The sequence below is a fragment of the Schistocerca gregaria genome, chromosome 7 (assembly GCF_023897955.1).
Source record: "Schistocerca gregaria isolate iqSchGreg1 chromosome 7, iqSchGreg1.2, whole genome shotgun sequence".
Lineage (NCBI taxonomy): Eukaryota > Metazoa > Arthropoda > Insecta > Orthoptera > Acrididae > Schistocerca > Schistocerca gregaria.
Window position 1 is genome coordinate 399670590 of NC_064926.1, and position 288358 is coordinate 399958947.

General features: G+C 40.6%; 3 protein-coding genes across 3 annotated transcripts; 1 reads left to right on the forward strand and 2 right to left on the reverse strand.

Moving 5' to 3' along the window:
- Window positions 1-13583: 13583 nt before the first annotated feature.
- On the reverse strand, window positions 13584-69418 carry LOC126282240 (rab proteins geranylgeranyltransferase component A 2). The gene is made up of 10 exons (XM_049981827.1): window positions 69289-69418; window positions 57877-57943; window positions 44155-44355; window positions 41370-41583; window positions 35150-35387; window positions 24183-24612; window positions 23537-23661; window positions 21150-21295; window positions 20340-20534; window positions 13584-14325 (listed from the first exon to the last, which is right to left on the reverse strand). The coding sequence occupies exons 1-10, from the start codon at window positions 69335-69337 to the stop codon at window positions 14137-14139; spliced, it is 1854 nt and encodes a 617-aa protein (XP_049837784.1). The 5' UTR covers window positions 69338-69418; the 3' UTR covers window positions 13584-14136.
- Window positions 69419-69860: 442 nt separating this feature from the next.
- LOC126282241 (histone PARylation factor 1) lies at window positions 69861-184342 on the forward strand. The gene is made up of 8 exons (XM_049981828.1): window positions 69861-70007; window positions 87685-87786; window positions 88307-88550; window positions 96553-96689; window positions 132268-132416; window positions 146024-146262; window positions 149331-149584; window positions 184199-184342. The coding sequence occupies exons 1-8, from the start codon at window positions 69861-69863 to the stop codon at window positions 184250-184252; spliced, it is 1326 nt and encodes a 441-aa protein (XP_049837785.1). The 3' UTR covers window positions 184253-184342.
- An 18186-nt stretch (window positions 184343-202528) lies between these two features.
- On the reverse strand, window positions 202529-283916 carry LOC126282410 (uncharacterized). Its single transcript, XM_049982067.1, has 3 exons — window positions 283461-283916; window positions 256983-257276; window positions 202529-219288 (listed from the first exon to the last, which is right to left on the reverse strand). Exons 1-3 carry the CDS (start codon window positions 283914-283916, stop codon window positions 218968-218970), a joined length of 1071 nt encoding a protein of 356 aa, XP_049838024.1. The 3' UTR covers window positions 202529-218967.
- Between the last annotated feature and the right edge of the window lie 4442 nt (window positions 283917-288358).

Here is a 288358-nt window from a genome sequence, read left to right on the forward strand (position 1 = left end):
AGTTTATTGGTAGAACACTGAGGAAGAGCAATCAGTCTACAAAGGAGATTGCTTACAAATCACTTGTGCTGCCAGTTCTAGAATACTGCTCAAGTGTGAGGGACTTGTGCTGTATAGGACTAACAGGGGATGTTGAACGTATACAGAGAAGGGCACCAAAAATGGTCACAGGTTTGTTTCATCCATGGGAGAGTGTCACAGAGATTCTGAAGGAACTGAACTGAAAGACTCTTAGAGGTAGATGTAAACTACTACAAGAAAGTCTATTAACAATGTTTGAAGAACCACTTTAAATGAGGACCCTAGGAATATGTTTGATGTACAGTCACTCATGATGCACATGATTTCAGAGATCGTACATCCATACAGCTCATGGGCGCACTTATAGAGGTCACCTAGGTTGACCCCTGCCGCACTCTGATGAGCCATCAAAGAAACAATATTATTTAAGCAATCACAGATGAATGCTTGGCCTATCATGTATCCTGTAATACTGTTGTCCAGTCAACATGTCCAGTGTCACACATGATCTGTATCTTACATGTTGCTATATAAAGTACTACATTCTGTAAAATGTGCTATAGTAAACATGACAAGTGAGCTTTAAGTTTTCTCTGCATGTCAGTGTCAGTGCTAAGTCATCTGACAAACATTTTTATGGAAGAAATACTGCAACCCTCACAGCTCCACAGCAAGCTTTTGTGGAACAACACCAGCCTCTTGCCACCGCTCTCAAGCAAGTGGCATCTGCATGTTCACAGCAGACTACTCTTCCTTCAATGCAGCCACCACCCTTTCCAGCATATGATCAGCTGAGGATTAGGACTCCCAGGAGATAGGGTTATGCCATAATTTCCTGGTTTTTCGTGTGGATGATGCAAACTTGTGTAGGGCTTTCTTTCTTTCCTGGCTTCTGCTGTGCATTTATCAGTTGTTGTGCCAACTAGTGCCTTTACAAGAACGAGGCAGCTTATCATTTGATGAAATGCGCAAGCTTCTCTCACCCTATTACTGTGACAGATTGCATGTCATTGTGACGTGTAGAATTTTACCATTGGCAGAAATGCCCAAACCAGTCTTACAAAGTGTGGGCTGCAGAATTACATGGGTCAACATGTTGTTTTAAATTTGTCACTAATACCTATCATGAATCCTACACTGGTCACATGATGCATATGTTATTATTTGCCTTACCCCGGATAGGGAAGTTTGTGAAAAAAGGCTTCAATGTGAGAATCCAGCACTTATGGATGTGCTGAATGTAACATAATCCTTTGAAGTGTCATGGGCTACAGGTGGTCAGATTGCTGCATGGGAGGAGGTATCAGAAATTGTTCAGTCAACCCCTCTTATGCACTCTGAAAGTGTTCAGGATGATGAGGAAGCTGTTGCAGCCACGTCACAACAGTGGCAGCACACATCCCTTCCATCTTGCCTATACTGCTTCGTCGAACATGAGAGTGATGCGTGCCCTAAGCTTTGGACTGTTTGCAACAAGTGTCAAAAGAAAGGCCACTTTGCATCTGTGTGTAATTCCTCCTTAAACATGGCAAACTCAGCAGTACAGATGGACATAAACTTTATCTCTACAATGACTGTCTCCAGGAACAAATTGTTTATTGACTGTGTGTGTTCAATAAACTGCTAAAAATGCAAGTGTACACAAGAGCAACAGTGACTTTAGTGAACACACAAACATACATGGATTTGTGCTCCCCTCACACCGATTTCGTAGAAATTGGTTAGCTACAGTAAATAGCAAATTCCAATGCTAGGTCAGGTCTCCGTTCCTGTCTCTTACAAATCTGTTGTTTGTCCCCTCACCTTATTTGATGTGGATCATTCCCATTCCACAGACCTGTTGGGTTAGATGTGTTTTAAAGATTTTGATTTTTCCATTGTCACTGAGGTAAATTTAGTGTCAGATCAAGTTCCATTATCAGCAACTGGGGTCCCTCTGCTGAGTTTTCATCTCTGTTTTCCCCATGGCTCAGTTGTGCTACCAGTTTTCAGGCCCATATTACCATGAAAGAGTCGGCCTGCCCTCTTTTTTTTTTCAGCACTGCAGGTGCCTGTCATGTTGAATGACTCTGTCAAGGTCGAAGTAGACTGTTTGTCATCACTTGATGTTATCTGGCCTATTTCTTTCAGTGAATGGGCTGCACCACTGATCATAGTTAAGAAGCCAACAGGTAAGCTTCACCTCTCTGATGAGTTACGTGTTATGATTAATGAACAGCCTGTGATAGATACATATCCTTTGCCTCACCCTAATGATTTGCTCCCAGAATTATCAGGCCGCCACAACTTTTCGAAGAATTGATTTGTTGGAAGCGTACCTCCAGCTCCTCTCAGATGAGTCCACTAGGGCCCTGTCATTGTCAATACATCTTATTGCCTATACCAATATCAATGCTTGCCTTTCAGCCAATTTTTCAGTGTGTTTTAAAGCAGCTGACAGCCTCTGAGCCCAATTGCATCAATTACCTTGATGAAATCATTATTTTGGGTTGCTACAGCAAAGACCATCTTAAAAATCTCTTATCGTTGTTTTCTGTTTTGCAGTCTGTGCGTCTTAAGTGCAATCTTGCCAGATCTCAATTTTTTCCGCCATCATTTGAGTACCTAGATTTTGAGCTTTCTCACACAGGGGTCAAGCTGTTGTGCCAGCATATTCACCCAATTGCAGCTTTGCCATGGCTGACCTCCATTAAGGAACTGCGAGAGTTTCTAGGTAAAGTTGCGTACTAACACAAGTTTTTACTGAACACATCGACTGTTGCTCAGCCCCTGCAGGCGCTTTTGTGTAAAAGTGTGTCTTTTTTTCTGGTCCCCAACTTGTGACTGAGCTTTCGCTTTGCTTAAATCTAAGCTTCAATTTTCCCTGTGTCTGGCTGCTTTTCAACCGGGTCAGCATCTTGTGTTGGCTAAAGTTGCCTCTGAACATGATCTTGGCAAAAAAATATACAGAGAGGTTTGAATGATCCATTGCTTACGCTTCCAAGACTTTAACTCCTCTCAGCAGCGGTATTCTCAGATTGAAAAGGAGGCTTTAGTAATTGTGTTCACACTCATGAAATTTCATGTTCACAAGCCATTGGTTGCTCTTTTCAACCCTTAAGCTTCTGTACCAGAGAAGGCAGCACATTGTTTGCAATCAGGATGCATTGCTTTGTTTCTATTTAGGTATTGAGAATCAGAATATAGTCAATGATTTTTCCATGACCAGGGCCACAATAGCATCTGTCGTTGCTGCGGATCCTGTACTTAGTTGCATCCTCTCTTTTGTGCAACACAACCAGCTGGATAAATCCCCAGGCCATACCTCATATTTCTTGCATGATTACTTTGTCCTCTAGCATCACCTTTCTTTGTTTGATTGGGTTCTTTTGTTAGTTACAGAGGGTGCTGCTCCCCAGGTTGTGATTCCCACTTCCTTATATCATAATGTACTACAGCTTCTGTTTGTTGGTCATTGGGGGGCATCTCACACCAAAGCTACGGCCTACTGGCATGTGTATTGGCTGGCTAGATGGGGACATTACACAGCTTCCACTCACTATGTTCAGCCCTGTGGCACCTTAATCCCCTGTGCTGACACCACATTGCCCGCGGGAGTATCTATTTGTTGATTTTGCTGGGCCCTTCTTCCTAAACCAGTATCAGCTCACTGCAGTGGATGCCTATTCCAAGTTCCCATACGTGGTGCATTATCTGTCCACGTCCGCAGTGGCCTCTATTTTGGCCATGTGTAAGATTTTTCCAACTGAGGGACTTCTGTATACCATGGTTACTGATAAAGGCCCCCAGTTTGTTTCTCAAGAATTTGCGTCTCTCTGTGACGCTAGTGGTGATGGCCACCTCACAGCTCCCCCATTTCACCCTCAATCTAATGGTGAGGAAGTATGTATCTGGTAGGTCTCGTGAAGCTGCTTTAGATGATTTTTGAATTCATACCATTTCACTCTGTTGGGTGACAAGAGCCCAGTGGAGCTGGTGTGTGGACACCTACCATGGATCCTCCTTCACCTGCTACATCCAACACCACATATGCCAGCTTCATGACAGTTCCGGCCAGGTCCACCTGTCTTGGCCTGTGGTGTTGGCTGCTGGTTGAGCTGGGTTCCTGTGGTGAACAAGCATGTGTCGTCCACATTCCTGACACGCGGACATCCCGTCATTTTGACCAGCTGAGGCTGCACATGGTGGGGCCTGTTCCACAAGGCCCACCGCCTCCCCTGCCCTTAACTGTGTTGCAGACAGTCTGGTTCGCACTGAAGTGGGGGTTGCTGTCTAGCAGATTGCTTTCTGGTGTTCCTGCCTCCACCCCCCCCCCCCCCCCCCCCCCTCCTCAACTGCCATCGCCAGCGCAGCTCCCACAGTACCTGATGTCCCAGCCTTCATTGCTGGTCCTGTGTGGATGTTGTCTCCGATGCCCCCGCTGACGCCTCCAGCACTGACTGCTGACCATAGCGAGGACATTGCTATTGAGACTTGCCGTACTGCCTCTCATGAGTGTGGGTGATGGAGCACCCACCCGCCCCATCACTTCCGCCCCCACTCACTGGTGTCTGCCTGCCACCTGCTGCAGCAGCCGCCATCATTGGGCAATGAAATAGATGTCATTGCTGTCATTGGTGTTTTCCGTGACTCATAATCTCAGTGCCTTGTAAGATGAGTGTGTTTCATGGTACCAATGCTTTTTCGATACCGGTGATTTTTTTTCTGTGCCTAGCGTTTTTTGCGTATGTATTTATGTGGTTTTCCCACTCTGTAGAAGGGAGGAGTGATCTACCTCCACTCATGACGTGCGTGACTTCAGAAATACAGTTCACATGTGCACTTATAAAGGCCATCTGTGTTGACACCCCCGCTCTGGTGAGCCGCCAAAGAAACAGTATTATTTAAGCAATTTCCGCTGAGGGCTGGGCCTATTCTGTACCCTGTATTACTGTTGTCCTATCAACATGTTCAGTGCTACGCACAAGCTGTCTCTTACATGCTGCTCTATAAAGTACTACGTTCATGAATTGTGTTTGTTCTTGCTATAGTAATGCTACAATGTCCTACGTATTGCTAACATGTGGATCTTCAGGATAAGATTAAAATAATTACTGCACACACAGGGGCATTCAAACATTCTTCCCATGCCCCATATGTGAATGGAATGGGAAGAAATCTTAATAACTGGGACAATGGGATGTACGCTTTCCCATGAGCTTCACGGTGGTTTGAAGAGTATTGATATAGATATGGAATTACAATTATTGCTAATAAACTTACACTGACAATTATGGGAATTCCTTCTAAATTACTATATATATGTGTATTTGGAGGAAGAGGGCTACTTTGGAGAGAGAGGAAAGAAAAAAATATAAAATAAATAGGTACTGCTCTGTTTGTTAGTTAGTTAGTTAGTTAGTTATATTACTTGTTCCATGGATCATGAACACGATTCTTTTGTAATGATGTGGAACGTGTCAAAGTACACAAGATTCATTTATCCCAAATAATCATTGTTAGTCTTATATACGGTACAATTGTTAATGCTTACTGTATTTCTTTGGCCTATGTCTAAAAATTCATCTATGGAGTAGAAGCAGTTGTCATTCAGGAATTCCCTTAACTTACTTTTGAATGCCGATTGGTTGTCTGTCAGACTTTTGATATTGTTTGGCAATTGACCAAAAATCTTTGTGGCAGTATAATTCACCCCCTTTTGTGCCAATGTCAAATTCAATGAACGGTAGTGAAGGTCACTCTGTCTCCTAGTATTGTAGCTGTGGACTGTGCTATTAATTATGAAGTGATCTGGGTTACTAACAACAAATTTCAATAGGCTGTATATATATTGTGAAGCTACTGGCAATATCCCTAATTCTTTAAATAATTGTCTACAAGATGATCTTGGATGAGCCCCAGGCATTATTCTGATTACACATTTTTGTGCAATAAATACCTTCTTTCTTAGTGATGAATTGCCCCAAAAGATGATTCCTTAAGAAATCAACGAATGAAAATATGCATGGTAAGCTAACTTACTGATGTGCTTGTCTCCAAAATTTACAGTGACACTAATAGCATAGGTAGCTGAGCTCAATCGTTTCAGTAGATTGTCAATGTGTGTCTTCCAGTTTAAATTCTGATCAATACAGACACCCAGAAATTTTGAACAATCTGCTTTAGGTGTTCTGTCACACTACTCAGTTGCCGTATTTTACTAATACCTCAAACAAAGCACTTACTTCACACTCAATGTACTTACTAGTGGCTATCAGTATACTGGCAAAGTCAAGAATTTGTATATTACACCTGTTAAAGATAATTGAAATTTACACCCTTGAGTCCAAACGTTCTTTATAAATTGTATGAGTGGTTAATGAGATATTCTTTTGCTTCATTTTTTAATACCTAAGAATTTTTCAGTTTCCTGCCTGATGTCGACCGGCATTCTGTTGTAGGCTTATGCAGCAGAGTATAAAACTGTTTTGAATCCTATATAGAGGTGCATACTCTACATGGAAATTATTTTTACTGTTAGTATTTTGGTTGTGAATTGTGTGGTTACGCCAAAATTCACCTTTACTATTGACCTCAAATACCATTAGGAAATCTCTGTATTTGCACGAAAGTGTAAGAATCCTTAGGTTCCTGAAGGGGCTCTTGCTAGACATTTTTCTATCAACTTGACTAAATATTCATACTGAATGTTTCTGCAAGTACGTTTTCGAAGTTGCCTGCTGTGCCCAGAAGATTACACCATAGAATTAGTGTTAGCAGCTCTGTCTACAGGTCAACACAATGAGGTTTCTAAGTGCAAAATGAGCAGAATGGAAAATGTTGGTTAACTTATCCATGTGCTAGTGCCACCTGCCATGTGTTTGTCATCAATCTGGATGCCTAGGAACATTACCCATGATCCCTCATCCTGGATTTCCCAATTAATCCCTACTTTGAGTTCAGAACTGCATAATACATCTTTTTAAGATCAAAGGTTAAGTTGTCATCTAGGAACCAGTTGTTAGCTTTACCACAATCCCCCAGCAGTGTCTGCTATAGATGTGTTTGGGCCCTTTATCATTATACTTGTCACCAGCAAAGATTATACTTTTTGAAGAATCCCCCAGTGTCCCACGTAAATCATTTATGAAGAGAAAGAACAGGAGTGGGCCAAGCATGAAACCTTACAGGAAACCATATTTAATGTTTCTTCACTCTGAATGTTGTCTTATTTCTGTTGTATCATTTGTTGGTGTGACCCTCTGTTGCCTATTATTAAGATAAGGCTCTGTCTATGCCTTTAATGCCATATCGATTTAGTTTTCTTAGTAAACTTTTATGATACACACAATGAAAGATCTTGGCAAGATCACAGCAAATGTCAACCGAGTAATTTTTCTTATTTATTTTTATGACAACTGTATTTATATCATTGTACTACTTTCTCATTAGAGAAGCTTTTATGGAAAACAAACTAAGCTGCTGTTAAAGAGGTTCAGTGTTGTATATCAATTTATCTACTTTTAACTTATCTCCAGCGTATTGTGGTGACTTCTTCCATTTGCCTCCACTTGTAGCAGCAAACAACGATCTGCGCTGACAGAAAACCAGTGATCAGCGAACCACGTGGTGGCCAAAGTACCACTGCACCTCCACAGCACCCTTGATGGTCACTTCTGCCAGAGGCAGAGCTTAGACTGCCATGCTTTTTGGATACCAAGCAAGTCAAACTGTTGCTCAAACATTCTCTTCATCTGCTCTGATAAGGCAACATCTTCTGGCCATGCTCTCAGCAGCTCAACTCATGCAATGCCATGTGGCTCACTTTGTCATCTGCTACACTTTGCTGGAGTATGTGCGGACATCAGGATTTTGCCCCTCGTCCAGTGTCAGTGTGTTTTGCAGCCCGACTGACGAGAGAAGTGCTATCGCATCTTCCGCATAACCTTCCTGAGATGTGTTCTCTCCCTCCCCATCACCCACGGTGTCAGCACCTGGAATAGTGTGGTGTACTTATTGTGGTGATGTGCTTGTGCACCAGGAGTACCAGGCAGCTTTATTGCCGTTTCATCCCTGGCCATTTTGGCACCCGTTTACCGCCAAGTTTTCTCTCTGACCTTACTGGCTCCCTTGATCACTAGGAAAGTCCAAGTCCGTCACATTCCCGAACTTCCTCCCTTCTTTTCATGTGGATTCGTAAGACCTGCATACAGGAGCCACTCCAGAGAAATCTTGTGATGATGTCCCCCTTCTCAGCACTTGTCTCCTCAAGCAACCAGACAATGCCAAATAAAGTACTGTAAACTACTCATAGTCCACCCTGTTCAAAGACTCTGTCATGAACAAGGACTCCCCTTGATTTAAAAGGTAATAACGCATTAAATTTTATTGTAGTTGTTATCTTATAGGAAGAACATGTCCAAATGAGCTCACATACATCTTTCAGCACACCTCATTATTTATTGTTGTCTTTATTAATTGGCATGTCTTGATAAATATGTATTCCCCTTTAGAGCATAGAAGGAAACCTTTAAATCATTCCTTCAGCATTATTGCCTTTCTCAGTATCTCTTTTGCGTCTGCCTTCGATGGACCATTTTACATTCTGGCATTTTCAGCTAAGAAGAATTCGTTGAATTTAGTTGGCAATGATTTGATGTCAATATTATCTGTCTCACTGCTATTGTCATCAGGAAGTTACATATTATTATGACCTGATGAAACTACAATCGTCCAGTACAACCGTAAGTTCTTGATTGTTCTGTTAGAAGGTGAAGTGGAACTACAACACATGAAATATTAGTCCACCTTGTTACAAGAATGATAACAATATTTACTTGTCTTTATACAATCTATTGCCACAGGAATGAGCCAAATATTTATAACAGTTCTTTGAATAATAAAGCATCATTTGATGCACACATTTACTACTCTCTTCTCTTGAAGTACAAAGTTCAAACTGACAGTTCTATCATATGTACTAACTAAAAAATGTTGACTACTTGATCAGAGGTCATGAACTATTAGCTGAATGATTCTATGTTCATCTTTAAGTCAGCCTATGTGCAGTAACTCTGCAACCTTGGAGAGAGGGTATGACTGCCAATGCCTCCCATTCATCACTGCAGTATGCAGCGAGACATCGCTGTGTTTTGTGGTATCGATGAGAGGTGCAGACTGTTATGGCACCGCAATCTTTGGATGGTGCCACACCAATCATTTACCTTATCAAATTTATTTTTTGTGCCTGGTAGTGCCCCAAATTTTCATTGCCTTGTTCTTAGAATGTTGAATTTTTTGTGCATCTTGCTTTTTTGATGACCAACAAGCAGTCCTCTACAGTAAATAACAGCACAAATTACTTTGCTTCTAAATTACAGTTATTCTTTCTCTTCGCTTCGACTGCAGTTGTCCCTAGCCCATTCTACGTGAAAACTGGATTTATAGTGCTGTAATAATATCTTTAGCAAAGAATTAAATTTCTCTTCTACTATGTGTAATTGGTAAATGTCTTGTCAAATATTATAAGTAAGTCAACATTTACAATTGTGTGAAATTTTGCTTCCCTTGTCAGTAAATCCTGACTGATGAGGATGCTTTTTTTTACAGCCATTTTGCCATCGAGGTTAGAAAAACCCTTGTTGTGGGGCTCATATTTAGTGTTAGACAGTTGGATTCAAAAGAAAATTATTAATTGCTGTTGCACTACATCCTATTCTTGTTGGAAATGTTACTGTGAGTAACAAACCAAAGCTGAACATCAGTAACCATTAAGTGACCTTGATCAGAACTATCCAAACTGAAATCAGAATTGAGGTCTGTCATCTGATACTAAAATTCACATACTCAGAATACAACCACAACCTTGTACGCCATTATGCACACAGCAAAGTGATACTTTCTTAGGTCCATCTAGGTGAATCTGTTCAATTTCTGTAACTTCAGAACTACTGTCTCTCTCTCTCTCTCTCTCTCTCTCTCTCTCTCTCTCTCTCTCTCTCTCTCTCACACACACACACACACACACACACACACACACACACACACACACACACACACACACACACACACAGCCAGTCAGTGATGTTTTGATGGAAAATATGGCTACAAAGTCTTTCGGTTTTCTTGAATAAAAATTTCTCAGTGTACATGCCACGTCAATTCAGGATAAAACTCCAAGCTTTCGACCACTACCTCCATGGTCGTCGTCAGGGCTAAAACTGACTGTCATAAACTAGCGAGGCTCCCACTTTTGTATGGAAAGGATGGCTTCTGATTGGCTGGAATACGTCATAGCAACAGCGATATGGCGTGTAGTAAAGTGGTGCCCTCTACTTCCATAAATGTAGTTTCTATCCCAAGTCGCTTGCAGTGCCATCCCTTGAATCAGGTGGTAAAGTGCGGGAAGTTTTCCTCTGCAATTATTCTTTATCCAGTGCACTCTTCCAGGTGTTGCTAAGTTCATAGTGCATAGCCCAATTTTTACGCAGTTCAATCTAGCCAAAGTCATGAATGACGATGATGATAAATGATGAGGACAACACAAACACCCAGTCCCCAGGCAGAGAAAATCCCCAACATGGCCAGGAATTCCGTGATCCAGAGGCAGCAACGCTAGCCACTAGACTACAAACTGCGGATGAACTGAGCCCTGATGACCAGCAAAGACATGTCTGGAGGGAGATGCCCTGGACTGTGGTGGGGTACCAACCTGTCTTGTCACCTGACATATGGCTTAAGAAACAGGAGTGATGGTCTGGGTGCCATTTTATTTCATAGTAGGACCCCTTTGGTTCTCATCTGCAGCACCTTTACGGCACAGTGGTATGGCGATTAAATTCTATGACCTATTTTGTTGCTCTTCAAGGGCTTACATTTCAGTAAGATAATGCCTGTCTGCACAGAACAAGAGTTTCTACTGCTTGTCTTCATACTTGCCAAATCCTAGCTTTGCCAGGAAGGTCACCAGATCTTTCCCCAATTAAGAACGTTCTCAGCATTATGGACAGGGCTCTCCAACCAGCTCAGGATTCTGATGATCTAATGTGTCATTTGGTCAGAATTTGGTATGATATATCTCAGGACGACATCCACCTAGTTTTTCAAGCAATGCAAAGCAAATTAACAGCTTGCATAAGAGCCAGAAGTGGAACAACACATTACTGATTTGTTCGACTTGTGAATCTCTTTATCTTGGACAGATCTTCCAGTTTTTCTACATTATAATCATTTGTTTTGTCTGTATATGTACACCACATTTTCTGATTTCTGTCCCATTTGGATAATTTCTTCATTGTGCATCCTTTTTTTCTTAGGTGTAAGTTGCTAATGTAAGTTCTACGTGTGTATGTGTTTATTTGCAGGCAATTTCATGCAGTGAAGTACAAGAAGAAATGGAAGTCTACTATGGGGCATTAAACGATTAAACGACAACCTGGAGAAAAAGGCACAACTCAAGAATAATGGAAGCTGTTTAGGGGAGGACTGATGGGATGAAATCCACCTGGAAATTGGAATACACGAAGCGTGAATTAGTTTTCATTGTTTAAGGTCCTTAGTTACATTTTTAAACTTGTTTCAGGCTAAATTGCCACACTCTTAAGAGAATAAAGGATGCATATGGTTGTGGTGAGTACAATGGAGCAAGCTGGATTAAGAGGTGTCAGACCTGTGGAACAGTATGAAAAGGAGTTTATGGCCAATACTGGTTGTAAGCTGCATGTAAATAATAAGAGACTGGAATTATTTATTGCAATAGCTTGTAAGGAAAGCTACACGTATTATGTTTAATGACAATTCATGAATGCAGTTATCATAAGCAATACGAGATAGGTTAAAAGAAGGTAAACAATGGACACATTTAACAATTGACCGTATTACTAAATTAGCTTTATCACTTAAATAAAACTGTGGAGAAAAGATAAAAAGATGAGTCAACTTAATGTCCCTAACTATCAGGAGAGGGAGTGGTAGGGTAACTTGCTGAGATGTGCCCATAAGGAAACATTTCTGAAAATGTGTGCAGTATCCCACACCCGGTTAGTGACAAACTTACACAGGACTAGGCATACCGTCTTAAGGGCAGTGTGCCGAGTTCGTGTACTTTCAAGTACATCTGCAGACAAATTTAGAAGACAGAGGGGGTGATACCATATATTTGCACCAAACAGTTACCTTGGCTAAAGAACAAAATGGGGGACATAGTAGTAGGCAAGTCAATAGTATAAGCAGTGTCTGCTGAAGTAAAGCTCATTTACCTGTAACAGCTTGGTATCTTGTAAATAACAAACTCGGAGGCCAATGATTCCGCATGTCACCATCCCTACCACAATAATTATTTGGGAACACCATTATTTTCATTTCACTCTTCAAACGCAACATGTTTCATATTTTTAACATTTCAGTGAATGACAGGAATATTTTACATTACAGATGGTAATGGAGTCTCCATGACTGTTTACAACAACATGTCTTCTGAATTTGGGAGATACTTTAATTTAGGGATAAGAAATGAGAACATGCCCTGAGAAGCTCAAGAATTTATATTCTTTTTCTCATAAGGCATGACATCACAAGTCTTAAAGATAACCATGCTTCTCACATCAGAATTATATGATACACTGAAAACTACAAACTGTAACATAAGTGCCAACTTGTGAAATGTTTTTGCCTTTGAGTCTTAATACACTTGTATTAATAACATGATTTGGCCAGAATGGATCCTTCTGGTGACCACCCTCTTTCCAGAAGCATTCATTCAGGTGAAGAATGTGCCACATATGATGCAACCACCTAAATAATGAGGCATCTCCGCAGTAACACCTGTGAACACCCACTTCTCCTGAGTGATTCTGCAAGTTGTGGACTAGGAAGTTCCACAGAACACTCTGTTCAAACCGCAGTAGCTTCACATTCGTGCCAGGGGTACTCCCAGTGAAATGCCTGAAGTGATCTTCAGATGAATAACGGAGATTCTGGTCCAAACTGTTGCTTGCACACATAATTAGAATAATATCACATCTTTACTGAGTTTTGTAAGCAAACAGCCCAACTCACCAGTTGGGTCACTGAGTTCAATACTTGGCTTAAAATTACTGGTTCTGCACCAGTTCTGATAGCCCCCTCCCGCAAATTAAGGCCTTTATTGGCATTTTTAATGCTTTCTTTTGCAGCCTTTCCTTGTACCTCATATGATGTACTGTCAGCTTCTGAATTCATTGGGTTGTGTGACAGCCACAGATTTGGAAACCTTCAATAGCGTTGGAGACTGAATAAAAACATCCAGTGTTGACATATCTTTTCATTGTTTTGATGGATCTGATTGTAACCACAGCCTTCTCAGCTGACCCTAACGTTGCTGCTGCAAATTACAAGCTCCTGTGGGAAAGAAGCCAAGTCTGAATTACTGTGCTGCAGTGTTGTCAGAATGATGGAAAATGACTGCTCTAATTTAGTCAGCACATTTAACAGCAGTGAAATAATTAGTTAAGTATACTGTCCAAAAATTAAAAATCATTTTCTACATTTAGTATGGTGCTTTATTCTTCAGTAGAAAGGGAGTGGTGAAGAAGGAAAAGACAAAATTCAGATAAGCCACAGGCAATGCCTTCAGGACATTTATTTAATTTCCTGCATACAAAATAGTGAGATCCTTAAAAATATGAAGAAAGATTTTACAATTCTCATACTAGGCAACTTTCACTGTCATACATAAGTACCACCACACCATAATTACTGCTTTTCCAAGCCTCACTTTCCCAATGAGAATAGAAGAAAAGTAGTGCATCATCATAATTGATAAGTACAAGGGAATGATTTAGCATTCATTGCAGCTCTTTGGGTTATGTACTACAGTTCATTCTTTGCTTTCGAAATTGATGTCTAATGAATTATCATAATTCACTTTGAAGAAAAAGTGTCACATTTAGAAATTACAACAATTTCATTGAAGGTGACACTGAAATAATATAATAGTGTGACTAGCAACTTAACTGATACTCCAAGGAAACACCCAAAGCTTTAATATTCTGGAAGCAGTATCAAGCTAAGGGAATAACTGTGTGCCAATGCCATTTGCTCCCTAAAGATCAGTCACAGTGGGGGTATTATACAGATATTGACTGAAGGTGTAGCTTCTTAAGAACCCTCAACAGCTGGAGGAGCAGCATCACCCCCCACTTCTCCTTCAGCTTCACCATCAACAGCATCACCACTTTCAAATGCAGGTCCAGGTGCATCATCACCTTCCAGAACGATTTCCTCTGGATCAGGAGCACGTGGCAGAAATTCGCAATCTGGGTACATCTTCATGAAGATGGACTTTGCCTGAAACACAATGTATAAATGTTACACATAATAAAATAAAGGTAACAAGAATGATTTATTCTGTGTTAATGAATACTTTATAAAAAGTAGTTTTGGAAGTCTCTTATTTTGACTGTGACCTTTTAACAGATTTGTCACATTTCACATGCTACCTTTGTATTTCATAGCTCAGTAATTAACAGGTATGGATGCTGTGGTGTACAATAAGATCAAATCTCCACTGAGTCACACCCAACTTAAATCTCTAAGTAGTTCTATGATAAAACTTGACAGTTAATATGTCTGATCTCTAACATTACTTCATGTTAAGTGAAAAATGCCAAATACCAAGCATCAATTTTTCTTAACAGGACTGCATCAATTAAATTCACAGAATCTATGCATTGTTTGGGTAGGGAGGAGGTAATCAAGTGAACTATGCAGAAACAGATACGAGTGTGTGTACCATCTGTGAAGTTTGTAATGAATGAAAGTAATCAAATCCAGCCAATTAATTTGAAAAGTATTTAAGTACATATTTCTCACACCAAGGATGTCTGAACAGCTTCCAAAACATCGTTAATAAGTGCTATGTGGTGATGTAGATGCTGGATCATTCACTACATCAGATAAGAAACATTTCCAGAAATAATCTGAAAATGTAAACTGAGTATTTTGATAATTGTGCCATTTAATGGATAATCCAGTTTACTTAAAATGAAGAGCAAGTGCACAACAGTGAAAACATTACAAATATTTTCTTAAAACTGGAAGTAAGCATCATGTGAGTCACAAATGTTCGGATGTAAAGAAAAAAATAGTAAATACGTAAAAATTATTTTTAAAAGTAAAACATTCTCAAAAATCACTTTTAATACTGAAGACAGATTCAGAATTACATGACAGTTGGAAATCTGTTATACGTTTTGAAAGTTCCATGCATTCACTACATACTGTGTGTTGTGGTTTGAGTGACAACAAAAAGCTTACTGCCCGATTTCACTTTCAATAAGCAACATTTGAAACAGATACCATCATTGCCAGATAAGGACAGTCAGTTCTTCAATCATGTTCTTATAAAATAGATTGAAACAAATTAAACTTTTATGGGCTTCAGTTAAAGAATATTCTTGTGGTATTATAAAACAATTATTGTACTTGCATATGATGAGTTTTCAAGAGACTTAACATATGCTATGTGAGACATAACATGGTGTCTGCATACATTGACTGTATAAAACCCTGACTGTTCTGTTCATTCCAAGAGATTCAGAATGTAGTAAGTAGCGTAACTCCGATTTTTGATGTGTTTCTTGACAACCACAAAGCCTCCTGCACAGTTCCAAGTCATTGTTTTAATATAAAATGTAGGGGTGTCCTTATCTTCACTTTGTCAGTTCATGCTGAAGATGGCTGAATAGTATACAGTCAAAATATCATATCAAGAAACTGAGGTTCTGTGACTGATCAGTCAGTATGCCACGTAATTATGAAGTTGCACAGATCCAATATTGTTTATTAGTCTAGGAAGGGGGTGAAACTGAGATTAGTACACTAAGTACTATGGACAATATTAATGAAAGACTGTCATATTTACAATGGATGGTACAATCAAATCTACAAAAGAACTCCAGTCTCATACAACAGGCAAGCTTCACATTGGAAGATGGAAACACACAAAAACTGAACTAAGCGCAAGGCACAAAGATTAAAACATGCTGCTGCACGTTTTACTGATAGATAGCCCAACTTTTTCTTAATCACTCTTAATATAATCAAACAAAGAACAAATGGGAGGAGGATTAGTGTTTAATGTCCCATTGACAGCAAGTTCATTAAAGACAGAGCACAAGCTCTGATTAGGAAAGGTTGTGCCCTTTCCAAAATAACCACCCTGGCATTTGCCTGAAGCAATTTAGGGAAATCGCGGAAAACCTAAATCCAGATGCCTGGATGCGGATTTGAACAGTCATCCTCCTGAATGTGAGTCAAGTATGCTAACCACTGTGCCACCTTGCTAAGTAGGAACAATTCCTGCTGGAAAGAAAATTGAAAAGTGAGTAAGAGTAACACAGAGTCTGTGAAACATTTTTTAAAAGCTGGTTGTATGTAACTTCATATTATAAAAATAAAGAAATATCAACAAAATTACAGTGTAGTCTTTTTTTGGTTTTATACAAGGTTAAGTCAATTATTATCCACAATTTAGTCATATTTTTGTTTATTTTGGTAGTACTGTCATTTTACGTTGGTGATGCAGGGATTAGTGATCACAAGGTCATTGTAGCTAGGCTCAATACCATTTCTTCCAAATCCATCAGAAACAAACGCAAAATAATTTTATTTAAAAAAAGTGGATAAAGTGCCACTAGAAGCCTTCCTAAAAGACAATTTCCATTCCTTCCGAACTGACTATGCGAATGTAGACGAGATGTGGCTCAAATTCAAAGATATAGTAGCAACGGCAATTGAGATATTCATACCTCATAAATTGGTAAGAAATGGAACAGATCCCCTGTGGTACACAAAAAAGGTCCGAACGCTGTTGCAGAGGCAACGGAAAAACCATGCGAAGTTCGGAAGAACGCGAAATCCCGAAGATGGGCTAAAATTTACAGACGCGCGAAATTTGGCACGTACTTCGATGCGAGATGCCTTTAATAGGTTCCACAACGAAACATTGTCTCGAAATTTGGTAGAAAATCCAAAGAAATTCTGGTCGTATGTAAAGTACACAAGCGGCAAGACGCAGTCAATACCTTCGCTGCGCAGTGCCGGTGGTACTGTTATCGACGACTGTGCTGCTAAAGAGGAGTTATTGAACGCAGTTTTCCGAAATTCCTTCACCAGGGAAGACGATTGGAATATTCCAGAATTTGAAACATGAACATCTGTTAGCATGAGTTTCTTAGAAGTAGATACCTTAGGGGTTGTGAAGCAACTCAAATCGCTTGATACGGGCAAGTCTTCAGGTCCAGATTGTATACCGATTAGGTTCCTTTCAGATTACGCTGATACTATAGCTCCCTACTTAGCACTCATATACAACCGCTCGCTCACCGATAGATCTGTACCTACAGATTGGAAAATTGCGCAGGTCGCACCAGTGTTCAAGAAGGGTAGTAGGAGTAATCCATTTAACTACAGACCTATATCATTGACGTCGGTTTGTAGTAGGGTTTTGGAGCATATACTGTATTCAAACATTATAGATCACTTCGAAGGGAACGATCTATTGACACGTAATCAGCATGGCTTCAGAAAACATCGCTCTTGTGCAACACAGCTAGCTCTTTATTCGCATGAAGTAATGGCCGCTATCGACAGGGGATCTCAAGTTGATTCCGTATTTCTAGATTTCCGGAAAGCTTTTGACACCGTTCCTCACAAGCGACTTCTAATCAAGCTGCGGGCATATGGGGTACCGTCTCAGTTGTGCGACTGGATTCGTGATTTCCCGTCAGGAAGGTCGCAGTTCGTAGTAATAGATGGCAAATCATCGAGTAAAACTGAAGTGATATCAGGTGTTCCCCAGGGAAGCGTCCTGGGACCTCTATTGTTCCTGATCTATATAAATGACCTGGGTGACAATCTGAGCAGTTCTCTTAGACTGTTCGCAGATGATGCTGTAATTTACCGTCTAGTAAGGTCATCCGGAGACCAGTATCAGCTGCAAAGTGATTTAGAAAAGATTGCTGTATGGTGTGTCAGGTGGCAGTTGACGCTAAATAACGAAAAGTGTGAGATGATCCACATGAGTTCCAAAAGAAATCCGTTGGAATTCGATTACTCGATAAATAGTACAATTCTCGAGGCTGTCAATTCAACTAAGTACCTGGGTGTTAAAATTACGAACAACTTCAGTTGGAAGGACCACATAGATAATATTGTCGGGAAGGCGAGCCAAAGGTTGCGTTTCATTGGCAGGACACTTAGAAGATGCAACAAGTCCACTAAAGAGACAGCTTACACTACACTCGTTCGTCCTCTGTTAGAATATTGCTGCGCGGTGTGGGATCCTTACCAGGTGGGATTGACGGAGGACATTGAAAGGGTGCAAAAAAGGGCAGCTCGTTTTGTATTATCGCGTTATAGGGGAGAGAGTGTGGCAGATATGATACACGAGTTGGGATGGAAGTCATTACAGCATAGACGTTTTTCGTCGAGACCTTTTTACGAAATTTCAGTCACCAACTTTCTCTTCCGAATGCAAAAATATTTTGTTGAGCCCAACCTACATAGGTAGGAATGATCATAAAAATAAAATAAGAGAAATCAGAGCTCGAACAGAAAGGTTTAGGTGTTCGTTTTTCCCGCTCGCTGTTCGGGAGTGGAATTGTAGAGAGATAGTATGATTGTGGTTCGATGAACCCTCTGCCAAGCACTTAAATGTGAATTGCACAGTAGTCATGTAGATGTAGATGTCATGTAGATGATATGTGTTGTTATATATCCGCAATTTTCAAGCTTATAGGTTAGTTTCATTGTCAGTGCCATGAAGTTAATCATGGCTGCTCCGCTATCTATTTGCACCAAAGAACAGCAATGTTCAATGATTCGTTTTTTGTGGTCGGAAGGCTAATCAGGGGCTGAAATTCATCAAAGACTTTTGGTACGGTACAGGAACAGTGTTTTGCCACAACAGAGTGTCTACGAATAAATTGAAAAATTCCGAAATGGTCACACAAGTGTTATGAACGGTGAAGGAGCCAGACGACTGTTTACCGCAACAAATGAAGGAACCATTGAGCGTTCACGTGAAATGATTCTCTTAGACTATTAACTATTGATGAAGTGGAACATGTCTGCAAATTAGTCACAGTTCTGCCTACAAAATCATCTGCAACAGACTTGGGTTTTATATAGTTTGTTCAAGATGAGTACTAAAACAACTCACATAGTTGCATAAACAAACCCACTTGGACATCTGCAAAAAACATTTGGATCACTATGGTAATGAAGGGGTCCACTTTCTTATACAGGATCATTACTGGTGACGAAACATGGATCCATCATTATGAGCCAGGTAGTAAATGGCTGTGTATAGAATAGAAACATCCGAATTAGCCATGCAAGAAAATGCTCGAGACCCAACCGTCCGCAGGTAAACTAATGCTTACGGTTTTTTGGGACGCCCAAGGTCCAGTACTGGAACATTATGGGGAACGGAGCACAACAGTAAACAGTGTACGTTACAGTGAGATGCTTACTGCCAGGCTAAAGCCTGCAATTCGAAGCAAATGCCGAGGGTTGCTGTCAAAAAGTGTTGTGTTGTTGCATGACAATGCCTATCCGCATACTGCTGCCCAAGCTGCTGAAATGCTCCAGAAACTCAAATTTGAAGTACTGAATCATCCTCCATGTAGTCCCGATCTGGCCCCTCCTGACTATCACTTGTTTGGTCCTATCAAACAGGCAATAAGGGGTCATTGATTTGCCTTGGACGAAGCAGTGAAAGTAGCGGTGCATTCCTGGCTCGCAGCTCAACTGAGAACCTTCTTTTATGAGGGCATCAGGAAGCTTGTACAACAATGGACCAAGTACGTTGAAACGCAAGGAGACTATGTCTAACACGATATTCTTGTAAGTTTCCTATTTGATTACAATAAAATTTTATAACTACTTTGCAGATAATAACTGACTTACCCTCATAGCAGCAGGTTTTGTTTAATTAGTGAGGAATACCACATAGGTATACCTATGAAAATAATATTTCAATGTGAATTAAAATAAAATACAATCAGGACTTCTTGAAACTAGTGTGTCCTCTTTCCAAGAAAGCGGGGTTGAGGGGAAGGCCAAGAGTTAGATGGAATTTGCATGCAATAGAAATGAGAATTTATCTCATCTTACTAAATATTTTACTATGGACCAGTTCAATACTACACCCGCCACCTTTTAAATGACTTATTTTTTTGGCTGCTTTCATTTTCACAACTTTCAATTTGTTATCACATTAATGAAGTGGACAAGTTATAAATATGAATCATTTAAACCAAGGCACGTGAGATAATAACTTCATTTTGTTAACTTACCTCTGCAACTGCATGTTCAAAATCAAGGTCCAGGTCAGGCCCAGAGCAGAGAAAAACATTTGATGGAACTCCTGTTGTTAGATCACAGCTGGAAGTCTCTGGACAATTGAAGTACAGAGACCATAAAACCTGAGGCTTCAATGCCGTTGGGCGGGTAGCACTCTCCACATTTGTTTCCCCGTCTCCTTCACCACCCTTAGAAATTTAAACATTTCTGAAATAAGCACTCTCAAAATATTGTTCCAACACAGCTTATAAATATGTAATTCACTACTATTCTCAATAAAACTGACTATTATTTTCTGTCACTTTCACTGATTACAATTAACCCAGGGCCAGTTTCTTTGGGTACCAGAACTACAAGCACTGAAAATGAAAAAAATCCCTATATGGTTTTGCTGCTAATACATATTCTGATCACAAACATTACAAAGAAGGCTGTGTGATGACTTGTGAAACAGTTCCATTTCTGAGTCTTCACACATTTCAATAAACAGCTGCTGGGAATGTTAAATTACAAAATGGAATATAGCAGCAATACAACCAAATATTATTTTACACATATAAAAATAATGGTTCTCAGTAGAAAATAATGTGAGTGAAGTTTGATTTTTTAGACTGTATTTTTGATTCATTAATGACAATTTATCTTTATTACAAACTGGTAACATTTTATTATTATTAGAATAATTGTTAGAGGACTGTACGATACTTTACCCAAAGGTCACTTGATAAGCCAGTTAGTGCTTCAGCCTTACTTTATGTTAATGTACTGTGATTTGTATTATATTAAAGAACACAGTACTATACCGGATGTGAAGTTTGTGTAGACTGTGTATCTGTATCAATACGGCTAACTGTCCCATCATCAAATTCAGTATGCAGTAAACTCTTCACAACTTCTTGCATATCTTCTTGAGCAGTCTTCTGTTGTCGGCATGTCATGTGCACAACATCTACAAATGAAGAAATGTAAGTGGAGTATACTTTTCACTGGCATAAATTGGTTTTATTAATATGGGCTAAAATAAAGCATTCGTATTTAAATAAATAAATGTAATCAATAAGGAAAATTTTTAATAGTTTTTCACTAATGCACTCCACGAATGAACTCAAGAGTTACACATTAATTTATCAGCATTATTTAGTCTGAACTGCTTTCAGAATAGAGCCCACTGTATGACACACAAATGCAACAGAAGAAAATGTTGCATATCCTGGCCAAGGATAGATAAAATTTTGAATGCTACCTGAACACCTTGTCAGATTATATGACTATTTGAAATTTTTGTTATCGATTATAAACTATAGAATCCTTCAAAAATGAGGTTTTAGTATCTTAGGAATACAAAATATATCAAATTATGTGAGAAAGTTCAGGAACAGCCAAACCCGTACTTAGCCACTACTGGCTGAGGCACTTACCAATTAGAGAATCCTGAGAGGCAGGGGTGCTTTATCAAAACGAATTATAAGACAACAGAACCTCGCTTTCAGAACCATTAGTTCCATTCTCAAGGAAGGATGAAGGAAAGATCTTTGTCTCTCCTTGTTCTGACTACTGTTAGGTCCGTCTCAATGAACTTCTGAGTGACTTGCTCTCCTTTCAAACCTTCCCAAAGCTATCCTCCTTGACAATGGAACTAATTGCTCTGAAAGCTGGGTAATAGTTTTTTTTTGGACAGGATTTTCAACTTTGTCCCCTGAAGATGAATACTGGGTAGACATTGTCTCCTTGTAATTTTAGTTTTAACAAAAATACTGCAGATATAAGCATTGCACTCCTCCTCTCCTCCATGAACAACAGCCTGCAACAGGACACACATTTGTCCCCTATGGTGATACTGCTACAAATAACAACAGATATTTTAAATCTACATGTTCATTAGTTGCATCAGTCTCCCCCTACCAACTACCACAGCAAGACCTACTGAACAAATACAAATAAATTTAACTTTCAGTACTATTATAGTGCCACAATCAGTAATATATTCCTTATCATTTATGATTAATTGAAAACCAATTAAATAAGATTACAATTAAAGCAGCTAACTCAATCTGATGCATGTTTATTCTTACAGATACAACTTTAACACTGGAGACTTTAATGCAACGTTACTGAAACCAAACCTTCCCAGTTTCCTGTAATAAAATGTTCAACATCAAGAGACATTTACATTTTATTTGTAAGACTAAGTAGACATTTTCCTCCATTCATTGTCAACAAACATGGTAACAGTGTTATTTTTCCTTTCTTTCTAGTAATATAACGGAAACAATGAAATCGTTATTATGTTAATTAGAACATGTACTAATTTACAACACAAAGCTAGCAAAATTGACATGCACACATAATTAATAAATCAACTTTACCATAGCATGAAATGACAGAATCTTGTCTGGTAGGAAACCAAAACTTTTTCATTTCTGTGGCCTTCAAAACTATCACCTATTGTTGCAGCTCTACAAATATAAAGCAGTCTGGACTGGCACCTCAACCATTCAAAGATATGTCTACTGTATGCAGTTTCATGAAAAGCTCAAAATTATCTTATTAAGCTGAAACTCAGCATTCTAGGATGTACTTCAAGATATTTTAAATTGTTTTGACAATGTGAAGGCCTTCATCAGTGTATGCTCACTTGTGAAACATGCTCTCATGAACTAAATAAAGATACTTCCAATGCTTTGTGACGAAAAAGGATAAATGCCGTACTGCCTAAGTAATTCAGTTCACATACGAAAAAGGATAAATTTGACCACCATAATGTTTCTTGTTCAGAATATGGTTTAATTTTTTTATTTGTGTTGGAAAACAATCTCTCACAAATTGGTTTAAATGTCCCAAAATCACTAACCAATGGTTTTTTTTATTTGAGGTTACAGAATCTAGCCTAAGTACATTGTGCTATTACCAATGCTATATCACTAAGATCTTCAGCTAACAATAAAAAGTTGTGTCAAATTAAAGGAAAGCTCCCAGTTTTTAATTATAGTTTAAAAAGCTTGAGATTCAATATTTCCCCTCATTTGAGTGAATTACAAGTTCCTAATATAGTAGATACTTATGGAAGTATCAACTGATCTGCACTACAAATTGACTTTTGTATGCACTTACACCTGTTAAATGACATTTCTTCACTGTCTCAACTTACGACAACAAATTGTTATTCTCACTTTAAAAGTCATATACTTACACAATCCTTGTGGGCAAGCATTTGTTGCTGGTCCAACTTCAATAACAGTCACTGGTTCTTTAGAACCTTCAACTGGTGGAAATCTTAGCAGTGTAAGAGCTTCTTTATCAGCTGGCAGAATGGACCTGTTCAAAAAAATTAAATCTGTGCTGTATTACCGACTTTCCATGTAAATATCACATTAATATTTCCCAAGGGGGGGTATCTGAGCAGACGTGTATTACCACTATCAAGTTTCCACATTATGTGCGAGTTGCTACAGTTTTATTCTTTAATTTAGGAGAACTACTTATTTATTTACATGATGTAGTCACTGCATGGAGGGAAAAAGTATGAAAAGATGAATTGAATCAAACAATGGAAAACGCTTTGATAAAAGTCTTAATGGCCGAAAGCTTTATTTGTGACAAGTCTTTTTGTTGTGCCTATCTGCGATTCAGCATCTCTGCTACATGAAAAGTATAAACTGTTTACGACAGGTTGCTAATTTCACTAAAAAAATTATACCATACACTCTCACAAAACAACAAATGAGCCCTGCAAGTTTTCAGCTCTACAATGTTAAGAATTTGCACACACTTTCAAAAAGCTGAATTTGTGATAACTATTATGAGCTGCACAGAAAAGAATTGTAACAAGCTCCTACCTGTCAGTTATAAAGATCCCACGTGACAATCCTCCAGGCTTGGCTGCTGCTAAGTACTCAGCAGGTGCGTGCCCAACACCCATCACAAGATTAACTGCATCAAGGCGGCGACCCCCAGAAGCCACGCCCTTGCATTTTCCATCTTCAATTAGCAAGTGTTGTACAGCTCTCTTCAGGTGGTACAATCCACCAAACACCGCACAAAGTCGACAGAAACACTGGGGTAGCTCTCCACTACCATACATGGGCCACAGGAAAGGTGTATTTCCATATCTTCCAAGGCTGCTGAGGAAACGCTGTGTGCGTGCCACACCTTCGTCACAGGAAGTGTCTTCCGTGCACATAGCAATAGCATGTATTACATAATGCATGAGGTTTGGAGTCAGCTTCTTTGAGTTCAGATAGTCAACAAATGGCTTATCTTCAAATCCTGCAACAAAAGTGAATAAAAAGCTACATTCAAAACTTTTGGAGAAAAAAATAAAATGGACTAACATAATTTTTAACACAGTAATTTGTCTCGTCTATACTTTATGTCAAACATGAAATGAAAATTTTACATTTACCTAACAATTTCTGTTTGTTCCATCATAGGTCCTTAATTTTTCCTGAAAAGAACGCCTGATCCTGAAAGCTTGAGCAAAGTGTTAATAATGCTGTGTCACAAAAGTGCATTTATATATATTTTTTAAGTTATTGCTTTCTAAAGGTACTACAGTCAGAAGGAAAAACTGAGGGTAGCAAATGAAAGGTCTAAAACATTATTTTGAAAGCATCCATCTACTACCAAGGTGAGAAATGTCAAAACAATATGCTCTGCCAATAAGTATCATATCGAAAACTGTTTGAAAATTGGGATACGTAACACCTTTAAACAACAACTGATGGGCATACTCTCCTTTGTTGCTAACATTCTGGGACATAACTAATCCTGTGGTCAGTTAATTTTTGTAATTTGATTATAACATGTGACTTTATTGTTCCAAAAATAACCTTGCAACAATGCACTTCATTATTTTTTTTCCTTCACTTGGCTTGCACAAATACTTTATTAGTATCTAGGCTGCTAGAGGTATCTCACATGAGGCCATTCAAAATATCACTGTCCAGTGGAATTTGATCTCATTGATAGTGCTGTGATGTTTATGCTCAATCTACTGTCATCATTTGGCATTGATTTTGGCTACTATATCTGGTTCTCTGTATATGATATATAGTTCTTTGTTACGTAACATTTCCTAATCTGTTTTACTTTGTCTCTTATGGGCAACAGTGTTTTTCTTTAGATTTTGTGTGAAAATTCCATTAATTTGCCCTATTAGCCTCCGACCCCCCCCCCTCCTCCCTTCAGTTTTCTTTGCTTGCGACTTCTATATTTTGCATTTAAAGTGCAGAATTTATTAAATTTATCCACTTGCTAGCGATAGCGATACCAATTTCTTTTATCCAAAATGCTTTGCAAGTATCAAATGTGAATGGTGGAAGAGGTATCCACCGCAGGTATCTAGAACCGCAATAATGAATGTTTAATACATGGATTTAATTTTGTTAACATTATATTTGTCAACATTTTATAAGCTGCATTCAGTAATGTGATTCATCTTAAGTTCCAACAATCTGCCAGGCCCTTCCTTTTGCATACAGAGCAAAAAACAATTCTTTCCCGCCATGTGGAACCTGCTCTTCTTTCCACAAAGTACTGATAATATTGTGAAGGCTGTTTATTAAAGGAAGCTTTCATGTATCTATTTCTACGATTTCACTTTGAGTAGATTTGCTTGAATTTCCTTATGTTTTATGAATTTTCTAATGAGTATAGCTCTCCAACCAATGGCTCACGGTAAGATTCGGTATACCTTCATGAACGTTGTCTACCAACTGATTAAATAATACTTCGTTGAAATATTATTTTCATCTTTTAGAAATTATGCTTTGCACAGGCAATGAATAATAGGTTCATTCAGTTTCTATCTACTGCAATTAGTATGAATTAAAAAAGAAAAGGAAAAATTAACAACAATGTAATATAGTGACTTTATCTAGCTGATGAAACTAGAGCCATAAATGTTTAAAAACCTTTGAGTAAGAGGGTCAAAATGAGTGTTTGATATCTACACACATTCTGAATGCATCTAGAAAACCTCAACAGCCATCACATGCTATGAAAATACACACACAATCATGAAAGTGAAAGTGCTGTGATCCAGTGGTCTGAAGATCACAAACCCCACCTTGCATTTGATACACAAAGCTGAAGCGTATTCTTATCAAACACCTAGAAGACTGATCACAACTCTTGACACATATTTTACCTCAACTGACAAGATTGGCTGACCTCATCCAGTGTCTAGAAAGCACTTACAGGATTTCTCTTACAACCTTCAGAGTCCACTCCTGGTATTAAGTACATATTCCACTCCTGAGAACAGTTAATTAACTCAACTTGACAAGGGCATAGAAAAAAACCTGAACTTAGTGCCCACTGGGCAGCGAGTGATCCACCATGTAGTTTCTTGAACATAGAAACAATGCTTCACAAGGTGCCAAAACAGTGTTTCTTAAGACCAGCTGTGATGCCAATGTCAATACATTTTGAGGTACTTTCATCCAACGCTGATACATTTCCTTAACTGTGCACTAATGAAAGATGCAACATTTCATGTGCACAAGACTGAGAAACCGTACGAGTACTATGGAACTGCCATCTTTGCCAGACCAGATATTAAACTTTTACTAGAAAAACTGGCAATACCAATGTAAATAACACTGAGCTCATGACAAAAAATTTACAGAGTCACTCATTCTTCATATAAACCACTCAGCACCCCATTCCCGTTTACTAATCCTAAACATTTTAACCTAACTGATCCCAACATAATGATTGGTGGGTAGGTGCCTGTAACAGCCACAATGAAAAATGAGGATATGCTGAAAACTGATCAGAATGGTGAAACCAATGAAAGCTAGACAACATAAAGTAATTACACATTGATTATGAGGCTAAACTACTTCATCCTTTTACTGAAGCAAGATGAAAAATGCGACCATAATTTAGACTCAAGTTTCATCTCTCTAACACAAGCCAAAAAAATGTCAAAATAGGTGTGATCCCATTCCCAAAACACAACATAGGTCAATTATCTCTCAAGTTGTGCCTCAATAGGACCAACGGTCACATTCAAAATACATTAAAATTTCAAAGCAAACTGGGTTCAGTTTTCGGAAGAGCTTGATCCAAGTATAACAAACATCAAATCATTTCTATACCTATGAGAATTTTTAGGAAAGGCTGTTCAACCTACACTACCAGCAAACTACTGCAAAGAAATTATTGTGATAATCCTTTTGCTAAAAAGTGTAAAAGTAAACGTTGACAGTATTTATATACATAAAAAGAAGGCAGTAAGCTTTGAGGCCATTTAAGTATCAGCAAAATATAAGAACATTATAGATATTATAACAGACAGAACAGCTCAATAACTACCGAGCAGAAAAAGTGAAAAAGAAAAGACCACCAAAAATAAAGATGGTTATTTAAGGCAGGGAAAACCACTTATTAGACAAAAGTAACAATAAATGAACCAGAGAAAGTAGGGAACAAGTTTAAATACGATAACGTTGCTAAAACAGATGACATTTTGAACAATCAGATAAAATGTTTCAAATTTAAGACTACTTTAGTTACCAACTGCATCAGGCTAAATCAACTTCCTAAGAAGCAAAGCACACTACTAAAACCAGAAAAAGACGATGAGTATCAGATTTCACTTATATGTTATCTTCACAAAATCTCTGAACACACAATCCTGGATTATGTCAAACCACTGGTTGAATTGGAAGTTATATCTGAACCAGACAGTTTCAGGAGGGGTGAAACTTGTACCTAACAAGTAGTTAACCATACTTAAGACATAGAGGATGAGTATTACCAGAAGAAAGTAGCAGACGGTGTGGAGCTAACAGTCTCATACAACACAGTACAACTTGGAATCCAGTTGGTAAATGTTTCACAATAATACATGATATTTTCTTTACCAAAATATCAGTCTTATTGTGCAATAGGAAACTGTACATTGACATTCACAATACAGCAAACACAGCAGATGGGGAGACCACACACACACACACACACACACACACACACACACACACACACACACACACACACACACACACACACACACAGACAGATTGACAGCATTCCGCCCATGAAATAAAACAGCTAAAAGGAAATTTAGCATTGTCTTTTAGTAAACAAACACTGACTCACCAACCTATCTACATGTCACTGTTGATGGATCCATCATCTTTAAGAACAAATGTGAGTAACTGAACTTAGTTTGTAAACGTATCAGTTCTTCACGTGGAGGAAGCTTCACTGTTAAGCAGACTTCAGCTCTTGCTTTGTGCTACTCTGCAGCTAAATCTGTATATTCCACATTAGCACACTCAGACCACGCGACGAATGCTGACACTGCATTTAACAATACTTGCACAATTTTCTCTAGCTATCGCAAGCCCACCCCATACGAAAAAGTGTCTGGCAAAAGGACTTGCTCCGCCAAACATACTTATGTGGAATTTACAAAGTGTTTGAAAGATACTAAGCATCCTTTGTGTAGAAACAATTATTGTGTAACAGATGTGTGGAAAGAGCACGACCTGTAAGCACAAGCTACAAGCAGTTTGCTGGACCTACAATATCCACAGCAAGGAAAGTAAGGCTCACAAATATACGTACCTTGCTGACATGAACACAGCGAGAGCTTATATAAGATATTTTGTAGCAGTGATGAATATGAGATAGTTGATGGGCTTCTGCATAGCATCAATGCAGTGAGACATAAAAAGTGCACTGATACAATCAAAACATTAATCTTTCAATGTTACAAATTGGAAAGCTATGTGGCGTTAAGGAGACATGGAGCTGGCAAACCTCCCAGTTATGTAAGTAAATCTGTTAAGCCCAAGTTGGTCACAGCCTTGGCCTCTAGAGTACTTCAAGTTATTAAAGTCAAGAAGAAATTAATAGTCCTTTAATTAAATTGTAAATCCAAGATAAACTATTCAAGACCATCCAATAATGAAATAGCACCAGCCCTAAAAGGAATGAAAGCTGGGAAAGCATCAGGTTTTGACAGCTTACACTCAAAGAGTTCTTTTCACACATGTGACAAAATACCTATCAACAATCTGTATTTGCATTCTCCAATCTTTTTGTATTTGCACATTTTTGGTGAAGATCAACAGTAGATATATCTCTCTTGTTGCTGTCAAAATACTCACATAAAATATTTCAATGCCTAAACCAGTTTTGACTTGCCAGTAATTTTCAATAGTTGAGGAATCATTACTGGCTCAAGGCTGTGTCAAATTATGTTGATGGTGTCTTCCTGAAGACTCTATGGACAAGGGAAAATGAAAACTCTAAACTGGTTCACCCACTGAAATATTCTGTGAGAGTATTTGACTGCAACATACATTACTGTCCAATCTGGCAAAATACCAGCTGAAATGACCCTTGCTAAAATCACAGTTACTGGCATATCACTTTACTGCATGTGGTATGGGTACACAAGCTCTATGGAAGATAACTGTACAAAAAGAATTACTATATCCATTGCGCTAGCAGATACCAATTTAATTGCAGCTACACTGATTAGGTCAGAACATTAAATACTTCTGTGGAAACTTGACTGGACACTATTTATGACACAGTATGAAGACTATATACAGTGTATGAATTATTAAAGGTAATCTCAATATTTGAAAATTACAAATGTAATAAATGCAGTGCTTGGCAACAGATGCTTGTAGGTTTGCATGGGTATCAAGAAGAGTTCACAAATGACACACCAGAACAGTAATCTTACCTATCTGATGTCGATGTTCTGCCATCAGGAGGAAAAAGGGATTGAGGAAAATTGGAAAAGGAGAGCAGGTTTCTCAGTCTCAAGACAGAGAGAGTGCTCTCCCTCTCCCTGTCATGAGGTGGAGAGGACAAAGTTGAAGGAAGAGGTTGTGGGCGTGCGCGAGCGTGTGTGTGTGTGCGTGCGTGCGTGCACATGTGCGTGCGTGCATGCACATGTGCGTGTGTGCGTGTGTGTGTGTGTGTGTGTGTGTGTGTGTGTGTGTGTGTGTGCACGCGGAATATAGTGTATTGGTAAACACTGTGATAGATGATAAAGGGGCACGAGAGAGAGAGAAGAAAGATGCATCAAACAAGGAAGACAAGTGGTAGGAGGAAGGAATACTGCACTTGAGACCTAGTGAGGAAGAGAGATTTTAAAATTGAAAATAAACATAAATGAGTAATTACATTCTACAAGATGGGAAAAGGGGGTGGGGGCTTTTAGTGGAGTTTAACTCCCAGAGGGCGACAGAGTTAGAGAATGCGTTGGAGAGTTCAGGAATATGATGCCTGTTCAAAAAATTCCACAATTTTGTCCACAAATTTTTTCTACACTTACACTTTGTGTGCATGGTCTCCTTCAAAATACTCTCTTCCACAATTGATACACTACTCCCAACAACATTTCCACTTCCAGAAGCAGGTTTGGCAGACCTCTTGCTGGCTTGCATGAAGCCCCGCTTCCAAATTTCCTTTTCTCTCATCTATCATTGCAAATCTTTATGCTTTCAACAGGGTTTTTAACTTTAGAAATAACAGAAAGTCTGCAGGGGCCAAGTTTGGAGAGTACAGAGGATGAGACAGCACAGTAACTTCATTTTTTGTGCAGTAGTCACATATCAACAAGGGTGAATGTGTGGGAGCGTTATTGTGATGCAGGAGCTTTGAATTGTCTCGCCACATTTCAGGCCATTTCCTTCTCACATTTTCTCACAGGCATCACAACACATCCTGTTAATACCACTGATAAACAGTTTATCCCTGTGGCAGTAATTCATGATGAACTAATCCTTCAAAGTCAAAGAACATAGCTTTGACATTTGACCTGATCTGAGGAGCTTTTTTCGGTCTTTGAGAACCTTTCCTGACCCATTGCCAAGATTGAATCTTTGTCTCAACATCAAAAATATACACCCATGTCCCAAACATCATAAATGCCGTCCCCCATCTCATCACCTGCGATGACTGTCTTAAGGAAAATATCTTTCTCATTTGCGTGATCCAAAAGCTCTTCACATATTGTGAGGCGAAGGTCTTTCTGGTCTTGACTCGTGAGATTACTTGGCAGCTACACGATTCATTCCAAGATGCTGTGTCAGGATTTCATGGTATGATCCAACTGATATGTTACATTCTTCTGCAGTCTCTCGGACAGCCATTTTTCGACTGGCATGTACTATTTCACTGATGGTCCTGATATGAGCATCATTGGGTAGATATCAAAGGTCATCCTGAACAAGGATCAGCTTTGACTTCCATCTGGCCATTTTTTAAACCATATGAACTATTCGTACTCTGAGTATGGCTTAAGCACTCATCACCGTAGGCTTCCTACATCATTTGGTGTGTGTCTGTAAAGTTTTCTCAAGTTTTAAGCAGAATTTAATGCAGATGTGTTGCTCCTCTAACTCTGCCATCTCAAAATTTGCAAACTGTGTGACAACATTTTACTCAATACAACACTGAACAATAAGTAACAGACACACAACAATGAAATTTCTGGCATTTACAAATTAAACACAGGCATGTTCAGGGATGCCAACTGCATTTTGCTCCAACACAACATTGGTGTCAAATTATGACAGTTCACGGAATTCTTTGAACAGATGTAGTATGGGGAGGATGACAAATGACCTGTGCAGTACAGCAGCATGCTGTGGAGTATGCTCATAAACAGAGTACTGGATGTCACCAATGCATACGCGAGCTCAGCCAGTTTAGTAGTGTTTATTCCTCTACAAAAATCATGCAGTTTATAAAAAAAAGGTGATTGGTTTGGTGTGGCCCTCTGCCTTTGGTGTTTACTAATGTTGGAGCTGCAATAAATGTGGGTGGGTGCAAGGAGTAGGTTTCATACTCGGAACACCTGCAGCAATATGTGGGTCCAGCTTGGTATGGCATACATGAAGAAACTTTAGACTTTCTTGCTGAATTGAGGTCACTATCAACACTAAAGGTGGTGTATGTAGTAACAATAGCTAATGGGGGTGACTAATTTTTTGTCTACTGTGCTTACTTTACACTTCCATTTCTTTCTCTTTTTTTTAAAAAAAGTTATACTTATTTCTCACACCAAACTGAAACCGTCACAGTGTTTACCAATGTACTTTTTTTTATCCATCACCTCTCTCATCATCACAAGTGAGAGACTGACCCTGGGTTTCTGTGTTCAACCCCCCCCCCCCCCCCCTAACTGATCCCTTCCCTTTTGGAGGAAGTAACAATTACTTTCAAAAGCTAGCACTTTTTTCCTACATGCTTCTAGAAACAATAGAAGGATTTTTGCCTCCTGAAGTAAAGTTTATGTCAGTCATCCTCTCAGTGTAATTTTAAAAGATTTTGCGCTTTAACTTTTGATACAACATGTACATATCATAAATATTTGTTGAGTGTTCAGCCAGGTGGCGTCATCCATGTGGCACAGCATTTCAGCAAGCTGACTTTTTACTGTCTTCTGGCATCTCTGGAACACCTGAAGATGGCAATAAGTCAGCTAACCAAAACACCGTCTTTTCAGACGGCACCACCCAACTGAATGCATGAGAAATGTTCAAAATTTTCATACACCAGGAAAACCTAAACTTGCACATATATTTATTTACTATATAATCCTGATAAATAACCAATGACAACATAATAGCTGAAAAGTGACTCAAATGTCTGTCCTGTGAGCCCATGAAAGCTGTAACATACTTCCAGATTCAAAACACCATGCTGATTAACACTGTAAGGCATTACGGTGCATTAAATAACCATGAACAATCTGCTGTGAGAGACTGCACACATTTAATTATTTTTACTAACTTTTATATGTACACTAGCAGAAAAAATTGCAATATCAAAAAATAATTAATTTTGGGTAATGAAATTTCAGGAATACATTTGTCTAGGTAACCTATTTAAATGATTCACATTGCAAGACCATAGGTTAATGTAAGAATAAGATAAGCCATTGCAAATGTGAAATGCTGGTACATTCTGGTTTCATGATCAGAATGTTATATGTATGCAGGCTAACGTGCATGCATTGTGTTGTATAGGTGCCAGATGTCAGTTTGTGGGATGGATTTCCATGCCTGTTGCACTTGGTCGGTCAATATAGGGACTGTTAATGCTGGTTGTGGATGATTCTGGAGTTGTAATCTGGAGACAGATGTGCTCATCTGGAGACGGATGTGATCAAGTAGGCCAAAGCAACATGTCAACACACTGTAGACCATGCTGAGTTACAACAGGAGATGGTTATCCTATTGGGGAAAAAAAACCTGGAGTGCTGTTCACAAATGGTGACACAACAGATGGAATAACCATACTGACATATAAATTTGCACTCACAGTGCATGGTATAACCACGACAGTGCTCCTGTTGTCACTCAAAATAGTACCCAAGATTGTAACTCCAGGTATTGGTCCAGTGTGTCTAGCTTGCAGACAGGTTGATGGGGCACTCAACTGGCCTCCTCCCAGCCAGCACATGGCTATCACTGACACTGGGGCAGATCTATCTTCCATCAGGAAACACAACAGATCTCCACCCTATGCATACTACAGGGTGTCTGGCTTGGTGCTGTGCTTTAAGTAACCGATTTGTAACAGTTTATTGTCTTATGGTGGTGCCAACTGTTGCTCAAATTGCAGCTGCAGATGCAGTGCAATGTGCCAGAGCCACGAACTGAACATGACAGTTCTCTCTTTGGTGCCATGTGGCTGTCTGGAGCCTGGTCTTTTTGCAGTCGCACATTATTGCGACCACTGCTGCCAGCAATCATGTACAATGGGTACATTCCTGCCAAGTATTCCTGCAAACACACAGAAGGAACATTCAGTTTCTCATAGCTCTATTACACAATCTTGTTGAAACTCAGTGAGGAATTAATAATGGCGTCTTTATTGCGTTAAAAGCATTCTTTGAAACTCAGTGAGGGGTTGATAATGGTGTCTTTATTACATTAAAGACATTCTTTACTAACATCAACTTGCTACATCATTCTCAAAGGTAACTAACGCTCATGAGCATTACAGCGTGTATTAAGAACAAACCTGATTTCCATTCTCATAGTGGCGCTACTAATGAGAAACTTTGCGACTGGTGTGAAATTTGAATGTATGTCATCTTACACCTGTAGAAACATGCCTACCAACTTTTGTTTATGTCACAGTTTACACTCTGCTGTATAGTATACAATACTTCAAAAGTGATAAGAACTATTAAAAACAGTCAAACAGACCCTACATAGGCACAAGTTGCATAAAACTAGAATATTTCTACACAACATTTGAAGCTTGTCACAAATGATGATGTTTCAACAGTATGTTCAACCAATAGCAGAAACACAACAACAACAACAACAACAACAACATTTTGTCGCTGTAAAGATTACAGTCTTATTAGGGTATACCAGCACTGCAGCACTGGAAGGGCTGATCTCTTGTTTCTTAATAGTTAAAGCATACTAGAAATCAGTCTGATTCAAGTCCTCCAAGTCCAATTGTAAACTGATAGTACTGATATAAAGAACTTATTTTGAATTATTATACAATGTGGCAGATATATAGGTATTAGTATTCCAAAGAAGTATATTCCCTGAATTGATGTCTCTTTATTATATATTTTTTACATAATCACTATTTCTCTATAGGTACTCAATACAATATGAAGTCAACCGGGAGATAGACTGTCATGAAGTGAAAGCAGCTGTTACAAGACGCCACAGTAATTAGTCTAAATATAGAAGTTACAGGTAGGTGACATTTATTAGAATGCTGAAATTGTAAGAACTTTGATGGAAGTAGGTTAAGCTACAATATATACCGATAAATAATTATAAACATGTACCTTCAAATTCTTTACTTGCATCTTCTTGCTCAACACAAGCTGTGAGCAACTTCATAAGCAAACGCTTTTCGACAACTGACACATTCTTTGTGGAAAACACATCAGCTCGTGAACATGGAACTGGCTCCAAACGACCATCCAACCATGTGAGAACTCTTGTTACACTGCGGAATTCTGCATAACGGGCTATGTTTGATGAGATAAGCAGTTCCACCAATGAGCCACGAGCAAAGAGCAGCTGCAGCAAAATTAATAATGATATTAAGTAAAGGGAACAACAAAATTGAGGTTTCGAGAGGGTTGACAGCATGTGTAATATTCAACTTTTGGATAGACTGTATCTTGACGTTACAAAGAAAATAATTTCTTTAAGAAAATTCTTGCACCTATCTTTATTTCATAGCTACATTTCTCTAATCTGCTGATAGAATGGCTTCAACATGGGGTTACAAATGTGCATTAGTGTGACTGTGTTTAGTAGCTACATTCAAAACAGCCAACTAAATACACTAAAATAACACCTGGTTGTCTGGAATAAAACTTAACAATTGTAGCTTATGTGTTTTATTTACTTTTCATTGATTTGGCTTTTCTTTCTTCCCTTCATTTAAGAACAGATACATTTTTCCTTTTAATTGTTTGTCCCATTGACGGTCTGTCATTTACTTCATCCATAACAAATTTTGATGGACGACAGCTTCCTGCATGTTACCTAGGTTGTGTCAGACGGTGGCACAATGGTAAAATGTCAGATTGGGGATCTAAAGGGCTAGAATTCTATTTCAGGTCAGTCCAAGTAGAATTTTATCTGATTCTAATCAATTCTTTCCCCTCTGGCAATGTTTGTTGAAGTGAGAGATGTCTAGTTGCACTGTTGTTCAGAATTCATGTTAAATCTCTACTTCTCACATATCCCTTTCCCCTAAAATCCCAGAAAAGCCTCACAATGTTGCACCTAACAGACCTATCCTGTCCCAAACACATCCCTGCATGCTCCCACATGCAACATTGGCATCTCCCCTACCACTAACCAGTTCTCTCTCCCTACCCAGTCCCACACCTTTTCTGTACTTCCACTACCAACTCCAGGTACACTGCTGTTCACCTCATACACAGTCTGACCTGGAGAATATGGCAAGTACCGTAAACAAATTTCCCAGAAACTTTGCTCAAAATAAGCGAACACATATCTCGGGTTATCTGTAGGTATTGACACATTTCTGAGAAAACAACAGTCAAAGTTTTCAAGGTACTTTATGTGCATTTCAGCACGGAAGTCATTTAGATGCAGTGGTGGCAAAGTTGCTAGAGCTCTGACTTCACACTTTCACACCTCGTGTTCGAAACTGTAACAGTTTTTATTTGCCTTTTTTGTTTATCTACCCATGCCTGTAGAAGATTAATACACAAATGTGTAAAACAATAACTGAATGAGGAAAAATTGAAACTGTTTTTGGCGAAATTCCTATTGTGTGTCTTGTCCATAATATTTATTGGTGGTGTTGCGTACTTGTTCCAAAGGAGTGGGTTGCGGTCATTCAGCAAGTATACACATTTACTAGTGCAGCCTGCAATGAGGGGCTTCTTTTCAACTGATTCTGACCTGCCCAGCTGGTTTTGTACTCTTGACGAAATCAGTATGGGAAACTCATCACTCCCAAATTAGTTCTCAAAGTGAACAAATAGCAATGGACCACACACACACACACACACACACACACACACACACACACACACACACACTTATATTATGTAATAAACGTATGACACACACACACTGTGAAACCCAGTTGAAGTTTTATAATTAATATAATGCCCTCATATCCATTTACTTGATAAGAAGCATTTGTGTAGTTGGGACATGACTAGATCAATGAAATAGAAAGATAGAAAAGAAATCAAGAATTGGGTTTCGAACATGGGATGCAAAACTGGGAAGCTGCAACACTATACACTGTGCAAACACTTCAGTTGAACTTACCATACAACGAATGGCATCTAAATTGCATCAAAAACTTTCATTGTCATTTTCTCAGAAACGGTCATGAATCTACGTTTTCAGTATTTTGACCCCTCTTCCACCAAGCTAAATTTCGGGGTAATCGGGTTATAGCACTCTCCATGTTCTCCTTGTAAGTTGGAGTTTAGTGTGTCGAGATGACAGTGGCAATTTGTGCATGTGTTATGTTTCTCTGAATGTGTCAGAGTTTCCTACATCTGCTCAAGCACTGAAATTGGGAAGCTGGATATTTCCAGCATTATTTTTATTTCGCCTATCAGCAACTCAGCACCTCCTCTATGCGGTGAGTAGAAATCTATCCTCCTCATATTGTTAGACAGTGCAAAGTCCAGGATAGCTATGTGATCTACAAACGAAGCTGTACCCACTGTGCTCCTTTCCATGTGGCGTGAGGACTAACAAGTTATTTGGCTGTATGAGTGGCCACCATCAAACTGTGACAAAGAGGCAGCAGATTAACATGACACGACCCCCCCCCCCCCCAAACACAATATGCTTCACTTTAATGACAGCTTCACAGCCTCTGCCATCTAAATTCTTTCTGTCAACACCAATTTTTCTGAATTGTGCAGGTGGGAGCTCTTCCTGTAACACATATTTCATTCCTGTAATCCCCCCCCCCTTCCCCAATCTCAACTTTCTCTAGTCTCTATCCTCCCCCTATCTATCCTCTTACCTGCTCCCACTCCAGCACTACAAACATTTTCTGTTCCACCAATGCACCTACTAGACTTTCCCCCTTTCTCTACAACTCTTCTCTCCCTTTCTCCCTCCTCCTCCTTACAGTCTCCCACTCTGCACCTAGCAGCGCTTATCTTATCCCAACCACATCCCTACACACACACACACACACACACACACACACACACACACACACACACACACACACACACACACACAAGTGGCACATCTTCCCCCATCCCTACCTTGCTCCCACGCTACTCCGTGCCTAGTAGGCATTTATGACTGAGTTGTACTGGTGTGCGTGTGTGATATATATTATTGGAAGGGCAACTTTTTGTCTGAAAGTTTAAAACTTCAGCAGTCTTTTTGTTGTGAGAACACCACCTCTACTTGGCGATTATCAATCCATCCTTTCCATTTTATTGTTATTCCATCCTGGATTAACCAGTCTATTTTAAAATCATATTCTTTCTTTTGGCTTCCAAACTGGTATGAACTATAATCAAAATCTCAGCTCTTCTGCATTGATGTCTTATAACACTATACCAGATTCCTCTAGTGAGCTGCATTCCTGTTCCCCCTCATCTCGTGTTAAGTTGAGACCTATACCTCCAAACTATTTTTCTGTTTATTGCTCTTCTGAATACTTACATTTTGCCCGAAAAATCTCAATGAACAGTTCTCAATTTTCTGTGGTTTCAGTGTGATTTTTGTTGTTATTTTAGAGCATACCCCAAATCATTTATTTCCCTTTTACTTTTATATCTGAATACCTAATTTTATTGCTTTCCTATTTAATTGTAATTGATTTCAAAGCTACAGGTCCCCATCTTTAGACACCTGAAGCTGTCAGTATAAAATCGACAAGTAATCAGCAACAGGATGATTAGAATATGAAGTACTAATAATCATATTGTATACATGAAGCTGACAATACTATGGAAAGGATACATTTCTACTCACCATATAGAGATGCTGAGTTGCACACAGGCACAACAAAAAGACTGCTAAACATGCAAGTTTCTGGCCAAAAGGCCTTAACTGTGCAAGATGGAAGAATCTATCTGGGTGGGGGTATGGAGGAATCTGGGGTACAGAGTAGAAAGACAGCAGGGTAGGGCTCGAGTACTACTGCTTATGGGAGCATGCACAGATGTGATAGGGACAAGGTAGGGCAGCTAAGTGCAGTTGGGAGATTAGACTGTCATTTACAAAGGCCTTAACTGTTGTTACACTCTCCCAAATCCATTTATCCTGGACTTGTTAAAAAGTCTTCCCTTCTTCTCACAGTCACTGCAGTGGAAACACTTTTCCACTATCAACTCGACCAATCAGAGTCAACCCAAAACCTATGTTGAACCCTGCATGACCAGTTCACTCCTCCAGGCAACTGTTATCCACCCCCACTGCCCCCAAACCATCCTGTTAACATTCCAGAATTTCTTAACCCCAAACATTACCTCACAATCATCCCCCAAATCCCTCAACATGGAAGCTAATCTTATACCTGCAAAAAGAACTTCAATCCACCACCTAAAAGTGATCCCGATCTTACAATCCTACCTGCTGACAAAGGCTGCACACTGTGTGGTTTTGAACCACAGGGATTACCAGGTGGCAGGACTGTCAGCTGTCAGATTTGTCCACTTACGAACTCTGCCACAGTGACCCAATTTCAGTAACCAACAGGATCTTCAGTCTCTCTTCAAATACTTAGGTCCAGCTCAGAACATCACCCTTTGATCTCTCTCTCTCTCTCTCTCTCTCTCTCTCTCTCTCTCTCTCTCCCCCCCTCCCCCTCCCTTTTACCAATCTCCACCACTCCTCACATTCCTACCTTCACACGCTTCCTCATGTCCATAAACCCATTCGGCCAGGATGCCCCATTGTGAACAGTTACTGGGCCCCTACAGAGAGAATATCTGCTATTGCAGACCATCGCCTTCAGTCTATTACCCATAATCTACCCTCCTATTGAAAAGAAACCACCCATTTCCTCCTTCATCAATTCTCCACTGTTCCTGTTCTTTTACCAAATGGCACCCTGCTCGTCACTATTGATGCCACCCCTCATCACGCTAAAATCCCTAATGCCTATGGCCTTGCCACTATTTAACACCACCTTTCCTGATGCCCTACTGATTCCCAACCTACCATCTCCTTCCTGGTCACCATGACCTACTATATCCTCACCCAAAATTACTTCACCTTTGCAAGCATACTCCCCCCTCCCCCCCAGTCACAATTTACCTAACTGACCTACACCCTGTCCCCACTGTGTCCCTGTATGATCTCACAAGCAAGCAGCAATTTGCCATACCCCATCCCCACCCTGCTATCGCCCCCTTCTCCACCTCAACCTCCTCCTTACCTCCACCACCCAGATAGCTTCTTCCATCATATACAGTTACTGGCAATCCAGTCTCAGTGGCTTGTGTGTGAGAGGGGGGAGGCCTTTTGGCCAAAATAGAACATGTTACGCTGCCTTTTTGTTGTGCCTGTCTGTGTCTCAACATCTCCTGTAAATGGTGAGCAGCAATGTATCGTTCCCATAATAATGTCATTATACCACTCTGGATTTTTCACTGTTTGATTTTCCACACACAAATTTGCTGTGTAATGATCTAATATGCCTGAAACTAAATATTTAATCTGTTCAATTCACAAAAATTGGATACTTAATAGAACTTTATTATTGTCAAAATGTAAACATTTTTGAGATCCATATTAGTGGCCATTGTGAAGATCTAAAAAAGAAGGTTTTTTTGGTGGGGGGGGGGGGGGGGGGGGGGGAGAGGAGGGAGATAGAGTCATATAGTGATATCATAATGCCAAATTTCTCTGGTAGTCAGTCATAACCAAATCAGGATGTACACTTCACACCAAAAAAGTTAAAAGTTGAACATGGAATTTAGTATTATTACTGGACTGAAGGGATATAATATGAGTGTCAGTTTCATTGTTAGCCCCTATTTTTTGTTGAAAATCATCCCTTAGTTAGGAAGTTACGGATAACAAAATTCAACTAACAACTTTATTTCAGAGATTTTTGCAAGGCTGTCAAAGAAACATACCTCAATGGGACTCACTTAAGTTCACTTAGTTATGAAAACTAGTACAGCAACTAATATTAGACATTCATAACAGTTAATTAATGGACAACTGTATTAAAAAGTCAAATACAACAACAATACCCTCCAACATATTTTCCCCAGAAACTCAAAGCAACTGCAGATAATCAGTTTTGGTCAAATTTATGCAAGACCCAGTTTCAGTCTCTACACAGTTAAACAGAAAATCTTGCTGATCTTCAGATATTTTGGGATACAGAAAATTACAGAACTAAAATTTCACTCCATATATTATCTATCCCAGCCTCTCATTTAGGTTATCATCAACTCTAGAAACTACTTGCAATTGCACATTTTTTAATGGTTCAACTATGTTGTACATGAAGCCTTTGATGCAGTATTTGCACAGAACAGCTGATTCAGCTACTCTCTTGCAACATCTTACCTTAGGAGCTAGATCCAGATTGAATTTGCGGTACTCCTTACGAACTCTGTTCTGGCTCCACTGCTTTGAAGGTGGTGGTATTTGTTTCTCTTCATTCTTTTTTGAGTCACCTTGTTCAGATTCTTTTTCATCAGCATCACCCTTTGCATCATCAGTTCCATCAGTTTGAGTATGCTGTGAGGATGACTGTCCTTCCACAGAATCTGCAGCTTCCCTGTAAGCACGAAATGGTATCTATTAAGCTACAAGCTTTACCAAGACTCATTCATTAAAAAAGGACAAAATTGGATAATGAAATTTTGGTACTACTTAGGAGCAGACAAATTGAAGATCAATTTGAAGCATATGGGAGAGAATGAATTACAATAGGAACACCTGGGAGATAAGTACAACATAGTAAGTAGTATTTAGATGATGTAGACATGTGAATAAGCTACAATGAAATCATTATAAAAAGAAGGAAAAAAAAAAGAGTAAAGTGATGTGATACAGTCCCACAAAATGCACACATGCCCTTGGATTTTATGGCAATTCACATTTACTAGCAACATACAATAAATAACTACTATTATGGAGGATATATGCATCCCTTTGTTAACATAGCACACAGCAGGCCACCTGTATCTTCATCATAACAATGCATCATACTATCCTCCTAAATTCTGACAATAATGAAGTGGATGAATACCCCACATACCTGAAGATGCTTACGTGGTTTCCCCATTTCACCTGACCTCAATCCTGTTGAGCCAATCTGGGCTACCACTGAGCACAATTAGCATGGCATGGACACAATCTCCTTGTGTTCTAGCTGGTAGCCAAGTAGTTATACCAGGATGGTTCTCCAATACTTTTCGTGTCTCATGGAGTTGTCAACACAATGAGTATCTATAGGTATCAGAGCTTAAGGAGTTGTCAAAGGCTGCTGGGTAAGCTGTCAAGTGTCTGATTAAACTGCTCACACATACATAAGAAACTTTCCCACAGGTAGACATTATCTTAAGTTCTAGTAAAAGTATTCTACATTAAAAAGTAGAGTCTTACGACTGGGATTTGAAAGGAAAAACTTTGCAATTGTAGTTGCAATTGTAGTTCATTGAGACACACACTCTGCTGAAGTTGGATAAGTGGACAGATTTTATCCAATAAATTAGATCAGTGATACTTGGGCATCTGGTTCATATCATCAAACCGATATCACAGTAAAAACTAAACACAAACTGCATGTGCAATTTTTAGTTTGTGACTAGAATCAGTTATTTAATCAATAACCAGAGACAGGATGTAGCAAACACAGAATTTACTGCTTCAGATGTTCTGAGGAGCAACTATGCAACAGGTTAGATCCAATGAAAACTGGCAAATAGCTGTATTTTTTGAGAAGTTATTTTATTTTATTTTGACAACCAGTTTTGGCATTTCAATATGCTATCTTCAAGCCCCATATCCACTTCATGTACAGACATTCAGATGAATCGATACTGGCAGACTGGAGCTATCAGTATCTGGATACCATAACTTAGTTATTCAAGTGCTTCCTACAAAGACTTGTTAAGTCTTCGAAGGAACCACTCGACTAATGAATTCATGTTTGCCGGATACTGATGGCTCTAGTATGCCAATACTGATACATCTGAATGACTATACACAAACTGCAAATGGGGTGGTTGGGTGGTTTGGCGGAGGGAGCAAACCGCGAGGTTTTCAGCCCCATTGTAGTATGGAAAGATGGGGAAAGAGGTCAGCCATGCCCTTTCAGAGCAACAATCCCAGCATTTGCCTTAAGTGATTTAGGGAAATCACAGAAAACCTAAATCAGGATGGCCGGACATGGGTTTGAATCATCATACTGCAAAATGCAAGTCCAGTGTGCTACACAATGTGCCATCTCTCTGTCATATGGGGTGTGAAAATGGCATACTGAAATGCCAAAACTTGTTGACAAAATAAAATAAAAACTTCTCAAGACGTATGGCTGTTAGGCAACTTTACTTGGGGTATATTTGACCAGCTGCTGTCCTGCATCCACAATCGATCAACATTGAGTTAGATCTGTGGTGTTTCCTATTGTCAAAAAGTGGAAAGAAAAATTAGTTAATGAATCTAAAGGAATTACGAGCACCAAACTGGATGAATGGATACAGAAGAACCATTTGCTTTGGAAATATTCAAAGCCAAATGTGCTACACAGTGTGGTTCACCATACTGAGTGGCTGCTGTACCCCATGGCTCATCTGATTTCTCACACCCAAGACTAGTTTCCCCTCAAGGTTTCAATATGGAAACTTGCCCTTCAACATATTTTTTATCACCCTCTTTGACTTAGACCTGCATAAATGACCCTCCCCTCCTTCCCCCCCCCCCCCCCCCCCAATGGTACAATTTCATTATTTATTAATTACTTCTTTTATTTTCATTTTACCCTCTCCCACTTCTCTTGCAGTTCCTCTCATATTCTCCTAACCTTCCTATTTTTTTTTTTTTAACGGCATCAAAACTCAGACTGTAATGCAATAGTCAATGAATTACATAAAATAGCGATTAAAGCATAAATGTAAAATAAATGTAGTGTATCAGTTCTGATGGCAATTACCACTTTAATAAAGCTTCAATCTCTTCAATATTTATACATAAAAACAATTTCAGAGACAATCCACTTCACAGAATACAGTTATAGTATGCGCAAATGCTTTGCAACATTAATCAAGTCATCAACTATTATCGCAATGCCAACATCAGAATCCAGAAGAAGCATTATTGGAAGGAAATATCATGCAGTACTTACTCTATGATACACCATTTCTCCTCAATATTGGTTATTACTGAGAATTGATTTCCAGCCTTTACAGCAGCCTCGCCATTCCTCAGTATTCCATCTGGTAATTCAACATCATCAGTAGCCTTAGCTGGTTGTCTACATTCTTCCATCCACTTCTGGAAGCCTTCAAAGTTGAATGATGCCCATAATCCTCCATAATATTCATTGCTACAAAATGAAGAATAGAAAAGAAAGACATTAAGTTACAATTATATGGCAATCAAATCACAGTTAGGGATTTTTAAAATATGGGATATGAAAAGGAAAATGTTTTCCATTTATTATTTCAAGAACAGTCTCCAAAATTAATGCCAAATGTACTGACCAAAGTTAGTCAATTCAGAAGGGCTTTCTATTTATGCAGAGAAAAGTTTGAGAGTATTTTCTTTTTAAGTTCTGGGCAAAGATTTTCAACCCATTCTACACACATACAACTGAAATGGTAGGAAAGTTCTGGTAGAATGCAAATAATTTGGGTAAGAAGACCACTCAGCAAATGGCAGCTTTGTTTAGCTATTGACAGGCACACACAAAAGAGAGGGAAAACTTGCTAGCTAGCTTTCAGAATAAATCCCTTGTTGAGCACGAGTATAGACATACACGCACACACACGTTCATGCGTGCGCACGCACGCGTCTGTGCCCCTACATTGTGCTGGCTGGGCAGTCAATGCCAGGATTACATTTTTGCAGGTGGAATGTGGTGGGATGGGGTTTGATGTCAGGTGGGTTGGGCAGAGGGAAAGGGAGGTGGTAGGTAGGAATAGGGATTGCGGTGGGTAGCAGCTCAGAGGAAGGTAGCAGGTAGGAAGGGTGGGAGGTGCACGAGCTAGGCATATGTTGCATGGGTAATGGAGCCAGTGGAGTTCAGAGTACAATGAAGGTGGTGTGGATGGGGATGCAGTGAGAGGGCAGAGGAAGGGGAAATTGTTGGGTGGAGGATGTGGGTACAGTGGCTTAACAGAGACAGAGGCCAGGATATTTATGAGAGTGAAGGATGTGTTGCAAGGATAAGCTCACCTGTGTAGTTCAGAAAAGGCGAGGATGGAGGAAAGGATGCAGATGGTCTAGGTTGTGAAACAGCTATTGAAATCAAGCATGTTGTGCTTGGCTGTGTGTTGTGCCACTGGGTGGTCAATTCTGTTATTGTCCAGAGTTTGGTATTGGGCATTCATTCTGGAGGACAGTTGGTTGGGTTATTATATCAATATAAAAAAACTGAGCAGCGATTGCAGCACAGTTGGAATGAGGTGGTTGCTTTCACGGGTGAAACACACTGATGTGTTCGATAGGCCTGTGGGGCAGGGCAGGTGTAGGAAGTGCTGGTTGGGTCGATTGCTCACGTTGTGTGTGTGTGTGTGTGTGTGTGTGTGTGTGTGTGTGTGTGTGTGTGTGTGTGTGTGTGTGTGTCCACTAGCTCTGCAAAGGATTTTTTCTGAAAGCTAGTAAGTGTGTGTGTGTGTCCCCACTAGCTCTGCAAAGGATTTTTTCTGAAAGCTAGTAAGTTTTCTTTCTCTCTAGTGTGTGACTCCCAATGACTCTGCAAATTTAACGAGTTGTCCCCTTGATACTTAAAATCAATACACAACTGACCTCTTTTTATTAAAAATAGGAGGTTGAGTTAGTAGTTTTTACTGTTAATATATGAAAAATTCTATCACATTTATAATTACAATGGCAAAAACAGAGCACAATTTTTGTTTATAATCTTACTGCCTATTTTTTCTGAAGATATCTTCAAAGAAAGCCTATGTTAATTAATGACAATAATATCCTCATTAGTCACATGTTTATTGGTTGTACAATTTCTGAAGCATTTCAAAGCTTGATCGCACTGTCCTACTTCTCTATGAGTTCTGAATGTTCAACTGTCCTGGTGAAAAAATCTAATGGAAGCTGCAGTACTAAGATATGTACTCTTTTCTATATTAACATATGCTGAAATCAATGACTTGTTTTTCAAGAGCTGTTGGTACATACTTTCATTGAAATTGAGTCTGAAGGTTCCCCAAAATCTACGAGTCTTAGGCAAAGTGGTAATTCATATTTTTCCTCCATTCTGCACCTTCATTCTCTACAGCCTGGTAGGCAGCGATGCATTTAAATGATCACTTTTTAATATTTTTCCTTGAATAGCTTGAAAATGGCTTCCAGATAAAATGTTTCCTAGTATAAAATCAAACTACATTAAACTTTCTATGAAAAACGGTCTTCTTAATTTCTTCTGTAGGACTAATGGCTTCGACATATCAGGGAATGGAAAAAAAGTCACAAATTATTAAAAACAGTGTTTTAATAGTATGAAATAATTGTTTATTGTTAACCGAAGTGAGTCAAAAACAAATATTAAATGACTGTACCACATCTATGTGCATTACAGCTGTATTAAGGGATTAAATGTGTTCTGGTGGTGTAACATGGAAGGAGTTGGTGGTGGATGTTAATTGCATGAGGGAAGGTATGTTGGCAGATTGTGATGATGTAGTTCATTCGTTCATAGGTCTTCAAGCTGAAGAGTGAGCAGTAAGTCCCCACTCTCTTTACCTCACTACATTACAAGTGCAATCTGCTGGGGCAGGCGACTTTCTTCACCACCAGCACTACCTGCTTTTCAGTTTAACAGACTATACCCCTCTAGCATTCCCAGCCCAGTTCTCTTATGTGAAGGTACAAATAACTTCATGGAGATAGTGCTTGTACAGTGGAATTATTTTCAGTTTATTGAGCAAGTTTTTATTTGCAGTTGTTAAGTGAGACCTTATGAAAAGAAAACTTAACAGGTGGTGCTGTCAACTGTCTACCACACTGAAGAGCCTACTGCAAGTGTAACATGCTGGCACTATGTCATCAACAATGTCATTCTAATTTTCTCCACTATCAATGGTTGCATTTCGGCCGAAGATTCTGGTGTGTGTGTGTGTGTGTGTGTGTGTGTGTGTGTGTGTGTGTGTGTGTGTGTGTGTGTGTGTGTTTTTTTTAACTGACGACAGCTGTGGCCAAAAGCTTTACGCGAGTGTCTTAACTGTGCCTGTCAGCAACTTGACGTGTCTTCTTTATGCAGAGCAGTACCACGTCTTTTCCTACATTGTTGATATTCCCATCTGAAGTTTCCATTGTCTGATTTATTACACACCCTGTAATTGTTTCTTGGGGGGGGGGGGGGGGTGGGTTAGTGTTTGACATCCTGTCGACAACGAGATCATTAGAGACGGAGCACAAGCTCAGTTTAGGGAAGAAAATCGGCCGTGCCCTTTCAAAGGAATCATCCCGGCATTTGCCTGAAACGATTTAGGGAAAGCACGGAAAACCTAAATCAGGATGGCCGGAAACTGGTTTGAACCGTTGTCCTCCTGAATGCGAGTCCAGTGTGCTAACCACTGCGCCACCTCGCTCGGTAATTGTTTCTTGTGACATAGTGGGGTGGGGTAGATAGAGTAGTGACTTGCCTCACTCTTCAGATAGCAAATCTATTGACAAGGCAAAATGACAGTGCGTGATCACAATCAGCAACCATTCTTCTCTCTTAAGTCACCCCCCCCTTTCTCATCCCCCTCCAGACCCCAATTTACCTCTTAGATGTGGTACACACATGCAGTATTTGTTTACAACCATCTTCATTTAACAAAAACTATTAATTTTATACCATCTAAACAGCTTTTGATTATTGTTATTTTTTTCATTATTTGAAACTCTAAAACTGTTAGAACAGGAGAAAAAAATGAATAGGACTGTTTTTTATAGAAAATTTAATTTAGTTTAATTTTATAATGGTAAAAATTTTCATTATAAGTTGCGGTTATAGAGTTAACTACGAAAAACATAAAAATGATATCTTTAACTGCACCCTCGCCGGGATTTTTAAGTACGATGCTCGTTATACTCCTTTAAAACACTGTAAAAAAATTGTGACTACATAATTTTTTACCCCTTTTTGCCCCTTTCTTGGTCTTTGTTGACTGAGCTATTTTGCCAGTATCTTTTTGTCTTCATTCCATCTTAGTTGACAACAACTGTTTATCCCTAAAAACTATAATTTTTTTTACACAATATATATGTCTGCCTGTGTGTGTGTGTGTGTGTGTGTGTGTGTGTGTGTGTGTGTGTGTGTGGGGGCGCCCGCGGGCGCAAGTATATACCTGTCTTTTTTCCCCGCTCCCGGGATTGGAATGACTCCTTACCCTCTCCCTTAAAACCCATATCCTTTCGTCTTTCCCTCTCCTTCCCTCTTTCCTGATGAAGCAACTTTGGGTTGCGAAAGCTTGAATTTTGTGTGTGTGTGTGTGTGTGTGTGTGTGTGTTATTGTGTCTATCTACCAGCACTTTCCCGTATGGTAAGTCACAGCATATTTTTTAATATATTTTTCCCATGTGGAATGTTTCTTTCTATATCATTTATGCTTAATGTGACAGAGTTGTTTTTCTTCTTTATACTGAAGTGAGTAATGCTTGTTTTCTGGTTACCCAGTGCTAATTTATTTCATCCCACCCAGTCATAAACCTCCTTGAGGCCTTCATTTGCATCTTCCAATAGTAGTTCTGGTGTTTTATCAGCTACTATGATGCTGCTGTCATCAGCAAAGAGAATTCTTTCTCCATGTCATATTACACTGTTTTCATGTATCACTGGAAGCATTTGTTTGCTACTCCTGTCTCATCTAATGCACCTAACTTGTGAACAAGTATTTTAAGGTCAAAAGCGTCAAATGACTCGGACAAGTCTAAAACCAAACTATGCTTCATTAAAACACTATATTTATTCATGAAACTCAATCTATCTTTCATTACCGATTCGATTACTTTGAGACTACTCGATAGGTAGGGAAGAAAGCTTTTAGTCTTGTATATTCATTGCATTAGCTTGCATGCTGCCTACACATGCTTTCAAAACAGAGGCTATAACTTCATCTATGTTTGCTGACTTCTTATTTTTAACTGTTGTACTGTATACCTGACTACGCCCACTGTTGTGGGAAAGAGCATCACTGCACTTCCAATGTAATTCATTGTGAGTGCTACATGCGTTTTAGGAGGATTTTACTGTAACTTAACAATACCAGAGAAATTAAGAATTCTGCTGTAAACAATGGTTGGGGACAAGGTGGCTGGCTATTTTGAGAAATTGCACAGCAAAGTTTCAATAAAATATTATAAATAAGATGTAGCAAGTGCTCGAAATGTGATTTTTTTTACTCAGATAAGTTGCTATTTTCAAATATATTTAGAGAAACAACAGATTTCTAAAATGGTAAATTTTACCCAAAATTTTATTCTTAAAAATTTGGCAGTGGAAACATAACATTGTTTACTCACAAACTTGTTGTTGTTGTTGTGGTCTTCAGTCCTGAGACTGGTTTGATGCAGCTCTCCATGCTACTCTATCCTGTGCAAGCTTCTTCATCTCCCAGTACCTACTGCAACCTGCATCCTTCTGAATCTGCTTAGTGTACTCATCTCTCGGTCTCCCTCTACGATTTTTACCCTCCACACTGCCCTCCAATGCTAAATTTGTGATCCCTTGATGCCTCAAAACATGTCCTACCAATCGATCCCTTCTTCTAGTCAAGTTGTGCCACAAACTTCTCTTCTCCCCAATCCTATTCAATACCTCCTCATTAGTTACGTGATCTATCCACCTTATCTTCAGTATTCTTCTGTAGCACCACATTTCGAAAGCTTCTATTCTCTTCTTGTCCAAACTAGTTATCGTCCATGTTTCACTTCCATACATGGCTACACTCCAAACAAATATTTTCAGAAATGACTTCCTGACACTTAAACCTATATTCGATGTTAACAAATTTCTCTTCTTCAGAAACGCTTTCCTTGCCATTGCCAGTCTACATTTTATATCCTCTCTACTTCGACCATCATCAGTTATTTTACTTCCTAAATAGCAAAACTCCTTTACTACTTTAAGTGTCTCATTTCCTAATCTAATTCCCTCAGCATCACCCGATTTAATTGGACTACATTCCATTATCCTCGTTTTGCTTTTGTTGATGTTCATCTTATATCCTCCTTTCAAGACACTGTCCATTCCGTTCAACTGCTCTTCCAAGTCCTTTGCCGTCTCTGACATAATTACAATGTCATCGGCGAACCCAAAGTTTCTATTTTTTCTCCATGGATTTTAATGCCTACTCCGAACTTTTCTTTTGTTTCCTTTACTGTTTGCTCAGTACTCAGATTAAATAGCATCGGGGAGAGGCTACAACCCTGTCTCACTCCTTTCCCAACCACTGCTTCCCTTTCATGCCCCTCGACTCTTATGACTGCCATCTTGTTTCTGGGCACTTAATGTGGGTCAGAACTGACTTACAACTGTTTACCTGCTATTCAAATTAACCAAGCTTTACCCTAAGATCTCTCAAAATATGGATTTAAAAGATCGAAATTGCTTCACTTTCTGACACGAAGATTTGAATTAACAATTTTTGTAATATTAATGTATAACAATTTTCAAAATGAATCTATGATTCACACACAGATTCACACTAATGGACCCCAAAAAGCATTTTCCTGACTTGAACTTCACCTGCATTACTACTACTGGCATTTACCACTGTTTACATGCACACTCTCTGACAAAAGTGCTATTAGCAAAAATCTGAAATTTGTATTACAACTGCTATCTCTCATTTTATCATGGAACTATTAATTAAAATGAATAAAGCATGTCAGGTACTGTGTTAAATACAATGACTGACTATCATTGAATGTTGCTTCCCACTGTTAACAGTTGGGGCATTCAGTCATTTACAAAATTTGCCAATGCCCAAAGATTTTCTATTACCCTACCTATATCTTTGTTTTGTATGCTTTATAATTGTGTCTGCCTTTTCCTGTTTCATTTTTAATGAAATTCCACAGCACTTTGTTTTTATTGTCTGCATTATATATTTTCATTGAATGACTTTTTTTTTTTTGCAGCAAGCACTACCCTTCTTTATATCTTACTGTACTGTGCTTTACATGTGATAGGAAGAACTGTGAACTAGTGTAGCACTTTTGTAAAGAATAGGAATTCAAGAGACTTTGATACCTCCAGTTATCCATGTATTTTCATTAGCTACTGCTGTTGAAGTAGCTTCTTTTGAAATGTTTCCCCAAAAATTAATTCCAATAATGTGCAGAATTTAGAGAGCTTAACATGTACATTGTTTGCTGTATACACTTCACTGGCCTGATAAAATAAAGAATGAGGTGGCTCTCTGCAGAATTGGTGAAGAAAAGAACATGTGGAAGATGCCGGCAAGGAGGATGGAAAGGATGATAAGACATGTATTGTGACATCAGGGAATAACCACCATGTTACTAAAGGGAGCTGCAGAGGTTAAGAACTGTAGGGGAAGACACATATTTGAATACCTCTAACGAATAATTGAGAATGTCCCACGTTTGATTTGCCAGTACCCAGATACAGTATGCATTTTGTGTTCCAAGAATGTCCTCCTGTAGCCCTGCACTTTTGTTGGTTTTATCAAGCCTGTTTCTAGCTTTATTATTTGACAGTAAAGATCAGAGAAGACATGATACCCTAGAACCAGTGTTTATGATTTGTGGTATGCCAAAACTGTTCAAAATGTCTGAAAAGTTAATTTCAACCTCAACATCTTTGTTCATGTTTATGTGTCCAGATATTATTAGTTTAGTTTACATGGCTGAGGCTCTTTCCAGAACTTCAGCTAATTTGCTGAAGAAAACGTCCATATAACCAATAGGTTATGATTAATTTCTTATCAATGTATAGCTCTGTTAGTTCATCAGCTTCAAATTGAAAATGTTTACCTACAAAAAGCTGTGTCCTCTGTAATGCATACTACTGTGCTGTTCAAAGCCTGTCTTCCAACTTCAAGCTGTTGTACACCTAGATATTTTGGTGAAGAATAGGTAATTCTGAGCAAATACTACAGTCCAATGTGGTACATTACATCTTCCATGTACACGCTGGAGATATTTCTACACTGGCTGAGACACTGAAGGGAAGGGAAGGGAGCCTGTCGTCACGATTTAACCTAACTCTGAGGCCAACCTCCCTTTCCCCTGCTGAAGTGCAAACTACACATAGTGCAGTCTCATCTCTGATAGTCTCCACCGGCATCACTGCAATGTGCAACCAGTCAACAATCATAAGCACCATCTCCAGCTCTGCCTGCACTGACTCACCATACAGCAATGTCAAGTACCAGCTGAACAGCTCATCCAGGCTCACATCTGCACTGCCAGTTAGAGAAACTATCTTTCTCTGGTCACCACTGCCAACTTTTGACTACTATATTCAGATTTGCAAACCCTGGTCATGGCAGTTCGGGACCCAATGACCATAAGCTGGTTGTATAAATGCACCACAAAATTTGCTGACAGTGAAAACAAAGTCACAAGTGAGTGAAATTATGCACAGATACTGGGATACTACCACTTGGGACATCAAAACATTTACATATGAAAACTAATCTAATGATGACATTTATTTAGTGTACTTTTGTTGAATTACTCTGTCCTCTAAAACAACCACTGTCAAACATTAACTCTTTCAGACCTGAAGTTTTTTCTGGAGGAAGGAAAATTTTTCTTTACAGAGTAATGCTCTTAGGTGACCTTTTAATGATTTTAGATTAAAGATTTATAAAAAAAAATATATATGCCCATTTTCTAAACAGACTTTACAGACTTGGTTTAATTTTATGAACTAAAATAACCCTTTACAAAATATTCTCTATCGTAATAAATAGTAAAATTCTCATTCAATAATTAACATGCAAAATAACAAAACAATATTAAAACATACAGCGGAATACAGTGAACCACCCACATCTGTGCATTCTGGTGACCATGATCTGCTGCTACACTGACTTGCTGATATTTTCATAGTGTTGCCCAATAGTTGACAGGACATGAGCATGATGAAAAAATTGAACATTCACAAACGTGTAGTTCAGGTTTCCATTGGGAAAAATACTTCTGTTGCAGCTAACATACAGTAAAAGTTAATGTACATGATTGTAGCCGAATGGTCTGAAAGGGTTGAGAGAGAGCATTGGTGAGAACCAACAAATAAGCAACCATCGGTCCCTGCACTGCTCCAAAAAACTGTACATGAAAATGCTACTTTTTAGTGGGTCATATCTAAGGTTCTAATGATCACAAATATGAGAGACAAGTGTTCTGGATAGCTCTCGGTCTAATGACCATTTGTATACCTATCAGAAGAATGAGCATACGGTAGTTATACTACAATAAATGGACACAATTGAAAAATTACACACTTCTACCAGCCCAAGCAAATTGAGCAAATCAGTGGATTCTTTTGGATTAGGTGTGGTGGTCAGGATGGGTCATAGGTGGCTTATAAAAGCACTATTTGTTCATAGGCAGTTCCTACAAAAACCACGAAAAATCAGATTTTTGGATACAGAAAGTATCAATTGTGGGGATAGCCACTTCTATAATTTCAATCCATAGTAAATCATCAAAACTTTTACAGTATATGCTTGTGATAGTATTCTCAGGGAAGTGCACAATTTTTTCCCACATCATTAACCGTTACTGACATCTAGAGGTTAAAAGTTACAGTACCTTCAGGTGAGTGTTTCACACTTGAGACTGTTAGTTCATATTGCCACCTTTATACCAAAAACTGGTTTACAGTCACATGCGTGAAGACAGCCACTATACGAGTGATATCTGTTGAGTGATGCGTCCTGCTGTTCCATCTATGGTGTGCAGGCTCATGCGTAATGCAATAATATATGTCCACTATCTGTTAGGATACGCACTTGTGACATTAAAATTCAGATGCCAAAATTTGTAAAATTAAATATCGCTGGACAGGTCATATAAACATTTTCTCTCTGAAGAAATTAATGAAATTACTGGGTCCCATACCTTATCCAGTTGAATGTCACCACCATGATTAATAAGAGCTTGTGCTAAATGTATTTCCACCTATTCCTAATAACTAAATCCCATAAGATCTTGTCAAGCCCAAGTTCAATGCATCTTTCACACACTGTAAACATCGTCTGTCCTATGTAGGCTTTGACACACTGGCAAGGTATTCTGTAGATTCCAGCCTTCCGCAATCCCAGATTATACTTTCCATACCGAGAAGAGGCCAAGTCTTTGAAGGTGGGTTGAAGATTACTTTGACATGATGTTTTTTTAAGATTCTCTCTTATTTTGAAGAAATATTGCTGATCTACAGGAGGAGCACACTGGACTTCAACCGCTCTTTCTCTTGATCCTGTGGATGGGCACTCTTCTTCTCCCTTAAAGCTGTGCTGAACTGATGCAGGGAATATCCATTATCTTTTAACACTGATTGTAGGTGTATATCCTTCGCAAGGAGTAACAGTGTTCGAGGATGCCCATAGTTTGTGATTGATGGTGGCAACCAGATGCATGCAAATACACATCTGTATCTGTGGACTTATGGTAAATGGAATGTCCCAATGATCCATCCACTTTCTGTCTGACCAAGATGTCCAGGAAAGGCAGACAGCCGCCCTCCTCCATTTCCATCATCATAAAGTTGATATTATTGTGGAGAGAGTTTAGATGCTGCAAAAAGTGTGACAGTTCTTCTTCGGGGCAATACAACAAAAGTACCATCCACACATTGCCAGAAGACTTTTGATTTAAGTTATCCCGAATCAAGAGCCATCTCCTCAAAGTCTTCAATAAAAAATTTCACTACCAGAGTGGAGAGAAGACTCGTGGCAACACCATCAATTTGCTCAAAATATTCACTGTTGAACAGAAAATAGTTTGAGGATAGGGCATGGTAAAACAGCACTGCTATATAAACTTTGGACTTACTGCTGATGAGTGACAATGAATCCACAAGGGGGACTCTATGAGCTGCACCTCTGAAGCTTAACATTTCCTCGATTGAAAGGGTCGCATTAGGAAAGCTACGAGAAGATTCTCACAAGGTGATTCTTCCAGTGGACAAGGAAAACACCACTGTGCTATTACAAAATGGCTTGCTGAGTGAACCATTGTATCAGAAGATTGATAGAGACCCCACAGAGAGAATAGAACAATGGCAGTGTTGCCAAATTTCTCTTCCCTTCCACAAGAAGTTGCAAAAACATTAATCTCACAGCTCTGTTCCACCATGGTTATACTGTCTTCCAAAAATTCACAAAGAAGGTCTTCCATTATGTCCTATTGTGAGCAATATTGGCACTCCATGACTTACCTAGCATCTTGATTCTTTACTAAGATCTTTTGTAGGGAAGAGTTCACATGATATTCACAACTCCAGTGACTCTACTAGCACACTTAAATTCAATTCATCGAGTCAAAATGACTTTTTAGTAATCTTCAATGTTATCTCAGTCTTCACTACCGGTTCCTCTCATGGATTCAGTGTCACTCAGCAGCACTAAGTTCAAAGCCGAAACAACACCACTATTTCATCATCCCTTTTCTTCAAGCTACTTTTTATTCAATGGTGTTGCCATAGGTGGTTCTCTCTCCCCCCCTCTGGTAGCAAAATTTTTATGGAATAATTTGAGGCAAGGGCATTTTCTATAACAGCACTTAAACCACAAGTCTTCTGGCAAAATGAAGATGATACTTCTGTAGTGTGGCTCCATGGTGAATAACAACAGTCATGCTTTTTGCAGCATCTGAATTCTATATGACAATATTAAATTTACAATGAAAGTGGGGAAGGGCGGCCTTCTGCCTTTTCTAGACATCTTGGCCACATGGAAAGTGGATGGATCATTGGGGAATTCTGTTTACAATAAACAACACATACAGTTCTGCATTTTCAGGAATCTAGTTACCAGCACCCATCACAAGCTACGGACATCCTTTGAATGTTGGTGCACCAGACGCATGTTGTGTCTTGTAAAGGAGCTGGTACACCTGCAATCAATGTTCATAGATGATGGATATTCCCCACTTCAGATCAACAGAGCTTTAAGGAAAAAGAAAGACAAGATCACAAGGACAAGGATCAGTTCAAATCCAGGACGTTCCTCCTGTACATCAGCAGTATTTCATTGATTTAGGGAGAATCTTAAGAAACAGCACATTGAAATAATCTTATGCCCACCTACGAAGACTTTTACTCTTCTTCCTTCGTCAAAGAACCACCTGGGATTGTGGAAGGCTGGAATCTGCAGAATACATTGTCAGTGTGGCAAAACCTACATTGGTCAGACAATGTGCACAGTGCAACAAAGATGCATTGAACATGACTGCCATGTTTACCTTTCACAGCTCAGTAAGTCTGTTATAGCCACGCATTATATATCTGCAGGACATTCCATGGAAATCTTGGCCTCGACGAGATCCTTCTGGGATTCAATTATTAGGAATCTGTGGACTGTGTTTATATTTTATTAATTTCCACATCTGAATTTTAAGTCCACGAGTGTGTATTCTGACAGAGTGCACACAAGTATCACATTACGCTTGTGCCTGCGTGCCATAGATGGAGCAATATTCAAAGAGGGCGCATAATAGTAGAGCGGTCGCTCATAAAGCAGCTGCCATAGTGCATGTCCTCGCCAATTTTTAGTATAAATGTAGTGTGAAACACTCACCTGAAGATGGCTGAATGGCTGTCAGCCAAAATATTGTGGCAAGAAGTCTATGTTATCCTGCTGCAATTCCAAAAATTCTTGGAATACCTTCTATGGCAGGAAAATTTCAAGAATTGTATAGAACTTTTTTTATATGAGCTGTGGCAGGGAAAAGAAGGGAACCAGCAGAAATATATTCCTGTCAAAGCACAAAAAAAGTCTGCAAGAAAAGTGGGGAACCAGCTGCCTCCATTCTCATTCCACCTTCCTCAACAAAAATGTTGGCACACAAACATTCACACTTTTTTGCTGAGAGAGTAGTAAAGAGACGGTGATAGTGGAAAAGAGAGGTGATACTGATGGTCATTGTGAGGTAGCAGCAGTAAAATAGAAAAAGAAATGGCTGGAGATAGAATAAGTGGAAGCAAATAAAGAGGAGACAGTGGAAATGAAAATACAAATGTTTGGAGAGCATGCATACACTTGGGAAATCTGGACTCTCCTAGAATGACGAGCTTTAACATACAGGTATAGGGGAGAGCACATTTTTGACTGGAATTTTGAACATGTGAGTAAAGAGGACAAAATAAGTTAAGATCACTCACAATTTTTGAGCTGACGAAATATGATGGAGACAGTGGCAGTGGGAAAGAAACACACAATGAAACCCTGTAAATGAGAATGGAGTCAGTGGCTGTGGGATATATTTTAAATCAACAGAGAAAAAGGAGGCAGTGGGAGAGTGACATATATGGACAGTGGCAGTGAAAAGGAGATGCTGAGTATGAAGACTGAACTATAAAGACAAACTGGGTAAAAGGATTTACAATGTCTGTGTTAAAAAAGAGTGTTAATATGTTCACATGCCAATTTTTTTTTTTTTTTTTAGGTTTGAGACAGCTGGTTCCCCACTTTTCTGTCAGTTTTTTTAAAGAACAACATATTCAGCTTTTGTGATCCCAAAGTAGAATTTTTCTGCTGGCAATATATTACCTAACTTGGACAAAAAATTAAATATGTATAAACTGTAAGACTGACTGCAAACAGTAAACCCTTTAATATAATACACTTAATTTTATTATCTTTATACTGATATTACACAGATAATTTTTCTGTAGCTATAAAAACAGAAATAATTCTTCCCTTACCTGTCTAGATGAAGAACTTTCTTACCAACTCTGCTGGCTGCTGCAGCAACAATTGATTCTGTCATTCCTGTGAACAGAAATTTAAATTAATACTTTGTTAACTGAATGGTTAAAAAATGACGTATAACCAATAACATATACTGAGTATACTATTATTACAGCAAAATGATTTTTTTGGATTACTGCGTAACACAATCAGCCATTTCATCCACTGCTGAATAAAGACCTCCTCCAAGAGCTGTCCATATTTGATAGCCTTAAGGCACATGTACCCAAGTGGATTCTGCAAATTTTCTAGAGCCATCTACCCTCCTTTAACCAGGATGCCTTCTCAGTTTTTTTTATGTATCCGCATCAAGCAAAGTACTTCCATGGTTCACTGATCATTCATGCACCTAGATGTATCTTCTGCCCATCACCATTTAATTTTAATTATAGTCATAATCAATCTTACTCATCTGCTTGCTGATCTATTTGTTTGTGTTCTAGCAATTCCCAACATGCATCTCTCCACTGCTTGCTGAACTACCTTTCTTCATTAAAGTCCATGTCTCGATACCATTAATTCAAAATTGGTAATTCAAATTAAGGTAAATTTTTCTTTAAAAACATATCTTAAGATTAATTTAAGAAATCTCTCCAGGTAATTTTGGCTAATCTGTTAATTTCTTTTCCAGTCCATCCAACTGTCGTCATAAACAGTCCTAACTACAAAACAAACTGTTTCTATGACATCTTTGTTAATTTGTACTATTTTCTTTTTGACCTGTTGGTTATAAATTGTTTTTCTTATTGTAATTTATTTTCACATTTATTTTCAGAGTTGCTCTAAAAAGTTCTTCCATTTGTTGTTTATCTGCTCTAAAGGCAGACAGTAAAAAATCATCTGCAAAATGGAGGCTGTTAAAACTGATCCACTGAAATATATTTGTCTGTTTTCCCCATTTAAGAATCCGGAAACTGTTTAAAGGACTTCCAAAATTAGTATTTGTAATCTAGAAGCACCTTGTTCAACTTGCCCTTTCACCTCCAAAATGTTCACTATCCTGGTTAAGTCTAATGGAGCTGCAGCACAGATGGTCTCCTGTGCTATATCCACTTCTAGAGCCAGTTTTTTTTTCCTTTGATTAAAATCTAATATTTCTTCAATGTTGCTGGTGACAACTTTAGTGAATATATTGTAGGCCCTTCCTTCTCATCTATTCTGGTAAGTCTTCCCTGACCTGGGGTGCTGGGAGACTTTTCTGAACTCTTCCCCTTTTCCTAAACCTCACCAATCATTTTCCTTCATCCCTCTTCCTTCCCCTTCAACCCCTCTCCAAGAAGAAAGAGCCACTGGCTCTTAAAGCTTGTGTAAACAATACTTTTTACATGTGTGTTTTCCTGTTGCTGCTTGGTAAGCAGATTTTTTATCTATAAATTACATTACATTTTCAAAAATTGATTATTTTTTTGTTACATGATTACCCTGCAATTCACAATCCAGTGTCTGGAAGAGGGTTCATCGAACCACCTTCATGCTACTTCTCTACAATTCCACTTTCACTCTCACTCTCAAACAGTGTGTGGGGAAAAATGAACACTTCAATCTTCCCATGCAAACTCTGATTTCTCTTATTTTATTATAATGACCGTTTCTCCCTATGTAGGTGGACACCAACAAAATATTTTCACACACTGAGGAGAATGTTGGTGACTGAAATTTTGTGAGAAGATCGTGCCGCAATGAATGCCTTTATTTTAATGATAGCCATTCCCATTTGCTTATCATATCCATGACACACACTCCCCTATTTCACGACAATTTAGCTTTTAATTACCATGCCTCCTTAAATGACTACTTATAATGTACACCCTACATAAGTTTTTTTCCCTTTCATGTTTTATTGTTTTCAATTATTTCACTTAGCAAATTATTATTGCCACTTCTCAAATCTTCTCAAGGACATTTCCATTTTTTGTCGATTCAACATAATATAATATGTTCTTATCATAATTTTCTTGAAATTTTCATCTTCTCTTTAAAACTTTTTTCTATTTGGAATTTTCTTTTCTTTTTCTTTCTTTACACCAACAATATATTTTGCTGCATGCATAAGGTGTAGCTCTGAGTAACCGTTTTCTAAGATGCTGACCTGGTTAAATTTCATTTGGTCTGTCTTCCTACTCTCAAATTTTTCATGGTTTCTATTTGACTCCCTTTCTGATACACCTGTATGTTTACAGCTATGTACCTACTTTTTACTCACAAACTTCTGAATCAAACACATTCAATGCAAGAGTGATTTACTATTATCAAACTGTGTTACACTGCTTTACTATTTGATGACTTTTTAGTTCCATTCAGGCACTGTGAAGTCCAGTTTCTATTTGATATGTTCTGAAGGAATATGATAAGGACAAATATACTGTTATTTCAAATTTTACAGATGTATTACTCAACTAATTCTTCTCTTCCTCTTCCTCCTCCTCCTCCTCCTCATACTTCACTCTTTTGCTGCACTTCTGATAAATTGATGTTGTGCATTTCCTCTTCCAGCCCCAATTATCTATCTTTTTGGATACTAATATTTCACACGTTGTACTTCTAAAATGATGTCGCCTCCAAATTAGACACCATTCTGTAAATTATTTTCAGTTACACAGTAATACTTTTTCGCAACCAGTTTTCCGAGACTTTGGACAATGTTCTGTTTCATCCAAAAAATGGTTCAATATTACAAATACAAGATTAAAAGAAAACTACTTAGCCCTATTTAGCCAGTTATATTATTTAAAGTTACATCTGTTGTCACAAAGCCACAAAGCCAATAGGGCAGACAAGTATAGTGTAAGCAGTCTCTTTAGCAGATCTATTGCACCTTCTAAGTGTTCTGTCAATGAATCACAGCGTTTGGTTTGCTCTACCCCTAACATTACCTATGTGAGCATTCCAACTTACATTATTTGCAATTGTAATCCCTAAGTATTTAGTTGAATTTACAGCCTTCAGATTTGTGTAACTTTACTGCTACACAAAATTTAGCGGACTTCTTTAAGTACTCATGTGGATAACTTTATACTTTTCTTTATCCACGGTCAATTGCCATTTTTCGCACCACACAGGTATCTTATCTAAATCATTTTGCAATTTGTTTTGGTCATCTGATGACTTTAAAAGATGGTAAATGACAGCATCATCTGCAAATAATCTAAGAGGGTTTCTAAGATTGTCTCCATTGCCATTAATATAGATCAGAAGCAATAGAGGGCCAGTAACACTTCCTTGGGGAATGCCGGATATTACTTCTGTTTTACTCGATGACTTTCCATCTATTACTACGAACTAGGACCTTTCTGACAGGAAATCATGAATCCAGTCGCACAACTGAGACGATATTCCATAGGTACACAGTTGGGTTGTGGTTGCTTGTGAGGAACGGTATTGAAAGCCGTGGGAAAATCTAAAAATATGGAGTCAATTTGACATCCCCTGTCAATAGCACTCATTACATCACGAGTATAAAGAGCTAGTCGTGTTCCACAATAATTATATTTTCTGAATTTGTGCCGACTGCGTCAGTAAATCGTTTCCTTTGAGGTACTTCATAATGAATATATTATATGTTCTAAAGCCCTATTGCAAATTGGCGTTAGTGATATGGCTCAGTAATTCAGCGGATTACTGCTATTTCCCTTTTTGAGTATTGGCGTGACTTGAGCAACTTTCCAGACTTTAGATACGGAACTTTCTGTAAGCGAGTGGTTGTATATAATTGCTAAATATGGAAGTACTGCATCTGCATACTGTGAAAGGAACCTGACTGGTATACCATCTGGAATGGAAGCCTTGCCTTAATTAAGTGATTTAAGTTGCTTTGCTACACCGAGGATATCTACGTCTATGTTTCACATCTTCGCAGTCATTTTTGATTGGAATTCGGGAATATTTACTTCATCTTCTTTGGTGAAGGAGTTTCGGAAAACCATATTTAATAACACTGCTTTGGTGACATTGGCATCAGTGACTTCACTGTTGTTATCCTGCAGTGGAGGTATTGACTGCGTCTTGCCACTGGTGTACAAGTTCCAGCTTCAGGGAGTTAGTTGGAGCCAAATCCACGGAATTTTATTTTGGTTGGAACCAAGGAGAGAAATAATATGCAGATTTTGCACAACCTACAAAAATCAATAACAGCACTCTTAGATTTTGGAACCACATGGTCTTTCTTAAGCGAGCATGGAGGAATGGTTTTTGGAGGATTTGGAGGATGTTGGACATGGGGTGCAGGTCATTCTGCACCCAGGCCTAAAGAAACCGAAGCTTATATGAGGATGAAGGAACACAAAGATATAAAAGAAAAGGCAACAAAGAGAGTAGGTCAAAAAACATTTAACAGACACTGTGTTAACTACATTTCAGAGTTCATAAAACATATTTGACACAGTTAGGAAGAAAGACAACTATAGAAGAGTTAAGTATTATTAGATCCCATCTATCTATCTGAACTTATACTTCAAATAGTTATGCAGTCCAATATTACATAACCTTTTACACTTTTTGCATTCCTGCAGATTTTCTTTCACCTCTCTTATTTCACTCAACTGTAGTGTAACTGTGACTGGAAACTTTAAAAAGACAGAACAGTCTGCTTACATTATATATCAGTGCTTAAAGAGTTGGTTGCTGACACAAGTAAATAGATAGTCTACATACTACCCTCAACAAATATTGTCCAGTTAATAATTTTTCTAAATGCGAGTTACCTTAAAATATTTCTCAGGCACATTTCTACTGCCCTCAACAAATCTTGTCCAGTTAATAGTTTTTCTAGATACCAATTACCTTAAAACATTTCTCAGTATGGCACATTTCTACAACTCACGTCGTAAAAATTGACATCCACATACAGAACTAAACTTACTGAACATAGAGACACAAGAACACTCAGACATGTGGTTTCCACAGAGATGTTCGCAGTAGAGGCAAATAAAGGATTTGTATATAATGTTTCAGTTACTTGAATCATTCAAGTTTAATAATAACCTCCTTACTAAATCATTGATACATGAAGTCAAAGAAGTTTAAGACAACTGGATCCATGTTCAATAAAGTGTACAAATAATCATGTTTGGAAAAGACTGAGGCACACATGGAAAATATTTGGTAGTGCATGATGTAGATCCATAGCGAAGTTGTCCTCACAGCTGGTGGGAGTATTACAAACAACTGGCTGGCATATCCTGAAAGACATTACCTTGAAGACACCAATGATCGTGGCTCTGCCCAAGTTACAGCCTGAAGAGGATGTTAAGTGTACACGGTTCTGCACATGTTATTAACCATGTCAATTTGCAAGCTACCACTGCAAGATGCAGAGACTAGAGTGTGGTGGTTATTGTCAACCACAATAAAATCACTAGAATGCTTTTCTTCATATACAATATGAACTCAGTGCATTAGCTTGCTGATATCTGAGACCTCTTCACATAAAAATTAAAGACAGATGAACAATGCTGCACTTAAAAATCTGACCTAAGAGTCTGAAATCACCTATTGCATCCATGGTCTCAATTCCTCCAGTTGTGATTATCATTTGTGGGCAACTTGAAGGACACACCATAACAATTAAAGCAACACTAATGCACCAGAAGGACCCGCGATTTCAACATTTTAAACAATGCCTCTGCAAATTAAGAAATGTATGTAGTTGACAGTTATGTTAATAGTAAGTTCAATTTATTTGCATTACCACGTCTATTTACATAACATTTGGTCTACTACTTTGAAAGTTTACACTGTTGTTGTTGACCTCATTCCTAAGCTTGGTTTGATGTATTTCTCCATGCTCACCTACAATGTGCCAGTGTCTACATCTCTGCATCTCTTTTAGTCAAGTTGTGCTGCAACACACTCCAATTAGACTCAGTATCTCTTCAATAGCTATCAGTCTTCCCATCTGATCTACACATTCTTCTGGAGCACCATATTTCAAAAGTTTGTACTCTCTTCTTTTCTCCAACTGTTGTTGAGATATGACTTCCTAACACTTCAATTTATAACCAACTAGCAACCTGCCACAGCTTCACAAGGGAAGCACAACAAGTACCTAAGGCCACACGACTTGTCTGATGTAGCAATAAATTTGTTTATGGGCCAGTGCATAGAGTTATACATAAAAAATTGGAAAACAATGTTAGATAACCGAATATCATCACTTTCATATAACTTCAATGATTTAAGCAGTGGATGCCAGGAAACTTGTCAGGAGACATGAATATTATCTGTTCTACATTTAATTGGAGTTTGGAGTGACAACCAATGTAAAGAGTAGAGTGATTACGAGTATGAGATTGGATATGACTTAATTCATAGCATATCGTGTATGGGAGGCTAGCTGAGTGGATCATGTCCAAAGGCCACAAATATAAAGAAAAGAAACAGAGAACATCCACACCTGAGCTAGATATGTAGCCTGTGACACCCCACCTCTTGCAAATCCCAGTAAGCACAGATTCATTGATCAGATTCATAGCTGCAATTAATCATGTGCACATCTAGGCTTGATCAAGGAAAACAGAAAACTGAAAGTTCAGTCGCTGCTGCGCTGCTGAAGAGACTTGAAAAACGAATCAAAGCTGCATCCCCTGCTGAAGCAATATTTTGGAAAATGTTTATTTCTAGCATAAAAAATTAAAAACCACATATTTTGTATTCATGGTATTTTCCCTACGCAATTGTTCTCAAATGATTGTTTATGATTCTTTGAAGTCAACTCACTGCCCATTGTTTGAATAATGTGGAGTGAATTTATGAGTGCGAACTGTGACTGTAAATCTGAGGAGAAAAGAAACCGGCGACTGTAATTGTCCTCTTTTTTTCCAAAATCTTTTATATCTATCAACAAGGGATTCTTCAATCTTGTTCAATCCTCAATTTACAAGTCCAAACAAATCATATCTGAATATGTCAAGGCGTGTCCACAATGACTGTATTGAACGTGTTCTGTCTGTTGTTGGTACATCAAACGAAGTGGAGTGTTAGTACACAGACACAGTTTGGGTCTAACTGCACCACACAGTGCACAGCTGTGCTTCCCAGAATTCTGCCATTCATTGCTGGATGGCAATGACATCTTTTCACAGTGGCAGGAGGTGAATTAATCATAGTTCAGCCAATTTGTATAAAATGTTTATAAATTATGTACACAAACCTTCCATGTAAATCATTCCACAATTAGTTAAAACTGTATCAAAGTTCATAGAGTAATTCCCAATATTAGTCCGAACATACCGACAAAACTGGGACACGCTACTTCCATTTATATATGTAAAATTACGAAGAAATGCATTAGAAGATGTTAAGAAATTTCATTTTTCCACAAACTTTTTTTCTTGTTATTGCTGACCTGTGTCCTATGTCCTCCTTACTTCAGCCATCATCAGTTATTTTGCTGCCCAATTAACAAAACCCATTTTCTACCACTAAGTATTTTATTTCATAATCTAATCCCCTCAGCATTGTCTGATTAGACTATATTTCGTTATCCTTGTTTCACTTTTTCTTGACATTCATCTTACAAGTTCTTTTCAAGATGCTATCAATTCCATTCAGCTACCTTCCAAAGTTATTTGCCATATCTGAAAGAATTACAATCCCATCATAAAATACCAAAGTACTCCTCTCTCAACTTTAATTCCCTTTCCAAATTTCTCTTTTGTTTCCTTTAACGCTTCTTGATTTTACAGACTGAGTAGCATTGGGGATACGCTACAACCCTGTCTCAGTGCATTTTCAACAACTGTTTCCACTTGCACGTCTTTTGATACTTAAGACAATAGCCCAGTTTCTGTAGAAGTTGTTATCAACATTTTCCTTTCCGTATCTTATTCCTACTACCTTTAGAATTTCAAAGAGTTTAGAGCAATCAATCATGGCAAAAACTCACTCTAAATCTAAAAAAGCAGTAAACGTGGGTTTGCATTTCTTCAGACTATCTTTCAATCCTAAATTTTTTTGTTTACAATGTTGTCATTAAATTAACAATCCATTCCAGCAATTATTGGTGGAAAGCACAATACATAGCCAATTTCTTTCATCAAAGAGTCCTAATATCTCAGTGAGATTTTGCCTCATTAAAACTGCTACAGTAACTATTTCGTAACCCAGTCCCAAGATTTTTATGTCACTTACCCCGTCTTTCACCTGTAGCAATGTATGTTAATGTGAAAAATGTCAATTTGCACCATGTTTTGGATCCCATGTTAAACTGTAGATCCTCTTATAACTGACTTATGTCAGTTCAAAGGTCACAGGAAGGCAACTGATTACCACCTCCAATAGGCCCGTGCTTAATGAAGCTCTGTGGTGCTCAAACAACCTTTGGGTTACTGAGAGTTTTGCTTAAACTCAGTTTACTAGGGTTACTGAGAGTTTTGCTTAAACTCAGTTTACTAATTTTTTCAATGTGTGACACTATACAAAATCTCCTCCTCCACATTTGCTTATTCTCTGGTAACATAATTTTAATTTTCACTCTGTTCTTTCTGCTTTAATAATAGGAGACAATTTATACTAAATAGGCCTAGTGCCTGCTTGATCAAATAAAAAATAGGGTTTTCTTCTCTTTCCACTAGGATCTTCACTAACTTATCCATAACCATGTGACATCACATGTGATGTATTCTGACCTGCCAACAGCATAAACTGGAACAGATTGACACGAGATTTTGCTGTTTTCTGAAGAACTATACTTAAGCTTCATCAATGTGTGTGTCACATTAGGCTGATCATTAAACAAGTCTGCTACAATCCCATTTGCGCATTCAGTTGTAGCTGGCCCTGAGAATATAAAATAAAGGCCCTAAGCAGGCATTTTCCATTCCATGAAGTACAGTCTCTAATTATTAGACTAATGGAAGAAATAAAACTGGGAAGCCTACTTAGCTGCTCCAGACTTCAAGTAACTAACCTTCAAGTTATTAAGTGATTAACACACACTAGTGGTTGGCACAAACAAATTGACCATCATCTTTTAAATTGGGAAGATAATAAACAGAAGCATTGAAGTAGATCCCATCAAGAAAGAGAACCTCCAGATATGTGGTGGAATAAGTCTCAGAATACATTAACAAAAGACAATCAGATCACAGAAACTTCCTCTGTTGCATTAAATAGCCACTGTACATTCTCTGTTGATAGCTTAAGGGTCCATTCTCCTTAGCCAACCTACAAAATAAGGTATTTTTATGATATTTTTTGGAAAAACCTAATGAAGCAATCCATGTAAATATTTTTGCACATTGATTCTTGGACATTTTCTGTCCTTTTTTAAAGAAATTATGTCACCTTTAAGACCCATCCAAGATTTAAAGTTGGTGTCCAAAATGAGATGTGTGCATATCAGAAACTCTACAGCCTGGCAGATATTTTTATTAGTATGTCAGCAATCCATTTGATCAGCTTGAAACAGTTTCCCACACTGACAGAATGGATTGCTGGCACTCTAATAAAGATATCTTTTTGAAATTTGGCTGAATTATTCCTTGGGCATGTCCACAAGGAGTAACGTGTTACTTCTTTTATTTTAGTATATTCATTAGTTATTGCAAAAATGTGATCAACAAAAGTACAGCATTTGTTGTTCAAACTAAATCTTTGCTTCAAACGTCCACCATTTTATTATTTTTTTCAAATTTCAAAATACTTTGCTCTTACTCCAGCACAATTATCTTACAGCTTAATAATTTTTTTTTTTTTTTGACATTATTTTCAGAGTGCAGGGCTTCTGTCAGAGCCACATCTTTTGCACAGAGCATCTTTAACTCCTTGACTGGGGAAGGGGCTTACTGATGACAATTTCTTTAAAGAAATCTGAACATGATATCCAAGAATCAATAAATAATTTGCACAAACTTTTACATTCATTGCTTCATTATGGAAAAAAAAAAGTTTATTTTATGGGCTGACTGACGAGAATGGACCCTTAATATTTATTCCATCACACTGTATTTATAAGAGAAAATAGTTACCCACATTTGTAATAACAGGGGCCTGTTTACGATATAGTAATACTAGTACTGCAGCTTTATAAAGAACACTGCCACCTGCCTTTTAGATGAACAGGAATTTTTAAACCTTGAATCTAAATACTCAGATTATTCGTAGAAGGAATGCCCCCCAATTGCAGTTACTTCTTGACAGCCATGTGCTTGCTGTGTTGCCACTTTTGTAGGTACACGTGGAGCTTTCTCAAGCTTGACTTGGAGGATATTGGCAACACTACTCCCATTGCCCCCTCCCCTCTCCCCTCACCCAGTTGCCACTGCAACATGTCAACCAGAAAATTAATTTATTCAGGCAATTTAAATTTCTAGATACAATCCAAACATTTGAAAATAAAATGGTTGGAAAACAGAGGCTCACGACACTAAAAGTACACCCACTCAAACAGAAGCAGCTCTTAGTTTATTCTGCTAGAGTGCAATGATTACCTTATTCATGAATACAACAGTACTCATGAACTGTTAAGTACAGTAACTTAAGAGAAAAGATAAAAAGTGCCACAACATTTTTAAATATACAATTGCTCCATGAGAGACTGGCAATTCAGGATTCTCTCTCATGGAATAAATGGCTGGAATGTAGCACAGTAAAAATGATTGAAAATAACTGGTCTATTAATTACTATGAAAATGAAATAACACAGAAATCTTGACAATTCTTATTCATAGTCATATCATTATGATTGGTGAGATGAACATTAAACAATTACAGCATCTTTATTGTAACCAACTTTTTTCCTGACTGACTACAGTCACGTTAAATTGTTACTTTCAGTTAGCACATTTCAATTTTACATCTAGGTCAAATAATAGATTGCTCATAGTTAGTTTTCTGTTTGTTAAAGTTTTAATTTGTAGACTATTCCATTTAACAATAAAAAATTGCTCTAACTCGCGGCCAGGGAAACGCCAGATTCTAGCAAATTAAACCTAATTAGGCTGAAGATTGACATTTCATAACGAGGAATTAAAGTTAATAATGTTAACGATACATCCAGTGCAATAGGAGCAGGTACGACGTTGCAAATTTTTATTTGAGAGGCACCTCACACCACCTAAAACGTGTCAAGTGACAGATACACAAAAAGCTAGTGGCACTAGCCTTTTTTTATGGAACACTGAATATGGCGAATTTTATTGTTTAAAAAGAACATTTTAATGGGAAATATCTTTTGGGGCGAGAAACTTATTTATAAAACCATGGGAAAATAAAAAAAATGACAAATAATAATAAGATAGTGTTCCCAGGCAATCGCCCTTTCCATAGCAGCTGTGCCACATCGCGCACTACTTCACCCCCATTCTACCATCATTAGAGCATGCCCCTCAACAAAATTATTTGTTTGTTAGACAAAAATCAACACTTGCCTGTTCCAACCACAATGACATCATACTCTGTCGGAAGATCATCCTCCATTTTTTTAAGACGGTATTTTTTCTTATATTAACAGAAGTCTGACACTACTGGCTCAGCTTTTGACATTCGACCATTATTGACAGCCGACGCAATGCACTTTTCCAGCCAAGGAGTAAAAGAGCTACCTCTTCCAGACAGTTCCAAGATGAACTTCTATCGCTGTTTAAAATCTGTCGCAAAACCATATAAAATAATTTCTCAGTCAAATGGCGGGATAAATTTGAAAATAACTTAACTAGTAATTAGAGATTTTATTTTATTTAAATTTCTTTATTTTTAAAGCAAAGACATAGTGATTCGAAAGCAATCTTAACAGATTTCCAAAAGATAAATTGAATCATCTAGAGACTAAAGGAGTGGGAAGTAGCACAAGAGACATGTATTCGCTAGTTGTGACGATAATTCACATATTTTTATCAGTTGACTTCGCGGATCCTTCTGCCTTATCAGCATTGAACGGTAGAAGTGTTGTGACACTGAACTGCATTGGCGTAGGCGTATGTTTACATATTGAAAGTTGAAAATGGCGGGTAATTGCGAAGATGTGAATGACGGATTCGAGTCATATAAACAAGATACTAGAATACCTTGTAAATATGGCGTTAAATGCTTCCAGAAAAATCCCACTCATCACAAGAAGTATAAGCATCCTCCAAAACGACGTCCGGATGTAAGTGATACCCCGTCTGTTTCGTAAATGTTCCACCAGATAACACCAATCGAAAATTTTGTTGTTAAACTTGTATCTTGAATGTACATACAGAATAGGACCACACTTTAGTGCCGTGACTGTTGTTTTTGTCGTACATTTCGTCAGTAGATATATTCTAAGAGATGCCAGGTATTAATAAGTACTAAATACAGTGTTTGTTTATTCGCCGCCTGCGGATAATTTTCATTGCATGGATGTCAGAAGTGTAGTAGCTTTTATACATAACCCCCTCCTCCCACCCGCTCACACACACAATATTATCTTGGTTTTTTATATCTTTATATTATTACTACATTATGCAGTGGCTATATATCACAAAAATTAAGTACTGAAGATAAACGTTTGAGTAAAATTTACGTGCCATGTTAAGTATTCTTCAACTGTTTAGCAACTTTAACTTAAGAATCATATTTTCAGCCTATTCTGCAGGTATGGAATCCATTTTTTTGTCTTTGATTTGGTGTGAAATTTGTTGTAAGATTTTATTCCATTACACTGGTGACTATTAGACACTTCCATTCATGGCCTCCTGCATCCAGATAGTTTTCTGGGGGAGTTGTTAGGGAGTGTAGAAAGAAAACTGTGCCTGCTTGAGCCCAACACACAGGCAACCCCGGGGAGAGAGGGATTCTGAGTTCCTCATACACTGTTGGCAACTTCTCATGTGCTTACTAGTTTCACAAAACACAATTTTAGGCACAGGTAATGTATTTTTATATCGCTAATTGTTACAGCTGGACATATAACACTTGTTGAAAGTTCATGACATATTAAAACTGTGTGCCAGATGAACTAGAACTTTAGCTTTCATAAGCAGAACACTTGCGTGTGAAAGACAGGGCTCCCAGATTTGAGTCCAAGTCTGGCATACAGTTCTAATCTAACAAGAAGTATTGCATAAGTGTACACAGTTACAGAGTGAAAATTCATTCTGAAAACACTCGTTGCTAGAAGTTGACCAGCTTCTGCCAACTTTAGTCAATCCAGAATTTGGGAGCTCTTGTTCATCTCATTGAGAACAAATAGTAGCTATAGCCATATTCTGTGAACCATTGTTGAGTGAATGGCAGAGGATACTGCTGTTTGTACCGTGTATTAGGGTTTCTTCCAATTTTATTTTAATATGGAGGATGAGGAGGAGGATTGCTTAAATTAGTCTAATTGTGTCTTTGTGGTCCCTGCTGGAGTGATGTGTAGAGGTTATAGTACATTCCTAGCTTCCTCATGTATTATTGGTTTTTGAAACATTATAAGTTGACTTTCATGGTATAGTTGGTGTGTCTCTTAGGCATCTGCCAGTTTAGGTTTTTCAGCATTTCAATGATGCCCTTCCATCAGTAAAATAGTGACCATCCTTGCTAACCTCCTTTCTATACGTTTGATATCCCCTATTAGCCCTGTTTGGAGTGAGCCCCAAACACTTGCGCAGTATTCTAGAATGAGTTGCACGAGTTTTTCGTAGTCAGTCTCCTTTGTGTAAAACATTCTCAGTCTTCTTTGTGTGTCAAGCCTGACTAAAATTACAGTTTTCAACAATCACCTGTTATTTTTGTCAGTAGCAACTGATCACCAGGAGAATGTTTTATACAAGGACGTGCTTGTGAGAAACTTCAGTCTTAGAGTGATAGCATTTTTTCATTATAAGATACATGAAGTGAAGTCTGACATCTATTTTATCAATGAGTAAGCGTATGTAATCACTCGATTGATTTCTTGGTAAAAGATACCTCCAGCTCCCTTGCATTTTTCAGTTTGGCACAGACTTAAAGATTAGGCTTCGCTATCAGTCAGTTTATTATCACAACCAAATTTTTTTTTGTTTTCACATTTGTTGCCTTTTCCAACTAGTCCGCAGCTCGTGGTCATGCGGTAGCGTTCTCGCTTCCCGTGCCCGGGTTTGATTCCTGGCGGGGTCAGGGATTTTCTCTGCCTCGTGATGACTGGGTGTTGTGTGCTGTCCTTAGGTTAGTTAGGTTTAAGTAGTTCCAAGTTCTAGGGGACTGATGACCATATAGTACAGTGAAACTGTGAGAAAAAAAGCCTGTACCTTGCAAAAGATGGGGTAGCAGATTTTATTTTTTTTACTCGTTCATATTGTTGGAAAGGTTAGAAAACCAAGTTTTGCCAACAAAATTTCTCTTGGAAAAACTTTCTGCAGTCAAAAAACTTCAAAAATTTCGGACTTTTTTCAGTTTTTTCAAAATATCTCAGTTTCATTTGCTCCTATCGCTTTGACGTTTATTTTCTTTTTTAAAGAGCACAAAATTCTCTACAAATTTGATTTTTAGCACTTTTTTTCTACTCCTAATATCTAAGAATCAAATTTGTAGAGAATTTTGTACTCTTTAAAAAAGAAACTAGACGTTAAAGCGATAGGAGCAAAAGAAACTGAGATATTTTGAAAAAACGGAAAGAAGGCCGAAATTTTCCAAGTTTTTTGACTGCAGAAAGTGTTCCCAAGCGAAATTTTGTTGGCAAAACTCCGTTTTCTAATATTTCCAACCATATGAACGAGTTGAAAAAATAAACTCTTCTACCCCACTTTTTGCAAGGTATTTCTGCAATTTGACTGGACTAATAGATGTTAAGTTCCATAGTGCTCAGAGCCTTTTCCAACTCGTAAGCAAATTTTCACCTTCCAATCCAATCCAGACCTCGAACTGTCTATTGCCACAACTAAGCTTTCACGGGGTCCAATACCAGAGAAACCAGACTGCTATTATAAAATAACTGTAAGGAAGCTGTGGTTGAAAAGAGAGTGAAACGGTGTTGTAGCATATCCCTGATGCTTCTCAATCTATACACTGAGCAAGATGTGAAGAAAAACAAGGAGCTATTTGCAAAGGGAATTAAAATTCACTAAGAAGATACTGAAACTTTGAGGTTTGCTGATGACTTAATTCTGTCACAGAGAGCAAAGGAATTAGAACAACACTTAAGCAGATTGGATAATTTCTTAAAAGGAAATTGAAAGGTGAATATCAGCAAAAGTGAAATGGAATGTGGTGTAATTAAATCAGGTTATACTGAGAGAATTATATTAGGAAACAATGCTAAAAGAAGCAGATGAGCTTTGTTATTTGTGCAGAAAAATAACTGGTGGCGAGGGTATAAAATGCAGAATGACAATAGCAAGAGAAGCATTTCTCAAAATGAGAAATTTCTTAATAATGAATATGATTTTAAGCCCCAAGAAATCTTTTCTGGAGGTATTTGGAGTGTAGCTTTGTATGGAAGTGAATCATGGATGATGAAGTTACAGACTAGAAGAGAATAGAAAATTTGAAATGTGGTGCTGACAGAAGAATGCCGGAAACTAGAAGGGTAGCTCTGACAACTTTTGTGAGGTACTAAATGAACCTCTTGGGGGGGGGGGGAGAAGTGTAGGTCATAAATTCATTCAAAAGTGTGAGTGATTGATAGGACGCAACTGGAGACAAGATATTGTAGCTTTAGTAACAGAGGAAGCTGAGCAGGGCTAAAAATTACAGGGGAGACGAAAGCATGACTACTGTAAGCAGGTTCAAACGGCTGTAAATTGCAATAAGTACGCAGAGAAGAAGGACCTTGGGGTGGAGATCTTATCATACCAGTCTTCAAACTGAAGCTCACAACAATGCATTATTTTAAGTAATTGCATATGCATAAAGTCTGAAGTGTTTATTAATATTATATGCCAAGTTATTAATATAGAACTCGAATACAAAGGTCCCAGCTCACTTCCCTGTGTGAAGGCAGTCATCTCCCATTGACTCTCCATGTGAGATAATACTGTGCCCCCTCACTTCCAACAAATCCTCAGTCCAGCCACAGATTTCATTTGATACTCCATGTGTCCTTACTTTCTTTAATAAGCCTTCGGGTAATAACCAAGTCAAAAACCACATATATATATGGAATTCCGACAATATTGGTGGATACTAATGGGTGGCAGGATTGTTTCAAAACACAGATGCAACTAACTATGGCGATGCTGACAGATGAAAGGAAACAATTTTTCTGCACAGCCATGGCATGTAGCCACAGCATGGCAATAGCTAATGTTTATATTTAGAGTTCAGATTTTATCTAAGATATTGTGTCTAGTGAACAATGTGATAATGAACTAGATAAGGCAGCAAATTGTGGAACTGGCAATGTTAAATGAGTCAGAAGAGTGCATATGGAACTTTAAAACTAACAAAAAGAGATAGAACAGACTCCAGAGAATAGACTTAGTTTTGAATGCCACTTGCAACAGCATAGAGAAAAAGATTGTCATTTGTACAATACCAAAGGGAAAGAAAAATTTAGAGGATGGAAAGAGATCAAGCAGTGATGCAAACACAATATACAGGTTGTCTGCGAAGGTTTAGCTGCCTCTGGTAATGTTTGTAATCGTACTTGCTGATGGTTTGTATCTGCTCATTTTGCACATGGTACAGAATTTTTTACATACTGGTATACATTTTCTTTCCTCTTTTTCCACCAGTATTACTTCACAATCCTTTAATTCATTGCCCTTCGACCCCTGTGCCCAGATAGCATATGGTCGTGCTGTTCCTTCAACACCTCCCTTCTCAGCTTAGCAGATACTACCATGCATTGACCCAACTTAGTTGACCTACATAACAGGCAGATGTGCACAATGAAGTGTGCCTGTGTTGTGTACAGCTTGTATTTGGCATCAGCAGTTTGTGGTGTCTACCACTCTGCAACACTGTAAGTCAGTGGTTGCACTACTGTACCCTTCCTGCTTTCACTGTCCACATTCCTGTGTTTCTTGCCCGACTTACAAATGGCCTCATGGTCAAACTCTCTGTCTCAATGCCTACCTAGTGAGTCTGCTTGAAGGGTCTTTCAACCTCAACACAGAAGCGTCCGATTCCACCCGTCTGCTTTGACCCATGACGTCACAGATATGGCGGAAACGACCATACACTAAGACTCCAATATGGTGTCTATGACGTCATTATGCAAACATGACCACAAATACGAAAATACATTGAAAAGCCACCACACAAATGTTCTACAAAAAAACTAATGAAACTAACGGGACAAACATGGGAAATTGAGGGTTTTTGGGTGAGGGGACAAAGTAAATATAAATAAATTTAGACACACACCACCATATCAAACCACACAAATCGACGAAAAAAAAACCGACAACACAAAACTCCCCAAATTCCACTAAACATAATATCCTCTGGAATCGGACAATTCCCTTGACCTATATAGCTCAACAGCAGCTCCCAAACCCACAAATTGGAATTGAACACATCCCTTGATCTATATAGCTCAACATCAGCTCCCGATCCCACAAATTGGAATTGAACACTTCCATTGACCTATATGGGTCAACAGAAGCTACTGGTACCAAATCATAAAACCCAAAACTACAACCACGTACACAATCATCACTACCTCAAAAAATACAACAAACCAACAATATTGGAATCAACACTTCCCCTGACCTATTATCCTTAGGACATCTCCACATACAGTCGTCCCTGGTCCGAGATGCCGGAACTTTAGTAAGCCTCATTTCTTCACGACATAGTGAACACTTCATGACTTCATCCAAAAATCCGAATAGTTGAAGAAATTTTATTAGAGACAACGCACTGCCCTCCATCATCGCCGACAACCAAAAACTGTTGACCTTGTTGATCATACCCATACCTAACAAAGGCATAAAAAAAGCAATTTACCAAAATTCACTCACAACGAACAGAAAACAATAACGTCGAAATAACAAAACTAAAATCGTTAACTCACTGAAAAATATTCCGCTGAAAACACAGTCCCGATACCACACACGTACAATGCTATCATGCAAATGAACCCCATAACCACCGATTGCAACAATACGCCACCTATAAACGTGCCACACATGCAAACTAAACCAGAAGCATCACCTAACTCACCACCAGAGAGCACCACCGATCACATCAAAACGACACCTACAAACACGCCACTCACAAACTAAATTCCGCGCCATCGTGACGTCGCACACCACAACAGCCTTAAGTCACAGGTCAAAGCCGATGGGTGGGATCGGACGCTTGTCGACCCTTGGTAATGACACCAGGAAACTGAGAATGCCATAATTGGCCAGTTCTCTGGAACCACATTCAACTGACAATATGCACTCCTTAAATCTCTTGTAGCAAAGTACTGGTGCTGCCCCAAGTTGTAGATGGTCTCCGTGATATTGAGTATCAGTTACACATCTGTTACCGCATTACGATTTAGATGTTGGTAGTCACAATGGAACCTATACTTTTTGAACTGTTAGGTGATCTTTTGGGCATAACCAAGACAGCTGTCCCCCAAGGACTAGTGTTCTCTTCTATTATTCCATTGGCTAGCTACTGTTTAATGAAGTCCTCAATAACTAGCTGTAAGTGCCAAGGTATTCTGTATGGTTTACGATGTTTTGCTGCTTTGTGCCCAATTGGCATTCTGTGTTGCATTATACCTGTCGCAGGCAGTGGGCCCTGAGGATTAAATAGGTTCTTGAATTCCAGTAACAGCTTTTCCATTTCCAACCACATTCCTTATTCCTATGCAGTGTCGCTTTTTGTGCCGATGATGACCATGAACTTCATTGCACCTCATATACAGCACGGTAGCCAGTCCGTTGTGGTGGGACCTGCCGTGTACCCTGTTGGTTCTAGTCCCCTGACAACAAAGGCATCGCTCTGCTGATGTCTGCGCCGTTAACTCCCCACGAATGACAAGGAGTAGATGCCTGTCATCCTGGGGCATCGGGACTCCCAGCAATGGCCATCCTGCCAGGTGGCCTTTGCTGCGGCTGGGTGGCGTCTGTGAGGAGAACTCTTGGTTGGAGTGGGTGGCATCAGGATGGATGAAGCACAATGAAGCATACCACGTCATCACTTGCTGGTGATCAAACACCAGCAGTCTCTAAGCGTTCCAAGTCTCAGTACAATGCAAGAAAATATGACCCTAAATCATTTCCCTCTCTAGCCACACCATGAGAGGAACGCCAGGCTAAGGATGGCACCGAGCCTTATTCATCCTGGTATCTCGTATGTACAAGAACTGATGGGGACTCCTTTGTTTTGATGAATCCACAGTTTTTTTTGTAGAGTATTTAGAGGACAGGTTTGGGGAGGTGGAGGGCTTGTCCAAAATTCAATCTGGATCAGTCTTGATCAAAACAGCATCCTCTGCCCAGTCAAGCACTCTACTTGCTTGTAAAAAGTTGGGGAATGTTTCTGTTACCATCACGCCACATAAGAGCTTAAATATGGTCCAGGGTATTATCTTCCACAGGGACCTTCTTTTGCCAACCAACGATGAGCTGCGCACTAGTTTAGAGCGGCAAGGTGTTCATTTTGTGTGGCGCGTCCGTCAGGGTCTGAGGAATCAGGTGACACTTTACCCGAGAAGGTCAAGGTGACGGTCAAGCCATATATCCCTCCCCAAATGTGGTGCTTTAAGTGCTGCAAGTTCAGCCATACGTCATCCCGCTGTACTTCCAGCTCACCTATCGAGATGGTGGACGTCCATCACACCCCAATAATCCATGTGCCCCACCTCCCATCATTCACCTTGCTTGCCAGACTGCAGGATTTTAGAGAAAGAGAGGAAAACCATGGAATACAAGACCCTGGACTGACTGATCTACACTGAAGCTAAGAGAAAATATGAGCACCTTCATCCTCTGGCTATGACCTCCTCATATGCTGCTTCTAAGAGAACAGTTGTAGCCCCCATCAGTGCCATGAATTCCAGTCGGCTTTCAGAGCCAGAAGACTACACCTGCCCCCATGATGGTGGGTGGGCACTCCCCCCCCCCCCCCCCCTGTTGCTCGCGCACCACCTACCTCGGGAGTACTGCCCCCCCCCCCCCCTCCCCCAGCCATTAGAGACACCAGTCCCCACTTCTCAGCCGGAGAAGAGTAAGTCTTCTTTGGCTCTTCTCACCACAAAATGGTCCCTTGGGTCACTCCCTTCTCAGGTTTCTGCTAATGGGAAAGATTATGCCTGTCAGTGGCTGAAATTCCCAAAAGCAGCTGGTTGTAGGGCTTCACGATCGTTCTCAGTCCTGGGGACTGAGTCAGTGAAGCCCTCCCAGTCAGAGAAACCCAAGGAGCAGTGACAAAGGTACAAGAGGAAGAACCCTAAGACCAAGGAAAATGTGGTGGTACCCACACCACCACTACCTACAAGCTCTGTGTCTGGGGATAAGGTGGAGATTCTGGCGTCCGCTGAGGACCTAGATCTCGCCAGACACTCAGACGCAATGGACATAGACTGTTCAGACAATAAGTCAGTGGTTTCAGGTGACCCTGAGGTGTAAACTGCCTCATTGAATGTTCCATGCCTTCCGAATATCATGACGACGACATCCTTCAGTGGAATTGCTTCTGTTTTTCCTACCGCCTGGCTAAGCTATGGCAACTGTTAAGCTTTGCACCTACTTTCTGCGTTGCCCTCCAGGAAACCTGGTTCCTGGCAGTGGGAACCCCTGCCCTCCATGGCTATAAGTGATATTACAGGAACAATAGTGACTATAATCGAGTATCAGGTGGTGTTTGTGTTTATGTCCTAAACTCAATCTGTAGTGAAACTGTGTCCCTTCAAACTCCTCTTGAAACTGTGGCTGTCAGAATAAGGACGACACAGGAAATAACTGTCTGCAACTTATAACTTCCTGCAGATGGTGCAGCACCCCTGAATGTATAAGCTGCACTGATTGATCAACTCCCTAAACCTTTCCTAGTTTTTGGAGATTTCAACACCCATAACCCCTTGTGGGGTGGTATTATGCGTACTGGCTGAGGCAGAGATGTCGAAACTTTACTGTCTCAATTCGACCTCTGCCTCTTAAATACTGGGGTCGCCAGATATTTCAGTGTGGCTCATGGTAGTTACTTGGCCATTGATTTATCCATTTTCAGCCCAGGACTTCTCCCATGTATCCACTGGAGAGCACATGACAACCTGTGCGGTAGTGACCACTTCACCATCTTCCTATCACTTCCCTGGTGTCAGTCCCATGGATGCCTGCCCAGGTGGGCTTTAAACAAGGCAGACTGGGAAACTTTCACCTCTGTGGTCACCGTTGACTCTCCTCCACACGGTAACATCGATGTGACGGTTGAGCAGATGACTACAGCAATCATAAAAGCGTCAGAAAACGCGATCCTTCACTCTTTAGTGTGCTCCCGGAGAAAGGTGATCCCGTGGTGGTCACCAGATGTCGCTGAGGCAATTGAGGAGCATTGGCGAGATGTACAGCACCATAAGTTGCACCCTTCCCTGGAGCACCTCATAGCCTTTAAGCGTCTCCATGCCCACATTTGCCATTTTATCAAAATACAGAAACAGGAGTGTTGGGAGGGGTATGTCTATACCATTGTGTGCCATACATCACCTTTCCAAGTCTGGACGATCAGACGTCTTTTTGGTTACCAGACCCCAGCAGGTGTCCCTGGCATTAACATCAATGGCATGTTATCTACTGATGCATACGCGATTGCTGAGCACTTTGTTGAGCACTATGCTCAAGCATCTGTGCCGGAGAAATACCCCCCAGCCTTTTGCACCCTCAAACAGGTGATGGAAAGGAAAGTCCTCTCATCTGCTACAAGCCACAGTGAACCCTATAATGCCCCATTTACAGATTTGGAGCTCCTCAGTGCCTTTACACATTGCCCAGACACAGATCCTGGGCCAGATTGGATCCACAGTCAGATGATTAAACGTCTCTCATCCGACTACAAGCGACATTGCCTCGTCATCTTCAACCGGATCTGGTGTGATGGCATCTTTCCATCGCAGTGGCGGCCCCATTATTCCAGTTCTCAAACCCGGTAAAATCCCGCTTCATGTGTAGAGCTGTCAGCCCATCAGCCTCACCAACGTTCTTTGCAAGCTGCTGGAATGTATGGTGTGTCAGCAGTTGGGTTGGGTCCTGGAGTGACATGGCCCGCTCCATGTCAGGGCGGCTTCTGCCAGAGGCATTCTGTCACTAATAATCTTGTGTTCATCAAGTCTGCCATCTAAACAGCCTTTCCAGATGCCAACACCTGATTGCCGTCTTTTTTGATTTATGAAAAGCATAAGACATGACCTGGCAACATAATATCCTTGCCATATTATACGAGTGGGGTCTCAAAGGCCTGCTCCCAATTTTTATCCACAATTTCCTGTCGCTTTGTACTTTTCGTGTCCAAGTTGGTGCCTCCCATAGTTCGCCCCATAGCCAAGAGAATGGGGTCCCGCAGGGCTCCGTTTGAGTGTATCTCTATTTTTAGTGGCCTTTAATGGTTTAGCAGCAGCTGTAGGGTCATCTGTCTCACCTTCTCTGTATGCAAACGACTTCTGCATTTCATACTTCTCCACCAGTACTGGTGTTGCTGAGCGGCACCTACAGGGGGCCATCCACAAGGCACAGTCATGGGCTGTAGTCCACGGTTTCCAGTTTTTGGCTGCAAAGTCATGTGTTATGCACTTCTGTCGGCATTGTATCGTTCATCCGGAACCAGAACTTTACCTTAATGATGATCTACTCACCGTAGTGGAGACATATCAATTCTTAGGACTGGTTTTCGAAGCCCGATTGACTTGGCTTCCTCACCTCCATCAGCTTAAGTGGAAGAGCTGGCAGCACCTCAATGCCTTTTACTGCCTGAGCAACACCAACTAGGGTGCAGATTGTTCTGTGCTGCAGCTCTACAGAGCCCTTGTTCAATCCTGCCTTGACTGTGGGAGTCTGGTTTATGGTTTGGCAGCACCCTTAGCGTTACGTTTACTTGACCCAATGCACAACTTTGATGTTCACCTAGCGACAGGAGCTTTTAGGACGAGTCCAGCGACCAGTGTCCTGGTGGAGGCTGGAGTCCTGCCATTGCAGGTTAGGCATGCACAGTTGCTCTCCTGTTATGTTGCACACATTTGTAGTTCTCCTGCGCATCCAAATTACTGTCTCCTTTTCCCTCCCACAACGGTTCATTTCCCTCATCGGCAGCCCAGGTCAGGGCTTTTAATTGCAGTTCGTGTGTGATCCTTTCTCTTCGAACTGGTGCCCTTGCCTTTACCACCTATACTTGAGGTTCATTCACAAACACCTCCATGGTGTACACCTAGGCTGCTGCTTTGCCTGGACCTTTCACATGGCCCTAAGGACTCATTTAACCCTGCAACTCTCCGCTGTCACTTCCTCTCAATTCTCAATATGTACCAGGGCCATGAAGTGGTTTACACTGATGGCTCGATGGCTGATAGTCCCGTTGGCCGTGCCTGTGTTCATGGAGGACATATATAACAGCACTCCTCACCAGATGGGTACAGTGTTTTCACTGTAGAGCTGTCTGCCATATCTCATGCTCTTGAGCACATCTGCTAATGCCCAGGTGAGTCATTTCTCCTGTGAACTGACTCCTTGAGCAGCCTACAAGCTATCAACCAGTGCTAACCTTGTCATCCTTTGGTAGCAAGTGTCCAGGAGTCTATCTATGCTCTGGAATGGTCCAGTTGTTCAGTGGTGTTTGTCTGGACCCAAGGTCACGTCGGAATCCCAGGCAACGAACTTGCCGACAGGGTGGTCAAACAGGCTACGCGGGTACCGCTTATGGAGATTGGCTTCTCTGAAACTGACCTGTGTTCAGTATTAAGCGGCAAGGTTTTGCGGCTTTGGGAGACGGAATGGCATAACCTCATTACGCACAACAAGCCGCGTGCCATTAAGGATACTATGAATGTGTGGAAGACCCCTCTGTGTGCCTCTCGCCAGGACTCTGTGGTTCTCTGTCGGCTCCACATTGGCCATGCATGGGCGACACATGGTTACCTCCTCCGTCACGAGGACCCACCTCGGTGTTGCTGTGGCTCATGAACGACGGTTGTTCATCTCTTGCTGGACTGACCACTTTTAGCCGATCTTTAGTGGACTTTTAACTTTCCCAGCACCCTACCTTCAGTGTTGGGCGACAATGCCTCAACAGCAGCTTTAGTTTTACATTTTATTCGTGAGGGTGAGTTTTATCATTTGCTCTAAGTTTTAACACATGTCCTTTGTCCCTGTGTGTCCTCCACCCTAGTGCTTTCAGGGTGGAGGTTTTAATGTGTAGCAGAGTGACTGGCTTTTCCTTTTTATCCTCATGGTCAGCCAGCCATGGTAAAACATGCTTTCGCTTTTTAACTCCTTCTACCTGTTTCTTGCGTCTTTGTGATTTTCTTGACCCCTTTTGTCCATTTAAGTGTTTGTTGTCCCTTCAGTTGTTGTTGTGGTTTTTCCTTTCGTTCTGTTTTGTGCTGTAATTTTCATTGTCGTATTTTCACCCTTGTGGCATTGTTTCTATTGGAACAAGGGGCCGATGACCTCGTAGTTTGGTCCCTTCCCCCCTCTTAAAACAACCAATCAAACCCCTGTAGATATGTCTGGTGGCAGCCCCCTCAGAAAGGTGTCTAATTCCCTGTGCTTGGCTTCTTGCAGTTTAATCCTATTTACTTCATCACTGTCCCCCAGCTCATAAGTTTGTGCATTAACTTTCCATATTATATGAGAAAAACTTTCAACCATTTCATTTTCGCTATTCTACTTAACTGGCCACAGATAAACCTTGTGCTATTCCATTTTTTGTAGCATTACTGGTGGCCTTGTTTTAAATCCTCAAACTTGTGTCCATTTTTTAAACCATTTGTACATCTCACAAAATATTTTCTCTCTTCTATCAGTCTCAGGTATGTCATTTGCAATAGCTGACTATCCACCCAACCTACAATATTTGCTGCTGCCTCAGAGTCATCCAAAAAGGACACTACATTCTCAGTTGATTTGCAAGAAAAGGGAGTAATAGTGGTTGCTTCATGTATTAGGGGCTAGCAGGCTTTGGCAATATCTCATTTTCCTTCTTAGCTGCCAGTTGCCTTTGCAACTCCATATTATCTGCTCGCAATTGAAGTAACTGATTAATTAACAAATGAATTGCTTCGTGCCCAAAAATACCTCATGTCCTGGACCTTGCCATTGTGGAACCTTTAACCACAATACACAACCAGATATAAAAATCAGTAATACAAAACAATAGTTTACACACTCATAACCATAGCATACTGACCCACGCCGTATGCCTAATCATTAACCATTTTGTTTCAGTACACTGCCTAGAAGTATGGCCATAGCTGTGGTGTGTAGAACACCCCACCGATAATGACTTAGCGCATGGCATGCAGTGCCCTAGTAAGTTGCTCTGTGAACACCTTACTGATTGAGAACAGTACTCCACATTGGCTGTGACTTGATGCTATGTGTTACTACAAACATTGCTGTTAGTGGTGGTAGTCAAAACTTCTGACACCAACTGCAGTGCGCCTTTGTGGTTGGTCACTACACTAGCGGGTTTGGGACGTGGTAGTAGGTTGTTGTCAGGATGGCAGTCAGAGCATACCGGCATTTTCCAAACATTGGTTGCCTTATGATAAGTGCAGAGCAGGACTGCTGACACATGTGCCACCTTGGCATGGCACTGGGATTCAGTACAGGGCATTCCTGCAGACACAGAATTCTGCAGCGTGCTGTGTTTCTTGTGGTTCTCTGGCAGTGGAGCCCGCTCCTGCAAGCAGTGTTATGCAGCAACAGTTTGGCTGCACAAGTACAGGTGGTGGGTGGCTGCACCATGTTGGACATAAACTTCTGCATTCCAAGGCAGGAGACCAGCTACAGCCAATGCGAGCCTGAGGTAGCCAATCAGCTGGAAGGTGCCAAGTAACCAGTAGGTGGCTCATTGGTCGTGGAGTCTTACAGGACAGTGTTGCCCTGTCACCTGGCATGAACCTCCTGTCATTGTAGGCACTGCCAAACTGCTAATACTTTGACTAGAAATGGCAGGTATTTGTACTGGTTATGTGCATAAGTATCATGCTGATGTACTGCTTGTAAACACATACACTGAAACAAGGCAGCAGCCAGTTGGGTGTGGCACGTAGCCCATTGTTGCTGCGGTCGTACAGCCTTTCTGCTGTGGCGGCGGCACTGCAAGCCTTGGGCCTCCGATGGTAGTGTAGAAACCAGCTGGTGATATTGCTGCGTCTCGTGCAACAGTGCTTTGGTTCCACTCTGCACCAGGCTTAGCATCCATGGCCTATTTTCAACAACTGTGAAAATACTGTTATAAAACACAGTCTTTGCTTTGCCTTCCCTACACATTTTCTATGTGGTTGTTTCTATTTAAGTTGTTCATAATTGTTACCTCTAGGTATTTAATAGAATTAACAGCCTTTAGATATGTGTGATTTATGATGTAACCAAAATGTAGTGGTTTCCTTTTAGTTCTCTTGGGGATGATGTCACACTTTTCATTATTTAGAAGCAATTGCCACTTTTTGCACCACACAGATATCTTATCTAAATCATTTTGTAATTGTATTATATTAAAAACAAAGATTCCAAGACTTACCAAGCGGGAAAGCGCCGGTAGACAGGCACAATAAAATAACACACAAAATTACGAGCTTTCGCAACCGGCGGTTGCTTTGTCAGGAAAGAGGGTAGGACAAGGAAACATGAAAGGATGTGGGTTTTAAAGGAGTGGGTAAGGAGTCATTCCAATCCCTGGAGCGGAAAGACTTACCTTAGGGGGAAAAAAAGGATAGGTATATACTCGCGCGCACACGCGCACACACACACACACACACACACATATATATATATATATATATATATATATATATATATATATATATATATATATATATATATATATAAGCAGACATATTTAAAGGCCTTTAAATAAGTCTGCTTGTGTCTGTATGTATGTGTGTGTGCGTGTGTGTGTGTGTGTGTGTGTGTGTGTGTGTGCGTGCGTGCGTGCGAGTATATACCTATCCTTTTCCCCCCCTAAGGTAGGTCTTTCCGCTCCCGGGATTGGAATGACTCCTTACCTTCTACCTTAAAACCCACATCCTTTCATCTTTCCTTCTCCTTCCCTCTTTCCTGACGAAGCAACCGCCGGTTGTGAAAGCTCATAATTTTGTGTGTGTGTTTGTGTGTTATTTTATTATGCCTGTCTGCCGGCGCTTTCCCGCTTGGTAAGTCTTGGAATCTTTGTTTTTAATATAATATATTTTTCCCATGTGGAAGTTTCTTTCTATTTTATTTACATCATTTTGTAATTGGTTTGATTTTTTGACGTCTTCACTAGATGGTCAGGGACAGCATCATTTGCAAACAATGTCCCACAAAACTCATCTGGATTCATTGTATTCATTTTCAGGTCTGTGCAAATGAGGTTTTCTACCTGGGAATAGAAACTGCATCCTGAACCTTGATTAATTTATCATTGAGAGCTTGCATGTCACCATTGGGAGAACAGTAAATAGGGCTGCTCAGATTGTCTCCAGGATAGTTTATACGCATTAAGAAAAACAGAGTGCCTATAATGCTTCATTAGGGAATGCCAGATACCATTTCTGTTTCACTCGACAATTTTCCATCAGTTACAATGAACTGTGATCTTTCATATGGGAAAAACATAATTGCAATCACACAACTGAGATGATACTCTTTAAGCATGCAGTTTGATTAGAAGCTACTTGTGAGAAATAGTGTCAAAATCAATCTGGAAATCTAAAAATGTTGAATCAGTTTGAGCTCTCCTGTTGATAGCAGTGATTACTTCATGTGACAGAAGAGCTGGTTGTGTTTCACTAGAACAATATTTTCTGAATCTGTGCTATTTGTCAATAGATAATTTTCTTAAAGGTAATTTGTAATGTTCAGACACAGTATAGGTTCCAAAATCACATTGCAAATTGATGTTAGTGATGAAGGTCTGTGATTCAGGAACCACTTAAAGTGGAGTGATCTTACAAAACTTAATTGTAGAAAATGCCAATATCGGGCTGAGATTCATGGGAAGAATGTATTCATCCTTTAATGAAGTGTCTCTCAAAACACTTGTTAGACCAATTCTCGAGTATTGTTCTCATCGATCTGGGATCCTTGCAGGTCAGGTTAATAGAAGAGATAGAGAAGAGCCAACAAAGTGTGACATGTTCCATAAGCATGAGAGCGTTACATAGATGTTAGTCTCCAGTGGCAGATGCTACAAGAGAGGCATTGCATATGACAGGGAGGGTTACTACTGAAAAATTGAGAGCTTACATTCAGAGGAGCCAGGCATCATATTATTTAACATCACAGATATCGTGAAATAACTGTGACAAGAAAATCAGGGAAATTACTGCTCATATGGAAGTGTGTCGACAGTCATTCTCCCTAAGCACAATTCGCAAATGGAATGGGGAAGAGTTTTTTGATAGTGATACCAGAAATACCCTCTGCCACATGCTAAAAGGTGGCTTGCGATTTATAGGTATAGATTTAGTTTGTATGTGCAGTAAAAGTTGTGTTTATGTCACAGAGGATTTGCTTATCACTTTTGAGTACCTAGCTATTTGTCTCTTGTGATTCTATGGAATTTGATACTTTCTTGAATATTTCTATAAATCTAAATTTTGATATATACAACACTCATGAAAACTTCTAATTCACATTGATTTCTAAGTATCCTTTTTCTTTTTCAATGTTTTACTATTTAGTAATTTCAAACCTTTTTTGCATTGACAAAGACTCTTCTGTTTTTTAGGATTTTGTTTTGTTACAAGTTTTGGCAGTAGTAGTCCGAAAGAGTTAGGTTGTTTGCAACAGTAGCACAACTTCCTTTAGTATGTCATTAATGACTGGTGCTGTGTCTTTTGTTATCCTTGTGGCAGTGTGTGTCATTGGTGATATTCTAAAACTGTGTATGTTGTTGAGTAAATAATGTCCCACAAAAACCCATCTGGATTCACTGTGTTCATATTCAGGTCTGTACAAATGAGGTTTTTCTACCTGGGAATAGAAACTGCATCCTCAACCTTGATTAATTTATAGTTGAGAGCATGCATGTCACCACTGGGAGAACAGTAATAACTGGCTTAGTTAGTCTTGGTACAAATCTGACACTTACAGATGTAGCAGATAATTTAGTGTTTCTCTTCGTTAGTGAAATTGTTACTTCTAACTTTATACAAAATTCATTTCTTGACAGACATTTCTGACCCACTACTTCTACGGAGTTTCTAGTATAATGGCATGATAGATTGCCCAAGTTTAAAGCTATACACATTATTTCAGTTCATCAACACCAATGTTTTGTAATGCAAACTAGTGAGCTATCTGTAGTTGATCCCTCTTCTAGTTGTTGCACTTTGTTTGGTATAGATGGAATAGTATGGTGGAGAGGAAAAGTAATTTCTGATAAAATCTTCTCAGATTGGCAGCATCTTTATATGAAGATAGTGAGTATGAAATTTGTTGAAACATTGCTCCAAGGCAATAGTACCACTTGGCTAATAACCCGAGAAGAGTTATTCAGTGAAATTTAATTGAAAACCTGCATTCTCATGGAATTGTCTTCTGGCAGTATGTGAAGAGGGAATCTCGTGGCTGACAGGAGCTGTAGCAGTATTAAAAAAATTAATAGCCTAAATCAATGTAAGCAATGTGAACCAGTTTGTTAAACAGCCTCACCCCCAACCATCTAAGTAAAATGTCTTTGATCCTTTATTTTGCATTTGTCAGTGCAGTTGTGTTATAGTAAGGGATCTGCTTGCAGTAATACTGAATTTATTTCAGGATCATCATGGTTTGCAACAAAACAAGAGACATAAAGCAGATAAGAACAACATTGTAAAGCAGAGTCAAGATGAAGTGGCGGCCCATTCTTCCAGCGACCAGGTATGTACACACACACACACGTCTACATTATGTAGCGGGACACACAATGCACACAATTAGGCCCTCAGGTGCAAGTGTGGACGTGCGTGCGCACGCGTCCATATGTTTGTGGGTGCACGTGTGTATATATTTGTGTGTGCACATGTGTGCACTAGGTCATCAAAAGATTTTGTGTGGAAGCTAGCAAAGTTTTAATTCTTTTTCATGTGTGTGTTGACAACTCAATGCTTCTGCTTTTTGGGTAGTGGTCTCCTTTACTCCTTACATCGATTCTGGATATGAAACAAAGCCAGTTCAATGATGTCAACATTTTTCATGTTCATTATCAGTTCTAGAAGTGTAAAATATGAACAGTTTTAAATTTACGCTCTTTTAAAAAATATTAAATATTTGCATGTACCGTGTATTGATGGTGGCTTTGAATATTGTTGGAAAGTTACGTTCTTCTTCTGTGTGCTTTCAGTTTATGTTAGTCATTCATGTGCTTCACTCCACGTAGTAAATTAATGTGATTTTTCAGCCTAGTGATGGTGAAAATGAAAAAAAAGAGCAACAATCCACGAGCAGTGTTGAAGTTGAAACTGCACATACTCCTCAAGCGCATATTATTCGCAAAGATGACTCCAGTGAAATGGATGACAAAGGAAGTTCCTCCCCTTGTGATGTAAAAGAATTTATTAAGCAAAAGTTCTTGGTTGAAATGCCTGAAGATTTTTATGAGTTCTGGTTATTTTGTGAACATTTGTCTAGCAACAAGCCTCAAGGTGAGACACAGAACTTGTAAGCTTTGACTGTTTAGTAATGTCCATGTTTTGTGCTGTAGTCTTTATGTGACAGTGTTTGTAATCTTATGAACTTGGTTATTTTTAGGCTTGGTTATTTGGAAAACATTGCCAGCAGGGAATACATTTAGCTCATATTTACTGTTTACACAACTGGGCCAAATTGACAGCACGTATATAATAATAATAATAATAATAATAAAATGTTGAAGGAAAACTTAATTACAATGTGTGTTCTGGTACAGAGGCTTCCAGTATTATGAATTTTTAAAATTATTTTAATACTTTTATAGTACCATGTCCTCGTATTCAATTAGCCTAATTTCATCTGGGCCCCTTTAAAGTTTCTGCAGTTGTTTTTTCCATCTTATCACCTCCTTTTCTGGTTCCATTATCCAGCCATCTTGTTCATCTGAAATCATTGTACTTGTTATTCTGTGTTTCCTAAAGTGACTGTTTATTAGTTTGTGTACAGCAATTATGTTTACCGTGTTTCAATTTTATATCAATCTAATGACATATTTCGTAGTAGTTGTAGTTGTAGTTGTTGTTGTTATGGACTTCAGTCCGAAGACTGGTTTGTGCAGCTCTCCATGCTACTTTTTCGTATGCAAGCCTCATCATCTCTGAATAACTACTGCAGCCTACATCCTTCTGCAACTGCTTACTGTATTCAACTTTTATTTTTCCTTTACAATTTCCCCCCCCACCAGTCTTCCCTCCAGTACTAAACTGGTGATCTTTTGATGTCTTAGAATGTGTCCTACTAACCGATCTCTTCTTCTAGTCAGGTTGTGTCTACACAGTACCTCTTCATTAGTTATGCTATCTATCCATCAAATCTTCAGTTTTCTTCTGTAACACCATGTTTTAAAAGCTTCTATTCTCTTCTTGTCCTAACTGTTTGTTGTCCATGTTTCACTTCGATACCTGACTACACTCCATAAAATAAATTTCAGAAATAACTTCCTAACACTTAAGTCTATATTTGATGTTAACAAATCTCCCTTCATAAACACTTTTCTGGCCATTACCAGTCTACATTTTATATACACTCTACTTCAGCCATCATCAGTTATTTTGATGATCAAATAACAGAACTCTTCTAATACTTTAAGTGTCTTGTTTCCTACACTATGACTCTCAGCATCACTTGATTTAATTCGACTACATTCCATTACCCTAGTTTTGCTTTTCTTGTGTTAATCTTACATCTTCCTTCCAAGACACTGTCCATTCTGTTCAGTTGCTCTTCCGTGTCCTTTGCTGATGCTGACAGAATTACAATGTCAGCAGCAAACCTGAAAAGTTTTTATTTCTTCTTCCCAAATTTTTCTTTGGTTTCGTTTATTGCTTGCTCTGAATTACTGAAGTGCCTAAACAAGTCTGCACTTGCAGGGAGAATGGTGTCAGCTGCAGGAGATATATAAAAAAAACTTGCGTACTTTGGTTACTTTCATTATGTGCAATGGGATCACATTCTAGGGTAACTCATCAAACTGAATGAAAGTTTTTAGCATGCAAAAATATGTAATAAAACTCATTTGTGGTGTAAATTTAAGAAAATCAAGTAAAAATGTGTTCAAGGAACTTGGTATTCTAACTGCTGCTTGTCAGTATATGACAGTTGTTCCAAGCAATATGGCTCTATTTCCAATAGCTCAATACATAGTATCAGTCATAGGATTAAGAAAAATCTACCTAAAGACCTAAAACCACTTACTTTGGTCCAAACAAGGGTCCAATATTCAGGAAAACACAATTTTCAATAAATTGCCAGCAACCATTAAAAACTGGTTTCAGATAAAGCACAGTTTAAACAGAGTTTAAAAGACAGCTCCTTCTACACCATAGAAGAATATCTTAACAGAGATTGTTAGACCAGCTTAAGTAACAATGTTTGTTAGCTTTCAGTTTTGACAGCATTGGGTCAATACAGTAAAAAAATAGATATTTTGTGTTTGATAAATGTATTAAAAGTGCATAAACTATGTTTCATTCTGACTATGTATTAATTCTGGAAATATTAGCAGTTCCAGTTTACTGTAATTTATTCGCACATTTTGACAACCTCCTGACAAATTATCAGGGTAGTGAGTATTATATTCAAATGTTTTATGATTTTTGTGTTGTATTTTCTGACTTGTTCCACACCCATGAGAATCATCTAATTTTTGGGTCTGTGGATCAAAAACTGACACTAACCCAGTCCAATCTAATCTAATCCAAATGTACAGACTGAGTAAGATTGGGGATAGCCTACAACCCTGTCTTACTCCTTTCTCAATGACTGCTTCACTTTCATGTCCCTCGACTATATAAATGATGTCAGGTCACCATACAATTTGTAAATAGTCTTTTGCTTCTTATGTTTTGCACCTGCTACCTTCAGAATTTTGCCTTTCCTCAGCATATCTTCTAAGATAAGTTATAGACCCAGTATTGCCTCATGTGTTCCGATGGCCTTGCCACAACGGCAACACCAGTTCCTGTAAGATCAACCAGATTTAAGTATTTTCAGGCTTTGCTAGTACTTGGATGGGTGACTGTCCTGTCTGCCAAGCGCTGTTGGCAAGCGGGGTGCACTCAGTCCTTGTGAGGCCAATTAAGGAGCTAGTTGATGGGGAAGTAGCGGCTCCGGTTATGGTAACTGACATGGCCGGGAGAGCAGTGTTCTGACACACGGCCCTCCATACCTGCATCCAGTGATGCCTGTGGGCTGACTATGACACAATGGCCGGTAGGTACTGTTGGCCTTCATGGGCTTTTCAGCTGAAGGTTTTTTTTTTTTTGCAACCATGACCTATTAAACTGATAGTTCGGCAATGTTCACACCTGTCAGTGCCCACTTCCTTTGTAATTTGAATTATATTCTTCTTGTGAAGTCTGAGGATATTTTGCCTGTCTCATAATCTTGCATGCCAAATGGAAGAGTTTTTTAATGGCTGTCTGTCGCAAGGCTTATCAGTAGTCCTGAAGGAATGTCATCTACTACTGGGGCCCGATCTCGCCTGAGGTCTTTCATTGCTGTACCAAATTACTTTTGCAGTATCGTATCTCCCATCAAATCTTCATCCATGTTCTCTTCCAGTTCTATAATATTGTCTTGAAGTTCATCTCCCCTGTGTAGCCCATGTGTACACTTCTTCCACCTTTCAGCTTCCCCTTCTTTGCTTAAGAATGATTTTCTATCTGAGCTCTTGATAGTCACACAGTTACTTCTCTTTTCTCCAAAGGCCTCTTTAACTTTCCTGTAGGTGATATGTATCTTTCCCCAAGTGATATATGCTTTTTAAATCACCATATTTGTCCTCTAGCCATTCCATCTTAGCCATTTTGCACTTCCTGTCAGTCTCCTTTTTAAAGTGTTCTTATTCTCTTTTGCCTGCTTCATTTGATTCATTTTTATATTTACCTCTTTCATCAGTTAAATTCAATATCTTCTGTTATCCAAGGATTTCTACTAATCCTTGTCTTTATACCTAGTTGATCTTCTGCCACCAATGCTATTTCATATCTCAAAGCTACCCATTTGTCTTCTACTGTATTCCTTGCCCCCCTTCTAATAATCTGTTGCCTAATGCTCCCTCTGAAACTCTCAACAACATGTGATTATTTCAAGTTACCCAGGTCTCATCTCCGTAATTTCCTACCCTTTTCCAATTTCTTCAGTTTTAATCTACAGTTTGTAACAAATAAATTGTGGTCAGAGTCCACATCTGCCCCTGGAAATGCCTTACAATTTAAAACTCTGGTTCCTAAAATTCTGTCTTACCATTATATAAACCAGTCTGAAACCTTCCAGTGTTTGTAGGTCTCTCATATATTTACAGCCTTCTTTCATAATTCTTAAATCAAGTGATAGCAGTGATTAAATTATGCTCCATGCAAAATTTTACTGGGTGGCTTCCTCTTTCATTCCTTTCCCCTTAGCCCTTATTCTCCTACTACTGTTCCTTATCTCTTTTTCCTGCTACTGAATTCCAGTCTCATATCACAATTAAATGTTCATATCCCTTTACTATCTGAATAATTCCCTATAGCTTGGCATATATCCTTTCAATCTCTTCATCTGCAGAGCTACATGACATAAACGTGTACTACTGTGGAGGATGTGGGCTTTGTGTCTATCTTGGCTACAATAATGTGTTCACTGTGCTGTTAATACTAGCTTACCTGCATTCCTGTTTTCTTTTTCATTACTAATCTACTCCTGCATTATCGCTATTTGGTTTTTTATTTATATCAATCGATTCACCTGACCAGGAGCCATGTTTTCCTGCCACCAAACTTCACTAATTCACACTGTATCTAACTTCAACCTATCCATTTCCCTTTTAAAACTTTTTAACTACCAGACTGATTAAGTGAGATAACATTCCCTGCTCCAGTCCATAGGAGGCTAGTTTTATGTCTCTTGTTGATGATGTCCTCTTGTGTTAAGTCCCGTATGGATATCTGAAGGGGGGAACTATTTTACCTCTGGTATATTTTATCCAAGAGGGTGCCATGATCATTTAACCATATAATAGAGCTGCTGGCCACTCGCAATACCAGCACAGCAAGGCCGTTTTGGTGATGTTGCAAGACCAGATTTCTCAGTCATCCAGACTGTTGCTCCTGCAGGTACTGAAAAGACTGCTATCCCTCTTCAGGAACCACACATTTGTCTGGTCTCTCAACAGTGCTTTTTCGATGCCAGTGCTTTTTTTCTGTACCATGAATTTTTTCGAGCATAGTGTTTTTCATGCATGTGGGTATGTATGTGTACATGTATGTATGTATGTACATATGTAGGTAGGTAGGTATGTATAAGGGCGCCCAAAAAGAAACAAACCAGAGGCATAATTATAGAAACCAGTAACCGTATGTTGGAAGTATTGACCCTGGCTGTTGAGACATTTGTCGCACTGCAACACAAGTGGTGAATGGCTGTCTCATAAAATTTCCGGGACTGCGATGTTAACCAGTTCCACACGTACAGCTGGACATCGTCGTTCGAGGTGAATCGTTTGCCCCTCAGAGCCTTTTTAAGGGGACCAAAAGGGGCTTCATCACAGGGAAGAGGTCCGGACTGTATGGAGGGTGGCCGAGAACCTCCCATTTGAATTTCTGCAGGAGTGCCTTGACTGTGTTGGTGGTATGAAGCTTTATATTGTGGAGCAGAATGATCCATGGGTGAGATTGCCTGGTCGTTTTGATTTGATCGCATGGCGTAGGGTGGTCAAGGTTTGCGAGTAATGCTGGGCATTCACTGTTGTCCCATGCTGTAGAAAGTGAATCAGAAGTGGCCAACTTGGTCAAAGAAGAATGTCAGTATAACCTTTGCTGTCCTCGTGTGGATGCCCTTAGCTTCTTTTGGTGATGGTGACCCTAGATGCTTCCACTGGAGACTTGTCATTTTGATTCTGGTTCAAAGTGATGACACCATGACTCACCTCCAGCCACCACTTATACAAGGAACGCATTCCCTTCCCAAGCAGAGTGCTGCAGATGAGCAAGACAGTGGACCATTCGACATGCTTCCTGGTGTGGTCGAAGACTGTGGGGGCACCCATTGGGCACACACTTTGCACATGTGCATTCGTTTCTTCATGATGGTGTGAACACTTCCAGTGCTCAATCCCACCATGTCGGCTATGGCGTTCAGTCACTTGGTGCTCCTGGGTAATAAGTACATCCACCAGCTGGACAGTGTCATCAGTAATGCAGTGTGGTGTTCCAGACCATGAATCATCAGCTAACGACACCCGCTCTTACCTGAAATGCTTGTGCCCCGCCTTGAACCTTGCAAGGGACATGCAGTGTTTGTCATACACTTGTGACATTCATCGATGATGTTCCTTTCCTCCTACTCCTTCCGCTATCAGAAAACAAACATCACTTATTTGCTCTTCTGTTGACACTTCCATGTCACTGTTTGCAATGTGACTAGCAGTGTTGGACAATCGGTGAATGCTTCTCCTAGCTCTGTATAGTCACGTGACATGCATGTGTGCCCTCTAGTGACGGGCTGTGAACTTCCACACTTTTTTCAGAACCACACCTCGTTACACACGCCGCAATATTACCCTCTTGTCACTGGTTTGCGCATAAAAACCTCATCGTCTTCATCAGGAACATCTTGATGTTGTCCTGCTGCCAGATTTTGTATCATTACTTGTGATCACCCTGCATTTCTCTCTTCTCAATCAATGTCAAGACCATAACTAACATTAGAGGTGCTATCTCAGTGAAACATTTGGCAGCAAATGCTGACTTCTACAACTTCATTGATGGTAGAATCCCAGTAATTTGTGTGAGATTAGGTTTTTGTTTCATCAGTTACAAGGCACATTCAGAAAGTAAGTTTCCCTATTTTTTAAAACAAAGACAACATCATTTAAGTACTGGGAATATTTCACATTTCTTGAAAGCACAACAGTCACATGCAGTGTTTCCTTGTGTGTGTATGAAATAACTAGCTTATACCCTCGACTTTGTCTGTGTGGGATTGCAGCCAATCAAGCAGCTTTCCCCACCCTAAATCACCACCTGTGAACCTCTTGGCAAGTACAGACACACATTCCACCTGTTTAGTGGAGCGAAATAGCAGTGCATTTTTGTTCTGACCGCTGTTTACTGGTGACATCACTGGATCCAACCCCAGGCTGGAGTAGGTGGTGGTGGTGGTGGTGGTGGTGGTGGTGGTGGTGGTGGTCTGATCACAGGCAGCACCTATCCCATCAGTGGGAGGGCTATTGTGAAAGCAGTCATGTGACCTATGAGGTAAGCTGCAACTACTGTGCTTTTTACCCAAGTTGATATGACAAACAACAAGCTTTCTCTCTGAATGAACCTTACCTACCCTATCAATGGCAGCACTACTGTGAAAGCAGTCATGTGATCTATGATCTAAGCTGCAACTGCTGTGCTTCTTGGTATGTTGGCATGACAATCACCAAGCTCTCTGTCCCTATGAGGGGCCACTGACAAGTTATGGCAAAGAGAGAGCTGAACCACCCAGTTGCTGAACATGCTGCCCAACACAATATGCTTCACAACCTGTGCCATCTGGATTGTTCCCATCAAAACCACCTTTTTCTGAATTGTACAGGTGGGAACTCTCCCTGAAATATATCCTATGTTTCCATAACCCCTCTGACCTCACCCTTCACTAGTCCATGTCCTTCACCCACCTATCTGCTTCCCTGCTTCCACTCCAGCACTACACAACCTTCTATCCCACTAACACACCCATTACTCTTATTCCCATCTTCTGTTTCTATTCTTTTTGGGGGAGGGGCCTAATCCAGTCCTCTAAGTTTTCTCTAAGTAAAGAAACTGATCAAACAATGGAAACTTCAGGTTGGAATATCAACAATACAAGGGAAAGATAAATATCTACTCACAGTAAAGATGACACATTGAGTTGCAGACAGGCACAATGTAAAGATGCATATGCATTATGTTTTGCCTGAAGCCTTCTTCTTAAAAGAAAATATACACACATTCGTTAACACAAGCAAGCATGTCTCATGAATGAATATGTTTGTTTCCTTTCAAAAGTTAATGTGAAAGTGTATTTTCATTATATCTGTTTGCAACTCAGTGTGTCATCTTTGTGTTGAGTAGTAATCTGTCTTTTCTTGCATTGTTGATACTTTTGCTGTGCCTGCCTGCAACTCATCATCTCCTCCGTAAGGTGAGTAGCAACCCAATCTTTTCATAATGTTGTCGTCACTCCACCCCAGATTTTCCATTGCTTAATAATGATAATATTAACTAACTAACTAATAATAATAATAATAATAATAATAATAATAATAATAGAGATTGGCTATACAAAATAATTAGACAGTGTTGGCATGATTCTAGATGTCTTAACTTGGTATTGCTTCATTCTGCTTAGAGGTTAAAAGCTTAATAAAGTAAAGAGCTGCTTTACGACTCAAAATCACCAGCTCCCATTTGCACGTGTCTCATATACCTTTTTTCCCAACAGAGGCATTATGTCCAGTTGGACTGACTTTGGTAGGACCATTTGATGTTTTGTGTGGAAATTTGGGTCCAGGAAGCAAGTACAAGAAATCAGAATATCTTCGCCATTGGAGATATTACTATGACCCACCAGAATTCCAGGTAAATAACTGTTGGGAACAGTAAGTGTTCATAATCATAGTGAGGAACACAAATCACACATGCTCCAACATGTAATGAATGTTTATCAAGTTTCTATTATTTTTAAGTAATTTGTTCATAAATTTTGACATGAAACATCCACAGCCCTTTTTTGTAGGTATTCTGTGAAAGTGTTCATATTTATGCCACCCCTGTATCTCAAAAGGGAATGCTTCCATCCAGCTTGTTGAACAGTCATACAATTGTTTTCAATGTGAGATAGACCTAACAAAATCAACTGTACAGAATTTCCATAATTTCTTAAAGACACTCTTTTTACGATATAATGGAGTATCTCTCCCGGGACAACTGGGAGCTCTGGGAAAAACTCGGGAGTTTTTCATCTGGAAAAACTTGGGAATTTTTAGAATTCCGTAAATTTTTCATTGTATTAGTTTTCATTTAAATTTGTGTAAGTTTGACTTTTAAGAAAGAACTGATACCCTAACAAAGAATTTTACCTTAGCCCACTACTGCTGAATAATACTGCAGCAATGAAATGTAAATGAGAGAATAACACCAAAATAAAACTTCAGTTGCAAGGAAAGTGGGCCATTTACAACAACAAAACACAGTGCACACACAAGTCTCTTGAGATGAAAATGAGGCAAAGGCTTTATGACAAAGACTATGCAGTATTTCGTAACAACAAATGTACTTTTGATGAGCATTACGTCACAGTTGTTTACATTTCTAACAGATCATGGGAAAATATTGCAAATGGTGGCCTGAGAAGCGTTCATTTCAAAGTAAAATTCCATGCAAGATGAATTACAGTATATTTGAGAATGTGCAATGAATTTCTTAAATTGTGGAGCGTGTGACTCTCATTGAAGGATCAGCTATTTAAAAATTTTCGGGCCCTGTAGACTAGCCACTTACGCCATTATTTAAAATTTTACTGGCACATTTGTGTTTGTGTCATAAATGATAATACTCACTAAAAAAGACCAAAATTCAAGGTGATGGAAAAAAGTGTAATTATCTTTACAAAAAAGGCTAAGTGTTCTGGTGTGCAGAGATATGTGTTGCAATAAGAGCAATACCGGTTTGGTTCTTTTCTCCTTGTTTTGGCGATGAATTGTCTCATCTTCTCCCAATGTTTGCTACTGCTTCTTTCTAAGTAATTCTATAAATAGACAACAGAAGCCAGCACCAATCAAGTGACAGGTAGCAGCACATTTGTACCTTGCTCTCGTACAAAATTAGTCCAGTTTTAGAGTGATAGGTGGTTCACATAAAGCGAAAACAAGTGTCAAGTGCAACAACTCTATTCACCACTCTGAAATTTGCTTTCAATTAGGACAAGTATGGTCCATTAAATTTTGGGCATGCAGCCGCGCAAATAAAATTTCCTCCACTGATATTTCGGTCGCATATCGCCCGGCCATCCTCAGAGTGAGTCACAAGACTGACGACAAGATGCCAAGTGTGGCCTTATATGCTCCACTGCTGCAGTACTGTGCATGCGAGTCGCAGATGCTGGTTGGCGGCAGAGAAATAGGCTTACACATGCGCCGCCTGTGGCGAAGGTGTACAGACATTAGATTCGCTTATCAATATATGATAGGCGGCAGTGACACCATGACGACTTCTCCACAGTTTAATTATCGCAAAAGCTGGATTCCATGCTTTGTCCAAATTAAAACCATTATATCTATTTATTAAATTATTAGCTAATCTAATCTCTATAGCTTCTTTGAAGACAGATTCGCAAAAGGAAGAAGTGGGTGTTAAAATCTTCATATCACTGTAATTCATGGCCTGCCCTGTATCAATACAATGTTCGGCCACAGCTGACTTGTCTGGCTGTAATAAGCATGTGTATCTTCGATGCGTCACACACCTCTCATAAACGGTGTGTGTTGTTTGATCTACATACGACTTCTCACAATTTCCGCAAGGAATCTGATACACACCCGCTTTATGAAGCTGTAAATCATCCTTTACAGAGCTGAGCAAAGCTGCAATCTTTGTGGGGGGCCGGAGGATCACTTAACACAGCGTTTCCCTAGAATACAGCCTATCTTCGAGGAAAGAGCACCCACATAGGGCAAAAATGCACTAGATCTGAAGGAATCACTGTCTTCTTCCCCATCACATATTTGCATTCTAGATTTGTATTGAATGCTCTACGATTTTGTTGCGGAGAAAATTCATTCGATTAAAAAATGCTTTTGGGTATGTGAGCTCTTCTTGCAAATTATATTTATTGGATTTGCAGTGCGCTCTATGCACTAAGGTCTTTAAGGACACCTATGGTCTGTGAAGGGTGATGGCAGCTACTGGCATGAAGATATAGATTTGTGTGTGTTGGTTTCTGATATACGGCATGTTCTGAAGTGCTATCCACTTCACGGCGAACGACGACGTCCAAAAAGGGGAGGCAGCTGTCTTTCTCTATTTCCATAGTAAATTTGATGCTAACATAGATGGCATTCAGATGCTCAAGAAATCGATGTAACTCATCCATTCCATGTGGCCATACCACAAATGTGTCGTCCATGTACCTCCAGAAGACTGTTGGTTTAAAACTTGCTGAGTCCAGTGCCTTGTCCTCGAAGTCTTCCATGCATAAATTAGCTACCAGAGGGGAGAGAGGGTTTCCCATGGCAACACCATCAATCTGCTCATAAAATTCACCATTGAACTGAAAATAAGATGAACATGTGCTTTTATAATCTTATTTTCAGTTTAATGGTGAATTTTGTGCTTTTATCATCGTATTTTCAGTTAAATGGTGAATTTTGTCAACCTAAACTTAGGAGCGATTTGTCCATCAACATTGACAAGAGTTAGATAATTCCTCTTCTGCATTTGTTCCAGACTGTAGTGATTTTAAGAGCTATGAGGGACTTGTCCTTCCTAAACTCATTTGTACAGTGACCCAGTCTTAAAGTGGTTCACACTCAAAAGATTGAATTCTTTGTCCAAATTAACTGACAGCTAGATCTTCGTCGGCTGGACAATTCATGTCATCATTGTCTCCATTATCTCTGTCAAATAAGAATGGAAGAATGGTGCTAGTGGTCAATCAGTTGGAAATCCTGTAGAAAAGGTGTCAAGTCTCCAGCAAGAGTCTTAGAAAAGGCAGTTTTTGGACTGAGTAGCTTGTCCTTGAGGTGATGTGTCATTATCTTGTAGCTAGCACATTTTGGTTTGTTTTTGTCTTCCAGTTTTGGAACAAATATTTGAAGAAATGGAAGCATTACTAAAGCTTGCTCAGCAACTTCCACGTTCTCCAGAAATTGAATTGCGCATAACTTCAAGGGAAACAGATCCGATTCTGTTGTATAAATATACAGAGCTCTTCTGGCAGGGACATCCTTAAAAAGGTTGTAAAAGGCATGTAAAATGTGAATTAATCATCCATTGTGTCTCCTGTATTGCAGACTTGAAGGTGCATGAACAACATGAAGGCCACAAGTCCCAGTTTTCAATAGAACTGTCTCTGTCCCTTCGTTTTCTTTCAAAAAAGTTCCCTTAAGAACGTGAGTTCGAAGCTAGGACTGCCCATCAATACTTGTAAAAAAAGTTTTTTCATTGCTTCACTGGGTATTTTTTTCTTGAAGGACTCGAGTAGTTTAGATGCTGTCGAACTGCTGGGAAAAGCCAATGTGTAGTAAAGAGTGCATACTAGATTTTTTTTACTGCACTAAAATGTTCATCTGTATTCTTTTGCACACCCTGTTGAAGTATTCATCAAAATAAACAACAACCCATGATACATTTATGAGGTCAGCTTTAACTTCAGACTCAAAAAAAGGGAGCTAGTCCGTATTGCATGGTATAACCAATTTTGTCCTTTTGTAAACACATGCTCTTGGCCACTTCACTATTGGGGAACATAATGGGAAAAAGTAATATTTTTCTTGCTGAACTAGGCGGTGACTTGTGTGAAACGATGCACTACAAATACCACAATATTTCTGCCTTTGTTACTTCATCCTTTATTGTCATCTGATCAAATCCTCTCAGTTTATCCCTGGGTTTTGATGTTGCAGTGAGGTTCTTCTGCAGAGGCAAACAATTCGAGCAGTCAGTGTCGCTGTTGTTGGTCCAGCGGAATCTGTAGATGTGTTAGTGGAAGTGGAACCTGCCTGCTGGGTTGAAGTCTTCACTGCCAGTTGTGTGTTGACATACAAACTTGCTGTGCTTCTGATGGCAGCTGCTTTTGCAATGTGCTTCTTGGATTTTGTCATGTGACCTGTAAGAGCCGATCTTCCTGTAATACTGATGTTATAGGGGTCCCTGGACATATTCACATTTAGCACTATAATGCTGGAGCTGAAAGCCAGCTGCCATGAAAACAATTTGACAGGGCGCTGTCTCAGTGATTGTTGGTGGGCAACCTTTATTGGAGAGAGAGGACCGATAGATGTAAACAAGGTTGATCCTTGTTGTTACGCATGACAAAATATGACACAAATGAGTGGTACCCACATTGTCAGTTAATAAAACTCTGCTCCACATATGAGCAGAACTGAACTCGTCAGGTGAGCCAAGCACACTGATTGACTACTGACAAATTGGGTGATTTGAAAAGCAAGCGAGACAGGTTTGACAATCCCGTCTCTGCCAAGCAACATTCATCATAAGTTACGAAATTACTAATAGCTTTCTTTGACCTTTTTAGAAACTATCAGTGACAAGAATATCAACCAGTCTTACTCCAGTAATCTGTTGTGTGTTTTTAGCTAATTTTGTGTGTACAGTAGGGTGCATCAGTTGTAAATATGAAAGATGCTACGGCCGCTGTGCTCTCTGACCAAAGTTATGAATGCTGGTTGGCATATCCCTTTGCTTTCATTTCGCTCTAGCTCAAAATCTTGGTCGCTGCTCTTCACACACTCCTCCCTTCTTCTCTCCAAGATTCTCTCATTTTAATTCTCACTCCTGTTCACTTTTTCCCCTCCTCCCCCCTCCGTTGCCCCTTCCCCCTCCCCTCTCTGTATCTCTCGGCTCTATCCTCCCAGCCATGATTTCTAAGTTATGAAGTCTGCGGTTACCAACAAATTTACTTCCCAATTATTTTACAATAGAGGTGCTATACTGTGTACTGTATGTAAAATTTCCAACTTGCTTGGAATGATTTACCTGCTTAAGTTTAAAATAAGGTGTTACTTCATCCGGTATGTTGATCATGTCACTTTTTAAGTATCTATTCACACCTAAAAATATAATAAATGCTCTTCAGGTGTTATTGTGTTCACATTATGTTTGCTAGCTGTTCTTTGATGTCCCCCTCTACATATTTTTCTACTTAATCAAGTCGACAGTAAAGGAAACACTGTGGATAATATTTCACATTTTACTTGCCTTGTAAAACCTATTTAAGGATTTCTGTGCCAGAATGGCTCTGTGTATTTTGACCATGAAATCAGAACGGCTGCCCTTGATCCGATGGCTGGAGACTTTAGTGGCAGAGTGCACCAATCTTGATTAACAGTTAACTGTGGTTAAGTTGATATATAATCCTGTTCAGTGCAGTATTCTGGTGCACCAACATCGATCTAAGTTAAACGAGGGAATCGACCGCGGTTTTATTTAACCGGGGCTCTTTCCCGATTTTCTTGACATAACCACGGTTTTAGAAGCATACGCTATTAAAATGGTGGCGCATTTTGATGTTATGGATGGGATTGAGGAAGATTTGTTATACCTTGACCATTTAAATCATGTTGGAGTGATTGTGGAAAGGGGAAACCCTTTTGAAGATTATGGTGACAGGAAGTTTGAAGAGAGATTTCGTCTGTCAAAAGAAACAGTGTGGTGATTATTAAATCAAATTAATGATAGGTTAGAATTTCCTACTGATCGGAATAATCCTGTTTCTCCGATAAACAGACTTTTGATTACTTTAAGGCCAAATGCAACAGATGCATTCAACATTCTTATTGGGGACAACAGTAATACACATCATACAACAGCACAACGAATCATCAGTGATGTGTCAGACATCATAGCGTCACTGTCTCCTCGCTTTATAAAATTTCCCACAAGAGAAGAAATGCGCTCTGTGATCTATGGTTTTAGTCAATTGGACCGATTTCCTGGCATTCTTGGTACCTTGGATTGTACCCATATAAGAATTCAGTCTCCTGGAGGACATAATGCTGAACTTTTCTGCAATAGGAAATCATATTTTTCCTTTAACTGTCAAACCATTAGTGATCACAATTTTTTAATAAGAGATATTGTCGCTCGATGGCCAGGCTCTCTGCACGACAGTACCATATTTCTCAACTGTGCTCGCAGAGCTCAATTTGAAAACGGAGAAATACCACAAGGTCACTTATTGGGAGATAGTGCTTATTCATGTAAATCATACTTGTCAACTCCACTTTTAAATCCGCAAAATGAAACAGAGCATCAATGTAACAGGTCTCGTATTAAAACTATAAACAATGTTGAGAGAAAATACGGTACGTGGAAGAGAAGATTCCCCAAATTATCTGTAGGAATAAGATGTAATCCACAAGAAGCAATGTCAATCACTGTGGGTTCGGCTGTCTTGCATAATATTGCAAGGAGTACAAGCAGTGAAGAACCACCAGAAGATTCTGAAATTTCTCGACTTTTAAATTAGTTACGTGATGAGAGAGGCCCCAACATTGAAGACAACGAACCAGTGCTACATGGACAGCAGATGTATCGTGATGATACATTACCTGGAAGAGCAGTTTGCCGTGCTATAATTAATGAATATTTCCGATAATCTAAAATAAATTCAGACATTGTTCGTAATGAAAAATTATGATTATAGTTATGGGATTTCGCCGTATTTTCAATTTTTCAGATTATTTCAGCATGTAATCTATTTTGTTTCTGCTGTCTAGTGAACATAAAAGTACTCACTGAACTGGGTGTGTGATGCGAAATTTGAGGTTTTGTTGTGCCAGGGACAGGATGCGCTGCCTACTGACAATTACCCAGCTGCTGCTTTTCTGAGATATTTTTTTAGTGTGGAACTGTTAATAATTCATTATTAAAGATATATTTCTTGCATCACATTGGTTGTGAAAGCAATGCAGTACTCTGTTATTTATATACATGTTCAGTTTCTGGTTATGTACTTAAATTTGAGAACAAATGACTCCATTACATTTAGAGAGTGTGAGAGTGAAAGCGAGTGGAATAAAATATAGTGGATATTTCTGTATTATGTTCAGTATAGATCCTAAACATCTCCTAAATTTTCTACTGTAACAACAAACATGTGAATGTCCAACAGTTTTGCAATATTAAAAGAGCACATTCTTTATTATTAGAACCTTTCAGTTTAGAGATTATTTTACTGCACTTCTGCTCAGTATTAATGCAGTCTTATCACCTAGATTAGCTTAAAATTGTGAATATGCAGTACACACATGGGCGCAAAATAATCATTTGTGTAATAACATAAAATGACAGATTGGGATTGTTTGTTAAATTGTTTCCATATTAATCACTACTCTTTATTTACAATATGATTTTCTTAAACATAAGTGTGTGTGGCTGTAAGGTTGTGCAAAGAATTGAATTACGTTGTTAATTATAGTCAGTCATGCGTGTAGCAGCACTTTACACAATATTATGTACAACTGTTTTTGTAATAAAAAAAAAAAAAAAAAAAAACATGAAATTGAAGACAAATTTGTGTTTAGAAATTGCCACCAAAAGAAGTTCTCATTGCTACAAAAGGCAATGGAATTTTGTCAGCAATGTCTAATACTTTGGGGATCAGTGCAAGAGCAATAACTAGTTAAGGAGTGTGCTACTTCGGAAGATATGAAAGCAGAACCGTAATGCTGTGGGTTGATGGTACGAAGTGTCATACTTTAAGTTATTACTGAGGAAAACTCACTCTGTCACTGATATTGATGCAGTTTTTTCACATATCCAATGCTCACCTGTACAGAAGGGAATTCCTTATCATTGCATAGTGCCACAAAAAAAATGCCTCACTACAAATACAGTTGTGGCAGAAGTTATGGGTTGCCATCATAAACATTAGCAGGTGCAGAGTATTGCTAAGAAAGCCACACATGCTATGAGTACTGTAGCAGAAAACAGTGACCCATCATAGCAATGCATTTCTGAAAATATCTTGCTACAAATTTTGTTGTGATAAAAGTTATGGGTTGTCATTGTAAACATTAACAGGTGCAGAGTATTGCTAGAAAAGCCACACAATGCTAATCTCACTACTGTCCATATTAGCAATGTATTATTCAATAATGCCTCTCTACAAATACTGTTATGATAAATGTTACAGGTTTCCACCTCACACATTACTAAGTGGTGTGGCTAGGAAAGCCACATATGCTATGCTTACTTACCACAGCAGTGTATTTCTCAACAAGCCCCACTTCAAATTGTATTGTCATAAAAGATGTAGGTTCCCATTATAAACATTACCAGGTGCAGAGTATTGAACAGAAAATGGCACACACAAATGGCACTTTCCCTCATAATTTAATATGTTAGGATATTCTGGTACAAACAATGCAAAGCATGATAACATTGGGCCTCATATATATAACTGTTACAGCACATATGTTCATTCCAAAGTTAGAGAACAAGAATACTTTATTACTATTATTTTGTTTCATTAACAGTCTACCTCATTGTTATGTCATTTAAGTAGAAATTGGCACCTGACGTTATGGCTGCAGGCCTGCAACTGACGTGTAGCTTACTTGTGTAAACTGCAGTGTTGCTTATCCGTTTTTATGTATGAAGTAATTCTAATTTTAAGTGATTGGATGAAACTTAGTCCAGACCAAATAAGCTGTAAGCAGATATTAGACAGACCCTAACTAGGATAGAAGCAGTGTCACTAACAAGACAAACACAGAGAAAGAATTTGAACTGTGAGACAACTTTAATACATTAGACAGAATACAACACAGCACAAAAAATTTAAAAAATTGACTGTCACAGGAAAAAAATGTCACGTGTCACTGGCATTTTTCTTCTTCCAGTACTTTAGTTTTTCTTTCAGGGCCAGACTCTTTAAATTTTTTATCCTCAGCTCCTTTTGGTGCTCTGCCTTCATCATGAGTAATTGTGCCTCCGATCACTGTTCCCAAACCTGATGGCCTTGGTTTTGCAGGCACCCTGCGACGATGCCATGTATTTTTTGGCGTGCAAATGTTTTCATTGGGTTGATCAGGAAACTGTGAAACAGATTGCAGCTGCGTGACATCCACCAGAACTTTATTTGGTGTCTGTATTATGACAGGTGTGTGGGAAGTGCTAGGTTGTGTGCACTCTGCAAACTCGACAACTGAAGCAGGTGGCGTGTTCTCACTGCACTGCACTGCACTGCACTCCATGTTGACAACATCCACAATCATGCTAAACTATGCATCGGAATCATATGCATTTGTTAACGGTTTCATTGAGGAACCAACAATTTCTAATAGTTTAGCCCGATCATGGATCTTGGTTTTTTGGGTAGGCTTCCCCCCACCTGTTTCATACACTTCCACCTTTTCTTCTGCAAGGTCTTTTCGAAGTCTTCTTTTCATATTTTCATAACAGGTTTTCAGCCTGTCACAGGATCTTTTTGTCATACCTGAAATTAAATAAATGTAGTTTGTAGTACCATAAATTAATTCTTGTATTATTTACATTCATAAGTCCATTTTGCATTCTGAGGCTCTTAACTTATAACTGCAATAAAAATCTAAGATCTGTATACGGCTTTTGTTTACATATCAGTTCATTAAAAAGAAAGTGGTGTAGGCATATATGAAGAATACGGCACAGGGCTAAGTGAGAAACATATGTTCACAAATTTCAACATAAAAGCTTGCGTTAGTCACATAATATTTAGTTAACAGTAGCACGGCATTGGATTTTAAATTTAAAACTAACAAAATAATTCCAACCATAAATGTACATAGTCCTATCACGTATTTCAGTGGTACGCCAATAACAGTTTCAAATTTAAAACTAAAAGCCAGTGTGTGCCATATCCTACGCGTACGATGAACCTAGAAAAGTTACCAGGAGTAGAATTAAATTGCGCCTCCACATGGGACCACATTGCCCTTTTTTTTTTTTTTTTTTTAATAAAAAAAGCTGCAACCGTCGGTTTTCTTTCAAGAACGGATGCATTTGCACCCACCAGTTCAAGAAGTACATCTATCTCGTACTTCGAGAAATTCGGTGTTCTTCTTTTATTTTCCTTTATTCTCCAAAAAAGAAACCAACAGATCAGAAATAGGTACCGAGGTACGTACACACACTTCTGCTTGTCGACGGAAAAAACAGCAAAGATAGAACGTGGCACCAGTGATTATCTGTGCAATTTCATATTTACTAACATCTTTGCGTCACCAGGGCACGTTCCATTGCAATGTAGAAAGTTTACCGCGGGCAACTGCACAGTTGGCTGACGACAGTTTGCTGACCAGCGATTAACATTGGTGCACTGCAGAAACATTTTAAACACGATTTACTTTTAACTATGATCGCGGGACCTTGGTTATCATGCTTTTTGACCGGGGTTGGTGCACTCGGCCATAGGTGTTGCGGAGTGCTCTCTAGTAACTGCTTCTGTATCTGGGAGTATTTGTTGCAAAGATAGGATACAAAAACAAACCAAAGTGTGCTATATACATGGTAGCCAAGATCATCTCAAGAACATACTACATGTCCGAAAGTCACATATACTGCCGCAACGCTTTTTGTTAACTTTACATATATCAAGTTATATTTATTTGTATTGGGTGTATAAATGGTTATTGTTTTATTTGTATTTAAAACACGCTAACAGCAGCTGTATGATTATGGCATTTCACAGTATTGGGATTCTGAGCAGGCATATAATGATGTTAGTTGGTGAAAGTGATGACTCTTCCTTCATGTGACCGATTGCTGGCTCACTTGCCTCGCCTCACCTCACCTCACCTCACCTCACCTCACCTCACCTCACCTCACCTCATCTCCTCAGCTCACAGTGGTCTCTTCCCCTTTCATCCAGTCACTGGATCGTGTTGCTGTGAGCAGCTGATGCTGTGGTGACTGCTCTTATTCAGTCCCATCCTTCATTGCCACTTCAATCTGTCACTCAGAATGCTGAATGCTCGCAAAGATCCCCAGACCTTGCAGTGAGTGCTCACAGCCTTATGTTAGTGGTTTTTCAAGTATTGTACATTATAGCTGGAGTTTTGTGTAAAAACAATGTAAAAGTTGTTGCATCACTCTTCAAGAAAATATGACACCAACGACAGTTAAGTATAAACTTTACTTCCTAAAGGTTCTCCTAAATTGCTGCACCCATGATCACAAAATAAATATTAAATAAATTGAGCTATTAAAAAACAGATTAGAAAAAGGTTACAGGTTTTATACTTACAGGCACTTAAGAAAATGAAATCCAGGAAAAAACAATGTGTTTTGGAAAGATCTTTGATGCGCATCGCTATTTGGACTGAAACCTTCTGGCAGATTAAAACTGTGTGCCGGACCGAGACTCGAACTCAGGAACTTTGCCTTTTGTGGCCAAGTGCTCTTGTCCGCGAAAGGCAAAGGTCCCGAGTTCGAGTCTCGGTCCGGCACACAGTTTTAATCTGCCAGGAAGTTTCATATCAGCGCATACTCCGCTGCAGAGTGAAAATCTCATTCTGGAACTATTTGGACTGCTTGTTTGTGTAATACAAAAGTAGAGATACGAATTACACCAGATACTGAAGTTTGGTTTCCAAAGCACTAGTAGATTCCTGCCTAACCATACCTTCAGAGAAAAACAGCAAAAAATTGTTGATGTCCAATATTATATGTGAAAGTTCAGCTTTTCAAGTAGCAATACTGTATTTATATTAATTTAAACCATTAAATTTTCCTCTTTGTGTGGTCGCCCTACGTAACAGTGATTTTGCTATTGTCTGACTGTGTAACTTGTCTAATGCTCTGAATATCTGCCGTCATTGGCTGGTGATATCTCTTGATGTGAGCTGTGATTGGCTGACAAAAGTGCATTACGCAATGTAATCTCTGTCAGAGCTCCAGAAGCTACCGTGCTGTAATTGGCAGCATTTGTATACATACTTTTTCAGTATGAATATAAGCAGTGGACATAGTGTTGCATTTCAAAGATCTTTCCAAAACACGTTGTTTATTGCTGGATTTCGTTTCCTAAAGTGCTGGGAAGTCCTATGCCAGTGTAGGACCTTTACCTTTCAAAGGACTGATAGGTTTTGCAGCTTCAAGGGAAAGTATACTGCCACTTAACACGGAAAAATATTTATTTTACCCCGTTTATAGTGTAATTTCACCCAGGAGAAAGTGCTTCTTTTATGGGAAAATCTGGAAAAAAGATCTGTGAGTGTGATGATGTAAATAAAATAGAAAGAAACTTCCACATGGGAAAAATATATTAAAAACAAAGATTACAAGACTTACCAAGCGGGAAAGCGCCGGCAGACAGGCACATGAACAAAACACACAAACACACACACAGAATTGCGAGCTTTCGCAACTGGCAGTTGCTTCGTCAGGAAAGAGGGAAGGAGAGGGAAAAATGAAAGGATGTGGGTTTTAAGGGAGAGGGTAAGGAGTCATTCCAATCCCGGGAGCGGAAAGACTTCCCTTAGGGGAAAAAAATGACAGGTGTACACTCGCGCGCACACACACACACACACACACACACACACACACACACACACACACACATATCCATCCGCACATACACAGACACAAGCAGACATATTTAAAGGCAAAGAGTAAGGGCAGAGATGTCAGTCGAGGTGGAAGTACAGAGGCAAAGAAGTTGTTGAAAGACAGGTGAGGTATGAGCGGCGGCAACTTGAAATTAGCGGAGGTTGAGGCCTGGCGGATATCGAGAAGAGAGGATATACTGAAGGGCGAGTTCTCATCTCCGGAGTTCGGATAGGTTGGTGTTGGTGGGAAGTATCCAGATAACTCGGACTGTGTAACACTGTGCCAAGATGTGCTGGCCGTGCATCAAGGCATGTTTAACCACAGGGTGATCCTCATTACCAACAAACACTGTCTGCCTGTGTCCCACTCCTAATGATCCAACTCCCCAAGACACTATCCAAATTGAACCCTGCCTGCAACAGTTCCGTCCTCCATCACAGCGGGACCCACCTCCTCTTCCTCAAAATCACCCTCTCCAAACCTTCCAGGAATTTCTCACTTCCAGCCTTGCCTCTCAATCTTTCTTGAAAAACCTTAATCCTACTCCCAACATCACCACAGCCGAATCCCAGGCTATCCGTGATCTGAAAGCTGACCGATCCATCATCATTCTTCCGGCTGACAAGGGTTCCACGACCGTGGTACTTGATCGTCGGGAGTATGTGGCTGAGGGACTGCGTCAGCTTTCAGACAACTCTACATACAAAGTTTGCCGAGGTAATCCCATTCCTGATGTCCAGGCGGAGCTTCAAGGAATCCTCAGAACCTTAGGCCCCCTACAAAACCTTTCACCTGACTCCATCAAACTCCTCACCCCACCGACACCTCGCACTCCTACCTTCTACCTACTTCCTAAAATTCACAAACCCAAACATCCTGGCCGCCCCATTGTAGCTGGTTACCAAGCCCCCACAGAACGTATCTCTGCCTACGTAGATCAACACCTTCAACCCATTACATGCAGTCTCCCATCCTTCATCAAAGACACCAACCACTTTCTCGAACGCCTGGAATCCGTACCCAGTCTGTTACCCCCGGAAACCATCCTTGTAACCATTGATGCCACTTCCCTATACACGAATATCCCGCACGTCCAGGGCCTCGCTGCAATGGAGCACTTCCTTTCACGCCGATCACCTGCCACCCTACCTAAAACCTCTTTCCTCGTCACCTTAGCCAGCTTCATCCTGACCCACAACTTCTTCACTTTTGAAGGCCAGACATACCAACAATTAAAGGGAACAGCCATGGGTACCAGGATGGCCCCCTCGTATGCCAACCTATTTATGGGTCGCTTAGAGGAAGCCTTCTTGGTTACCCAAGCCTGCCAACCCAAAGTTTGGTACAGATTTATTGATGACATCTTCATGATCTGGACTCACAGTGAAGAACAACTCCAGAATTTCCTCTCCAACCTCAACTCCTTTGGTTCCATCAGATTCACCTGGTCCTACTCCAAATCCCATGCCACTTTCCTAGACGTTGACCTCCATCTGTCCAATGGCCAGCTGCACACATCCGTCCACATCAAACCCACCAACAAGCAACAGTACCTCCATTATGACAGCTGCCACCCATTCCATATCAAACGGTCCCTTCCCTACAGCCTAGGCCTTCGTGGCAAACAAATCTGCTCCAGTCCTGAATCCCTCGGCCATTACACCAACAACCTGAAAACAGCTTTCGCATCCCCCAACTACCCTCCCGACCTGGTACAGAAGCAGATAACCAGAGCCACTTCCTCATCCCCTCAAACCCAGAACCTCTCACAGAAGAACCCCAAAAGTGCCCCACTTGTGACAGAATACTTCCCGGGACTGGATCAGACCTTGAATGTGGCTCTCCAGCAGGGATACGACTTCCTAAAATCCTGCCCCGAAATGAGATCCATCCTTCATGAAATCCTCCCCACTCCACCAAGGGTGTCTTTCCGCCGTCCACCTAACCTTCGTAACCTCTTGGTTCATCCCTATGAAATCCCCAAACCACCTCCCCTACCCTCTGGCTCCTACCCTTGCAACCGCCCCCGGTGTAAAACCTGTCCTATGCACCCTCCCACCACCACCTACTCCAGTCCTGTAACTCGGAAGGTGTACACGATCAAAGGGAGAGCCACATGTGAAAGCACCCACGTGATTTACCAACTGACCTGCCTGCACTGTGACGCTTTCTATGTGGGAATGACCAGCAACAAACTGTCCATTCGCATGAATGGACACAGGCAGACAGTGTTTGTTGGTAATGAGGATCACCCTGTGGCTAAACATGCCTTGATGCACAGCCAGCACATCTTGGCACAGTGTTACACCGTCCGAGTTATCTGGATACTTCCCACCAACACCAACCTATCCGAACTCCGGAGATGGGAACTCGCCCTTCAGTATATCCTCTCTTCTCGATATCCGCCAGGCCTCAACCTCCGCTAATTTCAAGTTGCCGCCGCTCATACCTCACCTGTCTTTCAACAACTTCTTTGCCTCTGTACTTCCGCCTCGACTGACATCTCTGCCCTTACTCTTTGCCTTTAAATATGTCTGCTTGTGTCTGTGTATGTGCGGATGGATATGTGTGTGTGTGTGTGTGTGTGTGTGTGTGTGTGTGTGTGTGTGTGTGTGTGCGAGTGTACACCTGTCCTTTTTTTCCCCTAAGGGAAGTCTTTCTGCTCCCGGGATTGGAATGACTCCTTACCCTCTCCCTTAAAACCCACATCCTTTCATTTTTCCCTCTCCTTCCCTCTTTCCTGAAGAAGCAACCATCGGTTGCGAAAGCTAGTAATTTTGTGTGTGTGTGTGTGTGTGTGTGTTGTTCATTGTGCCTGTCTGCCGGCACTTTCCCGCTTGGTAAGTCTTGGAATCTTTGTTTTTAATATATTTTTCCCATGTGGAAGTTATATATAATAGAAAGAAACTTCCACATGGGAAAAATATATTAAAAACAAAGATTCCAAGACTTACCAAGCGGGAAAGCGCCGGCAGACAGGCACAATGAACAAAACACACAAACACACACACAGAATTACTAGTTTTCGCAACCGATGGTTGCTTCTTCAGGAAAGAGGGAAGGAGAGGGAAAGACGATAGGATGTGGGTTTTAAGGGAGAGGGTAAGGAGTCATTCCAATCCCGGGAGCGGAAAGACTTCCTTTAGGGGGGAAAAAAGGATAGGTCTACACTCGCGCGCACACACACACATATCCATCCGCACATACACAGACACAAGCAAGGGAAGTCTTTCCGCTCCCGAGATTGGAATGACTCCTTACCCTCTCCCTTAAAACCCACATCCTTTCGTCTTTCCCTCTCCTTCCCTCTTTCCTGAAGAAGCAACCATCGGTTGCGAAAGCTAGTAATTCTCTGTGTGTGTTTGTGTGTTTTGTTCATTGTGTCTGTCTGCCGGCGCTTTCCTGCTTGGTATATATATGAAACAAAATTGGGATGGTCCAAACGAAATGCTGTGTTGCTCTTCTCTTTATTTCTTTTGACCTCCATTCAGTTTTCACCTTCAAATGCTCTAAATAAAAAAACTCATCCAATGGTTCTTTGTAAATTTAGCAATACATATCTTAAAAATGATTGGGAAAATGTGGGGAAAGGAGTATTTACATAAATTTTTAAAAAAAGGTCAACGAGGTAGCCAATTCGAAATGGTAGAGTTATCATGTACCGTCTCGGCTATAGTCCGTTGATGACACAGAGCTCACCCAGATGATGCATGAGCTGTTACATCCAGTATAACACAAAGAGTGGATAACGACCCTGTAGGGGCCATGAAACTCAGCAACGAACGAAAGTCAGGTGGGTGTTGTGATAGCTGGGTGGCACCTGAAGAGAGAACCCTTGACCAGAATACCTGAACACCTCACAAATTATACCCATAAAGTGTGACACAGCCCATAAAAGTTTATGGAAAAAGACATGAACAGTAACGTATCTAGAATTTTGAATTGGAGTTATAATGTACATGCACTCTCTCATTAAGAGAAACCTGAAAGTTGTCTTAAATATGTAAACAAACATGTGGATTACACTGATTTTTTAACTTAATTGAATTTATGACTTTTGTACACTAGTGTGCTAAAGATGAACATGAAAGTTCAGTTTATCACACACAGTATCAAAAATTTTGGAGCACAAACATACAAGAGCATGTTTTCCACATGGGGCATCTTACAATGCAGTTGTGATTTTCTGTGACTGGTCAAAAGCATTTGATGGAGCAGTTCACAGTATTCTTCTAGAGAAACTCAAATATTATGGCTGTCAATAAAATTTTTCTTGGCTACTGACCACATTGTCAGTATATAAAACTGCCCGACATCTTGGCTACTGTTGCAAGCCTTCGGTTACGTAAAATATTATGGCGTGGATCTTGCTGGTAACTAGTTTCTTGTTTACATATATTAAAAAAAGAAAAAGAAAAAGCTGCGGAGTGTCACATTAAGAAATTTAGGTAGGGTACACAATGAAACGTCATCTTCAGAACAGGGAATAATTTTCACATGTGTACCACAGGGCACGATATTGGGTCTGTTCTTATTCTTGTAATATATACAACGAGGTGACAAAAGTCATGGGATACCTCCTAATATTGTATTGATGTGGCAATGATTCAAAACAAGTTGTTTGAAGTTCTGTAGTAATATTGAGCCATGCTACCTGTGTAGCCGTCCATAATTACAAAGTGTTGCCGGTGCACGGTTTTGTGCACAAACTGATCTCTTGATTATGTCCCATAAGTGTTTGCTGGGATTCATGTCGAGCCATCTGGGTGGCCATATCTTTCTCTAGAGTTCTCCAAATTGTTCTTCAAACCAAAAGCGAGCAATTATTGCCTGGTGATGTGGCACATGTTATCCATAAAAATTCCATTGTTGTTTGGGAACATGCAGTCCATAAATGGCTGCAAATGCTTCAAAAAGCTCATGGCACTGAACTGCATTAACTGGATTTTATTAGCACTACCAGTTTCGGCCATAAGCCATCGTCTAGTACCTAACAACACAACATTCCAATTTGTAGAACCGCATTAAGGCAACACAAATTGGTGCCTAGCAATCACATAATAATATACTTACGAAAATCACTTAACTCATTTCATTTTTCATGAATATTGAAACACAAAGCAATGAATATTTTAATCCACATGGCGCACACACAATAAAAAAACCCACCATAGCGTTTACAAGTGTACCAATCATTCTAATCATATGAGATGATGGCCACAACAAATACAAAGTGACTTAGCATCACAGTTCAATGATCTCCTTATGCTGAAGATATACCTATGAAGATATATTGACATGTACGTTATTCAATTACAAAATGTGACAAATAACATAAAGAAAGCTAAATCTAATCATCACTATTGTCATGTAGCATAGCAGTTTTTTTTAATACCATCATGCCATCCTAATACACAGAAAAAGCATACATCAAGGTGTCAATTGACCTAACCACCATCTAAAGACTGAGAATGTAACATTGTATAAATTACAGTACTTCAATTTTGTGCAAATTATAGCACAGACTGAAACAAAAGTGAGACCTAACATAAAAATGATCCATTAACAACAATCAAACAATGGAAAATCCCGGATGGAATGTGACTATATTATGAGGAGAAAAGTTGCCACTCACTATATAGTGGAGATGTTGAGTCACAGATAGGCACAACAAAAAGATTTTCACACTTAAAGCTTTCAGCCAAAGGCCTTAGTCAACAATAGACGCACATAGTGCCCCCCCCCCCCCTCCCCCCCCCCCCCCCCCCCCCACACACACACACGAGACTGCAGTCCCAGCAACAGAAACCAGTTGCCTTAGACTACAGTCATGTGTGTGAGTTGTGTTTGCGTGTGTGCATATGTGAGTGTATTGTTGACAAAGGCCATTGGCCGAAAGCTTTAAGTATGAAAATCTTTTTGTTGTGCCTATCAGCAACTCAACATCTCCACTATAGGGTGAGTGGCAACTTTCCTTCTAATAATACCATTAACAATCATTTTTTTAAAGTTAGTGACAGGATAAGGTGAGATCTTGCAATTGTGTGGCTCATCAAAGTTACTACATATCCTGTCCCTAAGCCTTTCCAGCTCTATATAGCTTGCTGATGTTCTAGGTGACATTTACAAGATTCATTATCCTGTTAACACACAGTAAAAGTACAAAGAGTGGAGAAGTGGGGTGCTAGAATTGCTGAACCCGTGGCAATTATATCAACAAACCATGCTTATCTCCCAGTATGTTGGAACAGTAAAAATCTATCTTGGTGACTAACCATTTGAGTCAGGTTGGTAAGTTCTATATTGAACAGTTCGCACACAGTTACAGAAACTTCAAGAATAAAACTCTACCTATATTAAAACTTTTAGTGTCAGTCCAGTTTTATGCATACTCTGGATTGTCGTACCAGTGTACTATTTCAACTCACTGTAAGAATAAAAATCTGTCAGGTGGATTATCTCACCAGTAATATAGTATTAAAGTAGGATGCAGTAAAAAAATCTTAATATACATCTAATATCACAACATTAGATAAAGACAAGGTGGGAGGAAATCCTACAAAATTGAAAGTGCAAAAATGTTGCCACAAATTCAAGTTCCATACAGCTATCAATTTATAAATGACTATAACGGTCATCCTAGAGGGAAATTGACCTCACAGTTGTTCACCATTTGTTATCATACTGAGAATATTGTCTTGTCCCTTCCAACAAATTCATTCCAGTGTATTCACTGGTCCTATGTGTCAGTGAAAATATAAATGCCCTCATTGAGTTGTATGTCTTGTATCCTATTTCAGACAGAGAAATTATGAGGGAAAATACTTTTCTTGTTACATTAGCTAATAACCAGAACATTCATGTAAAAACACCATCTTAATAGATACCTAAACATTTGTGTTCATGCTCTGGATATAAGTGAGAGTAGAATACTTGATGCTCTATAACAGTAGAACTGCCAGGTTAACATATCTGGCAATTGGTACAGTAGTTTAAGAACCTCAGCCTCCATGACCACTGTACTTACAAAAATCTCCAAATGATAAAAAGAATAAAACTCAGTAAGCTAGCAGCATTCCTTTATTTTTTTTATTACTACACATGCACTGTGATGCATTGGATAAGCTAACGTGTGAGAGAATCTAACAGAATTGAAAGTGGAAAAATATTTTCACAAAATCTAGAACCATACCCGCCCATTACGTAATTATTGTCTGTAAGAGTCTTATCAGAAGGAAAATGACATCAAAGAAACTCTTCTTCTTCAAATCAATTTGCTCGTTGAGTATTTTTTTGTGGGTTTGTTATCGCATTGGGGGGGGGGAATTGTCTCATACAACAAATTCATTCCAATGCTGTTATTGGCCTTATGTAACAAAATCATGTGATCATTTATATTGCGTAATACACGTATGTGCGTTTTTAAATACGCTTCTAAAACTGAAGTGTTACTTGGGTAAGAATGTTCTGTAAACCTGATTTTAAGTTTTATCACCATCTGCCCAATATAAAATGTGTCACATTGTTCACAGTTAATCTTGTGTACTCAAGATTGGTCATATACAGATTCTTTATCAATATTGTGCTGCATTTTTATACCAGCCTTATCTGTAGGCCTTCATAAGCATAGGATACTTGTTTGTTGTGACTTGGATCACATCCTTCGTGATGGTTATAGTACATGGGCATGTACCTAATATGAAGAAACATCCTCCATTGCCAGACATTGTCCTCAACAATGTTCCATGTATTCCATGAGCTTTCAGAATGTGTGAATGGATTGAGACACTTTTGCTGTTTATATGGCTCAAGGTGCTGTCAATGCATAAACACAGATTGATATTGCTTGCATCGCTTCTTTCCTCTATCTGGCACAGTGTTCCTTCTTCAGCATTTTACAATGCTGATCACATTGCTGTCCATTCCTGGAACCCACTTGGACTGTAGCCATCCAGAAAGACCAGGTGCCAACTTACGGACAAAGGTGCAGAAGGCACACTTCATTTGGCGTGGTGCTGGGATGTCCATCCGAGGTGTTAGGACATGTGGAGACTATGCTTGGTGGACAGACTGTTGCACTCACATTGTTTAATTTCTTCATCACTGAAGACTTGCCTCGACACCAGTACTTCTAACACATCTTTACTTGGGTGGTAAACATGTTTGGCATTTTCTTCATTCTTGCTGCACACGAGCACTATTCAATTGATATTTTTGTGGCATTCTACATCACATCATGTTTGTCTCTATGTTATCACACACTGTAAAATAACCAAGCTCTAATGCAGCGCGATTCAAACTGTATACGAATTTCATTTCCCCTCTTCAGCTTTTATTTTTTTACATTGTAAGACATCAAAATTATGAGCAGTGAGCAGTGTCAGATAACTGAAAAACAATTGTATTTTAGCAATACTCGGGAGATAACTGTGGTTTGTTCATCTAATTACCACAGGTTCAGCAATTCCAGTACTCTACTTCTTTACTCTTTGTACTTGTACTGTACGTTTACAGAATAATGAATCTTGTATATGTCATCTACATCATCAGCAAGTTATACATTATACATTATTGTGTTTTGTTTCAATATTCATGACAAATGAAATGTTTCAAGTGATTTTCATAAGTATATTATTATGTAATTTCTAAGCACCAATTTGTGTTGTCCTAATGTTTTTCTACAAATTAGAATGCTGTGATGTTAGGTACCAGATTTTGCCTTATGGATGAAACTGTTAGTAGTAATAAAATCCATTTAATGCAGTGCAGCTCATGGAATACATGGAACGTCGTTGAGGAGAATGTCTGGCAATGGAGGGTATATCTTTTCATATAGGTACATGCTCATGTACTATAGCCATCATGAAGGATATGATCCAAGTCATGGGTTTTTTGAAACATATATCCACTTCTGAGAATTGCCTGGAATAGAAAAAAACCTTATTGCTGCAAATGGTCTCCAATTAGCTGAAATAACAATTTCCAGCCCATGACCAGTTCCATTGCACCAGAGGACCCAGTTCATTGCTTGTCTGTTAACACTGACAACTTTACACAAATGCCGCTGCTCGCAGTCGTTAAGTGAAAGCAATCGGCCACTGCATTGTCTGTGATGAGAGGTATTGCCTAAAATTTAGTATTCTTGGCGTACTCTAGACACTACGGATATTAGAATATTGAATTCCCTAATGATTTACAAAATAGAATGTCCCATGTGTATAGCTCCAACTATCGTTCAACATTCAGAGTCTGTTAATTCCCATCATGAAGTCATAATCATGCCAGACACCTTTTCAAATGAATCACCTGAGTACAAATAACAGCTCTGCCAACACATTGCCCTTTTATAACTTGTATACACAATACTGGCACCATCAATATATGAGAATATCGCTGACCCATGTCTTTTACTACCTAAGTTTAAATGATCTGGTTTCATTTAAACAAGAAACAGAAATAGCCCTTTTCTGATGCCACAAGTATTTTAATCGAGCCTAATGGAGAAACACTCAACACTTACTAATGTCCGTAAAATTTTATTGAAAATTATTAATGGGCTCGTTTGTAAAATAACTTTTTTTGCTATCAGTCACAACTTTGTTTCCATTTATCTTGTGCACCGAGCATTTCAGAAAGTGATTCCTATTTTCAAGTATGTTTTTTGTGTTTCATGTCAAAATTTTGGCAGAACACCTGAAAAATCATTTCCCAAAAAACGAAAAAGAGATATATAAAGAAGAACATGACTAGTAACAGAAAACTTATTTTATAAACAAACCCACTGTTTTTACATTCAGTCTTTCTCAAAACATTTCTAACAAATGAAATCAAACTGAAAATTAATAACTGTGTCCTTGCTAGTGTAATCTAACAGAACTTCGATAAAACTCAATACATGCAATTGTGTACTGCCTGAGGCAAGTCTGCTCCTTTAGAAATACTGTGAGGGTAAATCAAATAAAAAAATAACTGCTGTGTTGTCCAGGCAAGAGCTTCGAGGTCTAAGGAGCAGTAGTGGGTCAACAATAAACTTCATCATTTGGATTGCAAAACTGTCCTGTACAGGAAATGCTGATCTGAAGGACTTTTTGACAGTGTTGTCAGCTCAGGAAAGAATTTTTCGTGACTACCATAATTTATCACCATGAAATAATTATTAAGTCCATGTTTTGTTTATGATTCAATGAAGGTTATCACTAAAGTTAAGTACTGGTTTAGTTCTGTGGTTGGGACAATGGGGTCAATTGCAGCTTCTACTTTGCCTACTCTTCCCTAGATCACATGAGCTTCTCCATAGAGCATTTGGTCTTTATGTTTTAGATCAATGTACTAGCATCCCTTAGTTATTATTTCTCTCAGATTTATTGACTGTTTGCTTTCTGCTTGTAATCAGTTTTATTTTGAAGAGTAGGAGGTTGTTTGTAAGTCCAATGTGCAATGTTTCAGATTAGTGAACTGTGTTAGCTCTTCCATTAGCCAAAGTGCAGGTTTTTGTTTCAGGTTTCTGATCTTTTTGGGGAACATATTTATTTTGTTGATAAAGCCATGGAGTTCCTTGGTTGGGACAATAGGTGCAATTGCAGCTTCTACTTTGCCTACTCTTCCCTAGATCACATGAGCTTCTTCGTAGAGCAACTCCAGGAATGGAATGGAAGTTGCATCCCTAAAGAATTCTCTTGTGCCTCCGGTGCAAGTTCAGATACATTGATACACTTCAAGTCTTTGTATGCTGTCAATTATAGTTTATTCTTTGGATGTTTTAGAGAGTAAGTCATGAATATGGTGATGTGACCTGATATTCCAGGTAATAACTTCTTTGCTGGTGGATTTAATAGTAAATATACACTCCTGGAAATAGAAAAAAGAACACATTGACACCGGCGTGTCAGACCCACCATACTTGCCCCAGACAATGTGAGAGGGCTGTACAAGCAATGATCACACGCACGGCACTGCGGACACACCAGGAACCGCGGTGTTGGCTGTCGAATGGCGCTAGCTGCGCAGCATTTGTGCACCGCCGCCGTCAGTGTCAGCCAGTTTGCCGTGGCATACGGAGCTCCATCGCAGTCTTTAACACTGGTAGCATGCCGCGACAGCGTGGACGTGAACCGTATGTGCAGTTGACGGACTTTGAGCGAGGGCGTATAGTGGGCATGCAGGAGGCCGGGTGGACATACCGCCGAATTGCTCAACACGTGGGGCGTGAGGTCTCCACAGTACATCGATGTTGTTGCCAGTGGTCGGCGGAAGGTGCACGTGCCCGTTGACCTGGGACCGGACCGCAGCGACGCACGGATGCACGCCAAGACCGTAGGATCCTACGCAGTGCCGTAGGGAACCGCACCGCCACTTCCCAGCAAATTAGGGACACTGTTGCCCCTGGGGTATCGGTGAGGACCATTCACAACCGTCTCCATGAAGCTGGGCTACGGTCCCGCACACCGTTAGGCCGTCTTCCGCTCACGCCCCAACATCGTGCAGCCCGCCTCCAGTGGTGTCGCGACAGGCATGAATGGAGGGACGAATGGAGACGTGTTGTCTTCAGCGATGAGAGTCGCTTCTGCCTTGGTGCCAATGATGGTCGTATGCGTGTTTGGCGCCGTGCAGGTGAGCGCCACAATCAGGACTGCATACGACCGAGGCACACAGGGCCAACACCCGGCATCATGGTGTGGGGAGCGATCTCCTACACTGGCCTAACCACTGGTGATCATCGAGGGGACACTGAATAGTGCACGGTACATCCAAACCGTCATGGAACCCATCGTTCTACCATTCCTAGACCGGCAAGGGAACTTGCTGTTCCAACAGGACAATGCACGTCCGCATGTATCCCGTGCCACCCAACGTGCTCTAGAAGGTGTAAGTCAACTACCCTGGCCAGCAAGATCTCCGGATCTGTCCCCCATTGAACATGTTTGGGACTGGATGAAGCGTCGTCTCACGCGGTCTGCATGTCCAGCACGAACGCTGGTCCAACTGAGGCGCCAGGTGGAAATGGCATGGCAAGCCGTTCCACAGGACTACATCCAGCATCTCTACGATCGTCTCCATGGGAAAGTAGCAGCCTGCATTGCTGCGAAAGGTGGATATACACTGTACTAGTGCCGACATTGTGCATCCTCTGTTGCCTGTGTCTATGTGCCTGTGGTTCTGTCAGTGTGATCATGTGATGTATCTGACCCCAGGAATGTGTCAATAAAGTTTCCCCTTCCTGGGACAATGAATTCACGGTGTTCTTATTTCAATTTCCAGGAGTGTATGTGTGGGGATGTGGCTGTAGCTGCATTATGGGTAGGTGCAAACTGAAATACTGTTATATCAGAAGAAGAAACAATACACTTGAATTTCACAGGGAAGGTGTATAATATTGATGTTAGTGTTACTAGCATTATTCGCATGCTCCTAAGCTGAATCAAATTTTGAGAGGTCTGTTTTGAAACAAGCTGTCCCGCCTACTTTTGAAGGTCTTTAGGGGATGTAAATTGGGCAAATTTTGTTAAGCAATTTGATATTTTTGAGCGTATATTTGACTTGCTTGTCTTCATTACTCTTCAATGTGAGTAGCATGTTCCGTAATACATCACATACATGCCACTACTTCACCATCTCATATGCCACTTCTGCGGTGTCTTAGGACTATGAAGAGCCTGCCTGGCTTGAGCCAGGTGTCCATGTTCATTGGAAGAAGATATGGATGTCGATATTCTGAAATATATGGTGAAGTTCGTCAAAATGAGTTGAAAGTGATGGCCAACTTTGTCCTACAGTAACAATACAAATACACTGGTAGAACTAGTGACTCCATGAGTTGACAAGTTCATAACTCCTAAAACACTGGCCTTAGCCTTCATTTGCACTGCTTTTTGCCAGCCTTTATCTGCACCATATCCTTCCGTCTCTTGTTCACATGCTATGTTGCCCAGATTTGGATGTCATATTACTCAAAAATTTTATTTTTCAGCAGTGAAATCTTTGCTTATTGTCAGACTGGTCTTCGTTACTTGCTTAACCACTATGACTGTTGAAGACCTTTCCATATATGATGCAAACTTCATGATTGTGTGTCTAGGTTATGCAGATCACAACTTTCTACATCCTGTTCTATAACTTATGATTATAGAATGTGCTGCAGGTATATTTGTTCTTGCTTTAAGCTTTTCCAATTTAAAATGTCTACGTCAATAGTAAATATTTGAATTTTACCAGTGGTGCACAACAATATGTCATCTTCATTGCCTTCACATTGAAGAATTACGAACGAAAAGGAAAATCCAGTGCTGTCAGCAGATTATTTCCATGGCTTCTGGCTTATCGTCAAACCTGAAGACACATTTAAAATCGTAGCATCCTACAGTACCTTCCGAATGATGTGGATGAGGAAGCCGATCAAGATTGTCATCAATAGATGCAGAAATTCGAGAAATCGTTTCTTGTGAACCATCCTCACTGACGTTTGTTTCCAACTGGGAGAAGGTATCCTCTCAGAAGGCAAACTTAGTATCAAGATGTATTCAGTCCATCAGTGTCTTCAGGTTCCGGACCAAGCTCTGATTTATTTCCCTTGACGATGCCCTCACCCACAACTTCTTTTCATTTACAACAACCAATAAGCAAATTTTTTGATATTATATCGCCACTCACATTAAATACAAGTATGGCATTAGATGTACAGCTTTTAAAAGTGATTTGCAGAGAAAATTATAATTTACATTTCGAAAAAGTTGTCAAATTCTCTAATGCCCACTTTGCATCATGAGTTATTTGGTAAAATTAAATATGATTTGGCCGCTGCAAAGGCAGTCTGCCTCACATCTGAAGTGTGGACGAATGTAAAAAACATTCGTTTCTGTGCACTCACTGCATGTTTCATACATGAGAAGCATGAAACTTAGTGCTTTTAGAGTGCTCACAGTTCAAAAAACCAACACATCGCAGAAAACATCTAAAACTGGGTATAGTGTGTTGTTCTAAATAAAATACAATTTTAAAATCACTTCCATAACGACAGACAATGCGCCAAATATGAAATTAACTGCCATGCTTCTGAAACTTCCACATATCCCATGCATTACACATTCTTTAAACCTCACTATGCAATACAAAGTTCAGAAGTCCATACAGGAAACCATTAACAAGGTTAAGAGTTATTACCTTTTTAAGGAGAAACACTTTGCTTTAAGCAAACATGCTGAAATGCAAGAAAAAAAAGACTGACTGAAACTGAACAAGATGTCCCAACCAGATGAACTCCACTCATGAAATGTTACGAAGATTTACTTTAAATGAAGAGCCTGTAACTTCTTGCCTCGCTATTTTAGGTGGACAATTGATAACCTTAAACGTAAAAGATACAGACTGGGAGATAATGCCACAGGTTTCACAGGTGTTGAAAGTTTTCAATGAGGTAAACAAAGGGATGTACTGAGAGAAAACAGTCTTACTTTCAGAAATGAAAATCTTGCCTAGATAAGTGGAACTGCAACTAAAATCTTTTAAAGATAAAAATAAAGAATATCCTTCAGGAATAGTCATTGGTTTATAATTTGCTTAAAGAGTTATCAGAATGGTTTGGGGTTATCTCGAGCAACAAATTGATTAGTCAGACAATTTTAGTGGACCCCCAATTCAAAGTAAAGGATTTCCAGATGACAAAAAATTTCAGAACTGCCTTGTGGCAGCTATTGCAGAAATGAAAGCAGATGTTGTTCAAGGAGAAAAAACACAGCTCATTTCTCAAACAGTTACCTCCATAATGCATGCGACTTCTTCAATCGGGGGCAGGGGAGTTCGATGAAAGTGTTTGTTAACTTAAGGTGAGTCGCGACCCAGAAAGTGTGGCAGTTGTCGAATTGGAAAATATTTAGTGAAGGTATATTTGCCGAGAAACACCAATCTCTTAAACTGGTGGGAAACCAGAAAATTGCTGTGGCTAATGCTGTATCAATTGGTTCTAAAAGTATTATTTAGCACAACTTCAGGGCCTGTCAGCGACTATGTTCAAAAGCACAGATATAGAGACTCAGGTTGACTAAAATGGGTCAAATTCTATTTATAAATGACAATACTGATTAACTTCTCCTTTTTGGGTACATTTATGGTAATACTGACTATAAATGACAACTGCGGATGTAATTTAATAACAGTTGTTATAATTCTTATGTTGTATTTTTCCCATAAAACTATCAAAATATAAAAAGAATCATTCTTCATTAAAAAATTTAAGTATTCTTCCAGTACCACTTACTACTTCTCAGATTCTAAAGTACCATTATGTTGTTACCTCTAATGTTTGTGTTGCCAAATTTTGTATAGCAGTGTGTGTGAGTGTAGGAATAATTGGGTGTTCCCCATGGTCTAAAGCCATTTGCCCAAATTCATATATTCTATAATCAACAATAGGATATTGTTATGCTCAGTATTCTCATGTGACAGTAAGACCTTCATCAACTCTGTCCTTGGGACACTACCCTACCAGGGCCATAGAGCATGCGGAGACTCATATGTAATTAATTTTGTTCTGCAGACCACACCTAGGGTTCCCCTGTGGGTTCAGGGGTAAGAATAGACCTGCGGTAGTCCTGCCTGTCATAAGAGGCGACTAAAAGGAGTCTCAAAAGTTTTGGCCTTATGTGATGGTCCCCTTTCGGGTTTGACCATCTTTCCAAATTCTTCCGAAGAGCGAGCCAATTGGAGAAGGGCCCCCTTTCATGGTGCCTTGTATCCTTTGTGCATTGAGAACTTTAGCCGGCTTTCTCGTCGTCGCAATGCTGTCCCACTCTTTCTCCATCTCTTGGGCGAGGATACGTTCCTGGGTGCGATTACCACTATTCACTGCGCAATGTTGCTTTTTGTGCCGATGATGACCTTGGACATCTTTGCACCTAATATACAGCACGGTAACCAGTCCGTTGTGGTGGGACCACCATGTACCTGTTGGTTGTAGCCCCCAGACAACACAGGGATCGCTCTGCTGATGCCTGCGCCGTTAACTCCCCACGTATGCCAAGGAGTAGATGCCTATCTCCCTCAGGCATCATTCCCCTCCCTGGCCACACTGTGGGAGGAGCGTAAGTCTCAGGATGCAGTGACAGTTATTTGACCTGGTTTGTAGTTTGTACGAGAGCTAATGGGGAGTCTTTCATCTCCACGAAGCCTCAGTTCTTCGTAGAGCATTTAGAGGACAAATTTGGGGAGGTGGAGGGCTTGTCCAAAATGTGCTCTGGGTCAGTATTGATGAAAACGGCATCCTCTGCCCCGTCACGAAGGTTACAAGCACCCCATAAGAGACGAAATATGGTCCAGGGTATTATTTTCCATAGGGACCTTCTTTTGCAGTCTGATGACGAGCTGCATGTCAATTTAGAGCGTCGAGGTGTTCATTTCGTCCGGCGAGTTCATCGGGGTCTGAAGGGTAATCAGATTGCTACCGGTGCCTTCATCTTGGCGTTTGAGGGTGATACATTACCGGAGAAGGACAAGGTGACGGTCTACCGATGTGATGTCAAGCCCTATATCCCTCCTCCGATGCAGTGCTTTAAGTGCTGGAAGTTCGGCCATACGTCTTCCCGCTGTACTTCCAGCCTCACATGTCGAGATTGTGGACACCCTTCACATCCCAATACTCAATGTGCCCCACCTCCCATCTGTGTCAACTGTGGAGAGCATCATTCACCTTGCTCGCCAGACTGCAGGATCTTACAGAAAGAGCGAAAAATCATGGAATATAAGACCCTGGACCAACTGACCTATACGGAGGCTAAGAGGAAACATATCTGACTACATCTCGTGCGAATGACATCTTCATACGCCGCTGCTACAACAACCATGCTAGCCGCATCATTTCAGCGAATTCCAGCCATATCGCTGAGCCGTACAACTCCACATGCCCCCTTGCCCATGTGGGTCACCACCCACCCTGTTGCTCCTGTGCCGCCTACCTTGGGAGCAACACCCCCCACCCCCCCCCCACCCATCGGGGACGACCGTCCCCACTTCCAAGCCGGAGAAGCGTCCAACTTCTTCGGCTACTCTCACTCGCAAGGGGTCCCTTGGGTCCCCTTCCCAGGTTTCCACAAGCGAGAAGGATGACGCCCAACAGTGCCATAAGTGCCCACAAGCAGCTGGTCGTAGGGCTTTGCGATCCTCCTCTGTTCCGGAGACTGAATTGGTGAAGCCCTCCCAGCCAGTGAAACCCAAGGAGCAGCTTGAGAAATCCAAGAAGACATCTAAGCCCAAGGAACTCGGGGTGGCACCCACCCCACCGCAACCTTCGAGATCTGCATCAGAGGATGAGGTGGAGATTCTGGTGTCCGCTGAGGACCTGGATCTCGCTGGTCCCTCAGACGCAATGGATTGCAGTTGCACGGGTACTCAGTCGGTGGCAGCAGGTGACTTGGAGGCGTAACCTGCTTCCCAAGTTCCTTCACGCTTTTCTCAGCCATGGATAATGTCATCCTACAGTGGAACTGCAGCGGTTTCTTCCACCATCTTGCTGAGCTCCGACAATTTCTCAGCCTTCACCCTTTCCCCTGCATTGCTCTTAAAGAAACTTGGTTTCCAGCAATGCACACCCCTGCCCTCTGTGGCTATCAGGGTTGTTATAGGAACAGGGCAGCTTACGAAAGAGTCTCTGGTGGCGTCTGCATCTATGTCCTTCACTCCCTTCACAGCGAGTCTTATCCTCTACAAACACCTTTAGAGGCTGTCGCTGTTCGGGTGTGGACGCCACAGGCTGTTACTGTCTGCAGTCTGTATCTTCCACCAGATGTCCTGGCTGCGCTGATAGCCCAATTGCCGCCACCTTTTCTGTTACTGGGCAACTTACACGCCCATAACCCTCTGTGGGGAGGGACAGTGGCCACAGGCTCAGGCAGTACCGTTGAGTAAGTATTGGCACAGCTCGACCTTTCCCTTTTCAATGACGGCGCTTGCACACATTTCAGTGTTGCGCATGGCACATACTCAGCCATTGACCTTTTGGTCTGCAGCCCTAGCCTCTTACCGTCTGTCCACTGTCCAATGGAGTGCGCATGACGACTTGTGTGGTAGTGACCACTTTCCGATCTTTCTGTCACTGCCACAGCATCACTCTTCTGGGCGCCCTTGCAGATGGGCTCTGAATAGGGCTGACTGGGACTTTTTCTCCTCCATTGCCACTATTGAGCCTCTTTCCAGTGATGCCCTTGATGCAGTGTTTCACTCGGTCACCACCGTCATCGTTACTACTGCAGAATCTGCCATTCCATGTTCTTCTGGGTCCCCTTTTGCGGAGGACTGTACCTTGGTGGTCGCCTGAGACCGCTGAGGCCATTAAAGATCGCCGGCGGGTGCTCCAGCGTCACAAGCGACATCCCTCATTAGAACACCTCATCGCCTTTAAAGGGCTCTGTGCGCAGGCTCGCCGCATCATTTGCCAACACAAGCAGGAGTGCTGGGAAAGGTATGTCTCCAGCATTGGCCTCCATATCTCTCCGTCATGGGTTTGGGCCAAGATTAGGCACCTCTATGGCTATTGGAGCCCTGTCAGTGTCCCTGCGCTCTTACTGAAGGGAGCAGTTAGTACTGACTCTGGCATAATTGCAAACCGCTTAGCAGAGCATTTTGCTCCGAGTTCCACTTCTGCAAATTACCCACTGGCCTTCTGCTCCCTGAAAGACGGTTGGAACGTCGGAGCCTTTCATTTCACATGTGCCACCCTGAATCCTGCAATGTTCCGTTCAGTGAGTGGCAATCCCAAAGTGCCCCAGCCACTTGCCCTGATATGCCTCCTGGGCCAGATCGCATCCACTGTCAGATGCTCAAACACCTCTTGGCGGACTGCCAGCGACACTCCTTGACCTTTACAACCGTATCTGGGTCAAGGGTGACTTCCAGTCACAATGGCGGAAAAGCATCGTAATCCCCGTTTTGAAACCTGCCAAGAACCCACAGGAGGTGGACAGCTACCGCCCCATTAGCCTCGCCAACATTCTTTGCAAGTTGTTCGAACGCATGGTGAGCCTGCGGTTGAGTTGGGTACTTGAGTCTCAGGGCCTTCTGGCTCCATTTCAGGGTGGGTTTCGTAAAGGCAGCTCTGCCGCCGATAATCTGGTGAGCCTGGAGTCTGCCATCCGTACGGCCTTTGCCTTGTCGCTGTCTTTTTTGACATGCGGAAGGCATACCATATGACTGGCGACATCACATCCTCTCTATCCTTCACGGTTGGGGTCTTCGGGGTCCGCTGCCGATTTTCATATGAAATTTTCTGTCGCATCGTACCTTCTGCGTGCAAGTTACGGCCTCCCACAGTTTCCCCCAAGTTCAGGAGAACAGGTACCGCAGGGATCTGTGTTCAGTGTCTGCCTGTTTGCAATTGCAATTAATGGGTTCGCTGCAGTGGTGGGAACGTCTATCTCAGCTTCCTTGTATGCTGACGACTTCTGCCTCTACTATAGCTCCATTGGCATTGCAGCTGCTGAACGTCAGCTGCAGGGCGCTATCCGCAAGGCGCAGTCTTCGGCCCTCGTGCGTGGCTTCCAGTTTTCGGGTGCCAAGACCTGTTTTATGCATTTCTGCCGGCGACACACTGTTCATCCTAAGCCACGCCTTTATCTTGACGGTGAACCTCTTGCTGTGGTGGACACACATCGGTTTTTGGATGTGGTTTTTGATTCCCGGTTGACTTGGCTCCCTCTTATTAGGCAGCTTAAACAGATGTGTTGGCGGCATCTTAATGCTCTACGTTGCTTGAGCCACACCGGCTGTGGTGCCGACCAGTCTACCCTCTTATGGCTCTATCAGGTATTAATTCAGTCCTGTCTGGACTATTGGATCCTGGCTTATGGTTGGGCATCCCTTTCTGCGTTGCATGTGCTGGACCCTATCCTCCACGGTGGGATCTGACTTGCCACTGGAGCTTTCCGGACCAGCCCTGTGAACAGCACACTTGTGGAGGCAGGTGTCCCTCCACTGCTGTTACGGTGCCAACGTCTACTGGCCACTTATGCTACATAAGTTTGTAGCTTGCCTGGGCATTCCAACTACCATCTACTGTTCGCTTAGTCTGTTGTCCATCTCCCAGAACGTCAGCCCCAGTCGGATTGTATGATCGCGGTTCGCATCAGAGAGCTTCTCTCTGGGCTAGAGGTTTTCCCTCTTCCACCTCTTTTCTGGGCCCCTCTGCAAACACCCCTGCGGTGTGTGCACTGCCCATGCCTTCAGCTCTAATTGGCACATGGCCCAAAGGACTCGGTCCCTCCTGAGGCCTTGCGCAGCCGCTTTCTTTCTATTCTTGCTACGTATCAGGGCTCTGGCGTTGTCTACACTGACGGTTCGATGGGTGCTGGTCGTATCGATTATGCTCTCACTCTAGGGGACCATTACGAACAACACTCATTGCCGGCTTGCTGCAGCGTTTTCACTGCTGAGTTGGTCGCCATCTCTCGTGCCCTAGAGTATATCCGCTACTGCTCAGGTGAGTCCTTCGTTATCTGTAACGTTTCCCTGAGTGGTTTACGAGCTTCGACCAGTGTTTCCCTCACTCTCGTCTGGTGATGACTATCCGGGAGTCCCTCAAAACTCTTGCCAATTGTGGCCGCTCTGTGGTCTTTGTGTGGACCGCTGGTCATGTCAGCATTCCGGGCAATGAACGTGTTGACATGCTGGTCAAACAGGCTTTCGGTGCACCAGCCTTATGAATTGGGCCTTCAGAGAGTGACCTCAGGGCAGTTTTTCGGCAGACTGTCCTTCGCACTTGGGGTGAAGAGTGGCGCACCCTGCCTTCACCAAACAAACTTTGGGCCATCAAGGAGGCTACCCGTGCATGGCGCTCTTCCTTGTGGGTCTCTCACAGGGAGTCTGTTGTCCTCTGCCGACTGCACATTGGGCACACTCAGATGACGCACAGCCACTTATTGCGCTGTGAGGACCCACCTCTATGTCGCTGTGTATCCGCTTTGACAGTGGTCCACATTTTGTTGGCCTGTCCCCTTTTAGCTGTGATCAGGCAGACATTTGTGCTGCCTGATACGCTGCCTGCCCTTTTAACAGATGACATTGCCATGGCAGGCTTAGTTCTGCGTTTTATTTGAGCAGGGGGATTTTATCACTTAATCTGAGTGTTTGTCATTTTTTTGTTTTGAGTCTGGCCTTTGGCCTACAATTTTAGACTGGGTACTTTTTTTAGTGTGTTTCTAGGTGGTTGGCTTTTCCTTTTTTGTACCTATGGTCGGCCAACCACTTTAACACTCTGTGTGATTTAAATTCCTTTTGTCTGGTCTCTGTCTAAGTCTTTCTTGTCCTGTTTTGACTGTTGTCACCTCCATTGTTCGTTTTTATTCGGTGTGGGTGTTTGAAGTTTTGAAAAAAGGGATTGATGACTGTAGCAGTCTGGTCCCTTCAGTCCCACAAACCAAGCAACCACACCAAGGGCTGTAGAATGAGCTGGCATGAGACAGACACATTATAAAGACTTAAATCTATGTACTGCATTAACAATAATTATCAGTGTCCTACTTAATATTGCATAAACTGTAAAGAGACTGCTTCTTCAAAAAAAGCTGCTACCTCCTCAGTTTTACTATATAGGCGCTGTTTAACTCCTGTTAGTAGCTTAATATTTGCTTGATTACAATGATGTTTTTCACATAATATAGTTTTTTATGTCTAAAAGTACTAAGCCCTACTTCTATTACATTATTACTTGCCGTGCGGCTTTATAATAGACACTACTACTTCTCATAAAGTTAACAGAGCTTTCCTTGCAACTAGGTATTCAGATCATTAGTAAAAAGAGTCTGTAATGAGGTGTGTGTTTAATTTTCTTTTGAACTGGTGGTGGTTCCCAAACTCTTGCTCTATGTTAGAGGGTAAGTTATTGAATGTCTTACCAGCATAGTTTACAGTTCCATACTGAACCATCAACAAGAAGGCAGTCTACATGAATATTATTTTTGTATATTGTACTGCAAATGTGCGTATCACAGTTTAATTGAAACAGGTTTTTATTATCTGCTACAAAAAGCATTTAAGGTAGTGGGAAGGAAGTCTAAGTGTGCTAAGTAGAATTTTGTGGTCCACAGAATATATCAACCGGATAATTTTTCTTGTTTAGCTATGCTGATACTCCATTTATAAGATCTTGTATTGCTTTCTGTGCGGAGGATCCTTTACAGAAACCAAAGTGATAGGCAGTTAACAAGTCTGCTCAGTTGTAAGGTACCTCCTCCAACACTTCTGACAAGGCTGGGAGTGATATAGATTTGTAATTACAGGTAATTCAGTTCTCCAGTTTCGTCAGTGGGTGTTAGTAGAATCTATTTAGGTCTTGTGGTCTTGTAGGAAATACCCCAAGTCACTGCGTGATTTGCAAAGATAACTTAAGGGTAATCCTATCAAGTGAGAACAAGGTTTTAATTTTCTGCTAGAAACACCATCACAGCCAGTGGCACTGGCTACTGAATTCTGTAGTTTCCTTAGGAATTGTATTTTTAAAACTACTGTCCATTGGTGATACAGGCAGTGTCTGCACAAGAGATTTAGTGCATACGTATTTGGTTATTCATTATTGGGTGCAGTGCTTGTAGGCAGTGTAAGGAAGTAAAAATGGAACTGGTAGCAAATGATTTGAAAGTGTCACCATTTCTGCCTGAGCTGTTTTCCAGACACTCAGTTTCATTTGAATAACAAGTTTGTTTCGTTTTTGATATTCCAAATAATTTTTGCCTTATTCTTGATGTGTTTAATTTTTGAAGCATAGTACATGAGTTTTGCATTCTTTATTGACAGAATGGAGAATCCAGTAATGGTGGTGGTAACTATTCAGTAATAATTTAAAAGTAACTAATTATTCCAGTTGATTATATTTTTTCCAGCCATTAAACTTGCTTTTATTTAATTACAGACAGTAATTAAAGGAGATGAAAAGAAACTGTTCCATATTGGATATTTTCGTGATGATCCCAAAGAAGCACCTTGCTTCGTCGCAAGTAATTGTGCTGCTGTGGATTGCTTGATAAAACCCATGGCTGAAAATATCTTTGGTGCCGTCAAGTAAGGATAACATGCATTTAATAACAGAAAAAGTTATCATAACCTAAAAGCTTAATTGTGAGTTGTTACAGTAAGAAGATTTACAGCTTACAATACTTACCGCACTAGAATGAAAGTAGTTAAATATAAATTTGATAATTACTACAGCCTTCATATTGGAGCGCTAATATATATTGGGAATAACAATCTGTGTATACCTGCAACTACTGAATTCAAATCAAAGAATGTCAAGCCTAGCTAGTGTGTTTCCTTTCCATGTTTCTGATTGTGCATTTACATGTCACAAAGTCTCACAAAGTTCTCAAAAGTATTGTTTCTTCTCATTTCTCACATCCTTGCATTTTACTCTCAATGCTGACACATCTGTTGCCACTTGCCATTAAAAAGCAATTGTTTGTCAGTAAATCTGAGAACATCATACTTTGTATTATCATTATTTTTACTAAAAGGTGTGTACATACTTGCAGCTGTCCCCAAGCCATAACATAAAAGTTACTTGTAAACTCCTAGGGATAACGTTAGGACATATGTGGCTGTATCTTAGTTATTGACATATAGAGCCACCAATTTTTTCTCTGTACAAAGTCTTCTGATATAATATTTTGTACTGTTGGGTGTACCACTGGAAAGTGAATTGAAAACACACACACACACACACACACACACACACACACAGAGAGAGAGAGAGAGAGAGAGAGAGAGAGAGAGAGAGAGCTAGCTTAACAGACAATTTCAGATTGTTCTCAAGATGTGGTGGAAGAAGGGTAAATTTTACTGACCAATGTATATCACTGCTTGCCACTAGTTAGGTATTTCAACTGTTTTACACCTCCAAATACAGTAAAATGTGGAACAGCTAGCATGTTAACATTAGAACAGAGGGACTTTTTTTATAAACGTAAAACAGTGACAGTGGTCAAATTGACATTTGACATTGAACATTATTTTCATTTGTAGCTGTATTTTTTATTTGTGATTGGATTCATTTTGGAATAAGAATACAACAAGAATGTAAAATTGTGTTTTCCTATAATCATGAGTTCTGCACGCAGATGATATATTGCTACAAGATTACTTTTGTACATTTGCCACATAGGTATCTCTCTCTCTCTCTCTCTCTCTCTCTCTGTGTTTGTGTGTGTGTGTGTGTGTGTGTGTGTGTTTGTGTTTGTTTTTGTGTGTTTTTCCAATTCACTTACTTTCCAGTGGTACAGCCGACAGTACAAAATATTATAATAGAAGACTTTCTACACAGAAAATATTGGTAGCCCTATATGTCAATAAATAACATACAGGCAAGTGGTAGAGCATTTGCCTGCGAAAGGCAAAGGTCCTGGGTTCGAGTTTCGATCCGGCGCACAGTTTTAATCTGCCAGGGAAGTTTCATATCAGCGCACACTCTGCTGCAGAGTGACAATCTCATTCTGGAAACATCCCCTAGGCTGTGGCTAAGCTTGTCTCCACAATATCTTTTCTTTCAGGAGTGCTAGTCCTGTATGGTTTGCAGGAGAGCTTCTGTAAAGTTTGGAAAGTAGGAGACGAGGTACTGGCGGAAATAAAGCTGTGAGGATGGGGCGTGAGTAGTGCTTGGGTAGCTCGTTTGGTAGAGCACTTGCCCGCGAAAGGCAAAGGTCCTGGGTTTGAGTTTGGTCTGGCACACAGTTTTAATCTACCAGGAAGTTTCAGCTCTTGATTTCTTTGGCAAGGGAGGTGTGGGATTTATCCACTGTTGGCTTTGCCATTTACCCTTGGGTTGTTGGCATAATGTCAGACAGAATCATCCTGTTGCACAATAACACCCGCACCTGTGCTGCCAATTGGGCAAAGACTATGCTTCAGCAATTTGGTTCGGAAACACTACAGCATCCTCTGTACAGACCAGGTCTTTCACAGTGTGATTTTCACGTATTTGACAACCTGAGAAAAAAGTTTTGATGTTGGTTTCAGTTTGACAAGGAAGTGTAAGAATGAGAGCGAATGTGCATCTGTCAGGAGCCGGACTCGTTCTATGAGACAGGAATTGATCATTTCATTCCTCAGTGGGATAAATATCTTAACTCGTACGATGATTAGTTTTCAATGCAATGATTCCATGGTTCTGTTGTGGCAGGTGTTCGATTTTCATTTGACTGCCCCTCACGTGTTGGTAAAACACTTTTCATTCTCAAACGTTTTCTTTGTCAGCGTTCACAACAGTGTTTTTGTTTATGTATCAAAACTGTAGCAGTTATATCAATTACATTGTTAACGGTGAGCAGCGGGTCACTGTTAAGTTTTTCATGTAACATGCAAACCCTTGACTGCCCTCATGTGGCAATCGCCTGGCCAAGAGATCTTATCTACTCTAAATTTTTGACAGACTTCCTACTGACGTTGTACAGAACCATACAACAAATAATGGTAAAAACAAATAAAATCCTACAGTTACAAAAACGAAAATGAACAAAGTCACAGAGTACAGTGGTCACACAGGACAGTGAGCAGACTGAAACTGTAGCATAGTCCAAGCAATAAGTTTTGTGGTGGTGGGATCAAGGTTTGGCAACTTCAAGTGGTTGCTGCAGCTAGGCAGGTCTTGTGGGATTGGTAGAATGCAGTCCTTGCCTCCCATATGGGCCTCCACCCCCTAGTATTTCCATGGTAGCAGTCAATCCTTAAGTCACAACAGTCTATAGAAGCTAGAAGTTAGAATACTGGGTAATTCAAATAAATGTAAATCTTACAGAGAATAGTTCAGTAAGTATAATTTGCTAACTGTGTTTTCTGTGTCTGTTCTAAAGACAATTACATCCATAGAAAAGAACCTACAAAGTAGCACAATGATTAAATACATTTATCATTACAATACTGCAGAGATGATTATCTTAGTATTGAGCAATAAAAGAGCTCTTGGATCAGAGCCCACTTGTTGTTGGAAGTCTTTTCTTTAAGGATAGAGGGCACTTTTCTGGCTCAATATTATGTAAAGTTAACACCTTTTTCTTTCAGACACTGTTCATAATGTATGTGTTTTACAGATTTTTTTTGATGATATCAGGTAATGCAGCACACTTTCTAAACAAATTAGAAGTATTTTGAATATTTTTGAACCTGTTTAGGGTTACTAAAAAATTACAAAGACATTGATGCAATTTTTTTCCAAAATGTTCCCTCAAATTGAGGTACCATTTAATCCAATGTTATACATTTGAAGGAGACCAAATTTTTACCAGATACACATGACATGATGGCTGAGGTACTAGACCTATATAATTCCACCTATTATGTATATTGCAAGGATAAACAAATCACATCTTACATTTTAATTTTTATACTTTTTTTTCGAAAAATGTTATTTTTTCTACACTCCTGGAAATTTAAATAAGAACACCGTGAATTCATTGTCCCAGGAAGGGGAAACTTTATTGACACATTCCTGGGGTCAGATACATCACATGATCACACTGACAGAACCACAACACATAGACACAGGCAACAGAGCATGCACAATATCGGCACTAGTACAGTGTATATCCACCTTTCGCAGCAATGCAGGCTGCTATTCTCCCATGGAGACGATCGTAGAGATGCTGGATGTAGTCCTGTGGAACGGCTTGCCATGCCATTTCCACCTGGCGCCTCAGTTGGACCAGCGTTCGTGCTGGACATGCAGACCGCGTGAGACGACGCTTCATCCAGTCCCAAACATGCTCAATGGGGGACAGATCCGGAGATCTTGCTGGCCAGGGTAGTTGACTTACACCTTCTAGAGCACGTTGGGTGGCACGGGATACATGCAGACGTGCATTGTCCTGTTGGAACAGCAAGTTCCCTTGCCGGTCTAGGAATGGTAGAACGATGGGTTCCATGACGGTTTGGATGTACCGTGCACTATTCAGTGTCCCCTCGACGATCACCAGAGGTTAGGCCAGTGTAGGAGATCGCTCCCCACACCATGATGCCAGGTGTTGGCCCTGTGTGCCTCGGTCGTATGCAGTCCTGATTGTGGCGCTCACCTGCACGGCGCCAAACACTCATACAACCATCATTGGCACCAAGGCAGAAGCGACTCTCACGCTGAAGACGACACGTCTCCATTCGTCCCTCCATTCATGCCTGTCGCGACACCACTGGAGGCGGGCTGCACGATGTTGGGGCGTGAGCGGAAGACGGCCTAATGGTGTGCGGGACCGTAGCCCAGCTTCATGGAGACGGTTGCGAATGGTCCTCGCCGATACCCCAGGAGCAACAGTGTCCCTAATTTGCTGGGAAGTGGCGGTGCGGTCCCCTACGGCACTGCGTAGGATCCTACGGTCTTGGCGGTCATCCGTGCTTCGCTGCGGTCCGGTCCCAGGTCAACGGGCACGTGCACCTTCCGCCGACCACTGGCGACAACATCGATGTACTGTGGAGACCCCACGCCCCACGTGTTGAGCAATTCGGCAGTACGTCCACCCGGCCTCCCGCATGCCCACTATACGCCCTCGCTCAAAGTCCGTCAACTGCACATACGGTTCACGTCCACGCTGTCGCGGCATGCTACCAGCGTTAAAGACTGCGATGGAGCTCCGTATGCCACGGCAAACTGGCTGACACTGACGGCGGCAGTGCACAAATGCTGCGCAGCTAGCGCCATTCGACGGCCAACACCGCGGTTCCTGGTGTGTCCGCTGTGCCGTGCGTGTGATCATTGCTTGTACAGCCCTCTCGCAGTGTCCGGAGCAAGTATGGTGGGTCTGACACACCGGTGTCAATGTGTTCTTTTTTCCATTTCCAGGAGTGTATAATGTAGTTGATTCTGCAATAAAGCGTAGGTCTACTACATAATTATGGACTATTTGCAAGTTACAGAAAAAATTAGAGCAATGCTTTATAAACTTTAGAAAATATTTGTACCTGAATTCTAAAAAATACTTCTTGTGGGAAATTGTGAATGAAGATATGTTAAACTGTGCCTCAGAACATTCCTGAAGCATAGTCTTCATCGTGCAGCATTTCATCATCTTCAAGCTTCCTCTTGGCATTCCTTTTAGCACTTCTTGATTCTTTGGTAACTTGAAGAGTGAATCTTTCAGCTTCATGCACCCGTTGTCTGTCCCATGCAAGCAATAGATCTTCCATATTAGAGCCACATTTTGTGCCTAAATTTCTCAAGGCTTCCAACCTTCCTATCATTCCATCATTGAAACATATCACTGCATCTAGGACACCAACTTTTAATATATTTAGTCCTACAAAAACATTCTTCGGTAATCTTTCCCATATGGAATGGTTGAAACTTTCATTTGTCTACTGAATGTCCCCATGAAGACATTTACTAGGCAAAACAGGGTCACTCACGTCTCTAAAAATTGGTTTTATTACATTCATAACAAGCTCAGCAAGAGAATGCTTATACTAGTATATTTGAACATTTTCTTTTGCTTTTTGGTAACCACACCAAGAATCTTCTCCTTTAGGGCAAAATCCGTGAACAGGGTGGTCCTCTGTGGACAACTTACGAAAGTTGGTGGCCCATACAGCTTTTCTCATTGCTCTAATGTTATTCAGAGGTGCAGTTCATCTAATGGCCAGTCCATAATAACTCTGAGGGAGGTCTGTTTCAGTTTCTGTCAATCTGCCTCAGCCAGACAGAGGTTTTCCAACTGATAGCAACTTTCCTTTCATTTCTCTTTGTAGCTTCCTCAATCTAGCACCCATCCTCTTTTGCACATGTCCACAACACTCCAGTTTTGTTACCAAGGTATCACCATAAACAATGAACTCATTAATTTTATTGAATGCTTTAGAGTCCCCATCGCCTAGTTACTTCGTATATCTAACGTTATAAATGTGCACTGACCTCTGAAATATTTTTAGAGCTCCATCACACTCCATACCTCCACTGTAACAATCATAATTCTTAGAACACCTATGTTCAATATGTCCGTCAGTGTTACCATAGTGGGTGCGGCAGTACTTAGATAAGCACTCAAAATCAACAACTTTTCCATTCTTCAGAGAAGTAGCACTTACAACACCATTCAAGGAATGATGTCCTCGATGTTGCCATGTCCCATCAAGTGCAACAGCAACGCCCCTGGTTCCACTAATATTTACAGTTTCTTCTACTGCAAGTTTCATAGGTGCTTTAGACACAACCGTCAATGCACCTAAAAGTAGTTTTATGTGATTGCTGAACCTACTGGGAGGAGGAGGACGACAGTCCATCAAACCACAAAATGTTTGAGCAACCTTTTTTCCTTTTCCTGCTGCATGCATTGGATACACTAACTTCAAATTCACATCATATGAATTATGCACAACGTTTGAAGTCATTTTCGAAGTAGATTTATTGCAGGATCTACACAGAACAATCAGTTTTGACGCAAACCCTTCCTGCTACTTTGTTGTTCAGTTATTTCCAGACAGTCTATACAATCACATTGTTTATACCTTGCCTCTTCCTTTATCAAAGAAGATAAGATGTCCACATCAACAACAACAAATCCACTACTAACAGTGTCATTGTTTCCAGAATGAGATTTTCACTCTGCAGCGGAGTGTTCGCTGATATGAAACTTCCTGGCAGATCAAAACTGTGTGCCGGACCGAGACTTGAACTCGGGACCTTTGCCTTTCGCGGGCAAGTGCTCTATCAACTGAGCTACCCAAGCACGACTCACTCCCAGTCCGCACAGCTTTACTTCTGCCAGTACCTCGTCTCCTACCTTCTGCAAGGTTCGCAGGAGAGCTTCTGTAAAGTTATATATATATATATTTTTAGCACTTGGGCAACAAGCACTTAGTAACATGTGAACAAACTGCTTCACCGAGACAAAAGTAAAGATAATCATTTACAGACACTAGAAACCTGCACTGTTAGAAACATATACAATGTGTCATATGTATAATCGCTGGAAACAGAAAGTTCACAGTTCTTTTCGAAATAATACTGGTTTCTGAAAACTGTTGCTAATTAAAAGATTTTACAGTATATGATAATTAGGCTCATTACACATGCCATGAAAGCTGTGTTGAGAATAGCGAGTAAAGAAATGGAAATATTTATTTTAATAGTTGGGGTTGCAGATTGTCACAAGTTATTAATTGGCATGAACAATTAATGATTATCATCAGCTCTATAAATAAAGATGAAACGTTAATAGGTTGAGTAGATAATCAGTAAATACGTATTATAAATTAACATCCCTTGCCTTAGTTACTGTGCACAAATTCAGACTAATCTTGGGAACTTCTGTAGTGATTTCAATACTGTTCTCACTAATTGGTAGACTGATTCTAAGTAATTGTGGACCAGTAATATTTGTATTGTTGTCTTTTCTGAATTTAATTGACCTTTGGAATGACATCTCATGGAAATAAGCTAGTCAGCTACATAGAAGGCAGTATCTGGCAGAAAAAAGCAGTAAAGAAAACATTTGCCACAACAACAGGGAGCAGCAAAGATTGACTTGAATCTATGTCAGGCTTGGTGATCTAGCAGTAATGTTTGGGCCTGGAAACTGGAAGGTCATGGAATCAACCCAGTTCGGGCTACGGATTTTTCTGTCTGCCTTTTAATCTAACATTCATATCTCGGTGAAGTGGAGATTCACCAGAAATGACACACAGTTCAGATTCCACATTAAACTTGTCCCCTTGGGGACAGTTAAGTCACTGAAGTGGTGTCCAATTGAAGTACTTTCACAAGGCCATTAAGCCACATGAAATTACACTCCTGGAAATGGAAAAAAGAACACATTGACACCGGTGTGTCAGACCCACCATACTTGCTCCGGACACTGCGAGAGGGCTGTACAAGCAATGATCACACGCACGGCACAGCGGACACACCAGGAACCGCGGTGTTGGCCGTCGAATGGCGCTAGCTGCGCAGCATTTGTGCACCGCCGCCGTCAGTGTCAGCCAGTTTGCCGTGGCATATGGAGCTCCATCGCAGTCTTTAACACTGGTAGCATGCCGCGACAGCGTGGACGTGAACCGTATGTGCAGTTGACGGACTTTGAGCGAGGGCGTATAGTGGGCATGCGGGAGGCCGGGTGGACGTACCGCCGAATTTCTCAAAACGTGGGGTGTGAGGTCTCCACAGTACATCGGTGTTGTCACCAGTGGTCGGCGGAAGGTGCACGTGCCCGTCGACCTGGGACCGGACCGCAGTGACGCACGGGTGCACGCCAAGACCGTAGGATCCTACGCAGTGCCGTAGGGGACCGCACCGCCACTTCCCAGCAAATTAGGGACACTGTTGCTCCTGGGGTATCGGCGAGGACCATTCGCAACCGTCTCCATGAAGCTGGGCTACGGTCCCGCACACCATTAGGCCGTCTTCCGCTCACGCCCCAACATCGTGCAGCCCGCCTCCAGTGGTGTCGCGACAGGCATGAATGGAGGGACGAATGGAGACGTGTCGTCTTCAGCGTGAGAGTCGCTTCTGCCTTGGTGCCAATGATGGTTGTATGAGTGTTTGGCGCCGTGCAGGTGAGCGCCACAATCAGGACTGCATACGACCGAGGCACACAGGGCCAACACCCGGCATCATGGTGTGGGGAGCGATCTCCTACACTGGCCGTACACCTCTGGTGATCGTCGAGGGGACACTGAATAGTGCACGGTACATCCAAACCGTCATGGAACCCATCGTTCTACCATTCCTAGACCGGCAAGAGAACTTGCTGTTCCAACAGGACAATGCACGTCCGCATGTATCCCGTGCCACCCAACGTGCTCTAGAAGGTGTAAGTCAACTACCCTGGCCAGCAAGATCTCCGGATCTGTCTCCCATTGAGCATGTTTGGGACTGGATGAAGCGTCGTCTCACGCGGTCTGTATGTCCAGCACGAATGCTGGTCCAACTGAGGCGCCAGGTGGAAATGGCATGGCAAGCCGTTCCACAGGACTACATCCAGCATCTCTACGATCGTCTCCATGGGAAAATAGCAGCCTGCATTGCTGCGAAAGGTGGATATACACTGTACTAGTGCCGACATTGTGCATCCTCTGTTGCCTGTGTCTATGTGCCTGTGGTTCTGTCAGTGTGATCATGTGATGTATCTGACCCCAGGAATGTGTCAATAAAGTTTCCCCTTCCTGGGACAATGAATTCACGGTGTTCTTATTTCAATTTCCAGGAGTGTATTATCACCAGAATCTATATGTATATTCTGTATGTATTATAGTGACTGTGACAGTTGGCCTTAAGGCGGTTATGCTTGAAGTTCTTGGAAATCTGGATGCTTGTGGCCCAGCATACAGGCAGGGTAGCAGCAAGGTGCTGAATAGATGCATGATAGAATCCAACATGTCATCAGTGATACAGCATTGATAAACCACACATTTATCACTTTATATTGCAATGGTCGTGCTGGTGCCCATAGAGGCCATTGCCACAGGACATAAAAACCAAATGCACTGACAGAGAAGGCACTATGGTCAGCACACAGCTCAGTGGTTTTGCGCAGGTGTGGGAGCGATAATGCCTGAGGCAAAGTAGTCAGTGTCCCACTGCAACAGCTGTGATTCCTAAAGGTGACCAGGTAGCCCCAGATGTGGTGCGCGAGATCACAGTGCAGATGTACGATAGTAGGAACTGCTCACCACAGCAATATCTTTCCAGAACAGAGGCAAGCAAGCAAAACTTTGCCTGCGAGCAGTTGCATGGCCCTGTATGATAGCCAGAGACCACCAGGGTTGAGGGCCAGCAACATCTGAAGCAGACCCTCAAGTGACCCAAAGGGTAGGTAGAGAGCACTAATTGCACAACTTTGGACTTGGCATGTTTTGTTACAGCATTGTTTTTTATCACTTAAGCCACAAGAAGCCCGTGGCTCGTAAGTGAAGTAATCGGGCTGCTAGTGCTGCGATGTCTCTGCCTTCCTGCTGCGTCATTGATATTTTATCATGTAAGCCACAATAAGCCTGTGGCTCATATGTGAAGTAATTTGGGTGCCAGTGCTGCAATGTCTCTGCCTTCCTGCTGTGTCATTGATATTTCCAATCCGGCTGCACCAAGTAACATAGTAACTGCCTGATGTTGTAGTGCAGTTTTTGTACCGACAGCAGTCCCCATTGCAATAACATTCGGTCAGCTGTGGTGAGATCTGCTAATGCAGCCCATTGCATTAGCCATGGCTTGTTTCTTAATTTTTACCCAGTTGTACCCAGTTAATTCTTTGCAAATCAACAATATTATAAATTAAAGTCCCCAGCCACATTCTTCCATTTGTATGTGCAGGCTTATCTCGGGAACTACTTTAGGGAATTTAATACAGTTTTCACTAATAGATGACTGTTTCATGAGGAATATTTGTGTTTATAACCTATTACTGCTATGCCAGACAAGTCAGTATGAAGACTGTTTTGATGCAGCCTTCCATTTAATCTGTCCTGTGAAAGAAGCTTCATCCTCTCTGCATAAATATAACAATCTGTGTCCATTTGAACCTGCTTGCTATATTCTGTCTTTGATCTCCTTTTACAATCCATCTTTTCCTGTTGTCACTTTGACAATTACTTGATGCCTCAGAATGTGTCCATTCAGCCAGTCCCTTCTTTTAGTCAAGTTGTGCCACACATTTCTCTTTCTCCTAGTTTGATTCATAATCTCTGCATTTGTTATTAACCTTCCCATGTAATCTTCAACATTCTTCTGTACTAACCTATTTCAAAAACTTTTATTTTCTTCTTCTCTGCATTGTGTATTGTCTATGTTTCACTCTATAGAAAGTTAAAATTCAAACAAATATCTCCGGAAAAGACTTCCTAACACTTAAATTTATACTAGATTTAACAAATTCCTTTTTTCAGATATTATTGTGTTATTGCCGGTGTGCATTTTGTATCTTCCCTATTTCAGTGATCAGCAGCTATTTTACTGGCCAAATAATAAAACTCATACACTACTTTGTGTCTCAGTTCCTAATCTAATTACCTCAGTGTTGGCTGATTTATTTCAACTTTTGTACATTGTATTACCCTTGTTTTGCTTTTATTTATGGTCATCTTATAATACCTTTCAAGACACTACCCATTTCATTTAACTGCTCTTCCAAGTCATAAGCTGTCTCTGATAAAATTACATTGTCGTTGGCAGTTCTCAAAGTTTTTATTTCTTCTCCATGAACTTTAATTCCCGTTGCAAATTTCTCCATTATTTCCTTCACAGCTATAAACATGAGGGATAAGTTACAACCCTGTCTCAATCCCATTCCAACTATGGCTTCCCTTTCACGTCCTGTGACTCTCGTAACTGCAGTCTGGTTTCTGTTCAGGTTTTAAATAACCTTATGGTCACTGTATTTTTTCCTTGCTACCTATTTTGTAGTCTATTCCACATTGCCAAAACCTATCTCTAAATTTACACACGCTGTAAGCATAGGCTTGCTTTTCTTCCATATGTCTTCTAAGTTGTAGGATCAGTGTTGCCTAAGGTCAGCCTCTACCGCTTTTTCCATTCTTCTGTAAATAATTTGTGTAAATATTTTGCAACCGTGTCTTATTAATCTGATGGTTTAGTAATATTTACACCTGTAAGCACCTGCATTCCTTGGAATTTGAATTATTATGTTCTTCTTAAAGTCTGAAAGTATTTTGCCTGCCTCATATATCTTGCTCTTGCACATCAGGCTGAATGATTTTGTCATGGCTGACTCACCCAAGGATCTCAATAATTCTGAGGTAATGAATCCAGGTGCATTATATCAACATGAGCATTTTCTCAAATTATTCTTGCAGTATCTTACCTCCCATCTCTTCTTCTTCTTCTTCTCCTCCTCCTCCTCCTCCTCCTCCTCCTCCTCCTCCTCCTCTTTCTGTAATATTGTGCTCAGGGTTGTTCTTTTATATAGACCCTCTATATATTCATTACAACATGCAGCTTTCCCATCTTTGCTAAGTACTGATTTGCCATCTGAACTCTTGATATTCTTACAGTTGCTTCACTTTTCTCCAAAGAGCTCTTTAATTTTCCTGTAGGCAGCATCTATCTCTCAGTTATGCTTACTTCTACAGCCTTGCATTTGTCCTCTAGTGACTCCTGCTTAGCCATTTTGCACTTTTTGTCTGTCTAGCTATTTAGATATTTTTATTCTCTTTCACCTGCTTAATTTACTGGATTTTTCTGTTTTCTGTGTTGGTTGATTAAATTTAATGTATCCAAGAATTTCCACTAGGCCTTGTTGTTTTACCTATGTGATCTTCTGATGCCTTTTCTGTTTCGTCTCTGAAAGCTACCCATTCATTTTTTGTTGTATTCCTTTCTCCTGTTGCAATCCAACGATGCCTAATGCTCTCTCTGAAACTCTCAACAACCTGTGGTTTGTTAAATTTATCCAGTTTTCATATTTTATGGTCTGCCCCTGGAAATGTCTTAAAGTTTAAAACCTTGTTACAAAAGCTCTGCCTTACCATTATGTAATCAGTCTGAAATGTTTCACTGTTTTTGGATCTTCCCCAAGCATACAGCCTTCTTTCATAATTCTTAAATGATTAAATTATGCTCCATACAAAATTCTTGTTGGCAGCTTCCTCTTTCATTCCTTTCCCCTGGCTCGTGTACTCCTACTGCTCGTCCTTTTCAAGCTTTTCCTGCTACCAAATTCCAGACACCTGGCACAACTGAATTTTCATCTCCTTTTACTATCTGGATGATTTCCTTCATCATCTGCAAAACTAGATGGCATATAAACTTCTACTGTTGTGGTTGGTGTTGGCTTGGTATCTACCTAGGCTACAATAATGCATTCACTATGCTATTCATAGCAGTCACATTTGTGTTCTCTTATTCATTTTTAAGCCTACCCTTATTTGATTTTGTACTGATAGCCCTGTACTCACCTACCCAGAAGTCTTGTTATTCCTGCCACCTCAGTTCACTGATTCCCACTATATATAACTTCGACCAATCCATTTCCCTTTCTACATTTTCTAACCTACCTACCTGAGTAAGTAATGTAGCAATCCACTCTCTGACTGCAGAATACCAATCTTATTTTTCCTGATTATGACATTCTTCTGAGTATTCCACACTATTGAAAAGAAAATTGCCCCTCTGGTCTCTGCACTGCTACCCCTCCATTTTGGCTGCATATACAGTATGACTTTTTGTGTTGTTGAGGTACACGAGCCTCCGACTTGGCAAGATCCATAGTTCGTGGGAGGTGCCGTCCTGTATGATGCTGAAATGTGGGTAATGAGAAACAAAGTTGGGAATAGGTGGAGACTTTTGTTATGTGGACTTGGTGGAGGATGCAAGGAATAAGTTGGGTGAATAGTGTGAAACATGAGAAGGTCCTGAGAAGAGTGGGAAAGTAGACACAATTCATGAATCTAATAAAAAGAAGGAAAAGTAACTGGAATACAGCATATATTAAGAAAGGAAGAGCATATATTAAGAAAAGAGGAGCAAGGGAGTTATAAAAACAATCTTAGAAGAGTATGTTGAAGGGACGAGGAGGCAAGGGAGGAAGAGAATCAGATCCTGGATGATGTACTGCAAGATAGCATATACAGCACTTTAATTATTACCACTGTTATTATTATTATTAAAACAATAGTTTGAGAAATTTAGTTTTTTAATATTTTTTTATTTTTTAACCTATTTCTGCATGCTTCATTCATTCTGTTCACAGCTCATACCTTGAAGAATACCGTTCTAAAGCAGATCCCTTCCAAAAAATGAAAGTTTCTCGAATACAGAGTAGTCTGCAAGACTGGGCCACAAACCACAAGATCACTCTGGACCTCAACACACCACAAATGAAAGCTCGATCTAGGAAAACTGTCTGTAAGACATTTCATCAGGCAGGAATGGTTGTTCCTTATGACAAGAAGACTGAACTTGGTTACAGAAGCCTCATAGAGTCTGAAAGTAAGTGCAACTAAATGACAACATCTTAAGGTGTTGAAATTTCTGACGAAAAAGAAGGCAATCACATTTCTCTGTTAATACACTTTGCGAGTGTTTAAAGAGGTTAAGGTCATTTGAGGATTGTAAGATCAGATTACAGAAGCTCAAAAGTGTTAGGTGCCTAGAAATCGTTGGTTTGCCCGAAACCTATAATGTTTCTTTCTATCACAGTTTGGTTTCACAGCTTTTGTGAGGAAGTAAAAGTAGTGGCAGAAATCATGCTTCCTAAAGATACTGAGCCATGACTCCTTGATCATATCTTGAGTATCTTGAAATAAATAAAATCCAGTTGTAGACCAGTACATTATTGAAAGCAGAATAAATTAATTTCATCTTTTGTGTCACAATTGTTGGAACTGCATCTATTAAACATTTTTTAAGTGATTACATTTTTCAGGCTTTCATGTGCCTCAAACTGTTAACTAAAAGATAGTATTTACAGCTGTTAGACCACTGTATATGATTTTGGTGGCCCAACATTTTATTGGTGTTAATAGTTTTTTATTGTTTATTTGTTAAAGTTTGTATTGACCATCCCTTCAGAATTATATCACATATGCAATATATGTTTGTCTTGTACTCATGTTTTTTCATCCTTTATTATTTATTTGTCTCATTGTGAACACCAAGATGTTCTAAGTGAGTTTGGCTCTCACTTTCAAGGTATTGATTGTGAATGAACATGGGCAGTCACGTTACTCATTGGCAAATATATTTAAATACTCAGCTTTCAAAGCAGTTATGATTTCCACTCATCCATTTGCAGAAATCTCAGTTCCAGTACCCACAAGGAGACGGGAAGGGAGGGGGGGGGGGGGGGGGGGGGGAGCAAGTAAAAAATCCAGCATCCAGGAGAAGCATAGAAGTGAGATAGATGGTATACTAGTTGATCATAAGTACTAGTACTGTTGATTAAATGGTGAGCAGATATCTTGAAGGACAATTTTGTACCCCTGGAGTTCGAGGAAACTGGTTCTTGATGAGAAAACCCAGATGTCCTGTGTAGTACAACAAGCACATAGGTCAATTGAATAACGTTGTGGAGCACGCTCAGCAAATTCGTCTTGCAACTCCTTAACGTGACAGTTCTTCATGGATGCTGTGAGCCAGTTTGGTAGTATTCATCTTTTTATAGAAAGCTATAAAGTGGACATGCATGTTGGTAAATGGCCTGGATAGTGTCATATGTTCTTCTTTAATGTTTTATGTTTTGCCTGTGTTTTTCTATCATTTGGCTTTTTGACACATTGAGAGAAAAATACATAGAGTTTAGAACATAACATTTACAATATAAAATCTTATACACAAACATCTGCAGCATTTATGTAATCTATTGATTTTGGAATCACCAGCAGCAAGTCTTCTGGTTGCCAGTGTATCATCTTGTGGGGCATTATTTGATGATATGTCTGACAATTCCTGGTTCTTCACAAAAACAAAGTGAGTATGGATCTTTATCCCATTTGTGTAAAAGGTATGTGTATTTGCCATATTGGGTTCTAATTCTGTTTAGCACTGGCCATGTTTTGCATGGCAAGTCAAATCCCAGTGGTTTTTGGGTTATACATGGCATTGTATTATTTTATTGTCCAGCCCATTCTTGAGTTGATGGATTAATTATGTTGAACTTATCTTCCACAGCGACCCTTGCTATTATTATTGGTGGTCATCTTGAGCAGAATCAGTTACAGTCTGCATCATTCACATCTTGACGAATCGGTAGATTTTTACTATCCGTTATCTTTTTGTACTATTTCATGAGAGCACTTATTTGTCGTAGTTGGGGGTGTGAAAGGTAGCTTAGTACTGGCTGCTATCCCATAGACATTGATTTAGTGATGTCAGCAATTATTCTCATGGTGTTATTTAGTTGGAAATCTATCTGTTGTGCTTTTCGGCAGTTTAGCCAAACTGAGGCTTAATGTTCAATAGACAGGAAGGCAAGACCCAAGCAGAAGAATATAGGGTGGATACCGATGCGCCACATGTTGCACCACGTAACTTTTGAATGATGATGAGTCTGATTTTCAATTTTTTTGCCCTTTTTGTTAGATGCCTTCCGAAAGACAGCGTTCTATCAAGTATTCCCCTCAAGTACTTATATGTTTTATTGTGAGTAATTGTAATGTTTTCAAACTGTCTGTTTAGATTTTTTTCTTCACTTTTACTATTTAGGGGGAAGCGGAAAGCCTTCATTTTGGTGACATTTGGTTGGAGTCTCCATTTGTAATTCCCACTTCCTCCAGTTCCTCCATTTGGATCTCTTCTGACTGTTCAATTTAGGTACACCTTTTTGCAAGTATGAAGTCACTAGTGTCACCAAACTTTCATAATTTTGTTTTTGGCATCTCTGCAATGTGCAAGCTAAAGAAAAGTGAACTGAGAACTGATCCCTGTGAAAGAATGACCGGATTACATTTCAGTGTACAGAGCAATAATGTGTGCATGAGGTGTGCTTGCTTGTGTTAATGTGTATGTGTTCATTTCTGAAGAAGGCTTCGGCCAAAAGCTCATTGTACCTCATACCGGTCACTAAGGAGGGATGAAATTGCCATGATCTGCCTTTGAATTGGTATTATTCTTTTATTTACAGCTTTACACTTCACTAGGGTAAGATCCCAGTTAGTGGAGTTTATCCGGTATATGTAACATTGAATGCCATTTTTTAACAAGAGGTTACTTGCAACGTTAAGAGTAGATCTGTTCTGAATTTTAACTATGACAACAAATGTAAAATTTTCTAAAATCTTGTGTGTGTGTGTGTGTGTGTGTGTGTGTGTGTGTGTGTGTGTGTAGGGAGGGGGGAGTCAGGCAGGGAAGGACAGGATATTGGATTTTGAAGGTTGTTTCTTTCTTCAAATTTTTGAAGTTTTATTGAAAACTGTTTAATGTAGACAGTAAAGAACATTCAATGTGTGTCCTTTCTTTCTGTGCATAGTACAACAGTTACTTCCATTACTGGCCAGTAATTCAGTTTCGTAATTTATATTTACTAGTAAGTCTTACTTTTATCTTTCAATTCTGAAAAGGAACCTTGAAGAAGCTGTTGGAAAAGGTTGTAACAGCAACAACAGATGAGGAACGTGATGCACACCTTGGAAAATTACAAGAAATTATTACAGCTGCCAATATCGCCACTGATGAATGTGATTTTGGTACGGGACTGGAATTAGCAGTAGCACTGTTTTGTTTTGGTGGTGATGTCTTCCACAATACCATCAGGCAGTTAGCAGGAACAGCATATGGGCTACTGGGTCGAGAAGACTTTGCTACTATTCTTGAGGTAACTTGAGTTTTGTTCTTATGTTAGTAAACATTATTTTCTTCTAACAGATCACTTGTTGTTCTTAAATGTGAGGTTATGACTCATTAGATGACTATAAGCAATTGATGTAGGAAACATTTATCCGTGAACAAACTCAGCAAGTTCCTTAGGCCAACACTGTTATCACTTTGACTGTGTGTACTGCTAAAGCAGTTAAAGCAGGTTGTACCGTGAGTGTGATTGTCTATTAAAGCAGTTGACCATTTAAGTGCCCATTGTGTGATGAATTGCCAAGGAGGTTTTCAGACTTGGGTTATTTTTTTCTTTAGCAGTAATGGAAAACAGTATTAACCTGATTATAAGATGAGGCTCTTCCCCAAATTAGTCATTCTGAAAATAAAGAGTTGTCTTATATTCACAGATTAAACTATAGCTGCAGGGTTGAGATTTTTCGTTATTTAATATAGCGTAAAGGGTCATCTTACATTTACAGGTGAAGCTTTGGCTATGAGGTCACATGCAGATTTATTTTGAAGAATTTGTGATAGCAGGGCTGGGTAGGTGATTTAGACTTTCAAACAGGCTTAGGATTTCCTGATATGCTGAAGCACTTGTTACAGTATTGATGTTGCTTGAGCAATCACGACTTTCGACTCGTATGGTGCTAGTACAAAGGATACATAAGAAACTATGAACTAGCCCATCCAACGATCTATTGCTCTGCCTGAAATTTGACAATTTTGTGAAACACAGGAGGAAGTGGTGCTAAATTATATCAACTTACAGACTCTTGTGGTATTTGAACAGGTTTACAGTAAAAGTTCTCATATGTGTATGGATACTGTATACCAACATTAATGCTGCTTATTAAGTAAAGATAACACAAAAAACCACAAATGTTGTCTTTTAAAACCCATTGCTTGATTTTAAACCCAGATTATGAGACATTGTACAGCTATGTTAAATGATTTGGAAATGAGAAATTTTCTCATTGTTCACATATTAGAATACTAGGTAAAAATGTTACCAGCATGTAATAAGCTTTAGAAGATGGTGACTTTGAGATGAAACAAGAAGGAAATTTAATTCAGAATGAAATGTCTAAGAAACAAAATAAGCCGACTAATTGTTGTTGCGAGAATAAATTACAGCAGTAAGACCCATTGTGAAGATAGTACGAACATACCTCACTATTTGATTGCAGAACAAATGAAAGATTGTGAACTGGACTGAATCGTGATTACGATCTTTCATTTATGTATTGTTGCAGTTGTTACATATGATTTGCACACTGGAAGTTGTTTCTGTCTGTGATACACATTTGGTCAAGCACAACCCTATCTAAAGGTTTCACGGGGAACAGTGATACCAACTTGGTTGAGAAGCAGGCTGAGTACAGGGACGGGAGTAGTAGGCAGGCAGCAAAACTACATCATGTTGCAAACCATGGGTATGTGCACCAGATACTTCGGCTTTCTAGGTACATGTACCATGAATCCATTTGTAGCAGTGAAATGGACAAAGGATAGTAGAGGTGGAAGGGTGAACCCAGGATGAGCACATCATTTTTCCTTAAGAAATTACAAATTTATTTCAAAATATGTCAATAATCAGAATGATAATTAAAACCACACTCTGCTCTTGCACCTGTTGTACAATAATGAACTTCAAGTTTCTCTTACATAAGCAGACTTTAAGACAGGAGAAATATCAATTTAAACAACAAGCATCACATACATGAGCAAATTTAAAATGGAGAAACAATAATTGAAATAAATACTGTTTATCACAATCCTGCAGGGACCACTCTTAAAAACCAAGTGAGGTGGCGAAGTGGTTAGTACACTGGACTCACATTCAGGAGGACGACGGTTCAACCCCACATCCGGCCATCCTCATCTAGGTTTTCCGTGATTTCCCTAAATCGCTCCGAGCAAATGCCGGGATGGTTCCTTTGAAAGGGCATGGCTGACTTCCTTCCTCATGCTTCCCTAATCCGATGAGACCGATGACCTCACAGTTTGGTCTCTTCACCTAAACAACTCGAAACCACTCCTAAAACTCGGTAAGCAACACATTAAAGTAATCCAAAATTTTAAATGGCTGTAAGGCCCTTAAATAAAATGCACACAAGTATAACAGTGGAATTAAGTAAAGGTTCCTAATTAAATTACATGACAACCAAGAACAAGAAAGAGGGCAAATTTACGACTTTGTGTCTGGTAATCTATCAACAAGTTATGAGAAGTGTGCAAGCAAGTCATTCCAAGCTGACCATCAAGAGCAGTGAATTACAGATGGAATTTAAACATTCAAAAACTTATATACAGTAAGTGCTCATAAACTCAATGCAGAAAATAGATTCCTTGGTTCATTATGTGAGATCACAAGACAGGACGAACTCAAAAAGGCAGTTACTTAAAACCACCCATCAAATAGAATATCCAGAAAACTAAACTTGTTTAGCAGCTGCTGCCAGAATCAAAACTCCTGCGAGAGCTAATGGCCATGAGAGACGTTGCCAGAGTACACACACAGGTCGAAATACGGAAGTACATACATGTGGGCCAGTGCCGTGTCAATTACAATGTCACGGCTCAGAAGTCAGGGCTGTCAACAAATAGCATACATATTATGACACTGAAGTCAAGAGCTCTGACAATAACGTCTTCAGGTCTTTCAAGAGTTAATAAAGCCCTTAAGGTAACATAACCTTCGCTAAGCAATTACTTAACTCTAAGTTAAGTGAATAAGGCTTAAACCTTTTAATTACCAGCAAAAATTTCAATTACTGTACTAAAACTGCTACTATAAAATGGTAAGACATATGCAATAACCAATAGCAGATTTACCAATAGACATCAAATGCTCCTTTGAAACTGCAGAAAAATAGATACAATCTTACCCCCATGGCACAAACTTTAGGCTTAACATTTACAGATAAGACTGAGGTTGCAGACCGTCAAGATTTAAACCCATCTAAAACAAGTTTTAAAAGAACATTAATTTAATTATTCAACATTGCTCAAAACTTATGACAGTTAAGGAATGATTTAAAGCTAAGGAACAACAAATGGAAACACAGGTGCACATTAAGTACCACCAGGAGAACTGTAGTAGAAGAGTTCAGAAAACCAATTTACCACTTCATTCAATGGCCCACTTAAGTAAAAATTCATGTAACCCAAGGCTAATTTGGAGAGTCTAACAGACCAGCCGCCTGTACAACACTTCTCATACACATAGAAATAGAAATCACTAAGCAGTTCTACCAAGTTACACTCGCAGCTTCAAATAGGTTACAGCAATTGCAAGAAACCCTCATCTTTCAAACTCTACAGGCGAGTTTCACTGAGAGGAAAAACACAATACACACCATAGCTTCTTTAATACTCCATATGCGATTATTCAAAATACATTGCGATAACATTCCAGAAGGCAGATTGCTGGTACACTCTCTCCAAATCCCAGAAGAGAGCCACAGTGGATGCTATTCTGCATATGGCTCCAAATACACCAGGAGGCCCCAACGACCACCTTGTCAACAGACTGGCCCCTCAGTGCATACCTGCTGCTGCCTTATTAGAACACCAACTCTCTACTGTGGCACTGGTCACCTGTTTCCTCATTCAGAAACAGCAATAAACCAAGCGAATCAGTTCGGCACTCGTGCCTCCTACTGGGATACCAGTCAGTCAGAGGATACAAACATACCACAACACCACCACAGCCAAGGCATGAATTGAATTGCCTTTAAAACTGCACAAATAATCAAAATTGCATTCATTTGTGCAAGAGACGCTAAAGGTCAGTGGAGTTTTTTTTCTGCAATGTTATTGATTGATGCCGTGATGTATGATGAATGAAAGGGGGTGTGCCAGCTGCTGGTTCTAAACAGCCAATGAGGGAGTGGCAGACAGATGATATATTTGGAAACGAGATATTGTAACACTCTCATGTCAGTATAGAAGCAAAGTCCGTGTCCATTTGGATGGAAAGAGTCATGTTCTCAGGTCCCATGGTGACAAAAATCCTAGAAATCACAACATATTCAGAAGACTCGGCCAAATATTTCTGACAACAAAGATAGAAATGTAACATTTGTGCTAATAGGATGTTGATTATTAAAAATAGCAAAACCACAAAAGACAGGGCTAGTAAGCAAAAAATGTAGAAAAGAAAACGATCCACAAATCAGTGTAAACCATTTCTGTTCATTTGCTGTACTTCTCCTTGTATCATTAAAATGTAGACAGTCAATAAATTGAATAAATTTAGAATAAGTATAATGTTAACTCTTTAGGCAGGTACTTTACCGGTAAAACAGTTTGTAATTTTGATTTGTTACAGAACATAAAAAGTTAATTTTTCTCAAGAAACCTCTTGAAAATAAAGGGGTTGTCTTATAATCAGGGTCAACTTATACTTGGGTAAATGCAATATGAGGTCAGTTTAATTGCAGTGCTATTGGTGAAACCAACAAATTACATTTCAATGTACATCCTGGGATTTATGTTGACTGAGATTTTGTGCTTTGCTGTGGAGTTGTCAGTTTGAAAAACTGCAATAAATAGTGTAAATATTGTAAATAAATACAGTACATAATCAATAAAATCTTCTCAGTTTACAAGCCGCGTCAATTTGAATAAAATTCTTGAGCTTTCAATGGCTAGCTCCACCATTGTTTCAGGAGTAAAACTATTGACGGCAATCTGTCATTTCATAGTATTCGTCATGGTGCAAGAAGTGCATTGTCATTAGAATATGACAGGACAACTTGGCAATTCCAAGTGAAAGCTGTTGGTCCAGCAACAACATACTTCTTGTACCACAACAAATATTATGAAATGATTGATGGGACAGCAATGGGCTCGCCACAGTCCCCTGCAGTCATGTGCTTCCTTAGGTACGCCGATGACACATTCCTGATATGGCCTCACTGTGAAAATACACTGCAGCAGTTTGTGTGGTGTCCAACATTAAGCTCACCATGGAGATGGAGAAGGATGGCAAGTTATTGTTCTTAGATATTTTAGTTGAACGGAGGCACTTGTTGAGGGTGAATGGCTACAGCAAAAGAGACATTGCAAATGCTTTCATGTGTCACCAAAAAACGACGCCTTGTGAATCAGCAGAAGAAGCGAAGCCGGTGGCTTTCCTGACATACTGTGGGGCAACAAGCAACAAGTTAGGATGTGTATTACAGAGACATGGATTGAGAAAAATGTTCCGGCCCGTCGACATACTGGGACTCCGTTATGAAAGAGGCGGCTGAGATTAGAATGAACATCAACAATTTCAACATAGACCAGGGTACACACTGAGTAGGGCATGAGGGTGGGCTTTGGATGTCAAAAAGAATCAATGACAGACACTTTTAGGGAGGCGGAAGTGGCAGTTTCAAATGTGGCGCTGGCCCCTCATGCCACTTGATTTTACTCGGTCCCACAGTGGGCCAGAGCTACTGTGAGCTATCCAACTTACCTTCTGTGCGTGCATCGTTTCAGCCCCTTCTGATTGGTGCCAGTGGCCGTAATCATAGTGATATAAGCAGGAAATAGTGTCAGCCCTGGCTGTCAGTAGTTTTACTCCTTACCATGATGGCAAGCTAGCCATTGAAAGCTCGAGAATTTTATTTGAACTGACGCGGCTTGAAAACAGAGATTATTTTGTTCAGTCATGCCATCTTGAAGGCTCAATAGGACACAATACTTATAATGCTCCTAGTGCCCATCCAACATCCAGAAAAAAAAGTCGTCTTGGAAATGTTCAGCATGTCAGAAGTATTCAGCACTTAGCACATGCAAGAGATGTGGTAAAGCAACATAGCTTCAAGTCTCTCATGTCACAATATGAGGTTTTCATAGTGTTGCATTACTTTTGTAGAAAGAAAAAGTTGTGTATTTTATGTTCTCTCTCAGCAACTAGTCAAATTCCATTACATTGTGTATGTATATTTTTGTATGTAAATGAACAGGTATCTTTACATATTCATATACACTCTTGAGCTCTGAGCAATTTTTTCTCATGTGAAGATTTGTAATAGCTTTTTAGCAATCTAAGTCAGCTGTATAACATCATGCTTGAAAATCAGCTATTCATTTTGGATATATATTAAACCTGTGACTGCTTGTTAGACAAAACTAGCAGCAATCAAATGCATAAAAATTTAAATCATTTGGGAGTACCAGTGCTGTTGCTAAGAGGCATTGTGACCTAACATTAAACAATGAATGTAGTTATCATTCTGTGTGAATACAAGAGATGACTCAGATATATTATATCACCAAATTTCATGAAGGCACAGGCTTATTCAAGCTACTGTTGAATGAATGAAGTATTGTTTGTCTTATGAAAGGCAAAAATAACAAATGAATAAGGGTTAATTTTTTGATTTCAGAATGACATTCCTTCTACACAAGTATAAGAAGGGTGCTTATATTGGGTTGTTAAATAATTTAAACACTTGGAAATATTTGTTTCCTTTAAGTAAACAAACTAATCAAACAAGAGAAACTACTGGTTGGAATATCAGCAATATAAGGCAGAGATAGATTGCAGCTCACCATAAAAATGACATGCTGAGTTGCAGACAGGCACAGTGAAAAGACACTTGCACATTAGCTTTCAGCCAAAGCCTTCATCAGAAAAGGAAGCACACATGTGCTCACACACACACACACACACACACACACACACACACACACACACACACACACACACACATGACTGCCATCTCCAGCAGCTCGAACCAGAATGCACATGCCACTTAGAATGGAAGCAGCAATCTGGAGGGGGCAGGGAAGGGGATGTTATAGCAAGGTATGGGTGGCTGGAGAGAAGAGCGTGTTTTGTAGAGTGTACAGGTACTAGAGTTTCAACAGACACAGCATCAGGAGGCTGTGGGGCAGTCAGGTGGGGAGGAGGAAACAGGGAGCGAAAAAGACTCATGAGTCTCGGTAGGGCGCACAGTTTTAATCTGCCAGGAAGTTTCATATCAGCGCACACTCCGCTACAGAGTGAAAATCTCATTCTGGAAACATCCCCCAGGCTGTGGCTAAGCCATGTCTCCGCAATATCCTTTCTTTCAGGAGTGCTAGTTCTGCATGTTTCGCAGGAGAGCTTCTGTAAAGTTTGGAAGGTAGGAGACGGATACTGGCAGAAGTAAAGCTGTGAGTACCGGGTGTGAGTCGTGCTTCGGTAGCTCAGATGGTAGAGCACTTGCCCGCGAAAGGCAAAGGTCCCGAGTTCGAGTCTCGGTAGGGCACACAGTTTTAATCTGCCAGGAAGTTTCATATCAGCACACACTCCGCTGCAGAGTGAAAATCTCATTCTGGAAACATCCCCCAGGCTGTGGCTAAGCCATGTCTCCGCAATATCCTTTCTTTCAGGAGTGCTAGTTCTGCAAGTTTCGCAGGAGAGCTTCTGTAAAGTTTGGAAGGTAGGAGACGGATACTGGCAGAAGTAAAGCTGTGAGTACCGGGCGTGAGTCGTGCTTCGGTAGCTCAGATGGTAGAGCACTTGCCCGTGAAAGGCAAAGGTCCCGAGTTCGAGTCTCGGTAGGGCACACAGTTTTAATCTGCCAGGAAGTTCCATATCAGCGCACACTCCGCTGCAGAGTGAAAATCTCATTCTGGAAACATCCCCCAGGCTGTGGCTAAGCCATGTCTCCGCAATATCCTTTCTTTCAGGAGTGCTAGTTCTGCAAGTTTCGCAGGAGAGCTTCTGTAAAGTTTGGAAGGTAGGAGACGGATACTGGCAGAAGTAAAGCTGTGAGTACCGGGCGTGAGTCGTGCTTCGGTAGCTCAGATGGTAGAGCACTTGCCCGCGAAAGGCAAAGGTCCCGAGTTCGAGTCTCGGTAGGGCACACAGTTTTAATCTGCCAGGAAGTTTCATATCAGCGCACACTCCGCTGCAGAGTGAAAATCTCATTCTGGAAACATCCCTCAGGCTGTGTCTAAGCCATGTCTCCGCAATATCCTTTCTTTCAGGAGTGCTAGTTCTGCAAGTTTCGCAGGAGAGCTTCTGTAAAGTTTGGAAGGTAGGAGACGGATACTGGCAGAAGTAAAGCTGTAAGGACCGGGCGTGAGTCGTGCTTCGGTAGCTCAGATGGTAGAGCACTTGCCCGCGAAAGGCAAAGGTCCCGAGTTCGAGTCTTGGTAGGGCACACAGTTTTAATCTGCCAGGAAGTTTCATGTCATGTCATGTTTAGTTGCATGTTATGCCACATGGTAGTCTACTTCACTTGTGGCCACAGTTTGGCGGTGGCTGTTAATACTAGTGGACAGCTGGTTTGTAATTGTACCATTATAAAAGGCTGTGCAGTGATTCAGTAGATCTAGTATATGATAGTTTTGATTTCACAAGTGGCCTGGTCTCTGGTGGGAAGGATAGGCCTGTGACAGGATTGGAATAGGAGTGCTGGGTGAGTTGATTGGGTAGGTCTTGCATGTGGGATATGATCCCTGTGAAAGATCAAGGTGCAAGACCTGTCCAATCTACCCACCCAGCACTTCCTATTCCAGTATTGATAGTCCAGTCCAGGCCGTCTCCTGAAAGCAGCAATGTCTTATGTTAGCTTTGCTGTAATCATTGGACAGATTTTTATATCAGTATGGCGAGCAACCAGCTGTCCACAGGGGTGAACTGATAATGCCAAATTGTGCACAGGAGCAAAGAAACTATCCTGTGATATGATATGCAGCTAAACATGACATGCTTAATTTCAATGGCTGCTTCTCAACCCAGGCCATCTGGATCCTCCCCTCCACCAGTAGCTTTCCTGAAATGCACAGATGGGAGTTATCCTTACAACGCATTCTCCAATCCTGAAATTATCCTGGCTGGTAACCTGCTGACCCCACACCCTCTACCCAACAGCTTCCAACCCCTCTGTCCTATCACCTCCCTATTCTCATCTCCCACCCTCTTTGTGTGCCATCTTGTGCCATTGTATCCACTCATCTTTCCCTTTCCCCTCTCCTCTCCTTTATTGCACCTGATTCCCTCTCCCTTAAGCTTTCTCTTGGCACAGTGTGTTTCAATGTTTCTCTTTACTATTTCCATTCTCTCGTCCGGTGTTAACTCATTACAGACAGGGAAATTGATCAATTCATACAAGATGTTTGGTGGGTGTTTGTTAAAATGGACTTCATAAGGCATAAAGACAGTTGTTGTATGTTGTAAGGCGTTCAAAACATCTTCAAAATCACATATGTAACTTGACCAATTTGTATGCTCTTTAGAGCAGTAAGTTCTACAAAGCCTGCATATTTCACGCACATAGCGCTCAGTTGGGTTACAAGACGGAGAATATACGGAAATAAGAATGTGCTTAATGTCTTCTACTTTCATGAAATCTTTCCAAACGTTAAACGTAAATTGGCTCCCATTGTCTGAAAGTATGGTTTTTGGTTTTCCAATCTGTGTGAAGTAATCATTACAGAAACAGTTTAAAATTTTCCTGCTATTTGCCATCTTTAGTGGATACAATTTTACTAGTTTAGTGAATAAGTCAACAAGTACAAACAAATATGTATAACCCTCTTTAGTTCTCAGCAATTGGCCAAACAAATCAATTCCTATGAGTTCCAATTTGCCTTTTGGCACAATACTTTGTAAATAACCTTGGTATTTCTGGTTTGTGACTTTTACTCTTTGACACCGATCACATTTTTGTATAACCTGTCTTACTCTTCTAAACATATTATTAAAATAGACATTTTCCTTCAGTTTGTCAGTGCATTTCATGATTCCACAGTGTCGATAGCTCTCATTTGTGTACTTAATTAAAACATCAACACATTGTATAGGCCAACAAACCTTCCAGATGTCAAAGTCAGTGTTATGTCTCCTGAATAAAATACCTTTAAAGTTTTGATAATACATGCCAACCTTTTCATAACCCTTTTTTCCTTTTCACAAGTTTCAAATCATCATCCTGGTTCTGGTATCTCCTAAGCTGACTGCAAATGTTAGTAATTTCCTTTTCACCCTTAATCCCTCTCATGTCCATTATTTTAAACACTTTGTTATCCAATAGTTTTTCTTCCTGACCACCCCCCACAGGTAATCTAGACAACGCATCAGCAGTTACATTCTGGCCCCCTTTTATATACTGAATGCTATAATGAAATTGTTGCAAAAATATGGCCCACCTGGTTAATCTACTATTGAAAAGTTTACAGTCTTGAATATAACATAGAGCTTTGTGATATGTGAAAACTATGACTTTATGGCCTGCTATATAGTTTCTGTATTTAGTGAAACCCCATACAATGGCAAGTAGTTCCCTCTCAGTCACTGTGTAATTACGTTCATGTTTCTACAGACCTCGGCTGCCAAAACCGATTGAAAGATGTTCCATTTTTCCATTAATTTCCTTCTGTTGAAAAAAATGTACACCAAATTCGTAATCCGAACTATCTGTCATTAGGCAAAATGGTAGTGAAAGGTCAGGACTGTGGAGTAATTGACTGTTATTTAGTTGTTGTTTGATCTCATCAAATGCTGCTTGACACTGTTCTGTCCATTCCCATATGGTGTTCTTTTTTAATAGCTCTCTCAAACATGGTGCATTTAAAGCTTGGGTGCTGACATACTTATGATGAAAATTACATAAACCATAAAATGACCTCAGCTGTTTTTTGTTCTTTGGGCATGGAAACTGGACAATTGAAGAAATTTTATCACTGTCAGGTAGAATGCCTTCTCTGTTAATTATATGGCCTAAAAACTTCAAGTCTGATACTCCAAATTTGCATTTACTTAATTTAAGGGTCATACCGCCTTGCCTGAACTTATTGGCTAATTTGTACAAAGTATCAAGGTTTTCCTCCCAAGTTTTGCTGGTTATTAATATATCATCCATGTAAATAATTAATTTAGTTAGTAGTTCACTTCCAATCACATGATCCAAAGCTCGAATAAACTCGGCTACAGACATTCATAATCTTTGATCCTACCAGGTTGATCACTAAAAATGTTACAGTTTTCGCAGAGAAAATTTTCCAATTCCTGCTTTTCAGACTCAGTCAAGTCATTTGCTTCTTTTACCTTTTCTGATATGGTTAGGGAGTAACTACCATCAACCAAATTCTGGTTATTGTGATCCCTATTTTCATCTTCCTCCATGTAATGGTTACACTCTGGATAAACTATTTCCCTAATATGGTTACTACTGTTTGTGCATGAATTTAACTGGGTCACTACTTTTCCTTGAATACTAGCCTTTGGTTCAGCGAACAGTAATTCTGAATTTTGCCAATCAAAACTCACCTTTGCTTTAACTATCCAGTCCATCCCTAAAATCATTTGCTCATTGAGATCTGGAATAACTAACCATTCATGTTCAAAATTAATGTTGCCAACAGAAAATGTAATTAAAGCTTGTTTATTTATTAACTTACTAAACTTGCCGGTGGCACCTTTAATCCGTACACCTGTGATGGGAAATTCAATGTAACTTTCAGTGTCTTTTATCCTGTTCCTCAACTTGGCTGAGATACTACTAATGGGACTGCCAGTGTCAATCAAACAAAGTCCTGACCAATTGTTAATGCTTATTTCTACGTAAGGGCTACCTAAGGTAATATTTGGGTCACTATTCACATTCTCTGCCAACAAGTCACTTTCTAATTCAGTTGTATCAATGTTGTTACATACTTCTTCACTACAGGTTTCAATGTCAGAATCAACACAAGATTGAGTATCATTATAACTGGAATTAAATACACATGAGACTGTTATAACGTCAAGTTGAAAACATATATTTCAGAACGACACAACACATATAAATCACAGAGTAAGTTGACAAGCAAGACATGTGCACACGTTAACATTCGAATGAGCACTGAGTCCCGGTCTGGCCGCTTTGGAGACGCAGCTGCTGCATGGCTGGCAGACAGCGCCGCACGTAGAGGACGTGCATAATTGCGCGGCGGCACTTTGAATGATCGGTGAGTCACAACACTTTTCCCCCCTTTGAAAGTTTTCCACTGGTCCTGATGGAGGCATCCTGGAGATGGCTAACGCCCATAGGCATTGTTTGACTCGCCATAAAGTCTTGAGGAGGAGGCTTTCCGTACGGACGGAGGTGTCTCCGATGATAACGGGTCGAGATGACAGGAGACGTAGGGGTCGAATATGCTGGGGCCCCATGCACCAATCTGCCTGTTGCGGCAAGTCCAGTTGATATTAGAGGAGACATGGGCGATGTGTCGGCGTCCGTTGGAGGGGGAGGTGAGTGGATTGACTCTGACAGATGATGGTCATCCGGTTCGTGCATGGGCACGTCTCCTGGTGGCGTCCTTTCTTGTGCTGGCATCGCGATGACGCTGAGATGCCAAGATCCTGGGTGTCGGGTAGAGCCGAAGGTGGTGTAACGGCATTCGGAACAGGTGTTTCCGGCACACGAGGCCGAAGTTGGTCTGAATGATGCACAGAAACACCCGTGTCTGTCTGGATTTCATACAGGCATCGGCCATGGTGTCGTAAGATGCAGCCCGGGCTCCATTTTGGCCGCCTGACATATCCTCGTACCCAGACGAGGTCATCGGCGGTGAACCGGCCAAGTGAAGGCACCGATGGCCGTGAGGTGGAAGTCCGCAGAAGATGAAGTAGCATGCGGGGTCTGTCGGCCATGTAAGAGCTCAGCCATGGGGGTGAAACGGTAAGACGCCAGAAACTGGAGAAGCGCATCATCAGCAGCAGAAGAAGTCAGAAGTTTCCGCATCTGAGCCTTAAATGTGCGGACCAGTCATTCAGCCTCTCCGTGTGATTGTGGATGGAATGGCGGGGCCGTGACATGCATAATGCGGTGACAAGCACAAAAATCCGCCAATTCGGAAGAGGCAATTTGCTGACCATTATCAGTAACAAGAGTAGAAGGGAGGCCTCCCAAAGAAAAAATGCGGGCGAGAGCACTGGTGGTTGCCGCGGTGGTAGGCGACGTGAACAGACAATGAAAGGATAGTTAGAGTAGGCGTCAATTACAAGGAGTCAATAAGTACCCAAAAAGGGTCTCGCAAAGTCAGTATGAATGCGTTCCCAGGGCTTCTCAGGCGAAGGCCATGGTGACAAAGATGACTTCTGGGCGGCGGCCTGTGACGCACAAGGGCCGCAGGCAGCGACCATGCCAGGCCAGTATACATGACGGCGCACTAGAGATTCTGTGCGAGACACACCCCAGCGCCCTTGGTGATGGAGGCGCAAGACCGAAACACGCAATGACGCAGGTACCACAACATGCGGCGAAGCATTGTCAGTGGAAAGGAGGGTAACACCATCCCTAGCCGTGAGGCAGTAGCGCAAAGCGTAGTAGTTCTGCAACGGATCAGAAGTCTTAGTGGATGGGCGATCTGGCCAACCCTTCTGAATACAGCGCAAAACCGGGGAGAGGGTAGGGTCAGAACCCGTAGCAGCCGCCAGCCTGTCCCCACTGATGGGGAACCCGTCCACAACCCGCTGCTCGGCAACATTTAGGTGGAAACACAAAAGTTCATCCCTATCGAATGCCAGATCAGGACCCATGGGAAGGCAAGATAGAGCATCAGCATTTGCATGTTGAGCCGTTAGCTGGAAATGAATCTCATAATTGAAACGAGACAAGTAAAGAGCCTTGTCGGGAAGTGACGTTGATGGATGAAACAAGGAAACAAGTGGTTTGTGATCCCTAACAAGATGAAATTTTGAGCCATAGTGAAAAACACCAAACATAGAAAGAGCATAAATAATGGCCAAAGCTTCTTTTTTCAACTTGAGAATACTTTTGTTGGGCATCCATGAGCATTTTGGAGGCATAAGCAATGGGTTGTTCCGAACCGTCAGAAAAACGGTGCGCAAGGACTGCACTGGCCCCATATTCAGAGGCGTCTGTGGCAAGAACAAGATGTTGGCCAGGTCGATAAGTAGCCAAGCACGGGGCCTGTTTCAGCATAGTCTTCAATTTCTGGAGAGCCGCATCGCATGAGGCAGACCAGTAAAAAGGCACGTTTTTATGCAACAGGCGATGCAATGGCTGAGCCACCAAAGCCGCAGATGGTAAAAACTTGTGATAGTGTGCTATTTTCCCCAAGAAGGCCTGCAGTTCCTTAACAGATGTAGGGTGAGGAAGGGCATCGATCGCAGCGACAGTTTGCTGAAGCGGACGAATACCCTCCCGAGAGAGTTGAATCCCCAAGTACGTGATAGATGCCTGAAAAAATTGTGATTTCTGAAGATTACACTTAAGACCAGCAGTCTGTAAGGCATGAAAAAGTGTGCGGAGATTTTGAAGATGTTCTTCAGTGGTGGAGCCAGTGACAACAATGTCGTCCATATAATTGATACACCCAGGGACAGGGAGCAATAATTGTTCCAAGAATCGCTGAAAGAGAGCAGGGGTGCTAGCAGCCCTGAAAGGCAAGCGTTGGTATTGATGGAGGCTGAAAGGCATGTTAAGGACCAGAAACTGCCGGGAAGCAGCATCGAGAGGAAGTTGATAATAAGCTTCCAACAGGTCAATTTTAGAAACATACTGGCCTCCAGCAAGTTTAGTGAACAGTTCTTCAGGTCGGGGCATAGGGTAAGTGTCGATGAGGCATTGAGCATTTACAGAGGCTTTGAAATCACCACAGAGACAAATATCACCAACGACAACGACAGGAGAGGACCACTCACTGGAAGTGACAGGAAGCAAGACCCCTGAAATAATGAGATGATCCAACTCCCGTTTTACCCGATCACGAAGGGCTACAGGAATGGGCCGAACCCGAAAAAACTTAGGCCGAGCAGTGGGTTTGAGCGTGATATGAGCTTCAAAGTCGTTTGCACGGCCTGACGCAGGAGAAAGAAGGGACAAAAATGTTGTCGACAAGGAATCCAATTGAGCATAAGGAATAGCATCAGAGACGATATTGACTGAGTCATCTATGGAGAACCCAAAAACACGAAAGGCATCGAAACCCAAAAGATTCTCTGCATTACTCTGGTCGACCACAAATATGGGAACAGTGCGAACGATGGATTTGTAAGATACCTCAAGATTAAATTGTCCCAAGAGAGAAGTCTTCTATTTATTATACGTCCGTAATTGCCGAGTGACAGGTGACAGGAGTGGAGAACCCAACTGAAGATACGTCTGAGAATTAATTATAGTGGCAGCAGAATTGGTATCCACCTGCATGCGAACATCTTGACCAAGGATTTGGACAGTTAGGAATAACTTCCCTGAAATGGATGAAGTGCAATTGACAGACAACACAGAATCAGAATCAGTGGCATGTTCATGAACATCATGTATGCCGTCGGATTTGGAAACGGAAGACACATGACCTATCTTTTTGCAATTGTGACACAGCTCAACGTTTGGGACAATCCTCGCGGGAATGTTTCGTAAAATACCGCGGACGTGAAGGAAGTTGCCGGGGGTTTGGTGCAGTTTCTTAGCGGGTTGTTTACGGTTAGGACGAGGAAACGCGTGGGAGCGCACTGCAGCCACGTCGGCCGGCGGGGACGCACCACACGCGTCGTCAACAGCGCACAGAGGTTGTATTTCCCCGACATCACCCCACGCCTCGATTTGCGCCCCAGCGGTGCGAGAAATTTCAAAAGACTGCGCAATGGAGACAACTTCATCGAGAGTCGGATTTGACAACTGAAGGGCACGTTGCCAAACTTCTTTGTCGGGTGCCGACCGGATAATAGCATCCCGTACCATGGAATCGGCATAGGATTCTTTGTGAACATCAGTAACAAATTGACACTTTCGACTGAGGCCGTGAAGTTCAGCAGCCCAAGCGCGATAGGATTGTCGCAGCTGTTTTTGACAACGATAAAAGGCAACACGAGAGGCTACCACATACGTTTGCTTTTGAAAATAGATAGACAGAAGTGAACACATTTCAGCAAAGGACAAAGACGCAGGATCCTTCAAAGGAGCCAATTGCGACAACAACCGATACATTTGAGGTGAAATCCGAGAAAGGAACAGACTTACATGGTTGTTTGTCCATGACATGAAATGCTAAGAAGTGCTGTCGAAAACGTTTTTCGTAATCAGACCAGTCTTCCGCCGTCACGTCGTAAGAAGGAAAAGGAGGTATAGCCAACGACGAGAAACGCCCCGCATTTGACGCCGCGACGAAATTGCGAATCGCCTCTGTTAGAAGCGTTTGCTGTTCAAGGAGACTTTGCAATAGTTGCTCAACAGTAGCCATGGAAACCTGTGGGTCAACGGTGAAAAGGAAAGATCCACTACCTCGTCGCCAATTGTTATAACGTCAAGTTGAACACACATATTTCAGAATGACACAACACATATAAATCACAGAGTAAGTTGACAAGCAAGACATGTGCACGCGTTAACATTCGAATGAGTACTGAGTCCCAGTCTAGCGGCCGCTGCTCGGCTGGCCGCTTAGCTGGCGCAGCTGCTGCATGGCTGGCAGACAGCGCCGCACGTAGAGGACGAGCGTAATTGTGCGGCGGCACTTTGAATGATCGGCAAGTCACAACAGAGACAGAAACCTTCCTTTCACTAGACTTAAAATTATCTTTTGTGGATGGATCTGATTTGATGACTTCACTTTCCTTATTATTTTCTAAACAAACTTCATTTTCACCGATAATTGATTCCAAAATCTTTTCACCTATCAACTTAGCTTGTTGCTTCTTATTAGTAGATTTACTTAAGATTTCTTTTATACAAATCATTACCAATACATTGTTTGCACCCTTAATATCTTCACATGAACCAATTTCGCATTCAGAGTTACTTTCAGCTGCAATACCATTATCAATAACTTCAACATAAATAATGCCATCTAATTCATCTTGTGTAGATATATCATCAAATACATTCATCCTTCACAACACTATCTTTACCAAAATCATCATCAAAATAATATGTGGGTGATGCCTCTGCACGTAAATCTGCCTTAACTGCTAAGTGTTCAACATCTGAAGTTACATTACTGAAATCGCTACCTGTTTCATTATCAGATCAAGTGTTATTTCCTCATTTTGGCTACCAATTTCTACTAATATATACCTCATTATCCTTACCTTCATCAGAAAACAAGCTAGTGATACCATACATAAGGTCTGTCTACATGAGGTGTTAATGTGTCATCAATTAATGCTAAGTCATGTTCATTAAGTTCAAACTGTGGTCCTGCTTGAGTATGTGCATTATTCAATTCACTCAACATGTGATCCCAAAATTTTTGCTTATAACTAGTATCATCTAAGCAGTAGTCCCTATTTACATTACATTTACATGGAGTAGGATTAATAATGAATAAAAAAATAGGTTTGCGGGTAAGCTACTACAAACCGCATAGTGAACGCATTATTGTGGCCAAGATAGACATGAAGCCCACGCCTACTACAGTAGTAGAAGTTTATATGCCAACTAGCTCTGCAGATGATGAAGAAATTGAAGAAATGTATGATGAGATAAAAGAAATTATTCAGATTGTGAAGGGAGACGAAAATTTAATAGTCATGGGTGACTGGAATTCGACAGTAGGAAAAGGGAGAGAAGGAAACATAGTAGGTGAATATGGATTGGGGCTAAGAAATGAAAGAGGAAGTCCCCTGGTAGAGTTCTGCACAGAGCATAACTTAATCATAGCAAACACTTGGTTCAAGAATCATGAAAGAAGGTTGTATACATGGAAGAATCCTGGAGATACTAGAAGGTATCAGATAGATTATATAATGGTAAGACAGAGATTTAGGAACCAGGTTTTAAATTGTAAGACATTTCCAGGGCAGATGTGGACTCTGACCACAATCTATTGGTTATGAACTGTAGATTAAAACTGAATAAACTGCAAAAATGGTGGGAATTTAAGGAGATGGGACCTGGATAAACTGAAAGAACCAGAGGCTATACAGAGTTTCAGGGAGAGCATAAGGAAACAATTGACAGGAATGGGGGAAGAAGTACAGTAGAAGAAGAATGGGTAGCTCTGAGGGATGAAGTAGTGAAGGCAGCAGAGGATCAAGTAGGTAAAAAGATGAGGGCTTGTAGAACTCCTTGGGCAACAGAAGAAATATTGAATTTAATTGATGAAAGGAGAAAATATAAAAATGCAGTAAATGAAGCAGGCAGAAAGGAATACAGATGTCTCAAAAATGAGATAGATAGGAAGTGCAAAATGGCTAAGCAGGGATGGCTAGAGGACAATTGTAAGGATGTAAAGGCTTATCTCACTAGTCGTAAGATAGATACTGCCTACAGGAAAACTAAAGACACCTTTGCGGAAAAGAGAACCACTTGTATGAATATCAAGAGCTCAGATGGAAACCCAGTTCTAAGCAAAGAAGGGAAAGCAGAAAGGTGGAAGGAGTATATAGAGGGTCTATACAAGGGCGATGTACTTGAAGACAATATTATGGAAATGGAAGAGGATGTAGATGAAGATGAAATGGGAGATACTACACTGCGTGAAGAGTTTGAAAGAGCACTGAAAGACCTGAGTCGAAACAAGGCCCCGGGAGTAGACAACATTCCATTAGAACTACTGACAGCCTTGGAAGAGCCAGTCCTGACAAAACTCTACCATCTGGTGATCAAGATGTATGAAACAGGCGAAATACCCTCAGACTTCAAGAAGGAATTAATAATTCCAATCCCAAAGAAAGCAGGTGTTGACAGATGTGAAAATTACCCAACTATCAGTTTAATAAGCCACTGCTGCAAAATACTGATGCGAATTCTTTACAGACGAATGGAAAAACTAGTAGAAGCCGACCTCGGGGAAGATCAGTTTGGATTCCTTAGAAATGTTGGAACACGTGAGGCAATACTGACACCACGACTTATCTTAAAAGAAAGATTAAGGAAAGCCAAGCCTACGTTTCTAGCATTTGTAGACTTAGAGAAAGCTTTTGACAATGTTGACTGGAATACTCTCTTTCAAATTCTAAAGGTGGCAGGGGTAAAATACAGGGAGCGAAAGGCTATTTACAATTTGTACAGAAACCAGATGGCAGTCATAAGAGTCGAGGGGCATGAAAGGGAAGCAGTGGTTGGGAAGGGAGTGAGACAGGGTTGTAGTCTCTCCCCAATGTTATTCAATCTGTATATTGAGCAAGAAAGTAAAGGAGACAAAAGAAAAATTCGGAGTAGGTATTAAAACCCATGGAGAAGAAATAAAAACTTTGAGGTTTGTCGATGACATTGTAATTGTATCAGAGACAGCAAAGGACTTGGAAGAGCAGTTGAATGGAATGAACAGTGTCTTGAAAGGAGGATATAAGATGAACATCAACAAAGGCAAAATGAGGATAATGGAATGTAGTCGAATTAAGTCAGGTGATGCTGAGGGAATTAGATTAGGAAATGAGACACTTAAAGTAGTAAAGGAGTTTTGCTATTTGGGGAGTAAAATAACTGATGATGGTCGAAGTAGAGAAGATATAAAATGTAGACTGGCAATGGCAAGGAAAGCATTTCTGAAGAAGAGAACTTTGTTAACATTGAGTATAGATTTAAGTGTCAGGAAGCCGTTTCTGAAAGTATTTGTATGGAGTGTAGCCATGTATGGAAGTGAAACATGGACGATAACTAGTTTGGACAAGAAGAGAATAGAAGCTTTTGAAATGTGGTGCTACAGAAGAATGTTGAAGATTAGATGGGGAGATCACATAACTAATGATGAAGTATTGAATAGAATTGGGGAGAAGAGGGGTAAGTGGCACAACTTGACAAAAAGAAGGGACCGGTTAGTGGGACATGTTCTGAGGCATCAAGGGATCACAAATTTAGCATTGGAGGGCAGCGTGGAGGGTAAAAATCGTAGAGGGAGACCAAGAGATGAATACACTAAGCAGATTCAGAAGGATGCGTGTTGCAGCAAGTACTGGGAGATGAAGCTTGCACAGGATACGGTAGCATGGAGAGCTGCATCAAACCAGTCTCAGGACTGAAGACAACAACGACAACAATGATTGCTTTTATGTTTCCATCTCTTTAACCTCCTATTTGCCTGGTTTGTGCCATAATTATTCACCTTGAATTGACAGGCTCCCAACGAGGTGGTTACCTGTTTCGCTGGTTGGAATTGCTGTTGTGAAACTGGTTACTGTTTCTCTGTTCTTGATGGTTTTCATGTCCGTTGTAACTACTGTTTTGGTTACTACACCAGTTATTATTTCTCTGTCCATTACATTGTTGTGACCTCCCATTCCTATTGTGAGTGTTTCTGAGGTTTTGATTGTACTGCCTGTCATCATTCTGCCATGCATGGTCAATTTTGTCTACATAACGTAAAAATTCGTCAACACTGTCGTCTGGTCCATATACAAGTCCCTACTGAAAACGGTGTGGTAGGCGCCGTTTCAGTGCGTCAATCTGTATCAGTTCGTCCAAAGGTTTGCTCTAATGTGACAATGTCCCTAACTGTTTTTCACAAAATTCTCGCATGCTAATTGCAAGACCTGTGTGATATTTACTACCATTAAGAAATTCAGATTTTATTCTTGCCTGTCTGTTTTCCAAACAAAACTTTGCCAAAAATTGGCGTTCAAAATCGGCAAAAGACGTATTATTTGTATGAGTGTTTTGGTTCGCCCATGTAAGGGCTTCACCATCCAAAAAACGTTTTGCAAATTTAACTTTAGTAGTCTCTGGCATGTTCGGTTGGATACTGTCTTTGCACTGTTGCACAAAGTCAACCGGATGCAATTTCACATCACCTGGCTAACATTTTAAACTAACATTGTTACAACTCTGCACAAACATCTGGTTTGAATCAAAATTGGACATTATATTATTTTGCGATTTTGAAACTTCAGAGCTGACTGTTTGCAGTTCTGTTGTTACACTTTCTACTTTCTCGTCAATACGAGATATCTTATCAGAAACAACTTCAGAATTTTATTTGAATCTTCCCCTGCGAACTGTTTTTCTGAAACAAAGAGTTCCTGCAACATTTTTTAACTCATCTTTTCGGTTCACTGATTCATTTAAAACGACTACTTCCATGTTTTTGACACGTTCGTTAACTAATTCAATGCTTTTGTTTGTTTCTTTAAATTCGGAGATTGTGAAAGCCTCCAAACAGTCAACTTTGTTTTCTATCCTTTCTGTGTCACATGAAACAATTTGTACTTTGTTACTTGTTGCATTGATTTCAAATTTTGGTCCAGCTTTTCTGTGACCCCTTTAATGTTGCTACCTAATTGGTTATTTTGAGTTACCAATTGTTCTAGTTTATTATTGAACAATTGAGCTATCTGATCAATTAAATTAGGTTGCTGATTTGCTCCCGAAAAACCATGAAAACGCAAACAACTACTGCTCGTGAAATTTGCTTCACTGTTTAAGTGTACATTTGGAGTTGAAGCATGAAATTGACAGCCTGACTGCGTGGTCATGCCTATTCGATTTAACTGAGTTTCGCTCACTTTGATCAAAGTGGCTAAACACTAGACAAAACACTTTCCTGCCTATCAAGTGAAATTGTCACACGTACACAATGAAACAAAAACAGAAAATTGTAGGACACTGTTTACAACTGAAATAAAAACAATTAAAAGGGGTACTTATCTGATTCATAAGCTTATGGTTCCTGCCTCTTGTACATGGAATTCTTGCGAGTCGTCGTCCTCTGCACAGTCTTCCACTTGATCCCAGCTCTTCCTCCACTTTGAGATGTTTATATTTTCCCACCTCCATGTTCAAATGTTTTGATTGAAATTCCCAGTCAATGCGCTGTTGTTCTCACGTCAATTCTACCAACATTGAGAGTTGTTTAGTTCTCTGGGTTTGGTAAAATTCCTGGATTCATGTCTCGTCTCTGTGCAGCCTATGAAAAGGATTGCGGAAGACTCCCAAATAAATTTCAAAGTACAGTGCATTTTTAATTCCAATATATTTCCAGGACTCTGGTGTCCGAGCCTGGTGAACTGTACCGGTTACATCACATGTACCCAAAGTTGACATCAAACAACATGGAGTTCACAACAATCAACAAACGAGTGAGCCTACAATACATTTGCTCGCAACCCTAGCCAAAAAATGAGTGCCCCAAGGTGCCTGCATGACCTTTATTTATACTTTTGTTAACAGTTACCTACAATGAAAATTACAATTTTATATAAAATCACAATTAAAAGTTAAGCCGAATATGAGATACACATTGCTAAAAATTTACAATCTCAGTGCTGAACAAGGTGAACCTATTTCCAACTAAGTTACGAGTTAATATAACATTTTCTGACTAATTATGTTACAGGTAACAATTAAATTTCTAAATTTGTTTTATAACAAATCAACTAGTGCCTGAATTTTAGTGCTAACATACATCGGAGATTCAATTAACATGCTTTATTTATATGTTCTATTTAATTTGCTGTAGTAATTTTATGATGATAAGTTTACTGGTACATCCTGACCATGTGCTACATTTCTTTCGATTAGTTACAGTATTAATCTCACATTTATATTATGTTTCTCACATAAGAACAATGTTAATCAGCAAAGCATCGTTTACGAATTATATGTATACTGAAATAGTTTTTTTTTTTTTTTTTTTTTTATGTAATTTGGAAACAGGTCACTTTACAATTGAACCATTAGGACTGGTGTTTATCTTTAATGCTCTCCAAGGGGTTCTGATAGGTAGCAATGAGATACAGTAATCTTTCAGTATCCACCCATCTTTCCCCTCTCCTCTCTTTTATTGCACCTGTTTCCCTCTCCCCTCCTCACAGCTTCCCAATGTTACACCTTTTGGCAGTCTAGTCTCTGAGTGCTCTGCCAAATAGCCTGAGATCTTAAGGGTGGGAGATAGGGTACTGAGGAAGATAGAGATTACTGACCACTCATCATGCAAGAGTTAATAAGAACAGAAAACTAAGTGCATTATATGGGGTAGATGTGTGTGTGTGTGGGGGGGGGGGGGGGGGGGGGGCATTGGTTTACACAGGTCAGGAAATAAAAGTTGTATAAAACTGAGAGGAAGTGAAGAATGTGAGACCAAATACCGATTGGAAAGGGAAACCCAAGGACATGTTGCAACACCAGTACCAAAACCTGCTTAGTTCTGAAATACTGGTGTCAATGTGCAGAAACCAGGTAGCACGTGTGGTGAAACAGGCACCGGAGTCACGACTGACATGTTGTAGAGCGCACCTAGCTTTCTGCTCTTATTTAACTCATGCACGTTGTTTATCAGTAATCCCTGTCTTGCTTATTACCCTACCTTCCACCTTTTAAGCTCTCACGTTTTCAAATCATGTCTAGTGCTGTCCCCAATAATCAGTCTTTCCTTCTCATCCCTTCTCGTAAATCACCTCTGACCCAGGGTTACAGAAGGCTGTTTTGTATCTCTCCCCACATGCCAATCTCCCCAGTCCTTTTCTGTCACTCCTCTTTCTTCCACTTCAACTCTTCTGCCAGAAGGAGTCACTGGTTCTGAAAGCTTGCACATTTTGTTAACATTTGTGTGTCTTTTCTCCTTCTGCTGCTTAGCGAGAAGGTGTTTTTTTTTAATCTTTCCAATTCTATTATATTTTCAAAAATTGATTACTTTTGTTGATATTTTTAAATAGTAAATAAAATAGAAAGAAACTTCCACATGGGAATAATATATTAAAAACAAAGATTCCAAGGCTTACCAAGCGGGAAAGCACCGGTAGACAAGCACAATAAAAAAAAAAAAAAACACACACACACACACACACACACACACACACACACACACACACACACACACATACAAATACATCCATCCATCCATCCATACATATATACACAGACACAAGCAGACATATTTAAAGGCAAAGAGATTAGGCAGAGATGTCAGTCGAGGCGGAAGTGCAGAGGCAAAGATGATGTTGAATGACAGGTGAGGTATGAGTGGCAGCAACTTGAAATTAGCGGAGATTGAGGCTGGTGGATAATGAGAAGAGAGGATATATTGAAGGGCAAGTTCCCATCTCCGGAGTTCGGATAGGTTGGTGTTGGTGGGAAGTATCCAGATAACCCGGACGCTGTAACACTGTGCCAAGATGTGCTGGCCGTGCACCAAGGCATGTTTAGCCACAGGGTGATCCTCATTACCAACAAACACTGTCTGCCTGTGTTCACACAAAACCACACACACACACACACACACACACACACACACACACACACACACACACAAAATAATCCTGATCCCATTCCCAATGATCCAACTCCCCAAGAACTATCCAAATTGAACCCTGCCTGGAACAGTTCCGTCCTCCATCACAGCGGAACCCACCTCCTCTTCCTCAAAATCACCCTCGTCTCTGATGCTATTCCTTATGCTCAATTGGATTCCTTGTCGACAACATTTTCGTCCCTTCTTTCTCCTGCGTTAGGCCGTGCAAATGACTTTGAAGCTCATATCATGCTCAAACCCACAGCTCGGCCTAAGTTTTTTCGGGTTTGGCCCATTCCTGTGGCCCTTCGTGATCGGGTAAAACGGGAGTTGGATCATCTCACTACTTCAGGGGCCTTGCTTCCTGTCACTTCCAGTGAGTGGTCCTCTCCTGTCGTTGTCGTTGGTGATATTTGTCTCTGTGGTGATTTCAAAGCCTCTGTAAATGCTCAATGCCTCATCGACACTTACCCTATGCCCCGACCTGAAGAACTGTTCACTAAACTTGCTGGAGGTCAGTATTTTTCTAAAATTGACCTGTTGGAAGCTTATTATCAACTTCCTCTCGATGCTGCTTCCCGGCAGTTTCTGGTCCTTAACATGCCTTTCAGCCTCCATCAATACCAACGCATGCCTTTCGGGGTTGCTAGCGCCCCTGCTCTCTTTCAGCGATTCTTGGAACAATTATTGCTCCCTGTCCCTGGGTGTATCAATTATATGGACGACATTGTTGTCACTGGCTCCACCACTGAAAAACATCTTCAAAATCTCCACACACTTTTTCATGCCTTACAGACTGCTGGTCTTAAGTGTAATCTTCAGAAATCACAATTTTTTCAGGCATCTATCATGTACTTGGGGTTTCAACTCTCTCGGGAGGGTATTCGTCCGCTTCAGCAAACTGTCGCTGCGATCGATGCCCTTCCTCGCTCTACATCTGCTAAGGAACTGCAGGCCTTCTTGGGGAAAATAGCACACTATCACAAGTTTTTACCATCTGCGGCTTCGGTGGCTCAGCCATTGCATCGCCTGTTGCATAAAAACGTGCCTTTTTACTGGTCTGCCTCATGCGATGCGGCTCTCCAGAAATTGAAGACTATGCTGAAACAGGCCCCATGCTTGGCTACTTATCGACCTGGCCAACATCTTGTTCTTGCTACAGACGCCTCTCAATATGGTGCCGGTGCAGACCTTGCGCACCGTTTTTCTGACGGTTCGGAACAACCCATTGCTTATGCCTCCAAAACGCTCATGGATGCCCAACAAAAGTATTCTCAAGTTGAAAAAAGAAGCTTTGGCCATTATTTATGCTCTTTCTATGTTTGGTGTTTTTCACTATGGCTCATTCAAAGTGCCGCCGCGCAATTATGCACGTCCTCTACGTGCGGCGCTGTCTGCCAACCATGCAGCAGCTGCATCACCTAAGCGGCCAGACTGGGACTCAGTGCTCATTCGAATGTTAACACGTGCACATGTCTTGCTTGTCAACTTACTCAGTGATTTATATGTGTTGTGTCGTTCTGAAATATATGTTTTCAACTTGACGTTATAACAGTCTCATGTGTATTTAATTCCAGTTATAATGATACTCAATCTTGCGTTGACTCTGACATTGAAACCTGTAGTGAAGAAGTATGTAACAACATTGATACAACTGAATTAGAAAGTGACTTGTTGGCAGAGAATGTGAATAGTGACCCAAATATTACCTTAGGTAGCCCTTACGTAGAAATAAGCATTAACAATTGGTCAGGACTTTGTTTGATTGACACTGGCAGTCCCATTAGTAGTATCTCAGCCAAGTTGAGGAACAGGATAAAAGACACTGAAAGTTACATTGAATTTCCCATCACAGGTGTACGGATTAAAGGTGCCACCGGCAAGTTTAGTAAGTTAATAAATAAACAAGCTTTAATTACATTTTCTGTTGGCAACATTAATTTTGAACATGAATGGTTAGTTATTCCAGATCTCAATGAGCAAATGATTTTAGGGATGGACTGGATAGTTAAAGCAAAGGTGAGTTTTGATTGGCAAAATTCAGAATTACTGTTCGCTGAACCAAAGGCTAGTATTCAAGGAAAAGTAGTGACTCAGTTAAATTCATGTACAAACAGTAGTAACCATATTAGGGAAATAGTTTATCCAGAGTGTAACCATTACATGGAGGAAGATGAAAATAGGGATCACAATAACCAGAATTTGGTTGATGGTAGTTACTCCCTAACCATATCAGAAAAGGTAAAAGAAGCAAATGACTTGAATGAGTCTGAAAAGCAGGAATTGGAAAATTTTCTCTGCGAAAACTGTAACATTTTTAGTGATCAACCTGGTAGGATCAAAGATTATGAATGTCATTTGAAGTTAAAGCCACACGAACCCTTTTTCATTAAGCCTTTGAGGTACCCATCTGTAAAAGAAAAGAAGTGGAGAGGGAACTCCAGAAAATGCAAAAATGGAGAATAGTAGAGAGAAGTCACAGTCCATAAACAGCCTGATGGTCTCTATTTCAAAAAAGGATGGTGGTGTTAGTGGTATTGGATTCACGTCACCTGATTAAGTTTATAGAAAGAGAAACAGATCATCCTCAATCCATGGAGGAACTCCTGTACAAATTCAATGATACAAAATATTTTTCTAGCCTGGATTTGACCTCAGGTTTTCATCAAATCACATTAGCACAGGATTCAAGGCAGTACACAGCCTTTTTATATAATGGTAAATGTTTTCATTATTGTGTTGTTCCATTTGGGCTGAATGTGTGTGTAGCCGAGTTTATTCGAGCTTTGGATCATGTGATTGGAAGTGAACTACTAACTAAATTAATTATTTACATGGATGATATATTAATAACCAGCAAAACTTGGGAGGAAAACCTTGATACTTTGTACAAATTAGCCAATAAGTTCAGGCAAGGCGGTATGACCCTTAAATTAAGTAAATGCAAATTTGGAGTATCAGACTTGAAGTTTTTAGGCCATATAATTAACAGAGAAGGCATTCTACCTGACAGTGATAAAATTTCTGCAATTTTCCAGTTTCCATGTCCAAAGAACTAAAAACAGCTGAGGTCATTTTATGGTTTATGAAATTTTTATCATAAGTATGTCAGCACCCAAGCTTTAAATGCACCGTGTTTGAGAGAGCTTTTAAAAAAGAACACCATATGGGAATGGACAGAACAGTGTCAAGCAGCATTTGATGAGATCAAACAACAACTAAATAACAGTCAATTACTCCACAGACCTGACCTTTCACTACCATTTTGCCTAATGACAGATAGTTCGGATTACGGATTTGGTGCTCATTTTTTTCAACAGAAGGAAATTAATGGAAAAATAGAACATCTTTCAATCAGTTTTGGCAGCCGAGGTCTGTAGAAACATGAACGTAATTACACAGTGACTGAGAGGGAACTACTTGCCATTGTATGGGGTTTCACTAAATACAGAAACTATATAGCAGGCCATAAAGTCATAGTTTTCACATATCACAAAGCTCTATGTTATATTCAAGACTGTAAACTTTTCAATAGTAGATTAACCAGGTGGGCCATATTTTTGCAACAATTTCATTATAGCATTCAGTATATAAAAGGGGGCCAGAATGTAACTGCTGATGCGTTGTCTAGATTACCTGTGGGGGGTGGTCAGGAAGAAAAACTATTGGATAACAAAGTGTTTAAAATAATGGACATGAGAGGGATTAAGGGTGAAAAGGAAATTACTAACATTTGCAGTCAGCTTAGGAGATACCAGAACCAGGATGATGATTTGAAACTTGTGAAAAGGAAAAAAGGGTTATGAAAAGGTTGGCATGTATTATCAAAACTTTAAAGGTATTTTATTCAGGAGACATAACACTGACTTTGACATCTGGAAGGTTTGTTGGCCTATACAATGTGTTGATGTTTTAATTAAGTACACAAATGAGAGCTATCGACACTGTGGAATCATGAAATGCACTGACAAACTGAAGGAAAATGTCTATTTTAATAATATGTTTAGAAGAGTAAGACAGGTTATACAAAAATGTGATCGGTGTCAAAGAGTAAAAGTCACAAACCAGAAATACCAAGGTTATTTACAAAGTATTGTGCCAAAAGGCAAATTGGAACTCATAGGAATTGATTTGTTTGGCCAATTGCTGAGAACTAAAGAGGGTTATACATATTTGTTTGTACTTGTTGACTTATTCACTAAACTAGTAAAATTGTATCCACTAAAGATGGCAAATAGCAGGAAAATTTTAAACTGTTTCTGTAATGATTACTTCACACAGATTGGAAAACCAAAAACCATACTTTCAGACAATGGGAGCCAATTTACGTTTAACGTTTGGAAAGATTTCATGAAAGTAGAAGACATTAAGCACATTCTTATTTCCGTATATTCTCCGTCTTGTAACCCAACTGAGCGCTATGTGCGTGAAATATGCAGGCTTTGTAGAACTTACTGCTCTAAAGAGCATACAAATTGGTCAAGTTACATATGTGATTTTGAAGATGTTTTGAACGCCTTACAACATACAACAACTGTCTTTATGCCTTATGAAGTCCATTTTAACAAACACCCACCAAACATCTTGTATGAATTGATCAATTTCCCTGTCTGTAATGAGTTAACACCGGACGAGAGAATGGAAATAGTAAAGAGAAACATTGAAACACACTGTGCCAAGAGAAAGCTTAAGGGAGAGGGAATCAGGTGCAATAAAGGAGAGGAGAGGGGAAAGGGAAAGATGAGTGGATACAATGGCACAAGATGGCACACAAAGAGGGTGGGAGATGAGAATAGGGAGGTGATAGGACAGAGGGGTTGGAAGCTGTTGGGTAGAGGGTGTGGGGTCAGCAGGTTACCAGCCAGGATAATTTCGGGATTGGAGAATGCGTTGTAAGGATAACTCCCATCTGTGCATTTCAGGAAAGCTACTGGTGGAGGGGAGGATCCAGATGGCCTGGGTTGAGAAGCAGCCATTGAAATTAAGCATGTCATGTTTAGCTGCATATCATATCACAGGATAGTTTCTTTGCTCCTGTGCACAATTTGGCATTATCAGTTCACCCCTGTGGACAGCTGGTTGCTCGCCATACTGATATAAAAATCTGTCCAATGATTACAGCAAAGCTAACATAAGACATTGCTGCTTTCAGGAGATGGCCTGGACTGGACTATCAATACTGGAATAGGAAGTGCTGGGTGGGTAGATTGGACAGGTCTTGCACCTTGATCTTTCACAGGGATCATGTCCCACATGCAAGACCTACCCAATCAACTCACCCAGCACTCCTATTCCAATCCTGTCACAGGCTTATCCTTCCCATCAGAGACCAGGCCACTTGTGAAATCAAAACCATCATATACTAGATTTACTGAATCACTGCACAGCTTTTTATAATGGTACAATTACAAACCAGCTGTCCACTAGTATTAACAGCCACCGCCAAACTGTGGCCACAAGTGAAGTAGACTACCATGTGGCATAACATGCAACTAAACATGATATGACATACTTTATTTCAATAGCTGCTTCCCAAAACAGGCCATGTGGATCCTCTCCTCCTCCAATAGCTTTTCTGAACTGCATAGATGTGAGTTATCCTTACAACACATTCTCTTCTCCCAAAATCATTCCGGCCTCATCCTACAGTATCCTACTGCCCCATACACTTCACCCAACAGTTTCCATCCCCTCTGTCCTGTAACCTCCTCCCTATTCTCATCTCCCACCATCTTCATGTGCTGCCTTCTGCCAACGTACCCACCTGTCTTTGCCCTTGCCCGACCCTCCTCTTTTTCGCTCCCTGTTTCCTCCTCCCCACCTGACTGCCCCACAGCCTCCTGATGCTGTGTCTGTTGAAACTCTAGTACCTGTACACTCTACAAAACACGCTCTTCTCTCCAGCCACCCATACCTTGCTATAACATCCCCTTCCCTGCCCCCTCCAGATTGCTGCTTCCATTCTAAGTGGCATGTGCATTCTGGTTCGAGCTGCTGGAGATGGCAGTCATGTGTGTGTGTGTGTGTGTGTGTGTGTGTGTGAGCACATGCGTGCTTCCTTTTCTGATGAAGGCTTTGGCTGAAAGCTAATGTGCAAGTGTCTTTTCACTGTGCCTGTCTGCAACTCAGCATGTCATTTTTATGGTGAGCTGCAATCTATCTCTGCCTTATATTGCTGATATTCCAACCAGTAGTTTCTCTTGTTTGGTTAGTTTGTTTACTTAAAGGAAACAAATATTTCCAAGTGTTTAAATTATTTAACAACCCAATATAAGCACCCTTCTTATACTTGTGTAGAAGGAATGTCATTCTGAAATCAAAAAATTAACCCTTATTCACTTGTTATTTTTTGCCTTTCATAAGACAAACAATACTTCATTCATTCAACAATAGCTTGAATAAGCCTGTGCCTTCATGAAACTTGGTGATATAATATATCTGAGTCATCTCTTGTATTCACACAGAATGATAACTACATTCATTGTTTAATGTTAGGTCACAATGCCTCTTAGCAACAGCACTGGTACTCCCAAATGATTTAAATTTTTATGCATTTGATTGCTGCTAGTTTTGTCTAACAAGCAGTCACAGGTTTAATATATATCCAAAATGAATAGCTGATTTTCAAGCATGATGTTATACAGCTGACTTAGATTGCTAAAAAGCTATTACAAATCTTCACATGAGAAAAAATTGCTCAGAGCTCAAGAGTGTATATGAATATGTAAAGATACCTGTTCATTTACATACAAAAATATACATACACAATGTAATGGAATTTGACTAGTTGCTGAGAGAGAACATAAAATACACAACTTTTTCTTTCTACAAAAGTAATGCAACACTATGAAAACCTCATATTGTGACATGAGAGACTTGAAGCTATGTTGCTTTACCACATCTCTTGCATGTGCTAAGTGCTGAATACTTCTGACATGCTGAACATTTCCAAGACGACTTTTTTTTCTGGATGTTGGATGGGCACTAGGAGCATTATAAGTATTGTGTCCTATTGAGCCTTCAAGATGGCATGACTGAACAAAATAATCTCTGTTTTCAAGCCGCGTCAGTTCAAATAAAATTCTCGAGCTTTCAATGGCTAGCTTGCCATCATGGTAAGGAGTAAAACTACTGACAGCCAGGGCTGACACTATTTCCTGCTTATATCACTATGATTACGGCCACTGGCACCAATCAGAAGGGGCTGAAACGATGCACGCACAGAAGGTAAGTTGGATAGCTCACAGTAGCTCTGGCCCACTGTGGGACCGAGTAAAATCAAGTGGCATGAGGGGCCAGCGCCACATTTGAAACTGCCACTTCCGCCTCCCTAAAAGTGTCTGTCATTGATTCTTTTTGACATCCAAAGCCCACCCTCATGCCCTACTCAGTGTGTACCCTGGTCTATGTTGAAATTGTTGATGTTCATTCTAATCTCAGCCGCCTCTTTCATAACGGAGTCCCAGTATGTCGACGGGCCGGAACATTTTTCTCAATCCATGTCTCTGTAATACACATCCTAACTTGTTGCTTGTTGCCCCACAGTATGTCAGGAAAGCCACCGGCTTCGCTTCTTCTGCTGATTCACAAGGCGTCGTTTTTTGGTGACACATGAAAGCATTTGCAATGTCTCTTTTGCTGTAGCCATTCACCCTCAACAAGTGCCTCCGTTCAACTAAAATATCTAAGAACAATAACTTGCCATCCTTCTCCATCTCCATGGTGAGCTTAATGTTGGACACCACACAAACTGCTGCAGTGTATTTTCACAGTGAGGCCATATCAGGAATGTGTCATCGGCGTACCTAAGGAAGCACATGACTGCAGGGGACTGTGGCGAGCCCATTGCTGTCCCATCAATCATTTCATAATATTTGTTGTGGTACAAGAAGTATGTTGTTGCTGGACCAACAGCTTTCACTTGGAATTGCCAAGTTGTCCTGTCATATTCTAATGACAATGCACTTCTTGCACCATGACGAATACTATGAAATGACAGATTGCCGTCAATAGTTTTACTCCTGAAACAATGGTGGAGCTAGCCATTGAAAGCTCAAGAATTTTATTCAAATTGACGCGGCTTGTAAACTGAGAAGATTTTATTGATTATGTACTGTATTTATTTACAATATTTACACTATTTATTGCAGTTTTTCAAACTGACAACTCCACAGCAAAGCACAAAATCTCAGTCAACATAAATCCCAGGATGTACATTGAAATGTAATTTGTTGGTTTCACCAATAGCACTGCAATTAAACTGACCTCATATTGCATTTACCCAAGTATAAGTTGACCCTGATTATAAGACAACCCCTTTATTTTCAAGAGGTTTCTTGAGAAAAATTAACTTTTTATGTTCTGTAACAAATCAAAATTACAAACTGTTTTACCGGTAAAGTACCTGCCTAAAGAGTTAACATTATACTTATTCTAAATTTATTCAATTTATTGACTGTCTACATTTTAATGATACAAGGAGAAGTACAGCAAATGAACAGAAATGGTTTACACTGATTTGTGGATCGTTTTCTTTTCTACATTTTTTGCTTACTAGCCCTGTCTTTTGTGGTTTTGCTATTTTTAATAATCAACATCCTATTAGCACAAATGTTACATTTCTATCTTTGTTGTCAGAAATATTTGGCCGAGTCTTCTGAATATGTTGTGATTTCTAGGATTTTTGTCACCATGGGACCTGAGAACATGACTCTTTCCATCCAAATGGACACGGACTTTGCTTCTATACTGACATGAGAGTGTTACAATATCTCGTTTCCAAATATATCATCTGTCTGCCACTCCCTCATTGGCTGTTTAGAACCAGCAGCTGGCACACCCCCTTTCATTCATCATACATCACGGCATCAATCAATAACATTGCAGAAAAAAAACTCCACTGACCTTTAGCGTCTCTTGCACAAATGAATGCAATTTTGATTATTTGTGCAGTTTTAAAGGCAATTCAATTCATGCCTTGGCTGTGGTGGTGTTGTGGTATGTTTGTATCCTCTGACTGACTGGTATCCCAGTAGGAGGCACGAGTGCCGAACTGATTCGCTTGGTTTATTGCTGTTTCTGAATGAGGAAACAGGTGACCAGTGCCACAGTCTTCCTTCCTTTTTTTCCCATTCTCCCCCTTCCACCTTCAATTTAAATATAAAAATGCCAGAAGTTCTTTGACTTTTAGCACATCACAGCTAGTAAAGTGAGTCAAAAGCAAGTAACCTTGTATACGTAACCTTACATGTGCATGCAACTGAGGTCTGTATAAGTATAACATGTAATAGATTACCTTCCTTACAGCAAGGAAATTATTTTGCACACACAATAGATCATGTCCACTGCAATGGCATTAATAATTAAATCTTCAAGTGTACTGCATTCACATGTACATTTGTTTATAATATTCTGTAAAAAGTCATGCTTGGCGGCAGAATTATATCACAATTATGAGTATTACTTAAGCAAAAACTATAGTATGAATGTGAAATTTGTGTGTAATTGGGGACTTTTTAATAATACAGTTAGATGATACAGATGAATCAAGAAGTACATTCCAACTTCGGAATTTATTGAGATGCGGTACAGAATCGGTTGATGTGTCATTTTGTAGCATACAATTTCATGTTTCAAATGACTTAGTGTCAAGTGTCCTTTTGGTCTGATGTGACTAGCATTTGTGATTCGGCAAACATCCCACTGGTAATCAGTTTGTTCCTACAATTGTTGCAGCAAACCAGACGTAACTTGTGCAACAGCACTGTAGATTCAATTTTTCAGCTTGGCTAAATTGTTTGGTAGGGTGGGAACATACACACCATCTTTATACTGAAACCACAGAGAAAGAAATCCAGTGGTGTCAAGTGTGTGGAGCAAGGTGGCCATGCAGTTGGCACTTCATGGCCAATCTATTGACTGGGAAGCTATTATGGAGAATACCTCGTGCTCCTCTGAGAAAGTGAGGTGCTTCACCATCTCACTGGTAGTAAACCATCCCATCTCATTTATCTTTATCAAACGTGTTTGACATAATCAAAAAGAAGCAGGCTGCCTGGCAATTTATGATGTCACAGTGTACAACCCGTCTCAACAAAGTGCTTGTGCCAAGAGCAAATTGTAGGCCTGCTTGGAGGTACATTAGTGTATTTGGTGCAAAATGTATGCTGAACAGTTGTTGCAGAGTTCATTGCATGAAACCAAAACACACAGTGAGCATGCTCTGCACCAGTGAAAGTAGCCATTTAACTGTGAACTACACTTGTGCTCCTGGTGGCAGAATGGAGTACTGATGCACTACGTAAATCAAACTTCAGATTTTTTGCTACAAAATGACACATCTGCCAATTCTGTTAGTTATCTCATTAAATTTTTATATTGTCCCTAAGTTATTAAGTCCTTTCTGATTTACCATGTAGATTTGTCTACTACAGACATTTTACTCTCAGTGACATTTATCGGCGTTAGTGTGTTTATAAATATATATTTAGCTGAATTTTATTTTGTTTTACAGGCCCATCTAGAAGATCGTAGGAAAGGCAGTGACTTAAGTCTCTTGAAAAAATAATGTAATTGTAACACTTTTTGAAAAATTAATTTGGTTTATTAACAAATGATATTTTATACAATATGAAAAATAAACTTACTACAAAAATTGTGTCCTGTTGCTGCATTCTCTCATTATCCTGTCCTCGGTAGAAAAGCAAATCTGATGACTGTCATCCTCTACAGCCGTGATGTATAATCTGATGACTGTCAACTTCTACAGTCCCAACGTTTATAAAGCTTCTGCCTGTCAGTGTAGCAGTCATTAATATATCCATTTTGACAACTGATATTGTTTTCATGTCAACCCTCTTGACCTAAACAGCTGCATCATTAAGTTTATTATATCGTTTTAGACACTCCCCACCCCCCAAATCCCCAGACCTTAATATAGCACCAGCTTCTCTGAGCTGTGTAGTCAGCTTTTCTCATTCCAGCAAATCCTCAATCCTCAAAATCCCTCTGGCACAAAACTTGTTCCCATTCTTAGCCATTCCCTTCCCTATCACTCTATTTCTTCTCTTGGCTTTTCCTATCCCACCTGTTCTGGTACGTTTTTTTAGTTTCCTCATTCTGTACATTAGTTTTGTGATTCTTTCTCCTATTAAGTCAAAATTTGCTGCTATGTTCTTAGAGCCATATATTACCACTCCCCCTCTTCCACCATCTCAAAGTTATCTAGGACTGCCTCCCTTTTTCCATGTTCTAACTGTCATTGTCATCGTCCGCTTTCTGTCATACTCCTTTTCACCTTTTTCCATCCTCCACGCTGTTATCTGGTTGCATATCTACAGTAAAAGTGATTTGTCAACAAAGTGTGGTTGTGACTGTCAGGTAGCACTTTTGAAACTTGGAGGTCTTGCCCTCCTGTCAATTTATGTGCTTATGGGCTGCATGAAGTAGGAAGTGGAGATATGTAATAAAGGGACAGGAGAGGAACATGGAAGGAAATGTTACACCACAACAGACCCATTTGGAAAGATTTTTTCTCTTCCTTACATTAACTTCTTGTATTTCCCTTTCTCTCAGTGAAGAAGTTGTTTAAAATAGTTGAAAGATATAGAAGGTATAGGTTTCTTCGTAATTGCCTCTGTTCCCTCCCCCCTTTTTCCCTTGTCTCCCCAACCTACTCTCTCCTCCTCTGCTATTTGTGTTTAGTGGGTTACTCCCCCAAGCTGGTAAGGATGCAATTTTTCTGTCCAAAATGTTGTTCATTTTTTTTTTCAAATAATTCAAATTTTGACACAGTATTGTTGAAATACAATTGTTAATAATGTAATCTGCAGCGTGATACTATGGTGATCACATATCTATTTGGGACGTTGTGACACAGTATTCAGTCTTGCCAAAAACTTTGATTCTTCTCATGTAAGTATTTTTTTTCAGATGGTAGAGTTTTATTTTCATATTATGGTAAATAATAAGTGTTAAGTGAACAAAAGGGTAGAGAACAGCTGCCAGTGATACACTCTTAAGACATAAAAAACACACACCTCAGACATAAAAAAATATACACCTCAGAGGAATTATCCAAATGGGACAGAAAGCAGTAGATGTGAGGTACATGTACAGGCAAAAAAAGATAAGATTTCAGAAAAAATGGATGCCCAGACCATCACTACTAGCTGTCGAGCAGTATTGCGCTTGACAGTCAAGTTGCTTTGCCACCACTGTCAAGCTTTTCCAAACAGATCTTCAGACTATTCTCTTTGACTGGAGTTGAATTGTCTTTAGTAGTGAATCCTATCATGAACTGAATTCCAAAGACCATCGAAGATGTGTCTGGATACACCCGAGACAGTAGCAGGTTACCAACCTGACTGTAGCCTATCATATGGCCCGGCATCCAGGAGTGATTGTCTTGGGTGCCTTTTCTTTTCATAGCAGGACCCCCTTTGGTTGTCATCTGAGGCATCCTTACAGCACAGGGGTATCTTGATGATATTATATTCCCCGTTTTTGTTGACCTTCATGAGGAGTCCTGGTAGGCTTACATTGCAGCAAGATAATGCCTGCCCACACATGTTGAGAGTTTCTACTGCTTGTCTTCATACTTGGCAAACCCTACCTTGGGCAGGAAGGTCATCAAAAATCCCCCCACTTGAGAACATTTGGAGCACTAAGAGCAGGGCTCTCCGATAAAGTAACATGGCATTTAGATAGAACTGGGCATGATATCCCTCAGAAGAGCATCCAACAATTCTCTTAATTAATGCCAAGCTAAACTACTGCTTGCATAAGAGGCAGAAGTGGAGAAACGCGTGATTTGAGTTGCTCAATTTGTGAACCTCTTTCTCTTGAATAAATCTTCCTATTTTAGTGAAACTGTAATCATATCCATGTCTTTATATGTACATCACAACTACAGATTTCCATCCTATTCAAACAATGACATCGTTGTGCATTGGTTCTCTTTTATTTCATGTAGAGGCAGTACAGAAAGAATAAAAACCTACTGACACACTAGAATGTGACATCATAGCCTTGGTGACACAGCTGACATGGTTTTGATTTGCTGTATTTCTCTCAGATGATTTTGGAAATAACTTCACTCAAATCACCATGTGATTCTCAGAACTGAGCTAGAAATCCACATCTCAAAATTCCTGTGTATTATAAGACAAAAACAAATTATTTAGGAATAAAGGAGTTGACTTACCGAAAGGCAGAAGCACTCTGTCGTTGATAGATACATAAACAAGAGGTACAGAGGTTTTCTTGGGGGGACAGCGAGTTATGTTAGGTTTAGGCCAGCGAGGTTGCAGGAGTGAATGATAGCTCCCATCTGCGCAGCTCAGAAAAGCTGGTGGTGCTGGGAAGGATCCAGATGGCATGAGTTGTGAAGCAGACATTGAAATCTCGCATGTTGAGCTCTGGTGCATGTTGTGCCCCTTATTTCTGCCATCAATTTGGCAGTGGCCATTCATTCTGAATGACAGCTGGTTGGTTGTCATTCCAATGTAAAATGCTGTGCAGTGGTTGCAGCAGAACTGATATAACATGGCTTCTTTCACAGGTGGCTCAGCCTCTGATGGGACAGGATAAGCCTGTAACAGGAATGGAGTGGGAGGTGGTGGGTGGGTGGATAGGGCAGGTGTTGCATCTGTGTCTTCCACTAGGGTATGATCCCAGTGGCAGGGGGAAGGGGGGTGGGAGTGGCATAGGAATGGACTAGGAAGTTGTGAGGTTGGGTGAATGGTGGACCACCACTTTGGGTTGGCTTGGAAGTATCTTGGGTGGGATGACTCTCATTTCAGGGCATGATGATAGACAACCAAAGCCCTGACGAAGGATGTGGTTCAGTCATTCCAGTCCTGGGTGGTACTGGGTGACAAGGGCAGCACTTCTTTGTGGTTGGGATGGCTGTGAGGCTCTGGTGTGTGTGGTGGTATGGCATGGGAGATCTGTTTGTATATTATGTCTGGGAGGATTCTGCGACAGGTGCCCAGGCTGTATGGGAGGAATGTTTTGGTGTGGAAGTGGTGGCAGCAATCAAAGCACAGGTACTGTTGTTGATTGGTAGGTTTTATGTGGGCTGGGGTGTGGATGGAACCATCTGAGAGGAAGAAATAGTCACCTAAGAAGGTGGTGCGATGGGTGGAGGAGGACTAGGTGAAGTGGGTGGGAGAGGTGGTGTTGAGATAGTAGAGGAATGAGGATAAGGTGTCCTGGCCTTGGGTCCAGATTATAAAGATGTCATCAAGAAACCTGAACCAGACCAGGGCTTTGGAAAGCTAGAAATGTCTCCTCTAGGTGGCCCATGAAGAAGTTGGCACAGGAGAGTGCCATGTGGGAGCCTATGGCTGTGCCATGAATTTGTTTGTAAATCTTCCCTTTAAAGATGAAGTAGTTATGGGCTATGATGTAGTTGGTTAGGTGTACCAGGAATGAAGTGTTGTGTTTGGAATCTGCAGGCTGTTGGGAGAGGTAGTGTTCAATTGTGGCATTGTCATGGGGATGAGGGTTGTTGGTGTGTAAGGAGATTGCATCTACAGTGGTGAGTAGGGATCCAGAAGGTAAGAACGTGGTGATGATGATGGAGAATCAGTGCAGGAATTGGTTGGTATCTTTAATGTGGGAGGCTAGGTTTTGTACAATTGTTTGCACATGTAGGTCAACAAAGTAAGAGATTTTTTTTTCTATGTGGGCACTGTAACCAGCCACAATGGGGCGCCCTATATTATTAAGTTTGTGGATTTTGGGGAAAATGTAGAAGGTGGGTGTGCTGGCTGTTGTTGGGATGAGCAGATGGATTCAGGGGAAAGGTTCTGGCCTTCTACATGCTCCCCAAAATCCACAAATCTAACAATACTGGGTGCCCCATTGTGCCTGATTACTGTGTCCCACCGAAAGAATCCCGGCGCTTGTTGATCAACATCTGCAAACAATTGTCCAAAACCAAGCCTCGCACATTAAAGATACCCACCACTTCCTGCGTTGGCTCTCCACCATCCTCACACTCGCCACTGTAGATTCAACCTCCTTATACACCAACATCCCTCAATCCTGTGGCCTTGCCTCGATTGATCACTAACTCTCCCAACACCCTGCAGATTCCAAACACACCACTTCATTCCTCGTAAACCTAATCAACTACATCCTAACGCATAACTGCTTCATCTTTGAAGGAAAGGCTTACAAACAAATACGTGGCACAGCCATGGGCTCATGAATAGTACTCTCCTATGCCAACTTCTTCATGGGCCACCTAGAGGAAACATTGCTAGCTGCCCAAAGCCCTGGTGTGGTTCAGGTTTCTTGATGACATCTTTATAATCTGGACCCAAGGCCAGGACATCTTATCCTCATTCCTCCACAATCTCAACTTCACCTGGTCCTCCTCCACTCATCGTGATACCTTCTCAGAGGGCTTCATCCACACCTCAGTCTACACCAAACCTACCAATCAACAACAGTATCTGCACTTTGACTGCTGCCACCCCTTCCACACTAAAAAGTCCCTCCCATACAGCCTGGCCACCTGCGGCAGAATCCTCCCAAACGTAATACACAAACAGATCTCCCATGCCATATCGCCACACACACACACACACACACACACACACACACACACACACACAGAGAGAGTCGCCCCCCCCCTCCCCGACATCCGCTCTTAAACCGTCAGAAAGATTTTGAGCAAACTTGGTACGCATATTATTTACTGTCAGGTAACAGTTACCGTGGAGGTAAGAACCACCTACATAATAGAGTTTGAGAGATATGACATCATAAACATTGAGATGCAGGAGAAACTGCTGTGTCATATTTTAAGTTTCAATTTATTAGTCCTTTCCTACTAACTATTCAAATCATACTTCGCAGGTAGTATACACATATGCCACTGAATGTACCTATACAAATCATTGTACTAGAGACATTTAACAGAGATGAAGTCATAAATACTTAGATGTATGAAAAATTTCTGCATGAAGTTTTAACTCATCTACTCTCTACTACTAAGACAATTGTACAGTCGACTCAAATTAAGGAAATTGCTGACGTGTGGCAGTGATTTTAACAGCTTTCAACTGGCAAGTGCAAACTGTTGTAGGCAAAAACAGTAGTCATCCATAGAGCTATGAAGAGGTGTTGCCATAGAAAAATTCACAAAATTGTGTTGTAGACACACAAAGCTGCTGTGCTCAGTGTACAGAAACTATTTGGAATCACATTTTTTTTAAAAGTTGGATACTGCACTTATGCATTTGTACATTGTGTGTGTGTCTTTATACAACTGTTTCGTAATTTCAAAGGCTTTTCACAAATACAGAGAAATGAATTTTTTTGAAACTTCACTACAAACACAGTTCATTGTTTGTTTTAATCTGTAATAGAAAATTGGCAAAATGAATACTGGCCAAATGCTGGGTTTGTAAACTAGTTACACATATACAGGATGCTTAAACTAAAAGAGGATAAATATGGTTAAACACGAATATGAGAGTCTATTTGAGAAATTGGAAGGGACCTTGAAAATATATTCTTGAAATTGCAAGTATTGTTAATAATAAATATTTTGTTATCATTAGCTCTTTAATATTAACCCCTATCCCCCTAAACATGGACCTTGCCCTTCATGGGGTGGCTTGCATGCCTCAGCAGTACAGATAACCATACTGTAGCTGCAACTACAATGGAGAGGTATCAGTTGGAAGACCAGGCAAATGTGTGGTCCCTGAAAAGGGGCAGCACCAAGAGGTTGACAGTCTTAAATTCCTAGGATTACAACTTGATAATAAATTCAGTTGGGAGGAGCACACCAAAGAACTGCAGAAACGCCTTAACAAATCTGTATTTGCAATTAGAGTGTTAGCAGACATAGGCGACATAAAAGTGAAAAAGCTTGCATACTTTGCCTACTTTCATTCCATAATGTCATATGGTATAATATTTTGGGGTAACTCTTCAAGTCAAACAAAAGTTTTCAGAGTCCGAAAGCATGTAGTACGTATTATTTGTGGAGTAAACTCACGGACGTCTTGTAGAAACCTCTTCAAAGAACTGGGTACACTAACTACTGCCTCTCAGTATATTTACTCCTTAATGAAATTTGTCCTAAATAATATATCTCTTTTTCCAACAAACAGCTCAGTTCATACATACAATACCAGGAACAAAAATGATCTGCACAAGGACTTAAAAGCACTTACTTTAGTTCAAAAAGGGGTTCACTACTCAGGAACACTCATCTTCAATAATTTACCAGCAAACATAAAAAATTTAGTTACAAATAGAGATCAGTTTAAGACTTACTAGTGGCCAACTCCTTCTACTCCATTGAAGAATTTTTTAATAGAAACAAATGATGTGTTGTATATATTTATACTATTAGTATTGTTATTTCAGCTTAAAAAAAAAAGAAATAAAAAAAAAAAAGGTGACATGTTCCACATCCACGAGGATCTTCTCAACACGGATCTATGGAACGAAAACTAATCTAATCTAATCTATTAACTGATCTGGCCTTATAACATCAGCCAAAATGGCCTTGCTGTGCTGGTACTATGGATGGCTGAAAGCAATGGGAAACTACAGATGTATTTTTTGCCAGGGACATGCAGCTTTACTGTATGGTTAAATAATGACGACATCCTCTTGGGTAAGATATTCTGGAGGTAAAATAGTCCCCCATTCTGTTCTCCAGACAGGGATTACTCAGGAGGACAGTGTCATCAGGAAAAACAAAACAGTCATTATATGGATTGGAGCATGAAATGTTAGATCCCTTAATCAGACAGGTAGATTAGAAAATTTAAAAAGGGAAATGGATAGATTGAAGTTAGATAAAGTGAAATTAGTGAAGTTTGGGGGCAGCAGGAACAGGACTTATGGTCAGGTGAATGCAGGGTTATAAACATAACATCAGATAGGGGTAATGCAGGAGGAAGTTTAATAATGAATAAGAAAATAGGAATGTAGATAAGCTACTATGAATAGCATAGTGAAAGCATCATCGTAGCCAAGATACACATACACAAAGTCCACATCCATCACAGTATATACACTGAACATGCAGTAAAGGAAACCAAAGAACATTTTGGAATACGAATTAAAGTTTAGGGAGAAAAAATAAAAACTTTCTCAATGACATTGTAATTCTGTCATCTTCGAAGAGCAGCTGAATGGAATGGACAGTGTCTTGAAAGAAGTATATAAGATTAACCTCAACAAATGCAAAACAATGACAATGGAATGTAATTGAATTAAATCAGGTGATGCTAAGAGAAACAAATTAGAAAATGAGACACTGAAAGTAGTAGATGAGTTTTGCTATTTGGGCAGCAACGTAACTGATGATGGCCAAAGTAGAGGGAATATAAAATGTAGATTGGTAACGCCGAGAAAAGTGATTCTGAAGAAGAGAAATTTATTAGCACCAAATTTAGATTTAAGTGTTAGGAAGTCTTTTCTGAAGGTAATTGTCAGGTGTGTAGCCACATGTGAAAGTGAAACATGGACGATAAACAGTTTAGACAAAAAGTGAATAGAAGCTTTTGGAATGTGGTGCTGCAGAAGCATGTTGAAGATTAGATTGGTAGACCTTATAACTAATGAGGAGGTACTGATTTGGATTGAGGAGAAAAGAAATTTGTGGCACAACCTGACCACCAGAAGGGATCACTGCGAGGTAACAAGAGAATGATGAATTTTGTATTAGATGGAAGTGTGTGTGGGGGGTAAACATTGTAGAGAGAGACCATGAGATGAATACAGTTAGCAGATGTAGAAGGATGTGGTTTGCAAAAGTTATTTGGGGATGATGATGCTTCCACAGCATATAGTAGCATGGAGAGCTTTCCACAAACCAATATTTGGATTGGAGACCAAACATTGTCCATAGCTAACAATGAAATTAATTTTTAAATTAACAACAGAATAAAACACAAATAATTTGTCAGTCTTCTGAAGGGTTTGGAATGGAATGTTTTATTCATGTGCAGAAGTTTGTAACATGTTGCTCCCAAATGTAAGGAATGTAATTTGAAATACCAGCAAAATGAAATGTAAATAAATCATCTTGATCTTCTTTATAGAAATATTTGGGAAGGACCCTTTTATCATGATGGTCTAGTGTAGCACCTGTGAATATTGTGCACGAATTTGGCTGAGGGGATGAATACTTGTAATTTTACTGGTGTTTTAAGAAAACAGATGACAGCACTAGTGTATATTATCCAGAAGACTAAGTTATCGATTCTAGTAAATCAGACTCAAGATGGCAAAAGAATATTGCAGGTCCTAGCTGAGCTGTTAAAGCATATTTTTCTACACAGACAATGGAGATTACGTATCACCAAAATTACAATAGTGCGATAATCTGTTGTATAAAAATAAATAACTTTAGGAAATCAGCCAGCCCAGAATTCTGAATTGCTTAAATCATTCAAAAAAGTAGTATTACAATGTTTAATGCTGTACAGAGACTAATATTGTGTACCAGAAGTAACACATTTTCCACCAGGAAAAAAGTCAGAATCTTAGTGTTAGTGACTAATATGTCCCATTCAAGAGTAGATAGGTTCTCTTTCACCTCCCCTTTGGCAGACTGTTATGTAAGAGTGTTGCTTGCATTGATATTCATTGGTATGGCAGATGCACACTGTAGCACCATGGTATATAAATTGTTGTGTCAGTAATTTAAGTGTGTCCCGGCAATGTGTATGTGCTCATTCTGCACATCAGTATCCATCTGAATAGAGTTTGTATTATCACCTTGTGAGGAGGGAAATGCATGTGATTGATTGCTGCATGTCTTGTTCAGAATGTTTGTGATGTGAGCTGTAGTACAGAACATATTAAACAGACGTATTGTACAAACAATGGTGTCTGTTCAAACAGCAACCAGGGAAATGATCCAGATATGTAGTATCAACAAAAACTTTGCCGTGAGACTACAAACATGTATACAGTTATGGAATTAAAGAAAAGGAGGAAAAGAAATGGAATTGGGCATGTATTATCAAAGTAGGAGGGAATTATAAAAGCAGTCTTGCAAGGAGACCATACGGCAAGCAGATTTTTGAAATTTTTTATATTTGTGGTATGTGATGTCCAAAACTCAAATGTCAGTGTTACAAAGCAGTTAGATGCAACTCTCAAAAATGTTCGAGAAAATTGTCTTTGAAGTTTGTGAGTGTCTTTAATATCACAAAGTGAGGTTGATTTTTAGATGGGCAGTGTGGCTTTGTGGTAGAATACTTACATGCGAAGTGGGCAGTCTAGGCTTAGATGCTGGCCACTGCAAATTCTTACACAAAGGTACATATTCTGTGATGCTTAATGTGTGTAAAAATGGTAAAAAAATCTGTAGTGCTTGAGTCAGGTAATTGCTGATTTGAGTCTCATTCCAGTCATTATTTTCTTGTTCAATTCATTTAAAATCAAAATATATCAGTTATATCCTAATTAAAACATATCTAATTCTCATTTTTATGAAAAATGAAATCTTCTTATTTCTAATTGAATATCATACGCAAAAAGCCAGTTTCCTTTGTAAATATAAATTCTTATTTACTGATATTTTGCAAAACATTGTTAATAAGGTTTGTTTCAATTAAAGAAAAATATTACAAGTTAATTTTTTTCATCTTTTTGAATTTTCCGCTTGACTGAAATGCACGTAGAACATGCACCTTTGCTTAAAAGTTTACCAAGGCTGAGAATCTAACCCTGGCACCCATGTGGTAGGCCAGTCCTTTACCACACTACCAGACTGCCTGTCGAAAAATCGATCTTTCTTTACACTATTAAAATCACTTAGAAAACTTTCAAATGTAGATTTTCTTGAGAATTTTTGGGAGTTGCATCAGACTATTTCATGTGACTGGTATTTGCTCTCTGAACTTCATGTACTTTACTGTAAATATAAAAAATTACAAGAATCAGATTTCTGTGTGGTCTTCTTGTTAGAGGGGTATTTGGAAGGTTAGGTGAGGTGAGAGAGGAAGAGATTTCAGATCCAAAATGATGTGCTCATCGACATCATATACAGCAGTACTAAGAAAGATGCAGTGGATTACGGGAAACAGAGATGCAAAGGAACTGCTAACATAGCAGAAAATGTGGTGGTGGTGATATTTGAGTACAACAATATGATTGTGAATGTTTCAACCGGTTTGCTAAATTGTATGTGTATTTATGAACTAGCTTAGCCATTTAATTTAAATATTCCTCATCTGTGAATCATACCTTGTCCAGAAACGCAGGTAATATGAGGTCTGTTAGAAATGTATCCAACTAACTTTCTCTCTCTCTCTCTCTCTCTCTCTCTCTCTCTCTCTCTCTCTCTCTCTCTCTCTCTCTCTCTCCCCTTCCTTCTTCCCTCTTCCTTCTTCTTCTTCTTCTTCTTCTTCTTCATATTTCTTTTTAACCTTCATACACATGTGTGAATTTTTTTCATGGCTGTCGATAGCATTAGTTGCTGGCAAGCAGCTGTTGAGTGAGGTATTGTGGAATGCTTGCATTAGTCTGACAAGGCAAATGACGTTATGACTGGAGCAGTACGAACGCATCAAATTTTGCCAGAAACTTGGCAACAGCCAGGTGGAAACCATTTAGAAGATTCAGACAGCTTTTGGTGACGATGATATGGGTATCACACAGATTAAGGAGTGATACAACAAGTTCAAAGATGGCTGCAGATTGGTGGAGAGAAAGCCACGCTCCGGTTGGTCTCCAACATGCTGAATTGACCAGGTCATGGCCAAACTGAATCCTGTGGTAATGTGAGACCGTTGTGTGACTATATTAGAAATTGTGGAAGGGGTGGGCATCAGCACTTTTTTGGCACGTTCCACTGTGAACGAAGATTTGGCCAAGAAGAGAGTGTCAGGGAAATTTGTGTCGAAGCTGCTGATGGCAAAACAATAGCAACTTGTGGTTGAAGTTTCAAAAGACATGTTGGATTCCACAAACAGTGAGCCCAACTTTTTGAACATCATAATCGCGGGTGACAAGTCCTGGGTGTAGGGTATACGGGTACAACCAAGAAATCATATCCCAGTTGTCACAGTGGAAGTATTTCTCATCACAAAGACCAAAGAAGGCCCGACAAGTGCACAGCAATGTCAAAGTGATGCTGACTGATTTCTTTGATTCCCGCAGGGGCATCTTATGTCACTTATATAATGGTGTGTGGGGGCAAGAGACCAGACTTTTGGTCAACCAGAAATTGGTGCCTCCATCACAACTGTGCTCCAGCACATTCCTCGCACTTGATTCAGACATTTTTGATGTGAAACCAGTTTCCTGTGCTTTAATAGGCTCCTTATTCTCCTGATATGGCCTCCTGCAACTTCTGGCTGTTCCTCAAACTCAAAAGGATTTAAAAGAAATGAAATTTGAGACAAGAGAGGACATTATGATAGCTGAGCTAAACTCCATTCCGGAAGAGTTTTTTTTGGCTTGGTTCCAACAATGGCAGCACCACTGGGAGAAGTGTGTAGAGTCCCAAGAGAACTATTGTGAGGGTGATTACATGTCCAACACTGCAGGTAAGCCCTTCTCTGCCAAATGTTGTCTACTTTTCTAACAGAACTCATGTATTGCTTGAGCCATTCACAATCTGCCGATCAATTTTCATCATCACTTCTCTTCGCGGCCTGTGCCACAACATACCTATTGCAATACATTCCTCTCATTGCTTTTCTTTAGTCGGTGGCAAGAAATCACTTTCCCTTTGTTGTGGCTGATATTTTCAGATATTATGACTGATGACACAGCAAAAGATCACTCATAATATTGCTCTTGTAGCAGCTACAAATTGTAACTGCCATTGAATAAAACATTATTTTGGCTTCCAGCTGCATGAGGGGACTATAAAGGGTGACCAGAAAATCCATTAATATTTGAGAAAGCACTAATTCATAGAATAATGTTGGTAGAGAGGTAAAACTTGTCACACACATCCTGAAATGGCATGAGTGCAAAAAGCGGCCAACGGATGGTGCTGGACAGTGATATGCTGCTTTTCAAACTATCAGCATGATGAGTACGAGGTATGCTGTGGTGTTACAGAATTGCGTCATCCCTAGCCTGGTTGATAAACATGTACTAGAAGGTAGGATCTTATGTAGGATGATGCTCCACCTCATATTGCTACAAGTGTGAAAGATATCTTGTGCATATCATCCGGCGAGGATCATGTGCTGAGCCACCACTTCCGTCATGCTTGGCCTCTCTGGTCCACAGACCTCAGTCAATGTGATTATTGGTTGTGGGGTTACCTGAAGTCGCACATCAACTGTGGTCATCCAACCTCATTATGGATGGTATAAGGCAACCTCCAACGGGAATTTCTCATCATACCTACTGATATGCAGTACAGTGCAACTTCTCGTATTTTTGATGAATGGTGATTGACATGTTGAGCATTGCTGTAAAGACAATTGTCTTTACTAAAAATCGATTGTTATGCTAATGATTACTTTTGTATCATATGAAGTGCTATCTGTTCGTCTTTTGTTCACTTTTTTGGTTCAAAAAAAGTAATTTCAAGTATGTCTCAATCTGTAGCTCTCTACCTACATTATCCCCCAAAGTATTGAATTTTCAAATGTTAACAGACTTTTGGGTCACCCTGTACATCCACGAGCTATCATCCAAGTACTCCTCGGTCATTGTCATGCAGTAACTTGGGTGCTGATGGTTGCTGGCTGGATGCTCAGTCCATTGCTGAATAAGACAATGTTTTCATTCTGTTTGTCCTACACTGCTTTAACCTTGTGATGGAAGCCAGTTCTCATGAGCTTGTTACACTCCAATAACAGGGGTCATGGTATGAGTGGATCAAATATCACATGAGCATATGCATCCCACTAGCCAGCAGGACACGCTTTGTTGAGATGAAATGAAATGTTGTGTGGTGAGGGCCTCCTGTTGGGTAGACCCGTCACCTGGTGCAAGTCTTTTTAGCTGATGCCACTTTGGTGACTTGTGTGTCAATGGGGATGATAGGATGGTGAAGATAACACAACACCCAGTCCATGAGTGGAGAAAATCTCCAACCCAGTTGGGAATCGAATCCAGACCCTTTGGTTGGCATCCTGCTGCGCTGACCACTCAGCTATCGAGGTGGACTTTGTTCAGATGTTAAAGGTATTCTTGTTGGGGGAAGTTTACAGTGATTGAAATGGGGTCTGAGATATACACTGAGGTGACAAAAGTCATGGGACAATGATATGCACATATAAAGATGGCAGTAGTATTGCATACACAAGGTATAAAAGGACAGTGCATTGGTGGAGCTGTCATTTGTACTCGGGTGCTCCATGTGAAAAGGTTTCTGACATGCTTATGACTGCACGATGGGAATTAACGGACTTTGAACATGGGATGGTAGATGGGTAAAATACTCCGGAGGTAAAATATTCCCCCATTCGGATCTCCGGGCGGGGACTACTCAAGAGGATGTCGTTATGAGGAGAAATAAAACTGGCGTTCTACGGATCGGAGCGTGGAATGTCAGATCCCTTAATCGGGCAGGTAGGTTAGAAAAAGGGAAATGGATAGGTTAAAGTTAGACATAGTGGGAATTAGCGAAGTTCGGTGGCAGGAGGAACAAGACTTCTGGTCAGGTGAATACAGGGTTATAAATACAAAATCAAATAGGGGTAATGCAGGAGTCGGTTTAATAATGAATAAAAAAAAAATAGGAGTGCGGGTAAGCTACTACAAACAGCATAGTGAACACATTATTGTGGCCAAGACAGACACGAAGCCCATACCTACTACAGTAGTACAAGTTTATATGCCAGCTAGCTCTCCAGATGGTGAAGAAATTGATGAAATGTATGACGAGATAAAAGAAATTATTCAGGTAGTGAAGGGAGACGAAAATTTAATAGTCATGGGCGACTGGAATTCGAGTGTAGGAAAAGGGAGAGAAGGAAACATAGTAGGTGAATATGGACTGGGGCTAAGAAATGAAAGAGGAAGTCCCCTGGTAGATTTTTGCACAGAGCATAACTTAATCATAGCTAACACTGGGTTCAAGAATCATAAAAGAAGGTTGTATACATGAAAGAATCCCAGAGATACAAAATGGTATCAGATAGATTATATAATGGTAAGACAGAGATTTAGGAACCAGGTTTTAAATTGTAAGACATTTCCAGGAGCAGATGTGGACTCTGACCACAATCTATTGGTTATGAACTGTAGATTAAAACTGAAGAAATTGCAAAAAAGTGGGAATTTAAGGAGATGGGACCTGGATAAACTGAAAGAACCAGACGTTGTACAGAGTTTCAGAGAGAGCATAAGGGAACAATTGACAGGAATGGGGGAAAGAAATACAGCAGAAGAAGAAAGGGTAGCTCTGAGGGATGCAGTAGTGAAGGCAGCAGAGGATCAAGTAGGTGAAAAGACGAGGGCTAGTAGAAATCCTTGGGTAACAGAAGATATATTGAATTTAATTGATGAAAGGAGAAAACATAAAAATTCAGTAAATGAAGCAGGCAAAAAGGAATACAAACGTCTCAAAAATGAGATCGACAGGAAGTGCAAAATGGCTAAGCAGGCATGGCTAGAGGACAAATGTAAGGATGTGGAGGCTTATCTCACTAGGGGTAAGATAGATACAGCATACAGGAATATTAAAGAGACCTTTGGAGATAAGAGAACCACTTGCATGAATATCAAGAGCTCAGATTGAAACCCGGCTCTAAGCAAAGAGGGAAAAGCAGAAAGGTGAAAGGAGTATATAGAGAGCCTATACAAGGGTGATGTACTTGAGGACAATATTATGGAAATGGAAGAGGATGTAGATGAAGATGAAATGGGAGAGTTTGACAGAGCACTGAAAGACCTGAGTCGAAACAAGGCCCCGGGAGTAGACAACATTCCATTAGAACTACTGATGGCCTTGGGAGAGCCAGTCCTGACGAAACTCTACCAGCTGGTGAGCATGATGTATGAGACAGACGAAATACCCTCAGACTTCAAGAAGAATATAATAATTCCAATCCCAAAGAAAGCAGGTTTTGACAGGTGTGAAAATTACCGAACTATCAGTTTAATAAGCCACAGCTGCAAAATAATAACACGAATTCTTTACAGACGAATGGAAAAACTGATAGAAGCCGACCTCAGGGAAGATCAGTTTGGATTCCGTAGAAATGTTGGAACACTTGAGGCAATACTGACACCACGACTTATCTTGAAAGAAAGATTAAGGAAAGCCAAGCCTACGTTTCTAGCATTTGTAGACTTAGAGAAAGCTTTTGACAATGTTGACTGGAATACTCTCTTTCAAATTCTGGAGGTGGCAGGGGTAAAATACAGGGAGCGAAAGGCTATTTACAATTTGTACAGAAACCAGATGGCAGTTATAAGGGTCGAGGGGTATGAAAAGGAAGCAGTGGTTGGGAAGGGAGTGAGACTGGGTTGTAGTCTCTCCCCGATGTTATTCTATCTGTATATTGAGCAAGCAGTGAAGGAAACAAAAGAAAAATTCGGAGTAGGTATTAAAACCCATGGAGAAGAAATAAAAACTTTGAGGTTCGTCGATGACATTGTAATTCTATCAGAGACAGCAAAGAACTTGGAAGAGCAGTTGAATGGAATGGGCAGTGTCTTGAAAGGAGGATATAAGATGAACATCAACAAAAGCAAAACGAGGATAATGGAATGTAAAGTCGAATAAAATCGGGTGATGTTGAGGGAATTAGATTAGGAAATGAGGCACTTAAAGTAGTAAAGGAGTTTTGCTATTTGGGGAGCAAAATAACTGATTATGGTCGAAGTAAGGAGGATATAAAATGGAGACTGGCAATGGCAAGGAAAGCGTTTCTGAAGAAGAGAAATTTGTTAACATAAAGTGTAGATTTAGGTGTCAGGAAGTCATTTTTGAAAGGATTTGTATGGAGTGTAGCCATGTAAGGAAGTGAAACATGGACGATAAATAGTGTGGGCAAGAAGAGAATAGAAGCTTTCGAAATGTGGTGCTACAGAAGAATGTTGAAGATTAGATGGGTAGATCACATAACTAATGAGGAAGTATTGAATGGGATTGGGGAGAAGAGAAGTTTGTGGCACAACTTAACTAGAAGAAGGGATAGGTTGGTAGGACATGTTCTGAGGCATCAAGGGATCACCAATTTAGTATTGGAGGGCAGCGTGGAGGGTAGAAATCGTAGAGGGAGACCAAGAGATGAATACACTAAGCAGATTCAGAGGGATGTAGGTTGCGATAGGTACTGGGAGATGAAAAAGCTTGCACGGGATAGAGTAGCATGGAGAGCTGCATCAAACCAGTCTCAGGACTGAAGACCACAACAACAACATGGTAGTTGGTGCTAGACACATGTGACATTCCATTTCAGGAATTGTTAGGGAATTCAATATTTGTAGATCCACACTGTTAAAGAGTGTGCCGAGAATATCAAATTTCAGGCATTGCCTCTCATCAAGGACAATACAGTGGCCAACAGTCTTCACTCAATGACTGAGCACAGTGACTTTTGCATAGAGTTGCAACAATGCATGAAATAAACACAGGAATCAATGTGAAACATTTGACTGACATATCTGTTACGACAGTGGCAAAATTTTACATTAGTGGCCTATGGCAGAAGACGACTGATGTGAGTACTTTTGCTAACAGCATGACATTGCCTACAGTGACTCTCCTGGGCTGGTGATGATATAAGTTGGACCCTAGGACCTGGGAAACCATGATCTGGTCAGATGAGTTACAGTTTCAGTAGGAAAAGCTGATTGTAGAGTTCGAGTGTGATGCAAACCCCATGAAGCCGTGGACACAAGTTCTCAACAAGGCACTGTGCAATTTGGTAGTGGCTCAATAATGGTGTGGGCTGTGTTTACATGGAATGCACTGGATCCTTTGGCCCAACTGAACAAATCATTGACTGTAAATGGTAATGTTCTGGTACTTGCAGATGATTTGCAGCCATTCATGGACTTCATGTCCCCAAACAATGATGAAATTTTAATGGATGACAATATGCCTTGTCATTGGGCCACAGTTGTTTGAGACTAGTTTGATGTGCATTACAGACAGTTCGAGCAAATGTTTGGCCATCCAGATTGTCTGAAGTGAATCCCATCGAACATTTATGGGACATAATCGAGTGGCCAGTTTGTGCACATAGTCCTGCACTGACAAAACTTTCGCAATTGAAGATGGCTGTAGAGGCAGCATGTCTCAGTATTTCTGCAGGGGTCTTCTGATGATTTGTTCAGTTCATGCCACATCAAGTTGGTGCATTATGTCAGGGAAAAGGAGCTATGCATGATATTAGGAGGAATCCTGTGACTTTCATCATCTCAATGTATTTGCCATCATGTCTCTTTGTTAAGCTGTGCAGTAACCTTTTGTCTGATCATTTGCTTGTCTGTAGCTCCCTGCAGGCTACCTGAAATATCAGCAGAACAGTTCAGCATCCCACCTTCCTAAGCTGTGCCCGTATTGGTTTTAAAAACACTCCGCTCATACGGAGGTGCTAGTATGGCCCTCAAGTCACCATACTTTGGTCCTGTTGAGCACTTGTGAGATGCAGTAGAAAACCTGCCAGCACTTTTTCCAATCTTGGAATCACTTCTGGAACCCACTGTACATTATGGTGTCCAGCTCTTTCAGTAATTCTATATCTAACTCATCAATGGTGGCAAAATGATGTCCTTCCATGTTTCACTCCTATCAGGATTATTAACTTGATGTTGTCATACAAGTACGTTATTGTAATCTAATTATATGATGTTCAAAAGGGCTGGAACATTCTTCCTTGCAGGTGAGCAAATAGGGAGTGTATTTACAATAACACTTAAAAACAAGTTAACATTGACATTAATTTATTAATACAATGACTGTACAATATAATTTATTAGCTACAAAACAATCAAAGGCCATATTGCACAGTATGTAACAATTATTTTTGTTAATATTTTTAAAATTTGGAACACATACAAATACTATAAACAAAACAACTTTGTAAGATTCTTTTTTTTTCAGAGCATTTTGAATGTTAAAGTTCATTTGATTTCTAGAGGCACACTTCTAAAACAACCATTCATCATAGGAAAATAAACATTTTGTGGATTATGCATGTACACTTTCCACTCTTCCAACCATTTCTATAACTTTGGAATTCACATTACTTGGTTTGCAGATGTCACAAATAAATTGTTTCATTGTCTGATTAATAATTTTTGCTTTTCTATCACAAAGTATGCTGACAAAGATTACATTCATGATACAAATAATTTGAATTTTCGGGTTCATTTCCTGCAAGGCTTTCCCACTTCTGTGTCGTTCACTACGTCTAACCTCTCCCTGTTGTCACAGGCATCCTTCCACCCAGCTCCTCTCAGCTTGAGCAACCCGCTATAAACAGTTAACATCTCTCTCTCTCTCTCTCTCTCTCTCTCTCTCTCTCTCTGTGTGTGTGTGTGTGTGTGTGTGTGTGTGTGTGTGTGTGTGTGTGTGATTTAGTTCTCAGAACTGAAGTGCCTTTGCTTATTATCTGTTTATGCACCAAACATAACACAATCAGTTATAGATGAGTGTTTACCTGTCCTCATTTTTGTTTATTTTTTTGTTAAAGTTCCTTTGCTCTGTGAAGGAAGTAAAAGTATGGGTTGTTACGAGAAGATAAGACAATTTTATAATTGCTGCTTTTTTCCTGATTGGCCTTCCAGGCACTTTGTTAATTAAATTGTCTAACATCCACTTATTTGATGTGACATTTCTGTTAAGAGCAGAACTTACCAAGCCTTAAGACTGGACACATGAAAAAGTAATTACCTTACTCATGACTTCTTTGCAGTGTGTTACAAGAAGTAATAAGTGCTGCCTATATGTTACACCATAGGGAACCACTTATAAAATTTGTTTTGTGTATGATATCCAATCAGTAGAGTATCAGAAGCCAATAAATTAGGAGATGTAGAGGATTTGAAACTACTTCACAAGAAACCTATACTGTCTACCATTTAAGTAATTTCAACAGTTTCTTTTAATTGTTGTCTGTGTAGACTTAAGTTGATAAATATAACAATATTAGAGAAGGAAAGTTGCTACTCACCATATAATGGAGATGCTGAGTCGCAGATAGTTATAACAAAAAGATTCTACAATTATAGCTTTCGACCATTAAGGCCTTTGTCAACAATACACACACATATATATATAACTTCAATCTCAGGGAACTGAAACCAGTTTCAGTTGCCTGAGAGTGCAATCAACTGAAACCGGTTTCAGTTGCCTGAGACTGCAGTCGTGTGTGCGAGTTGCTTTTTCGTGTGTGTGTGTGTGTGTGTGTGTGTGTGTGTGTGTGTGCTGTTGACAAAGGCCTTAGTGGACGAAAGCTATAATTGTGAGAATCTTTTTGTTGTGCCTATCTGCGACTCAGCATCTCCGCTATATGGTGAGTAGCAACTTTCCTTCTCTAATATTATTACATTCCATTCTGAATTTTTCAAGTTGATAAATGTAGATCTTTGCTTACTGTACTTTAGTTCATATAGCTAATGAGAATATTTATGTATATGTTTAACATCTGGGAATTTCTGAATTCTTTTCTTTATTTATACTGGAAGGAAATTCATTTAATTCCTACATTTGTGTGCATTCTGCTTATCAGCTTACTTACTGTACCTTCAAAAGTTAGACCCTGTTCAAAAGTTGTGGAAAATAGTCAGGATAATACCGCTACACACAGCTAATAGTTCTGAAGTTCTCTCTAGTTTTTGAGAAATTTAAGCAAATACAGAGAAAACTACATGAGTTCACTGTATAATCAGAAGATCCTAGCTTGATCACCTGTTTGGCAATAGCCTGTTCAGTTTGTTACATCCTAGTGGGAAACGTAACCAGTTTTCATGTATCAGCTGCGTTGACTTGGAATGCTTTTTCTGTCATCCAGTTTATGGCTACATTGTTGTGACATTTTCCGTTAATTTCACGCAAATGAAGGAATCACGTGTATATATTACATTAGAAGTTCTGTTTCAAAACCAGGCCTGTACTGTCTGTTGGTACAAAACACACAGGTTAATTGGCACACATCCTTACTTGTTAAATGTTCTTCCCAAATTCGTACAGAGCACAACTGTAGTCTGGATGGAAACTGAGGAACAAAAGAGTGGAAGGGTGTATGTACTTAAATACCACTTGAAATCTACCGATTCGAGGAAGACTAAGTGTGTACCTCTTACCATATGTATGTGACTTAGTGGTTTTATTGACCAATATTTGAAATCTCTGAACAAAGAATTTACCTAGTCTTAAATGAGAGAAAAAGTTTGCCATGAGATGATGGAAATGGAGTGCACAGAGCATTTCTGGAACAAATGAAATGTAAGACATTACTGGTGTGTCAATATTCATAATTTTTGTATTTGAGAGATTGTTGCAAATTTACTTCATAAATACTGTCAGAGAGGCTGCAGTTTCATTCGAGATAGTGTTCCCTTGCTTTTCTTTAATCTGTAATTGATTTTAGCTACTTCTTGGGTATCTACAGTTTAACACAAACAAAACCATGGTGCAGCTTCACACATAAGAGATATTTCAAAAGGTGAAAAGAGCAAATAGGAAAAAATGCACAGAGTACAAGGAAAAAGAAAGTTACTCCTAAAACCTGTGATCATCTTTGAACTAACAACTTTTTAATAGATTTAGGAATGAGCAGGATGCATTTGATAGATGAAAGATGAGAGCTAAACACTGTAGAAATTACAAGAAAAAATGAAAGTGAACAAATTCAATCAAATTTATAGATTGAGAATTGTCTACAGAAACATAAATAATAACTGGTTTACCACAGGAAAGTGAATCTATGATTTAATCCTATAAGCATGAGATCCACCTAATGACAACCAACATGCTGTCACTATGTGACAAAACAAAATGTTTAAGCTATTCTGTATTAACAGTATAGAGTTATAAAATGCAACACAGCCACTCATAGTTTTATTTTCTTCCTTTCTTTTTTATTTTTTCATTTTATTATGATGCAGTTTGAGTGAAGTAAAATATACAAAAAATCTAGTTGAAATTTTTTTGTCATACTTCTGGTAATTTTTCATCTATTTCTAGACTGTCAATTGTTAATGAAATGAATTAACAAAATCGTAGTTGTCATAGATTATACAATAATGTAGTACATATATGAAGGGAAACTACTAATAATAACATAGAAAAAATAGTAGCTCAACCACCCACCACATAATATGGCATTGTTTTTTATTGTTGCACATACCTAAATGTTACCTGCCAGAATGATGATAAAGTGTGGTAACATATACACACCTTTATAACATAAAATTAATTACATATTTTGGGTCAAAAGTACAAATATGCAATAATTTATAAGTTTAAATGTACTGTAACACTCAACAGAAGTATGTATTTATAACATAGGCAGTATCAGTGGAAAGTCCGTATCCAAAAAAAGGATGGGAAATATGTTCTTCATTTCTTTGGATCTGGTTAAGAAAAAAACTTTCCATGTGTAGAATTTCTATAGTATTTTAAACATCAAAAAAATTTCTTTTGTTTGAACACTTTTGTTTGAAATGTGATACTCATTAAAAGAGACTACACAAGATAATAAATAGGTATTATTCTATTGTTGTTGTTGTAATTTTATTGTGTGCCTGTGTTATAATTATTTTTATGTATTGTTACTATACAAGAAGCCACAATCACATTTCATTCTGACTCTGTAATTGGTCCTTTAGTGTGTTATCTTCCATGGATATTAATGAAATAACTTGCTGATTGCTACACACATGCTCTTCATTGATCCTACCACAGTGAAACAGATGCAGATTAAGAAACGCGATTTGCTTATTTCTTACACTGATGACGCCAAGAATGCTGATTTAATGTCTAATAATTTTCTCCTTGAGATATTCTAAATTAACAGTATGAGCCTACACACATTTAGTTGTGAGGAAACAATGATGGACATATGGAAAACTAAAATGATCAGTGACAGAATTGAAACCCTGTCTGTAGTTGCTTGGCAACTAGCTGCAAATCTTTTTATTTGACACATATTCAACAACTTGCACATCTTTGTGAATAAAATGAGATGAAATGATGAGGATAACACCCAGTCTCCAAGTGAAGAGCATCTCCAACCAGGCCCAGAATTGAACCCAAGACCCAACAATCTAGAGGCAGCAATGCTAAGCACTACACCTTGAGCTATAGATATCACGGCAAATGTCTAGTTCAAAAATGAGATCATCACAATAATTCCCAGCCAAAGGGGAATATTTCAGGGAGACTTTTTTTGCCATAGCTGATCTGCTTGGCTATACTATTGAAAGAAGGCAAACTAGAAACCAAAATGGGATTACCCATTTTTAAATGGATCCCATTAGATAGAAAGGAACCAATACACAAGATGCTGAAACCATGGAAAATATTTTTAAAGTTAGAAGAAAATTAACAGCTCTCAACTGAATTTTGTGAAATAAACAAAAGTGATATTATTAGCAATGCCTCAGAAGACAATATGAAATTTTTGACTTTGTTATATTTTAATATATTGCAGATTTTTGTGGTTTGTTTTATTTGAGTGAATGACTGAAATGTACTATTGAAATCTGTGGACTGAGGAACTGAAAACTACTTTTAAGCCAATTATATTATACATTCATATAACATGTTATTTCTCTATAAAGTTATTACATGTAATTAACACATTTTCAAGGTTTCATATGCCCAAAAAATGTTCAACAACATCCACCATAATGTTATCTCCCAAAAAGGCAACATTACAATTACTTATTAAATCTGTAGTGGGCTGTAAGTCTTAGATCTTCAGTGCATCTATTGTTTTTCCATTACGCCAGAGGGATGTGAGTTTTTCAAAAAAAAATTACATTTCATGTAATTTACAGGTTGCTGCCGGGTGACATCGTCGACCACCATGGCGGCAGTGGATGACGACATCACCTGGCAGCAAACTCATGAATTATTTGAACATTTAATTCGTCAGGAAAAGTTAAGGTCTCACAAATTTACATTTGGTCATTACCAATCACTAAAAACTCCCTGCTAAACCATTTATTGATAAAAATAGATAATAATTTAGTTTTTCATTCACACTATCACATTTGTAGTGTTTTAAAACTGCCAAATTCTCTTTGCTCTACTTATGTCAATGCCTCCTAATAGATAATGTGGATAGTCAAATGCATACATGAAGCCTTTCTTCAATGCAGATTTTCCATACAAAGATAAACAATTATGTTACAGTATTTTCTCCAAAATATGAATAGACTGTGAAGGTGCAATAACCATATTGCTTAAACAAAATCAGTTCACGTATTTCATTTCAGCAGAAATTTAATTACTTGGTCTCTGACAAGTTTTTTAGTGACATTACCAAATAAAATTTAGTTGATTTTTTTCTGCAGACTTATTTAAAAATTTGAGGTACAGGGGACAGTTTCTTTTGGCAGAATGTGGTCCATGACATAAAACCATATGCAGAAAATACTTGTCTCCTCAGTAATGTCAATAAAAGTATTTAATGATGATATCAATGTGTGCAAATAACAAATCAGCATATTAACACTACTGACAAACTGGTATGAGTTCCTGGATCATAGTAAAAGTATTTAGGAATGCAACAAAATATAAGAACTGATCACAAAAAGCAAAAGAAAACATCTACATATGAATACAGGATCGGAGTGACATAGGAAACCAACTGGTAAGCATATTATTACAGCAGTTAACAGCCAGGTTGTGTTAGGGCTAATGTACACTTGTGGTGTGCTGTAAGTGGTTGGATACTGAACTGAACTCAATAGATTAGCTGAAAAGAAACTATTAGACAGGATTGTTGAAATTACTTAAGCTTTGTTGTAGTCTGGAACATAAAGTGAATCAGGTTGTGGAGGTTGACAACAGTTAGTTCATTTGCCCTCACGATCATGTGAAGATAAATTGCTCAAGAGAGGGCCACAATACGAAAGAAAAGATTGTATATGTAATGCTCCTCCCCCCCCCCCCCCCTCCCCCCACTGTCTATAATAATGCTGGACAGTATTTTGTTTTCTTGAGACTGAGGGGTATGCCAGGCCACTTGAAGATAGTGATGTGGACATGAAACTACAGCATATTCTCAAGAAGGAGTTGATGACAGTTGCTGTAACTGGTGACTAAAACAGTTTGGTTATAGTTATCACTGATAAAATTATTGTTACTTTGAAAGATGCGTGCAAGTTGTTAATCATTTGCCATTGTGATTTCTGCAGAATGAGAATTTCCATAAAAATCTGAAGACCTTAAAACTTCCCAAGAAAGTCTCTAACTAAAGACAGAAAGCCATTTGTTACAGGCTTATAATGTTACTAGAAAATGTGTGAAGAAGGAAATAGATAACTGTGGAAATGAAACAATAGAAAGTCCAGATTGAAGTATCAACAATTATGAAAAGGAGAGATTATTATTCACCATATAGTGTCACCCTGAGTTGCAAACAGGCACAATGAAAAGACTATTACACACTAATCATTTGGCCAATGCATTCTTGAGAAAAGAAAGGAAAACACACACACATTCACACAAGCACAGACACACGCCCATCATCTCTGAACACTCTATCGAAACTGCTGTGGATGTGGTTGAATTTCTTTTCATATTGGTATAATCGACACATACAACAATTATTGATATATAATACCAATTTCAAAAAATAAATTACAGTAGTACTAGCATTCATGACTATACCTGATGTTTGAAAGAGCTTCAGCTAAGTGGGATGGACAGATCAATTGGAAATCAGGCTACGATGTCCTACCATGTATGAGTAAAGAAGGAGACAAATATGAAGAGAATAGTATCAGATAAAGTAGGAGATCTAAAGTATTATGTTAATAAACACTAGTACTTCTTCAGCTTAGAGTTTGTGGAAGTGAGGGATATAGTAAGCAGAAAAGCAGGTTTTTAATAATAAGATAAAATAACAAAACTGAGAGAATGACACAAATAAAATATAATAAATGGAGGAAAAACAAAGGGGCAGTTATGGAGGGGGAATATAAACATAGAAGTAAAATAAAAAGAAATTTGATTGTGGAAGGAAAAGGGGTGAAGGTAAATGATTTGAGTTTAAGCATATTAAAGTATATTTTGAAGTTCCTGTTTCCACAGTTTAGGGGAACAGCTTCTGAGTAGGACCATGTGGTGTAGTAACCACTGTGGCCTCTTGAATTATGCTATAGAGCACACTTTGCAACTGAAGCAGTGTATTTGTGTCCTTTCATGATTCTGCCAGATTGGTGTTCATCCCTGTGTAGAAATGCACATTGTAGACAGGTATCAGCTGGTAACCCACACAATTAATTTTGCTTGTGGCCAAGTGTTTTTAAGTTATAAAATTTGGTAATGATGTGGGTAAAGAAGGTGGTAGTACATGGAAAATGTTTTACAGGTTAAAATTTTGGTTTGGGAATGGTGTAGGGCGTGACAAGGATGCTGCAAAGTTTAAGAGAATATTTGGAAGTGAAAGTGCATGTTAGGAAACCAGGGAGGGATGATGTCATTTCAGGGTGCAGCACGAGAAAGCCCCAGCTCTGGAAAATAATCTCTTGAGGCCATCAAGTCAGTGCTGATACTGTGTAACAAAAAGAGTGTTTATTAGTTGTTAGGTAATAGGTGGCAATGGGAAACAGAATTGCTCTGTCTGGTGCGTGGAAGAGGCATATGTCAGCTCCCTAGAAGCTGTGCCCCTTGACTTCCTATATAGTCATAAATATCTTTGCAGTATGAACTCATTGTAAAGAAGATCTGCTGAACTTCCTTCAACTTATTTTCCCAGATGAAATTCACCTCATTCTTGTCCATAAGTCAAGCCATCTTGCTGGGTGTATACTTGCAACTCTGTGAGTCATACATCCAAACTTCAGCCCCCTTCACATCAACCAGCAGCAATATCTCCACTCTCACAGCTTTAATCCTTTTCAAGTCAAATATACCCTTTCGTACAGCGTAGGTGATTGTGGTAAATGAAAATGATTGAAACCCAAATCCCATAACACCTATACCAATACGCTTTCTCAAGCATTTCTCTCTTGCAACTACCCCACTGATATCCACAAACATATCTCCTGGGCCATTTCCTCCTGTCACTTCATACCATCAGTGAAGTTCCTACGTCCAAATAGCTGAGAAACATTATGCTCGTAATGCAGTAGTACCCACACTTTCATGACGTACTGAATTACTCCATGAGGACTATGATTTTCCCAAGATGAGTCCTGAAATATTTTCTCATTGTGATATCAACTCAATCCTGTATGCTGCCACCTCTTAAACACCCTTCTGAGATTCTGACATTCAAGACCAGCATCCCATCCCTAAGTTGCTTGTCCGCTATGAAATGTTAACTGTACCCTCACCTACTGCCACCTAATCTAAGCCCACTACTGGTAAAATGTATAGCATTAAAGGAAAGACTGTATCCTGAACTACTCATTAATGTACCATCTTACAAGTGGACTGCACTGCTTTATCCATAGGAATAACTATCAAATTAGCAGAATCGATGAATGGGCATGAATGTCTTTGAGGTGGCCAGAACCCAGTTGCTCCACAAAAAGAGCCCTGAGTGCATGCTATAGTACAAGGGCTATTTAAACGCTCCCGCCATGCAGCTGCTTCTTTGAACTCTGGAAGACGAAATCTGTCTCCAAAATGTACTCTCATCATGTCACTTTCATGGAATCAAACTGCATTAGCTGTCCATCTGCTTTCTTCTTCCACTGAAGTTTTTTGCTTTACTTTTGCTTATTTTTTTATTCCTTCCCCCTCACAGATGGCATTTCATTTTTGTTTCTTCTATTTGTTGTATAAAAATTTGGTCACTCTCACTGTTTTCCATTTTATATGCTTCTTACAGATATATTTTTACTTCTCTCTTTAGCATTACCTTCTACCATCTCTGAACTGAAGATTGCACAGCCTTATTGCTTTTTTCTCAGTCTTTGCCTTACTTCCTCCCGTAACCTGGCAGGACCCATGACATAAGATTTTCTTTGGTTTTATGTGTAATTAAAGCCAAAATTGTTTGTGTGTAATATTATCTACATTTAGTACGTTGTATAAGGGGCAGTCAAATGAAACCAAGGCAGATGGAAAAAAGTAAGTAAACTGTTTATTATTTCAAAAGTAAATGCCCTAACTGTTCGTACATTTATCCCACTGTGAGACAAGATGGTCACTGCCTTTGTGGAAAAAGGTTTGCAGTTGCTCACAGAATCATAATTGTACCCAGGTGTGCACATCTTCATCCAAAGCAAATCAACAGCAACAAATGGCTTTCTTTAGGGCTTCAGAAATATGGAAATCACATGGGGAGGCGTTGAGACAGTGTGGAAGATTTGTAAGGGCTTCACAGGAAAACTGCTGCAGCATACTTGAAACAACCACAGCAACATGTGCATTGGCCCTGCAGCTGTGAAGAAATATGTTTATGGCTGTTGATTTGCTTCAGATGAAGAGGTACAGCCCTGGGTACAGTCACAGTTCTACATGCAGCTGCAAACATTTTTTGATGAAGGCATTAACTGCCTTGTCCCACAATGGGATGAATGTGTTATCACTTCTGAGGATTACGTTTGAAGTAATAAACAGTTTACATACTTTTTTGCCATGTGCCTTGCTTTCATTTGATTGCCCCATACATACTTCTGTCCAAGTGATTTGTCCATCCCATTGTACAAAATGATCAAAATATGAATAAATATTATTAATATCATTATTTTTAATATTTTTTATATATAGAAATGTTTCATACTCTGCTTCATATCAATTCCTCCAGTACTCCATATGGTAATAGAATAGGAAGAAACTGTAATACATGATACAGTGGAAAGTACGTTGAGTCATCCATTTCAGGGTGGTTTACAGAGTATGAATGTAAGTGTAAAACATGATTATTTAATTTTTGAATATGATTTCTGTATGTGAAAAGAGATGTGCACATTGAACCCTCTAAAAAGAGAAACTGAGATATCATTTACTACAATAGTCTATATGCATGAGATTATTTGACATTCTTAGATTTCTTCTTTTATGTTGATGTCCCATTTTCATGCCTGTGTGTTGCAACTGCCTAGTATATGGACAGAAACCAAATCAATTTTTAGAAGTTTTTGTGTATCTCTTTTTAAGCTGGGCTCTTTTGCTCCTGCTTGTCCTGTACTATGTGATATGTGATGACTGTCTTTTGACACAATTTTGACAGTTCATTTCAGTTTGATTAAAAAACTATCATTAAACTGCCAGAAATTCTGAAATTTTGATTTAAAAAATTCAAAGAATGAAAAACGTGTTTTGAAGAAAAATATGTTAAGTAAAAGATTTGCTTTCATTTTTGATGATGACAGCTCTGCCATTTTTTAGGTACCACTAAATGTGTGTAAATGCTTACTGCAATAAATCTTGATGCAAGCCTTGTATTTTGTTAACATATAGCATGCACAACCAGGTATCTAAGGTTTGAATTGTTTTCTGTATTTGACATTTTGGTAATTAATACTAATTTCAGTGATATGTGATGTAGTTTATATTTACATTATGTGTTATGGTATTTTTGTAGCCCATTTTTGTTGTTGCCATTGTTGAAGAACCAGAGTGTGTAGTTGACCTTGTAAGTGTTGGACTGTATAAAGAAGTGTGACTGTTCATACCAGCTTGCACAAGACTGTTGACTTATTTCTTATATCATGTTTGTTCTGTGCCACTTAGTAAAGTATTTTAAACATTTTGCAGAGAAAAGCATACATTGTTGTATTGCAGTAACATTTATATGTAACAATAATTATTTCTAGATATGAACTGATAGATACCCCATGGCTTTACTGTCAGTGTTACAGTGCTGTTCCAGTAAACTGGCTGAAGAATATATTGTTTCTAGAGGTGTAAGATTAATGGATATACTTGTATTTTTTTTAAAAAAAATCATAAGTTACAGTACTTCTATATTGAAATAGTTTATTAGTTTTGTAATGAAAATATTTTAAATAAATGTTTTTGCACTAAATTTGGGCCAAAATTTTTAACACATTTGTTAACAGTCTTTAGAAGCCTGTGCCCTATTGTGAATCAGACTTGGTCATATCACAATTAGATCTTAAGCATGTTTTTGAATCCACATAAGTTATATCACTCATACACATAGGAACTCATTATTCAACTTTAATTCTACCTGTGCCATTACCTTTTCTGAATGTTAAATGACCAACATTAAGTATGTGAGGTAGTGCTTTACTTCTCAAAAAGTTTCAGTATTTGTACATAGTTTGCAGCTGTACCTATTTAGCAATGCATCTGTAGCTACTAATGGCACATTATAGAATACAGTCAAATAATAAATTATTTGTGGACTCAGTTTATTGTGTTTTTCAGTCAGTACTGATCAGGGAACTGGAAGGAATTTTCACTGCTAGAAAACTGAAGGGCCATTGTGTCATTACAGTCACAATATTTTTGTGCAAATGATGTTTGCTGTCATTCTATAGCAATGTAATCAATTATGTTTGTATGTTTCAGTTTAATCATCCATACATGAATGTTGATTTGCAGCAATCAAGTAGTTTGTCATCTTCATGCAACTATTTTCAAAACCTTAACTTTCCACAAACTGCTGCAATGTTCACTTTGAAGTAGTGAATTGTTTTACATTGAATACATAGATGCTTTTTACTCTTTTAAAAGTCTAATGTTGTGAATGTTTATGAAGACTTATTAATAAGTAATACGATGGTTGGCAATAATGGTTACATGGCAAAACAACACTGGACATTATGTAATTTACTGTTGAAATTATGATAAGGTAGCAGTTATTTTGTATTACTGTGACTAGGTAACTTGAAGGAGTTTGCACAAATCTTTTCCATTGGAATTATTATATCAAAGATCATACAGTGAAATCATAATTTTACTTGGTCATATAAGGACAGAAATACATATTCCAGAATGAATTTTCCGATATGAAACTTCCTGGCAGGAAGTTTCAGAAATACATATTTCTTGCAATAATCTGTGTGGTGAATTTACTACAGTTTACTTTGGCATAATTGTTTCCTTGGTGGCTGTGGAAACGTTAACTCGAAACCAAGAATGAAGAGGCAAATAACATCTGTAGATGAATGAAATTTGTGACTGTTGCTCATGAAGGAAAATGTCATGCAATATGTGAGTCACTTTCTGAGACCACAGTGATGGCACCAACATCAGTATTTTGAATTATGACTAGTAATTTAAACAAGCAAAAAGTTTTTGCGCAACATGTCCCATACTGAATGGACAAACTGCGAAACAGGCATCCAAAATGACTTTATTTAAACAAAGATCTTACATTAAAGATCAAGAAATCTTAAATCAGATTTTCATTACTGGTGAAAAGTGAATTAGAAACTGAGCTGGAATTAATAGCACAGTCCAGAGACTCATCTTCCATATGAGAATAAAAATTTTCTCTCCCATCAGAAATGTTATAACCAAGTAACTGTGAAGATAGAGTTGAGTATGTGATACCTCTTGCTCTCTACCATCCAGATAAGACTTCTCAGTCATTTACTTAAATTGAATCAACCTGTGCTTGAGGATCATTTTCTTTTCTCTGGATGAGTTCTCCATTACCTTACTTTACATCATTTAACAGATGAACAGAGAGAATGTCTTGGCTCAAGCATTAGATCTTCTCAGAAAGGAAATCCTGTTTTTGAGAATGAGGAATATTGTATTGAAGGATTGTAAATAGATATAGTAACATTAAAAAATATGTACGCTGATAAACAAAAATTCATGCAAATTACCTATGAAAAGATGTCCAGGTTTTCAAAATATAACTTTGTGCTAGGAACACAGAATTCATCAGCAAGTGAATGGGAACTATCTGTTAGTTCAGGAATGTGTTGAAATGTTATGTTGTTAATATGTTGGGTACCAGAAACAAAATGTGTTCTATGTCTGTTCATTCAAAATTTAAACATACTGGCAACTTTGTCTGCAACATTAAATACAACATCTGTACAGTGCATGTACTTCTTTACCATTTTGTGTAGGTGTGGAAGAGATTCAAGAAATGCTGCAGACTGTGAAATTTTAATTCTCTGCTGGTCTGTTCCACTGTTGCTGAAATAAGCTCATGGCAAAAAGTCTTCCATTGGGTTGAGAGAAACAACAGCACCATGAAGTTGATCACATTTGTGTGGTCAGTAGCATTCATGCCTTAATATATCTGTTACTGCATTACCATACATGTCACACATAATACATGAATCACCTAAGCGAATTACTTTATTTTCATGTAGCATACTGATGTTTGGGTAGGAAGAATGTATACTTGTGGTTGATGGACAATTTCAATGTAAAGGGAACATGTAAAGACTTGATGCAAGTCTTTTAATACAAAGAGCTTTTGCTACATGTTCGACATGCTGTTTATTTACACAGGTTGCTCATCAGCTGGTATCATGAGATTGTGTATGTTGTTCTAGACCACCATATATATTGATCTCTCATCCTGAAATTCAGCATCCACATGTTAAATGCAAACAGACTGGATACTATGACAAATAGTATACTATGACAAATAGTTCTAAAATAATGTTTGGTATACAAATGACTTTAAGGTGAGCACCAGACTCTGCAGTAACTAGGATAGAGACTCTTCTACCTTCTATTCTGTCTTAAAATATTTTTGGTCTCTTTTTTTGTTATTACTCATTACCTGCAACATGTTTTATCAAGTCAATGACGTGAACTGGAATTACTTTCTCAGACATTCATGTAACTTGTGACACATGCAACATAGTAACAAGAGAAAAAAAAATATGCCAGAAAAATATTCTGATTGCTACATTTTGCATTGTTATTTAACCTTTATCTTTCTCTTTCATTGCCATTTTTCACTACTGTTGGAAGATTTTAATTGCTGGTCCGGTTTTCCACAGGGTCCATATTTATCTGATTGTACATTGGTGAGAAAACAAAAATTATAATAGAGAGAGAAACAGCACTTATAATTGCACTACTTGCACGCACACACACACACACACACACACACACACACACACACACACACACACACACACACACACACACACAGGAAAAATAATTTGTTCCATGTACTTGTCCTGTATGACATCAGCACAGAAATATTTATCTGGCACATTGCCACCACATACATTTGTTATACTTGAATTATCAGGAGCACCATATCTTTTATGGTAACTATCTGGAAGGCCACTACAACTGAAGCTCATATAATTCGGTTTGTCTGGGTCATACAGAAATAGCACTGACTGTGCAAACAACTCTTGTATAAATGAGATTTATATTTTGTAGTACTGGATCCTAGTGAACTTCAGCTACTCATACTAAGAACCACATATGTAGTGATTAATTCAATTATCACCTCATAGTATCTCCTGTAACTTCCAACAAATATTTCATTTGTTACATTTGTAATGTAAAAATAAATTTACAGAAATTCTGCAGAAGAATTTGTCTACAATTGTGAAGATATTCTCCCCTGCCATTGATTCTGAGTCACAATATGTCAGAGGCTGAAGAACCATCTAGAATTACATCTGACATAACAGTTGCAAACAGTATTCTGACTGTTGTAACTACTGATAGAAATTATGATGTCTCCTTAATAAAGGATGCTCAGAGTGAATATGTAGTTCATGAGGCCGCTTGTTACTTTTTATCAGTAATGTACAAGATTACTATATGATCTGAAGAAGTTGCATAAGACATGTATCTGTGTGTGTAGCTTGATTTTTTCTTTAAATAATATTCATCAAGATTTCATTACCATGAACTGAAATTTATGACTGTGTGTAACCTAGGGTTTCCTCAAACATATGAAAGTTTGTAGTACATGTACACATTTACCAGCAACCAGCATTGGCAAAATGAAAAATGAATACAGCTTCATCATAGGGAAACTTTGAGACAGTAATGGTAATAGCATACTTTCACATAAAGTGACTGTTTTCGTTAGCTGCACTGTTCTCCCATGAGCTTGTTGATTCTGAAAAGCACATACAAGACAAGGCACAGTGTGAATATCCATATACACTGTAATGGTTAAGCATTGTATAGGATACCTGTGGCACTCACACACTAACTTACACATAAAAGCATAGAAAAATGTGCATACTCTCTATACACAGACTGCAAGTTTTCTTAGTTCTATCTATGTCTTGTATTTGAAAAGTTAAGAAATGGGAGATGTATGGAACTACAATTGCCCAGAGAAATTCATAATGTTAGAAAACAGTGTCTGATAACCATCGTAGCATACATGCACTGATGTGGATAATCAGACACGATACAGCATTCAGCCCCTGTACAGAGTTGCCACATGCAGGAGTCCTGAAGTCCTGATGTTTCAAAGGAGGTATACCAACATTTTCTGGTTTCCATACATGATTACCATTAGGCATCCAACAATACTAAGAGTGGGTCAACATTCTATCAACTGGCTGTAATACACAAAACTCGTACTGGTCTCACCTGAGTATTACGGTCTTTTGGACATTAACAATTGCTGTCTCACTGCAGTTATTTAGTTCTTTAGAAATCATTGCACATCTTCCATTTTCACCTCAATTTGACATAAGTCACCAATGAGATTGTACCATGCTAATTTGGTATGTTACACAGGTCATTCTAACAGTTTTCCATATTTATTTAACTCCTAGGGCACTAAACAAGGACCGAAAGGCCTAACATATGTTCACTACATCAGTCACTTACAGAAATTGGACAGCAATATTGTTTTACTACTCTCATTTGTGGACATCTTGTAGTAGCTCCATAACTTTATTGAATTCCATACTATTGATGAGAAAAAAACTCAAATGTTTGGAAAAACTGCTGAGGACCATGCTCAACAGTTTTATTTGTAATGTGCTGTTGCCAGTACAGAATTAACTGATTGGTTTTACCCAGCTAATATTAATACATCTATGTCTGTCTGTTCATTCTTGTTGTATGTGGGCTCCTGAGATATGGCAGAGTTTAAAATGGTTCCACTTGGGCTCCCTTCATTTACATTCATTACTAGTCTTAGTCCTTTTGAAGCACACACTTTAGCCTGTTGCAGCTGAATGTTTTCAAAAATCTGACAGGTCCTGCATAGTGGCTCTGTAATTTTACTCAGTGAGGAACCTGTTGCTGTCTTCACCGCTATCATGGGCATTTGTTAACCACAAAGTTTGCAGTGTTTAGAAGCGTGTCTCTTTGAGTGTGGGGCTCCCACTAGAGCTGCTTGAGGAATGACGGGCGCCCGGTGGCAACGGACAGGGCGGTCGCCGAGCAACTCGCTCCACTTCTGCAGCTGCTGCTGTGTCTTCCGTCGATACTGACAGCTGTGAGGTTATAGCTGCCTGGCGGGGCAGCAACCTCCGTGGCCGGTAGTAAGAAGCAGCTCCGTCACTCCAGCGTTTCGCAGGGGTGAACGTCCGCACAGTAGGTGGCACTTGCAGGAAGTGACGTACACGGTTGCTACCATCACCTTCATCGCTGTCTGTTGAGAACCCTTCCACCTGAGAGCAGAAGTGAACAATTATCAGAGAATTTGCATGAAAAATAATGAGACTTATTACACATGAGAAGATAAGAGGCATAGGATTCATTAAAAATTAACATCTGTTTTTGATAGTTTTTTCCAGATACCACAACACTAAGGCTCTCAATATAGTTTTAGATTAGTCGGTCCTGCTCACTAAATACGGGTTTTGGCTTTTAAGAATAGTGGAGAGATGCATGAATCACACAACTGAGAATTCCATAACACTTGCAGGAAAATGTTACATAACCATCAAATTTTGAAAAACATTAACTATTACTGATCCAAGTGTCTTTCACTGAAATCAGGTAAGCAATCATTTTACTTTTATTGGGAAACGGCCAGTTTCAGTTTCCTATTTCATTCAAATAGTTGAAGCTATCCTCATGGACATACCATTTTGGTTTTTAATATCTGCTTGATATATTTTATTTATGGCAGTGGATACATTAAAGCTTAATACAGCAATACATAACATAAAAATAATCAATTAATACCTCTCATCAGTTATTTTAAGCAGCAAATGCTTTATATTGAGCTCATATGGAGATAAAATGACAAACCGCAGCTTAGACAGAGAAAACAGATTCTTATCCATGCATGAATTCTGTAGGATAAGTTAATCCTGTTTCAAAATAATCTTTGTAATTTTTTATGTTTTTCATTTTATTTCGTATGTTAAAATACAGCAAATTTGTAAAATTCTGTTGTGCAATGACTTCTGTACCTTTCTGTTTGCGCAGAGCTATAAGCAATTGGAAAGGGGGAGAAAGGGGAAGGGGGAATCGCTAAGTAAAACATGTTGTGGCTGTTTGTTGCGGCTACCTGAAGGTTCTATGTTTGTGACTCAATCTGCTGTTTTTATTTCAATTTGTATTTTAGAGAATTTTTAAAAATTGTATCACTTTTTAGTATTAATGCTCATGTTCATAAGCACCTATTGGTTGATCTTGTAGTGCTGTCTGGGGCAAATTTATGTTCATTCATCTTCAATAGTGAATCGCAGGATGAAGCATAGTTTCATTAAATATGTTGGGAACTTACTTTGAAATTAAAGTATAAGTAGAAATGCCATTCAAGTTTTATTCAACTCTTTGCATCAATTTTGGTTGTATTTAGTAAAATGCCATATGTCATTTTTGCTGGTTCATGGTATTCATTATTTTTGAGGAATCATTAATTTGGCTCACTATTTTGAATGTTAATAAACTGATTACACATATACACAAATATGCACCTTATGTCTTCCATAGTTCAAGTCGTCTTAAAAACAACTGAAATGACAGAAAAAGAAATTTCAGCATTATACCAGAAGCTTTGACTGCTTGTGTTTATATATCATTTCTGTAGAATGAAATGTGGTCCACCACACATGAATACTGATTCTGATTTCTTCATGCATCAACATTGTAGCCATAATTTGTTACTTCATTTAGTAGTGGCAAGAGGCAATGTGTTGCTTAAAGCTGGTATATAGTTTTAGGCCAGTTTTATGTCTACATCTACAGTTAATCTATACTCTTCACATCAATGTGAAGCGCATGACAGATGGTAGTTCCCACTGAACCACTTATTAGGGCTTATTTACACTGTATTTGTGTATGTAGTATGGGAGGAATGAGTGCTTAAACACTTCTATGCACATCTACATCTACATCTATACTCTGCAGACCACTGTGAGGTGCATGACAGAGAGTATGTCCCACTGTACCAGTTATTATGGTTTTTTCTTGTACCCTTCATGTATAGAGCACAGGAAGATTGATTGTTTAAATGTCTCTGTGCATGCAGTAGTTATTCTAATCTTATCCTCATGAACCCTATGTGAGTGATATTAGAGGGTTTTAGTATATTCCTAGAGTCTTCATTTAAAGCTTTGTTAATATACTTTCACATGATAGTTTATTTCTATCTTCAAGAGAGTTCCAGTTCAGTTCCTCTGACACACTCCCATGAATCAAACAAACCTGTGACCATTCATGCTGCCCTTCTTTGTATACATCAATATCCCCTATTAGTCTTATTTTTATGGGTCCCACACACTTGACTATTATTCTAAAACCAGTTGCACAAGTGATTTGTAAGCAGTCTCCTTTGTAGACTGATTGCACTTCCATTGTAGTCTACCAAAAAATCCAAGTCTTCCACCTGCTTTACTCACAAGTAAACCTATGTGATCATCCATTACATATCCATACAAAGTGTTACACCCAGATATTTATGAACTGGCCAATTGCAACACACAGGATATTACATTTTTTCATTGTGTGAAGTGCACAATTTTATATTTCTGAATATTTAAAGCAAATTGCCAATCTCCGCACCACTTTGAAATTATATCAAGATGTCAGTGAATATTTATGCAACTTCTTTCAGATAGTACTTCATTATAAATAACTGCATAATCTGCAAAAAGTTTGAGGTTACTATTAATAGTGTCTGCAAATTCATTAATATACAAATGAACAGCAAGAGCCCTTACACACTTCCCTGGGACACATCTGAAGTTACTACTACATTTGATGATGACTCTTCATCCAAGATAACATGTTGCATCCTTCCTACCAAAAAATCCTCAGTCTAGTCATAAATTTCACTTGCTGCCCCATATGATCATACTTTTGGCATTATGCATAGGTTTACTACTGAGTGAAATGGTTCTCAGAAATCAAGCAATACTGCATCTACCTGACTGCCTTGATCCAAAGCTTTCATTATGTCATGTAGAAGAACATGACTGATGTTTTTGGATTTTGTGCTGGATGGCATTGAGGGGTCTATTCTGTTCAAGATACCTCATTATATTTGAGCTCAGGATATTATAAGATTCTAAAACAAATTGATATGAAGGATATTGGATGGTAGATTTGTGGATCACTTCTACTACCCTTCTTGTAGATGAGTGTGACCTGTGCTTTTTTGCAAGAACTGGGCACTGTTTTTTGTCTGAGGCATCCATGACAGATTATAATTAGAAGAGGGGCTCACTCAACCACAAATTCAGTATGAATCTGATAGGGATTTCATTGGGTCCTGGAGCTTTGTTCAGCTTTCAGGATTTCAACTGTTTCAGAACACCACTGGCTCTAATACACTACTGACCATTAAAATTGCTACACCACGAAGATGACATGCTACAGATGCGAAATTTAACCGACAGGAAGAAGATGCTGTGACATACAATTGATTAGGTTTTCAGAGCATTCACACAAGGTTGGCGCTGGTGGCGACACCCACAATGTGCTGACATGAGGAAAGTTTCCAACCAATTTCTCATACAGAAAAAGCAGTTGACCAGCATTTCCCAGTGAAACGTTGTTGTGATGCCTTGTGTAATGAGGAGAAATGTGTACCATCACATTTTCGACTTTGATAAAGTTCGGATTGTAGCCTATTGTGATTGCGGTTTATCATATTGTGACACTGCTGCTTGTGTTGGGCAAGATCCAATAACTGTTAGCAGAATATGGAATTGGTGGGTTCAGGAGGGTAATACAGAACACCGTGCTGGATCCCAATGGCCTCATATCACTAGCAGTCGAGATGACAGGTATCTTATCCACATCAGTGTAACAGATCGTGCAGCCACCTCTCAATCCCTGACTCAACAGATGGAAACATTTGCAAGACAACCACCATGTGCACAAACTGTTTGACGACGTTTGCAGCAGCATGGACTATCAGCTGTGGTTACCCTTGACACTGCATCACAGACAGAAGTGCCTGCAATGGTGTACTCAATGACGAACCTGGGTGCATGAATGGCAAAACATCATTTTTTCGGACGAATCCATGTTCTGTTTACAGCATCATGATGGTTGCATCCGTGTTTGGCGACATCGCAGTGAACACACATTGCAAGCATGTACTCATCATCGCCATACTGGCGTATCACCCAGCGTGATGATATGGGGTGCCACTGGTTACACGTCTCGGTCATCTCTTTTTCGAATTGACGTCACTTTGAACAGTGGACGTTACATTTCAGATGTGTTAAGACCCGTGGCTCTACCCTTCATTCGATCCCTGCAAAACCCAAAATTTCAGCAGGATAATGCACGACCGTATGTTGCAGGTCTTGTATGGGCCTTACTGCCAACAGAAAATGTTCGACTGTAGCTCTGGCCAGCACATTCTCCAGATCTCTCACAAATTGAAAACGTCTGGTCAATGGTGGCCAAGCAACTGGCTCATCACAATTTGTCAGTCACTACTCTTCATGAACTGTGGTACTGTGTTGAAGCTGCAAGGGCAGCTGTACCTGTACACACCATCCAAGCTCTGTTTGACCCAATGCCCAGGCGTGTCAAGGCCGTTATTACGGCTAGAGGTGATTGTTCTGGGTACTGATTTCTCAGGATCTATGCACCCTAATTGTGTGAAAATGTAATCACATGTCAGTTCTAGTATAATATATTTGTCCAAAGAATACCAGATTATCATCTGCATTTCTTCTTGGTGTAGCAATTTTAATGACCAGTAGTGCATTTATGTCATTCATCTTTTCAGTGGTACAAGGATTAAAATGGTGCAATTATCCGGACTTTCTTTTGTGAAGAAACATTTCAGAGCTGAATTAAGCATTTCAGCTTTTGCTCTGCCACACTCGATTTCAGTTCCTGTCTCACTCACTAGCAGCAGGAAAATAATTTTGGTGTCGCATATGCCTTTACATATGACCAGAATTTCTCTGGATTTTGTGAAATATCATTTGATAATATTCTGCTATGGTAGTCATTGAAGGCATCAGGCATTGGTTTCTTGCCAAATTCCTTTCATTCAGCATCTCTCGGTCTAGAGCTCTACGCTTTGTTTTACACCTATTATGTGTTAATCTGTTTCCTTCACAATGACTCTATACAAGGGACGTTTCCTCCGTTTATGAACTGTTCTACTGGGTACATATCTATCCAGTGCATGGTCAACTTTTCTTTTAAACTTGAGCATAGTGCCTCTATGTGCTCCTACCCTATGCTGAAAAGTTAAAGTTGCTCATTGAGGAATGACACTACTGATTTTTTAACTAGTTTATCGAACAAAAGCATCTTTCTGCTTGTTTTAGTTGTCCTTTGTACTCTGGTAATGATTGTTGCCACAACCATGTGATGGTCACTGATTCCAATTCAGACGTGGACATCCTTAAAGAAGTCAGGTCTGTTTGTTGCAATAGGATCCAATATATTTTTATCATGAGTGGGGTTCCAAACTATATGTTTAGATAGTTAACAGAGAAGTCATTTAGTAATGTTTCACAGGATGTCTTTATCATGTGCACGACTAACAAAACTGCAATTTTCTCAAGTAATTGTTGGATGACTAAAGTCTCTGCCAACTATTCCAGTATGATTTGGGAAATGAGTACAAAGGAACTGAGATATTCTCTTAAGTTTTTTGTTGCATCAGGAGATGAGTGTGGTGGGTCATGGGAGGGTGCAGTTACCATTTTATGCTCACCTTTGATACTGAGTCTTGCCCAAACAATGTCATGTGCAGCTTCAGTTTCTGACCCTGTGGATTTGAGGTTTTTGTCTGCTGGAATATAAACACCACCTCCATTTGCCTTTCCTTTTGATATATGCTCAAATTTCTGACAAAAATCTCACTGCAATCAATTTCAGGTTTCAACCAGCTTTCTGTACCTAGTATTATCTGACCTGCACTGCTTTCAAACTCTGGTACTTGGTTGTGAATGTTTAATACTCTCACCTGTGGGAAGCATTTCTTTCAATCTTACACTGATACTTCTGGTTTTCTTATGGCTATAGTTATCTGGGTTGGCTGGGGAGGTGCCTAATTTAAAAAACCCTTGTGTGTACCCCACACACAGTCTGCTACTGTGGCCTGAGAAGTGGCCTAATGTGTAGTGCACTCCTGATCTATTCAGGGGGACCCTACAGTTCTCAGACCGCTATGGTCGCAAGTTCGAATCCTGCCGTGGGCATGGATGTGTGTGATGTCCTTAGGTTAGTTAGGTTTAACTAGTTCTATGTTCTAGGGGACTGATGACCTCAGAAGTTGAGTTCCATAGTGCTCAGAGCCATTTGAGCCTACAGTTCTCAGCCCTACAGTGAAAGTCCAGGAAGTCACAGCCTAGCTTGTCACAGAACATTTGAAGTCTCTCGTTCTGTCCTTCCTCTTGATTCAGAACTAAAGGGCCACCAAGATCAGTTCTGAAGACAATGCTTCAAATTGTGAGCTCCGTGAAAACTCCATACACAAGACTGGACTGCTCAGCCTCCTCTGCCAGTTGCTGGAATGACCCAAGTATGACCTTGGAACGCAGACAACAGGCATCGTTTGTTCCAATGTGTGCCACAATCTGCAGTTGATTGCACCCTGTTCTGTCATTGGCTGCTGGAATAGCCTCTTCAACATGTTGAATGAAGCCCCCAAGAATATACATTGAGTGCACCTGGTGTCCTTTCATGCCCCTTCCTGCCATTTCCCTATGGCATACCATCATTTGCTGTACATTTCAGCTGTTGATGTTGTTGTTGTGGTCTTCAGTCCTGAGACTGGTTTGATGCAGCTCTCCATGCTAATCTATCCTGTGCAAGCTTCTTCATCTCCCAGTACCTATTGCAACCTACATCCTTCTGAATCTGCTTAGTGTATTCATCTCTTGGTCTCCCTCTACGATTTTTATCCTCCACGCTGCCCTCCAATGCTAAATTTGCGATCCCTTGATGCCTCAGGACATGTCCTACCAGCTAATCCCTTCTTCTAGTCAAGTTGTGCCACAAACTTCTCTTCTCACCAATCCTATTCAATACCTACTCATTAGTTACATGATCTACCCACCTAATCTTCAACATTCTTCTGTAACACCACATTTGGAAAGCTTCTATTCTCTTCTTGCCCACACTATCTATCGTCCATGTTTCACTTCCATACATGGCTACACTGCACACAAATACTTTCAGAAACGACTTCCTGACACTTAAAACTATACTCGATGTTAACAAATTTCTCTTCTTCAGAAACGCTTTCCTTGCCATTGCCAGACTACATTTTATATCCTCTCTACTTCGACCATCATCAGTTGTTTTGCTCCCCAAATAGCAAAACTCCTTTACTACTTTAAGAGTCTCATTTCCTAATCTAATTCCCTCAGCATCACCTGACTTAATTCGACTAGATTCCATTATCCTTGTTTTGCTTTTGTTGATGTTCATCTTATATCCTCCTTTCAAGACACTCTCCATTCCATTCAACTGCTTTTCCAAGTTCTTTGCTGTCTCTGACAGAATTACAATGTCATTGGCGAACCTCAAAAGTTTTTATTTCTTCTCCATGGATTTTAATACCTACTCCGAATTTTTCTTTTGTTTCCTTTACTGCTTGCTCAATATCCAGATTGAATAACATCGGGGAGAGGCTATAACCCTGCCTCACTCCCTTCCCAACCACTGCTTCCCTTTCATATTCCTCGACTCTTATAACTGCCATCTGGTTTCTGTACAAATTGTAAATAACCATTCGCTCCCTGTATTTTACCCCTGCCACCTTTAGAAATTGAACAAGAGTATTCCAGTCAACATTGTCAAAAGCTTTCTGTAAGTCTACAAATGCTAGAAACGTAGGATTGCCTTACCTTAATCTTTCTTCTAAGATAAGTCGTGGTGTCAGTATTGCCTCACGTGTTCCAACATTTCTACAGAATCCAAACTGATCTTCCCTGAGGTTGGCTTCTATCAGTTTTTCCATTCGTCTGTAAAGAATTCGTGTTAGTATTTTGCAGCTGTGGCTTATTAAACTGATAGTTCGGTAATTTTCACATCTGTCAACACCTGCTTTCTTCTTGAAGTCTGAGGGTATTTGGCCTGTCTCATACATCTTGCTCACCAGATGGAAGAGTTTCGTCAGTACTGGCTCTCCCAAGGCCATCAGTAGTTCTAATGGAATGTTGTCTACTCCCTGGGCCTTGTTTCGACTCAGGTCTTTCAGTGCTCTGTCAAACTCTTCCCGCAGTATCATATCTCCCATTTCATCTTCATCTACATCCTCTTCCATTTCCATAATATTGTCCTCAAGTATATCACCCTTGTATAGACTCTCTATATACTCCTTTCACCTTTCTGCTTTTCCCTCTTTTCTTAGAACCGGGTTTCCATCTGAGCTCTTGATATTCATGCAAGTCATTCTCTTATCTGCAAAGGTCTCTTTAATTTTCCTGTAGGCTGTATCTATCTTACCCCTAGTGAGATAAGCCTCCACATCCTTACATTTGTCCTCTAGCTATGCCTGCTTAGCCATTTCGCACTTCCTGTCGATCTCATTTTTGAGACGTTTGTATTCCTTTTTGCCTGCTTCATTTACTGAATTTTTATATTTTCTCCTTTCATCAATTAAATTCAATATTTCTTCTGTTACCCAAGGATTTCTACTAGCCCTCGTCTTTTTACCTACTTGATCCTCTGCTGCCTCCTACTTCATCCCTCAGAGCTACCCATTCGTCTTCTACTGTATTTCTTTCCCCCATTCCTGTCAATTGTTCACTTATGCTCTCCCTGAAACTCTGTACAACCTCTGGTTCTTTCAGTTTATCCAGGTCCCATCTCCTTAAATTCCCACCTTTTTGCAATTTCTTCAGTTTTAATCTACAGTTCATAACCAATAGATTGTGGTCAGAGTCCACATCTGCTCCTGGAAATATCTTACAATTTAAAAGCTGGTTCCTAAATCTCTGTCTTACCATTATATAATCTATCTGATACCTTTTTGTATCTCCGGGATTCTTTCATGTATACAACCTTCTTTTATGATTCTTGAACCCAGTGTTAGCTATGATTAAGTTATGCTCTGTGCAAAAATCTACCAGGGGACTTCCTCTTTCATTTCTTAGCCCCAGTCCATATTCACCTACTATGTTTCCTTCTCTCCCTTTTCCTACTGTCGAATTCCAGTCACCCGTGACTATTAAATTTTCGTCTCCCTTCACTACCTGAATAATTTCTTTTATCTCACTATACATTTCTTCAATTTCTTCGTCATCAGCAGAGCTAGTTGGCATATAAACTTGTACAACTGTAGAAGGCATGGGCTTTGTGTCTATCTTGGCCACTATAATATGTTCACTATGCGGTTTGTAGTAGCTTACCCGCACTCCTATTTTTTTTATTCATTATTAAACCTACTCCTGCATTACCCCTATTTGATTTTGTATTTATAACCCTGTATTCACCTGACCAGAAGTCTTGTTCTTCCTGCCACCGAACTTCACTAATTCCCACTATATCTAACTTTAACCTATCCATTTCCCTCTTTAAATTTTCTAACGTACCTGCCCGATTAAGTGATCTGACATTCCACAACCCGATCCGTAGAATGCCAGTTTTCTTTCTCCTGATAACGACGTACTTTTGAGTAGTTCCCGCCCAGAGATCCGAATGGGTGACTATTTTACCTCCGGAATATTTTACCTAAGAGGACGCCATCATCATTTAACCATACATTAAAGCTGCATGCCCTCAGGTAAAATTGCGGCTGTAGTTTCCCCTTGCTTTCAACCATTCGCAGTACCAGAACAGCAAGGCCATTTTGGTTAGTGTTACAAGGCCAGATCAGTCAATCATCCAGACTGTTGCCCCTGCAACTACTGAAAAGGCTGCTGCCCCTCTTCAGGAACCACACGTTTGTCTGGCCTCTCAACAGATACCCCTCCGTTTTGGTTGCACCTATGGTACAGCCATCTGTATCGCTGAGGCACGCAAGCCTCCCCACCGACGGGAAGGTCCATGGTTTATGGGGGGAGGACATTTGAGCTTCTGATGATTAATAAAACCTACCATTTTTTGTTTGCCTCCTCTTGATATCAGATAGAACAAGGTTACCCAAAACAGGTGATGTGAGTCCCACAGGCTCAATTTAAGTGAAAGACAGCACCTCAAACTTGTTGGTTAGGGAGATCAGTACAACACACAGAGGCCTTCCTGGTACTATCCATCCTTTACAGGTCTCCTAGATCTGCCACTCACTATCAGGTGGATGAGTAATGACAGACCCTGTACTTCTGCAGAGGTGACAGGATTCACAGGACATAATAGTACTTGAGGTACCTCTGATAGTGGTATCACAGGCACATGACTCTCAGGAGTTAGTCTAATCTTATTCTTATGATACCAATGGGAGTGATGTGTAAGGGGTTCTAGTACATTCTTAGACATCACTGAAAAATGTTTCTTAAAACATATTACACTTCCACAAGCTAGTTGGGATCTGTATTCAGGCATTTTGCAGTTCAGTTCCTTCAGTGTCTTCATGACACTTTCCCATCAGTTAAATAAATCTTTGCTGCCATTTTTGTATACATTCAATCTCTTCTGTTGGCCCTATTTAGTATGGGTCCGACACACATGAATAATATTCTATGATGGGTCACACAGATGTTATGTAAGTTGTCCCCTTCATAGACTGATTGCAGTCCCTAATATTCTATCAATGAACCAAAGTTTGCCACCTGCTTTGCCTGTGAGTGTGCCTGTGTGATCATTTCATTTCATATCCCTATAAATTATTACACTCAGATGTTTGTACGAGTTAAATGATTCCAACTGTGACTCATTGATATTGTGCTCATACAATGCTTCATTTTTTGTTTTATGAAGTGCAAAATTTAGCTTTTCTGGACATTTAAAACAAGCTGCCAGTCTTTGCACCACTTTTAAATCTTATAAATATCTGATTCAATGTTTGTACATCTTTTTTGGACAGTATTTCATTATAGATAATTGTATCATCTGCAAAAAGTTTGAGATTACTATTAATATTGTCTGCAAGGTCAGTAATATACAACAAGAACAGCAAGAATTCCAGCAACACTGAGTGAGGCAGTACAGTGGGTAGCACACTGGACTCACATTTGGGAAGATGACAGTTCAAACCTGTGTGCAGTGATCTTGATTTAGGTTTTCCATGAGTTCCACAAATTGCTTCAGGCAAATGCTGGGATGGTACCTTTGAAAGGGCATGGCTGACTTCCTTCCCCACCCTTCCCTAATCTGATGTGACCAATGATCTTGCTGTATGGTCCTCTCCCCCAAATCAACCAACCATCCAACCAACCAACTAACTGACCAATCAACCAAGGATTCCAACTCATGTCCCTGGGGCAGAATTGAAGTTAATTCTACATCTTTGTTCAGAGGTATCAATGATGCTAGCTGCATTGGATATTGAAATGAATCAATGGTAACAAGTGAAAATTTGTGCTGGACCACGACTCAAACCTGGACCTTCTGCTCAATGTGAGCAGTTGACATAGCTGCCTGTACCAACTGATCATGCTAACCATCTGACCCAAAATTCCCAGCCTGCCACACAGTACTGACATCGCATCACCTACTCATGAACTCCTTATTCACAGTTCCTGATTCCCTTAAGAGGACAGGCATGGTGTGCATCTACAGTGAAAGACAGGTTCTTGGGTTACATATATCAATTTCTACATCTGTTGATGATGCTGCAAACAAGATAACATGCTTTGTTCTCCCTACTAAAAAGTCCTTAGTCCAGTCACAAACTTCACTTGATATCTCATACAATCATACTTTTGATAATAAGTGTATGTACATATGGAGTCACATGCTTTGTGGAAGACAAGAAATACTGCATTTGCCTGACTGCCTTGATTCTTGGGTTTTAGGATATCATGTGAAAAAAGAATGAGTAGGGTTTCACATGACTAATATTTTCGAAATTCAAGCTAGTCATTCTGTTCAATTGATATCAGAATATGCATGATATATTATGGTAAAAAGAAGGACTAACACAGCCACAAATTCAGTAGAGAATTTGATAGGGATCCTGGATCTTTGTTCAGTTTGAATGTTTTTAGCTGTATTCTAGTGTCACTGACACTTGTCTCTATTTCAGTCATTTTGGCAATGTTACAATAGTTAAATTGGGGCAATACTCCTGGAATTGCATTTGTAAAGAAGCACTGCTATCCTCAGTTTCAGTGCCCATCTCATCTGTGAGTGCCTGGGTACTTTAGTGTCACTAGCAAAACTGTAATTATCTCTATCAATTGGTAGATAATGGAAATCTCCTCCGATGAGTACAGTATGATTGGGAAACTTACATAGTGGCAAATAACGATTTTCTTTGAAGTTTTCAGTTACATCTGGAGATGAATCCAATCATCAGCAGAAGGATCCATTTATAAGCTTATGCCACCTTTGATACAATCCCTAAAAAACGTCACATGCATCTTCAATTTCTATCTCAGTTGATTTGAGTTTCTTGACCATTTCCCTTAAGCCTATCATTTCAATGTCTGTTTCAGTTTTCCACAAAAATCCTGCTTTTTTCAATTTTGTGTTTTAAAGAGTTTTCTGTAGTATCTAGTGTTATGTGAGCTCCATTGCTTTTTAGGAAAAGTTTCAAACTTTGACCCTTTCCTACAAGTGCTTCAGCAGTGAACCACTAGGTTCTTGATACACTCACTTTTGTGGGGGCATCTTCTTGAATCTCACATTGATACTTCCACATCTTCTACTGTTATCATTATAAGGACTGAATGGAGAGTCAATAAACCTAAAAAAAACTCCTTGTGTGCTCTCCACACACAGTTGCTACCCAAGTGGCAGCTTCTTATGTGCAGAGTAAACATGTAGATGCTATGAAGAAGAAAAAGGCTTGACTTGGATAGCATATCAACAAGGCACAAAGATTTTCTTGATCAGGAGGTCATAGCAATCGTGCCCATGATGCTAGCAATTGTGACCAAATTTTTATGAGTAATTCTGTAGCTAATTTATGTTGACAAAAAGTCAATCCAGAGTAGCCACATCCAGTTCTGTGTTCTGTGCAGCTCAGCGCTCAAACTTACACTCCTGGAAATGGAAAAAAGAACACATTGACACCGGAGTGTCAGACCCACCATACTTGCTCCGGACACTGCGAGAGGGCTGTACAAGCAATGATCACACGCACGGCACAGCGGACACACCAGGAACTGCGGTGTTGGCTGTCGAATGGCGCTAGCTGCGCAGCATTTGTGCACCGCCGCCGTCAGTGTCAGCCAGTTTGCCGTGGCATACGGAGCTCCATCGCAGTCTTTAACACTGGTAGCATGCCGCGACAGCGTGGACGTGAACCGTATGTGCAGTTGACGGACTTTGAGCGAGGGCGTATAGTGGGCATGCGGGAGGCCGGGTGGACATACCGCCGAATTGCTCAACACGTGGGGCTTGAGGTCTCCACAGTACATCGATGTTGTCACCAGTGGTCGGCGGAAGGTGCACGTGCCCATCGACCTGGGACCGGACCGCAGCGATGCACAGATGCACGCCAAGACCGTAGAATCCTACGCAGTGCCGTAGGGGACCGCACCACCACTTCCCAGCAAATTAGGGACACTGTTGCTCCTGGGGTATCGGCGAGGACCATTCGCAACCGTCTCCATGAAGCTGGGCTACGGTCCCGCACACCGTTAGGCCGTCTTCCGCTCACGCCCCACCATCATGCAGTCCGCCTCCAGTGGTATCACGACAGGTGTGAATGGAGGGACGAATGGAGACGTGTCGTCTTCAGCGATGAGAGTCGCTTCTGCCTTGGTGCCAATGATGGTCGTATGCATGTTTGGCGCCGTGCAGGTGAGCGCCACAATCAGGACTGCATACGACCGAGGCACACAGGGCCAACACCCGGCATCATGGTGTGGGGAGCGATCTCCTACACTGGCCGTACACCTCTGGTGATCATCGAGGGGACACTGAATAGTGCACGGTACATCCAAACCGTCATCGAACCCATTGTTCTCCCATTCCTAGACCGGCAAGGGAACTTTCTGTTCCAACAGGACAATGCACGTCCGCATGTATCCCGTGCCACCCAACGTGCTCTAGAAGGTGTAAGTCAACTACCCTGGCCAGCAAGATCTCCGGATCTGTCCCCCATTGAGCATGTTTGGGACTGGATGAAGCGTCGTCTCACGCGGTCTGCACGTCCAGCACGAACGCTGGTCCAACTGAGGCGCCAGGTGGATATGGTATGGCTAGCCGTTCCACAGGACTACATCCAGCATCTCTACGATCTTCTCCATGGGAGAATAGCAGCCTGCATTGCTGCAAAAGGTGGGTATACACTGTACTAGTGCCGACATTGTGCATGCTCTGTTGCCTGTGTCTATGTGCCTGTGGTTCTGTCAGTGTGATCATGTGATGTATCTGACCCCAGGAATGTGTCAATAAAGTTTCCCCTTCCTGGGACAATGAATTCACGGTGTTCTTATTTCAATTTCCAGGAGTGTATATTGAATGACACTGAAACTGACTTATCTACCTGGACTTTAATATTTTCTTGCCATTGTAATTTTTTGTAGTGTATGGTATTAAATGAGTTGTTAGACTGGACTCATTCTTGTTTATGTTATATTGTTTGCTTATCCACACTTTCAGAAAGTGTGACTATCCACCGATAATTGACTACAAGCAGCAAAATAAATAGCTGTGTTCGAGTCTGAGAAAAATCTATTTGAGGTAGTTGGTGTATCAGAATATTGTTCCAACAAAAATAATAAATTATTGATAATATAATGTAAACAGGCAGATAGGAAAAAAAATCTACTCACCAAGCAATAGCAGGGGAACAGACACACAAAACGGGCTTTAATTTTCATAAGTTTTTGGAGACACTGGCTCCAAAAAATATCATTTCAGATTATTATCTGAAGCTTCTTCAATGACAAGATGAATTGCTCCAATACTCTGAGCCTGCTCATTGCTTTAAGGTATGTGGTTGGTTATACTAGGGTTTGATGATGGTGATTTTCAAGCTATTGGGAAACATATTAAGAACATGTGCCAATTATGGAATGTGATGAGGCAAATGATCACAGAAGGGATGGGAATATCAAGTGTGGATCACAGATCTTATCAGTCTGCGAGAATTTTTTGTTTCTTGTCATCTGGATGTAAGTGTATACTGAGCACTCACAAAGATGTTAATGTTCTCACCAACAGTTTTAAATCTCTCACTCCATTTGAGGACTCTGCACTCTTACAGTCTGTACAGTCCTAGAGACACCAGAAAAAGAATTCGATACTGCCATGAAAGTGTGTTCACATTTGCAATCAAACCTCAGATGTCTGGAGGCACGCACTTAGCACCAGATTTAATGATTTCTCTGAAATTCGTCAGATTCTTGACTACTGACTGCCCCTCTCTTTTTCTTTGCATGAACAGTATTTCGTCTAGGTGTTTGTGTACCTGTCCCATTAAATTGTGATGCATTTACCATCCTCCTAATTATATCTTTGCATTGGCACAAATATGTTAAGTAGCTTGGAAACATGGTTCACTCTAAATGGCTTAAGGCTAAACATTTCAAAAACCCACGTGATGAGTTTTAAAACCAAACAGTCAAAAACTGAAGAAATCTGTATTACTCACAATAATCAAGAAACTGAACTTGACTCAGTCAGATTCCTAAGAATAAATTTAGAAAGAAATTTTAGTTGGAATTCACATACAGAATACCTAGCAAATAAATTAAACAGCATTGCATTTGCATTGCAAATTTTAGCCAGTGCCACTCATTTGGACAACAGGAAAATAGAGCATGCTATAGCTACTCTTATCTGTTATTAGATATGGCATAATTTTTTTGGGGAAACTTGGGAAACATTACACGACTTTTAAAGTTGCAAAAAAAGAATCATTTGTAACATGTGCACTGCACAGCAGAGGGCTTCATGTTAACCATTATTCAAAGACCTAAAAATATTAGCAATGCCCTCTTTATATGTCTTTGAGGTGATTCTTTTCCTACGCAGCTGAGCTGATCTAAAACATAGAAAGGAAAAAAAAAAAATTGATCGCGCATACAACACAATACATGAAGAAAACTTCATGCTCACCCCACATCACTTAAAATAGTGTGCTCAGACTCCTCAGTATATAGCTATGAAAATTCACAACACAGTAAAATTGTGCAACATTATGAATACGAAAATAAATATTTTAAAAAACAAGCTACATGATTTTCTAATTGAAAGATGCTACTACTCTTTGGAACATTTCACGAAGGATCAAGTGATACTTTGAGCTGGATCCCTAAAATGGAATAAAAATTTACAATAGTTAGAGCGGATGTACATATTGTAAGTTTCACAAATTTTAAATAAGTAAATTCTTCACAAGTACTACTGTAAATGTGACAAAATTTCAAATAAGCAAATTGTAACCTCAACATGTCTCCTGCACATCAGAGATATGTTCTGAAATTCTGTACATTATGAGATGAATAAAATACATTTCAAATTTCACAGACTGATGCTGCTATGATTTGGGTGCAGCTCAAGGTGAGCTATACGTGTGAACCAGCATAGTGGATTCTTTTACAAGAGCCTCCAGTGTGCTGTAACCACTTCCTCACAGCTATTGTCATTTGGAAGGTGGCGAGACAAGACAGTTGGGTGGGTGCACAAGGTTTTCTCACCAAATGTCCTAACTTTCTCCTTGGTCACACAAACAGTGTGATGCAGCATTACCAGATGATCATCTGTCCAGGGCATCTATTGTACAATGCATCATGGAACTTCTAAAGCAGATGTTGTAGACAGCATTTATGATCCAACTGTACTCAAGAAGAACAACAAGAATACAAACCCATGCATTCCAAAAGACACTGCCCATGACTTTCCCAGCAGATTACACCATCCTTGCATTTCAATGGAACTACCCTTCATCACCTGTCATAATATTCACTAAAAAATTCTCCCCTTGTAATGAATCATCCTCCTGTAACATTACCTTTTTTTATATAGAGATAACTGATACCATATGTACTATTGATTCTTGCATAGGTTAAAATTATCTCAGCTGTTTCACTAAAAGTATTCATATGACTTTGTGTACGATGTATTATATTTCAGACTAAAATGTATAAAAAGAAGTTAATGTGTTACAATAAATATGTACTAACAGTTAAAATTACTCTTCTTTTAAGAATAATTGAAAATTCAAAATATCTGGCTTACTTAAATTTCATATTATTAATTGCACAACCAAACACAAATTATTAAATTTGTTTCTGGATTTAATTATGAAAAATGATATAATTTGGTAAAAATTCTTCTCCTGTCAAGAAAGTTTGTAATCTCTCTTGCTTTGTAAACTCTTTGCAAACTGTGAGTACCGCAGAATGTAAGTAGCAGCAGGCATGCCTCAGACGTAAGTAGACGGTTTTATAAGCTTGTCACCAAAAATGTAATTATTGGTTTTTTGAATGTGGAAATTATAAAGTCAGCGTGATTTAGAAGAATGGAATAAAATAAATAGATATTCATAGCAACAGACAACTCTTCATCAGTTATTTCGTCTTTAAGAATTCACAACATTAAATCAAAATTTTCAGCAGCAAGAATGCACTCCTAAACACAATTAGATTTTGAATCAGCAACAATAACAACAACTAGATAATCAAGATAAGTAGAAAGTTCTTCTTTTGTAATCTTACTCCTCTCGAAATTTTCAAAATTTGTGCAAAGAATGTGAACTTTGATGGTGATGTGTGGGAGGGTAAGATTACACCCTTCATTTGAAAACTTGAACTGAATGATCTTCAGTCATTAATCATGTAGCCAAAAGGCACAAACTTTTTGATGACTGAAGGTTTGTATAATTTCCTGCTCTGCACTAGGTCCTGTCACAACTTTGTTGCAATTTCAATTACAGCAATATGAGGTTTTCTGATTAACTCATAAGTTCTTTCCTTGTTCCAAAAAATTGTATGCAGTTTGAAGGTGATTGTGTTGAGGCTCATCTCAGATGGTTGTGTTCCCATCTGCAAAGTGTTTCACCCATTTCCTAGCATTGTTTGGAGCCCGTGAACACATCTCCGTATGCGAGTTGTAGTGCAAGATGAATTTCAACATCAGAGTTTTTCTCTTTAACAGTGACTTTGATGTCTGCAATTCTTTAAGCATAGTGTGTCATCATGTAATCTAGTTACACAATGTGTCAACACATGGTTAAAGTTGGTAGTATATGATAAAAAAGTATTTTTTGTTACTTTGTTGGAATTGTAGATGTTACAAACGGTTCCTAAACAACTCAAAAAAGTTCAGTGGCATCCTCATGACTTCCATATTTTGTGTTTTTTTCATCGGAAAACATTTCCTGGTTACTCTTTTCATTACAGGAAATCACCTGTGTAATGGAGGTAAAACGTTAGCCAGCATTATGAGCATATTTCAATACAGCATGGTGTACCTGCAACTGTGATTGAGATATTGCATCTTGTGTACAATGTTCAGTTTGTGAACATGCCTTGGATTGTCATTTCAGGTTAATCCCATGCATGCATTGTCATATTATGGTAAGAAGGATTGTCAATAAGAAAGTTTTTTGAATATTCAATCACTACCAGGACACAAAACACCAAAGATCAAACCCATATTGATTTCCCATTATCAGCACCACCAGCCACTGCCTTCAAATTAACTTTCATGAGTACTCTCAGGGAAAACAAAGCCTTATTGGACGCAACTTTGAGGGCTAATTTGGGATCTATGCTTCCATTTTGAACATAGTATAACTCTCCAGCACCATAATGCATGAATAGCTTGGACAGAGGAACACCTGCAGTGGAACTGAATCATTGACATTGGGTTCTTTTCACCAACAAGTACAAGAGTTGTCCAACACTGATGATCATTAATAGAAGGAGGCTGCCATGTACCAATGTATATCCTCAAGTAAGCAGTCCAGTGAGTTTAGCAGGGAGATGGGTCAATCTTACTGTGAGTTGGTACTGTGAATGAAATTGGACATCTTTAATATCTATGTGTCTATGCAGGAACACTTGTCACATACTGGATGACTGCAGGAGGGCTACTATTGAAGAGTGGGATAAGCTTGAGCAGAAATGTTTCAACTACAAGGTGGATGGCATGCCAACAAGGACCCAAGCATGTTACAGTTCTTGGGAGGAAGTAGGATAGTATTAGATGAAACACAGTAGTTGATTCTAATTTTACAGATGGGCAAAGATGTACTCGTTTGAACAGAATGGGTCCAGTTTGCTTTGTACTTTGTTTTATTTCACAGTGAAGCTTTTTTCCAGATTTTTATTTATCTGAGTCCAGATAAACACTGAAGCACAATATAATGCTAGAACTACAATCATTCTTCTTCACAGATGGATCATTTAGGATTATGCATAATCAACATTTGTTGGCCTTCCTTTTCGCCCAGTATTCCTTCATAAGCAACAAATGGGCTAACTTTCATTGCGTAGACCACGTACGTCGGTTAGTTTTTCTCTCTTCTTCCTCAAAATGCTGTGTGTTTGTGATTTTTCTGACTTCATTTCTGTCATGTAGATTTGGAGACCCTAATTCTCTCAGGTCTTTTTCCGTCTGTTTGTACCAGTTCAGTCTTGTAGTTTTGTTCTTGAAAAATGTATGGAATTTGTGCGTTAACCTGTTTGAGTCCATTCTTTCTAAATGCCCCATGAATTGGATTCTTCTCATGTGCATTGTGTCTGTTATTCTGGGGATATTTTTATATGTTTCTGCATTGGGTTTTGGATAATGCACACCATCTTTAGTTCTTGATCCTAGGATTTTCCTCATTATTTTACTTCTGATTACCCTTTTAGTGTTCTGTGTTGAAGGTTAGTGTCTCAGATGCGTAGAGAGCTTCGGGCTTAATTACTGTTGTGTAGTGTCGTACTTTGCAGTTCCACAAGAGACTCTTTTTGTTGTAAAACTTTTTTGTTAACTGAAACGCCGTCTCCATTTTCTGATTTTTTGGACTCTTGATCTGACAGATTTCTTTTCATTACAATTTTCTGCAATCCATTCACTTAAATATTTAAATTCTTTTTACTCAAGAGATGTAGTTATTATCAATTTTGAGATCAGAAGGTGCATCTTTGATGTCAGTCATGAATTTTGTTTTTCCAAATGAAATTTGTAATCCTAATTTTGCTGCCTGCTCTTGTAATAATTCTAGCTGTTTCTATGCATTGGTAATGTCTTGTACGATCAGTGCCATGTCATCAGCAAATGCTAAACAGTCTAATTCTATGCCGTTACGATATGGTCCCAGTATTTGTGCTGGTGCACCTGCTTTTCTCCATTCTCCAACAACTTTTTCAAGAGCACAATTGAAGAGCACTGGGGACAGTACATCCCATTGTCATACTCCTGTGTCTATTTCAAATTCAGTGCTCAATTCTCCCATAAATTATACTTTGGATTTGGTCTCCATGAGTGTTTCTTTTATGATGTTTGTTGTCTTTTGACCTAGTCCAAATTCCGCTGATACTTCAAAAATGGATTCTCGGTCTATACTGTCATATGCTTTTTTAAAGTCGACAAATATGATGACATAACTTTTGTTTAAAGTACTATACAAATATTTCATCGAGTTTTTCAAGTTAAGGATTTGTTCTACACATGATCGACCTTTTCTGAATCCACCTTGGTATTTGCCTAGTTTTGAATCCAGCTGAGGTTCTGCTCGGTTTAGTACGGCTTTAGACAGAATTTTGTATGTCATTGACAGTAAAGAGATTCCACAATAGTTGTTGGAGTCTGTTTTACTTTCTTTTTTGCACAGAGGATGTATGATTGCTGTCTTCCAATCTGTGGGGATTTTTTCAGTTGTCCAGATTTCATGTATAATTTCTTTGAGTTTTGCAATAAGATTTTCTCCTGCATTTCTCCATAATTCTACGATGATTTGGTCTTCTCCTGATGGTTTGTTATTTTTCAGTGACTGAATTATCTCTTTAATCTCCTGTAAACTTGGTGGCTTTGAGTGTGGGTTTTGTTGTGTGTGACATAACTCAAATTTTTCTGCAGGCTTTTCACAATTCAGTAATTTAGAAAAGTATTTTGTGAGAATTTCACAGTTTTCGGTTTTGGTATGGGCAATTTCCCCATGTTCATTTCTGAATTGGAGTGATGAAGGAGAGTATTTTGTAAATTAACTACAATCCACTATTAATTATTAAGTAAATTTCATGCTTTGTGAGTGCAGTGTGCAGCCATCAGAACAGCACGGTCATTGGCTGCAGCTGAGCCTTTCTTTCAAAGGGTTCGCTTAGATTACTGCAAACCAACAATTTTTAGGATCCTCCTTTACCCCAAATTCAAAGTTTATCCTCTCTAATACCCTCTTTCTTTAAATAAATTTTGCATCTTGTCACTCCTGTTTTCAATCTATTAAGAGCCTGCCAAGTCCTGTACTGGAGATGGCAGCCTGATGATAACTTCTCTTTTGCTGTCCATAGGGGACTTTGTTTTCCACAGATCAGCTTGGCAGGCTTCTGCTACCGGAATTTCATATGACAATGCTCTTTGCTCTGACGGTGCTCTTTGCTGAAAAAAAGAGGAGCATCTATGTTTTCTTGTAGTTGTTGGAGATAAGAAATTCTGATTGGACATTATGCCTTTTGAGGTCAAATAAGTTTGTATATAGGAGTAATATGAAGTCAACTTGTAATAGCAATTATCAAGAATTAAAAAATTTAATTTGTGAAAAAGGTATATATCATTTATGAACTTTTATTCGATGTTGGATCCCTGGACCTTCATAAAAGCTGTTGGTGTGTTTAATGTACAGTGCATAGTGATTTCTTTGTGAATTAACAATACTGGGTGAATCTGCTACTATCACAGTCTGAATGACATGCAATATTTCGCTGTCAGCTTGTGTGTTCAAGACGTTCCCTAAGCAACCAGTTTGTTAGTCAGAAGATACCATACTGATACTGTTTGTTCAACTTTCTCATTTTGAAAGTGTTATCTAGAAAATGTTATGGTGACTGTGAGTACTTTTGTGGCCAGGAGAGAGACGGAGTCTTCCTCACAACTTGTAACAGTTTTCTCCAACCTTGCCTGGCTTTCTCTGAGAGCTGGAGAAGCGGAAACCTCCAACTGCCAACTCGCCCTGTATCTAACCCATTCTATCCTTACAGCAGCCAAAAAGAAAACCTATTCATCCATTGTCAAATTTTTTTCACAAATTTTTTATTCTTAGAAAGGAAAAAAAATTAGAATGTATGCATCTAGGAAAAATAATCAAAAGTGAGTTTAAATCCAGTACCTGTCTTATCTGCGTCAAAGACAAAAAGTCAAAGAGCAAGCAAGCTAATTAATAAATTAATATTTCTTTTGTGAATAGCAGTCTTATTCCATAAGGAAGAATAGGGCACACCATAGCAAGAGTTGCAAAGCTGAATCTGTACACCATTCTAATAGGGAAGTATTAAAGCAGTGATGTTAAGTGTAGCTGCATGGAGTAATAGGTCTTAAACAGATGTTGCTCAAGCAGTCAAAATATCACCACACATGCTGAATTTAGCAGTAATCAGTAATTAAAAACACTCCACATGGTGTCAGTATAGTCATGAGTAGAAAGTGGCAGACAAAAAATTGATTGAAAGGAAGAAATTATGTAATAAATCAGCAAAGAGAAGACATGTTGGCAAGGCAATATGTATCATAAACAACAAGTCACTGTGTTTGGGTGAAGAACATGTTTCTAAACTGACAAACACGTGGCCGTAGATGACTCACCAAGAGCCAGCATGCAGCGAATGACATCTGGCCAGCACACAGCTGTTGACAACTGATCCATTGTCAGAGTGCAGTCTACATCACCATATTACCAGCAAGCAGTCTACACCACCGCAATGCCAACATGCAGTCTAAGCCATTGTCTCATCATAATGCAATCATCAATGACCAGACCATCACCAGCATACAGTACAACTATGGTGAGCTACACCAGTATTTCACGTCAAAATTGGTTTTGTGGGTGTAGTGCTGTGATTTGATAATATTTGTGAGTCTGTTTATGCCAGTGCAAAAAAGGAAAATGTTGACAGATGTCAATGTGAAATGTTATTACAAACTCTGTTATTACAAAAACTGGAAGACAAACAGAGACAGTCAAATGATGAATTTTCACAAGTAGTAAAGGGACCCAATGATAAATTTTCTAAGGTACTCAGGAAATCACATTAAAGACACTCATCAGCAAGTAACAGAAAACCAAAACAGACTTTGACAAGAATTAGAAACCCAGATTAAAGACACTCTTGAAGCATTACAGCACATTTAGGACATAATCTAGATCAAAGACTCAATGTGTTAAGAGAAGAAATATACACCAAAGTCTTGAAAGACTGTGACTTATTTCAGGAAGAGATACATGAAAATGTTACAGATTTGCTTATGGATGTAGATAGTTTACATTACTTTGCAGAAACAGAATGTAAACTGGTAAAAGATCAGGTGTCAGATGCCCAAATGTGCATAGAAATTTTAGAACAGGGAAGCAACAACAGAGATTCTGTATATTTGTATGAGATACACTCAGGTCTGTTGAAAAAAATACAAGCATTGTTAGATCAGAAATGTCAGGAGACACCACAAACTTAAGGAAATTTTGAGGAAGCCACTAACAACACCAATGAGCTAAAAGGACTATGGGACAAATTGGCAAAAAGTGGAAGGGTATTAACAGAAAGTCAACATAAAGGTAAATATTTTGATTTAACACTATTAGAGGAATTACGGTTGGGAAGTGGAATGAACTTTTACAAGCATTTTCCAAAGTTTAAACCAGATGGGGAAGTACATCTACATCTACATCTACATGACTACTCTGCAATTCACATTTAAGTGCTTGGCAGAGGGTTCATCGAACCACAATCATACTATCTCTCTACTATTCCACTCCCGAACAGCGAGCGGGAAAAACGAACACCTAAACCTTTCTGTTCGAGCTCTGATTTCTCTTATTTTATTTTGATGATCATTCCTACCTATGTAGGTTGGGCTCAACAAAATATTTTCGCATTCGGAAGAGAAAGTTGGTGACTGAAATTTCGTAAAAAGGTCTCGCCGCGACGAAAAACGTCTATGCTGTAATGACTTCCATCCCAACTCGTGTATCATATCTGCCACACTCTCTCCCCTATAACGCGATAATACAAAACGAGCTGCCCTTCTTTGCACCCTCTCGATGTCCTCCGTCAATCCCACCTGGTAAGGATCCCACACCGCGCAGCAATATTCTAACAGAGGACGAACGAGTGTAGTGTAAGCTGTCTCTTTAGTGGACTTGTTGCATCTTCTAAGTGTCCTGCCAATGAAACGCAACCTTTGGCTCGCCTTCCCGACAATATTATCTATGTGGTCCTTCCAACTGAAGTTGTTTGTAATTTTAACACCCAGGTACTTAGTTGAATTGACAGCCTTGAGAATTGTACTATTTATCGAGTAATCGAATTCCAACGGATTTCTTTTGGAACTCATGTGGATCATCTCACACTTTTCGTTATTTAGCGTCAACTGCCACCTGACACACCATACAGCAATGTACTTCCTGTGAGTGATTCACAGGTCATTATCACAGAAGTGGGAAGACTCTAGAAAGATAGATTTCACATTGAATTTGCTAGGGGATGGTGCTGAGTGGGATGATTCTCAGGAGAAATTCAACTGTCTAAAACAATATGAGAGAATTTGATGCTAGAATTATTAGACCCAGAAGATTTTAACAGTTCATGGGATAGTCTCAAAAAGTATATAGAATGGCATCTAACAAGATCTAACTATTAAGGTAATCCAACAAAGGTACTGGTAAGGCATTTACTGTACCATGTAGAAAGGAAATTTTATATAGAAGTTGGTCTACCATGAATGAATTGCTGTCATTTGTTGAAAATCTCGATGGGATGAATAATGAGCACCCAATCCCAGTCATGAGGATACATGCCAGGAATGAGGTAAATTTAACCCTAAATACCAGAAAAAACAGGAGGTTAATTATTCTCAGGTAAATAAAAGTCAGAACAGTAAATCTAAACAACAAAGACTGGGAGTACAAAGCATTGATACACAATCATTTACAAATAGTGGACTAAAGGAAGGTGCTAGGATAGTGCAGCCTTTTTTGACAAACCATACCATACAACAATAGTTGTAGACAATCAATGTCCTGGTCAAGGAGTCATGATTCAGCACATCTTCAACTAAGTGTAGGCCCATATGAAAAAAAAGGTAACATGACTTCAAAACTGGTTACTCACTGAAGAAGACAAAGAAACAAATATTTAGTTTACTAAAACAATAGTTTTTGGATGATTGACAGTCAGGAAGTGAGTGTGCACATAGATTCAGGGAGTGAAATTTCTATTGTATCTGAGTCTTTGTTTGGTGTATTAAAATATAAGAGAGAATATCCAATATGGCCAGTGACAGGGGAACACATTGTAGGATTAACTGGAAGCAAAGCAAAAAAAGTTAATCATAAAGTGCGCTTACTGATGGCATTAAACAATTTTATATTTATGCAGACATGCTAAGTAATGTCTAATGAAAATTTGCAGTTGTTACTAGGTATTGACTGACTGATAAGATTTAAAGTAATACTGGATTTTTCAGCACAGATATTAACATATACATAGCAAGACCAAGTATTTGTAGTACCATTTAGTGGCAAGATTATTGGTTATACCAAGGCATGTAACATCTACCTTGTAGCAACGAGCACCACGATAGATTGACAGAATGCTTTGGATACACAAAGTATATTGCAAGAATTAATTAGGACAAAAGCTTATGAATCTGATCTGTTAACTGAGTTATAGAAAAATGATCTATACCACATATTGATGAAGTGTAGTGAAGTTATCTCAGATAAACCTCGAATACTTGGTAACTATATATGTAGTTTTAAGATCAAAGATGAATCGCCTTTTTTCTATAAACCCTATCTGGTACCATTAAGTGTACCTCCAGCGATACAATAGGTGATTAATAAAATGATAGAAGGAGGAATGATAGAAAGGTGTTCTAGTGTGTGCAATAACCTGCTATTAGTAGTGCATAAAGCAATGGTGGCAGTACGTCTAGTATTGAACCCCCATGCTCTATATAACCTTATAGAAATTGAAAAAGGTCAACTGGTCAGTATAAATGAAATATTGATGACGTTTGAGCAAGCAAAGTATTTTAGCTCAATGGATCTCATATTAAGCACTGGCAAGTCAAACTTGATGATACTTCAAAGAAATTTACTGTTTTTTTGTAAAAGGGTAAATCATATCAAGTTAGAGTGCTACCCTTTGGATTAAATATATCAGTGTCAGTATTAATAAGTCTTGGATGATGCGCTGGGAAACGATTTATTGAAAGAACCAATAATCCATTTACATGACACACTCCTAGAACTCAAGACATGGGAAGGACATTGTGATTTACTGGTTCAAACATTAGAAAGGTTTAATGTTAAAGGAATCACTATAAGACTGTCAAAGTCGATTTTGGGAGAGAAGAACTCAAGTTTCTTGGTCACTTGGTAGGCATAAATGAAATGAAAGCAAGTCTAGATAAGATAAGAGCCATAAAATAATGTCAAGAACCTAAAAGTACAAAACAAATGAAAGTATTTCTGAGGTTAGCAGGATTCTATAGCAAATATATTCAATGTTAACCTATAAACCTATCAAACTTACTGGAGAAAAAAACAAAATGGATTTGGGGTAACGAAGTGTGTTAGACCTTTAATGAGATTAAAGTAGGTCTATCAGAGGCACCCATTTTAAAACACCCTCAGGTGGACAAACCTTTTATTTCAAGTACTGAAGCCTCAGAGTATGGAATAACATGTGAGTTGTTTCAGGGAGAGTGGGATATTAGCATGGGAGAACGTAATACACTAGCTTTTTGAGAGCCGAGCTCTAACCAAACATGACTTGAACTACACAGCAACAGAGAAAGAATCACTTGCTATAGTGTGGAGTGTACAAAAAATTCTAATTCTAATTTGGGAATCTAAATTAATAGTGTAGACTGATCATCAAGCACTAGCTTTCCTTATGGAAAGTTGACTACTACATAGGAGGTCAATACATTGGGTACTAATTATGATAGAATATCAAAATAACGTTAAGTATATAAATGGCTCATAAAATGTAGTTCCTGATGCATCATCATGCTTACCATTGAGCATGAATGATTTAGTAAGAATGGAAGGTCTTGGTGTTGCCTTCAACATTCATTATTTATCAATAACTTATACTAATAATGAAGTAAGAAACCTAGCCTTAAGAATAAAGGATATAACTGATGATCCATATTTTTGGGGTAAGTGGAAAACCTTAAGCCAAGGAGGGATGAATGATTTCTTATTTTCTGTACTGTACTGTGATGTATTCTAGCAATTCTTTATATGTATGGTCCAAGTTTCATTGAGCTATGTTATTTGGCAGTGACATGTTATGTAAATGTTACTTTTGTTCTTATGTTTTGCACACCTATGTACTTGATTCATACATCGACAAGAATTACAGAGAATCCAAAAGAAAGTTCAAAATTTCGATTGTTGTGCAAGCAATTGAAAATAACTGAATGAAATACGCAATGAGATGAACATAAATGACACTTTTATCCCTGATGGTGCCCTGCACATTACAATAGACACAACATTGTTCTTAATAGGGTGTGTGAATTACCAATGAGTAGAGGGGGTTGATTTAAATATTTGTACTAGTTGAGCGTTGATCTAAGTATGTTAAACTCTATCCTATTAAGCATGTCAACACAGAGATAGCAATTAGATGTCTACGAAAATATTTCTCAGATATAGGAAAGCCATGCACAATGTTAGACAAATTGCTATTTTGAAATACCACCTGTAAAGTAACAACAGTGAATGTACATTGAAAAAAAAAAAATGCTAGGTTATGTAGGACTTACTGTTCAGTGAGGCATTCAGGATGGCTGCAATTGATTCCCAAATTCTAAGGGATAATTAATGAATATCCACATTTAACAACAGGACTGCATAATGGGTCAGCCTCCTCTAGCATTACCTTTTTTTATACAAATAACTAATACCATGTATACTATCATTTCTTGTAATGGTGAACATTGTATCAGCTGTCTGACTGCATAGACTTCATATGATTTTGTATATGATGTGTTATGTTTCAGGCTAAAATGTATAAAAAGAAATTAATTTGTTACAATCGATATGTACTAATGGTTAAAATTACTCTTCTTTTAAAAATATTTGAAATAACAAAATTTATAGGTAATCTAAAATTCATATTATTAATTGCACAATCTAATGTTAATTATTAAATTGATTTCTGGACACATTTATAAAAGAATGATATAAATTGAAGATCCTTCTTTTGTTAAGAAAGTTTGTAAGCTCCTTTGCTTTGTGAACTCTTTGGAATATAGTTAGTATGGCAAAATGTAAGGAATAGTGGACATGTCTTTGATGGAAATAGACGTTTTTCTAAGTTTGTCAACAACAATGTGAATTAGTGTTCTGAAATGGAGATTGTGAAGTCATTTTTTCAAAGCTGTTTCACAGAGGAAGACCACACTGCAGTTCCTTCTCTAAATCCTCGCACAAACGAAAAAATGGCTGACATCGAAATAAGGGTCCAAGGAATAGAAAAGCAAATGAAATCGCTCAACAGAGGAAAGTCCACTGGACCTAACGGGATACCAGTTCGATTCTACACAGAGTATGCAAAAGAACTTGCCCCCCTTCTAATAGGTGTGTACTGCAAGTCTCTAGAGGAACGGAAGGTTCCAAACGATTGGAAAAGAGCACAGGTAGTCCCAGTTTTCAAGAAGGGTCGTTGAGCAGATGTGCAAAACTATAGGCAAATATCTCTGACATCGATCTGTTGTAGAAGTTTAGAACATTTTTTTTGCTCATGTATCATGTCATTTCTGGAAACCCAGAATCTACTCTGTAGGAATCAATATGGATTCTTGAAACAGCGATCGTGTGAGACCCAACTCGCTTTATTTGTTCATGAGACCCAGAAAATATTAGATACAGGCTCCCAGGTAGCTGCCATTTTCCTTGACTTCAGGAAGGCATTTGAAACAGTTCTGCACTGTCGCCTGATAAACAAAGTAAGAGCCTACAGAATATCAGACGAGCTGTGTGGCTGGATTGAATAATTTTTAGCAAACAGAACACAGCATGTTGTTCTCAATGGAGAGACGTCTACAGATGTTAAAGTAACCTCTGGTGTACCACAGGGGAGTGTTATGGGACCATTGCTTTTCACAATATATATAAATGACCTAGTAGATAGTGTCGGAAGTTCCATGTGAATTTTCGTGGATGATGCTGTAGTATACAGAGAAGTCGAAGCATTAGAAAATTGCAGCAAAATGCAGGAAGATCTGCAGTAGATAGGCACTTGGTGCAGGGAGTGGCAACTGACCCTTAACCATAGACAAATGTAATGTATTGCGAATACATAGAAAGAAGGATCCTTTATTGTATGATTATATGATAGCAGAACAAACAGTGGTAGCAGTTACTTCTGTAAAATATCTGGGAGTATGCATACAGAATGATTTGAAGTGGAATGATAATATAAAATTAATTGTTGGTAAGGTGGGTACCAGATTGAGGTTCATTGGGAGAGTCCTTAGAAAATGTAGTCCATCAACAAAGGAGGTGGCCTAACAAAAAACTCGTTCGGCCTATACTTTAGTATTGATCATCAGTGTGGGATCCGTACCAAGTCAGGTTGACAGAGGGTTATTTGGTAAGCGTGATAGCGTTATGGAGCTGTTTAGCAAGCTCAAGTGGCAGACTCTGCAAGAGAGGTGCTCTGCATCGCGGTGTAGCTTGCTGTCCTGGTTTTGAGAGGATGCATTTTTGGATGTGGTATTGAATATATTGCTTCCCCCTACTTATACCTCCCAAGGAGATCACGAATATAAAATTAGAGAGATTCGAGCGCACACGGAGGCTTTCCGGCAGTCGTTCTTCCCACGAACCATACGCGAGTGGAACAGGAAAGGGTAGTAATGACAGTGGCATATAAAGTGCCCTCCGCCACACACCGTTGGGTGGCTTGCGGAGTATAAATGTAGATGTAGATGTAGATTGAGATTTAGAAGAATGGGATAAACTACAAAGATATTCATAGCAATAGGCAAATCTTCATCAGTTACTCAGGTCCACAAGAACCCACAATGTTATAAAAATTACAGCCTCAAGAATGTACCCCAGATGAAAGACTTGGAGCCAACAACAATGAGATGATGAAGATAAGTAAAAAGTTTTCTTTCGGTATATCTTATGCCTCACAAACCTTTTGAAAACAGTGAAGAGACTAAGAGAATTTTAATAGTGATGTGTAGGGGGGGGGGGGGGGGGGTAAGATTACAATTGTCATCTATGTAAATAATGGATAAGCCATTTACAGGAGAACCTTTATTAAAATTGTTTGGTTGGCCTTAGGCTGTAACGAGAATGATAGCCGACGTACATCAACAAGTGCAGAAAAACATAATAGACAGTGAGGATTCGTGAGTGATACGGTATAATATACAGGCTCAAATAACAGAATTTAATACGACCATCACACGAGTTCAAACCTCAAGAAAGAGATAAGTAAATTTTTTCCTAAGTTTGTTGGTCCATACAGAGTTGACAGGGTGCCACACCGTAAAGCATTATTTTTGATAAAGCCAACAGTGGAGAAAGAGACAGGTTGTACAATGTGGAAATGGGAAAGAAGTACAAACAATGAACTACGTGATGAAAAAAAAAGTCAGTTGGCTCTGAATTTGAAGAACATGGTACAAGATGTGTCATGTCAGGATTATCGAGAATGTAAGTGATGATCTTTGTTAACTTTTGTAGTAATTTGATGTTTTGTGGGTGAGTTTGTGTTTAACTTTTACAGGGGAGGTATGGGATTTGTGTATACTACTCGTCTCTCTCTCTCTCTCTCTCTCTCTCTCTCTCTCTCTCTCTCTCTCTCTCTCTCTCTCTCTCTCTCACACATACACACACACACACACACACACACAAACACACACACACACACACACACACACACACACACACACACATGCCGACACGCACATACACAAACACCCACCCACATGCATATACACACTTACAGACTATGCACAAACAAAAATGATTTAAGGGTATTTTTTTGCTAGGCTAGACGCTGTTTCAAGGGGAGGGAGGAGTTGGACAGAGTGTCCTACTAATAAGCTTGATATAACAATAACAAGCCCACATTAAGAAGGAAAAGGAGTATTGGGGGGCAGAAAATATACAGGAGAACATGTAGTGGAAAAGCAGGAGATAGCTGGAGTTTCATGGAGGGTGTGGCCTTAAGATGAGGTGAAGTGGAAGGGAAGAAGTAATGAAGTACTCAAGGAAGGGAAGATCCCAACCAATTTATGGGTAAGTAAACCCCAAACAAGGGATCTTATCCCAGGTTCAAGTGGACCTGTGGAAGGAAGGACCCCAAACTCTTTAGAGGAAAGGAGAGGTACATCACACTGACTGAGCCTACAAAATAAGAGGAAAAGGGTACTGAATCCCCAGAAAGATAGCCTTAACGAAGAGAGAAATGCTTAAAAATAATATTTGTGAAGAAAAGGAATAAGGACTCTGCTTAAGGGAACATCTCCTCTAAACTGGATAATAAATTGAGAAAGTAAAAATTAGCTAACTCTGTAGTTTACCACTAGTATTTGAGTCTCTGCATAATCTGAAGTTTGATCCTAAAATAGTGTATAACAATTGCTTCATCCAAAGAGAAGAATACAAATTAATGGAATTAATGTTTAAAGAGATGAAAGCGCTCTGAGAGAAAGCAATGTAATTGTGGTTCACTCTATGCCACTTTGCTAGCCTGAGTTAGAGGAGCTATTACATATAAAACAACAGAGCTAACGAAAATTCTAATTAGAGGATATGTATGTTTGTATTGATAGTTTGTTAAATGTATGATTATGATGTCTTTTCTTTTAGTGGAGGGATATGCAGTGATACATGCAATTCATGGAAAGGCATGTATCACATCGTAAAATATAGAGATTAGAGTAAAGACGTGTGCCACTGCAATTAGTTTGTAAACAGCAGACCACATACTGTGGGAAAGTATTACTCAACAGGTGCAGAGTGAACATGCTCGAGAGCATATGTAATCTCCATGGAGCAAGGAGGAATGAAGGAGCTATGGTACCACGGAAGACATCCAGGACCAAGAAGATGAATATGATATATGTAAATGGTTGTTGTTTTATACTGTTCACAGACATGTTAATGAGATGGCTTTAAGACAGAAATATGAGTCGGTTCTGGGAGTAATAACTTCCCATGCAATCTGTAACTGTTTATGAAAGTTTGTGACAATATACAGAGCTTATTGGAACCGATCCACACTTTATTTAAGTAAAGACGATATGTTTTGTTTTATAGCCACTTCACTTACAGAAATCTGAATGGAAGAGAGAAGTTTGATGCTAAGGAAGAATAGCGCACAGCATAGCTAGTCCCTGAGATAAATCGCGAGAGTTGCGAGGTGCAATCTGTACACCAACCTAAGAAGGGAGTGCAACATTCTTCCTGAAAAGATTGGCAAGTTCAGGTAACGGGGATGGAGGTAGGTAGCGATCATACACCCTTCTCTTCAAAGGCTCAATAATGTAGAGACCTAGTGACTGTGGCGGACTTGGAGGAAGCAACAATTCAGTGCTGGAAGATGTTCTGGGGCCCTGCAGTCTTGGACCCCAGAATCACCATTGGGGAACTAACATTGTACCATAGGATGGACCTGATAGCCAAAATGGTCACATAAACCTTGGCAGTAATGCTACTTTGCAGTTCATCGTTGAGTAGAAAAGTATTCATTGCACAAAAACGTGTAATCAGAATAATTGCTGGAGCCCACCCACGGTCATCCTGGAGACATCTATTTAAGGATCTAGGGATCCTCACAGTAACCTCACAGTATATATATTCCCTTATGAAATTTGTTGATAATAATCCAACCCAATTCAAAAGTAATAGCAGTGTGCATACCTATAACACCAGGAGAAAGGATGATCTTCACTATGCAGGGTTAAATCTGACTTTGGCACAGAAAGGGGTGAATTATGCTGCCACAAAAGTCTTCGGGCACCTACCAAACAGCATCAAAAGCCTGACAGATAGCCAACTAACATTTAAAAATAAATTAAAAGAATTTCTAGATGACAACTCCTTCTACTCATTGGCTGAATTTTTAGATAAAAAAAACTTAATCATTAGTGTCATGCAATATTTTGTGTAATGTAATTTCTTGTACAGACATCTTTTATTAACCTGACACGTTCCACATCATTACGAAGTGTCGTATTCATGATCTATGGAACAAGTATTAATCTAATCTAATCTAATCTAATCTAATCTTTAACCACGGAATATGCCACTACAGCTGCCCTTGGGGTGCTGATAACCCTGGTGTAGAGCGTCATTAAACTCCAAAAATACACCACTATGGCGATTGAAATCGTCACTGATCCCCCACCATGTTTCAATCTTCGGACGAAAACTCAGCCAGAAGTTGGCAACAGTGTGCAAGACTCGTCTGACCAAATGCCATTTCTCCATTGCTCCATAGTCCAGGTTTTATGGCTTCAGAACCAAGTTTTTTCTGTTACTGGCATTTGTGTCACTGATGAGCATTTTGTGATTAGCAGCTTACGGTGCTGCGTTCATGTTATTTTAGTGCTGACAGCGTTCAGGGGTGTGTCATTCAGTTCTGCAGTGACATCTGGAGCTGCTGTCCTCTTATTTTTCGTCACAGTCCTCTTAGATGAGCTTCTGTCGTGAACACTGAACACACAGTTTCATCTGCATTGTGACTAAACAGACCATGTTTTTCGCTTTCCCTGTATGTGCTATAAATCTTAGATACAATGCTTCTTGAAACAATGAACACTTCAGCTACCTTGGTTTTAGAAGCACCCGTCATAAGGGCACCAACAATTTGCCCACATGAGAATTCACGTATCTCCAACACAGTGCAGTGACAACTGTGTAGAACACTGTTCTGACCGCAGCTGTTAATCGCAATGGATTGAGGACATTACCCAGATACCATTTATTGTCAAATACAACAGCGCAACCTGCAGGCTTGGATAGCTTTGCATTTATGAGGCGCGTGAGAAAAATAATGAGACCGACAACACTGCAAACAATATGACAACGCTGTGTTGTTCTACTAGTGTATACTGGCGTGTTTGTCCGTCTCTTCTACATGCTCTGTCCGAGTTTCAGCTGTGTACAGCTATCACGTGATTTTTGAGAGCGCCAGAAAGTAAGTAGTGTCTTTTGCGAGCTGTTAAAGTGGAACAGCGGAATTTAGAACAATGTTATGCAATCAAGTTTTGTATTAAACTTGAGAATTCTCGAGTGTGACCTTTGAAAAGTTGAAACAGGCCCGTGGGGAATATTCCCTATTAAGAGCACAAGTTTTTCACTGGCACAAATCATTTTTGGAAGGCTGGGAACATGTCGAAGATGAACCTCGTTCAGGGAGACCTTCAACTTCAAAAACCAACGAAAACGTCGAATGCGTGTGTGCTGGCGTGAGTTCAGACAACCGTATCACAATAAGGATGATGGGTAACCTGTTAAACACTTTCACTGTACATAAAATTTTGACCAAAGTTTGGCCCTTTGCAGACATGTGGATGTTACAGTATGACAACACCTCATGTCACTCTAATACTTCCATCACGGAATTTTTGTCCTAGAAAGGAGCTCCTGTTAATCCACAGCCCCCCTATTCATCAGATCTGCGTCCTCGTGACTTTTTTCTCTTCCCAAAACTGAAAAGCGTCTTAAAAGGATGTCATTTTGGGACTCTGGAGAACATTCAAAAGAATGTGATCGACATGGTAAAGGCCCTACCAGTTGTAGCCTTTCAGCGATACTACCAAGTCAGGGAACAACGACGACGCCAGTGTACGAGGTCTGTTCAAAAAATTCCAGAAGTTTGTCCATAAAATTTTTCTATGTTTACTTTTTGCTTATTGTACATAGTCTCCTTCGATATACGGATTTCCGCAACTGATACATCGCCCCCCAACGCCGTTTACACTTCCAGAAGTAGTCTTGGTACATCTGTTGCTGGATCACGCGAAGCACCTTTTATCTCGTATATCGTTGCAAATCTTAGTCCTTTCAACGAGGTTTTCAACTTTGGAATAAAAAAAGTCTTCAGGGGCCAGGTATAGGGAGTACGGAGGATGAGGCAGCACAGTGATTTCGTTTCTTGTGCAATAATCACGGACCAAGGATGAATAACCTTGTGTGCATTAACATGATGCAAGATTCGTGAATTGTCTCTCCACATTTCAGGCCATTTCCTCACATTTTCTCGCAGGCGTCGCAACACATCCCAGTAGTACCATCGATTAACCGTTTGTCCCTGTGGCACGAATTCATGACGAACTAATCCTTCAAAGTCAAAGAAAACTTTCAGAATGGCTTTGTCATTTGATCTAAACTGATGAGCTTTTTTTTTTTTTGGTCTTGTAGAACCTTTATCGACCTATTGTGAAGATTGACCTTTGGTCTCAACATCATAACTATAGACATATGTCCCATCACCAGTTATGATTCTCGTAACGAATATCTCCCTCTCATTTGCGCGATCCGAAAGCTCTTCACAGAATGCGAGGCTGTGGTCTTTCTGGTCTTGACTCGTGAGACGTGGGACGAACTTGGCTTCAACATGATGCATTCCAAGATGCTGTATCAGGATTTCATGACATGATTCAACTGAAATGTTACATTCCTCTGCAACCTCTAGGGCAGATAGTCTCCGATTGGCACACACAATTTCGTTGACGTTCCTCACGTGAGCGTAGTCAGTAGACGTCGAAGGGTCATCTTTAACTTCCATCCGACCAGTTTTGAACCCTGTGAACCATTCGTAACACTGAGTACGCTCAAGCACTCATCCTGTAGGCTTTCTGCAGCATTTAGTGTGTCTGTAAAAATCTAATGCAGACGCGTTGTTCCTCTAACTCTGCCATCTTGAAATTCGCAAGGTGTGTGACACAACGTCGTACTCAATATAGCACTGAACAATAACTAACACATATACAACAACAAAACTTCCAGTAGCTACACATTAACCCTTTGGGGCTTGAATTTTTTATTTTTTGACTTTGACGTTTCGAAATTTTTCTGTGGTATTCTAGTTGTTAGGAAACAGGTTTAGTATAAAGAAAAACCAGATCAAACAATATTATCCAAATTTTATTTACTATTATCAAAAAGGGACTTGAGTGACCCTTCAAGTCACAGCGGTACAGACAGCAACAAACAGTACTTCATGAAAAGCGGTACTCACAAAGACAGTTTTTTCTTTCATTGACACACAAAGATACTTTACAATGAGAACATTTAGAATGATGCCTTGATTCTATATTATGAATACCACAGTTTTCGCATCCACCACGATTTGCAACAAAATTTGGCAAATGAGCTCCGAGATTTTGGGTTTGAATTCCATTTGAAGGTGAAAAGCCTTTCTTCCTTCTGTTATTCAGTATAGAGCAGGGAGACGTTTCTTGCTTTGATCTTCCTCTTTCCTTCAGAAGTGTTTTACCTTTTGTCATGAATATATAACAAATGAATTCACAAGTGTTGCACTGTTTTGTCTCCTAAATTTGCGAGAAACCTTTAGATTGCCATTCACAAATTCAGCATTTGATTCATTTTCAGTAGATGGAGAGTATGTATTGTCTTTGTGCATAGCACCGTGCTTTTTGTTAGTTCCTCTTGTTGCGCTTGTACATTGTTGCTTTCTTGTTCGTCATCTGTCAGGTCATTTTCAAATTCAGAAGGACAAAAAATCAAACTTTAGTAGATAAATCAGTCTCATTACTTTTTTCACACACTTCATATGTTGAAGCACGTATTTCTTCCGCTTCTTCAGAACAAGTGGAAATATTCCCTTGTTGACTGGCAGATGGTGTGGCATAAATTTTTGTTCGTTGCACTTGTACATTGTTGAGTTCGAATTTTTCTAAAACTTGTTCTGTATCAGAATCACTACTTTCCTCGTCAGGTGTATCGATGTGAGATGGAAAATACTCCAGGAGTAACTCCAGTACCTCTTCACCTTACAACTTTCTCGCCATAGCCTGTCATGCAAGAAAACATATCTATAGGCCTGACAAGACTTACAAGTACGAATTTGCCTTTACAGATTTAATCTAAGGATTTATAATATATTCCACTTCTAGCTAATTATTAGCATAAATTGACTTAGCGAGTAATAGGAAAAAATTATGGAGGTCGGTTTCTCACAGGAAATGCGCAGAATAAAAACTGAACGAGCATCCTGCAACTGTAGACAACCAAATACCGCGAGGACTGCACGCGCTGAAATTCAAATTGCTTTGGCGTCATAGATAACACATCCGTGAAAGAACTGCGATGCATTAAAAATTTACCATAGCAAGAATAAGTGGCGCGCTACATTTCCGGGCAATTCAAATGATGAAGAATGTTTTACACTCATTTTCAGAAAGTGTGACTTCGAAGTCCCGTCAGATTGTAAAGGGTTGAACACAGGCATGTGCAGGGATGCCAACAGCATATCGCTCCGACACACCATTGGCGCGAAATTACGAATTTTTGGAACGGATTTCGTATAGCTGCCGGCTTAAATACTTTGAAGCGGAAAAAACTTTTGTAGATAAAAAAATCAATCTCATTACTTTTCTCACAAACTTTGTAGGTCGAAGCATGGATTTCACCTCGTGTTTTCGTATTGTCGTTCAATCCTCGTATGTCAAACGCATTCGTAGTTCTAGCAACAGAATACGGCTCTTTTACCTCGTCCTCGGTGTCCAGCACGTCATCGTCGTCGAGGAAGACAGAGTCGGAGCCGACGGAGGCGCAGTCGTCGGTGCGCAGCGAAGCTGCGCAGGAGCTGATGGAGGCGAGCGGCGCGAGCCTGGGGGGCGGCGCCGGCGGCGACAGCGACGCGGAGGCGGCGGGGGAGGCGGGCCTGCTCAGCGACGGCCGCGCGCTGGCGGCACCGGGCAGCAGCTGCGCCTGCGGCAGGACCGCCGCGTACAGCGTGCGCTCGCTGCCGCACGGCGACGCGTCCGGCGTCGGCTGGATCACCTGCAACGCGGGCCGGCTCAGGGGGCGGATGGACGCAGCCACGCCGGCAGGCGGAGCGAACTACAGCCCATTAAAACTGCTACACCACGAAGATGGCGTGCTACAGACGCGAAACTTAACCGACAGTAGAAGATGCTGTGTATGCAAATGATTAGCTTTTCAGAGCAGTCACACAAGGTTGGCGCCGGTGGCCACACCTACAACGTGCTGACATGAGGAAAGTTTCCAACCGATTTCTCATACAAAAACAGCAGTTGACCGGCGTTGCCTGGTGAAACGTTGTTGTGATGCCTCGTGCAAGGAGGAGAAATGCGCACCATCACGTTTCCGACTTTGATAAAGGTCGGATTGTAGCCTACCGCGATTGCGGTTTATCGTATCGCGACATTGCTGCTCGCGTTGGTCGAGATCCAATGACTGTTAGCAGAATATGGAATCGGTGGGTTCAGGAGAGTAATACGGAACGCCGTGCTGGATCCTAACGGCCTCGTATTATTAGCAGTCGGGATGACAGTCATCTTATCCGCATGGCTTAACGGAAGGTGCAGCCTCATCTCGATCCCTGTGTCAACAGATGGGGACGTTTGCAAGACAACAACCATCTGCACGAACAGTTCGACGACGTTTGCAGCAGCATGGACTATCAGCTCGAAGACCGTGGCTGCGGTTACCCTTGACGCTGCATCCCAGAGAGGAGCGCCTGCGATGGTGTACTCAATGACGAATCTGGGTGCACGAATGGCAAAATGTCATTTTTTCGGATGAATCCAGGTTCTGATAGAGCATCATGATGTTCGCATCCCTGTTTGGCGACATCGCGGTGAACGCACATTGGAAGCATGTATTTGTCATCGCCATACTGTTCGATGCAGTTCGATGCAGACGCGCATTGTGATTCATAAAAGTCAAGTCTGGGCCGAATGCATCTCTGAAAAGAGGCACATGGGGAAGGAGTACAGTGCCGCAATAACTCTGACCAATGAGTGTATTGTGTTCAGATCTGGAAGTCAGCAAGCCCATGTACTATTATGCCTCACCATGCCACAAAATCAAAACGATCATGCTCGACACAGTTTCTGGATGAATTACGAGGGCCACTCCAAAAGAAATGCAAACTATTTTTTTTTAAAAATCCATCTTTTATTCTACATGTTTGAAAGTTTTACAGTGTGTAGATACATCCATTAGGAACAATATTTTCATTTCTCCACATAATTTTCATCCCTCTCAACTGCCTTACGCCATCTTGGAACCAGCGCCTGTATACCTGCACGGTAAAATTCTGGATCAACCTGTTGGAGCCACTGTTTGGCAGCGTGCACAAGGGAGTCATCATCTTCAAACCTTGTTCCACGAAGAGAGTCTTTCAGTTTTATAAAGAGATGATAGTCACATGGAGCCAGGTCAGGACGGTAAGGTTTCAGTGTTGTCCATCCAAGTTTGGTGATCGCTTCACTGGTTTTTTGACTGACACATGGCCGTGCATTGTCGTGCAACAGCAAAACATCCTGATTTTGCCGATGTGGTCGAACACGACTCAGACAAGCTTGAAGTTTCTTCAGTGTCGTCACATATGCATCAGAATTTATAGTGGTTCCACTCGGCATGATGTCCACAAGGAAGAGCTCTTCGGAACCGAAAAACACCGTAGCCATAACTTTTCCAGCAGAAGGTGTGGTTTTGAATTTTTTTTTCTTGGGTGAATTTGCATGATGTCACTCCACTGATTGCCTCTTCGTCTCTGGTGAAAAATGATGGAGCCATGCTTCATCACTTGTCACAGTTCTTCGAAGAAATTCATCTCCACCATTCTCGTACTGTTCCAAAAGTTCGCTGCATACCGTTTTCTTTGTGAGCCACTGTCAACATCCTGGCAACCCAACTGGCACAAACCTTTTTTAACGCCGACACTTTCAGTGTTCTGCAAACCCTTCCTTCCCCTATCCCAACGTAGCGTGACAATTCGTTCACTGTGATACGTCTGTCAGCAGTCACCAATTCATTAACTTTCTGGACATTGTATGGAGTGTGTTCAGTACGAGGCCTTCCGCTTCGAGGACGATCCTCAATATTGCCGTGCCCGCTTTCATCACGTAACCTGCTTGCCCACCGACTAACTGTACTGCGAACGACAGCAGCGTCTCCATACACCCTTTTCAACCTCTTGTGGATGTTTCGCACTGTCTCGATTTCACAGCGCAGGAATTCTATGACAGCACGTTGCTTCTGACGAACGTCAAGTGTAGTAGCCACCTTGAAGACATGGCTGTGACGGCGCCATTCACGGAAACAGGTTGAACTAAGTTTGAAAACAAGCGGGAAGGATGTATCTACACACTGTAAAACTTTCACACATGCAGAATGAAAACTGTATTTTTACAAAAATAGTGTGCATTTCTTTTGGAGTGACCCTCGTACATATTTCCACCTCTCTCCATATGAGTGTATGTCCAGTATTCTCGAAAATGTTCGTCTTGGTCGTGCAGGTAATGTGGAATGGGGAAGCACTTTCCTTCTTCTCCATGAGCGTCTTTTCACGGGTGAATTCGACCCTGACTTCATTTTTAAGGAAGAAAATGCGCGATCACATCGACAGCGCAGGTCGAGGTACTCTTGGAACGAGGGCGTATTCGGCCAATAGGTGGTCTTCGCGCTTCCCGACTTAAATCCCATTGAGCACCTGTGCGATGCATTGGGGAGACGAGCTGCAACATGTGCATATGCACCAACGAATATCCAGCACTTGTCAGCTGCACTGGTGGTGGAATGGAAGCCCTACCAAAATTGGTTCAAATGGCTCTAAGCACTATGGGACTTATCATCTGGGGTCATCAGTCCCCTAGACTTAAACCTAACTAAGCTAAGGACATCACACATATCCATGCCCGAGGCAGGATTCGACCGTGTAACCGTAGCAGCCTCGAGGTTCCGGACTGAAGCGCCTAGAACAGAAGCCCTACCACAAGAACACCTTCGCTAACTTGTGACCAACATAAGAGCACAAAGCGTTTGCATTGCTGTCTGCGGTGATCACACACCCTATTAAGAACCATGTTCCGTCTGTTGTAATGTGCAGGGCACCATCACGAATAAAAGTGTCATTTATGTTCGCCTCATTGCGTATTTCGTTCAGTTATTTTCTGTACTGTACTGTAATGTATTCTAGCAATTCTTTCTATGTACGGTTCAAGTTTCATTGAGCTATGTTATTTGGCAGTGCCACATCATGTAAATGTTACTTTCTTTCTTACGTTCATAGATCGACAAGAATTACCGAGAATCCAAAAGAAAGTTCAAAATTTCGATTGTAGCGTAAGCACAGGGTTACTTAGCACAAAACTGTATGGGCCAGTTTTCTTCATTGGATCAAATGTTTCAACAAACTGTTGCCTGAACGTGCTTGAGCAATGGAGCAGCCTTCACATTGGGTTACGGGTGTTCGCACGTTTCTAAGTGAGCATCTCCCAAACAGTTGTATTGATGTTTATGATCATGACGACCCTGACTTCTGCTCTTGACCAATTACGTCTCCGGCTCTGATTCTTATACATTTATTTTTATGGGTAATGATGGAAACAGAATAAATGAAACAAAATGTGTGCTACGGCGAGGACTTGAGCCCAGGTCTCTTTGTTTACTCGGCAGGAATGCTGACCTTTTTTTGTGTTGATCTCATTTTATTCGTTAATAGTCGTTGTACTTGTTCGGGGCGGATGTCCCATGACGCTTGTTCACGGTCATCGTTGATGCATTCACTCTGTTTTTTCTTATTACAGAGGGGAGGTAGCCGACCAGAGTGGCCGAGCGGTTCTAGGCGCTGCAGTCTGGAACCGCGCGACCGCTACCGTCGCAGGTTCGAATCCTACCTAGGGCATGGATGTGTATGGTGTCCTTAGGTTAGTTAGGTTTAAGTAGTTCTACGTTCAAGGGGACCGATGACCTCAGAAATTAAGTCCCATAGTGCTCAGAGCCAGCCAGAGGGGAGCTAGCCCTCTGACCGAACACGCTGAGCTACTTTTTTTTCGTTTCTTCTATTGGTTGGGCGCGGTCGTCCCATGACGCTTGTTCTGCTTCATCGTTAGTCCATTAAATCAGTATTTTATTACAGAGGGCAGCTAAACCTCTGACCGAACACGCTGAGCTACTGTGTCGGCAGCTACCGTGCCGTCATTATTAAACCACCACAGCGCTTTGGCTGACATTCCTGAACCTGCTTCGGTGGTATAATGGTCAGCATTCCTGCCTCGTAAGCAAGGAGACTGGGCCTAAGTAGCGGCCCTAGTACGAATTTTATTTCATTTATTCAGCTTCCATCATTGTCGTAGAAAAAGATGAGACTTTATGTCTCGAGGAAAATTTAATTATGAGATCTTTTTATGAGGTTATGTGAAAGACCTTCTGTATGCACCTCCTTTGCCGAAAATAAATCCAGAATGGAAAATCATCGTTTCTAATATGCTCGCGTCTGTGCTTCCACATGTGCTTCAGGATGTAAGACGTAAAATGGATTAGCTCTTATAAGTTGTCCGTGGGATCAAGAGGAGAGACATAGATCACTTATAAAGTACGTAAAAATACTGAACTTTGTTTCACATTAAGTAGTTATAACCATTTGTAATCGCTGTTTTCATTTTGTATTGCCCTGCATTTATTTGACCTCTAAGTGCACAGCTATTTAGCCGAGTATATTGTTATTTGCGGGCCATGCTGAAAAGTAATGCCTCCGAATTTTTAAGTGAAAACTCTTAAAGCTTTGTAAATATAATAAACGCGTTAACATTCTCCCATCTTTATTCTTCGTGTCTACATATTTATTTCTCAAGATGGTCACCTTGGTGACGAACACATTTGTCCCGACGAGAGACCAGTGCGTTGATACTGTCATTGTAGACTGAAAGACTTTGTTGACGGAGCCACAACCTCATCTGTGCCTTCACCACTTCATCACTTTCAGACACAAGTCCTCGAACGCGTTCTTTGAGCTCTGGAAACATGAAAATCGTGTGAGGCCAAATCAGGACTGTATGGACAGTGAACCCAAGGCGTCAGATTGTTGCAGGAGTCGCAGCGCTCATGCGTGGTCTGGCATTGTAATTCTGAAGGAGAGTGTGCTCCATGTGTGGACGAACTCTACGGATTCGAAAAAAAAGTTCAAATATGTGTGAAATCTTATGGGACTTAACTGCTAAGGTCATCAGTCCCAAAGCTTACACACTACTTAACCTAAGTTATCCTAAGGACAAACACAAACACCCATGCCCCAGGGAAGACTCGAACCTCCGCCGGGTCCAGCCGCACAGTCATTGACTGCAGCGCCGTAGACCGCTCGGCTAATCCCGCGCGGCTACGAATTCGAAGTACGATTACAGCATTCTGTTTTTCACGCGTGGATATAGTTACATTACACATCGTCAGTGTTACATGCTACAATTCGGAGCCCGCTATTGGCAGAGGGCGGACAGTAAGTAGTGATGAACAATAAAGATGCAGAATGTTACTAACGTTTGTTTTATTCAATAAGTTTCAAGAGTTTTCGCATAAAAATTCTGAGTCATTATTTTCAAGCACACCCTCGTAATATGTTTACAAGTCATTGCTAGACAAAGCATTGACCTGGCCGTAGCAAGGAATAATCTCGACAAGTGACTATGTACAACGCTGTTCGAGTTCAATATGAAACGCATTGTTGTTTCGCAGTGCAAATATAGCAAGTAATTTCGTAAAGCGCGTTCTTGGGCTGCCACGTCGGCTTCATGTCAACATCATTAACTTTATTAATTATGAGAAGAAGTGGGAGAGACAGAGCTCACGGGAAGCATGACAGAACACACAAGCAATGTGTAAAACTTGAGTACGTCTACGGTGCTCGAATTACGGCAGGAGGGACAGTATGCTGAGAGAAGTGAGATTCAGCTGTCTAGAATCATAGGGCACACAACAAATATCCCATTGAAGTAAAGATAAATGTGTTGTTAGGCAACAGTTTCTGCGATATTATGAGCTATACAGGGTGTTACAAAAAGGTACGGCCAAACTTTCAGGAAACATTCCTCACACACAAAGAAAGAAAATATGTTATGTGGACATGTGTCCGGAAACGCTTACTTTCCATGTTAGAGCTCATTTTATTAGTTCTCTTCAAATCACATTAATCATGGAATGGGAACACACAGCAACAGAGCGTACCAGCGTGACTTCAAACACTTTGTTACAGGAAATGTTCAAAATGTCCTCCGTTAGCGAGGATACATGCATCCACCCTCCGTCGCATGGAATCCCTGATGCGCTGATGCAGCGTTGGAGAATGGCGTATTGTATCACAGCCGTCCACAATACGAGCACGAAGAGTCTCTACATTTCGTACCTGTGTTGTGTAGACAAGAGCTTTCAAATGCCCCCATAAATGAAAGTCAAGAGGGTTGAGGTCAGGAGAGCGTGGAGGCCATGGAATTGGTCTGCCTCTACCAATCCATCGGTCACCGAATCTGTTGTTGAGAAGCGTACGAACACTTCGATTGAAATGTGCAGGAGCTCCATCGTGCATGAACCACATGTTGTGTCGTACTTGTAAAGGCATATGTTCTAGCAGCACAGGTAGAGTATCCCGTATGAAATCATGATAACGTGCTCCATTGAGCGTAGGTGGACGAAACTAAAATGAGCTCTAACAAGGAAATTAAGCGTTTCCGGACGCATGTCCACACAACATCATTTCTTTATTTGTGTGTGAGGAATGTTTCCTGAAAGTTTGGCCGTACATTTTGTAACACCCTGTATAAAGAAATACCAACTTTGCGAAACTTCACTATTTTTATGTTCATAACTAGACTCAAGGCTAGTAAAGAAATGCTGTGAAAAATTGTCCTGTCCATGGGAAATAGTGCCAGAACAAAGGAGCTATCATGTGCGAGAAAGACTATTTAGTTTCAAAGAAGGTATACAACATTAAATTTTTACGTAAAAATTAAACATCAGCGGAAATGGGGCCAGTGGTCTATTCTGACGAAAAATGCTTTCAAACACAGTACACTCTGTCGAAATATGCCAACAGCAATGTCAAAAAATAGAGTTATCTACGTTTAACTGTGCTATGCAGGCGTCTGTCGTGCAGACGTGTAAAGTACTGCTGCGATCCACTTGTAATAATACTGGAGTGTACGCTGCTGCTATGTCTCCTCCTGTTTCTAGGGCATAAACACGATGGTACTTCTACCATGACTAGGTCTTTCGTTCGCTTTGTCGAGTAATACATATTCATTTGATGTGTTTACGTTGAGATATCGATGCATTTCTTCTCTTTCTTGATTGCAATGTAGATGTCAGTTCAAATAACACAGCCGTTTATTTCAAATGGTTCTAAGCACTGTGGGACTTAACAGCTCAGGTCACCAGTCCCCTAAACTTAGAACCACTTAAACCTAACTAACCTAAGGACATCACACACATCCATGCCCGAGGCAGGATTCGAACCTGCGACCGTAGCAGCCGCGTGGTTCAGGACTGAAGCGCCTAGAACCGCTCGGCTTCTGCTTTATACACTACTGGCCATTAAAATTGCTACACCAAGAAGAAATGCAGATGATAAATGGGTATTCATTGGACAAATATATTATACTAGAACAGACATGTGATTACATTTTCACGCAATTTTGGTGCATAGATCCTGAGAAATCGGTACCCAGAACAACCACCTGTGGCCGTAATAACGGCATTGATACGCCTGGGCATTGAGTCAAACAGAGCTTGGATGGAGTGTACAGGTACAGCTGCCCATGCAGCTTCAACACGATATCACAGCTCATCAAAAGTAGTGACTGACGTATTGTGACGAGCCAGTTGCTCGGCCACCATTGACCAGACGTTTTCAATTGGAGAGATATGGACAATGTGCTGGCCAGGGCAGCAGTCGAACAGTTTCTGTATCCAGAAAGGCCCGTACAGGACCTGCAACATGCGGTCGGCATTATCTTGCTGAAATGTAGGGTTTCGCAGGGATCGAATGAAGGGTAGAGCCATGGGTCGTAACACATCTGAAATGTAACATCCACTGTTCAATGTGCTGTCAATGCGAACAAGAGGTGACCGAGACGTGTAACCAATTGCATCCCATAACATCACGCCGGGTGATACGTCAGCATGGCGATGACGAATACACGCTTCCAATGTGCGTTCACCGCGAGGTCGCCAAACACGGATGCGACCATCATAATGCTGTAAACAGAACCTGGATTCATCCGAAAAAATGACGTTTTGCCATTCGTGCACCCAGGTTCGTCATTGAGTAAACCATGGCAGGCGCTCCTGTCTGCGATGCAGCGTCAATGGTAACCGCAGCCATGGTTTCCGAGCTGCTGCTGCAGACGTCGTCGAACTGTTCGTGCAGATGGTTGTTGTCTTGCAAACGTCCCTATTTGTTAACTCAGGGATCGAGACGTGGCTGCACGATCCGTTAAGCCATGCGGATAAGATGCCTGTCGTCTCGACTGCTAGTGATACTAGGCCGTTAGGATCCAGCACGGCGTTCCGTATTACTCTCCTGAACCCACCGATTCCATTTTCTGCTAACAGTCATTGGGTCTCGACCAACGCGAGCAGCAATGTCGTGATACGATAAACTGCAATCGCGATAGGCTACAATCCGACCTTTATCAAAGTCGGAAACGTGATGGTACGCATTCTCCTCCTTACACGAGGCGTCACAACAACGCTTCACCAGGCAACGACGGTCAGCTGCTGTTTGTGTATGAGAAATCGGTTGGAAACTTCCCTCATGTCAGCACGTTGTAGGTGTCGCCACCGGCGCCAAACTTGTGTGAATGCTCTGAAAGGCATCTACTTCCTGTCGGTTAAATTTCGTGTCTGTAGCACGTCTTCCTCGTGGTGTAGCAATTTTAATGGCCAGTAGTGTATTAATATTTTTCTTTATCAGGTGATGCAACAATCTTGTGCTCAGGATGTTAATAGCTGAATATAGTATTTCTATCGTAGCACGGCTGCGTATTAAAACTGTGAACAAATAAGCAGTTATGAGAATCACTGCAGACGTTTTATTATTCTGGAATCATTTGGCTAGCGTCCAGCTGTGGAGTCAGTCAGATAATGTGGTTGCTGTGGTTCGGTGTCTTCCAGTCTTGGAATTCTGCTGATGAATGTCCATTGCGCGAAAATATTATGCAATGCCGACTAGTGATTTGACCGTCGGTTAAAGCTCGGGCACTCGGAGTGTGGGAATTTCTAGCTTGACAGTTGCTTTATAGAATTTTTCCTGCTGTCTGGTGTATCGGATATAGGTGAGCAGTATGTGTGTGTTAAATGTCCAACCGAGCGGGGTGGCGCAGTGGTTAGCACACTGGACTCACATTCGGGAGGACGACGGTTCAATCCCGCGTCCGGTCATCCTGATTTAGGTTTTCCGTGATTTCCCTAAATCGCTTCAGGCAAATGCCGGAATGGTTTCTTTAAAAGGGCACGGCCCCCATCCTTCCCTAATCCGATGAGACCGATGACCTCGCAGTTTGGTCTTCTCCCCCCAAAACAACCCAACCCAAAACAGCATCAGATCTGCATGTGCTGAATGAAAATTTTTCATAATAGGGAGTACTTAAAACTTTTATTCTGCGGAGATGTGCAGGATTGTATACGTGATCATTTCGCATTCTTATTATTGATGATGCATGACGTAGTGAAAGTTTGAAATCCGAATACCGTGAATGGTTAAGTATTTGCAGAAACACATTCTCTTGTCATCCGAGAAGTTTCTCTGAATCGGTACCAATCATCAGATGTCGAAAGTGAAGCTTTTTTAAAGATTTGTGTAGATTTTTTTTATTTTTTTTGCCCGACACATGAGCACTAGCCCGAATCCAGACTGTTAGTGTGTCATCCCGCAGGAGGAGGAGAAGGTGGTTTCTGTGTAATTTTTGTTCTTGATGTACCCTCCTGAAAGGAATACAGAACCACAGTGAACTTTTACCAGGGCTGGTCGTTAAGACACAATTTAAGAACACAACAGTGACGAAGAGGACAATTTTGGACTTAAGTTCCGTGTGCAATGCCCCTGGTAGTACAGGATCAAGCAGCATCTGCGCCACCCCTCATGGACATTACGAGTCCAGTGCCGCTTTTGTTTCAAAAGATACAGCATACTAATGAAGCTCCATCGCCGTTCCAACCTTTTGATAGGAATATCGAACATTGGGCGTGTTACATGTCTCAGTTAGAACAGCGTTTTGTGGTGTACAATATTTGTGGTTATGAACAATAATGAGTTTTCCTTTTGGCCAATGTGGGTCCCATCATCTACTAGCTCTTACAGCAGTTGTATCCAAAGGCAGAACCTCACGCTATACCATATATCTCCCTAAACAAGGGTATGTCTGACTGTTTTGATGCGTAAATGCACATTGCCGTGACTCGATACAAGTCTTTTAGTTGTCAAAAACTACATTCTGAGTTATACAGGGAATGGATTGCCCAACTCCAGGTTCTCTCCCGGCAGTGCTGGTTTCACTGCTCTAACTATCAACGAAAGCTCTCCTATGCTTCAGCCCTAGTTAAGGATATGATTTTAATTCAAGCAAAAAAAAAAATGGCTCTGAGCACTATGGGACTTAACATCTATGGTCATCAGTCCCCTAGAACTTAGAACTACTTAAACCTAACTAACCTAAGGACATCACACAACACCCAGCCATCACGAGGCAGAGAAAATCCCTGACCCCGCCGGGAATCGAACCCGGGAACCTTAATTCAAGCACCCGATGAAGACCTTCAGCAAGATCTCTTGAAATTAAAGCACTCCTGCTTCGAGACATAGCTCCCTATTATCAGAACCTTTGAACAGTCGCTTCCATTCAGGATCCAGCTCTGGTATTTTCCACCTGACCCTCTTCTGATACTCACGCCAGCACACTCCTGCTACATCCAATCAAGATCCTCCTAGGAGCCATTCTTTTAAAACCTTACCATAGTGCAAGCATTGTTTTGTTCACCATCTCCAGCATGTGTTGGTACTGCAAGACAAAGTGCTGTTGGGTGTCTCCCACTCCACCCTTATGAAACTAAGTTGTGCAGCTTCAGCAATGATCTCATTCCAGTGAAGGATTACTTCCAAACCCAATTTCGTCATGGTGCCATTTTGATGCCAGCTCGAATCCTGGTGGTGAACGCCCCTGGGGCATCCAATCTATTAGGACTCAACTTGTTTAACACCTTGGGTCTCGAAATAAACGATACATTTGAAGCTGTTTATGCAATGGGCTGGTGCCCCTATACTGAGAACTGTTGGGTAAATTAGGGGTGGTGTTCCAGAAGCCATCGAAGGGTGTTTCTGGGTTCTTCTGTCACTGACTGCTGCTTTAAAATTCTTCAAGGCCTGTAGCATCGAGACTGCCCTCCAGGACAAGCTTGGACCTGAACTACAATGTCTCCAGGATGACGGTATCGTCATCCCAATCAAATATAGCCAATGGGCCTCCCCCATTGTTATAGTAGAGGAACCTGAAGGTGATCTTCGTATCTGGAGCTATTTCAAGGCCACTACCAATGTCCAGTCAATGATCGTTGCTTATCCCATACCCAAACTGGAGGACATTGTTCCCCATCTCACTGGTGGCTGTGTGTTTGCAGAAATCGACCTTTGGGATGTATATCTGCAGCAGCCACTAGATGATGACTCTCGGGACATAGCAGTCATCACCGCACGTTTTCAGCTGTTCCAATATATACAGCTTCGGTTTGGCATCACGAGTGCACCTGTAATTATCCAGCAATATCTGGAGCAACCCTTACATGATGTTTCAGGGACTATCAGCCTCCTTGATAACATTCTGGTTGCTGGAAAGGACATGGATAATCTTGCCCGGAACCTTGACGCCTTTTTTCAAAATTTGTGGCAGCCAACCTACGTTGTAATCTGGGCAAGTGTTCCCTCTTCGTCCACCACGTCGAATAATTAGGCCAGATTTTCAGCGTCTCCAGCATTCAGCCCACACCAAAACATATGTCTGCCATTCAGCAGTTACCAGCACCCACGGACACATCCCAGCCCATGTCCATTTTAGGCCTGCTCAATTACTACCTGCAGTTCATTCCACATGCTGCAATTATTGCTGAGCCGTTCCATCGATTGCCCCATAAGAATTTGCCATGGAAGTGGTCCTCTGACTGTGAAAAGGCATTCTGTAACCTGAATCAAGCTCTCATTTGGCCTATGTGCTTAATGGCATACAATCCAGTGAAACCACTTGTTCTGGCAGCAAACGCCTCTGACTACAGGATTGGCGTGGTATTGTCACACTGTGGATGGTGTGGAAAGCTGCATTGCGTTCATTCCCAAAAACTTAATGGGAGCTCAGCGAAATTACAGTCAGATTGAAAAAGAGACTTGAGCCATCATTTTTGGAACCAAACGTTTCCATGATTACTTCTATGGCAGACGATTAACACTTCTGACAGAGCACAATCTCCTTCTGCCTCTTTTCAGATCCTCAATGGTAACTCTGACCCGTACAGTGTATCGGCTGTATCAGCGGGCCCTGTTCCTCTCCGTATACACAAATGACATCCAATATCGCTCTACTGCTGCCCATACCAGTGTGGACTATCTCTTGCACCTGTCTGTTGGTGTGGATCCCGAGTTTGCTTACATCTGAATGAGGAAGACACAAATGCCATGTCCTGTCTCCCCATTTACATGCATCTAGTGGCACAGAATGTGGCGAATGACCTGACTCTCAAGCTGGTTCTGAAATGTACCACACAAGGATGAACCATGGACAGAAAGCAGCTGTTGACCTAAATCTCCAAGCCCACTGGACCAGGTGACATGAATTTTCGTTCCTACATGGGGTTGTGCTACTGCAGGGCTCCACAGAGCATGCCCATGCCCTCATTTCCAGCACCCTTCAGAAGATGGTCTTAAGCTACTCCATGAGGTATATTGGGGAATCGTCCTCATGAAGCAACTTTCCCCGCAACATTTATACTGGAGAAGTCTTGATGCAGACATTGCCTGGATGGAGCAGGGGTGTCCCACTTGCCAAAGTAAGCCAGTAGCACCCCAATGTAGATATTTTCCATGGCCCACAGAAACATCCCCTTGGTTATGTCTGCATATGCACTTTGCTGGGCCCTTTCTCGGCTCTATGTGACTCCTGATTGTGGATACAGGCAGTGGGTTTCTGTTGTGTTCCACATGCAATCTACCACCTCTGCAAGTACCTTATGGGTCTTTTCATGGTCATTCGTCCTGGAAGGATTACTGGAAACACTGTATTGCGACAGTGGACCCCAGTTTACATCAGCTGAGTTCCAGGCTTTCTGTTCCTTGAATGGCATCACGGTGCTCCAGACGGCACCACTTTGCTCTACTTCGAATGGTGTGAACCTCCAAGTCTCAAATTGAGAAGCTGGTTCAGCTACACTCCACTGAAGATGCCTTGATGCTTTTTCTCTCATCACACCAGGCATCACCTCAGGATGAATCCTCGCTGGTGGAGAAGTTGCTTGGTCGGTGACATTCATCACAGCTCTTTTCATGTACCGCCAGGTGAGCCCCTCACCACCAGCAGCTAATCGATGACAACGTTTTTCTCCACAGGATCCAGTATGGGTGAGGGCATCTACTGTGGCAGCCTGCCAGCATTCTCCGGTCACTTGGTTGGGTTATGGTCGAAGTCCAGCTACTTAGGGAGGTTTCTGCCTCTGGCATCTCAACCAGGTCTGGGTAGGTCGTCGACCAGATGCAATAACAGATTCTTTAACGCCTTTCTCCATTCCAGATTTCCACAATGAGGCAGGCATAGCTTCCACAGTCGATAAACCAGCCCAGACCCTCCAGCAGATGCTGCAGGTCAACGCACAGTCTGTCCAGCTCCAATGGATGTGGACTCCGACTCCTCCACCCAGATTGGTGGCAAATCCGACTTCATTCAAGCCACCGGGGCCTGTCGGCGCTTCGACGCATCGGTGGGGCAAGGGATTGCTATTGTGCTCAGGGGCACCATCTACAGCCCACAAGACAAATACGTTGCACAGGCAAGGAACAGCGCCACTCATGCACGCGGTTGCGACATCGCTGGACGCGTTACCAGGAGGCGTACCGGGAGCGAGAAGCCTCGCCAGCCGTAGCTAGAGGCTGCTCCAGTACCGCCTAGCCACACCCCTGCCGGTCACGTGTGTGGAGAGGGCAGCACGGATATTTAAGCAAACGCAGCCAGAACTTTATGACCAGATACCCAGTAGCCGCCTTTCGCGCGGATAACAGCGGCGACGCATCGTGGCATGGAAAGAATGAGCCCTTGATAGGTCGCTGGAGGGAGTTGGCTACACATCTGTATGGACAAGTCTCTTAATTCCCTAAAATTCTGGGGAGGGGGCCGATGAGTTCTGACGCCACTTTCAATAAAATAATAGATGTGTTCGATCGGGTTCAGATCTGGCAAGTTGGGGAGGGGGGGGGGGGGGGGGGTGCAGCACACCAAGTAGAATTCGCCACTGTGTTCCTCGAACCACTCCATCTCACCCCAGCCTTGTGACATGGCACATCGTCTTGTTGAAAATTGCCATTGCCGCCAGGAAACATGATCGTCATGAAGAGGTGTATGGTCGGAAACCAGTGCGCAGTACTCCTTGGACGTCGTGGTGCCTTGCACGAGCTCTACTGGACCCATGGATGTCCACGTGAATGTTCCACATAGCATAATGGAGCCGCTGCCAGCTTGTCTCCGTTCGCAGTACAGGTGTCAAGGAGCTCTCCGGAAGACGACGGATTGGAGCCCTTCCATTGGCATAATGAAGAATGTATCGGGATTCATCAGATAATGAAAAACTCTGCCACTGCGACAACGTCTAGTGTCGATAGTCACGTGCCCAATTTGCTGCAGAGGCCCATCGTTAGGAGTAATCGGTGGAATATGTGTTCAGACACACTTGTATTCTGCACAGCGACAAAATCTGATGTTAGTTCCGCCACAGTTCGCTGCCCTGTCCTGTTTTACCAGTCTGCCCAGTGTACGATGTCCGACATCTGTAATGAGGGGTGGCCGCCCAACCCCACGGCGTCTGAACGTGGTTTCACCTTGATTTGATCACCACTGTACTCCTTGATAACCCGACAAGCCGTGCAGTTTCTGAAATGTTCTTGCCGAACCTATGGGCTATCGCAGTCTGTCCTTGGTCAAACTTAAATAGATCGCGTGCCTTCCCCATTCTAAGCACGGACAACACGCTCATTGATATTACATGCACCGTGCGCCTGTCTGACTGGCAGTCATTTCTCGGCCGGTGACACTGCTACCCCTCTACGAGTTTATATCGGCAGTAGCTCGGTGGCCATAGTGTTCTGGCTGATCAGTATAGACTACAATTTATGTCATTTCAACCACCAATTTTTATTCTAGAAATATTTACATCTTATAATTGTAATTAATCAGTATGTCTCTTCTTTCAGACTAGCCTCGGCAGCCAGAGACTCTAGTAATGTGTGTGAGTTGCAATTGCTTGAGTGTGTGCGTGTATGTTGCCTTATTTCGATGAAGGCCTTTTTGGCTGAAAGCTTACTTGTTTGACAGTCTTTTTGTTGTACCTATCTGCGACTCAGCGTCTCCGCTATGTAGTGAATAGCAATCTATTCTGTTAGTAATATTGTCAGAAAAGTCTATAAAGTAAACAATGCTCGGAAACCAAAGATATACAAGGGAAACATAAGAGCATCGTAAAGCGTATCTTCTAACAGGGCTTCCAACTTGAGAAACATATAGCATATGTTTCTAGAACTTTTTACAGTGACATGTAAAAAAAGCGGAAACATGAGCGTGGAGGATCACTGAGATGTTTTTAAGTTGGTTTGTAAACAACCTTACAGTATCCAATTCAGTTGTTTTAACTGATATTTTGTTGAAGAAACTCTAAACATTGGTTTAGTATGAAAAATAAAGAGTAGATTTTTTTAAGCGGATGGAGGATGAAATGTACCATCAAAATAAATGTAATGGTCCACACATGACCGGGCTGTGCTCGAGGAACGTCAGTGAGCTGAGAGCGTGCGAGGTGGAAGTTGTTCTGTTTAAATTTTCACGTCACGGACCACGCGACGGTAGAATCGTTTTGTAGACTATGAAAGATTGTTTTGTATAGAAAAAATGACGTGGAAAGACTAATGGAAGAAGTTCGTAAATTTCTTGTGCTTTACGACGAGACAAATGAAAAAAATTGGAATGCCAAGTGCAAAGTCTGGAAAAAATTGCAACAGATTTGCAGGCCAAAGGTGAGGGAAAAATTATACAAATTTAAATTCATGCCACCGTTATATATCGTCAAGGCGACGTGTTCTTGCTATTTCAAACTCCGCTGTGGGGAATTTAGGAAGTTTTTTAGATAGTCTCGTACAGTAAATTCAGCATCTGGTGTTATCCCACGAGTTCAAGGTAGGTTTCGAAGATTTGGTGATATTTCGGGTCCTTCAGCAGTTTCCTTCTGATCCATTGTCTTTGTTTCTAGTTTGTTTAAAAGTTGATAGAAGGTGTAGTGCACTATCTTAAAATGCTAATAATGTTCTGCGTAAACACAAGCGCCGGTACGAAGATTCAGAACATAACCGCAGAGAAGGCTGTGAGACGACGTCAGCCAGCAGCCCTTCTGACAGGGATCGCATCACGACATTAGCGGCCTCTACAAGAAGAGAATACAAGCACCGCTCCTGCCAGCCTCGGCCGCACGGTTGTAGACCGGCACTCGTAGAACAGTTATAAATGATTCACGTCAGTTGCTTGTAAGGACACTGTCTATAACGAAGAACATTACTGTTTGCATATCGCCCATCACTTGCGACACTAGATGTAAATACAAAGTTAAGTATTGTCAATCTTCATTATTGTAATAAAAACTATTAATGTGATTTGCTTGAGTTGTTATATAGCTATCCGAGAACACTGCACCCTTCACGCACCCTGTAAGCGACGAATGGGCAGGACCCCACAAATAAAAATTTATCTCATCATTAATGAGATGAGGACATAATGTTTCAAACTCTCTCTGTGCTGGTCTTTTTTCCAGGCACTATGTATCCATGCTTCTTTTCTTTTTTTACCTCGCTCCTTTTTGTTCTTCCTTTAAAGCAAGTGCTGTAAGTCGCAATTCACTATTACGAAAATTACCTGTTATATTTAGAACTTTCACAAACAGAAATACAGACCACTAATTCCGAGTCACTACAAGGAACAACGGAAACGCGAACGAGACTGGGTTATGTGTGGTTCCCAGAGGAACGGGCTGGAGCCCGTCAATCACTCGTCCAGTGCTCTGTCCTGATACAGCCCGGACACGTGCGAAGTGGTGGCTATACACACTGAACAACCGAAACATTATGACCGCTGCCCACCACAACGTTGGTGGTGTTACGGGCACGTGACGCGTAACAAAAGTGTGCAGCCGGAGCGGAGACGTATAGGGGATCACACTAGCGAAGATAGGGGCTAAAAGGACGATATCCGCTGAGATAAGCGGCTTTGATAAAGGGCAGTATTTATTACGCAGACCCTGTGAACAAGTGTCTCGAAAACGGCGAAGGTGGTCGAATGTTCACGTGCTGCTGTCGGGAACATCTACGGAAAGAGGAATAAGGACAGTGAAGCTACCATTAGGCGCTAAGTGGTTAGACGTCCACCACTCTTCACAGAACGTGGGGTTCAGGGGCTCGTCTTCTCTGTAAAGTAGGACAGATTTTGATCTGTGACGTCTCTATCGAAGGAGCAGAATGCTGGTGCACACACGTGTTTCGGAGAACATCGTTCATTGTACATTGTTGAACGTTGTACCCCTCAGCTGATGACCCCGACGTGTTCTCATGATGACACAACGACATCGACAGTTACGACTGCAGTGGTCACGGGACCATCGGGATTCGACCATGAACGCGTCGGCTTGTCGGGTGAATTACGTTTCTTGCTAAAACAGCTCGCTGTCGTCGAGGCGAACGGCGCCTCGAAACATGCGCCGCGCTACAGGTGCAGGCTGGTGGGGCAGTTTTATCCTATGAGACACATTCTCCCGCATAGAATCCGTAGTAGTAATCGAAGACACGCTGACGACTGCGAACCAACTGTATCCCTTCATGCTTGATTTCTTTCCTTACGACAATGTCATCCTTCGGCTGTATAAATGTCCATGTCTCGCAGCCAGCACCGTGATACTGGTTTGAGGAGCCTTTTAGTGAACTCACGTTGACGTCTCGGCAACCAAATTCGCCTGATGTAAATCCTGTGGAACCCATTTGGATCCATATTGGAAACCAGCACCTCATACGCAGATCAGCGGCCCGTTATTTACGCGAATTAGATGACCTGTGCGTAGACGTCTAATGCCACATACCTCCACTTTCGGATTCCTGATACGCAGAATCAGTGATGTATTTCGTTCCAAAGACGGATATACAAGCTATTAAGTACGTGGTCATAATTTTTTGATTCATCAATGTAGAGGAGTTTGTGGCACAACTTGACAAGAAGAAGTGACCGGTTGGTAGGACATGTTGTGAGGCATCAAGAGATCACATAGTTATCATTAGAGGGCAGCGTGGAGGGTAAAAATCGTAGAGGAAGACCGAGATATGAATACACTAAGCAGATTCAGAAGGATGTAGGTTGCAGTAAGTACTGGGAGATGAAGAAGCTTGCACAGAATAGAGTAGCATGGAGAGCTGCATCAAACCAGTCTCAGGACTGAAGACCACAACTACAACAACAACAATGGACGTAGCTGGAAGGTGTAGTATGAGGTTCATTCAAATCCAACCTGGTCACTGCGTCTACCTTTGTTTCACATGTTGATGGCAACACGTAACTGCGGGTATGGTGGCCGCATCTACTGGTAGAGTGACTGACGCATGCGCGCCGTTTGATGTTGAATAGCGCCAGTGTGGTTTCACGCCGAAGAGAAGGTGGTCACACATGTTATCGTCCACTACCGTACATGAAGGCGAGTAAGCAGGAACAAGGAGGAGTGATTCGATGTTTGGCGGCGGAGGGAGTTGGAGGTCGTGAAATGTATCGACGGATGAAGGCTGTGTACTGTGAGTACAGTCTGAGTTGTTCAAGTGTTGCGGAATGGCGCAAACGATTCCTTGTGGGACGCGAGTCACTGGAAGACGATGCTATCACACCGGAAATGGTTGTGGAAGTGAATGCTTAGTCCTGGACAACCGCAGAATCACCGTGGACGAGATCCATCTGTTACTGGGTATTAGCGTGGACACCGCCGACACCGCATCAAAGCTGAAACTTTCGAAAAATCTGTGGGCAGTGGGTTCCTCTCTAAGTGACCGCAAAACAGAGCAATACTCGAATGGCACTGTCTTTGAGCCCTCTGCAACGTTATCATAAAGAGGAATACTGGTTTCTGTCCCGTATTGTCACAGGTGACGAAACATGGTGTCACCATTTTGAACCGGAAAGCAAACGTCGGACCAAGCAGTGAAAACATGCGACTTCACCACCTCCAAAGAAATCAAAGGCCATGCACACCAGTTGTGGTAAAGCCATGACGTCCTTCATCTTTGACCACAAGGGCCCACTGCTTGTAGAGTTCCTGAAACGGGGGACCACTGTCAATACCCAGTGTTATCAAGCTACTTTACTTAAGCTTAGACGAGCCATGAAGTCGAAACGCCGAGGCATGTTGACCAATGGCGTTATCCCCCTGCATGATATTGCCCGCCCACACACGCCCAATGCGGTGAAGACGACATTGCACCAGTTTCGGTGGGAAACGCTGGAGCATCCACCGTACAGTCTCGACCTTTCATCGTGTGATATTCATGTGTTTGGACCTCTAAAAGAAGCTATTTGTGGACATTGATTCGCAACGGCCGACGAAGTGTGATTAGTGTAAAGAATGGCAGCTAACTCTAAATATAGATAAATGTAAATTAATGCAGATGAATAGGAAAAAGAATCCCGTAATGTTTGAATACTCCAATAGTAGTGTAGCGCTTGAAACAGTCACGTCGATTAAATATTTGGGCGTAACATTACAGAGAGATATGAAGTGGGACAAGCATGTAATGGCAGTTGTGGGGAAGGCGGATAGCTGTCTTCGGTTCATTGGTAGAATTTTGGGAAGATGTGGTTCATCTGTAAAAAGAGACCGCTTATAAAACACTAATACGACCTGTTCTTGAATACTGCTCGAGCGTTTGGGATCCCTATCTGGTCGGATTGAGGGAGGACATAGAAGCAATTCAGGGGCGGGTTGCTAGATTTGATAGGTTTGATCATCACGCGAGTGTTACGGAAATGCTTCAGGAACTCGGGTGGGAGTCTCTGGAGGAAAGGAGGCGTTCTTTTCGTGAATCGCTACTGAATAAATTTGGAGAACCAGCATTTGATTTGTTTGTTCTTCCCAGTTTAGGTGTTCATCCAAGATTATTCCAAGGTCTTTTACTGTTTTTTGGTATGGTAGTTGGGTACCATTGAGGAGTATTTTAGGGACCGTTTCGCGAAAGTACCGGCTGATTAACTTTGGAAACGGTACTATTAGCTTCTTCAAGGATGGAATTGACCAGTTACTGTCACAATGGGATAAATCTGCCAACAGTTTCGGCGGCTATTTTTGAGTATGTTTAGTGTGTATAACTACATTTTTGAGTTAATGAAATCGTTACCGTTACTTTACACTAGTGACCGGTTTTCATTTGAATGCCCCTTACAAAATGTTGCAAATAAAACAGTTTTGATATTCACTGTGGTTTGCATTTCGTGACCTGTCGGAGGTTGAAGAAAAGAGCCGTGGTATTTTTCGGACAGCCAAAAGACAGAACGCGGGCAGCCGCTGGGTGGGAGGGAGCGGGTTCGGATTGTTCCTCCGCCGTCGGCCGCGCACTGTACCTGTGCTGCTGCTCTCACCTTCTACTTTTCCCTCTTGGGGGAAGTGTGAGTGGGGAGTTTGTAGCCTTTCGACTTTTACTCCCCCGGTGAACGTGTGTGTGTGATTTTTATATATTTTTTTGGTGTCTGTGATATGTGATGATTGTTCTGTATGTGTCTGGTACTTGCCTGAGGTAGGCGAATGATTGGTGTTATCTAGGAAGGAACAGGATTAGGGATTGGGTGTTGGGATTTTCTCTTCGACTTAGAGCGCTTGTGCTTATCGCAGGACATGTCATACCGACCTAGGGAGTGGATGAGGGCGTTTCCTGATCTGGAAGAACCTTCATAGAAAGCCCTTGTCAGATCTTGGAAGCGCTCTCTCAGGAGTGGGATTTCAGCTGCGGCGTGCAGATCATCTATGGGGAATCCAAGGGGCAAATGCAATGCCCTCCTGAGGGCGCGGTTCTGCAGCCTCTGGGGTTTGTCCAGGTGCTGCTTTGCCGCGTATCCCCAGACAGGGCTTGCATACTCCATGACTGGCCGGATCAGGGCCAGGTACACGTTTACTGCTACTGGGCATGGAAGGGAGCTGGTTGAGTTCAGGATAGGGTATAGGATGGACATTCTGGCGCAGACCTTCCTGTGGACCTCGTCTATGTGGGGTTTCCACGTGAGACGAGAGTCCAAGGTTACGCCTGGCGGTTCTGCGCCAGGGGAGTAGGGTTCCATTTAGGTGAAGATGGAGGGGGGGGAAGTTGAGGAGGTTCGCGCCTTTCGAGCCTGCGGGTAATCAGCATTGCCTGTTTCTTCTCAGAGTTGATGGTGATGCGCCAGCGACGGGCCCAAGTTTCTGTGTCATCTAAAACCATTTGTAGCCTAAGGATGACCAGGTCCTTGTTCGCGTTTCTCGTGTAGAAGGCTGTATCGTCAGCGTACTGTGCAGTGTGCACCAGGGGCCGTTGTGGAGTATCCTCAGTGTACATACTGTGCAAGACAGGCCCCAGGACCGATCCTTGTGCCACCCCGGTACCAATACTCCTTTTGGTCGAAGTGGCAGTTTCTACTTTGACAGAGAAAGTCCTATTCGTGAGATAGCTTTTGATCGGCTTAACTATGCTCCTGGGGAACCCTTGCGTGTACAACTTGTGGGCTAGCCCTCTATGCCATACTGAGTCAAAGGCTATGGCTACATCTAGTAGCACTATCCCGCAGTAGCCTCTGTGGTTGAAGCCTTCTGTGGCTGCTTCAACCACTCTCATGACCTGTTGTGGGGCAGAGTGGTTCTGCCGGAACCCAAATTGGAAATCCGGCAGGAGGTGCTCTCTGGTAATACGTTCCTGTATGGGTTTTAGCAGGAGGCGCTCATAGATCTTGCTGAGAGTTGGCAAGAGGCTAATCGGCCTGTAGTGCTGCGGAAATAGAGGATCTTTCCCTGGTTTGTGTATCTCGACCACTTCCGGGTGTTTCCAGCAAGCTGGGAACTCACGGGATCGAGTAATCTCGTTGAGGACGTTCGCGAGGTGTGTGATTGCTGTGGGTGGGAGATTTTTGACTAACTGATTAGTGACTCTGTCGTGCCCTGGCGCCTTTTTTGTAGGGAGGGACCTGATTACTCTTGCCACGTCCTCGGGGGTAAAAAGTATGGGTTCGTCCTCTGGGTCCTCCTCGGCATTGAGGAAGACAGTCAGTTGACGACTGACTACCTCTTCATGCTCTTCATCCTGGGGTTCTGCCGCTTGGAACTGCTTCTCGAAGGAGTCGGCGAGGTCGTTGGCCTTTCCAGCATGGCAGCATCCTAGCGCGCCTTTTTGTAAACTGTTTGGTTGCTTGCCATAGTGTACGATCGCCAACTTTGAGAGCTGTGAGGCGGTTTTGCCATTTCTGGTTTCTGTGCTCATTGAGCGCTACCTTCACTTCTCTCTTAGACGACTGAGCAGCCTCCTGGTGGCCTGACTTCTGGTGATCTTCCACTTTTTTGCCACTCTGTTCTTATGTCGAATTTGAGCTAGCAAGTGTTCCAGGAGCTGTATTTGCGTTGGTGGGCCATCCGTTTGTGGAGGGGTGGCTTCTTCCGCTGCCTGCAAGATGGTGGCTGTTAGGTTTTGTAGCGCTTGTTATACTGTTTCGGCAGTAGGTGGCGGAGCGCGAGCGATACCAGAGGCGTTAGTTTCTTGGTATCGCTCCCAGTCTGTACGTTTGTACGACGTCTGGTACCGTGGGAGTGCTACCCATTCTCCCACATCTTCCTCCAGAATCACTGGGTTGTGGTCGGAGGACATTCTGTTGATTGTCCTTGTGGCCACAAACCCTGCGATCCTCCTAGTGAGAGCTATGTCTAACACGTCGGGCCTGCCTCCATTTTTTGGAAAATGTGTGGGCTCGACTGAACCCCATGTTTCGAAGTGGTGGGTGCGCTCTAGTTGTTGCAGTTTGGCGCCTGCTCTGGAGGTTACTCTATAATTCCAATCAGGGTGTTTGGCATTGAAGTCTCCCCCTATTATGAGTTTGCCTTCAATTTTCCCTAGAGCAGCTATGTCTCCCTCAACTATCTGTTCATGTGGGGATCGGTAGACTGCAAGAATTGTTAGGGGTCCAGTGGCAGTGGTTACTTCCACCGCCACTGCTTCGATTTTGTTGGTCGCTGGTAAGAATACCTGGTGGTGGTGGATCCCTCTTTTTACATATATGGCCACTCCTCCGCCTTGGGTAGGCCTGTGATTACGGTAACGTAGTTGGGAACTGTCGCTTTTATTCCCGGTTTTAGGTGGGTTTCCCCCATCATGCATATGTCGATGGAGAACTCCTTCATGAGTTCTCTGAATTCGACCTCTTGATTTACAATGCCGTCTGCGTTAAAGACGCACATTGTCAGGCCTTGGATATTTGGTCGTCTATTCATGATGGGATTTTGATACTACAGAGGAAGTCGCAGAGGGGAGCGACTGCTGGACTGTTGCCTGAAGGGCGACGAGGATCTGTGTGTTCTGCTTCTGGGCTTCCCTGAATTCCTTCATCATTTCCATGACGAGGTTCATGGTCTGCACCATTACGCCTAACAAATGATCCATAGGGGGGGAGGGGGGAGTGTGTGTGGGGTTCCCTAGAGCTTCCTCTGTCATGGTGGACCTGGTCGTTGTTGCTGTGTGTTTTCTGGTGTGATAGTGTCTGGTGTTGTGATGATTGGGCCACGCTTTCACGGTTCGTCAGAGGAGAAACCACTTCCGCATTAGTCGCCCTCAGTGTGTCCGGCCTTGGTTTTACCCAGGCCTTGTCCGTGTGTGTTGTCATGTTTTGTTTTCTTGTGTGTCTGGATGGGTTTATGGTGTTTTGTTTACGTGTATGGGGGGCGGCCTTTGCGCCCTTTGCCTGTGGTGTGTGTCGTTTGTGGACCTCACAACCTTGGTAACCCGCTGTGTGGTTTTTGCCATACAGCGTGCACCTTATTTGTGGGTCCGCGTATAGTAGTGTACATGTTCTTGTGTCGTGGGCCTCGGCGCACATCCTGCATCTTACTGGCATGGTGCAGTAGGCGGCGATGTGATTCAGGCCCTGACACCTGAAGCACTGCACCGTCTTGTTTTTACGGCGCAGCGGTTCAGTGGTGACAGGCAGAGCAAAGACCATTTTTATCTCCCTTTTGTTCTAGGGGAGGTCCGGGAGTGTGGCCTGGTATAGTGGCCACTTGCTGTTGATGTTTCCCATATGCTGGACCGCCTTGACGACGTACCCCTGGGCAGTCAAGTCTGTTTTGATTGCCTTGGGGGGGGGGGGGGGGGACGACACTCGTCTTGGGAGGTCTCTTATTACTATGTTTTCGTTTCGTGTTTTTGTTGTGGGGAACGTGTAGTGGGGTATGTTTTTGTTATTTAAAAGTGTCTTGACTGTAGTGTAGTTTTCAAGTGTGTGTAGTGTGATTTTAATTTTGTCTCCACCAGTAGGTTTTGCCTGGAAACTGCCTCCCCCGATTTCTGCTTTCAACAGCTCGAAGAGCTCTTCATAGCTTTGTGAAAACTCTGCAACAATCGGGGGGAGGTGGTGGGATACTTGGCCTGAAATCTGTTCGGGGTGGGTTCCACTCCCCGGGCCGGCGGAAGCGTCAGCTGGCGAAACGTTTTCTTCGCCAGCACGAAACCATCCGAATTCTACCCGGTTACGCGGTTCCCTTCCAGTGCCGGTGTTTACTGGTCCCCTCCTAGTGCGACGACAGGTGATATCGGGGGCGCAGGCTCCTCAGAGGATGTGGAAGTGATTGGAGTGGGGGTGGTGGAGTGCTTCTTCCCCTTGGAGTGCTTCTCCTTCCTGTCCTTCCTTACACGCCGCTGGTTGGATATGGTGGACTTGTGTGGGGGGGATTTAAGGTATTTGGAACGGGTGGAAGACTGAGACGAAGGGGTAGGTTTGGGGAGGATTTTGGTCGGCAGATGGGTCATCTGCTTGCCATTCTTCATGGACGCAATGTAGTCTGGTAGTGTGCCGGTGGCGTTGGCAAGCAGGAGCGGACTTAGGACGAGGTTAGGAGGTGCGGGATCGCAAGTACTGACGATATATTTCGTTGTCGGTGTGTTGTGTATTACTGCATTATTTCCTGTGTTTCTCGCCATGTCGGGAGCGGAAAGTAGGGGTTGCTGCCAAGGGGGTGGCAGTTACAGCCATCGTTGACAACGTTAGGTGGCCCGGCTGCGGTTCCACGGCCGGCTCCCAGGTCCTGGCCCACATTTTCCCTAACCTTGGGGGGGGGGGGGCAGAGCCCGGCTCTGCGCAGCTGGGGCGACCGAAACGGCCGGAGACGCGGCCCGCGGCAACAACAAGACGCGCCTTTTGTCGACAGCGGAAGACCACTTGGACACCGAGGCATCACCTGCACAAGACATTCCGCAGCGGCGAAAAGACATGACAATGCCACTCTAAATACTTCCTGAGGTTGCTTTTCCCTCAGATGATACTGAGCGCCAAACTGTATTTTAATAAAAAGTCAGTTGGACGCTCCTGTGTCCTTGGTATGCGTAAGTTTCAAAGCTTTACGCACCCTCGAGACGTAACCCGCAAGCAGGTCCCTATGGCTCTGTGTAGTATCGTAAGCGCTCCCGCAGCTCCGCACGCGATCACTGCACAGTACGACTGGCACTTGTTTTATTTGAATGCCCCTTACAAAATGTAAAACAGTTTTGATATTTACTGTGGTTTGCATTTCGTGAGCTGTCGGAGGTTGAAGAAATGAGCCGTGGTATTTTTCGGACAGCCGAAACACGGAACGCGGGCAGCCGCTGGGAGGGATGGAGCGAGTTCGGGGTGTTCCTCCGCCGTCGGCCGCGCACTGTACCTGTATGTCGATGGGGTAGTAGAAGTCCCAGTCGCGCACGTCGTCGCAGTGCGGCAGCAGCGGCGGCCGCAGGCGGCGGAAGGCGCCCGGGGGCGGCGCGGGCAGCCCGCACTCGACGGCGGAGCCTCGCCGCTCCAGGTAGGACGTGTCGGACGAGGAGCACGTGACGGAGCTGAGGCGGCGCGACCAGCCCGGCACCGACAGCAGCTGCAGGCCGGCCGCGGCGGGCGCGCCCTCCGCCTCCGCGTCCGCGTCTGCGTCCGCCCCCGCCGCCCCCATCGGCGGCGCGGCCATCTGCAGGCCGCAGTGCCGGCTGCCGCCGGACGCCTCCACGGGGTTGAGGCCCAGGCCGAGGCGCGAGGAGGCGGCGCTCGAGAGGTGTCGCGGCGTCCCCGTGCCCCGTGACGAACGCCGAGTGCTGCCCGACGACTGCGGCACGCACAAACACGCCACCATCAGCTGCAGGTGCCGCGTGCAGGGTGGTAAATGAAGTAAAAAAAATACACACCACGAAGAAATTCTCCGAACTGGACACAGACCTACGAATGTGATCTACAAGTGCGTCCAAGCTGAAACAGTACTCGTATAAGCAGCAGGTTTCGCTGCTCGCTCGCACCGGGAAATAGAAACAAAGGCGGTTCCGCAGCCAATTTTATTACACGACGCGGCCGGTCGCGGGTGCAACAGAACCCATGTGGACGGGTGGAAAGAAATGTGTCAGGCTTTATAATACGTATTTATATGTGTCTTGTACGTGAATGTGAATCTGCACATGAACTTTCCTAATCCTCCTCACACCTTTCGGTAAAGCGTGGCCAAATCTTAGTTGGGAAGAAGTTCTGTAGTATAATAGTGCCAACCTTACTCCTGGGTAGGGGATCAGAGAGACAGCTCAGGCAGGTAAAAGTCAAAGACTTTCCAATGTCACAAGATTTGGGGTGGAGAGGTTGGTCACGGCCAAGTGGTTCGACCACCCCCTCCACCGGGGCCCAGGAAGACCTCCGGGTGCCCGCCATATTCTCAGGGGTGATTACAGAAGACGGGTAAGTGAGCAGACGTGCCCTCAGTGCGTCTGTCTCAATGTTCACGCATGGAAGAGAGGTATTTGAATATTTGTACTAATTCTTTTATTTCCAGCTTCGGATTGTGCAAGGTAATGAATGTGCTCGTTTAATTCCGGAAATTTGACCCCCTGTGTTAAAGTATCTGGTCCCCAGTTTGCCCGTTATCCTCCTCACATAGTTAATATCCTGTAAAATATTGGGAGACTTTGGTGGGATACATTTGGCCAACGCAATTCCGTCTTACCCGTAGAAATGTGCGTGCAGATTAGTATATAATATACCCGAGCTATAAGTTGTAAAATTGTAGTATCTGTAAACTGAAACAATTGCTGCAATCGCTGTAAAGTCGAGTGATAATATTTAAAATAAATAAGTAATCAACTGTCATCAATCTTTAACATGCCTTAAAAATCACAAAGGAGTCAAGTTAAAGGAATTCATTTAAAATAAAAGATATAGAATGCAGGGATCCACACATCAGCGTGTGAGTCCTCCAGCCCCTTCCCTAGTATCGTACAGAAAGGGCACGCTCTCTAGGTAGCGCTCTCAAGCTCTCCTCCCCCAGTTATCCGTTGCGCAATTTTGAACCAGGGCTTGACGACATCAACTTTCATCTGGCATCCCTAGGCAAGAAGGTCAGAAGGTAAAATTTCAAAACAAATGATTACAATTCCAGAAAAAATTGGATGATTTATTCAAGAGATAGAGTTTCACAAACTGAGCAAGACAATAACACGTCGTTCCATCTCTGAGTCTTGTGCAAGCACTTATTAGGCTTGGCATTTATTGACAGAGTTCGATTGTTTCTGACGGACATAGTGCCAAATTCTGTCCAACTGGCGTCTTAGATCGTCAAAATCTCGACCTCATCGAACGGCCATGTATGCTCCAAACGTTCTCAATTGAGGACAGACCCAGCGACCTTTCTGGCCAAGGTAGTGTTCGGTGAGCACGAAGACAAGCAGTAGTAACTCTCACTGTGTGTGGGCGGGCATTATCTTGCTGAAATGTAAGCCCAGGACGGCTTGCCACGAAGGGCAACAAACTGGGGCGTAGAATGTCGTCGACTTACCGCCGTGTTGTAACAGTGCTGTGGATCACAACCAAAGAAAAGAAACGGCAACCCAGACCACCAGTCGTGGTGGTCGGGCCGTATGGCGAGGTACTGTCAGGTCTGTATCCCACCGCTGTCCAGGGCATCTCCAGACACTTCTTCGGACCGCAAGCTCACCGACGGAGGTGAAGAACCCCGCTTCGAACTGATCTCCAGTGACCAGCAATGACGTGTCTGCAGACACCCCAGACAGCTGCGGGGCTGCCGCCCTCCATATGGCCTGACAATCAGGAATTATCGTCTGGGGTGCCATTTCTTTTCATAGCAGGACTCCTCCGTTGTCGTTTGTGGTATATCGATGATATTCTACGCCTCGTTTTGTTTCCCTTCGTGGCAAACCATCCATTTCAGCAAGATAATGCCCGCCCACACACAGTGAGAGTTACTACTGCTTGTCTTCGTGGCCGCCAAACCCTACCTTGGCCAACAAGGTCGCCGGATCTCTGCCCCATTGACAACATTTGGAGCATTATGTGCAGGGCCCTCCAACAATCTCGGTATTTTGACTCTGTGACACGTCAATTGGACAGAATTTGGCAAGATCTCTCTCAGGAGAACACCCGCCAATTAGAGCAAAGCCGAATAATTGCTTGAATAAGGGCCAGAGACGGACCAACGAGCTACTGACTTACTCAATTTGTGAAGCCATTTCTCTTGATTAAATCATACATTTTTTCTGAAACTGCAGTCACGTGTTTGTCTGTACATGTACATTACATATGCCGGTTTCCGTCCCCTTCGGATAATTCATTCGTGGTGAGTCTATCTTTTTTTGCTTTATTTTACAGTGTATATCGAGGTGCGGCTTTGATAATCTATAGCAGACGATGAGGTGAATTTGCTAACGTATGATACGGACTAAGGTTTATTTCAAAGTGAGGAGGAGATCACATAAAACTAGCACACCCTTATATCGTGAATGAGTGTAGATGTCAATACCACGTTTTCAGCACATGATAGCGGCAGAGTATTTTTGTTGTATGGATAATACTCTTAACTCTTGTTTCAGCCGAGATAACAGACGAAGTACTTTCTTTAATCGAACACTTTACTTTCCTACACGGTTCTAAGAGGCTCTTGAAAGGACGATAAGTGTGACATATTGCTTGCTAATATTCGCGTTGAAACTTTTCACATAAATCTACGTCTCTTCCTCCGTCCATTTGTATCATAAAAATCAAACCACTGGACAGATTTCAATCAAACTTGGTATAAGTATGCTGTCTGGAAAGAATCTCTGTGGGGTACGACCGAGAAATGTCCTATTGAGGTGGGGGTGATAACACAGAAAGAGAATGGAGGAGAAGGAGATATAGTGTGAGAGTGGGAGGAGAAAATAGACGGAAAGGGAAGAGGAGGAAATGGACAGACAGAGGGGAAGGAACAGGTGGACAGAGAGGGGGGAGGAGACGTAGGACGGAGAGTGGGGGAGAAGGAAAAGGACAGAAAGAGAGAAGAGGAGGAGATGGACTGAGAGAGAGATGCAGGGAAGAAGGAGATGGACAGAGAAGGGAAAGGGGGGTGGGGAGGACGACTAGGACAGATAAAGGGGAGTGGGAGCAAATGAACGAAAAGAGGAGGGAGAAGGAGATGGACAGAGAGAGGGGTAAGAGAAGATGGACCTACAGAGGGGCAGGAAGGGATGGACAGAGGTTGGGGGTAGAGGAGATGCACAGAAGGAGGGGGAGGATAATATGAACAGAAAGAGGGGGGAGGAGAAGATAGACAGAAAGAAGGGGGAGGCGAAGATGGACAGAGAGAGGGGCAGGAGGAGGTAGACAAAGAGTGAAACGTGAAGGAGGTGAATAGGGAGAAGGGAAGGATAAGGCGGAAGAGAGGAGGGGGAAGAATGTGGACAAAGTGGGGGAATGATGAGATGGACAAATAGATGATTGGAATGAATACATGACTAAGCAATACTGGGTACTCAACTTGTAACTTATAAAAATGAATGGATACATGTATGTACGCTCATTATCTCCTTCTGTGCTACTGAATCAATTTCAAACGAACTTGGTACAAATATCGCTTGCTATCTGGTAAGAAGCTCTCACAGGGGTGGGTTGGGAATGAAAAAGAAGCGAAATGCACCTTGCGCAAATACTCAGAGTATACTCATCCAGTATTTCAGATAAAAAAAACGTAGCGACTTGCAAACAACTTCAAACATAATTTCAGAACCGTATGAAACGTTTTGTAGCTGATATCCTCCATAAAATGAAGAAACGAAAAAAGTTTATCGTTTGCTACGTTTTCACTATTCATGCGGTAAAACTGCCGCATCACACATGACGTTTTAATTTATTATTCCTTTACTACTAACTCTATTCGCAACACATTTTGCAGACAGTGCCCACATATACCACTAAAAGTCACTGCAAAATTATATCGTTATATGACACATAGTTCAGGAGATATGACTCAACCGAGATGCGTGAATATCTGCCGAACCTGGTATGACGTTATAATTTATTATTTCTTTGCTGCATACTCTATTCGCAACGCCTTTGGCAGTATCCACACATACGCCACTCAATGTAATTCCTAAATTATATCATTGGACAACACATACTTCGGGAGATATAACTTCATAATCATTGAGATGCGTGAAAAGCTGCCTCATCAGGCATGACCTTTAAATGTATCGCTTCTATCCTAGTAATTCTATTCACAATGTACTTCGCAGACAGTATCTACCCATACCAATGAATGCACGTGTA

Bases quoted from the DNA above. Each gene is read 5' to 3' on its own strand.
- LOC126282240 (XM_049981827.1), bottom strand. From the start codon at position 69,337: ATGGAGGATGATCTTCCGACAGAGTATGATGTCATTGTGGTTGGAACA. The intron at 57,944-69,288 runs GCAAGTGTTGAT...TTCTGTTCACAG, and splicing joins TGTCATTGTGGTTGGAACAG to GAATGACAGAATCAATTGTT. The intron at 21,296-23,536 runs GTAAGTATATGA...CTTCATTTGTAG, and splicing joins TGCTTGCCCACAAGGATTGT to ATGTTGTGCACATGACATGC.
- LOC126282241 (XM_049981828.1), top strand. From the start codon at position 69,861: ATGGCGGGTAATTGCGAAGATGTGAATGACGGATTCGAGTCATATAAA. The intron at 70,008-87,684 runs GTAAGTGATACC...AATTTATTTCAG, and splicing joins CTCCAAAACGACGTCCGGAT to GATCATCATGGTTTGCAACA. The intron at 132,417-146,023 runs GTAAGGATAACA...TTCTGTTCACAG, and splicing joins AATATCTTTGGTGCCGTCAA to CTCATACCTTGAAGAATACC.
- LOC126282410 (XM_049982067.1), bottom strand. From the start codon at position 283,916: ATGGTGGCGTGTTTGTGCGTGCCGCAGTCGTCGGGCAGCACTCGGCGT. The intron at 257,277-283,460 runs GTACAGTGCGCG...CCCGCGTTGCAG, and splicing joins ACTACCCCATCGACATACAG to GTGATCCAGCCGACGCCGGA. The intron at 219,289-256,982 runs GTAAAAGAGCCG...TTCTGCTCTCAG, and splicing joins TGCTGGACACCGAGGACGAG to GTGGAAGGGTTCTCAACAGA.